This window comes from Microtus oregoni, unplaced genomic scaffold (genome assembly GCF_018167655.1).
Source record: "Microtus oregoni isolate MIOR12 unplaced genomic scaffold, Mior012 000006F_ref0000085, whole genome shotgun sequence".
In the NCBI taxonomy this organism is placed as follows: domain Eukaryota; kingdom Metazoa; phylum Chordata; class Mammalia; order Rodentia; family Cricetidae; genus Microtus; species Microtus oregoni.
The window spans coordinates 29,973,740-30,262,097 of record NW_024543065.1 but is presented as its reverse complement, the minus strand read 5'-3'; the positions used below and the strand labels follow the sequence as shown (position 1 = coordinate 30,262,097).

The following is a 288,358-nucleotide window of genomic DNA, read 5'->3' as shown; positions in this document are numbered from 1 at the left end:
AAGCCAGCCTGGACAAATTAGCATGTCATGAGAAGTGTATGATCAACTCTTAATGGTCGCAATGCCCAAGAAAAATCTTTAGGACAAAGCTGCTGCAGTTATTATTAAAATTTTGGGCGCAATACAATATAATAAACATTATATATCTTTATAGAATGTATTTATATATCTAATCCTGACATCCTTTTGTTCTTTCGTTATTATATGACAACACAGTGCCATTGCAGGAGCTAACTTTTCTAAGAAATGGAGGTCCTGACACCTCATTCTTTTTATCATCTTTCCACACCATTATTTACCCATCAGGATGAGTCTCTTAGTAGGGCAGAGGTAACTTCAGCTAATCTAACTTTGTTAAGCGTAGCCATGTAATCACCTGAGCATAGAGAAGAAAGAGGCTTGTAATCTGAGCTGATCAACTCCTCTAGCCCACCAAATCTTGTTGATCTTTTATAATTTACCTATTTTGATTATCTTTTCCCTGGGTAAGTACAGGGGTGTATGTTTTAAAAAATATCTGCCATGCAGTGGTGGCGGTGCACACCTTTAATCCCAGCACTCAGGAGGCAGAGGCAGATGGGTCTCTATGAGTTCAAGGTGAGCCTGGTTTACAGAGCAAGTTCCAGGGCAGGCTACAAGTTAACAGAGATATTTTGTCTCAAACAGACATATGACAAACAGATCTCATTAAGAGATCTCTGGCTTCTTTATTTACATCACAACCTCTAAGTGACAAGGAAGACCTTCACTTAAATAAGGATAATCCCCTAAATTCAACAGTTGGTGGGCAGTATGCTCAGGAATTTCCTTGGGAAATCTTAGAAGTCATACTCCTGGGAGAAGGTATAAATGATTCATAAGAAATCTTCAATTAATCCAATATTCCCAAGTTTTACAAATATTAAAAGTCCATCCCCACAGTCAAGTTCTGCTTGTATTATTCTTGCTAGTGAGAAAGCCTCATAGCCCAGTATAAGGCCTAAGAAAAAAGGCCTTTTTTGCTTATTTGCTTATTTGTGGGATAAGCAGAGAACTATAGGCATTTCTATAGTCTCTCAGGCTGCCAGATTAAATTCAGGTAAAATGTAATACAAGATTAAATAAAGAAAAAAATCAGTGTTGGTTGGAGGAAGCTTGCCTCTAAAATAGGTCAGATTGATGTCCAGTGGGAAGGGCTTTACCCTACCTTCTCACCTCTGATGTCTGCCTGCCTTCTGATATATGGAGGGTCTTTCTTACATGAAAGTCATTTATGTGGCCAAGACTTTCATATTTTATCCTCTAATAGCCTTATCCTATATATTTTTTATTGGATGATATCTAGTCTCATGGCCTCTGCTTAAATATTTTCAGGGGCAATGTCCATTTATACATATTGCTCTGTCCTTAACTTCAAAATTCAATTTTCAGTGAACTCCTAAGTAAAATCTACTTATGGAGCTTCCAGTCTACATTACATTCAGAACCAAGTTTACTTTTATAAACAAACACTCTAATCCTTCTTCGGTATTTCTGTTTTTAGCCAATGCTGTCTATCTATGTAAGCTGGAAGCATCAGACAACATGTAGTAACCCTTCATTGTTTCTCTTTATTCACTTCAAGTACTGTCATTCCATCTCCTACAGTTCTCTTCCATTAAGGGAATTCTTTGTGTGTATGTATTTAGGAGTGTATATGCCATGACATTTGAATGCATTTGTGGATGTGTGTGTGTGCATGTGTTGTGTGTGCACATGTGTGTCAGAGGACAGATTTTAGGATTCATCTCATTCCTTCCACAGTGAGTTCTAGGGATCAAACTCAGGTCACCAGGCTTGTATGGCATATATTTTACTTGCTGAGCCATCCTGCTAACTATTTCTTCTTGAAAAACTCTGTGTGTGTGTGTGTGTGTGTGTGTGTGTGTGTGTGTGTGTGATCAATGTGTGTATGTTTATAGATGTGTATGGGCATGTCCGTGTGGAGACCAGAGGTTGGTATTTGTTGTTGTAACAGGGCCCCAGACCTTAGTAGGCTTCCAGACATTGATAGAACTGACGGAACTACTGTTCAGGATGTAAAACTCAGCATGCAGATAACACGACCCAAACTAAAATCCAAGTCCATAGTTATGGGAAAGTCTCCAAATGTACTATCCTTGCTTTTTAGCTTCTATAGTTCCACTTCTGGTTAACTGCTCTTGTTAACTGAAGTGTGTCAGCCCAGGGCATGGTTTTTGTGCTTAAAAGCTCATCCTAAGAAGGGTTCTAGGTTACATTTACATTGGGATCCCAATGTCCCAGTGTAGTCTCAGGTCAGTTAATAAAGACTTTCTATTGGCTTAAACCCATGTCTAAGCTTCTTCTCTGTCACGCACTTCTGGAGGCCCCAGCCAGATCCCAGAGATCAGATATCAAGATACCAAGGGTCTCAGAAACTTCTGGAACAAAGAAGAGTGTGGTGGTCAGAGGACTCCTGGGGGGTGCACAACCTCAGATGTGCCAGGTCCCCAGGGCTCCCTTTGATCAATCACTGCCTACTTCTTCAGAGGAGTCTGACATGTCTGCCCCAAAAGGAAACAAATTAGAAAGTCATCTGGTCTCTTAATTCTGAAGATAAGTCTGGTTCAGAAGCCTTCTGTTTGCACACATAGGGGAGGTCAGACATGGCTGCTGTTCCAGTGTCCATGATCCATGTAGGACATCACTGGATTCCTCTGTTCATTTATGAATGTGTAGTCTTCTCTCTCTCTCTCTCTCTCTCTCTCTCTCTCTCTCTCTCTCTCTCGTGTGTGTGTGTGTATGTGTGTTCTATGTGGGTTTTTTGTCAGTTTTGTTTCCCTGTATTGACAAGTGGCATTCTCTGGCATGAGAACCCCCTGGCTTAAGACCTGTGGCCCCTCCTATTGAGAAATTAAATCCGTTTGGCTCTTCCAAGTCACCCAGAGAAACACAAAAAGAAGCCACCTGTCCTACTCCAGGAGCAAGAGCACTTGCTTGTTTTGTTGCTTGGCTCCCACTCAAGGTCAGGGTTGGTCTCTGTGTGGAAGTGGGGAGAGGCTGGGCTTCTCATACAGGGTCCCAGTCATTTAAGTGGAATGCACACTGGGAGGGGGAAATAGTTCACCCACGTGAGCATTCCCTCTGCTCCTTTCCTTACATGCTCTAAGCAGCCCCAGGAAAGGGGAAAAGATCCCCTGGGCTGAGCCCCCCCCCCAAAAAAGAGAAAGTTCCACTCCTTTCTCTTTCATCATTTATGTCTCCTTATTAATCAATGATCCATAAAACCTACCATTCTCTGAAGGAGAAAAAAAAAGCACCCGAGCTAGGAAAGGAAATCAGTGCATTGTGGACAAAAGAAATTTTCCCTTCTGTCCAACACTGACCAAGGAGACTTTAAACAATGTTCTCTAGGTCATTTGAAATGGTTAAAGACAGCTGCTAAAAACAAAGTCTTTTGTCACCCAGATATTAGAAAAAATGGCATAAAGGTTTTTTTTTAAAAGGTTAAAGATATTAATAGGTAGGGGAGGTGGGAGGTGATGTATGCTATGAATATGTTTTATTGCTATTAGTTAATAAAGAAGTTGCTTTCAGCCAATGGACTAACAGAGTAAAGCCAGGCTGAAGGAGATATAGAGAGAGAGAGTAGGAAGAGTCAGGGAGAAGTCATGTAGCTGCCCTCAGGAGACAGATGCCTCTGCTGGAGCTCACCAGAACCTTGCCAGTAAGCCACAGCCACATGGCAAGACACAGATTAATAGAAATAGTTTAAGATATAAAGGTTAGCCATAAATATGCTAAAGCTATTGACCAAATGGTATTACAATTAGTACAGATTTCTGTGTGATTATTTCAGGAGTCTTGGCAGCCAGGAAATGAACAAGCAGCCTTCCTCAACAAATTGGCACCCAACGTGGAGCTTGAACCCACAACCCTGAGATTAAAAGTCTTATGCTCTACTGACTGAGCTAGCCAGGAAACCTAATCTGAATGCTGGGAGAAAGAAGGTGGAGTGAGGAGAAGCCATGTAGCCTCATCAGGAGACAGATGCCTCTTCAGGAGCCCACTAAAACTATATCAGTGATGCACAGATTAATGGAGATAGGTTAGTTTAGGATATAAGAGTTAGTCTGAAACACATTTAAGCTATTGGCCATACAGTATTGCAATTAATACAGATTTCTGTGTGATTATTTTGGGAATCTGGGTGGCCAGGAAATGAATAAGCAGCCTCCCCCAACAAATTTCAGTTGTTGGAGGTTACTTAAAGGGTGTTTAACGATAGAGAACTGACTGGTACAAGACTTGTTGCATAAGTTGAAAGCCACTGTCACCATCCCTAATGATGAGGCACAGTTAGACTTACAGATACATAGCAAAATTTTGCTGTCTTACTCTCTATCAGAAGAAAAAAAAACCCAGAACTGGCCCAACACCAAGCTCTTATAATTGTTCAACTAACCAGTTAAGCTACCTCCATCCAGATTAAACAATACCCAATGACCCTGAATAAAAGGGAAATTGTAGCCCATATTGCCTGGCGTGAAGAAATAGGCATCCTGTTGCCCTGCCAGTCACCCTGGAATATGCCCCTCCTATCTATGAAGAAATCTGGGACCTCTGATTCTCATGAGTCTGATTCTTCCAGAGAAACAGATGTACATTGTCTTGAACCTGAAAGATGTGTTCTTTAATCTATCATTGGCAAAGGTGAGTCAACCCACCTTTGAGTTTCAATGGAGAGAACCAGTGGGAGGGTACAGCGGGCAATATACCTGGAACAGGTTCTCCCCGGATTTAAAAACATTAAATACAGACTTCCTGCCCTTCCATCAGAGGTTTCCTATGAGAATAGGGTTATAAAAGGGCAACTGAAGGGCTACTGAAAGACAGTGGGATACAAAATGTCAGTTAAAAGGTCCAACTTGGTAGAAGGCTACCTATCTTTGCTACCAGCTGAAAGGAGGCAAAGAAGCCTGTTCACAGTAGGATTTCTGCCATCCTTCAGATCCCAGCTCCGAAGACTAAGAGACAGGTCCAAGAATCCCTAGACGCAGCTGGATATTGCTGCTTCTGGATATCAGAGTTTTTGAAGTCACTACAGGTCCCCCAGTCTTCCATAAAGGCTATTCACTAGACTATTGAGAGACCCAGCTGATCTGTGAAACTGCCACCAGTTACCCCTTGTTTGAGCCCAGTGATACTGTCTGGGGCAAACAAGTAGCCAAAGGGGTACTGAAATCCACTGTGCAGTGATTCTTTCCACCCCTCTGGCTGAGAAGATAACTCACATTACACTGTGGATCCACCACACCCAGGTCAAGAAAACAGAAGCCACAAACACTGCCAAATGGTCTGTCTCTGAACTGTGGGGACATTAAAATTAAGGTTTCAGTGGTCCCCAGGCCCTTCTACTCCTTGGCCCTCTACATCCTCATAAATAACGTTCGGTATGAATACAGGATCGTGGTCCACACCCCATTGTACTCAGGCCTAGACCCGGAAACTGAGGAAGATGGATAGATACAGGAGAAGGGATGGCTATATGTCTATAGACCACATTCCATACTCCATCTTAACCTTTACTTGCTGATGTCTATTTTAAGCATTTGGTTGTATGGAGAAAAAAAATATGGGAATTATCTTTTGAAATAAGAATACAGAGTTTATAAATCTATGTATATCCTGCAGCTACCTCCTCACTCCCAGATGTCAGAAACAAGGGAATTTACACTGCAAAATTTAGAGTTGTAAAACTGAGAATTCTGAAACACACACACACAACAACAACAACAACAACAACAACAACAACAAAACTGCTTTTAAAAGATTCTGGATTTTTGGAAACAGAAAAAAACCTGGGGAATCAGACTCTATGCCATAAAAAGGGACCTTAGGGGATAGGAGACAGTTAATTCTTCCCATTCAAAAATCAGCCAGGATTGCTGGTTATGCTTAGACACCTGACCTCTGCACTACACAGAATAAGAACTAACCAGACTGTCCGCCCATTGACTGACAAAACTCACTGTGACTGCAGGCAGCCCAAATTAATGTTAGAGGACTTATAGAGACTAAAATTTGTCTAATATTCAAAACCTTTAACCTGGGCATTTGCCATTATTCTGTTGCCTGCCATTCTATCTTCTTGGGTAATTCATCTGGATAACAGCACTACTGGGTACGAGGCTACTTGATAGGCTTACACTAATGTTTTGACTAAATGTCCCTCTTCTGATGCTTTCAAAACTAAGCAGATATATTGATCAGGACTTAGAGGTATTAAAAGCTTCTATTTCCAAATTAAAACCAGTTAGGTTCCATTGCAGAATTTATCCTATAAAATTGGAGAGACTGAGATTTTTGTGAGATAAGAAAAAAAGAAAGAAAGAAAGAAAGAAGAAAGAAAGAAAAAAGAAAGGAAGGAGAAAAGAAAGACAGACAGGAAGAAAGAAGTCAAGAAGTCAAAAAAGGAAGGAAGGAAAGAAGGAAGGAAGGAAGGAGAGAAGGAAGGAAGGAAGGAGAAAAGACAGGAGAAAGAAAGAAAGAAAGAGAAGGAAGGAGAAAATACAGACAGAAAGAAAGAGTCAAAAAGAAAGGAAAGAAGACAGACAGATGGAAGGAAAGAAAGAAAGAAAGAAAGAAAGAGAAGGAGGGAGGGAGGGAAGGAAGGAAGGAACGAACGAAAGAACAAACGAACAAACGAACTCTGGGGAAAGCCCACCATTTCTATGTTAGTGGAGCAGGAGTAATTAGAAAAAAAAATGTTGCCATTGTTAAAGAAAGAATGGGTACCAATCTCTGTTTTCTTGGTTCCCCTGGCTAACTAATTGCTATCAGCACTGGCTGGGCCTTTAATTCTCATTAATATCTTTGGATTAACAATGGGACCCTACATCTTAAACTAAAACAGGATGAGTCCATGATTTGGCTCATTCAGTAAAATCAGTGGGGAATGTAACAGGTCCCCAGACCTTAGATCAACTGAGTCCATGATGTAAGTACCATTCAGACTATAAAACCCATCACACAGACAACACAACTTGCAAAATAAATAAATAATAAACAAAACAAAAGCCTAATTCATAAAGTCAATTATTATGGGAACGTCACTAAATGTACTAATCTTGCCTCTAGCTCTGTGTCTGGCTAACTGTTCATTTTAACTGAAGTGAGGCAGCCCATTATGGCAAAGGTGATGAGCAAGGAAGACCACATCATCACGGTCTTAATGCAAAAAGAAAAAAGGGGCCTAGGATTCAATTATCTCCTTCCAGGACATAGTGCCTATGATCTGGAGAGTTTGTAATACCACCTTGAGGGGCCCTCCAGTTTCAAATCGCTCCATACTATGGTCTGAGCCTTCACTATGTGCACCTTTGGGGACTTAAGATCCAACCTCTAGTTCTGTTGCCCATATAGCCAAGTCCAAACTCAAGGAGCCTTACTTACCATTTACTCCCCCCCACCTCTGCCTGATTTTACCCATCATATCTCCTTCCTATTTTTTCACCTCTTGCCCTTTTCTCAGCTTCCCTAACAACACGTGCACTTTTGCAATCTTTGCCATTGACCCACCTTGTTTATTCTTCCTAGACTATACACCCTCTCTTTTCTCTCTGGGAATTCTTATTCATTATTCATCAGGACAACTCACAAACTGGTCACCTCCCTGTTGATAACTTCCCTGAGCCACCAAGATACATTTAGTCACGTCTGAAGCCTTAATCCTCTTTGCCCTCTGCTTTGGAAGTGGCCATTGTTCACACACCAACCACATGGCCTCCTTGAATACCTTCGTTGTTAGCCAATTTTATAAACCACAGGAATTCCATGTCTCGGCAAACAGCCAAAATTGTCCTGGTATTTAGAAAGCAACTAAAGGACCAGACTCTTTTAATCAAGTGGCCCTGCATAGAATTTCCCTAAGCCTACATACAGAATGGGTTCTGAGTGTTCCAGGGGAGTGAGGCAGGAGACTGATCATCTAGCAAGGTCTAGGTAGACAGGCCTTTGGCTCTTGGGAAGGTCAGTGGTGGAGCTGTGGTAAGTAGGCTCTGGTGCTGAGAAACAATGAGGTCATTTGCTAGAGTATCTTGTCAGGGTGACTGGGAATGTTTCAGTACCAGGTCTCCCAGACATTTTACAAACCACCTAATATCCCTGGATGAATGAATGAACTCAAACAAGTCTGAATGAATCTGTATTTGCATCAACTGAAAAGTAATGTCTGAAATTCCTTGGTTAGAATGTGCATCAACTTTATTACGTGTTATCTGTTTGCCTGTCTTGCTACACTACATTAACCCCAGCTCTGGTGTGTTCTATGTAGTGTGCTTCCAATGTCTTTGTCTTGTCTGGTTTTTTTGTTTGTTTGTTTTTCTTTTGAGACAGGGTCTTGTTGGGAGTTGTGAGGCCCAGTTTTTGGGACAGTATATGAGTGTTTGTCCAATGGGTCTCCAGATGAGGCAAAAGCCGATGGGGACAGACTCCCTTGGCAAGGGCCAGTAGACTTCAGCACACCACAGAATACTGCTGGGACTCCACAGCCTGCACACTGTCTTTTCTCTCTTGTAACACACAGAGAGAAACCTTGATGGTTTTACTATCATTTTGCTAATCATGTATGGGAAAATGTGATCATTCTTGGAAACCCATTTTTTCTTAAAATTTTTCCCTAAAATTCTTAAGGAGCTGATGCTTCTCAGGTTTCCTGCTTAGGGATGCCAGCTGTCACTTTGGACCCCGGGAGCTGCTCTAATTCAGTGCTGACAGGATGATCATCACAATCTCTGTAATTATGTTTTGAATGATATTATTCTTGAAAATGTGTGCCTATGTTTATCGCCTTTAGTTTTGTAAAAATAGAATGTACCTGGGTCAGTATTTGGCCAAGCTGGCAAAATGGTATGTGTTGCTTTTGATTTAAAGATGTTTTAATGACTTTTCCGGTGGCGGCGCCGCGCGGTGAGGACCTCGTGTTCATACTCGCAGCTATGCCGGCCAAGGGTCCGCTGCAGTCCTGCAAGTCTTCGGACGCAAGAAGACAGCCACAGCTGTGGCGCACTGCACACGGGGGAATGGGATCATCAAGGTGAACGGACGTCCCCTGGAGATGATCGAGGCGCATACGCTGCAGTCCAAGTTACTGGAGCCTGTTCTGCTGCTGGGCAAGGAGCGATTCGCGGGTGTGGATATCCGGGTCCGTGTGAAGGGTGGTGGTCATGTGGCCCAAATTTATGCTATCCGATGGTCCATCTCCAAAGCCTACTACCAAAAGTATGTGGATGAGGCCTCTAAGAAGGAGATCAAAGATATCCTCATCCAGTATGATCGGACCCTGCTTGTAGCTGACCCTTGGCACTGTGAATCCAAAAAGTTCGGAGGTCCTGGTGCCCGTGCTCGATACCAGAAATCCTACCGATAAGCCCAACTCAAGGATCAGGGTTTACCTTTGTAATAAACATCCTAGGGTTTTAATGTTAAAAAAAAAAGATGTTTTAATGTAAAAGTTGGGAAAAACCTATTTGACTTACTCGTTTTGGGGGGGGGGTTTCACTGGAGGATGAAAAAAATCGTGTTTGTTATTATGGAAAAACATGCTTGTTTTGATGTATAAATAAAGATGGTTGAAGCTATTTGGAGCTAGCCACTGATATGAAACTGATCTGATGATCAGACAATTCAGATCTTCTCCTTGAAGCCACTTCTCCCTCTCAGCACATGAACACATGTTGTGGCAGGACCACATCAGAGTCTAGCTCCTGGAAATCTTCCTGCATCAGCTTCCTGAGTGTGTAGGTTATAAGCATGTATTATTATGTCTGGCTTTTTCTAACTTTTTAAAAAGAGTTTAGTCTAGACTGACCTCAAATATGTATTGTAAATCATTTGCTTCAGCTTCCCAAGTGCTCGGATGTAAACATCTACTCCCATGACGACTTTGTTTGGCATTTGGAGGGAAAGAGAGGTGAGAATAGGTAATGTTTATAATCTAAGCTGGTCTGGTCCTCAGTCTTGTAGCAAACTTCCTGCCCCAGTCACTCCAGTGCTAGGAATACAAAGTGTACACTAGCATTCCCGGCTCAGTTTTTTGACAGAGTTTCCTTGTGTAGTGCAGGTAGCCTGAAAGTTTTGGTCTCCCATTTCAACCACCCAAGGGCTAGAGTGATAGGCCTGTATCATGATGCCCAGTTTAATTTGAATTTCTTGAACATTTATATCGTGAGTATATGTTAAATGCCTACACTAAGTCATTCCCTGTGCTACTACTCACTAAGAACATGATAGTGGAGAGAGCTCTGTGACTTTTGCTTATGTGATGTGTACAGTCTAAAAGATCTGTGCCTGGACATTTTAGATGTCCACCTTCGTCTGCAGCATCAATTGGTTTAATTGAAAATTTCAACTAATGGCCATCTGTGCCTTGATCATATAAAGAGAAATAAGAAATGCCCTTCGTTTCTCTGAGCATAATAGGAGACAGAGATCTGTAAAGTACTTACTTCACTGCAATGGGAAAGAGTAATTTAAAAAAAAAAGTGTGATTGGGATTCATAAGTCACACAAACAAGGGGAGGGGCTCGCTTGGAAGGTCAAGAATGGAGAACTGAATTGCTAAAATAAGGAAACAAAAGAACTGATTTACTCCTGGCTCAAATATGAGTAGCAATAAGATTTTCTCTCTCCATGCCCCTCATTCCCTTTATTTTCCCATTTCTCTCTTCCCGTCCCCTACTTCTGTCTTATTATTATCATGGCCCTTTAGCAGCTGAAGGGCCAGCTTTTTACAAATCTTTATTGACGGTTCCCTTTCTTTGTCCCTAATACCTTGGGCTGGGACTTTTCACAAGTTCCCTGTCCCTTGAAGTAGCTAATGATTTCTTCCTTTTGATGTACACTATCCACGTGTGCCTTCAAGCCAGGACCTGGCTCAAAATGTTATATTTTACCCTGGTTTCTTTCCCCCTCTTTCTGTCCATCTTTGTTTTCTTTCTCTTTCGAGGGAAGATGGATAGGGTCTCACTCTGTGTCTCTGGCTGTTCTGGAGTTTGCTAAGTAAGCCAGGCCGTGCTCAGACTCAGAGATGCGACTGCCTCTGTCTCCCCAGTGCTGGGATCGAAGTGAATGCAACTATACTCGGAGTGCTTGCTTCCTTCAGACAGTCTCTCATTTAGTAGTCTAGACAGGCCTGGAACTTACCATGTAGCCCAGGCTGTCCCAACTCCAGCCAGTTCTACTGCTTTGGTCTTTTGAGTGTTTGGATTACAGTGTGAGCTTGAATGCCTGACTTAGAATATCAAGCTTTGATGGAGAGCTTAAAAAACTGGAATTTTCAAACACTGTTGAAGAATCATAAAAAATGTTACAAAACCGTATTTTATAGTTTACCATATATTTCATCAATGCTGAGCCTTTACACTTGCTATTACTCAGAGCTTGAGCATCTGTGTGTTTGTATGTGTGTGTCCAACAGAAGTGAATGCTTATTCATTCAGTGCCTGAGAATTACATCAGCTTTATTTATAATTGCCCCAACATGACAACCCTAACTCTAAACATCCATCCACAGTTGACTGTGGTAGGGTCATACCATGCAATAGCAGTCTACAGCAGCTTTAAAATGGCTAGAAGCAGGAATATGAATGATGTTCACAGATTAATATTGGGTCAATGGTGAGAGTTCAAAGCAAAAGAACACATATTTGGATTCCTTTAAGTGGAGTCCCAGAACAGGCAGCTGTCCCTTGGTGAGAAAGGTTGGAATAATGGGTGACTTTTACAAAATGAGCATCCACACACAGAAAGGATAGGAAAGAGATTCTGAAGTAGAAGCAGTTTTTATAGTGACATTTTATCTGGTCTATGTTGTTTTTATTTGTTGTATTTAATTCTTTATCATTTAGGATCAAACCTGTGCTTCTAGATTTCTAATCAAGTATTTATCACTCAGCTCCAAGCCCCAACTTTGTGTATTTTAAAAGGTTCTTGCAAAAGGATTTTGTAGGACCATGTCATCTGCCCATCATTGAAAACATTTACACCTCAACCAGTTAAATATGAAAAATCCTGAGTTGCTTATGATTGGTATTTTTGTTTTGCTTTTGAGACTGAGCCTCTCTATAGAGCCATGACAGTCCTGGAAATAGCTATGTAGAGCAAGTGGCCTTGAACTTACAAATAAATATCTGCCTCCCAAGTGTGCTGTGATCAACGGGTGCACATGCCACCATGCCTGGCACGATTTGTATTCTGTAACTATCTGTAGTTGATATCATGACACAATTGTAGGGAAACAATGAAATACCAATGCATGCTCTGGGATAATAAGTGAAGGAATGAAGGCCTGAGCTGCATCTTCCAAAAAGAGAAGAAGGCATTGCAGCATGGTGGGGTTCGGTTTTAAACAGTGGTCTTAATGCTCTTCAGAGAATTCCCAGTGTACCTCTGTCGCTTAAAATCACTGCCATGCGAGATATCCCAGGGTTCCATGCGGCGCCGTTTTTCCTGTCGCAGCTGCCATCGGAGAGGAGCAGCCGTGGCCCTGCGCTACCCCATGGCTATGGGCCTCAACAAGGGCCACAAGGTGATGAAGAACGTAAGCCAGCCGAGGCACAGCCTGCAGCACGGGCGCCTCACAAAGCACACCAAGTTCGTGCGGGACATGATCCGGGAGGTGTGCGGCTTCGTGCCCGTGGAGCTGCTCAAGGTGTCCAAGTACAAGTGCGTGCTCAAGTTCATCAAGAAGCGGGTGGGCACCACATACGCGCCTAGAGGAAGCGGGAGGAGCTGAGCAACGTGCTGGCCGCCACGAGGAAGGCCATGCTACCTAGTCATCTCAGTGCCGCTTCAGTAAAGAAAGGGATGAGCAGCGAAACAAAGGACATGTACCTTATGGGACTAACATTTAATTCACTGTGAGGGATATGGAGAGCCCTTTCAGAACTGCAAAGCTTGGGAATGTCCTCCGTCCTCCTCCGTGCGTTTTTTTTTAATCCCTTAGTACTTTATGCGATGTGCGTCCAAATTAATTACTCAGACTCTTGAGGAGTGGAGAAGTTGGCTCTCGTGTTTACAAACAGCATCAGAAACCAGCCCAGCCACCCAGAGTGAAGGAGTCCGAATTGCCATGGGGCGCGGCCTGGGGACGTACCTCTCCCATCCTTCCCCAGGTGAAGTTCGTGGCTAAGCAGCCACTCATGCTGCTAGTCAGACACAGGCCAAGAGAGGCCACCAACTCCAGCAGGTGACCCATGGCAGCTAGAGGCTTTGTAGAAACCGACCAGGAACAGGGGACGCTGTTCCAGAAGTGTCCAATAGGTGTCGCTGCCCCGCAGCCGGAGCCGAGGGGCGGGCCGGAGGTACCTGATGTCCCGAGGTGGCCGCACCTGGGCTTGCAGCCCCGGCCGCGCGGGGGCGCTATGGGGCGGCCCGGCCCTGCTCCGCGGAGCTCCAGCAGCCCAGCCTTCTCAGGTCCTTGTCCTTTCTCCCTCCTCCGTCCCTCGCTAGGGCGAGAAGTGGGCGGGGTCGGGCAACACACTGGGAAAGACGGGCGAGCTGGCGCCCAGGTGAGTTCTTCCACCGCGGCTGGGGTCCAGCGAGGACTGCGTCGGAGCAGCCGGCAGAAGAGGCACACGAGGAGGAGATGCCGCTGTCGCCACCGTCGCCGGGCGGATCCAGGGAGGCCAGCCCGTCCAAGGCCCCCAAGAAGCACCCCACCTTCCACATCTGGCGCTCCAAGAAGAAGCAGTCTCCGCGGTCCAATTGTGGGGTGTTCGTCCCGCACCCGCCCGCGGGGCTCGGTGAGACCGGGTAAGCGTTGCTTGTGCAGATCCCTCCCGCGCCCGCTCTCTTAGCCTAGGCTCACCCTGTTTTGCAAGGCTCTTCCTTCCCTGAAACTATGCCACGGGGTCCGGGCCGCTCAGCTTTGGCTCAGTCCGAGTTTCAGCGACTCATGCGGGGGCCCTTAGTTTTGTCTTTCATCAGTAGTCTGCACAGGCCAGAAGATGCAAAGAGCAGGAGGGAAGTGAAGGGTTGGCATGACCATAAATACCTCTAGGAATGCCTTAGAGGTCTGGAATTATTTTGATTTTCGTGCCTTAATCATAAAGCCTCCCATGTTCATGGATATTAGCCTCCAGATCCAAGGGAGGAGAAAATGGTGAACAAGATTGGACTCTATTAAAAGAATAGAGGCCCCGGGTTAAGTGTCCCCAATAGAATCAGTGACAAATTACGGAGTACCTAGTTCTTAAAATATAGGGTTTGGGACTATACCTCAGTGACAGGGTGCTGGCCTAGTTGGGCCAGTCTCTAGGTTCACTGGTCGACACCAAAAAAAAAGCAAAGGGTAATGATAGTCAATGTACTTTTTAAGTTATATGTTGATTTTTGTGTTGATTTTATTGTAAGTGTAATAGCTATTCAGTTATCCTATCAGAATTGATGGTTGGCTCAGTGGAATCCCAGTCCTGTTTTCTGTCCATCAAAATGTGACAACACATGACTCTTGGTATTTTATTCAAAAGAAAACAACTCTGGTGGTGAAATGGCAAATAGAAGGTTTTCCTTCTAGAGCTTTTATGTATTTTAGGCCAATGAGGAAACACTTCATTCTTTCCTTCAGAAAACTAACAAAAACTCTGAAAAATAAATTACTCGTCTGTCCTTGGAATATGTTTCTAGTCACAGCATCTTTACAAATATTTCATTTACAGCTGGGAGAAAGTTCTTGACGTTTAAAGAGGATGGCCAAATGGTAGGTCAGTGTGGTTTCCACTGTACCCGGCTCTTACCATATACTTTATTATTGTTGTTGCTTTTATTATTATTTAGGGTCTCGCTGTATAGTCCAGGCTGAACTGGAACCAGCCTTCCATAAGGCCTCCTTATGTTACAACCTTCCAAGCACTGGGAATACAGGCTGGGCCACCATCATGCCTTCCTCCCATATACTTTGTAATGTATAGATTATTTTTAATTCCTAATACAATGTAAGATATTTAACTGGTTGTTAAATATCTTATGAAATAATGTCAAGGAAAAAAATAGCTGTATATGTTCAGTACAGTGTAGTATTTTTCACTAGGTTGTTCTCTTTTATTTTTAATTTGATGTTTATTTTTAATTATTGCATATATGTGTGTGTATGAGTGTGTGTGGGTGAGTGCACTGCATAGACACCCCAGTACATTGGGTCCTTTGGAGCTGGTGTTACAGGCATTGTAGGTGCCAGATTAGAGGTTCAGCATAAAGAATGTGGGTTCTATGCATCATTATCCACTCTCCAGCCTCCTCTTTTGCATTTGCAGCCCATGCTGAGTTGTGATGTGGAGGCCAGTTGTATTAGAAAACAAAATAAAATCAATCTCTATGTCCCTTCCCCCCACACAAACAGGGTCCCCAGTGGGCTGTCTTGGAATCATCTTCCCTCTCCTTCACAGGATAATGAAGACTAATGTATTACTTGTTTCAAAGGTGAATCTAAAACTATCATAAAAGCGAAGATACAGAAGGAGAAGTGGGGAAATAGGGCAAGATGGGGGAAGTGCTTCTTTTGCTGGGAGAGCTGACCATTGCAAAGATGCCTGGAAGTCCTAGAGTTCTGTATTGTGGGAATATCTGTGGCTTTCGTGTGAACATCCTAAAAGCCAGTTGTTTTAAATAAAATAGGTTGACAATAGCTGCATCTCTTCCTACGGTTCAGTCTTCAAGTCTTTTCCACCTTGACTGTGGCAAGCATGCTAATCCTGTGTTATTTTTCACAGAAGTAATTACTGCCCTCTGAGGTCAAAGCTTCTCCCATGTCACACATTATTATCTTCATCAGAGGGCCAGCACTGCTGTGCGCTGAGGAGCAGTGGCCAGAGTGGCCTACTGCATTGGTTCTCAACCTGTGAGTCACAACCCTTTGGGGGTCAAACGACCCTTTCACAGGGGTCACATATCAGATATCCTGCTTATCAGATAGCTATGATTCATAACAGCAAAATTACAGCTATGGCATAGCAATGAAATGATTTTATAGTTGGAGGTCACCACAATATGAGGAACTGTATTAAAGGGTCACAGCATTAGGAAGGTTGACAGCCACGGGCTTAGTGGGTACAGTCATTTGTTGCATTTTAATTGATGATCTGTGAAAGAGTTTATTCAGGGCCTGGATTCTCTGAGTTTAAATCCCTGTCTACTGTGACACTTAGTGATGTCATCCTGGCAAGTTTGGAACCATTTGATGTCACAATATCCTCATTCAGAAAGAGGGATCAACAGTTGTACAAGTAAACAGATGGAGTCATGTCAGGTACGTAGAACACTGGCACGTAGTGAGTGCTTGATAATGACTGTGATTTCCCCTTGTCATTCTTCTTTCTTAAAAAAGAACAACAATTATTTTGAAGCTGGGTATGGTGCCATACACCTTTGATCCCAGCACTCAGGAGGCAGAGGTAGGCAGATCTCGGTGAGGTCAAGGCCAGCCTGACTAGAGAGTGAGTTCCAGACCAGCCAGAGATACACAGTTAGACCCTGTATCCAAAACACACACACACACACACACACACACACACACACACACACACACATATATATATATATATATATATATATTTGAGACAGGGTTTCTCTGTGGCTTTGAAGCATGTCCTGGAACTAGCTCTTGTAGACCAGGCTGGCCTCAAACTCATAGAGATCTGCCTCCTGAGTGCTGGGATTAAAGGTTTGTGCCCTTAATATGAGGAACTGTATTAAAGGGTCACAGCATTAGGAAGGTTGACAAGCACAGGCTTAGTGGGTACAGTCATTTGCCCATTTTAATTGATGATCTGTTTTGTGAAAGAGTTTATTCAGGGCCTGATTCACTGAGTTTGTCCAGCTGCAAGCCATAGAATCTTATCTTTATTCCAGGATTATGGGTTGATTTTTTTTAACGCCAAAATTTCCCTTTTGTATTGTGTATATGTGTATATATGTGTATGTGTGTATGTGTGTATATATCTGTCTGTGTATATGTGTGTATGTGGCTGTGTATGAATATGTTTGTATGTGTGCCTCTGTATATGTGTATGTATGTATATGTGTATGTGTCTGTGTGTTTATGTGTATGAGTATGTTTGTATGTGTGTCTCTGTATATGTTATGTGTGTGTGTGTGTGTGTGTTAATGTGTGTACTAGGGATTGAACCCTAGGTCTCTCGAATCCTACGCTGCTGAGCCTCTATATTATTGAAATGATGAGATGAATTGAATTTCCGAGAGCCATTGCTTAGAGTCAGCAAACATGAAGCACTGAAACTAGGAACTGGAAGAGTCACCTAAGAAAAGTTCAGTCTAGTGGAGGGTGGGGCATGTGCAGGAAACTCAATAAAGGAGCATATGATGCATTCAGTGCGGAACTAGAAGATTTAATCCAATGCGTTGAGGTCAAAAGAAGGATTATCTTGAGGAAGCAGAAGGTATTTTTTTCCTCTCATGAAATTTTACTCATACTGAATAATTCATGAGAGATTTTTATTCCCTGATATACAAATCATGAAAGGCTCCACATCTTCTTCGGGTTATGACTGCCTTCAATTCTATTCAATCCCAGATCTAAAGAAGAGCCTGCAATCTTTATTTCATAGTGGCACTTGGAACCACAAGGCACATACTCAGGGTTGTACCGTCATGCTTTTCTCCAGCTTTCAGGCCCAGGGTCTGGTTCAGTTCTCGCTTCACATTTTGGCACCTAGAATAAAGCTTAGAATGTGGCAAACTGACATCAAAGCCCTGGTGGAAGGAGCAGGTTAAAGTGATGCCCCTACAGAATCATTGACTGGAAATTCAGGAGTCTGGACGTTGCAGTGGATTTACGACCTTAAGAAGGCTATCCTTTGGAGTACTCTGCTGAATTGCTGTCTGGATCTCTTGAAAGTTCCTGCTGGGAGGGTCTGGCTTTGTCTGCACCTCCTTTCATTTGTTTTTGTTTCTCTATCTGTTTTAGACAGAAGCTATGTTGTTTAGTCTGGCCTTTGCAATCCTCTGTAGTAAGAAGGTGTCTCCATGGCTTCTTCCTGACTCTGTCTCCTTCCTCCCAGCATTCAGTTTAGTTTTCTCCACCTAGCTCTACTCTTTTGCCCTATCACAGGCCTAAGACAGTTTCTTTATTAACCCATGGTATTCACATGGGTAAGAGGGGAATCTTACATCAATCCTCAGCTCCCAAATGCTGGGCTACAGGAATCTATATTATGGCTAAGGATGTAGCATAGGTGAGGCTCTGGGTTCAATCTTAAAAAAAAAATCACCACTAAGACTAAGATTTATATTCATAATCAAAACGCCTGGCACATCAACATACATCTTTCCCACGTTCACTTTAAAATAAATAATTCTAGTGTTTTACCCAGAGGGCACTGAAGTATGAGTTGTACTTTGCATTTTCATGTGTGTTTGTGTGGTACTGGGAATTGAACCCAGGAACTCTCATACTAAACAAACACTGTACCACTGAACTTTACCACATAGATAATTTTTAATTACATCTTATTTAATTATGTGTGTGTGTGACTGTGCGTGTGACTGTGCATGTGACTTTGTGTGTGGATATCTATGGAGTTCAGAAGGTAACTTTTAAAAATCAAAATCACTTTCTCTGTCCTTCCACTATATGGGGTTCAGGGATTGAGCCAGGTCACCAGGTTTGGCAGCAAATTCTTTTCCTCCTTTACCGCTTCTGTCGGTTTTTAATGTTTTTTTTAATGTTTGTTTGTTTGTTTGTTTTAATCTTGAGACAATGTCATTGAATTGCCCAGGGTAGTCTTGATCCATTCTGTATCTCTGGCAAGCCTTGAACTTGAGATCCTACTGCCTCTGCCTTCCAAAGCAGATCATATGTGTGCTAGTTGTATTCTGGATTGGCTACTCAGTGGACGTTATCCTCTCACATTAGAGCATCATTCTGACAAATTATGAAGAGGCCCAACTATGGAAGTAAAACCCAAAATCCCATTCACAGTAATGCTGGCTTCTCCCACCAAGCTATAGCTGAGTATGTGCTGTGCCTCTGGCTAATGCATAAAAGGAAGTGCAGGAGCTGGAGAGATGGCTTAGAAGTTAAGAGTTCTGCAGTTCTTGCAGATGACTGGAGTTTGGTTTGCAGGACACACAGGGTAGCTAGCAACTATCTGTAAGTCCAGTTCTAGGGTGACATTGTGTTCTGGACCCCAAAGGCGCTGCAGACACACAGATGCACCGACATATGTACAGGCAAGACACTTATAAACATACAATAAAAATAAACATCTTTAGAAATTGCTGTATATATAAGTGGAAATATTGTATTTGGATCCTTTCTTTGAACCCCTGGCCCAGCCTTCAGGAAGCAGTATCACCAAGAGGCAAACCTGTCTTCCAGCCCAGCCTTTCTCGGTGGCAGTAGGGCACAGGCTGAGGAATGCAAGTTCAGAGGATTCTTTATATTTGCAGTGGGTGCTAGGCTAGGTAGGGATATCATGATTTCTCAAGAACTGCCTTAGCACTCAGCACAGGGAGCTGCAGATCTCTGCATGGTGAATTTTCTACCTGATGTATGTCTGAGGACTCATCAGCCAAGTACAGGCTCCTCCTTAGGTTGACCCTATGCTTGTCAGGTTATCAACCCCACTGCTACATCATCCCATGGAGGCTCAGATGGGCCCTGCGAAGCCCACACCCTTGGGTGGAGAAGGAAACTAAAGTTCAGAGACGAAAACATGAAGAGAGGAAGCAGAACTAAATGTCAGGCTTTGGTTTTTATTCTGTTCCGGGGTCTCTTGGGTGACAGGCTGTACCACCACTCCCAGCCCATGTCACCTTTGACAGAGCTCAAATCATTCACCTACTTCTGGTAACCATGCCCCTGGAAACCTTCCCCTTATTCCATAACCGACAACTCTAAGACTGACCCCTAGTTTGGGTCACTCGTAGCTAACTGATGTCTGCTATGTAGACTGGTTTCTGACATGGTCAAAGCTTCCAGAGTTTCTGCTAAGTAGTCCCTTCCCTGTCACCATAGTGAACTAAACTAACACACACTGCAAGAAAAAAAAAATCTATACAAACAGATTTTTAAAATTTATTTTTAAGTGTTTGTTTTATTTTAAATTATGTGTCTCTGTGTGTATTTGTACATGGATTCAACGCCTGTGGAGGTGAGAAGAGGGCATCAGATGCCCAGATAGAGTTACAGGTGCTTGTGAGCCACTGGATGTGGGTAATAGGAACTGGACTCAGGTCCTCTGCAAGGGCAGTGCAAGCTCTTAGCAACTGGGCATCTCTCCAGCCTACAAGCAGATTTGATTAGTTAATTGTTTATTGGTTCTTTGAGGCAGGGTCTTTCTACGTAGTTCTGGCTGTTGACCTTGGATTCTCTATATAGACTATGCTAGTCTTGAACTCACAGAGACCTGCCTGCCTCTGCCTCCTGAGAACTGGGATTAAACGTATACACAACCATGCCAGGTCACAAACAGATTTTAAAGTGATAAACTGTCATTACAATTACTGAGTCAGCCTGGATTGTTCTATGCCATATGTAGGAACTCCCTTTGTAGGGTTTGATATCAGTGGCATACCGTATTCTATCTATGATTTGTTGTTTGAACATTCTCGTGATGATGACGGACTCATAAATAACCCGTGAATGCCCGGTTTGGTTGCTTTTGTATCTGCGATTAGAAAAAGATTCGATAGAAGCACCTGTTTACACCCAAGTCGAAGCGCCTTCTTTATCTGTGTGCCACGTGACTACAAGGGCAGGCCTTTTCAAGCCTGTCTATTGAAGCTTTTCCAGGCCTTGCCAGCCACACTTGGCTCTGCTGCTTCATGAATGTTCGCTTGAGTCCCAGCTGTTAACTCTCCTGAAAATTTTTGTTGTCTATAAACCAAGAAAATGCAATTACTGCAAGGGCAGGGTACAAAGATACTCGGTTTTCAAATGGGCTCCAAAACAAGTTTGGGACCTTAGACAATTATTGATCAGGAGTCTTTCATGGGATCATCTTTGAATGGAAACAAGCGTTGTAGTCCGGAATGTCGGTGAGCATGTTCAAACAGGCTGGTCTGAAAGCAAGATTTTGGATATTCAAGATGAAAGCAAAGCATGAGGGATGGAATGCCTGGAATTTGCTCAAAGTTGACTCTTGCAGTTTGCATGCTAAGCTTGTCCTGATCTTACTCCATAGGAAGTTTCTAGATGTCCTGGCATTCCTGCATTGTTAAGAGTTAATTGTACACTTCTCGGTACTTTAATTTTTATTAAGCTCTTTTAAAAAAATGCCTCAAAGGGGATTGCCATTCCCTTATGAATCATAACTTTTGAGGGGGTAGGCAGGGAACATCCTCAGGGGTTATCTGCATGGTCGCCCCTGCTAACACAGGCTTGCTGCTTGCCTTTCTCTGAGTGTAAACATGCCTGGGCCTTAGTTCCACTCATCACAAGGCCTACAGAAGTTAAAGAGGAACGCACGCACACTATTTATTTACTTTGAGCAGGGTCTCCTGGGTCCCACAGAGACCTCAAACTTAATATGAAGCTAATCATGAACTTCCGATCCTCCTGCCTCCACCACCCAAGTGTTGGCATTTCAGACATGTGTCACCAACATGAGGCTTCAAATTTCTTTCCTAATGCCATTATGATTAACCTAATGCCATAATGATCAACAATGGGCAAAAGTGACAATAAGTTGGCTTTAGACATGTTTTCTGAGGAAAATAGACATGACATTAGGATAATGGAAAAAGAATGCTTTTCAGCCAGATAATTATCAGTTTTCCTATAATTAATAAGCATAGGAACTTTGGACAGAAAGAAATAGGTTAGTCAAGTGTAGCGGCGCATGCCTTTAATCACAGCGCTTGAGAGGCAGAGGCAGACTCTGCGTTTGAAGCCAGCCAGAGCTACATAGACCCTGTGTCAAAACAAAGAAACAAAGAGAAAAGAGAAAGAAATAGGCCAAGGGGCATGCCCAGATACTGAGTGCTTGCTATATGACAGTTACTTTCCAATGCTATATATTATTTAATCTGTGTAAAGTGGGCCATTCAGTTTTACACTGACCTTTGAGAGAACAGAACCTGAAAGGAATACTAAGTGCAACACGATAGTTGAACCCAATTCTTTGTGATACCTGAACTCACGCTATTTTCACCACATCACTGGGAAAGTAAATTAGCCTATTGGCCAAGTTGTTGCTGGAGGGTGTTTGTGCATAGGAGGTAGAAGAGAACTATCTAACCTGGCATGGTGATGCATACTTGGAATCCCAGCACATGGGAGGTGGGGGTATAGACAGGAGAATCAGGGCTTCTAGGTCATCTTTTGCTACATAGTGAGTTAGAGAGACAGATGGTATTGCATGAAACTGTTTCAAAAAAAAAAAAGGAGGATGAAGAAATTGAGGTTCTATTTACTGTTTTTACCTTTAAAACCCAGGAAAGAGAGTTTCTCTGTTTTGACAGTCTGAACCTTGTGGGCCCCTATAGAAAAGGGAACTATTCAGGGAGAAAACATTCACATGCTTTGGGAAATCAGGGGTTATCTTTCTTTCCTGGTCACCTGTGACAGGTGGTTTGGGGAGAATTGCTGACTCTGACCCTGGAGTGATAGCTAAACTTGTTGCTTCTGATAATTTTGCATATGTGAAGAATCTAGAGGGGAGGTGGAGGCTGTTGGCTCTGCACAGGATTGGCCACCCTTTGCCAGAGTCGGAAGACTGCATACTCTCCAAATGACACATGGATAGGAGATACTGTCGACTTGGAGATACTCTGCACATGCTCGGCCATCCTTTGAAAGAGGCAGGAAATTGTGGGCCCTCCCAAGTCCACAAGATTCTGTTTACTTGGAAGGTGTGGATTATTTGATAAAAGTGGTGTATAAAAATCCTTCAAGTAGCTGGTCATGGTGGCATATGCTCACAGTTCCAGCTCATGGAAGGGTGAGACAAGAAGATTGCTGACGTTCAAGCAACCTGGCTACAGTGTGAAATCATTTCTCAGAAAAAAAAAAATCTTGAAATAATTACATTTTTTATGCCCGTTTACTTAAACTGTGGGGTTTTGTGTATTTGGTAGATTTTTTTTTTTGAGGATTTATTTTTGCTCACAGTCCACAGTGCAGCCATATTGACTAGGAAGTTAGGGCAACAGGAGCTTGAGGCCACTGGTTGCAATGTGCACAATTAGGGATGTTACCTCGACAGACTTTTGTCTTATTTTATTTGATCTCACTATGTAGCTTTGGCTGGCCTGACACTCACTGTGGATTCCAGGCTGCTCTCTAGTTAATGGTGACTCACCTGCCTCTGCCTCCTGAGTGCTGGGATTAAAGATGTGAGCCACCGTGCCTGGTGTGACAAACTTAAAGCTATGTTTACAAATGACAATTTATTTCTATGTATATTTTTTAAATGTTTATTTTTGAAATCTTTTTTTGTTGTTGTTGTTTTTTTTTTTTTTTTTGTTTTTCGAAACAGGGTTTCTCTGTGGCTTTGGAGCCTGTCCTGGAACTAGCTCTGTAGACCAGGCTGGTCTCGAACTCACAAAGATCCGCCTGCCTCTGCCTCCCGAGTGCTGGGATTAAAGGCACCACCGCCCAGCCTGAAATCTTTAAAAATATTTTACTCATTCTTTAATAATTTCATACATTGGATTTTAATATTCACTCCCTTCCCCCAACTCCTCCCAGATCCACCCCCATTAGATCTGAATTCATCCAGGTAACTTGAGGGAAAAAAATGAAACAGATAAATATCTCCAGAAGCAGAATTGTTCTTTTAATCTGAACAGCTGAAGAGACTTAGGTCTCTCTAAGGAAGGGGACACTGAGCACACATTGTGATGTGAGGATGGCAGAGGACAAGAAGGAGGACATTGGGGACAGAAGAGTCAGTCCATCAGCAGGACAGTTCCTATGTTGTCAGAAAGTGGTGGGCACCAGAGGGTTTGATATATGATCTTACCAGAAGCTTCCACAGTGTTGTCAGCCAAGTCAGTGGTCCTCTCCTGGAGCATCTCAGACCACCTGAGGCTTGTAGGTAGTTAACCCTTCACGTCCCATTCTGTCCTTACCACCCTGCTTTGTGCCCCTCTTTTGAAACCTCATCAAGTCCAAATTTTGCTCCTAGATTTATTTTTATTTTATGTGTATGAGTGTTTGCTCTGTGTCTGTACACCATGTCCCTACCTGGTGTCTGAGGAGGCCAGAAGAGGAAGGTCAGATGCCCTGGAAGTGGAGTTACTAGCAGTTATGAGTTGTCATGTGGGGACCCAGGTCCTCTGTAAGAGCAGCAAGTGCTCTTAATCACTGAGCCATCTCTCCTGTCCCCAAAGTGTCTTGATAGAACATTTCTTCTTTCTTCATATTTTTTTAACCTTTAAACTTTAAAAACAATATTTATTTGAGCTGTATGTGTGTGTGTCACAAAGGTCAAATGACAGCTTGAGGTAGGGGTTTGTTTTCTCCTTCTACTGGTTGTGTGAGTTCTAGGGATTGAACTCAGATAATCAGGCTTGGTAGCAATCACCTTTACCTGGTGAGCCAGTTCATCGGCCCCTCTTTATTTATTTACTTTGTGTTCCCCTCCTTTCCCTGTCTCTTTTCTTCATGCATTGATTGCCTTCCTCAATTCTCCTACCCCCATACACACTGTCACTTGTTCGTTTTTGTTTGTTTAAAATAGGGTCTCACTCTTCAGCTCAGGATGGCCTGGAACTTAACTATATACCCCAGGCTGATCTTGAATTCATTGCAGTCCTTCTGCCTCTGCCTCTTGAGTGTGTCATGCTCTGTGTTATATGGTCTTCAGTGATAGTGTCTGTGAGGTGCTATACGTCTTTTCACTGAGCAAACATGGTGAACACTTGCCGTGTGCTGGGCCCTGGGGTGCACTGTGGGGTGGTGAACCACTCCAGGCTCTATAGGAAACAGTCGCAAAGCCCATCTTCCTTCCAGAGAAGCTGCCATTAAGTCAAAGAAGTGTTTCCACACTCACCTTTATGATAAAAGGAAGAACATATTTAAATGTGTGCAAGAGACTAAGGATGCTAGACTTCAGAGGAGACAAAGGATTTGCAGCTCTCAAGAGTTCTCCAGCTGAAGGAGCTGCAGGGGGCTGCAGGTGATGTCTGTGCAGGTGTACGTGGGCATGCCTAGAAACACAGCTATACATTCTCCAAAGACAGGTTACACATGTGCACAGCATATGTTTGTTTGTAAACAGACATATGCACATACACATGCCCTAGGGCTTCATTTATATTTGCATGAAATGTTAGAGTACCTGTGGCAAGTTAAGTTGTGTTTATAACATCAGGAGAGCAGGGATAAAAGAGGGGGAAGAATCTAATCCAGGCATGGTGGAGCACGCCTTTAATCCTAGCACTCCGGAGGCTGAGACAGGTGGATCTCTTGAGTTTGATGCTAGCCTGTACTACATAGAGAGTTCTGGGACAACCAGTGCTACATAGAGAGACCCTATCTCAATGCACATATATGATAGCACACACACACACCTCAAGTCTTGAATTATTTTAAGTTGTTAGAATTTGTTATAGGGTTGAGAAATGTGTTCATTTGAAAGATACATTGGAGTGGGCTGAACCTTGTGAGTGGTTAAGTTCTTAAAGATGCTTATATAGATCTCTATATGTAGAGAAGCTTGAGTAGTGCTGGATTTCTCTTGCAAATGTCACCCTTTCATCCTTCTTTGTGGCATATGTATGCGACATTTTCTTCATTCATTTATCTGGGTGAACATCTAGACCAATTCCAGAGCTTTCTACATAAGCATAAGCATAGGTATCTCTAGTATCTTAAGACTACAGCTTCCAATGGGTGGACCATGCCTCTTGCTGGGAACTTGCCAACTCCAGCACTGCTCCCCTCCCCTTCCCTCTGCCTAGGGATAGTAATCACTTCCTACTGTGGAGTGCTCAGGAACCCTGTCATTTTTTTTTATCTGTTTCCCTTACCTGTAATCTGTGTTTTTTGAACCCTTTTGGTCATCTCCGTTGGGTGCTATCTGGCCCCCGTTTTGATTCTAGCTGACATAATCTAAGTGCTGTGCTCTTTTTGGTGTATTTCAGCTTTGAAGCTTTGTAGTGCTGAAGGACAACTCAGAGTCAGGTTGTAGAGTTAACTTAGTTCAGGTCTGAACTTATGCTGGTGAAAAATTGTGTGGTTTGAATCCAAGTACTTGGGTAGGATAGAGGGATAAGCAAATTCTTTTGGAACAGGGAGAAGAGGCAATTGCTTCAGCACCTGTACGTAAGAGCTGAGTTGCATCTCTTCCAGGAAAAATATTCTTAGGTTTTTAAATTTTCTCTGAATGTTATTGATTCAATCACTGCAGCTACCTTTGTGGCCTTTCTGGCAAGTCTCCTTGGGTTTTCCCTCTTGTTCGTGGGTGGCTGCACATCCATGTGTAAAGTCCTCTGTGTAGACTTGCATTGTTCTTATGCTTCTGCATGTTGGCTCCAGAAATCCCCTTGGTGAAAGCACTGTCAGGATTTGTGAGCACATGTGAGCAATGTCCTTTTCAGTCTTAAAAGGAGGCATGGAGCACGATGCAGGCAGCCAGCTTCATTTGATTTTGCATCAGCTCTGATTCACCATCTATGGTTTTTCTAGAACAAACTCCGCAGCAATCAACAAATTTACTGGGTTTGTTAGCATCTCAAAGAACTTTTAAATCACAAGTTATCTCTGCTGTGCTTGGATGTTCATTGACAGGAGCTGGTCCATGTGGACTATTGAGACCCTAGGACTCAATAGGTTACTTAAAAGTCCTAGTCTGTTACAACACACATGTGTATATGTGCACACATATATCTGTATATGTGTATACATATGAATATATGTATTTATGATCTATACAGGACATTGCTATATATCATGTCCATGGAAATGAATTACTTTAGTTTTAGTCTAATATAGGTCTATGGAAGGATAATTAAAATTCATTATACAAAATTATTTTCACTTACTAGTAACCACTGATGGCAGAAGAGACTAAACTTACAGTTACAGAGGTGAATGTGGAAATGTGGGGTGTAGCTGTTGAGTCACATGACTCTCCAAGCCCCCCCCAAAAGAACTGTTTTTATTGTGTGTGTATATATGTGTGTGGTATATGTCATATGTGTGCCAGCAGAGGTTAGAAGAGACCAGTTAGAAGCTGGTCACATTGTGTAGGTGGATCAGGAAGAAGGCATTCTGGTCCAAAGTGGGGCTAGGCTATACCCCCCAAGACTCACCCACATTCCAAAGGACTAACCAGAGGCCAAGTTCAATACACAACCCTGTGAGAGTGAGGGACACTTGATGTTCAAACCACAGTGCCAACTGTGTGGAGAACCATGACTGCTGGATACGTAATTGTACGTTTCATCTTCCACCAGGACCATGAGGTCACCTTTCCTTCAAGGTTCATAGGAAGCTCATGGAATTCCTAGATATTCCCAGAAAGTTCTTGGTTTGGTGGTCTGTTTCACAGATTAAGGAATTTGGCCATGACACTCAAGACAGTCAGATGATACTCCAGGACTCCAGAGTTCTATCTAGTGCTTACTTGGTATTGCTTCACATAGATCTCATGAGAAAATAGAGAAAAGAGTTTTGCAGTCTAACAGATCTATTAGTGTGTCTCACCAACTCTGTCCCTCTGTCTCTGTCTCTGTCTCTCTGTGTCTCTCTCTCTCTCTCTCTCTCTCTCTCTCTCTCTCTGTGTGTGTGTGTGTGTGTGTGTGTGTGTGTGTGTGTGTGTGTATGCATCTCACTCTGTAAATGTGAATGTTAGAGGATGACTTGCAGGAATCCATTCTCTCCTTCTACCGTGTGAGCGTGGAGAACTGAACTCCTGTTGTCTTGCTTGGAAGCAAATGCCTTCCCCTGCTGAACTGTCTCACAAGCCCATGACTGTGTCCATCTTCCTCTTCCTGCAGCACCACCCCCACCTTAACAATATGGGTAAAATTAAGAGAACTAAATGATGAAGTTCAGGATGGAATTGGAGAACCTTTATTTGATTAGTGAAGTAAAATTCTACTTGTAGAAAATGGTGAATTTTTGTTAGTAACACCTGGTTGGCTACTGAATTCTCAAGCACTTGCCATATTTGTTCCAATGGGTGTGGTGGCTCATATCTTTAACCCCACCTCCAGAAGGCAGGTGGCCAGCCTAGTCTACACAACAAGTTCCAGACCAAACCTACAGAGCAAGGAGAAGAAAAGAAAAGAAAAGAAAAGAAAAGAAAAGAAAAGATAAACACTGCTCCTAGGCATCTCCATGTCTGGAGTTTTCCCTGCCCTGACACAGAGGTCTTCAGTGGAACAAAACCCACAAAGCTGTTGCCCCAGCAGCCACCCTTCTGACTAGGACTTTATGTTTGAATCTTAACTTGGATTTTCAGGGAGGTTGGCTTCTTTTCTTTTATGAGCCAGGGTCTTGCTATGCAGCATAGCCGTGCCCTGAACTGGCAGTCTTCCTGTCTTAGCCTCCCCAGCACCGGGATTGCAAATGTGCCCCCACTAACTTCAGTGTCTGTATGGTCGAGAGTGACCTCCAGGAGACAGGCTTTCCATTTTGAATGAGCAAGAACAACAGAATAAATAGAGTGTCAGTTAGAGAGAAGCAGCAAATAGCAGAGCATCCTCAATTGAGTGGACAGAGATAGAAAGACTGAGTGGCTGATGGAGAGAGCAAACAAAAGCTGACATCATCAACTGGGAACTTAACAAATGTTCACCTGAAATTCACTGGGGAAGCCCCAGTGAGGGAGCCAGCTGGATCAGGAGCCCTGGGTGGAGCAGATCACCCCTTTAGGTGAGGCTCCCAGGGAAAGAACAAGGAGTAAGCTGCAGATAGATAACATCATTATATTAGACACTTATCTCCCCGCCGAAATGACTGGGAAGTTGTACTGAAATTCCCCCACTGGGAGTTCCTGGCAGAGCACCTTCCATGGCTGAGCCTCTGGGTTATATTTCCATTGTTTCACTATATGCTATTTATTTATTTATTTATTTAAGATTTCTGTTTCCTCCCCGCCACCACCTCCCATTTCCCTCCCCCTCCACCAATCAACTCCCCCTCCCTCATCAGCCCGAAGAGCAGTCAGGGTTCCCTGCCCTGTGGGGAGACAAAGAACTTCCCACTGTTTGGATGGTGAACATCCAAACAGCCTAGGATCCCACAAAGCCAGTACAGAGACAGAGTCCCACATTGGAGCATCAGACTGAAACCCCAAGGTCCAAATCATGAGCAGAAGGAGAGAGAGCACGAGCAAGGAACTCAGGACCGTGAGGAGTGCACCCACACACTGAGACAATGGGGATGTTCTATTGGGAACTCACCAAGGCCAGCTGGCCTGGGTCTGAAAAAGCATGGGATAAAACCAGACTCACTGAACATAGGGGACACTGAGGATTGCTGAGAAGTCAAGAACAATGGCACTGGGTTTTGATCCTACTTCACTATATGCATTTTTAAGATTTATTTTATTTTTACTCCTGTGGCGAGTGGTGGGGTGGGAGGAGAGACAGAGAGACCGTCAGAGACAGAGTGTCTGTGTCTGTGTGTGTACTCTCTTGTGCGTGACAGAGACAGGAGTTCTGTGTGTGTCTGTGTGTGTGCTCTCCTATGCGTGACAGAGACAGGAGCTGTGTGTGTGTGTGTGTGTGTGTGTGTGTGTGTGTGTGTGTCTGCATGCAGGTGCCCAGGAAAACCAGAAGAGGGTGTCAGGTCCCCTGGTGGGGCTGGAGTTACAAGTGCTTGTGAGCCACTTGGCATGGGTAGTAGGAACCAAACTCTCATCCCCTGACAAAGCAGAAAGTACTTTTAAGCACCTGAGCCATCTCTCCAGCCACACTGTGGACATTATTACATCACAGGACAAGCACCAGTGACCTCCCTTGGAAATGGTTTACTTTATCAGTGGCATAATACTTCTACTCTTGGATTACTTGCTGTTTTTCTTGTTTCCCTCTTACAGAGAGCCAAGAGTCAGCCTGACTCTGCACAGGGGTTTTGGATGACAGTTGACATAAACATTCTTGGGTCTAAAGTGGTGAGGGCTGAGTCTGCTTCCAGAGTCGCTTCTTAGTGTGCCCAAACAGCACACGACAATTTGTAACCAAGATAGTGTACTTAGAACAACTCCAGATTTTCCTTAAGTGGAATCGGAATAGCACTGAACACATATTTAGTGAATTCAAATGTCAGATCTGGGCATGCTAGTATACACCTGAAATCCCAGCACTTGGGAGACTGGAAGAAGAAGATGTCAAGTTCAGGTCAGCCTTGCTACACAGTAAGTTTCAACCCCCAGTGGACTACACAGTAAGAGTAGATAAGTCAATTAAAAACTCAAATGTTGACCGTTTCAAATGCCCCCATAGTAATTCTTACTCTTCCTGGTTTAGCATTTTTAGTGGTGTGACTGTAAATCATGCCCATCACATCTCAAGAGCTTGGGCCTCAACTGTGCAAGACAAGCCAGTGGAGGGCAGAAAGCTTGGAGATCACTTTGTAGGTCTTGCATTAAATTGGTCTTTCCAGTTTGTTTCTGGGGGGACTGAAGGTCTTGCGGTTTCAAAGGGCTGCTGTTCAAATTCCCAAGGCATTCTCTTTTTATTTTTATTATTTTTGGAGACTGGATTTCATGTAACCCTGTTTCCCTCAAATTCCTTCTATAGTTAAAAATGACCTTGAACTCCCTATTACACTTCCAAATGCCAAGAGTATAGGCCAGCAGGGCCGCACCAACTTGCACAGGGATTGTGAAACTCAGTGATCAAGGCCTGGGTGAAAAAGAGAAACCCAAAGTAGCTGGAATCTAATCTCTCCTATGCATATGAACTTGGAGGTGGGTCCGAGGGCCCTAGGGTAGCCATTTTGATGAGTCTGATGGCTGCTAATAAGTGTGGAGGGAGGAGTGAGTAGGGGATGGTATGTTTCCGTCACCACGTGTGTATTTCATTCCTCCACCTGTGTACAGACACATTACGTAACTAATAGGTATTTGAGGAAATAATTAGGACAGAAATTTGAAGCCCTGGGATTCATTTTACTTTATTTTCTTAATTTGTTTTAAGAAGAACAAATTCAATCTTTTAAAATAACAGTTTAAGTAATCTTAAAATCCTCCGATCTTAGCCAGCTATGGTGGCACAGGCCCCAAATCTCTGCCATTCTGGAGGCTGAAGCACGAGGCATGGAAATTCAAAGTTTATCAGGTCACAGACTGAGTTGAAGGCCATTTTCAACAAAGTCGTAAAATTCTGTATCAAATACAAAGTGAAAAAGGCCTAATGACAGCTCAGGAGCAGAGTGCGGGCAGAGGCGCTGTGAGGGCCTTTCAAATCTCAGTACTGAAAAAATCCTTCAGAATTGCACACACACATACACCACACAAATACACACCACACACAAATACACACCACACACACACACACACACACACACACACATATAATGTTATTGGAAAATTTGTGGTATTGTAAATGAAATAAGCAACAATACCTATCATAGATGAAAACTAAATCAGTTTTATTGATTGTTATTTCCAGCATTATCATGGAAATGACCCTTGGGAAAAAGTAGGGGGTCATCAGAGTCATGAAATAGCTGAACAGGGTTGGAGTTTGAACACTTCTTTTAGGTAGAAATCTAATCTATCTTGGAAGATTATAGAATAGAAAAGAAAGCTGCAAAAGCTGTGCATTTACTCATATAGATAATGGGAAGGAGCTTCATGAATGAATGGTGTTTCGATGAACTTCTTGTGTCCTTATATTTAATCTCCATTATATTAATTTAGATATATCATAAGCGTATGTTGAGGCAATCCATTCCTGTCTGATGCACAGAAGATCTTACTGATGGTGAAGAGTCAGAAATAAAAAAAAAAGTAGATCCAGGTACAGTAGCCCACACCTGTAATCATGGCTACTCCCAGTAGAGGCAAGAACAATCTGGGCAATTGCATGGGAAAGAAGGCAGAATAGAAGGAAGGAGGAAAGGCATTTCTATCTATGGCTTTTCTGTAGTCACAATGTGTCTTTTGACTTCATAGAAGAGCATTCTCAGGCTGGGGGATAGCTCAGCTTGTAAAGCCTTGTCATGCAAGTGTGAAGATTGAATGGAATTGAGGTCTCCAGAATCCATAAAAGAAGCCAGGTGGGTATGGTGGTTCACCTGTAATCTCAGTGCAAAGGAAGGTGTAGACACAGGAATGCCAGAGCAAGCTACTACCCAGACTAGCAAAATGTCAATCTCTAAATTCAGCAAGAGGCCTATTTCAATACAGAAGGTAGAGAGCAATGGCAGGGGATACCGATCAACCTTGAGCCTCGACAAGAACACATTTGCTCATGCAACTGTATACACATTCCTGCGGCACACATGACAGCATGCATATATACACACAACCTACAAATATAAGCAGTGTGTATGTGTATAAGATACACATATACTTGTGTATATAATATAAAATCATCCTGCCTTCTTTAATAGATTTGAGAGTTTTCAGCACTGACCTTTCGGACAAAACTATTTTAATTTTGTTTCTGATTCAGTGATTTCTGGCTTTGTCACTTATGTAAACCATGTCACCTCTTTATAGCTCGCTTCTCTCATTGGAATAAAAGGTTCTTAGTAGCCGGGCGGTGGTGGCATACACCTTTATTCTTAGTGCTCTCTCTCCAGGTTCTATTGGTCTAGAAGATAACTAGTTGTTATAGGGGCAATTGAAGGGCAAGTCAAGTTCTTAGTATCTTTTCTTGTTATGACTGAAAGTTCTTGGCATTAGGACAGAAGCAACTGAAGGTAGGAAAGAGTACTGAGCTCAGAGCTATGACACCCCTGGGGGAGAAGAACCAGAGGACCCACAAACCAAGAGCTGTTAGTCATCAGTCTTCTGTGGCAGCCTGACTGGCATCTCCTGCGCTGGAGGGCTCCTGATAGTCAAAGTAGCACTAAGAGGTGGGAAGTCTGGATGTCCCCAGTTGCATGGACCAGGGCACAGACAGCAGCAGTCGGTGTTTTTTGCAGTGTACAGCCAGCACTGCATCCAAACTGCTGTCTGTAAGATACATTCCTAGAAGGAAACATCACCCAGGAACTGAGGAAGGACCTGGGATGAGAGAGCCCTCCTCAGCTTCAGGGATGGCCTATCCGACTTCTCAACACAGTGGCATGTAGCAACCAGGGTAGGGCAGGCTGCAGCATGCCTATTAGATCTGAGAGGCTTGACATGGGCATTGCAGAAAGGGGTGTTGACAGCAGTCCATGGGCAACAGTCAGTAGTCAAAACTGCAGGGCCTAATTGCAGGCCACACCAAGGACACAACACTTTAGAGGGAGTAGCATCCATGAGGACCACGCTCATGTTAGAAATGGTAAGGAAGGAAGTTCTCTGAAGTGTTATGAAAGCATATTAGGAGATAAATAATTTCCCAGGAAGAATCAGACCAGCAATCGGTGTCTGGTGTCATAGGTTTTGAAATATCTGTGCAGTCATTTGGAATGCTTGGCACAGGATCCAATTCCTGTTCTTTCAGCGTCATAAAGGTGAGGTCTGTTTTAAAAATCTTTTGGAGCCAAGAGTGCAGTTGAGTTTTAGAGGGCTTGCTTAGCATGCTCCATACTGTGGGCTCCTCAGTACTACAGAAAGAAAAACTGTCTTTCTATTGTTTGCCCCTGATGCTGAGGAAAAGCAGGTGTGCCCTGTTAGGATGATCATTTCATTTTTTTTTTGGTAAAGTTTAGGTTTTATTCTTAACATTTGTGCCAATACTGAGTTAACATTTACGAGGTTTTCTCTGTCACCTGTGTGCAGAAGCTAATAGAGGCTTTTGATAATACATATACTTTTGATTAAGCTGAGTTAAATGGCATATTACACAGGAGGCTAAGGCAGGAGGATGACTAGAGCCCACGAGTTCAGGATCAGTTTAAGCCACACAGTAAAACTTTCTTAAAATGTATACACAACAAGAACCATTTACAATAGATTGGAGTGTAGTTCAGTGTTAGAGTGCTTGCCTAATATGAATGAAGGCCTAGGTCACGCACATGCACACGCACAAACACTGCTAACAATAAATGTGACCCAGTAAATAATTGTCCTTGAGTCTATGGGTTAACCACGTTGCAAATGAAGCTCACAGTTAAAGCACCACACTTTATTACTATTAGGCAACCTGCTTACTGTCAGTTACGAACACCCAAATAGGACAATCGGGAAATCCCAGTCTGTGCCCATAGAAGGCAGATCGTAACTGCGGGCAGCCAGACTCTAGTCAACATCCTTTCGAAAGGATGCTGTGGATTCAACTCAGCCTAATCATGGGCCCAGAGTGTTATGGGCTTTTCAAGGTGTAGGAAGAGGCGATCAAATCCTGTGTCCGGATCACAATCACATGGACTGTGGAAGCACATTCTTCCTCCACCTCTGGAGATTCAAATTTGGTAGATGTGCTGTAAAGTCTAGTCTGCATTTGCTTTATTTCCCAAGGTAGTAGTCACAGCTAAGAGTCGCATGCCCTTCCAAGTCAGACCTGAGAACCGGATGCCCTCAAGGGACTTCCCAAGTGTACTTGGCTGCCTGGTGGCAGATCGGAGACCACAACCAGCTCTCTTGACTTTAACATTCATGTCTGAGCTTTTTATAAATGCCACATTTCATACTTATTCTCTGCATAAGCAGTCATTGGAATCAAATAGAATAGATAAAGTATCAATTCTTTTAGAAATGCAGATGTGTGAGTGAAACCATCTAGAATGAGAATAGTTTTGGAAGGCTGGGCTTCATTTCTTTTAAGGCCATAGAACAAAACAAACAATGCTGGTTGGACTGGACTCCTAATGAGGCTGTAGCAGGAAGCTATGTGATCGGTCACAGTGCCAGTGTGACTGGACACCCAATGGGGCTGCCACTTGAAGCAATGCTTTCATTCTGATTGCGCCTTTATTTTCTCAGCTTTTATTCACGTTCTGCCAGAACTTCTTCCTGCTGCTTTGCATGTGTGTCTTCCCCATCTTCCAACCATGTGTACACCACTTAGAGCCTTGTAGTCATGACGGTCTGACTAATGAGTTTATACAACTAGTACCTGTGTGTGGCTGATCAGCATTGCCCTCACATGCACACAAGCATACACACACACACATATGCACACATACACGCACACATACACACACCACATTTCCTCCCTCTTCATAATCTGAATTTCTATTTGTAGATGTGCAGTGTCTTCCATGCAGACACCAAGCAGCTATGGAACCCAGCACAGCCCATCTCCTCTACTGGGGAAGAGCTTGGAGAGCATTTACTGCTCATGGTGGTCATCAGGGTCACTTTTGCTTAGAATTGTGTCTTAATTTACCTTCTATTGCTGTGATAAAATACTTACCGAACAACCTGTGGAGCAAAACTCTTATCGTATAACTTTCAGGTCACACTTTATCATTGAGGGAAGACAGGTCAGGAATTTGAGCAGGAACCTGGAGGCTGGAACTAAAGCAGAGACCATGGAGGAGTGTTACTTATTGGCTTCCTCCCATGGTTTGCTCAGCTTGCTTTTGAATAGAACCCAGAACCACCAGCCCAGAGATGGCACTGCCTACTGTGGGATGGGCCCTGATGCATCAACCGTTGTTCAAGAAGATGCCCAAAGTCTTGCCCACATGCCAGTCTGATAAAGGCAATTTCTAAGCTGAGGCTCCCTCTTCCCCTGAGTTTAACCTCTGACACAAAGCAAGATTTAACAACACACTCAATGGTGTTCCAGAGGACAATGAAGCAGCCTCTGTGTTGGATATTAAATCCGGGATCTCTTGCATGGCAGGAATGCCTCTCACTACCCAGTTATATCTTAAGCCCAGACATCTTGTTCTGTGAAAATACTCATTTTTAAATTTTTATTGTTTGAAAATCCATATATCTATATAATAAGCTTTGATTACATCACCTCACACTCCCTCCCTTCTAACTCTTCTTGTATCCTTTACCACATTTCCTTGCCATGTTTCTGGGGCTCTTCTCCACCCACTTTGTCCACTGTGTGTCCATGGGTGTAGAGTCATCTACTGGAGGATGGGTAGCCCCTAATGGTTGAAGAGAAGTATCATAGTTTCCCCTCCCCCAACAGCCATTGCCAGTAGTTCCACAGCAAGGGTGGGACTCTGTCACCCATTCTGGGGTTTCAGCTAGCTTAATGTTGTGTAGGTCTTGTGTATGACGTCATAGCCACTGTGAGTTCGTGGATGCAACTGCCCTCTTGTATCTGGAAAGCATTGTCTTGCGATAGCACTCTACTACCTGTGGGCTTTACAGCCTCTCCTACCCCTCTTCCATGTTGATCCCTGAGCCTTTGATATAGATGTCCCATTTAGGGCTGAACATTCTTCAGTGAGGCCACCTTTTACAGATATTTTATTTAATACCCATACATGCATACAGTATGTTTGGATTAGATCTACTTCCCATTCTCTCCCCTCCAATTCATTCCCTATCCCCCTACCACTTTTCCCTCCCAACTTCATTTGTTTTCTCTCCCCTAAACACCCAGAGTCCATGTAGCATGGCCTGTATATGCATGAGTCTGGTCTGTCTATAGGAGCATGAGTAGGGCTTGTATCCTTGAAGAAAACCAACTCTCCTGTCCTCAGGAACTATCAAATGCCAGTAGCTTCTCAGAGAGGAACGTGACTGTATGAACCCCTCCCTGATCCCTGCTGGTATAGAGCAGGCTTGGTCTTGTCCAAGTCTTGTGAGTGTTGTCACAGCTGCAGTGTCTGCAACTGTTTTAATGTAGACATCTATTCCCCTGGCTTTTACCAGCTTTTCAACCCCTTTTCTGAGAGTTCTACATTTGGGTAGCCAGGCAACAGGAAGAGAGAGAAACTGGGCCTGGCTTGGGTTTTTGAAACCTCATCACTCACCCCCAACAACACATTTCCTCCAACAAGGTCACGCCTACTCCAAAAAGTCACACCTAATTCTTCTCAAATAGTGCTGCTCCCTAATGACTAAACATTCAAATATATGGACCTATGGGGTACCGTTCTTATTCAAACCACCACAGTATTCCTGAATGAACCTTGGGAGGAAGAGGTGTGATCTAGATGCCCCATTTAAAGATGAGCACTTGTCTTAGATAGGGTTTCTATCACTGTGAAGAGACACCATGACCATGACAACCCTTATGAAGGAAAGCATTTGATTGACTTACAGTTCAGAGGTTTAGTCCATTATCATCATGGCAGGAAGCATGGCAGCATGCAGGCAGACAGGGTACTGGAGGGAGAGGTAGCTGAGAGTTCTACATCTAGATCTGCAGGCAGCAAGAAGAGAAAGACCTGGTCCTGGCTTGAGAAATATCAAAGTCCACCCCAGTGACATACTGTCCCCAAGATGCCCGAAGCTCTTAATAGTGCCATTCCCTTTGGGGCCATTTTGATTCAAACCACCACAGCGCCCCATGCTCAATAATTCCCAGCATCATTTTTGTTTGTTTGTGATGGAGAAGGGTCATCTGTCTATGTGTTATTTTCATTGGTTTATAAAGAGACTGCCTTGGCCCTTTGATAGGACAGAATTTAGATAGATGGAGTAGACAGAACAGAATGCTGGGAAGAAGGGAAGTGAACCAGACATCATGGAGCCAGCCGCCAGATCAGACATGCTGAATCTTCCGAGTAAGCCATCACTTCGTGGTGCTACACAGATTATTAGAAATGGGTTAATCAAGATGTGAGAATTAGCCAGTAAGAGGACAGGCAGTGTTTGAAAGAATACAATTTGTGTGTTGTTATTTCCGGGGCTAAGCTAACCGTGTGGGACTGGGCGGGACAAAAAGCAGGCCTGCTCGCCTCCTCACTACAGTTTGTTTTTGTAAAACAGGGTTTCTCTGTATAGCTTTGGAGCCAGTCCTAGAACTCAACTCTCTCTGTAGACCAGGCTGGCCTTGAACTCATAGAGATCTGCCTGCCTCTGCCTCCCGAGTGTTGGTAGTAGAGGCATGCACCACCACCGCCCCACCCCAGCATCATTTTTAAAAGAGGCAAAATGACCAGTGAGCGAAGATGTTTGCTGCCAGGCCTGCAACCTGAGTTTAGTCGTCAGGACCCATGAGAACAAATGCAGAGATAAGTGCAGTAACACTATGAAAGAGGAAACATCCAAGTGCAAATGCAAGCAGAAGCGAGGGAGGAAACAAGTAACTAGTCACTGCGGTCTTGTAATCTGCCTTAGATGCCCAGGAAAGACGGAAGAGGCTCTGTTCCCCAGGTAACCGTCCCTGAGCTCTCCATCCTCACAGTCATTCTATAGTCATTCATGGCACCCCTGTGCTTCTAGGACCTGCCATGCACAAAGCAGTAGATTTGATCCCCAGCACTATGCACACATCGGTGTTGTGGAACACACCTATAGTCCTAGCACTTGAAGGAAGAGGCAGATGAATCAGAAGGTCAGGGCAAGCCTAGGCTACATGAAACCCAAAATGGGGAAAGGGTTGGGGGCTTCAATTCCACACTAGATTATTATTTCTGATATCGATAATCAGTGTGCCAAGAAATCTACCATTAGACCTTGGGGGTGACACTTTTTACCATGGATCAGGTTAAAAGTTTCTTTCTCAAGCCAGTTTTTTTTTTTTCTGTACTTTGCAGGCAGTTAGAGTAAGTGCTGTTTTTTTGATGGTGCAAGATGGTGCACACCTATAATCCCATCACTCTATGAAATGAGAGGATCTCAAATTCAAGGCTAGCCCAGGCAATAGAGAGCTATCCTATCTGAAAAAAAAATAGGCAGTCATAACATCTTGTAAAACTCTGGAGTTGTACTGCATGGGTAGCTAGCTGAAAGAGTCCATCAGCATACTACTGTGCCTTTAAGAGAAAAATGGAGTCGCTGGAGAGATGGCTTAGCAGTTAAGAGCACTCGGTGCCCTTACAAAGGTCGTGGGTTTAATTCTTAGGCCCCACCTTGTGGTTCATACTCTGTGACTCCAGCTCAAGGGTATGCAGTGCTTTCTGACCTCTGTGGGCACCAAGCACACACATGGTGCATAAAATGTAGGCAAAACACTCACACATAAAATAAATCATATTAGATAAATAAATTTTTAATGAATAAAATTTTCAAATAAACATGGAATTCCTTATTTTATGGTAGCTAGAGATACTTAGTACTTTTCCTTAGGAAGGAAGGAAGGAAGGAAGGAAGGAAGGAAGGAAGGAAGGAAGGAAGGCAGACAATGCCTAAGCAGAGAATGCAACAGTGGCAGTGTCTTCTCCCTGTCTAATGGTGGGGCTGGTTTGTTTGATCTCCCCTCTGTCTCCTCAGCACAGTGCTAAATTTCACTCCAAATTAAATTTTCTTTCCCAACACTTCCTGCATAATTTTCATCCATGGCTTTTCCTTTTTCTTTAAGCACTGGGGATCAGACCCCGCCAGGGCCTTGCACGTGCTGGGCTGACTCGTGTGACGAGTCCATGCTTGTTAAGGATGACTTCCTGTGAGAGTTGTGTTGGACGGCTAGCGATTAGATGCTGCTTCACACTCCACACGCTTGTTGGATCCTTGCCGTATGTTTCCTCTTTGGGACACGTTTTTGCCCATTTTAAGATTAGTGTGTCTGGCTTCTTGATTTGTGGAAGCTCAGAGGTAGAATTAAAATGTATAGCTATGATTTGGTCTTAGTCTCAGGACACTGACTATAGTATATTATTACTTCAGATGGTGAGTGAAACTTCTTTTCTTTTCTTTTTGGTTTTTCTTAACAGGGTTTCTCTGTGTAGCCCTGGCTGTCCTCATTTTGTAGACCAAGCTGGCCTCGAACTCACAGAGATCCACCTGCCTCTGCCTCCAAGTGCTGGGATTAAAGGTGTGTGCCATCCCTGCCCGGCTGAAACTTCTTTTCTTTTATAAAATTCAATTTTTTTCCAATTTAAATGTTTTATTGAGCAGAGTAGTATCCAAAATTAATGTATTATTTTGAGAATATAGAAACCAGGTGCTGGGGATGGCTCAGTGGTCAAGAACAATGTCTGCTCTTCTAAAGGGCCTGGACTCGATTCTCAGAACCACACAGCATTTTTTAACCATCTGTAACTACAATTACAGGGGTGCATTGCCCTCTTTTGGCCTCAGAGGGCACTAGACAGGCACGTAGTGCATAGACATGCATATAGGTAAAACACCCATACACCTAAAAAACCCAAAACCCCAAATATACTGTTTCAAATTTCAAGGCAAACCAGTAAAACAATCTCTGCAAATAAAATTTTTTGAGCCAGTCATGGTGGCACCTGTCAAGGCAGAGGCAAACAGAGGCAGGCAGGGGCAGGCAGGGGCAGGCAGGGGCAGGCAGGGGCAGGCAGATCTCTGTAAATTCAAGATCAGCCTGGTTTACATAGTGAGTTCCAGGACACATCCAGTCAGAGTTAATAGTGAGAACCTAACACACACACACATGCAATGATTAATTATCTGTCTCATCTTCTGATTCCAAATTTCTATAAATATAAACATTTTAAATTACATTTTGTACTTTGTACGTGTATCTTAGTCTAGTTGACTCTAATGAATAGTAGGTGTCTATTATATTATGGTATTTTGACTTTTTTATATTTGCATTATCTATCTATCTATATCTATCTATTTATTTATTTTGTGTCAAGTAAGCCAGAAGACATCGGGTCCCCCGAAACTGGACTCATAGGTAGTTGGGGGCTGCCTGATGTGGGGTGCTGGGAATGGGACCCATTCAAGAACAGTAAGTGCTGTTAACCACTGCACCTTTCTACAGTCCCAATATTTTGACTTCTAAAACTATTATTTTTGGCTGGCAGTAGTGGTGCATGCATTTAGCCCAGCACTCAGGAGGCAGAGGCAGGCGGATCTCTGTGAGTTCCAGGACAGCCTGGTCTACAGAGCAAGTTCCAGGACAGGCTCCAAATCTACACAGAGAAATCCTGTTTCAAAAACAAAAACAAAACATTAAAATTATATAGAACGCTATTTTTTTTAAAGCACAGCTATTTTATGTGTGTACATACAAGTTTTTTCTGCATGTACTTGTGTGTAACATGCAGGTGCCCAAGGGACCAGAGGAAGATATTCCCTAGAACTGGAGTTAAAAATGGCTGTGAGTCACGAATGGGTCTTCTGCAAGGGCAGCCGGGGCTCTTTACTGCTGAGCCTCTCTCCCACTCCCTAAAGTCTTCCTTCTCAGTGTTCTGAATGTAATTCAGGTACTCACCTTTTGCAGAGGATGTACTTCCGAGTAACCCTTTGCGAGAATTTTTTCCCAAGCCATACCTAACTTTTCCTCCTTGCAGTGAGCAAAACAGCCATGTCACAAGGGTGCTCTGCTTGATGCTCATTGGCAGTGGTCCCTAGGTCTAAGTACGTGGTTTAGTTAATTGTGTTCGTAAAGCCTGCTATTGTTGGAGGACAAATCGCACTAAGATGAATCATTCGCAAGATGGGAGACATAACCAAAGAACAAATACAGCACTGCTTGAATGTGCCGGACTTTGAGACCTCCTAACAAAAACAAAAACTGTTGAAGAAGTTACCACAGGTTCTTTTTGATTTTTTTTTTTTTTTTGAGACCAGGTCTCATATAGTCTAGGCTGCCCTCAAACTTACTCTGTATCTAAAGATGACTGAGGCCTTCCAGTCCTCTTGCTGGGGTTCCAGGTCTGAGTCACCATGTTGGGGATCCAACCCTGGTCCTTTTCTACAAGCCAGGCAAGCGTTCCAACAGCAGAGCTACTGCCACAGACCCAGAGCTTAGTATTGATTCTTGGTGCTTTCCAAATTACAGTATGTTGTGTAAAATAATGGCATGATAAAATAAATCTGATCTCCTCTCTTCCCCTGCTTTTATTCTGTCCCTCTCTCATTTTCAAGTTGTTCTGTAATGTACACAGAAACATATAAAATTAAGTGGACGGCTCAATGGGTACATATCTATATATAATCATGGCTCAGGTTAAATTGTAGAGCATGACCATCGCCCCGAAGCTCTTCTTTAACTCCCTGATCTTTTCATCATAGATTAATTTTCTTCTTTGATTTTCATCTAGTTGGAATCAAATAGTATGTGTCTGACTTCATGTTCAATGTTATTTCTGTGAGAGTCGTCTGTATTTTTTTTGTATTGCAGCGATGATTGCTGTGAACTCTTCCACTGCATGACTGTGTTCCAATTTATTCTGTACATTCAGTCACTGGATCACTCCTGCAAATATGAGTTGTGTCTAGTTTTCACAATTTTCAGTTAGAGGTTTTTGTTGTTGTTGTTGTTTTTACTGCTGTTTGTTTTTCGAGACAGGGTCTCTCTATGTAGTCCTGGCTGTCCTGAAACTCGCTATGTAGATCAGACTGGCCTCAAACTCAGAGATTCTCCTGCCTCTGCATCAAGAGTGCAGGGATTAAAAGCATGTGCCTCCACACTGGGCTGAAAAATGATCGTTTTATATGTATATTTTTTAGGTAAGGTCTATGTAGCTCAGGCTGTCCTGGAACTTGATGAACAGCCCAAGTTAGCCTTGAACTCACTACTGATCCTTTTCCAACCTTCCACAAGCCTTAGGTATACTTGGTGAAGGCTCTTGATCCTAAATTTTCTGAAGATGGTTTGTTAACAAGTGGCTTTAACATTGTTTGTACTAATTTGTTCTCTTTACTTTTCAACTTCCAAAATGTTCTGAAGGCACATACTTCTTCTTCCTTACATGTACAATGGTTTCTTCCTTACATTTGCAATGGTGTCGTATGCTCATGGATGGCCTGCGAACATCAAATGCTTATTTAATATCTATGTTTCTGGTTTTCTTCTCTACCACTGAACTAAGCCTCCAACTCATATTTTACCTCTGTCATGTTCCTTTCTACTGAGTCCAGAGAACTGAGAACTTAGTAGATTTCTTCATCTTCTTTTTCCTTTAGTAACCCTCAGCTTCCTTTAGGTTTTTCTAGGTTATTGTAAAGCTATCATCAAGTCTGTGTTTTAGAGGTTGGATTCTAGAAAGATCAGCACTTCTTGTTTGTCCTTTCTACTATTTTTATTCATATCTAGCAAAAGAGAAATGCTGTAAATCTGGAGAGATTGCTCAGTGGTTAAGAGCACCTGCTGCTCTTGTAGAGAACCCGAGTTCAGGCCCAGTGCTCGCCATTAACTCCCAGGTTTGGTTCCTAGTACCCATATCAGGAGTTCATAACCACCTGTAAGTCCAGTTCCAAAGAATCTGACCCCTGTTCTGTCTTCTTCTGCACACATGCACACACACACACTTTTTAAATAAAAATATTTTTAAGTTGTTTTCAAAAATCTAAGTTTTTTTAAGTAAAAGAGACTCTGAACAAATAAGTTAAACTTGTTTCATAACAATGCATTAAAGTGGCCTATATAACTTCTGGTTTTTGATGATAAGTTAAAAATATTTACTTAGGGGCTGGAGGAACTGTTCCTTGCTGCTCTTGCAGAAGACTAGGTTTGGTTCCTAGAACCTATATCAGGAGGTTCATAACCACACATAACTTCAGTTGCATGGGATCTGATGCCCTTTGGCCTCTGTGTGCACCTGCAGGCATGTGGCACACATAAATTCATGCAGGCACCCATACATACACATAAATAAAAATTAAACACATATTTTAAAGTGTGACTGGTTCAATCCGTCAAAGAAAAAGTATTTCCTAATTGTGGTGCCCTGCCTTAATGAATTCATAGTGTGTTGATGAGCATAGCAGCAAGTGTTCTTCGCGTTTTACAGTGTTCTCTCTGAGATACCTGGCATTGGTGGGAGAGCGCAGAAGAGCTTGCCATCATCTTCGAGCATGAGTTTATCCCATACAGCTCTGCATTTTCCTGATGATCTGTAAAGGACATTTTAGGGCAAAGCAATTACTTGTGTTAAAAGCTGATCTGGCAAACCGAGGAGTTCATTCCATTGAATTGTTTTTCCAGCTACTAGAATTATAAGATCATCTTTTTAGTTTTTCAATATGAAAAATTTGAAACTCTGCAACGTGCCCGAAGAATACTAATGCATAGCTATGCCTTTCTTTTAAACTTCAAAAAATATTATTCAATGCATATTTTTAAAAGATTTATTTATTTTTATTTTATGTGGGTATGTGTTTTGCTTTCATATATGCATGTTCACCTTGTGGGTACCTAGTGCCTAGTCCTTGAGAAGCTAAGGCAGGAGAATAACTGTAAGCTTGAAGCCAGTCTGTGTTGTGTAGCAAATAGGAAATCAGTCGAGAGAATAAGAACCTGACTCAAAAAAAAAGGGGGGGGGGGTTCCAGCTCAGTGGTGGAGTGCTTGTCTACCACACTAGAGGTCCATACCTCATCTTCCTTGTGCTTATAATGTAAGGCTTTCAACTATCTATTGACCTCCTAGTAAACAGTATGGAACCCTGTTACAGCATGAATGCCGAATGAACTCAGAAACTCAGTAGAAGCAAAGGTTGTCACTCTTCTCCTGTATCTAAATCCAAATAACTATAGTTTTGAGACACAGACATGACACTCATGTGCTGCCTGTTGCCTGACATGTGACACCACCCCAGAACTCAGCACAGAGACCATCATCAGGTCTGGACCTGTGAGCATCCAGGACCTTAGTAAAATAATAATTAATAATAATAATAAATAGTAGTAGCTATAGTATTATTCTGTCTGTGTGTGATTTTGTCAGTTTCTGACAAAGTAGAATTCTATAACTTTGGCTGTGATACTAGTTAGGGGTTTGTTTGTTTGTTTGTTTGTTATTTGTTTGTGTCAACTTAATGCAAACTGGAGTCATCTAGAAAGAGGGGATCTCAGCTGAAAAATTGCCCCTATTAGATTGGCCTGTGGAGTATATTACTGATTGACTGATGTGGAAGGTCCCAGTCCACTGTGGGCAATGCCACCTCTGGACAGCTGTTTCTGGGTTGTATAAGAAAGCAGGACGAGGAAGCCATGGGGAACAAGCCAGTCAGGAGGTTCCTCTCTGGTCTCTGCTCTGGCTCCTACCCTGGCTTCCCTCAGTGGTAGAAGGTGGGCTGAGAGCCATGAGTGAAATAACCACGTGGTTGAGGTGTTGATCCCAGCAATGAAAGCAGCTAGGAGACCTGGCGTATGTCCTTTCTCTGCTTGCATTCAAGAAGACCCCTGTAGCTTTCTTAAACTATCTAGTGTGTGTGACTGTGTCCACAGCTTTGATCCTCTGGAGCTGGAGTTACCGGTGGTTGTGAGCCACCTGCTGTAGGTGCTGGGAACAGGGTTTCTGCTTGTTTGGACTGCTTTAGCACCAGAGACAGAAAAACCAAACAAATACCTGAAATCTTCGGCACACCATGGTGAACATATGCAACTAGAGAAAAGTCAAGTGTAATGGAATTGTCTGTTGACCAAATGAGCAGACTTTGAATTCATCAACACCCTGTTCTGATAGAAAAACAAAACCACAGGGTAGCCCTCATTGATAGGAACACTGACACATTTGATTGATTACATCAAAATGTATGAAAATATCTCAACTAGACTGCTGTGATATTATGTGAGGGCACAGTATTTAAAAGCTCTGTTTTTACAAATGGCTCTTTTATGTGTTTGTTTGTTTGAAACAGTATCTCACTATGTAGGCCTGGGTGTTCTTGAACTTACCAGGTAGACCAGGCTGGCCTCAAACTCACAAAGATCTCCCTGTTTCTACCTCCTGGGTGCTGAGATCAAAGGTGCACCACCACACCCAGCACAAGTGACTTTTATTCTGAATTTTTTTTCTTTTCCTTAGTGATTGTGAACATCACAGACACACATACACACAGAGAGAGAGAGAGTGAGAGAGAGAAAGGAAATGATTGCCACAACCAAGCTAATTAGCATGTCTATCAATTCACATGGCTACCTTGTGTTTCTTCATGAGAACATCTATTCTCTTAGGGGCTCTTAATGGCTCAGGGGTAGAACCTCAATAGCATACGTGGAGCTCTGGGTTCATTTCCCAACCCCTAAAATAAGCACACAAGCAAGCAAGATCTTTCTTAACAAACTCAAATATCAATATAGTAATTAATGGGTTTGTCTGTCTGTTTAAAATGGGGTCTTTTGAATACCAGAGTGACCTTGAACATGCTTCATAGTCAAAGCTGGTCTATATCTCCTGCCCTTCTTGCCTTTGCCCCTCCAGTGCTAAGATTACAGATGTGCACCACTAGGTCAGGCCACAGTGCAGTAGATTAATTATAGTTACCATGCTGTGAGAATCTTCTGGAATTTTTTCTCCTACATAATTGAAATCGTTTTCTTTTTACTAGGAGTTGTAACTATACACGCAAAGAGAATTTAGAATCACTGTTTTGGAGATTGATTCATCAATACAGACATCAAAGAAAAATTTAAGGGCTGTAAGGGTTGGGCACCTGATTCAGTTCACTGTTTCACCATGATTGTTCTATAGGCCTGAGTCTTATCCCTCTTCATTTCTGATAAAGGCGAGGGCGGCATCTGGGAACGCTACTCCACAGTAGGCACATTGTGCCTGTCTGAGATGGTTTGGGGTCAGTGGAAGGCTACTGCCAAGTCTGGCACTGTGAAAGCAGCAGGTGGATCAGGACTGAGTCCCAGATCACTGGGCGATAATCTCTGCATTAGAACATTTCTAACCAAGGATTAGCCGAGATTGAGTGTAATAGTCACCTACACCCTGCAAGATTCCAGGGAATCCTGCTCTAACCTTTTGCTGTCCTCATGTGGGAGGCTGAGCTGCTTTGTCTGTCAGCAAGACCCTTGGGATACTCATGTCTCTCTCAAATCTGTGGTATTTTGTTTGCAGTACTCAGTGATTCTTATCAACCTGCCAGTAAGCAGTGAGCTCACTGACTATGACACACACTTCTTTTTCATCTTTTTTTCTTCAGGAAGTTTTAAAGTCAATATGTAGACTGAACTCTTCCCTGCCTTCCTCACTTTTGAAGGTTCTCAGGCCCAAGATATGAGTATAGAATAACAGTCATTTAAAAATCCAGCAAACCAAACAAGTAGTGAGTTCCAAAGCCATTTCAGCAACTAAGGGCAAAAGATACATGATATGTATTCTTTTGAAGTATTACATTACATTTTCCAATATTCAATGAAGTATTACATTACATTTTCCAATATTCGGTGACTTCTGCTGGGTAACCTTTTGATATGAGCTACCTTGTTGATATTAGTGTGTGTGTGTGTGTGTGTGTGTGTGTGTGTGTGTGATTGTGTGTATATGGCTGTGTGTGTGTGTGTGATTTTGGGTGTGTATGTGGTGCTGGGCACTCAACCTAAGGGCTTTGAGCATGTCAAGCAGGTGTTCTACCATTGGTGCTTTCTTTCTCTTAAAAGCCATCTTGGCCTCATGTTCTTTCATTTTGTTCTTGCGCTTCTCAGCTGCCATTACCATTTCCATGTTATTATGAACTCTTGTTGCTGTAAGGAAAATCGACCTTATTTTCTTCAGCCCTTTTGAGTCCATCTGACACAATTCCTATAAGACACAGAACTCGAGCAGCTTAGAGACAGCTGCATCCAACACGCACGCCTAGTGTGACTCTGCACATGCTTCCTAAAGGCTGCTGGCCAAGTGAGTTAACCGAAGTCTAAGAGTGGGTCCTGGGGTGAGGCATGCTTTTACTGGTTTTTGCACTTCAGGACAAGATGTCCGTTTTTCATGAAATCTTCCCTGAGTAGACTATTCCCTAGAGAAACAATTTTTGTGCACAGCCAAAGGAGCCAGCAATTCATACTAAATCAGAAGTGCCCAGTTTACTGTCAACCAGGGTTGAGACATTGCAAAATGATTGAAGGAACCTGGTGACTCACACACTACTTCCTGTCAAAGCTGCTTCACCTAGGAAAACCATTCCGTCAACTCTGCAGTGGTTTGGGGCACAGGAGAACCTGTGGGTTTTCTGGGGTGCGTCAGTAGTCAGACACAGTAACTGGGTTTGCGGTGGGCTTGCAAGGGATCCCAGGTTTTGTGTTGTGATTATATAAATTAGCATTCATTGTATGCGTTCCTGATTCTCTAAGCCAACTCCTTATTTACGATTCATTTGGTGCCATGTTGCCTCTCAGCCATCAAACATCTAGAAGTAAGAGGGCTGGCACCTCAGTGGTTAAGTGCACACTTCCAGAGAACCTGTATCCAAATCCCAACACCCACAGGGGGCTTACAGCCTTCTGTAACTCTAGTCACAGGGAGGGCAATGTCCTCTTCTGGCCTCCGAGGGCACTGCGTGCACACAGTGTACATAACGTATGTGCAGGGAAAATGTTCATACACATAAAATAAAAATCTCTTTTTAAAAAACATAAACGCTAGATGGATGGGTTAAAGCTGGTATCACAAAAGTTATGAGTGTAGCTCAACTGGAGAGCACATGCCTACTGTGCTGCGAGGCCCTGGGTTCTGTCCTCAGCACTTCAAAATAAACTGGGTGAAGCAGAGATCTGCAGAGGTCCTGGGGACTTGGCCAAGGTAACTCCCCATAGTATCAGTGGGGAGGGGCTCAGGAGCCATGGGATCCAGTGAAAAGTACCAAAGTGAAGTCATCTTGCTTGAGGACACATGGGAGTCCTATCAGGAAAGGATTCAGGCCCAGGTTTCCAGGATTCCATCTTCAGACAAGTTGGGGCTTGGGGGCTTGTTGATGTAATCTCCACTTTATACACCTGCAAACAGAAACAGGGAGGTGGCTGGTTGCAAGGCAAGTCTCCAAGGGAGAAGACTGTTAAGAGCCAGATTCCTGCCCTCCTTATCACCAGCCTGGTGATCCTCCCATTGTGTTATTCCGCCACCTTGTAGTACAGTGGAAAGAGACTTGGGATTGCTCCACTTTTCAATACATGGGTTTTTCTGTGCTAGGACAGCAAGGGCTCTGCTGCCAGTGGTGTTCATTGGCTGAGCACTAAGAATTAAAACCAAAGCATAAGAATTGCGTCTTCAGCAATCCACTGTCCAGTACTTCATGAATGTGCACTTGTGCGTGAGCAGTCAGCCTCTGTTACAAAATGCCTTGGTTGTGAGAGTGGGAACAAGAATTAAGGAAGTGTATTCACTGTAAAAATAATAAACTCCAAGAGACCTGTTCTAATCTTAAGAACTAGGTAAAAATGATGGTTGATAAAAATGGTTAATAAGTAATGTATACAAACCAGAAAAGCAGCTCAACAAGGCAATAAAATCCATTCGAAATTTGTTTCCTACCCAAGCTTCAGAGTTTGCAGAGGGTATTAGCCCCAAGAGCTGAAATGATATGTTTACTAAATGTTTTTTTTTTTTTGCATTAAGCAAGTGGCAGAGTCTTTATTATTGTGATCCAGAATTACAGTGCCAAGGACCTCATCCAGGGCTTTGCCCCCATCTGGTGGCCTACGGTGATTAGGAAGGTGTGTCTAATATGAATGTGTCATTGATGGGGGATGATTGCCATGGAAATCCCAAAGGTGCTTTAGGCTCTAGTGATATACCTAGGGGTAGCTTAGCCTACCAGTTTCATCAAGACTCAACGATTTAGATACTTTAGTGTTGTAGGAGGTTGCCTTTTCGTTCCCAGCTTCCCAGACCTGAAATAATCACTCAGAAACTCTATCATTTGAATCACTGCTTGGCCAGTAGCTTAAGCATATTGCTAGCTAGCTCTTATATCTTTGGTTAACCCATTTCTATTTTGTGTATTGCCACGTGGCTGTGGCTTACCAGGTAAAGTTCTGTCTAGCATCCAGCGTAGTCTCCAGCAAGGCAACATGGCGTCTCCCTGACTCTGCCTTCTTTTTCCCAGCATTCAATTTACTTTTCCCAGCCTAGTTCTACTCTACCCTATCACGGGCCAAAGCAGTTTCTTAATTCACTAACCAATAAAAGCAACACAGGGACAGAAAGGCTTCACACACTGCTTTAGTTTCTTAGATGCAAATACATGTCCCATGCCAAGTCAAAGACAGGCCGCATATGTGATGATAGCCTCCAAGATTATAATAGAGCTGAAGATTTCCTACTATCCACTGACCATATAGCTCAGGGCACCATGTGGTGTAGTGACACTGGCTGACACATGCCTGCTGCTCTGCCAGCCATATAACATATAGCAAGACTGGGAAAGCTCCATGGTAGAGTTCTTGCCTAGCATGTAGTCCTTAGATTCCATTCCAGGCATACAACATGTATGATTATAAACTGGATCATAATAATGATGACCATGTTACTTGCTTATATTATTTAATGTACTATATTTTATTGCTGTTTGAATATATGCCTCCTCATTAAGAGAGTCTAGTCCTATCATCTTATGCCCAAAGCAGCTCGACTTCTTTCCTGTTTACCATTTCTTCTGATTGCATCATTTTATTTTGTGTCTGATTTGATCTTCTGTTGTTTTGCTTATCATGATCCTGGGGTTGTCTTTATCATATATATGTCATACAATATATATACATACTTCTGTACCATGAGGCTTACTTGTTAGTAGCCTATACCATCTAGGTTCATGAACGTACATTCTGTAATAGTCAAATAGTTTATACTGCATAGCAATGGACTTCTTACAGTGCATCCTTAGGTGATGTAGGACTATATCTTTATGTATAAAGGCTTTGTACCTCAAAGTTTAAATTGTAAATGGTTGAAGATGGCCACTCACACTTGTTATCTCAAAATGCAGGAGGCTGAAGCAGGAGGATCACTGTGAATCTGAGACCAGCTTGGACTGGACTATATGTAATGAGTTCTAGGCCTTCCTGGGCAAAAACTGGAATGTCAGTTCTCTTAGTCACAGCTGTGGCAGCTTATTAAAGGCTTATTAAAGACTTCTGTGGGAAGCCTAGTTCATTCTCCCTGCTGGGGGCCAGAAGCCACCATACTCATCCTGGTTCTGGCCTTAAAGACCCAGTTCTACTGAGTGTAGCTGGCTGAAGTGTTGACAGATAGTGTCATACTGTTTATGTTGACAGTTTGAGTAGCTTCCCTATTCTTTTTTTTTTTCATATCGCTTCTTTAAAATTCTCCTTCTTGGGTTGAAGTGATGGCTTAGTGTGTAAAGGTGCTTGCTGCTAAACCCAGTGACCTGGATGCCCTGGAACCATGTGGTGGAAGGAGAGAACTAATCCTAGCAAGGCACCATCTCCTCCACATGCACGTATGTGCATGCACACAAGTAAAAAGGAAATACAAAAATACTTTCTTATTTGGGGTGCATTTATTCATTTAAAATTTTAATTAATTAAGGTATGCAGGTTTTTCTCTGTATTTGAAGTAGGGGAGGGTTTCATCCCCCCTTTATTTAATTTTTTTAATCATCTCAACCCAAATCCTATTACTTTAAAATTTGACCTTGTTAGAAAGCAAGTGTCCATGGTTCCATTATTGTTGCACCTCTCATTTTGTGTAGGAGGCGTGTTTTGTTGCTAGAGGGAATGGTGATGGAGTTGCCAGGCTGTGATGTCTACAGAACTTTGCTGCTGATGGGTGATAGAAAACACAGCCCAGCCATGTGATTAGGACCATCTGTCTTTATTTACGTTGGCCTAAGCTGGTGAATGATAAAGGAAAATCAATGATTCAGAGATGATTAGTCCTTATTTGTGCTCCAATGCGGAATTTGCTGAGGCACCAGACTGCAGTGTTTCTCCTGTCACCCACTCCTCACCAGTGTATGTGGAAAGCCCACAAAGCTGAAGCCTATCTTCCACCAGCCATCACCTCAGAGCGCTGTCGGGTGCAATGCCAGAAATCCATGCGAATTCTAGAACAGGAGAACGGAAAGGGCTGTGTTGACTCATACACCTGGGAGATCCAAGGTGTTCCCAGCTGTGGGATCACTGCCTCTTCTTGGCTCTGTTGTCTTCCGGGAGGGCAGACATTCACAGGTAGCATGTTCCCATCCTCGACCATAATGAGCCTTCTCCTGAGCACAGTTCTAATCCCCATCCCCATCCCCATCACAGCTAGCAGATCCTGCAAAATGAAGAACTTGTTGTCAGTTGCAACAGAAATATTTGGGGAGTTGCGGATCACCAGCCTGGTTTGGGTTACATGTCTGTGGATAGGAAATGAGTATATTCTAACCTTCTGGTCACAGTGGTGAGGCCCGCTCTTGGCAACTGCGCGTTGATCAAGTCCCGGAAGAACCACACAGTCAGAGCCTGGGAGGCATGATTTCCCAGATAGAAAGCAGTGTGCCACAATTACAAGAAAGGTGGATAGACTTCTGAGCTAGCAAGAGTAAACAAGTGTCTACTATAACAAGACAGTGACTTTTAACAGGGTTTATGCAAATTTGAATTTTATCCGTTTCAAGCTTGTGAAAATTCTTTTGTTTGTTTGTTTGTTTTTAGGGGTGAAGGGCAGGTTTCCTTGTGTAGCCTTGGCTGTCCTGCATCTCACTCTGTAGACCAGGCTCCAACTCACAGAAATTCACCTGCCTCTGCCTCTGCCTCTGGAGTGTTGGAATTAAAGGAATGCACCACCACTGCCTAGCTAGATGCTGAAAATTTTTATTGCTTTTTTTTTGAGGGGAGCACAAAAAAAGCTGTCATACTCAGTTGGAGAGTTGGGGATGCTGTGATACTGAACATCATGGATTGTTCTGGCATAAACAGAGGAGGAACATGGTGCTGTCTCGATTGCATTCCTGACTACTCTCAGACAATAAACTTTTTCTCCATCCCGTGTGCTCCTTTACCTAATAAGAATATCTGTTGTGGGTGCTGGAGAGGTGGCTTACTCAGCAAAATACTTTCCACAAAAGCCCAAGGACCTGAGTTTTATATCTTGATGCCCCAGCGTGGCGGCACATGCCTGTAATCCCAGACCCTCGAAGGCACAGACGTGAGGGTGGTTTGTAGAGGGCAAAAAGGCCTTGTGCACACAGATAAGCTCTGGGGAAGCCAGGAAGGTTAAACACACAGCTAACCCCTGCAGTGGAATAGGATATAGCTGATCTTCCTGGAATGCCTGGAATGGTGGGGTTTTACAACCTGCTGATCCTTTGCCGTCTGATGAGACAGGCTCTTCCCATATCATCCCGAATTTATGGTTTTACTTATCCTAGACCATTTCCCCTAAATCTTAAGCATTGCGTTTAGACCATAAAACCCATTATTACGAGTAATGTCACTTGTGTCTTACAACAGCCTAAGTGACTTCTACGTTATCTTAGGGTCAGGCCAATCCCGACACCCACAGGTCCTATGCTTACCTCAGTAAAGCTTCCTAGACCCTAAATCTTGGGCACTATCTCTGAGTCAACAGTACCCATTCTTGTGAAAGAAGCCGGATGTACATTGTAAAGAATCTCAATGTAAACATGTCTTAAATTATGTGCACTTGGGACTGAGTTCATTGTTATCTGAATACTTTTTTTCCCAAAATTGTGCTGTACTTAAATATGGCTCAAGTAAAAGGATCTAGGCCAGAAACCAGAAACCCTGGTCCGCTCTGGTTACAATAAAATTGGACCCAGCTGAGTTTCATTCTTACCTCACTCTGATCCCTGCCTGTTGTGAAGCCAGCAGGGGAACCCCTACAGTTACTGGGGCTTTCTGGTTCAGTGAGAGACCCTGCCTCAAAAATAAGTCCGAGAACACCTAATGTCTGCCTCTGCTTCCAGTTCTGTTTTAGACTTCATGACATTTAATGCCAAATGACAAATTTTATATCTCTTTTTCAAGTACTGACAAGAATTCCAGGAAATCTTAATATAGGTCATCGGAATAGCACAGTAAACGGAAAGAAGAGACTTGTGAAAATAAAGGAATAGCCTGTAGGAAGTGCACACCGTAATCTCAATTTGGGGTCGGGGAGGCAGGAAGACTAGGAGTTCAGGGGCAGTGTCTTAAAAACCAAAGCAAACACAGACAACAAAACAAAAAATAACTAAAAAAAGAGAGAGGAATAGTAGATATGTGAAAATATGGCTACTTTTGTATTTAGTACCAAGAAATAAAACCAAAATCTTTGGCATAAGAAGCTTCCCTTGGGCTGGAGAGATGGCTCAGCAGTTCAGAGGATGGCTCTTCCAGGGACCAGCAGTGAATTCCAAGCACCCGCATGACAGTTCACAGCCGTAACTCCTGTTCCAGGGGATCTCATGCTCTCTTCTGGTCTCCATGGACACTGTATACATGTGACACACAGACATACAAGCAGGCAAAACACTAACACACACATATAAAAATAAATACATCTTTCTTTTTTAGTGACTGTCATTGTGAACTTCTTTTGAATACTTCAGACATTTCCACTGTCTTAGAAATAGTGAAAAATCTAGGCCCTGATTCCACCAGGACTCAGCTGTACACTTAGCAATCTATCTAGTTTGCTTCTAAGGAAACTCCACAAACCCAGAGTGTTTACTGCTCTGTACCCGGGGCAGATTGCCACACAGGCCTGGCCATGGGAAGTCGGTGTGATGCTTTCCACTTCTCCAGGGCCCGAAATGACCTCATTTAATAGGGTATTTTGTTTGTTTGTTTGTTTGTTCTTGCTAAGAATTGGAGAATGCTATCATCTTTCTTTTCGACATAGGAGGCCATTAGCTCTGAGGGATAAGTTTAAGCTGATTTCTCAAGTCTTCCATTCTCTCTAGGGGGATGACAGGGAAAGTCTGGTCTCATAACACAGATGTGAACTTGCTATTATGCTGGTGATGTCGTGGATGAGGGAAACATGGAAGTGTACTTTCTATACCGCTCCTTGAATAAGAAACTGGAGGCTCTCCATGCTGTGAGTCTCGCAGGAGTGGAGAAGTTGAGGTAGGATTTAACCCATTTTCTTCAAGCAAAAGTCACCTGAGGGTCTAGAGAGATGGCTCAGTAGTTCAAGCACGTGCCGCTGATACAGAAGTCCCGACTTCCATTCCCAGGACCCAAGGCAGGCAGCTCACAGCAGCCTGGAACTCCAGCTCCAGGGAATCTGACACCCTTTGCCGGCCTTCATAAGCCCTGCAGGCACAAGGTGCATGGATACACATGCAAGCAAGCAGTCATACACCTAAAATAGTAACCACCTGAGAGCTGAGTGTGGTAACACAGCTTTAATCCTAGCACTCAGGGGGCAGAGGCAGGTGCATCTCTGTGAGTATGAGGCCAGCCTGGTCTACATGGGGAGTTCCAGGACAGCCAGGGCTACACAGAGTCTGGAAAAGCAAGCAAACAAAAAGTCACCTGAACTCTATAAACTTCCTGATAGGTGCTTTCCAACTATGTGACTTTAAAATAGAAAGGGGACTCGTAATCTCCTCGTCTTTGGTAGAGACAGCATCAGGGACCGAAGCTGTGCCAATGATGCCCTCGTCAACTGCAATTTCCAAGTAAATGCACTCCCATGGTGGGGATTTGCAGGAACCCTGATCTTTTCCTCATGTGAATCGATCATGTTGTCACTAATGCAAAGTCAAAATGGACAGACTATCCAAAACTGTCCCATAATTTCAACTCACATTAAATAAACTCAAGCTTCTCTTTAAGGTATACGTTCATACATTTGAGATGTTTCTAATTGATTTCAGGAAGTGACTTTGATTATCACATAAAACAATCGATGACAAAGTTCCATATACTGAATGCCTGTTTTTCTTTAGGAGTCTGTTTTGGGAAAGCACTCCCCGAGGCTGCTTCTCTATTTCTGCCATCAAAGCTGGGCAGTGGGCGAGGAGTCAGAGGAAGGCGGTAGAAGTCCTTCTCCTTAGCTGGTGTGATCTGACTGTTCTCTCTCAGGCTTGCTGATGTCTGTCCCTGTAGTGTGGCCTCTCTCTCTCTCTCTCTCTCTCTCTCTCTCTCTCTCTCTCTCTCTCCCCTGCAGCATTCCTTGTGTCTCTGCTCTTGAGATTCATTTCCTGAGCTGTGTCCAGGCAGCCTACTCCTCAGCCTTAGTGCCAAGCCCCAGCACAGGGCTTCTCGGGGGGCCAGCGAAGGCAGCACAGTGCCCACTTGGAAGACTCCTGTGGATCTGAGTTCATTTGCTCCCTCTGTACACTCCTTCTTCTGGTGCCCCCTTTCTTCCTCCGTCTGCTTTCAGAATTCGGGCAGGAAATGAGCATTGTCCATGGATGTCCTTAAATTCCAGTGCATCGTAAGCTAACTCTGCAAGAATGTTCCCTGGCCCAAAGTTCATTCACTCAGCACAACACACATACACACACACACACACACACACACACACACACACACACACTCAGAGAGAGAGAGAGAGAGAGAGAGAGACTGTCCCCACTGAATTAACAACATGCTCCCTTTGTTGTCAGCAGGAGAGAAACAGACAAGGCAGAGGGATGGGGACAGGATGGGGGATGACACACAGGTGCTTTACTGTGACATGCTTTTCATCAGTCTCCCTTCAGATTTCCAGCTTTATTTGAGATATGCCTGAGGTCAGAGATGAAGGTTGGGAGTTGCCTGACTGGTTCTGTTGTGTTGTGGTATGTGGGCCACAGATTTCTCTGATACCTGTCTTCAGAACGGGTTCCCATTGTTCTCGAATGTGGAGGCTTCAGCTAAAATTCTGAAAAGGAAGAAACTTGGGATATTTGAGTAAATGAATCCATGATTTATTGATTAATACATGCTATAAATAAATAAACAATTCATTGATTAATACAAGCAAAAGACTGACTATTCTGAAAGTCCCTCAACACAGGTTTACTAAACAACTTAGGGTTTTCATTAGACACATATGTGTTTATTGACATAGACACTTGTGGCACACTGTGGATACGTTTATAAACGAACAATCTATCGCCGAGTCATGTGCATGTATGTGTGTGTGTCCCTTCAGCATAGCTGGGCACACATACACAGACACTAAAGCGTGCAAATGTGCAGTGGTTATCTCTAGGAGTAATCTTTAGAAACCTCTCCACTCTAAATATTTAATTATTACCTTATTTCTGGTTTTTCTTCTTTCTTTGCAGTCTGGGGGGTTGAGCCTTACATCTGCTAAGTAAGTGTTCCACCCCTGAGTTCTACCCCAATTCCTCTTGAATTTCTCTGTTTCTTGAATTATTTTGTATTGAGTGTGTTTTACTTTCTGCAATAGAGAAGAGAAGAAATGATGGAGTTTACAGTTTTAAATCAATTTTTAAATTGAAAATTAAAGTTTTAAAGCGCAGTCATTAAAAAGTGGGGTGGTCACACGGCAGCTGAGATGCCGAGAGGAAAAGAGTATGGCTGCCAAGCCGGCAGGGTGCATTTCCTGTCACCTGCACAGCATCTCCACCAACTTCTGACTATTTTTCTAAATTTTCTAATCTTCACAATGACAGGAAGAGCCGCAGAAACTACTTGGATTTATAATTATGGATTCACCAGACATTTATCATGTGTTTATAATAAACATTGTACCATGGGAACAACAAAGAAACACAAGAACGGAGTTTAGCCTTCTAAGTGTTAAAGTGCTGAGAGGGTCCCAGTGAGAACACACGGGGATGGGGACGCGACTCAGGGGCACAGTATTTGCCCAGCATGTACAGCGCTCTGGGTTCAATCCTTAGCTCTGAAAACAAATGAATAAATGAGCTACAGGGATGTCTTGCTACACCAGTAACTACTTTGCTATTGTTTTGAAACAGTCTCATAGCCCAAAATGGCCCAGAACTCACTGTGTAGCAAAGGGTGACCTTGAACTCCTGATCCCCCCCCCACCTCTGCTCCCCAGTCCTGACAGTACAGTAGACAGCCTCTAACGAGTTCAGCTGTAACTTACCTAGAACCTTAAGGCAGGACGAAACTGTCAAAGCAGCAAATACAAGTGATTTGCAGCTTTTGTTTCTTTCTGAACAGGGGGATGGCATATCTGGTCTAGAAACTTGCCTCTGACTTATGCTGTGGAGTCTGTCTCCCAAGTCTAGCAGATGAGACCCATACAGAAGGGTTGCCCCTCACGGACCTCTTCCCAGCTAACTTTAAAGTGTAGCCCTTTCCTATATTTCAGTGGAATCTTAGGTAATGACAGCGATGAACTGTTTGGCATATGCTTAGAATAAAGAAGCACATACTTCATTAGGCCAAACCTTTGCAGAGTCAGGAATGTGGCTCAGTTGGTAGAGTGCTTGTGTAGCGTGTGGGAGTGGGGGCGGGGTGCGGACTTGATTTGATTGCCAGAACCACATAAACTGGCATGTTGGCACATGCCTGTAATCTCAGTGCCTGAAGTGGAGTCAGAAGGATCCAAAGTTCAAGGTCGTCTGCGGCTATATATCAAATTTGATTCCAGGCTGGAATACATGATACTTTGTCTCAAAGGTGAATAAAAGGTTGACTCAAAAATGGTTATGATTTTTTTCAAGCTGGTGGCACATGAATTTAAACCCAGTGCTTGCGAGGAAGAGGCAGGAGGGTCTCTGAGTTCAAGGGCGGCTGGTCTACAGGACTACAGAAAAAGATCCTGTCTCCCTGACCAAAAAGAAAAGAAAAGAAACAGATTTATGTATTTGAGTGAAGTTACATTTTTGGCAAGCTTCCACTTTCAGGTATACTTATGCATAAAGCCTCCTTTCTCAAAATACCAAATACCAGGACAGTTAGAATGAGAACACAGGGAGTGAGGGGCATGGAGTGTGCAAAAGGAGAGTGAGCTCTCTGAAGACATGTCTGGGCTGAGTAGGGAGGCCTCCTGAGGACTGAGTCTTTGTTGGAATAGCAAATGAAAACCATCTCAGGGAAACTGAGGCAGGCACTCACAGAGAACAACTGGTCAACACTGGAGGCCAGGCATCTTAGTTTGGCTTAATATTGCCGTGATGAAACGTCATGACCAAAAGCATCTTGGGAAGGCAAGATGCTTACATTTAACTTTCCCTTCCAGGTAATGGTCCACCTCTAAGGGAAGTCGGGGCCGGGACTAAAATAGGGCTGCACCTGAGGGCAGGAGCTTATGCGGAGGTCATGGAGGGGTGCTGCTTCCTGGCTTGCTCCACGTGGCTTCCTCAGGCTGCTTTCCTGTAGAACCCAGGACCACCAGCTCAGGGATAGTACCACCCACAATGAGCTGGCCCTCCCTAGCAACCATTAATTATGAAAATGCTCCACAGGTTTGCCTACAGCCTTATATCTTACAGAGACATTTTCTTAAGTTAGGTTGCCTCCTCTCGGATGACTCTAGCTTGTGTCGAGTTGGCCTATGGCTGGCAGTATACCAGGCAGATGAGCTGAAGAGATTACCAGGGACTCATGATGTTGGGAGGTAACAGTAATGATGGGAGATAAGCCTATGTGAGCCTAACAGTAGAGGGAGCATCATTCCAATTTAGCAGTTGTCAGGAAGAAGTGGTCAGGAGTATGGAGAAATGAGTTCCTCTCATTTGTGCCGTGTGTGTGTGTGTGTGTGTGTGTGTGTGTGTGTGTGTGTGCATGTATGTGTCCTGTGTGTGGTGTTTATGTGTTTGTGTGGTATGTGTGTAGTGTGTGTTTATTGTATGTATGTGGTGTGTATGTGGGTGTGGTGTGGGTGTGTGGTGTGTGTATGGTACATGTGTGTACTTGTTGTATATATGTAGTATATATATGTGTGTGTGTTGTATATATGTATATGTGTGTGGTATATGTGTGGTGTGTGTGTTTGTTTTATGTATGTGGTGTGTGTATGCATGTGTGATATGTGTATTGGTGTGTGTAGTGTGTGTGTTTGTTGTATGTATATGCTGTAGTATGTGTGTATGTGTGTGGTGTGTGTATGTGGTATATGTGCGTGTGATGTGTATGTGCAGTGGGGCAGTGGGTGTGCAGGGGTGTGCATGTGTGTGTGGTGTGTATGTGGTGTATGTGCATGTATGTGATGTGTATATGTGTGGTGTGTTCATATGTGTGTGGTATGTGTATGTGTGTGGTATGTATGTGTTTGTGGTGTGTGTGGTGTGTGTGGTATGTGTATGTTGTGTGTATTTGTGTCTGTGGTTTGTGTGTATGTGAATGTGGTTTGCGTGTGTATGTGAATGGTTTGTGTGTGTTCAGGTGTTCATGTGTGCGCATGAATGCGTGTGGGTACCCACATACATGGTGCACAGGTGGAGGTCAGAGGACAACTTTGGGTGTCAGTCCTCACCTTGCACCTTGCTTGGGACAGGGCTTTTCTTGTCTATTGCTAACAGCTAGAGAGTCTTCTGTGTCCCTGCCCACTTGCTGGTAGGGGCACACTGGAGGGATTGCAAATGCATGTGCCACTGTGTCTGGCTTTCTACACATGTTCTGGGGATCCGAACTCAGATTGTCTGGCTCGTGGGGCCAGTGCTTTACCCTCTGAGCCATCTCTTCAGCCTCCTTCATGGGTTCTTAGCAGTGTGTGGGACGGTAGAAACTATACTTCTAAACACTTCTCAGGTTGCTGAGGCCCATCTGTGGCTATGTCTGGGGCCACAGTGCTTTTAGGACTAGTGAGGCTGACCTGGGAGATTAGGGTCTCTAAGGAAGAAAGGCAGAGGCTGTTCATAGAATGCCATTCTGTCCTTACTTCAGGTACGACTTGGTGTCTTGTCCTGTTGATGTGCGAAGACCTCGAATTCCCTTGGCTTCAGGTTCTTGCTCCTCTCACTTTCTAGCCTGGACTATACCACCCCCAACTCAGTTCTCTAGGCCTTGATGTCAACTTTTGTTTTCCTACTATCTCACAGATGGTGCCTCCTTACTGTAGTCTGTATATACATTCTCCCTTGATGGCCCCACAACCGGGCTAGAACTCAGTGTTTACATGAGTAAGCACTTACAAAACCCATTTTGTTTATTTTTCAGCCATTCTTTATCAGGCCATATTAATGATATACGACAGTGAATTCCATGATGGCATGTTCATACACTATATGTCTTTACCATAGTCACTCTTACTATTCCCCTATTCCTCTTCTTCCCTACTGATTCCCTTCTCCTTTATACTATCATGTATTCCGTGTGTGTGAGACCCACTGCTTTAATTAGGGCTGCTTACAGGAACATAGCTGAGGGATTGGGGGTAGGAGAAGCTTAACAGTGGCTACACCACTGAAGAAAATGTCTCTTTCTCCCTCATCATCTGCCAACTGACACAAATACTCAATGATCTGAGCTCTCCCCACACCAGAGTACCAACAGCTCGAATCTTGTGTAGGGCTTATGCATGAACTAAGAATTCAAGAGTGCAGTGGTCCTGCCATGCCCAGAAGACAGTGTTCTGTATCATTTCATCCCTTCCTCCTGCTCCTACATTCTTTGGTTCCGTCTTCCGCAATGCTTTCCAAGCCTTGACAGGGGTGGTGTAGATGTCCTCTTTGAGGATGAGCACTCGGCAGTCACTTGCTCTCAACACTTTGACAAGTTATGAGCCTCTTCAGTTAATAACACCTGCTAAAGAAAGCTTCTCTTACCAACTTGAAGCAGGGTGGACAGGTGTGTTTAGAAGGTGATGTGACGGGGTACCACGCCCATTTAGCAGGACAGCGGCAACAGCTTCCCCATTAGGCTTATGTCTTCGCCAGCTTTATACCAGACACCTATTTCTTCCTGTGGGTGGAATTAGAAAGTTTTAGTTACCCCCAAATAGTCATGCCACTGCTGGACCAGCTGGCACATCTTTCCCCAAAGGTCAATAAGGTAGCACATAGGATCCATAGCCTAAAATATTGATTTTTTTCCTCCCAGCAGTCTGGCTAGATAGCACCTTCCAGTACCATGAACAGTCAGCATGGAGGAAGCTTCCAGCTCAGTTCCAGTTTGTCCCCTTTCCCCCACATCTTATTTTACAGGAAATTTATTTACTGGGGACTGAACCTGGGCTCTTGTGCATGTTAGGCCAATACTCTAGCGCTGAACTATACCCAATCTTGTAATAGCCCCAGTAACTGTATTCTCTTTTTCTTGATGTTCTGACCCTCTTCCCCAACCCACTCTTTTTTTTTCTTTTCTTTCCTTGCTAAAAATTTATTAATTTTTGTTTGGGAAACATTGGCGAATACAACTCAGTAGGTGTTGGTGTCAAGAATGATAGACTTTTTTTACTGATCTCTACATTTTTCTGTGCTCCCCTGCCTGCCTCTCCCCACCCCTTCAACACTCCCCCAAGATCCCCATGCTCCCAATTTACTCAGGAGATCTTGTCTTTTTCTACTTCCCATGTAGATCAGATCCATGTATGTCTCTCTTAGTGTCCTCATGTGGTCTAGGTTCTCTGGGATTGTGATTTGTGGACTGGTTTTCTTTGCTTTATGTTTAAAAACCACTTATGAGTGAGTACATGTGATAACTGTCATTTTGTATCTGGGTTACCTCACTCAAAATGATGTTTTATAGCTCCATCCATTTGCCTGCAAAACTCAAGATTTTTTTCTGCTGTGTAGTACTCCATTGTGTAAATGTACCACATTTTCCTTATCCAGTCTTCGGTTGAAGGGCATTTAGGTTGTTTCCAGTTTCTGGCTATGACAAAAAAAGCTGCTATGAACATAGTTGAGCACATGTCCTTGTGGCACAATTGAGCATCCTTTGGATATATACCTAAAAGTGGTATTACTGGGTCTTGAGGACGGTTGTTTCCTAATTTTCTGAGAAATCGCTACACTGATATCCAAAGGAGCTTGCATTCCCACCAGAATGCGGAAGTGTTCCCTTTTCCCCACAACCTCTCCAGCATAAGTTGTCATCAGTGTTTTTGATCTTGGCCATTCTTATAGGTGTAAGATGGAATCTCAGAGTTGTTTTGATTTGCATTTCTCTGATGACTAAGGATGTTGAACATTTCTTTAAGTGTCTTTCAGCCATTTTAGTTTCCTCTGTTGAGAGTTCTCTGTTTAGGTCTGTACTCCATTTTTTTATTGGATTATTTGTTCTTTTGATGACCAATTTTCTTAAAGAGACTTTCTTATATCAAGAATAAAATACATAATCTTCTTTCTTCTGCCTCCAACTTGGGCATTCTCTAATGCTTTCGCTTCTTCATTGCCTCAGTGTTTATTATGGGGAAGGTGGAAGATAGTCTCTAGCCTTAGGGGTTTCTCTCCCAGTGCTGGGACTGAAGGGGTGTCTAGATACAGACATGATAATGCTATCAACAAGATATCTGGGGAGCCTGGACTTTAGTCTGGAGATTAAAATGACTCATTGTCACCCTTTTTAGGAGCTGCCTTTCAGAGCTGTCATTTCTAAATGACTGCAAGCCAAAACAAAACCGGAACAAAACAGTTGATTTTTTTTTAAGCCTCCAACCCTGGAAGTGAGCTTTTCCTGTAGATAAATCAGCAAGTATTACAGGCTCCTGGCTGCCCTTTAGGAATGTGCTTGCTTCTCAACGTGTAGAAAGTCGTTTACTGCTCCCTCCCCCACCTGCTTTCTTCCAACAATGCCAGAGAGCTAAGCAGGGCCTGTGCTAGGAGGGCTCCACCTCCAGCCTGCCTTTTGATTTAATGACTTTGATTTATGATCTCTAGCAAATGGTTTCAGAGAAATGTAGAAGGGCTGAACGCCCACCTGCCCTCTGTGCCGTGGGCACCAGCACATGATGCTGATAAAAACTAAGGTGACACAGCTTGGATCCAGTGAACTTTCCTGGTTGAACTCTGTGTGTGTGTGTGTGTGTGTGTGTGTGTGTGTGTGTGTGTGTGTGTGTGTGTGCGCGCGCGCGCGCACTCACATGTGAGCTTTGACAATATTAAATATTTTCACTCTGCTGTCTTCCCTTGTTCTCCCACACCTCCCATCTCTCATATATGTCGTGATTTAAGAAAACCCAGCTTACAACTTTTAGCAGGACATAGTGGCTCATCCCAGAAAGCTCAGCCGAGGCAAGAAGATCGCAGTGAATTGGAGGCCAACCTTGCCTACCTAGTGCATTCAGGCCAGTGAGCTTCATAGTTAGACCCTGTTAGAACAAACAGAAAACACACCAAAACCTAAGAAATGGGCCAAAAGATTATCTATATTGTGGAGAAGTCTCCACTTTCAAAGCTATCTCACTCCCTGTGGACAGCAAACTAGAAGCACGCTTAGATTTACCAAACTCCATGGCTAGACAAGTTTTTTAGGAACACATAGTGCAAAACAAAAATATGGTTTTTTTCTGCTTGCACTCTCTTTGAAGGATAATCAATTCTCTTTTCCCGAGCCTCCAAATCGGTATTTCTCCTTACATTTTTATTTATCCTTCTCACTCTCATCGCCATCATGTGAATGTGTTTGTAGGATGCGTCTGTGAGGCAGTGAGAATACATGTGTGCAATACTGCATGCGTGGGAGTCCTTAATCACCTTTCTAGAGTGGACATTCCCCTTCCACCGTAGGTTCCAGGGATCCAATTGGGCTTGTCAAGCTTGCACTGTAAGCCCTTTTTCCCACTGAGCTGTCTAGGCAGCCCAACAAATGTGTATCTCAATAAAACCATAATGATAACTTGGGGCTCTCGTAACTATTTTTCTCGTCTGTGCCCCCATGTCTCTCCTTCACACATAGCCTAGATGACCAGCCTGCAGACAGAGGTCCTCACAGGAACTGATCCCACCTCCCGTTCCAGTACCACCAGCAGTGATGCTGCCAGGCCCTACAAGTTTGTCTACCTCAGTACCAGACATCTAGTCTCTCTGAATGCTTCTTGTCCCTGGAGTTTTTACTTCATACTTCTGGCTCGCTCCCAAAGTCCTTCTGCTGGGTCCTCTGGATCTTGGAGGGCATCATCAATAACACCCCCAAATGTTCAACACTCTTGACGTGTTGACTTTCTCTGAGCTAATTTTGGCCCTTGCCTCAGGATGTTGCCTTTCCCGCCACCCTCACCCATGGCAGCCTTAGACCTTCTGTCTCTTTCCACACAGCCCACGTCTCATCCCACAGAGATGTCTCCTTGTTTCTCACCACCACCACCACCACTACCACCCTTGCACACACACACTGTTCCCTCCTGGATGAAGGTCTCTGTGCCTGCAGCACCCCTCTTTCCAGCACGGGCCCAGGCATGCCCCTGGTGATTCTGCATCCCTCTTGACCACTCTTTCATTTGGGCTTCTCTGTGTTGTCCCCATTTTGCCTCCCACCAGGTCCATTGCTGCTCCCAGACTCTTATCATTATCAGTCATTTCATCATCTCCAAAACCCACAGTTGACCCTAGACCTCAAACTGTGTCTTCCCCATTGCTCTAGCAATAGAAATAACTTGGATCTGTTACCATTGCCCCTTCACGTATGGCGCTTCCTTGCCTGGTGCATTGGTGTCATATCTGAGAAAGACCCAACGCTGACAAACTCAGTCCTCTAACTGAAAAGGACTGGGGAGATGTTCACAGCCAAGCTGGCTAGTTTCACTTTGAGACAGTGAGCACAGTGCCAAATTGTCCAGGTACAGATCTAGAGAACCTGCTGTACATCGCTTCAGGCCCCCATTTCCCTGTGTCTTCACCTATCCTCCAAGTTTTAAACCTGACGCTCCATTTCACATTGCACCTTTGCTTCTCATTCCCAGAAAATAAAATCAGTCATATAGAACTCTTTGTAGACCCAGCATCTCATTTGTGTGACCCTCTTGCAGAAAGCTTGGAGAAAAGGATTGTTGATATTGCTGTCTCCCTCACTATTAAATGCCACCCCCACCCCACTGGGAAACACTTTTCTACTGAGGTTGCCAAAGGGCGTGGCACTGTTTTCTTGTGGGGCCCTATACAAACCAGGGAGCTCGGATGTCTCAGCTTGAGCAGAGCCACCCCTGGGGGAGCAGGGAAGAAAGCTGCTGGCTCCCAAGGGGAGGAGGACAGAGCAAGCCTGCGAGGGTAATTCTGTTCACATTTGCTAACGAGATCAGTTACTGTCTTCACTGAGACAGAGTGAGGAGAGGGGTCCAGAGTCCCCGACATGAGTCCTTGACACTGGTCAGGAAACAAAGGAATGGGGCTGGCGTTTATTTCAAGCTGTGGAGTTCATGTCCGCATCCTTTAGCAGGATCCCAGCTCCTTCTGTGGTGTCCTGTAACACACCTGCCCTCATTTTTCTCCAATCTCCCTGAAATCTCCTTTTGCTTCTTGCTGGCTATTCTTCCAAACTCCCAAATGTTGGGAGCCTCGTGCCTCCTTGGAGACTTCTTCTCTTGGCATTTTCTTTTTAGGTGAGCAAGTTAGCCTTGCAGCTTTCTGTGTCTTCTGCATTTGTGCTGTTTCCAATGCCAGCTTTTCTTCTGCATTCCAGACTATCTGAATGTCCTATATGTTTCTTTTTTCTTTCCCTCTGTCCCTCTTCTCTTTTTCCTTCCTTCCTTCCTCCCTCCCTTCATCCCTCCTTCCTTCCTTTGTTTCTTTTAAGACAAGGTTTCTTAGTCGCTGTTTTATTGCTCTGAAGAGACACCATGACCAAGGCAACTTATAAAATATAGCATTTATTTGGAAGTCAGTTTATCATTTCAGAGGGTTAGTCCATGACCATCCTGTCAGGGAGCATGGTGGCAGGCAGGCAGGCATGGCACCGAAACAGCAGCTGAGAACTCACATCTGATCATCTGATCAGAAAGTGACAGGGAGAGGGACAGAGGGAGGTGAGGAAGGAAGAGTGGGAGGGGGAGAAAGTGAGAGAGACTGAAAGAGATTGCACCTTTTCTGGGCTTTTGAAACCACAAAGCCCTCACCAAGTGACACATCTCCTCCAACAAGGACACACCCCTGTTCCTCCCAAACACTTCATCAAATACTTATCAAGTCTAAGAGCCTGTGGTTGGGCATTCTTGTTCAAACTACCACACTGTCAGCTCTGACTGGCCTGGAACTCACAGAGATCCACCTACCTCTGCCTCCTGAATGCTTGGTTTAAAGATGCATGCCACCATGTCCGGTACTCCTACCCTGACTTCTTGGGTCATGAATCCCTGATGGTTTCAAACGCACTATGTAGCCAAGGACGACTTTGAACTCTAAACCTCCCAAGTGCTGAAATTACATAGATGTGTGTCACCAAAGTAGGTTTTCTTGTAAGTCTTTGTAACGTGACATGTCCAAAAGCCCACTCCTGGCTTCCTCCAATGTTCTTCTCCCACACTGTTCTCCATCTTAGTAAATCTGAAGAGTATGCGAACTCTGGAAGAGTTTTATAATCACCATGGACACCATTCCGCTCGGAAGTGTATCTAGACCCTGAAGGCCTTGCTCGGTGGGGGAGTGTGTGCTTGCAATGCACAAGGTGTGGTTTGGCTCCCAGCACTTCTCCTTCAACCCCACAGTTCACGTGCCTAAAATCTGACTTCTAGCTTGTTCACTGCTGTTGCCTGGTCCATCCTGTCATCTTAGGTTGGATTTTTTCCGTGTCTGCTTTTTTTGTCCTCTCTTCCTCCTTGTTCCCCCATGGTTTGGCATCTAAATATATACCAAAAAGGTATACCTAATGTTTTTTTTCGGTTTGGGGGTTGGGAGTTTGTGGGTGTTGTATAAAGGAAAGCCTCCCTCTGTAGTTAAGGCTAACCTGGAACTCACTATGGAGCCCCGGCTGCCCTTGAATTCATGGCAATCCTTCTGTCTCAACCTCTTAATGTGGGATTATAGGCATGAACCACCATGCTGAGCTTTATTTAAATCTTAGAAGGATGCTGTTGTACCATCATCCCATTTTACAGGCAAAGCATCTCAACATCAGAGAGATTCTCTTGCCCAGATCCCATTAGATGCAGCAGAGGCATTGTATGCATGATATTCTGACACCAAGTAAGATTCCCACTTTAAGGGCAATTGGAAATGTTTGTTATAAACCAATGAATCCATCCTTTTGTTCATTAAACTCCGATGATGTAAAGCATCCTTTTGCATTCTCAAACAGTCTGGCGGGCTTGAGGGGCCATGACGGATCTTCTTGGCAGTGTCAAATCGGGTGTTCTGAGGGCTAACAGCTTCCCTGGCTTTTTAACAAATGAATGAGTGTTCTTTCCCTCTTTGTTAGTACTGGCTACTCAGTGATACTTTAAAAAAAAAAAAAAGCTGAGATGCCCCTGAATATGGTCATAGACCAACTTCTCTTTGTGAAGATTTTTATATTTTAGCCTTGGGAGAATAGAAAACCTCATTTGTGAGCCCACCAGAGGTGATGACCTGGGAAATTCACTCTTTGGCAAAACTGTTTCTTTCATATTTGTAGCATAAATAATCAAAACCCAGAGACAGATATTGGGGTTTAACCTGAAGACAGAAAAGCAAAGCAGCCAAGCCACTGACTCTTACCTCTATCTCAGATGGAAAATGGGTGAGATCCCGTCTCCACAATTCCTGAAGACTCCACACCCCACACTCTAAACTCCACACTCCACGAGTTCCTGTCTCTTCGCCCTTATATTCCTCTCTCCACCCAGCCATATTGCTCCTGTCTCTACCTCTACAGTGTTGGGACTAAAGGCTTGTGACCCCAAGTGCTGGTATCACTTTTGTGTGAGCTCTGTTTTCTCTTTTAGACAGATTCAATCTTGTGTAGCTCAGGGTGGCCTTGGACTCACAGAGATCTGTCGGCGTCTGTCTCCCAAGCCCTGGGATTAGAGATGTGTGCCACTACTCCCTGGCTTGTATGGCTGACTAATATGGCTGCTTTACTCTCTGATCTTCAGGCAAGCTTTATCAAAACACAAATAATATATCACTATACATTTTCTTCTATGTCCTGTTTCTGTGTGTGCTGTATCACCGCTTACAGCTTGACAGTCAGGGTTAAGTTCTCTATGAAATATGGAAAGATGGCACATGTTCAGAGTGGAGGGACGCCATGTGGAGAGATGCTATAGGAAAAAGGGGAAATAGTGGGACAGGCACTGTCGGCAACAACAGAGGGTAAATGACAGGCAGAGTTCACTGGGACTGATCTGGAGAAATCATTGTAACTGGATGGTTGGGCTTTGGTTCCCTTTTATGTAACAGAACCTCTTTGCAGGGACACAAGATAAGCCAACAAAAAGTCTAAACTATATGTGTGGGGTTTTCCCTTGTTCTCCTGCGGTTATGTAAGCCTGGCCAGGCACCATCATTGACACATAAAAGGAAGCCGAATTGCAAACAGAATGTTTTTTCCACTTCCTGGGACCAAAATAGTGGACTTTCCTTTTAGCTGTTATTACAGGGCACATTCCTCTCTGGAAAAGAAATTATGAAATAATGAAACACTTTTATATTAGAGATCTCAGTTTGGGGGCTGGAGAGATGGCTCAGTGGTTAAGAGCTTTGGCTGTTCTTCCAGAGGTCCTGAGTTCAATTCCCAGCAACCACATGGTGGCTCACAGCATCTATGATGAGATCTGGTACCCTCTTCTGGCCTACAGGCAGACATGCAGGCAGAACATTGTATACATAAAAAACAAACAAATAAATAAATAAATATTTTTAAAAAGAGAGATCTCAGTTTTATAACTTCCTATGAGACTATAAACTAATCCCTTATCTCTGAACCTCAGTTTCTTCCCCTGTTTACACTGTCAGTGACAGATAGCATCAGACTATGTCCTTGTGAGGATCACAAGGTAAGAAATACTTAGTTCTGGGGGGAGGGGGTGGGCATAGCTGCTAACTAGAATTATTAAGGTGCTAAGCACAAGGACTGACTCCTTATCCACTTTCTCCTGATACCTTGTTCATTTAAAATTGTGAGATAAGAGTTTGAGGGCCGCCTGATTTACAAGAGGTAGTTTCCAAGACAGGCACCAAGCTACACAGAGAAACCCTGTCTCGAAAAACCAAAAAAAATAAAATAAAATAAAATTGTGAGATAAATAGGAAAATTTATTTTAAAATCCTACCTGAACCTATCCTTTCTTAAATATTTCAAATGGCACCTAGTAAATTCTTAGTATAGCTGTGTTTTCTGTGAAAGGTTTTCTTTAAAAAATGATCATGACTGGGCGGTGGTGGCCCATACCTTTAATCTCAGCACTCCAGAAGCAGATGCAGGTAGATTTCTGTGAGTTTCAGGACTGATACACAGAGAAACAACGTCTCAAAAAAAAAAAAAAAAAAGAAAGAAAGAAAAGGAGAGAGAGAGAAAAAGAGAAGAAGTGAGCATATGTGGGGTGGAAAGCTGGTTCATCAGTTAATAATGTCTACCGCTCTTCCAGAGAACTGGAGTTTAACGTCCCGGCATTCATGTTGGGAAGCTCACTATCACCTGTAACTCCAGTCCCAAGGCAACCAACATCTCTCTTTTCTAGCTTCCTCAGGCATTTGTATTCAAACACGCACGTGCGCTCACACACACACACACACACACACACACAATTAAAATAAGATATAAAAAAGGAGGTAAGTGTAAGAAGCTGAATAAATAATAAAAACATGAGAGTATTTTATAAAAACCAATAAGATAAAGTTGAATACTCTTGACTGTTGGGCTGGCAAGATGGCTCAGCAGGCAAAAGTACTTGCTATGGAAACCTGATGGCCTGAGTTCAGTTCCTGACGGAGAGAGAATTCATTCCCAAAAGTTGTCCTCTGGCCTGTGTATGTACACCATGGCATGCGCACCCACACACACCCAAAACAAAATAAACACCATTGGACATGAGTAAGGGGAGGAAAAAGAAAGCAATGCAGGTAAAATTCTTTGCCCAGTAGTGAAAATGTGCATAAGCAAGATTAGATGAATGCATGACAGAAAACAACAAGCAAAAATAGGAACACTTAAAAATTAAAATGTAATAAAATTAAAGTTGCCTAAAGGGGGCATACACCTTTAATCCCAGCACTTGGGAGATAGAGGCAGATGGATCCTTGTGTGTTGGAGGCTAGCCTGGTCTCTGTAATGAGATGAGGGGACGGAGAGGGAGGATCTGGACTAGGCCGAGATAGAGAGGTTAAGAGATCTTTTTTTTACAGGTTTTTAAATTTTATTTACTTATTTTTTTTTTAGAAAACTATCTTTTTTCATTTTACATGACAGTCCCAGTTCCCACTCCCTCCCCTCCTCTAGCTCCCTTTACCTTCCCGCCTTTTTACCCTGCACCCACTCCTCAGAGAGGGTAAGGCTTCCCATTGGGAGTCATCAAAGTCTAGCACATTGCTTTGAGGCGGGACCAAGACCCTCCTCACTATATCTAGGCTGAACAAGGTATTCCTCCAAAGAGAATGGGTTCCAAAAAGCCAGTGCAAGCAGTAGAGATAAATCCTGGTGCCACAACCAGTGGCCCCACAATCTGTCCTAGCCAGTTCTTGCTGCTCTTGTATAGACCCAGATTCAGTGAGAAGTGCTCATTCCAGACAGCTCATAACCACTTGTAACTCCAGCGCCAATGAATCTGATGCCCTCTTCTGGCCCCTTTGAGTACCTTCCCACCTTGGCCATTTACTCACACAGACACACACAGACATACACACAGAGGGACAGACAGACAGAAACACACACAAAAATATACACACAGACACATACACAGATATAAACATACATAGACAGACAGGCACACACACAGAAACACACACACAGACACAAACATATACACAGACACACAGACATATGCATAGACACATGCACACACTTATATAAATAATAACAATATCAATCTTAATAAACAAGCTAAGACAGAGTAGCTTCTTTTTTGAAAACCAGAGACTCTTGGCCCTGGACGTGCAGGAGGATCAGATGAAGTAATGGGCTCTTACCTTCCCTGTTCTTTTTACAGTTGCTGTACACATGTCTGATGTGTACATGTGTGTACACCTTGATAGGTTTTTTTTCTTCATGCACCAGGCACCTCTATTGGTCATATGTTGTGGAATATTAATTTAAGATGTGTTACATTTGTTTATGCTGTGGAATATTTGTTTTATTGATGCAGCTATGTATTGCATTCTTTTAAGTTGGATTTGTTTAACTCTGTGAAGCTCTGTTACTCTGCCTGTCTAAAACACCTGATAGTCTAATAAAGAGCTGGACGTCCAATAGCAAAGCAGGAGAAAGGATAGGCAGGGCTGGCAGGCAGAGAGAATAAATAGGAGAAGAAATCTGGAAGGAGGGATCGAGGAGTGAGAAAGAGGAAGAGAGGAAGACTCCAGGGGCCAGCCACCCAGCTACACAACAAGCCATGTAGTAAAAAGTAAAGAAAGATATACAGAAATAAAGGTAAAAGTCCAGAGGCAAAAGGTAGACAGGATAATTTAAGAAAAGCTGGCTAGAAATAAGACAAGCTAAGACCAGGCATTTGTAAGTTAATAATGGGTCTCTAGATGGATTCATTTGGGAGTTGCCTTCCCCCAAAAGACCGAGGAGTAAAGAGTAAAAGAAAGACGCCATCCATACTTTGCCCTGCAGCCTGGGTTGGGCATGTTCTCTCGCTGTACTCCTGCAGTGGCTGATATTGTAGCTGGAGGGGCGTTTGTCTCCCTAGTACGCTGGAAGGGTGGGAAGCGACCACATCACTGCGGTCAGTCCAGGCAGAGGGCCTGTCTTTGTCCTCTCAGACCTCCTAAGCATCAGCCACCCTGATGGAAGAGTCAGCTATAGGTATTGAGTACACCCCGAAATTAAAGAATTCTCAGGCTCTATGGCAGTAAATGAGATGGGTGGCCCCAGAGTTTGATCCACCTCAGGAACAGAGCTAGGGTTATCCTCATCAATGAGATGTACTGAACACTAAAGACTCATCCTTCCTTGCCTGAGCCTGGCCTCCTGAGGCCTGCACCCCTTCGTTTGTCAGTATCTGGCCCTGCTGTGCTCCACAACTGCCTCTCTGGGACTTCCCTTACCCGAGAGCAATTGCAGGCCAAACTGAAGCTTCTTGATTCAGGGTAGCTTTCTGGTTCAGGGTTACTCTCAGGCCCACAAGGCAGCCCAGTTATGTTTGTTTTGTTTTGAGTCTCTCTACACAACCCTGGAGGTCATTATGTAGGCAAAGTTGGCCTTGAACTCACAGACGCACCTGCCTCTGTCTCTGGAGTCTGAGATTAAAAGCGTGCACTCCTGTCTGACACAGCTCAGGTTTTAACAATAGATCTTCTCTGAAGATAAATTTTGAGCACTGTCCTCCCCCAGTGCCCTCTTTGTCATATAGTGTAACAAGGTGAAATTCCTCTCCACAGCTGACTGTCTCATCAAAGTTCACAACCAGATTTGAGCTCCCAGGCTATCTGCCTTTCACCTAGTATACCTTCTACAAGTGTCATCTGCTGCCCCCTTCCTCATCAGAGGGCCACATGGCTGGGGTGGCGCCAGGCTGCTTCTCTCTGCCACCGTCATCTCCACTGCTCTCTCCAGGATCTCAGTTTCTTTCTGGGTTTCCAAAGTGCTTGCTCTCTCTGGAATAAACCCCACTTTTTCCTATTCTATCTCCTTCACTGGCTCGCAGAAGCAAAGACCAAAACACTGTGTCATCCAGAAGTTCCCATTGTTTTGAGAGTCGAGGTCTCATTCTGCACTAGGCTGCCCTCGAACTTGTGAACTCCAGCAATCCTTCCGTCTTGGCTGCTCAAATGTGTGAGGCTGTAGACACACACCACCATGTTCATCTATTCCCTACTTTGGAATAGCCATCTCTCAATGAGTTGAAGGCTTGATGGTTAAGAGTACCTGCTGATCTTACCAAGGATGGGAGTGTGGAGTCCCAGCTTGCCGCGCCGGCGCGGGCTGGAACCAAGAGTCTCGGCAGAGGGTGTCCAGGTTGAATGAATACACAGAGCACGAGGTTGAGGTGAAACAGCTTCTCTTTATTGTCTGCTGGGCTGGTTTTATAACATGGCACCAAATGAGGAGGGGGCCGCGAAGGGACTGTAACCTGACCCTGGCAGGGATCAAGGACCGGTCACCATGCACTTAAAATTCCTTCCTTCCCCGCTCCAGAAGCAGAGGGAATTTATTATGTTTTCCTTGCAGATAAGCACCTCAAATGGGGGCAGGGATATCAACTTGGGGCTGCAGTTCCCACACCAGCTCCCAAGTTGGGTGGTTGAAAACTCCCTGTAACTCCAGTTCCAAGGGATCTATTGCCCTCTTCTGGCCTCTGAGGGCACTGCACTTATGCGCACAAACCTACACTCAGGCACACATATAATTCAAATGTATTGATTAAAAAAATGATAACTTTCCCAAGTATTATATAAATTAATTCATACGTAGACCTTAAATACATCATATAATTATGTAAGTATATACTTTTAAACTTTTTATTTATGTGTACATATATGTACCTTATGTGTGTAAGTGTGTGTCGCATGCATCCTGGTGCCTACAGAAGCCCGAAGAAGGCATCAGATATCCTGTAGCTGGGTTTACAGGTGGTTATGCGCCATCTAACTAGGCTGCTGGGAACCAAACTTACGTCTTTTGAAGAGCAACAAGCGTTATGGACTGCCAAGTCATTTCTTCAGCCTCTGATTTAAAACAAACAAATAAAAAGCAACTCTCTTTAAAAATTTGTAAAAATACTTTAAATTTTTTATGTGCATAAGTATTTGACTGCATGTATGTGTCCCTGAGCGTGCCTGGTGCCCCCCAGAAGTCAGAGCAGCATTAGGTTCCCCAGATCCAGAGTTACACGTGGTTGTGAGCCATCATGTGGGTGCTGGGAACTGATCCCAGAGTTTGTACAAAAACAAGTTCCCCTAACCACTGAGCCATCACTCCAATGCACACCTGTACCCCCTGTGTTTTTGGTGGGGGGGTTGTTTGTTTGTTTTTTAGATGGAGTCTTGCCAGCTCAGTGTGGTCTCACAGTCCTACCTCAGCAAGAGGTTACAGTCACTCTACGCCACCATACCTGGCTTCACCTTTGATCCAATTTAGCTCTTTTTTTTTTTCTCGTAATCTTTTCAATTCGGATTTAAACCATTTGGGGGATTTTTGTCCGAGGCAGACTCTAAGATGAGGGCGTTGTAGATTGGGCACCAATTCCTTGGTGGCAGGTAAGCACAAACACTAAGCTACAAGAGATGTGTGGCTTCCATGCTGCGGACTCACTCATTCCACCCATAGTGGCTTAGATTACGAGAGGGCGCACCAGCCCTGCAAGAGTGGCCACTGTTTCGCAGTTGTGTTTCTTGATCTGGATCACATTCAGTCCTGTTTTGTTGCTTGTTGTTTGTGTTTTGATGCAGGGTTTCTGTGTAGCCCCTGCTACTCCTGGAACTCATCTGCAGACCAGGCTGGCCTTGAACTCAGAGATCCACCTGCCTCTGCCTCCCAGGTACTGGGATTAAAGGCGTGTGCCACCACTGCCTGGCCTCTTTCAGTCCTCGGGTTATGGGGATTTACCTAAGAAATTCTGTACCCTGAAGCTCTGGATTCTCTGGTTCTCCGTCACAAACTGTCGTGGGTTCACAGTGGTTTCCTATAGGACTAGATGTCATCAGCAGATGCAGAAAGCACAGTGAATCTGCCACCCACGAGGTGTGTTGGCATGGAGCAGCTTATTGATGCTGTTTGTTTAGGCAGCTGAATGCTTGTGGACCCACCCTGCTTTATAGGAACAGACGCTTGTGTTTATTCCAGCATGACCGGGAGTACCGCCAACTCCTATGTGCTTCTCTTCTCCTGAGCTCTTGGAAAGTGACATACGTGTGACATCTGTAAGCAGCATGGTCTCTTCATTGTGCCTCATAACGTAGGTTCCCTGGAAGATGAATCACTGCTAATGCAAAGGGGCGTTTTCTCACACCTGCTGGCATGGTTTTGCCTACTTCAGAAATTTTGTTATGTAGGTGTTTTGGTTTGGCTTGGTTTGCTTTGGTTGGGTTGTTTTGAGGCAGGGTTTCTCCATGTGGCCTCTCACGGTGATCCTCCTGCCTCTGCCTTCTGAGTGCCGCGATTAAAGGTGTGTGCCACTGCAGCGGCTGCTGCCGCTGCCGCCGCCACCAGCTGGCTATTTGTTAGTTTTTATGCTTTAGAAAACCTAGGTGGGAGAGAAAGTCCACGAAATGAAGTGACACAAGTTTATTGAAAATACTGGTAACCAGGTTGGTGGCACATGCTTGCAACCCTAGCGCTTGGCATGAGTTCTGGGCCACCCCAGGATATATAACAAGATCTCATCTCAAAACAAACAAACAGGTATTAAACTACATTGGTTTTGTAGTTTGAAGGATGAAAGAAAAACCCTTCTTTGCTCTTATCCTCTTCTGAGCTTCTCAGATACCTAAGGAGTTGGTGTGTACAAAGGGAAACCCGTAGGCCACAGGAGGGCTTGAACACCTGGGTGGTAAGTCCCAACACTGTGTTCCAAGACAGACAGCAATCTGGGAAGAGTAGCCCAGGCTATACTGTACTGGAAAGAGTAGCCCAGGCTATACTGTACTGGGAAGAGTAGCCCAGGCTATACTGTACTGGAAAGAGTAGCCCAGGCTATACTGTACTGGAAAGAGTAGCCCAGGCTATACTGTACTGGGAAGAGTAGCCCAGGCTATACTGTACTGGAAAGAGTAGCCCAGGCTATACTGTACTGGGAAGAGTAGCCCAGGCTATACTGTACTGGAAAGAGTAGCCCAGGCTATACTGTACTGGGAAGAGTAGCCCAGGCTATACTGTACTGGAAAGAGTAGCCCAGGCTATACTGTACTGGGAAGAGTAGCCCAGGCTATACTGTACTGGAAAGAGTAGCCCAGGCTATACTGTACTGGAAAGAGTAGCCCAGGCTATACTGTACTGGGAAGAGTAGCCCAGGCTATACTGTACTGGGAAGAGTAGCCCAGGCTATACTGTACTGGAAAGAGTAGCCCAGGCTATACTGTACTGGGAAGAGTAGCCCAGGCTATACTGTACTGGAAAGAGTAGCCCAGGCTATACTGTACTGGAAAGAGTAGCCCAGGCTATACTGTACTGGAAAGAGTAGCCCAGGCTATACTGTACTGGGAAGAGTAGCCCAGGCTATACTGTACTGGAAAGGAGTTTTTTAGTGGAATCTTAGTCAGGAGCCCACAGCTTCACCCCAGGCTATCCCCAGCCTGACACTTGATTCCACCAAGGCCCTGCCATATAACTCCTGTTCTTTACACAAGAAAACACGCTAATGCTTCACAGAAATGATCAGATGCTATTTTCTATTCTTCCATCAGTGTTCTCCCCTCACTCATCATTTTTCCAAATGTTTGATGACTCTTACTTCAAACCTGTAGGTCAGGGATCCCGAGAGGATATGGACATGTGTGCAAAGATGCTACTTCCAAACTGTAAGACGTTACACAGATGTAAGGCGTCATCGAGACTGTTTGCATCTTCTAGCTAAAGTGTAAGAGAAGGAGGAGAGAGAGCTTCTTGGAAGTTTAAAGCAGCCTTATCAGTTTAAGTGTGCGTCCTGGTTGGTTTGTCTGTCTACATGACCCAAGAGAGAGTCCTCTGTGAAGAGGGAATCTTAACTGATAAAATGCTTCCATCAGATCAGCTGCCTTTGGGGTGTTGTCTTGATTAGTGATGGAGGTAGGAAGGGCCAGTCAACGATGGGTGGTGCCATAGTTGTCCTGGGGTATATAAGAAAGCAGGCCTAGGAAGTCAGGAAACAGCATTCCTCTGGAGACTCTACTTCGATTCCTGCCTCCAGGTTCCTGCCTTGAGCTCCTGCCCTGACTTCCCTCAGTGATGGAGTGTGACCTGAGAGTTAGAAATCAACCCTTTCTTCCCTGGGCTGCTTTTGGTCATAGTGTTTATCACAGCACTAGAAACCGTAACTAGGACAGAGTGGGTCCCTTGATCTTTGGTGGATAGGACATTGTAAAGGGTGACTCTACCATTCAAGAAAACTTGAAGAAATTAAAAAATTACAAAGACTTTTACCCCATCTATGACAGTAAGATATTTTTTTTTATCTTGATGTGAGTAAGCTTGAACATGGTTGGTGAACTTACTAGAGTTTTGGAAGTGCTTTTTCCTGTTCAATAAAAACTACAAAAATTCAGTAAGAAGTGAACCAAAAAAGCATGAAGAAACTTATAATCTAAAGTAGAGGCCAGCAAACTCTTTCCTTAAAGAATCAATGGTAAATATCTTAGCCATCCAGTTGGAACTGCTCAGTTCTGCCATCTGAGTGGTGAAGCAGCCGTAGACACTTCTACAGTGGTGGTCCCAGGAAACTCTCATTACAAAAATGAGGGGTCAGAGAGTGGCTCAGTGCTTAAGAGGGCTGACTTGCTCTGGCAGAAGACCCAAGTCTGGTTCCCAGCACCCATGCTGGGTCACAACGTGTTAACTCCAGCTCCAGGTGATCCAGTGCCCACTTCTGGCCTCTAAGGGCACTGACACACATGTGAACATACATGTACACGTCTCACACACACACATACAAATTAGTAAGTAAATAAATAAATAAACAAACAAACAGTAATTCTGTCAGTCTTCCGTGTTCTCCACCTCAGTCTGGCCGCCAGAAGCACACAGCTCCTTGGAACGACTGCTGTGTAACTCTCCAGACAGTAGTCACCTCACACAGGTGATGGTCCCTGTGAGTCTGTGTGTAAAACAGATGCTATCTTGGAAATCATCTAAGACCAGACTCTTGTGAACTCACTGACAGTAACCTGGAGGAGTCCATGATTTAGGTTGGGAATTATCAGCCTAACGAATCGAAAAAGAAATTTAGATTGGAAGGAAAAGCCCTAGTCAATAGTTGACTAATTTCTGTAACAAGTTCCATCCCTTCTCAGGATTCCACCTTCTATTGTTCACACTCAAAAATTTTTATTTAAACTTCCTAAAGGAACCCATTAGGAGTTTTCAAACATTTTTGTTGGCTGTTTTATGTTTTGATTAAAACAGGAGGTGTGGCGAGTTCAGAAAATATAGGAGAGACTCTAAACCCTCATATCCAGTTTGCGGGAGATGACACTGCTCGGTACCGTGTATTGCCCCCACTGTGTTTCTGGTGCATTACCCAGTTGGCAGGTCATTGCTTGTCTCCTTGTCGGCCATTGCATCAGAAGCTTTACTGCTGTGTCTTAAAGGGGAAATGGCATGCCATAACATGGAGGTGCATCAATTTCATGATTGCCTAAATGGCTTTAGTTGTCTGCAAATTTTGCAGTAAGAAATAATGCTGCCATAGGCACCTCTGCAAATAAGTGGAGTGTTCTTTAATGACTTGCTCAGAATCATTTTCTAGAAGTAGAGATGTAGGGTGTTGTGCTAAGATACTGGCACTTAGGAAGTACGGACAAATTGCTTACTGAGAGTCTATAACCATTAGTGTCCTTCAGCAGCACTGAAGACAAGACAGGAGCAATTTGCAAAATTACATCCTGTTGTTGTTTTAGGGTAAATATTCCCTTTAATGTTTTTACTTAATTACACGTGTGTGTGTGTGTGTGTGTGTGTGTGTGTGTGTGTGTGTGTGTGTTTGCCTGTGGAAGCGGGGGGGGGGGGGTGAGGGAATCAAATAATCAAATGCAATAGAACTGGAGCATCGGTGCTGGGGAACTGGAGTTGCAGGCCGTCGTGAGTGATCAGTACGTATTGGGAGCCAAGCTCAGGCCTCTTTGAGAGCAAGGGCTTCACTTCCAGCATTTCTGCAAAGGGAGCCTCATGCTTTTTCTTTTTAGTTTTTCAGTCCTTCTTATTGTAATTGTCTGGATAGGAATGTGCTATACATTTCCCCCCACTCTTTCTCTTTTACAGGAAATTAGCTTTGCAACTAAAATTATTTTTACTCTTGTCAGTAAAAATTAATCTCTACAGGAAATGACAATGTAGCCTTCAACATTAAACAATATGTCAAATGAAAAATAGTAGTGCAACTTATTTCCTTTTTAATGTTACGAAATGCTTAATTTAGAAGCATTTTCTTATGCCTGATGTTACCTTGTTCATAAGAAAACAAGTTTCAGTCAAGGGTGGTGGCATGTGCCTACAATTCTAACATCTGGGAGGTAGAGGCAAGAAGATCAGGCATTCAAATCCAGCCTCAGCTACACAGAATACATGATACCCTATGTCAAAAAGCTAAAAAAAATAAATAATTTTCTTTTTGAATTATTTACTATATTTAAACATACTTGTTACAAACCCAGTGTGGAAATATTTTTGGCAAGGAAAATGAAAACGAACAGAGCCATTCTGCTCGCTCGTGCTGGATTTTCATGTTCAAACATTGTAAAACTGCCTTTGTCTTGAGTTTAGAGCTTAGACTCTGCTGTGTACACAGATGGTTGACTCACAGTCCCCAGTCTACCGAGGGGATAACACTCCCTCATTTACAATCCTGTTAAACAAAATAAATATTTTCTTGGGACAGAATGTTTGTGGTTTGGTGATTCAGCTCTCTCCGAGAGCCGGAAGCCTGGATCCCTAGCTAACCAGTGGCATAAGAGAAGACTTGTTTTATATCCCCACTAAAGCTCCAAATAAATAAAGGCATTTATCGAACATGCGTTATGGGGCTAGAAAAATGTTTGAATCTCTGCTCTCTAAAAGCCTGTAACTGACTTGAGAAATATGAACACTTAATAAACAACACCAAACCACAGGAAGTTGCCAACTTATCTACAAAAGTCTATTTCATAATGGCCTCTTCTGGTTGGAAACAAGTTCCATGACCTGCCTGTACATGTTCTTCGGTTCTTGCTCAGTGAAGAGACTAGTGCCTTTGAGCTCAGGCTGGGGTGAGTGAGGGTCTCCTGCCTGCACCTTTCTGTGCTGTGCATTTGTCAAGCTAGGCCCCTGCTCCCCTCCCCCAGTATCCATGTCTCTCCCCTCCCAAATGTGTCCTTAACTTATTTGAAATTCTTTCCACTCTTCCTAGTCTTAGCCAAGGAAGACTTCTCACTTCCCAATTCTCTTCTACTTCTTTTTTTTTCTAATTTTTATTTTTAGAATGTATTTTATGTATATGCATTTGCACCACCTGAGTGCTTGGGAGTTGGCTTTGAGCCATCATATGGATGCTGGGAATTAAGCCCAGGTCCTCTGTAAGAGCAACAAGTGCTCTTGACTCTTCCACTTTTTTCCCCTGCATTCTTTGCTTCTACTTCCATCTCACCGTAAACCTCCATCACTCTGTGGGTGGGTGTAAAGCCCGAGGTCACACAGCTTGTGGTGCCTCCGTGTGAAGAGGAGGGAAGATATGAGTCTCCTGAAGTCAGAGATAGCGACTTCTGCTAGGGAGGAAAGCCCTGCACTGCTCCGTCCTACATTGTCTGAAAAGGTCTGCAAGCACTATCCCTTCCTGACTGACCCTGATTTATTTTTCAATATTCTCTTTCCTACATAAAATAATAATCTACACTTGAGCAAAACACTTTCTCAAACTATTTTATTGCTTTTCTTGTTCTTTTAAAAACCAATATTGGAGAAGTCCAGAATGATTTTCCTTTTCTTTTTGTCTCTGTGGTTTAATATTTCAGGACATCACCTAGAGATCAAACCACTGTTCTTACACTGTATCTAAAGAGAAATAAATCAATTACCTTCAAAGAATGTTGATACATTTCCTTTGAGAGCAGATGGTTAAAGGGTAAGGAAACACAAGGTTCCTTGCAATCAAGAACTCGGAGAAATGACTTTACAAGCTAGATTTGCTGACATTTGATAGCAAAATATTCCAAAGGGAGAGGGGGACATTGACAGGAAACCCAAGCAAAGACATGCACAAGGTGTATAGAAGGAAAGGGCAGACAGGTCTTTATGACCACAAATAGAGTCCAGGAGTAAGTAATGGCATACTGGTTAAGAGAACTAGTTTGCTGTACAAGCATGAGGACCCAAGTTTAAATCCCAACACCACCATCTCTGGTTGGGGCTGCCTCATGTGCCTGTAACTGTATTGCTGGGAGGAATAAAGACAAGAGGTCTGCTGGGACTTACTGGCTGTCAACTTAATTCCAGTTTTAGTTGGATTTCTATCTCGGGGGAATACGATGGGTATACCAGGGCACCTAATGTTCTCCTCTAGTTTCTGCATTTGTGCACACAAGCACATGGGCCCCCGTATATGTGGATGGCGCACACATACATACACCACAGACACATACAAATCAATTTTTAAAGAAGTCTTAAGTTTGGGAGGAGAGTGAAGAGTTAGAGCTCTATTGAGGCCCCTTGGGATGGGGACTCTGAACCTGATGTGCGGATCATACAAACAGTGTCTCTCAAAGGACAACTGTATTAAGGTATATGGAAAGTGGGGACACTTAGCTTTCCTCTGTGCCTGAGAAGGTTTCTCCTACTGAGATATGAGATGATCACTATCACTCTGTCTCAAATTGGGCTCCCCAGCTCTGTCTCCTTCAGACAGCAAATCTGGATCCCTGAGGTAGCCTTATTGGTTTTTAATTAGAAGTGGTTTTAATTAGATGCATTTTTAATTAGCGTTTTCTTTTGTAATATTAGCATCAATTAAAGATACTAATTGAAGTCATTCATTATTGAATATGATGGCAATTCTAGTCACTATGAAAGGATGTATCTAGGAGGCCCTTAAGCAACTCTGGTCTCTTGTGGAATTGACCCACTTGGTGCAGATGGATGGGAGAAGCCAAAAGGTGTGATTCAAGCAATCGGGAATTATGTTTTAATTACTGGCCATTTTATACTGTTGAACAACTATCCAGTGTTTAGAAATTGGGCAAGTTGGGCGTGTTGAAACAACAAGAAACAAATATAAAAACTAACTTCTAGCATTAGTGTAGTGCTATTTACCTTTGTCCCAGGACTCTCAAGAGGCAGAGGCAAGAAAATTGCCAGCAATTCAAGCCCAACTTGTTCTACATGGCAAGTTCCAAGCCAGCTACAGCTACATACCAATATCTTGTCTCAAAAACAAACAACAGATGCCTACCTCTAACCTCTATAAGCTTTTCCTGGAAAATTAGAGATAGAGAAACCAACCCTTATATTTTTAAATAATTTATTTTCACATGATTATGAAAACTTTACTGTAAATACCTTACTATATGTGAGAATATTTCAGGTCTCTTTTATTTTTCTTTTTGGTGTTTTCTTTCTCAAGCTAGCATCTTACTCCTCGGCCTCGGCTCTTGCCTCAATCTCCCTGGTGCTGGGCTTAAAGGAATGAGCCCATCATACCTGGAGGCTCGGTGTCTGGCAACATTAGACTCCTTTCGCACAGGTTTTTAAAGGATTTACAGAGCTGCTGTGTGGAAGACAGCCTCTAAACCTCTGATGCATAGCTGGAGGAAGTTGAGGATCTGATTTGTGAGACAAGGAGAATTTGGGAAGTATAGCAAATGCTGAAAGATTTTGATATGGTGGATTGCCAGTTACCACAATTTCTCTTAAAACATTGTTTCTAGAAATGCCTCCAAAGTAGTCACGTTTATAGACATGCCGGTATAATCAGGGCGTAGGACTGGTGAAAATGACTCGTGAGTGTCTGGAAGGCTGAGTGCGTGTGCGTTCTGTGCCACATGCTTCAGGAGCTTTGGAGTTTCAGACAGTCTTATTTATCATCATTGATATGAGTCGTCTTGAACTAGTGAGCTAAGGTGGAGTAAAGATAAACAAAGCAGGCTGAGGTGCATATCAAACATGCTATAAAGCCAGCTTCAAAGCCCATCACATCACCCTGGACTTCTAGAAACTAGTACCAGACGGAGCAGCCCAACACGAAACTCCTGTGGTTGGAAGGAGGTGCTTTTGGGCTGAAGCTTTATATTGACAGTGTTAGGAACTCAGAACAGAAACAGGACCTGCAAGCCACTGCCGGGTCATGAGTTGACCCACCTTTGCAGAAGGGACTTTCTGTTCACTCACCCAGGAAACCCTCTCTGAAACTCACCCAGGAATCCCTCCCTGAAAACTCACCCAGGACTCCCTCCCTGAATGTGTGACGTGACAGACATCGTCCTATGCCATGTCAGGAACTTCCCTAAGAGTTTGCTCTTCCAGATGAGAGTAAGAGCCACTGGTAACTATAATGGAAGTAAACCACTGGTAACAAATTAGCCGGGACACAGATGGGTAAGGGAGCTGGGACAGCACAGACTGAATTCAGAAGAGGGAAGCGCCATGAACTGTCATTTCTTATAGTGCTAACCCATCAAACGGCTTTCAAATGAGAGTACAGCAGAATGGTCAGTCTTTGGTGAAGGGAGCATTGTTGGAAGTAGTAGTAGGGAGGCCGGTTGGGAACTTACTGTACTGAAGACATTGTGAGGCTGGGAACTAGAGTCTCTCCGTTACTGTCTGCTCTGAAGGACTTACAGTGAGTTCCATCCAGTCCGCTATGCAAAGAGGTAAAAGACTGGGAAACCAAAGCAGGATTGGCAGAGCAGTGAGGCCAGAGAAACAGTCTCCAGGGAAATGCCTTCATAAAGTTCTGCAACTACCAATATTGATCATTATCACGGTTCATGGTCCACATTGTCTGAGAGGCTATAGATGAGGGAACAAAGCTTTTCACGGAGCTTAATAAAACCAGATTTCTTCACTCAGTCCCTCGAGATAGGGTTTTGAGTAAGATACCGTCAAAGGTGCAATGTGTCTATCAAAGGGTTCTCAGGAGGCTGCTCCTGTTATAGCTCCCAAAGCAAGCTCGGGTGTGATGGCGAAGGGTCCTGAGTAAATGGATAGAGCTGAGCTGATTGGAGCACGAGGCCCCTCAGGAAGGACACCTTTGGCCTGCCTCTGGCTATTTGAAGGATGTCCTCTCCATCCATGACCCTAGAACCATATTTTGCCAGGCTTCTTCCTCCTTGCCTGGTCCATAATTGTCTAGTCTTCAGCAGCCTTGTTTTGTGTTACAGAAGATAGGGATTTAGAGCCTACAAGACAGCTCGGCAGGCAAGGGTGCTGGCACCAAGTATGATGACCCAAGGTCAGTCCCTGGATCCCCCATGGAAAGAGAGGACAGGCTCCTAAAAGTCTTCCTCTGGCTTTCACACATCCTCTGTGGCATGTACATATACATGTAAATACAATAAAATTAAATTTTAAGATAGCAATTTAAAATACGCTCCCTTGCATTGTTAATTCACTATGTATGAACTTAGCACAAGCACTGCCCTTTCTTTGGGGGGTACAGATGCAGTCCAAAGAAAAGCTCCACTTTCTCTGTGTTACCACTAGATTGTAGGAATTTGAGCCACCTTAAAAGGAAACTTTGAACAGTCAAAAATCCTTCTCTTAAATTTGGACAAGTGTACAAACTTGCTCAATTTGTATGTCAGAAAGGGAACCTAAGGTGGGGTGGACATGGTCTTCAACTGCCATGGATAGATCTTGTGGGGCCATGGATAAAACACAAGACTCTTGATAAACAGAGCCCAACCCCGAGGGCCAGAGCTCTCCAGAGTTTGCCAGCTCTCTGGAGTGTTAGTGTGGTGGGTTTGGGGTTGTGTGCTTCTCAGCCTCCCTTTATTTCTTTTCCTGCCTAGAATGGGGTCATTCCTCTTTGTGAGACTAGCCTGGGTCTGGGAAGGTTTCATAGTTGGTTAGTCATGCAAAGTGATTCCAAATAACTAAAGTTTACATAGCATTGACCCTCAGATAGCTTACTATGTTTCACAGGCTCTAATGCTCCCGAAGCCTAGATTTCACCAATGTATTAGAGCAAACGTCCCAAGTCCTGGATTGGAGAGATGATCTGTATTGTACTGATAGGATGGACACTTGGGCATTTTTATCCCCACAGGCCACTGAGACATGCTCTTGGCCTTGGAGTTGCTGTTTACAACAGTCTTCCCTGGGAAGTAAAGGCCACCTGGGAGTTAAGGCTGCCAGGGAACCTTGCCTTTTGGGAAAGAACTGCCAAAACTACAAAGGCCAAGCAGAGTCTAGTTCTTGTACAACCACTAGATGGCGGTTTGGGCATTCTGTTACTGTTGTTGACTCTAAATGCCTGCATTGAAGATATAGAAAGTTCTTTATATAGCTAAAATGTTGAAAATGTTTAGAATTTTTGAAACTTTATAAGCATAGAAAACTATCTCCATTCTCCCATCCATCTGGAGGATTTGAGAGTACAAAACTCATTAGCTGAGGATTTGAAATTAGAACTACTAGTCTCTTTTGGTTTTTCAAGACAGTGTTTCTCTGTGTAACAGACCAGGCTGGCCTCAAAGTCACAGAGATCGCCCTGCCTATGCCTCCCAAGTGCTGGGATTAAAGGCGTGCACCACTATACCTGACAGAACTGCTAGTCATAGCTAGCCCCATGAATGTGAAGGGTTGACATCTCTGAACCTCTGTGACTTCATCTGCCACATGAGGTGATTTGACGACTAGCTAGAAGCGTGCCTCTTCAGAGTGCCGTCCACGTGATACCTTCCAGAGTGTTACTCAGGAAATGCTACCTGTCATCCAGGTATACTGTAATAGTTGCCATTTATTGAGGACCTATGGAGTGCCAGCAAGGGGGCACACACTTGATGAATATTTCCTAATTTAATTCCCTTTTTACAATCTGATTATTATCTTGGATGAGAGAACCAAGGCTTCGAGGAGTTAACATAACCAGCTAAGATACCTGGTGACTAGCCCTGAATGCTCTGAAATTCTTGAGCATGTACCCTCTCATCAGCTGAGAAAAATTGTAAATTTGAAGACACTGTTGCTTTGGGAAAAAAAAAAACCTGCTTTGAAAATCTAAAACCCTTGATCCTGAAAGGGAAATAGATTTCTATTCTGTTTTGTTAAATATCAGACCTTCAAGGTATTATCTAGACTTGTCATTAGATGCATCTTTGTGAGGCTCTTCCAGAAGCCTGGCTTCCAGTTCCACACATGGGTAGTCATCAGGCTCCATGTTCTGTGGGCTCATGGTTTCTCAAATGCAGTGTCTTTTCAAGACAGAATAGATCACACCAAGTAGTCCCCAAGGGCCTTTTCAGGTTCGGGTCTGCAATCTATTATACAGTGGTGTGTATCTGTAATCTAATATAGAGTCTAATGTGGGGTGGGGCTTACCCAGAAGGCCTTTCTCTACCCAGAAGGCCTTTTCCTACCATTTAGTAGCCAAACTAAAGAAATACCACCTAGACATTTTTTGCCATTAGTTGGTGTATTAAATTGTGTCTTTCTCTCTGTGTTGACCAGTAAATTTATGAACCCTTCTTTCCAGTACTTTCTTCAAAAGAATGGCTGCAGTACCTGGTGCCTCAAGCTCAGAGCACATGGAGGCACCTTTTACTAATTTTCTTTTCTATCACTAACTGTAAGGTTTAGGGGGAAATGGTAGTAATATTTGTTTAGACGACAGAGGGCAGTACAACATCAGTTTACAGTATAGCAGTTTCTAGTATGAGAACAATGGTTCTCAGTGATCCTAATGCTGCAAACCTTAGAATGTTGTGCTGATCCCCAACCATAAAATTATCTTGATGCTACTTCATAACTATAAATTTGCTAGTGTTGTGAATTGTAATGTAAATATCTGATATGCAGGATATCTGATGTGCGACACCCAAAGGGTTCATGACCCACAGGTTGAAAACTGCTTGTCCAGTCTCTCATCCTTTCTGCTTTAATTATTTCGTATGTGTGCTACCTCTGAAGCCATAACTACAGAATAAAGGAGCTTCCATAACCTCTTTTATACTGGCTATAGATATTGAAATTCTTGAGGACTTGTTTTATACTGGACTATACATATTAATATTCTTGAGGAACAAGTTGGTGAGGTAGAGCAATATTAGGAAAACCTGAGGCAGATTTGTAGAAAGCAAAAAGAACCTCAAGACTCAGGGCCACCAGGGTCTTCAGAGGAGACCAGCACTGTAAATTTTGAGAACAATGTAAGATTTTGTTTTCTTTTTTTAAAAAATGTACCCTCTGGAAATTGTATGCATGAATCCTCTGTATCATGATCATATTCACCCTGACTCCTTACTCCCTCCCTGCAGCTCTCCCTGTACCCAATACATCTCCCTCCCAACTTGATGTTCTCATTTTTAAATAAATTACTGAGTCAGTTAATACTGCCCATAGCTGTGGGGTTAGCCACTGGGGCAGGGTAACCTTCCAATGGACACCCTCACCTAACGACAAGTGATTCTCTGCCCAGCTGTCCCTCAGCCAGAACTGGGGCTTCAGGAGCCCCTCATATTTCCAGAGGGTACATTTTTTTAAAAAAAAAAGAAAACAAAATCTTACATTGTTCTCTGTGCTGAAATTCTTTAAGTGTCTTGATCTTGTGCAGGTAGCCACAGCTGCTGTGAGTTCATGTATGTAACAGCCATGGCGATGTAGACGTCAGGGCTGAGCAGTCACGATCACTCACTCATCTCAGCACTTTGAAGACTTTCCATTTACAAGTGCCAACTTCAATACACAGCTGCACACATCTGTCTGCTCCAGGAGCTGTAGGGCGGCAGTGATGTGAATATGGGCTGAGGAGGACAGCAGTGTGAACATGGGCTGAGGACAGCAGCAGTGTGAGCATGGGCTGAGGACAGCAGTGTGAGCATGGGCTGAGGACAGCAGCAGTGTGAGCATGGGCTGAGGACAGCAGCAGTGTGAACATGGGCTGAGGACAGCAGTGTGAACATGGGCTGAGGACAGCAGCAGTGTGAACATGGGCTGAGGACAGCAGCAGTGTGAACATGGGCTGAGGACAGCAGCAGTGTGAACATGGGCTGAGGACAGCAGCAGTGTGAACATGGGCTGAGGACAGCAGCAGTGTGAGCATGGGCTGAAGACAGCAGCAGTGTGAGCATGGGCTGAGGACAGCAGCAGTGTGAGCATGGGCTGAGGACAGCAGCAGTGTGAACATGGGCTGAGGAGGACAGCAGTGTGAACATGGGCTGAGGAGGACAGCAGTGTGAGCATGGCCTGAGGACAGCAGCAGTGTGAGCATGGGCTGAGGACAGCAGCAGTGTGAGCATGGGCTGAAGACAGCAGCAGTGTGAGCATGGGCTGAGGACAGCAGCAGTGTGAGCATGGGCTGAGGACAGCAGCAGTGTGAACATGGGCTGAGGACAGCAGCAGTGTGAACATGGGCTGAGGACAGCAGCAGTGTGAACATGGGCTGAGGACAGCAGCAGTGTGAACATGGGCTGAGGACAGCAGCAGTGTGAGCATGGGCTGAGGACAGCAGCAGTGTGAACATGGGCTGAGGACAGCAGCAGTGTGAACATGGGCTGAGGACAGCAGCAGTGTGAACATGGGCTGAGGACAGCAGCAGTGTGAGCATGGGCTGAAGACAGCAGCAGTGTGAGCATGGGCTGAGGACAGCAGCAGTGTGAGCATGGGCTGAGGACAGCAGCAGTGTGAGCATGGGCTGAGGACAGCAGTGTGAGCATGGGCTGAGGACAGCAGCAGTGTGAGCATGGGCTGAGGACAGCAGCAGTGTGAACATGGGCTGAGGACAGCAGTGTGAACATGGGCTGAGGACAGCAGCAGTGTGAGCATGGGCTGAGGACAGCAGCAGTGTGAACATGGGCTGAGGACAGCAGTGTGAACATGGGCTGAGGACAGCAGCAGTGTGAACATGGGCTGAGGACAGCAGTGTGAACATGGGCTGAGGACAGCAGCAGTGTGAACATGGGCTGAGGACAGCAGCAGTGTGAACATGGGCTGAGGACAGCAGCAGTGTGAGCATGGGCTGAAGACAGCAGCAGTGTGAGCATGGGCTGAGGACAGCAACAGTGTGAGCATGGGCTGAGGACAGCAGCAGTGTGAACATGGGCTGAGGACAGCAGTGTGAACATGGGCTGAGGACAGCAGTGTGAGCATGGGCTGAGGACAGCAGCAGTGTCAACATGGGCTGAGGACAGCAGCAGTGTGAACATGGGCTGAGGACAGCAGCAGTGTGAACATGGGCTGAGGAGGACAGCAGCAGTGTGAGCATGGGCTGAGGAGGACAGCAGTGTGAGCATGGGCTGAGGACAGCAGTGGTGTGAGCATGGGCTGAGGATTCAAAACCCTCTCTTCACTAGGCTGTCTTTTTGTTTTGTTTTGTTTGTTGTTGTTTTTGTTTTTCAAGACAGGGTTTCACTGTCCTGGAACTCACTTAGTAGAACAGGCTAGCCCCAAACTCACAGAGATCCACTGCTTCTGCCTCCTAAGTGCTGGGATTGAGGCCTCTACCACCACCTAGCCCTGTTGTCTTTTTCTTAAAGAGCCCAACAACCCATTTTAAGTAAGCTTTAGGCTTCACAAAACTGAGTTTTGTCTGAGAATAGGCATGTGACTCTTTAACTACAGAGGCAACTTTAGCAAGGATACAACCTTGCCGTCATTTATAATAAACAATGGCAACCCAATGACTTGAGAAGAGACGGTCAATCTAGTTTTTAAAAGTAAACCAAATAAAAGGAAATAGGAAGGATAAATAAACCAGCAAATGGTCTACTTTTTACAAATGAGTCTGAGAAAATTTAAGTGCTTACCAAATGTCTGTCCCTTAAGGAACACAGGAAAGATTTTAATTAAGCCCAGTGTGGTGAAGCACACAGAGCCAGATGGAGTGCTGTGAGTTCAAGGCCAGTCTGTTCTACATAGTGAGTTCTAGACCAGCCAAGGCTTTCATAGGAGACTTTGTCTCAAGGAAAAAAAGAAAGGAAGGAAGGAAGGAAGGAAGGAAGGAAGGAAGGAAGGGAGACAGAGGGGGGAGGGAAGGAGAAAGAGGGAGGAGGGAGGGAAAGAAAGAGAAATTATTATAATTAAGAAATTATGTTCTGCTAAGACTCCATTGCAGATGTCTGTTTCTGAGGGCCTGACTCTATTTTATTAATCAAAAAGATTATTGACAAGTAATGATTTTTATTTTTCTAGTCTTTTTTGAGATTATAATATAATTACATCATTTTCCCTTTCCCTTTCTTCCCTCTAAACCCTCCCAGGTACCCTTCCTTACTCTATTGTATACCCTCTTTTAACTGCTGTGTATGTGTGTGTGTGTGCAGTGTGTGTGTGTGTGTGTGTGTGTGTGTGTGTGTATTCCTAACTACTACTTGCTGAAACCATATAATATTACTTGTATGTATAGGTTTTCAGCAAGGACTCTTTCCAAAGGAAACAACTTACTCATTTCCGAATCCTGAATTTCTCATCAGGAAACCACGCTCAGCCTTTCTTATGGCTCCTCTGGCCTGCTTGTTAGGGATGAAACTAAGATTTACTCCCTGAGACATGAACGATTACGCAACTTTCAAACTGGTCTTTGCTGTTGCAAATATCATATCAAGGTTGGCTTTTAGGCTAGGGAAATTTGCCAGTGTCTAGTCTACATGCAAATGTTCTTCAGAACTGAAACTGTTACAGTCCTAGGTCTCATAGACACTCAGTGTCCTAGAGGTTAGGTATGGTTTGTTCCTTTTTATGTATGTTGATATCTGGCATGGCTAGAAATGTAAGCAGTTATAAAGTTAGCTAAGAATCTACAGAGCCTCTACCTCGACTCTGAGCATTTTCTTGCTATGTAAAACATTACATAGGTAATATTTTAAGCCATTGCTCTACAGTCTGGAGACTGTGGATTTTTGTTTGTTTGTCTTTCTGATTGTTTGTGGGGGTTGTTTTTTGGTTTGGGGGACAGGGTCTCACTTTGTAGTTCTGCCTGTCCTAGGACTCACAGAGATCCTCCTGCCCCTGCCTCCTAAGTGCTGGGATTAAAGGATGATATTTTAGGAAAAGCATTTAGACAGTAAATCTGCTGTGTTTAGGAGTTCCGTGGGTATAGATAGGAAGTGATATAGAGGAAGTGGGAAGTACTTATGGATGGTGGGAGCATCTGGGTTGTAGGAAAGGCTGCCCTGGGGCTAAACCTGTCTTGTGATAACCTCTCAGCCCACACATCACGTGGTCTCTCCTCACCCCTCACCTAAGTCCTGGAGCAGAATCTGAGAGGATGCCTTGTGTGGCCAGGTGCATAGCTGCAGTGCTTCGATCTGGGTCACAAGGAAAGGGAAGTCACAGCACCTGAACCTCCACCTCCCTCAAAGGCAGACCTGAAGTTATGGGTGTGCCACAAACAGCATTTCCTGTTTCAGATTAGCACTAACGCAGGGCCCTTCCCTGGAACTGCCTGTCTAGTTCTCTCCTTCGCTGGCCACTGATAAGAAGCCTACCTTGGAACTATGAGTCTCTTGAGTTTGGGAGATCGGGAGTTCAGGCAAGTCAAATGGAATCTACCCTGTGCTGAGCCTTACTACCACAAATTTGCTCTTTTGTTTTTTTAACCCCACAAGTCAAGAGGCCAAGCAGCCTACCTGGATTTGACCTGGATTTGGCCTATTGTGAGGCCTAAATCACAGAAGTCTCTACTTTGATGCCTCAGATTCAGTCATAAACATTTCCTCCCTCTGCCTCTACCAATGTCCCAGTAAGTGTGGGGAGCATGTTTCACGAGAAAGCCGGGTGGCAAATAAAGAGCGTCCGTTTCCACATCTCTCTACTCATTCTTTCCTACCAGAATCCTGGGTTTTCGGGCATCCATTCTGTGGACAGTAATGTCCTTTAGCTCTGGCCTCAATAGACAGGTCCAGGAACTGGTTTGGCGTGTATGACACACGGCAAGAAATGCCTTCTGGAAAGTATTTCCTCACTTCTAAGGAAGATGCATGGGAAGACAGCCTGCCATTCCTGTGACTGGAGCCACCACAGAATTTAGAAGCAACTAGATTCACCAATTCCTCTTGTTTTATATGTTAGCAAGCTTTTTTTTAATGGTTTCTCTGAGTTAGACTCTGTGTCACTTACAGGGGAGAGGGTCTATACTATGTCCAGGCAAGACTGGCTCACCAGCACAATGTGTAGAAGGAGCAGCCTCACCAGCTCCAGAGTGGTGCAGCAGGAAGGGGCAGCTCCCTTCTTGGGCCTTCAGTATCATGATGCTTAGGGAGCACACACGAGCACTTTCCTCCCCTCAACTCCTGGGTAATTTGATAAACATATATTTTCCTCCAAAGAGGAACAATATTAAGGACAGCAGCCTATCTATACAGTTTGCTTAACTGTCCCAATTTATAAGAAACAACTTTTCTGTTTCAAGTTCTAAATGTCTTGTCTCACTTGCTAGTCCTTTTGGCATGTTTGCGAGCAGAAGGTCGGGTGAGCATTGGTAGGGAGAGTGGAGCAGCTCATGAGGACAGGTCTTGATGAATGGCACAGTGTGGTAAGTCTTCATACCTTCTCAGCTGTTGTTCAGGTGTCATTCAAACTCTCCCGAAGATTCAGGGCTCACTCTCTCTCTCTCTCTCATATATATATATATATATATGAGAGAGAGAGAGAGAGAGAGACTATATATATATAGAGAGAGAGACTATATATATAATTTAAAGACTATAGGTATAGTCTTTAAATTCTTAAAGAAAAAGTTGCCTGAAGGACTCTTAGTTTTGGGGGGTTGGGTTTGTTGTTGTTGTTCTATATGATGGAGCTTCTCTATGTAGCCAAAGATGACTTTTATATATTATCTATCAAATGTTGCATGTATTAAATTTATTGAGAGTGAAGTTATGTTCTAGCTATAGAAATCATACATTATTTTTGGCATCTCACTATGCAGCCCCAAATGACCTTGAACACAGAATCCTTCTGCCTCCACTTCCTGGGTGCTAGGATTACAGAATACCTCACTATGGCACATCTATGAGATCCTTTAGTTTTGTTCCTTTCTAGACCAACACTGCTTCTAATGTACCTTCTCATTTAATGTCATGCAAGGAATGTTTTTTAATAAAGATGTAGAGGATAGACTTCCCCAAATTATGCCCACATAGTACCAGACATGGTGGTACCCTCCTGTAATCCCAGTAGCTGAGAAACAAAGGCAGGAGGGTCAGGAGATCGGGATCATACTTGTTGACATAGAAAGTTCAAGGCTAACCTGGGTTACCTAACTCCAAAAACAAAACAGGCAACAACAAAAACACACACACTATTTCCATACATAGCTTCCTTACTGATCTTACCTCCCTGACTTGAATTTCTCTGAACTCTATGGCGTTGCCCCATTGGTCTCTTTACCTTCGGCATATTATAGAAATTCTCACAAGTTTCTGCTTCTTCTGTGAAACCTGGGGCCTTGAATGGTTACTTCTTTCCCTGCTTCACTGACAATGAACACTGTGGCGGACTTCTCGACCGGCGACGAAGAATGACCACCACACCAGGATTCCACTCAGAACACGCTTTACTGGAGTGCCCTTGATTGATGGGGAGCAGGGAACGAGAGGGCGGGAAAACGAGGAACAGGGAGCGGAGGGGCAGGGAGCGAGGGGAGAGACAGCAGGAAGCGAAGGGACAGGGGGCACTTAGGCAGCCGCTTAAATAGGGAATTGGCACATGGGTCTCCCTGTGATTGGCTGCCACCAACAGCTGCCACCAGACCGCATCGGGATAGGCTCAAGGATCCTCATCCACCGCGCATGCGGGAAGCGGGGACGCACAGCTCTCAAAGCCATAGCCAAATATGGAGTTGTTTATAACCAACAAGACAGGATGTTGGCGCCATCTTGTAATGGCAATCCTGTCCAGCTCACTACAGAACACTTTACAGGTCACTGAGACATAAGTGGTAACATCAGCAAAGAGATATGTATGGGATGTGCCTAAATTAATTACTGGTAAAGGAACCAAAACACTAGGACCAGACATGACTGACTACTTTGGTTGGATATGGATTCCAAAATGTATGAGGAATAGATAGATGTTTGAAATAAATAGGTGTTTGAATAAAATGAGTGTTAGAAGCAAAGAAAATGTGTGCGAAAGAAGATGGCAGGGGGTTGGATAAAGGGAATAGCTTCTTTCCATTCATTTCATAACCCCGGGAATAGTAACTTTTCCTGGCAAAGCCTTTCAGGTGTGGCTAGCCTTTGGATGTTGGGACATGACTTTGTCATCTACAGAGTTTATGCTCAACAATTAAACTACAAAATTAAGTCCCATAAAACCTCATCATGTTTTAAGTAAGTTTATGGCTTTATGACAAGCTGTTCATAGCCAGGTACCAATGTGCCCACAGTCCATCAGTTGGACCCTCCTGGTATATCCTTCTGCTAACTGGGATTCCGTGTCCACTTTTCTTCCAGCATTCATGAAACCTATGAATTTCGTTGTCATTTCTTGTTTGCTGTTTTGGGTTTTGTTTTTGGGGCAAGGTAACACTCTGTAGCCCATGCTGGCTTCAAACTCTCAGCAGTTCTCCTGCCTCAGCTCTTTAGTGTTGGGATTGCAGGTGTGAGTCACCACATTTTGCTGTGTTTCTTTTCTTAGCAGCAGTGACAGCAAAGCAACCGAGAAACTGTAAAATGAAATGGTGTGCTTCATGCCAGAATCTCCCGTCCATCTGGTTATCTGTATGCCTATCCATTCTGACTTGTTTCCTTATGGGATGTAAACGAATTCAGTTAGCTACACAGTGACATCATCAAGACATATGGTGTGCTGCAAGAGTACCAGATTATCTACAATGATGTCTTTACATCTCTTCAGTTGTCAACTCTTTGATAACTCATTGGGAAACCATTTCCATCCTTTCTAGAGCTTTTGGTGTGCCAGATGGGAGCCAAGAGGATTCCCAGGAGTTAGCACTGCATGGTGGGGAACCACAATTATCTTACAACCCCAGTGAGGTACCTGGCCCTTCATCTACAGAGTCTGCAATGTTTAAGAAGGTAATAGTTCATTTTCTTTTCTTTTTTGGTTTTTTAAGACAAGAGTTTCTCTGTGTAGCCCTGGTTGTCCTGGAACTCTATAGACCAGGCTGGCCTTGAATTTGAGTTCTGCCTGTGTCTACTTCCCAAGTGTTGGTATGATGGAGGAGGGTCATTTGTCTGTCTGTTGCTTTCATTGGTTAATTAATAAAGAAACTGCTTGGCCTTTAATAGGACAAAAAATTAGGTAGGTGGAGTAAAAAAAACCAGAATACTGGGAGAAAGAAGCCGAGTCAGGCAGTCGCCATGATTCTCCCACTCCAGACAGACGCAGGTTAAGATCTTCCCTGGTAAGCCAGCTCGTGGTGCTACACAAAATATTAAAAATGGGTTAGATCAATATGTAAGAGCTAGCCAATAAGAGGTTAAAACTAATGGGCCAAGCAGTGTTTAAAAGAATACAGTTTCCATGTAATTATTTCGGGTAAAGCTAGCTGGGTCGCGGGACGCAGCCCCGCTGCTCCATCAACACTGGTATTAAAGGTATGTGCAACCATGTCCAGCTTTAATGTTTAATTTTCAATGTATGGTTTTCAGAAGTAAATAATTTTAATAATTAAAGCATCTAAGATAAGCCATCTTATTAAACAATACATACATATAAGGAACATTATGTACTATATATAGACAAATATTATATAGCTATGCCTTTTTGGTTTTTTTGAGACAGGGTTAGCTATGCTTATTTTATCTAACATATGACTTATTTAATTCAGTGTGATACCAAATATATATTATATACAGTGTATAATATACAGTATAACATAATGTATCTACATGTATGGTAATAAAGGAGTCTCACTGAATATGGTGGGTCCATGCCTTCACTGCCCTCAGTCATTCTTCCTCACTGACATGGATCTTTGTCTACCTTTTTCCTGTTACTCGGGACATATTCAGAACTATAATATCAGTATTTAAGGTCTGTGCTTCTTTCCCCTAAAGCATTAGCCCTTCTTCCTGTGGTCAGATGATCAACACAGTTATTAGTTGCTTTTCTTTTTTTTTCTTTTTCTTTCTTTTTTTAAAATGTTTAATTTTTTTTATTTTTATTTATTCATCTATTTATTTTTGAGACGGCATCTTACTATGTAGCACTGGCTGGTTTGGAACTCACAAGAACTTCCTGCCTCTGCCTCCTGAGCATTGAAATTCAAGACATGGCCACTTCTCCCAGGTAGTATTTGCTAGCTGGTGTTTTCACAGAACATTCTCTATACTTGGGATACACAACGCCGTGCTTCCAATCTCTGATTTAATTATATTTTCTTAAAAGAAAAGTTTCCCTGGGGTAGGAAATGCAGATATGTATTCTTGCTAACTGTGTTCACTTGTATGTATGAACACACTCTCCGTAATGTCTGCATCTGCAGTATAAGAGATCAGATTGATGCCCTCAGTGACAGTGAGAGCTAAGTTGCTGCCAGGCCCCAGAAGAGGCAGAATACATCTTTTCCTTATAGCTTATAACATCAGTGAGGGTGCATAAAAAGGATACTCTGTTGTGAAAGAAATTTCTCCAAATGCAAAAGACATTTGCTTCATTAGCTATATATTGAAAGGAAACTACTTGGAGCAAGCCAAGTAAGGTGGCTCATGCCTGGAATCCAGCACCTGGCAGCTGAAGGCAGAAGGCTGTCAGGTTCAAGAATACCCTGGGTTGGGCTGGAGAGATGGCTCGGAGGTTAAGAGCACTGACTGTTCTTCCAGAGGTCCTGAGTTCAATTCCCAGCAACCACATGGTGGCTCACAACCATCTGTAATGAGGTCTGGTGCCCTCTTCATGTCCAGCAAGCATACAAACAGACAGAACACTGTATACATAATAAATAAATAAATTAAAAAAAAAAGAATACCCTGGGTTATAAAGCGAGGTTGGAAGAGTTCTGGATATTGATTGTATATCAATCTGAATGTACTAGGGACTGTCTACTGACTCTTAAAATAATTCAGACGGTCAATTGTTCTATATTGTGAATTTTAGGGTAAAAACAAAAAATGGGCTCACTAGTAGAGCATGTGTTTGGCATACAAAAAGTCATGGCTCAATCTGTAACACCTCAAACAAAACCAAAAAGTTATTGCTTAGTGATGTTAAGTTGTAGAAAAAAGGCATGGTGAGATTACAAGAGCATGCTTTGTATTTCATCATAACATAGCAAAAATAGATAGGTAAAATTGATGCAGAATAATTTTAATATAAGAAAACAAACTAAATAAAAGCAGTATCATTATTACCACAGAATCAGAGTACTTTCTAACTCAGAACAGCATTTCATTTCAAGTATTGAAATGAAAAATCAAATTTAAATGAATAAACTTTCTACACTTTATGCCTACTTTCAAGTTGATTTCTCACTTTCTTCTGTCTGTATAAATTATTTATTTATAAAGTTATTTATACCTATGGGTGTGGTCATTGACCTTAGCTAGAGTTTCAAGTGTTATTAAACTATGCCCTTTATCATTTAAGATGAAAATATCTCTGTAAATACAATTTCAGTTCAGTTTCTTATGGTTGCTGAAGTCCAGGAAATGATTTGTGGCAGCATTCAGAATAAGGCAAAAGAGGGGCTGGAGAGATGACTAAGGTTGCGATCACCAGCTGCTCTTATCAAAGGCCTGGGTTTAGATCTCAGCACCCACAAGGTGGCTCACAACTGCCAGTGACTCCAATTCTAGTCCACCCAGTGCCCTCTTCTGGCCTCCATGCACAGCAGGAGCTCTGGTGGTACATGTTCATACATCCAGGCACTCATACACATAAAATAAAAGAATTACTTTTTAAAAAGCAGTTTAGAACAAAGGATAGATTCCCTGGGGAGGGACAGTGAAGGCTCTCCCTGCTTGCCATGCATTGCCATCAGCAGCTCCATTGTCTCTTCACAGCAAGGACTTTTGGTTCCTGAGCCCCTGCTCACACCCTCAGGCTACAGCCAAGAAACTCCAAGTCCTGAGCATTGCTTAGGGGAGACCCAGAGGCCACAGAAAGGGAGAAGAGGCAGGGAAGGTAGAAAGGTCAGAGCTTAAAGCCCCTGCCAAGTGAATAGGGAACCCAGTGTTGACAGAACAGGTAGAAGGAAAGAAGCAGGAAATAGTTCAGGCCACACTGTCCCCAAGTGTCACCTAGAATGGGGTCATCCTGGTACAACCTCTGTTCTACACTGTGTGATGCTCTTCCCTAGGGATTACCAAAGTACAGCAGGAAGAGCTGACTTTGAGGTCCACTGCTGCCTCCTTCTCTCCATTTGTTGCCCTGTTCTCCTTTCTACTCCTCCAGCATCTCTCCACCTCCTTTTTATTCTTACCTGAGTCCTGACTCTCATAATCTTTCTCATCACTGTTGTGGATTTTTTTTTCCTAATGTACATGTGATGTGTATTCATGTGTGTGCACGTGCTTGCCTGATGGAAAATTTCCTTAATTCACTCTCCATTTTATTCACTGAAACAGGGTATCTCCTTTAAACCCAGAGCTCACTGACTTGGCAAGTCTGGCTAGACAGACCAGGCAAAGGGAGTCTCGGCCTTCCCTGTGCTGCTGGAATTGCAGATATCCAGCCATATCTATCCAGCATTCACATGTGTCCTGGGAACCCATCGCTCGTCCTCATGTCTGCACAGCAAGTGCTGGCTGCCCCTCGTTCCTGCCCACCAATGTGCATTTGATTTCACCTCTCTTGAGGCAATGGCTGAGACGGTCAACTGGACCTGTATCTCAGAGATGCCAGAACCTCCACCAGGACCATCACTTTGGATGGAATTAAGTTGATTCGACTTAAATGCAGGGTAGCTCAGACACAGGGTGTCTCTCAATGGCCAAGCAATTGTCTGGCATGAATAAGACCCCAGGGTCAATCTCTAAGGGGAAAAAAGGAAATTCTTTGTGTTTGACCCACAATGCATGCCTTGTACTGTTCCTGCTTCCCAAATGACCCTTGTCTCAACCCACTCTCCCTACTAGACCTTTCCTGTATAGTTCAGGTTTACTGAGGCACCTAGATCAGGACCACCCATGGCCTCACTTCCCAAGGAGAAGGTATGGATTCTCCCGAGACCCCCCGCCCCCAAGCTGATGAAGCTCTGTAAAGATGCATCTCTTTATTCAAACTGATGTTCACATTTTTAATTTGCAAAGCTAAATACTTTGCGTTTCCCAAACAGCAGAATTTACCCACAGTTTATTTTGGATCCATACATTTTCTACTATTATGTTACTAATTTTAAAGTTCTGTAACAACATTCCTTAAAGCTGGTGATACTATATTGAATCCTTCCATTAAAATGAGATGACATTTACTGTATCTCCTTGTGTACACAGAAAAAAAAGATTTCTAATTCCAAAGGTAAAGTCTCCTGTTCACTGCTTTCTCATTCAATGCCCAGTCCTCAATCTCATTCCATCCAGTAGATCAATATGCTATGTTTGAGAGGCCTCCAACTTTAATCCTATTTCAGGCTTACACTGTCCCCCAGGCCAGAGTGTCATGTCTCCCATTGAAAGCTGTCCCGAGACGCAGGACAGAAACATTCGTCACTAGGTTCTCACGCTGTCTTAAGGCACTCTGGTTGCCAATTTCACTAAAAATAGTTCAAAAACCATCCTGAAGAACAGTGACGTTCCCACATCCTGAAGGTCAAGACCCAACTATAGTGCTGAGATGAAGGCTTTTACCAATGAAGATTCAACCTTCCCACAGTCACCATCTCAAGGACTAAAAAGCATCTTTATTCTGCACACTTCAATCCCACATTGTAGTTTCCTATTAGGATTTCATTATTTTTAATGTGTGTGTATGTTTGCATTTATATATGTTCATGCATGCCCATCTGTCTGTGTGCCTCAGGAGGCCAGAAGAGGGTATAGGATCCTCTGGAGCCAGAATTATAGTTGGTCATGAGCCACCTCATGTGGGTCCTGGTAACTGGGCTCCAGTCCTCTGAAAGAGTAGCAAGCATCCTTAACTCCTGGACTGTTTCTCCACCTCAGGAACTTGATTTTGGATAATCTGTGCCATTTGGTATTGTGATTAGAGACTGCTAAGCCCTAGGACGTACCTTGTCCCCTCTGATTCCCTCTCCAGTCAACTCTTCTGTCGTTCACTTTACCTTGCCCTGGACATGGCCTACCTACACAGGTAACTCTAGGGACTGGGATTTAGTTTGTGCCTAGCATGAATGAGGCTAAAGGTTCGCTCACTACTACTAAAAATAACAACAACAACAAAAACCTATCTAGGTTATGTAAGTACTTCATCTCTAATCGGTCTTTTATTTCAAGGTGTCTGCACTGCAGGCGTCTCTATACTAAGTCACTATTGATCTAAGGAATGAAAATAATGCAAAGCAAAAGTCTAAGACAAGAAGCAGAGTGTATAGCATGTTGTAACCTATACAACAGGCAGCAGGATAGAGCATACATGTATCTATCTGTTTATCAATGCACTGAATAGAGAAGTGTACATTGAAAGCTAGGAATGCTGGGTGTGATGGCAGACTCCAGAACTTGGGAGACTGAGGCAGGAGGATTACCAGCTCCCAACTAGCCTGTTCTATATTGGGAGATGCGAAGTCTCTAATTAATAAATTAGCACTAGTAATAATTAGCTGTGATGGGTTAGGGCGGGAAGTGCACAGGTAGGAGACACAAGCTTTGTTTGCATTCCTGTCCTGGAGCTCTGTGAAAATACTGTTTACTCAAACATTTTTTGAAGGAGGAGAAATGATTTAAGCATTATTCTGATTAAAGTTGAGACTTAGGAATGTATTCATGATTGCCCGGACCCTCTGATTTCCTATAAACTGTGACAGTCTTGCCTGTATTGTGTGGGATATTTTGCTTGGTCCCAGGTGGCCTTCACAGGCCAGTCTCTTGCCTTTGGACACCTTCTTCCCATGCCCACTCTCAGTTACTTGTAGACAAGCTGTTTCTCGGCGGCCTCTGCCCAGGAACACTGTTCACTTTCCCCTTTGCACTGCCAGTGCCTTACGCGCACTCTGAATCCAGCCTATACTGGACTGTCAGTGAGTCCTCCTGCTAGATCAGGTCACATGAGGTGGGAAGACTCCCCTTAACTGTAATATGACCAGCACATCAGTCCCTGCCACCATGACTTCCTGACAAGGCGGACTGTGAGCAAGATAACCCCCTTCCCCTTAAACTGCTTCTGTCAGGTGCTTTGTGCCAATAATGTGTAAAGTGCGGAACACAGGGTCATGTCAGTCCTGCATGGCTGGAAAACAGTCAGTCCACAGTGGAAAGCAATGCTGTCTTGCGGGAAGTATTTCAGTGCCAGGATGAACCTTGTATTTGTTTAGGCTCTTACAGATCAAGAAATCTCACTGAATACAGGTGTGTACAAATAAGCCATGTGTGGGCCTCAGAAACAGTTCCACCCTTCTCCTCCCCTCTCACGCTGTACAGTGGCCCAGCTCCCTGGGGAAACAGAGTCCAGTGGCCTGGACATCTATAGCCTCTATCAGTCTCTCAGCCTGATAGCACAGCCTTTCCCTGCACAGGAGCGCTCACCAGAGGCTGTTGCCTTGGTACCTATAGATGGCTTTTAAGCAGTGGGGTTCCCTGTGTTGGTTATTTTCCTCCAAAAACCTAAATCATCTGATCTAGTGGGAAGGGGGGAGAGGATTGATTATTTATGTCTTGCCAGCTTTCCATTTAAAGATGCCAGGGTCACCAGGATGTAACAGGAAAGCTCAGTAAAGGATTTGTTTTCTTTCCTTCCCAAGTACATGCTGTCTCTTCCTTTGAAGTAGCCACCGAGGGTGTCGTTTATTTACATATGTATAAATAAACACATAAATATATGTAAGCCAGTCCATTTCCTGTACTGCCAAGCTAGAAGGCTTTGTCTGTGAGAGGGGGTGGTGTTTACTTTTTTCAACAACGTGGTAACATATTTATCATTTCTCTTCTCAATATTGTATTTTTGTGTGGCCAAAGAAATGTCCAGTTGTAGTGAAATATACAAAACAGAGGTTTAAGGCTCTCCCTACCTTGACTGGCCTAGCTTGTGTCCCTTACTACTGATGACATGAGCAGTTGGTCCAGCGTGGGCTGTTTTTAACAGAAAGTTCAATCAAGCAGCACACACGATTCTCCAACTCATTTGTTCTTTTCTTGTCTGTCCCCAACAGTGTCACCTGTTGTTCAGTCCAGCCTGGAACTTTTCCATAGCTTGAAGATGACCTTGATAGCTTGTTTTTCCTTAACTAAGAAACCTTGGTTATCCTCTTTCCTGGTCACTCAGCAGGTTCCTTTGTGAAAAGTCGTGTTCTTCATACATCATACGATGGATAGACTAGCACAGTTCTTCTGTGTTCTACCTTTTACTTTTTTGTCTTATTTTGGTTTCCCTTGTTTTTGTTAGATACTCCTATGAGCTAAATTCTCTTAAAGTGGAATTGCTAAACTAAAAGCTTTTCTGTTTCAGAATTTATTCTCAGACTGGCTGTAAAAAGGAATTTCAGCTTCACCCCAGTAGTGAATGTGTCCGTTTTTTCCCTCTTCTATGATATGTGCAATCAATCTTTTTAAATCTTGCCAGTCTGTTGGCATCGGTTATTTAAATTTGCAATTCTTCAATTAAATGGGGTTGAAAGTCAGAAATGGTGGCTCACTTTATAATCCTAGCACTTGGGATTATGAGGCAGGAGGATTGTCGTGAGTTTCAAGCCAACCTGGGCTGCAGAATAAGACAGTCTCAAAAAAGAAAAGTAAATCAATAAAAGGAAAAAGAATGAAATTGCGATTTAAAAAAAAATGTTTTTTGATGATTTTATATTTTTGTAACGAATTCTCTTTTCCTATTCTTTCTTTGGAGTTTTACTGCTTTGTTTATATGGAGAGACACTGTGACAGTTCATGATGCTTAGCTCTAACAAGAGTTTTTGTTATTTTCTTTTCTTGAAACAGGTTCTCTCCATGTTCAGCCATTCCTGGCTGTCCAGGAACTTGCTATTAGACTAGACTAGCCTCACAGATCCATTTGCCTCTGCCCCTGGAATACTGGGATTAAAGGCATGGGCCACCACATCTAGCCCTGATAAAAAAAAAAATATATATATATATATATATATGAAATATTTTTATCTTCTGTGGCATCATTTCCTTTCTTTTTCTCTCCTTCTCTTCCTTCCCCTCTCCCTCGTCCCTCTCTCTCCTCCCCTCTGCATCCTTAGAGGGACTGTCTGGCAAACGGGAAAGAGGCACAGGGCTTGCAGTTATTGGCATGGGAGCTGAAGAGCCACCGTGCCCTTCGCTCTATGCATTCTCCCTCTATTTGTCTAAGTTCATTTCTTGCATATGACACAAAAAGTTTCCAAGACTTAAAACTTGGGGTCTGAAAACACTTAAGAGGGGTCTTCTGGAATACCGCAGCCAGCTTCAGGGGAGATAGGCCTCCTTTTCGGAACATCAGGTGGTGACTGTCCTGGCCAGCATACCTGCTGTAAGGAATCACCAGTGGTCCAAAACCACAGGGGACAATGCAAAGCTCCACACAGTGGTAATTACTGTTATTGTTCTGACATCCTGAAATGTCAGGCTGAATTCCTACCAGCAAATGCAATATGGGAGAAAATTAAAGCTGTGGTGACATCATGCCCGCAATAAAGAGGCGTCCTGGCCTGTGATGCTCACTTGTTTTCCTGAGGCCACCAAGAGAGGATCTCTCACTTGGAGAGATGGCACTGTTGAGCCTGGTCTTCTTCTGAGTGGATACAGGGTCTCTGCTAATCTCAGCAGAGTGTTTGCTTTGGTCAGAAGAAGTCCCTCTTTGGGCTAGAGAGCAGAGGCCCCCGTGTGCCCTCACCGGCGGCATATGTGGCTGGGGCCCTGCCTTCATTCTGCAGCACTTACTCTTCCCTCTTGGAGAAGACCTGAAGAAGGCTCATCTACTCCAGCACCTCAATGGGGGGCCGGAATTGCTGTGGCTGTGGCTGTGGCTGTGGCTGTGGCAGGTGTAATGGCTGTGCTAACAATCGTAGCAGGAGTGTGGACTCTCGAAACAGGGGCCTTGACTCCCGGAATAGATGTGAAAATTCCAGAAACAGGTACTATGACCGGGATCTTGAGGTGAGTCCTTACTGAGAGTCTTCTGTAGCCTTGGGTTTCTTGTTTTGTTTACAGTATCTCTTTAAAGGTGTTCAAACGCGAAGCCTGTGAGTGGGAGCCAGCGTTTATTCCTGGTGTGGATCGCTAAACGTTTTAGTCTTCCATCTGCCAGTATCCCGATCAGTACACCTACGCATTCTTCTCTCTCTTCTCCGCTCCCCTCTTCCCCTTGCCTTGTGTTAATTTTTCTTCTAATTGGCTATAGTTTAGTTAGTGAAGTAAATGCCTTGGAAGCTCATCACTGTGGGATATTGTTCTCTGAGACTCAGCCCTGTCTGTGTGAAGCTTTTCAGAACCCTGTGTTGTAAAAATACATATAAAACTTGCTTCCTATTTTCTCTAAAACTGTTTTGCTTTGTGCTGGGTACTAAGTTCTTATTAGAGCTAGATAATAAACCATAAAGATGCTTGAAGGATGAGAGGTGGGGACACAGCCCAGTGGTAGAATACTTGTCCAAAATGCACAAGGCTTTGGGTTCGATCCCTAGCTCTGCATAACCTAGGTGTGTTGGCCATACCTGTGATCCCAACACTGCACCAGAAGCAGGAATTCAAGGTCATCTTTGGGTGCATAGTAAGTTTGAGGCCTGCTTGGCATACAGGAGACCCTGTCACAAAGCATACATCAGGATGATTTGAGAAGTGGCATTTGAGAAAAGCAGATGATCATTTTCAGATTCTGGTTCTGTGTTTGTAGTGCTGAGGACCAAGCCCAGGCCCTTGTTTGCGTGAGGCAAGAGCTCTACCATCGAGCTATATCTGCTGCCTCTGTTTTCAGCTTCTAATCCACAGCTCAAAACTGCCTTTTGTGTACCACATTTCACCAGCTGTAAGATGAAGAGACGGCTCCGGCTCTCAACCTTGATGGTTTCCCCATCACCCCCACTCTGGGTGTAGAACCTGTACTGCTCTGTAAAATGCAGAAGCTGTCACCACCAGCTCGCACTTAGCTTTGATGCGTATTCCCTCTGTTCTCCACCTGTAATAGTACAGATACATTTACTTTGTTCTGCGCATGGGAACTTTGAAGCTGCTGGATGGAATGCATAAAATGTGTGTCAGCCTTGTTTTGTAATATGCTCTAGGAAAAAGCATGTCCTATAAACTATTCTCTTTCTTTTCCCCTGTCAGAGTACTGATCTAATTAACGAAACAGGTATTTTATTTAAAAATGTGTGTATGTTTGTATGCATAGACACATAGAGACACTTTTGAAGAACATTGAAGTGTTGAATGACAGTTAAAGCATTTGATGTCAGCCCCTCTCTGACCACATCAGTCAGAGCACCCTTTCAGATGTGTCCTATCCTGGGGATGTCGGTCTTAATCACTATTTATCCCTACAACTGTTGGCTTTACTATTCTGGCCTCCGAGTGCCTCTCTCTGTCCCTCTCTCAGTGGATCCTCAAAGTCGGAGAGTCTTAGTTTAAAACACTGCCTAGAGAGAAGCCTAAAGTCATTATACAGAGATGCATGATCTTTGCTAATTATTGGGTAATTAGCAACTCTCTAGAGATATTTTTTAGTAATTTCCAATCATCAGTTTGAAAGAAAATGTTCAGAAGAACTTGGGAGAAAACTCAAATTTGTGGCTGGAAGATACAACCAGTAACACTAACTTCAATGCACAGAGCCTCAGTGACAGCTTATAATTAGGAGAGACCTCTGTGATTGTGGAGTAAGTGCAGGCAAGCAGGGTCATCTCAGTACACAGAGATCTAAGGGCCCAGGTCCACCTCACAGAGTGAAGGGCTTTGGAGCCTGAGAGCAGACATGCTGCTCCCTACGGTGATCCTACTGAGATCCCTGAGCACCCAGGAACTAAGTTTGCTTCACTTTAGAGTGAGAGAGGTGGAGGAATTTAGGGCCCTGACATTACAACATCCACTGTAAAATATCTCCCTGTTGATGATGTTGCCACTCCAATCAGAGCCCTCAGATGTTCTGATAACCTTTGCCTAAAAATTTTCAAACTAAGAAAAGCATGCTTGCTTCAAGAGTTAACTTCTAGGCCAGGAGTGGCAGCACATGTCTCTAATACCAGCCCTTGGGAGTTAGAGGCAGGAGGATCTCTGTGTGTTCAAGTCCAGCCTGGTCAACATAGGGAGCTCCAGGACAACCAAACAATAAACAAATGTTAACTTCTAGCCAGGATTGTGGACACAGGCCTGTAATCCCAGATAACTGATGAACTGAAGCAGGAGGTTCAGAAGTTCAAGTATTGTCTGAGCTACAGAATGAGTTCAAGCCCAGCCTCTTCAACTAGGAGATCTGTGTCTAAATGAATAGGTGAACAGGCTGAGGCTGTCGTTCCAGCACTTACCCAGCATTGACACGACCCTCAGTGTCCAGTTCAGTCCTCACAGGAAAAGAAAAAGCCCTAAGAATTTGGGAGTTAGATAAAAATGTTTCACCATAGTGTACATGTTAATGAAAAATATTGGATGTTTAAATACTTTCCAATATACATAGTAAGCTAAAAGAGAAACTTTTCAGGGAACCATCATCCAGTTTTTGTTTTATTTTCAAACTGTAATAATCCAAATATGTATTTATCTTTAAATTCTGATCAAGCACTACCTTACATATAAAGGTTCTCCGGGTTTCTGGAGTCTTCTGACATTGCTCGTGTTCTCATGAAATTTTGTAACATTCTAGTCATTTCTCCATATTGAGAAATGGTGTCTTTTTCCAATAGGAAATGACTTCTTCAGAACAGAGAACTTACATCTTTTAAAAAATAAAGTGTATTATTATTTCTGCATGATGCGTGTGGGCACACACGTGCCATAGCATGTCAGAGGACAACTTTGTGAATCGGTCCTCTCCTTCCATCTTCAGGGAATCAAATGTGGTCACCAGGCTTACATGGCAAGAGCCTTTACTCACTGGGCCGTCTCCTTGGGAATAAAGCATCAAATGCAGCTGAAGGGCAGAGCCCACCAGCTTTGGCTTCTCAGAATGAGTGGCTAGGAACTGGAATAGATGGCGCTCTGTGGTGGGTCCCTCAGCATCATATGGTAGTGCTTCCCAGACTCCGGGAGGAACGGGAAGTTGGCTAGGAGAGGAACTTGGGCTTGTCTGCTTCAGGTCAGATCTTCAAAGCTCAGAGGACACCCGTCACCACCACCACCACTTTGTGTCTGTTGCTGACATTTGGCTGAATCTGTACAGATTGCTTTTTAATAAAACATTGAGGTGCTGGAAAAACTCTTGGAAATGACTAGAATAGATTAGACATAATCTTCTGCCTCTAGTATCTGATTTTATGAACTAGTTTTATTAATTCACCTTATTCTCATATTACTTTTTTTAAAAAAAAGAAACAGATTTGGGGCTGACAAGATGGCTTACCATGTAAAGGTGCTTGCTGCTGGGTCTGGCAACCTGAGTTTGTTCCTTAGAATCCACATGGTGGGAAGAGAGAACTGACTCCTACAAATTGTACGATCTGGAAAAGAAGAAAGAAAAAGAGAGAGAGAGAGAGAGAGAGAGAGAGAGAGAGAAAGAAAGAAAGAAAGAAAAGACATTTTGTCACGCTGATACCATTAACTTCCTATACCCCCATATCCATACAGATCTTCTTGCTCTGGTATTGCATACTCTTCTTATCTATTATTTCTTATAAATATTGTTTACGTTCAAGGACGCTTCCTGTCCCTACTGGATTTCTGGTGGTGGTGGTGGTTTGTAATAGCACTCTTCAGTTTAATTGTTTGTGCATTCTATTTTTATCTATGCATCAGTGATCTTAACTGTTTAGATACATCCCTTCTTCCCAGTCATTTGTAAAGCCACCAATTGGAATGATAATCGAGTTGCAATTACTAGGAGAGGGCCATTGACTAAGCTGGTACTTTGACCTCAGGTGGCTAGACACTCTTGCAATGAGTGATCTTCTATACCTTAATATTTTCTAAAACATGATCTTTGAAACAGCAACTTCTGTCAAGGGTGTAAATGTGCAGTAGTTATCACCCCAAGTAGAAAACGGAGCGGTAAGTAATTTCAGAGCATGAGCAGTAATGAGGGGGTTGGGTGGACAGAGAGGAACCACCAGAAGGTCAGAGTACATGAAATGGAGGAAGGGATTAATGTCACCATGTGCTTAGCATTCACCCAAAGCCTACTAAGAGGCCTGTAGGCAGAGTTTTTCACCAGGACTGCCGGCCCCCCAATAAACTCACAGAGGCTTAATACTGATTATAAATGCTTGGCCAATAGATTAGATGTGTTGCTAACTAGCTCTTACAACTTAAATTAACCCATATTTCTTATGCTCTGCCACGTGGCGATACCTTTTTCCAGCATGGCATCTTCGTCTTGTTTCTCCCTGAGTCTTCTGGTAACTTCATTCCCCTTCTTCCCTGAGTGAGCTCTCTTTTTGTCTGCAAAAAGCCAGCTATTGGCCAGTCGGCTCTTTATTAACCAATGAGAGCAATACATATTCATAATGTACAAAAAGATTGTTCCACTGCACAGGTTCTAGCCCTTCTGCAGGCTTTTGTTGTTATTTTTTATTTGTCTTGGATTTTGTTTTATATTTCTTTTGAGATAGACTCTCACTGGCTGGCCTAGAGCTTCCTATATAGACCAGGCTTGCTTTAAACTCAAAGGGATCACTGCTTGCTTCTTTCTGCCTTCTAAGTACTGGAATTAAAGGTGTGTGCGACCATACCTGGATATTTTTCATTTTAATTATGTGTGTATGTCTGTGTGGGGATATGTGCACATGAATGCAGGAGGCCTGCCCTGAGGGGCCAGAAGAATGGGTTGGATATGCTAGAGCTAGAGTTACAGGTGGTTGTAAACTACCCTGCACGGATGCTGGGAACTGAACTAGGTCTCCTGCAAGAGCAATAAGTACTTTGAATCACTGAGCCATCCCTCCAGTTTCTTTTGTTTTTGCAGTTTTTACTGCTAAAATTTTGCCATGTCTTAGCCTTATCCTTTGTTCCTTTCTTGGCATATGTGCTGTTTACTATTCATTTAATACTTGATGGGGCTATCTTAGAAGCTGCTTATATAAAGAATTATCTACATTACTAGTGCTTAGCCTAAACCAAGACTAAAAGAAATGGCAGACTAGTGTTTTAAATTTAAAACTCAGATAGTCTGTATTAGTTATATTTAACACTACCTTGTTCTGTTGCATTTAGGAAAGGCATCAGGACAAAGGAGCTGGTTGAATGTAGGAAATAACAAGCTGGCCCAAGGAGACTGTCTCTGGGCAGAAGAAAGGGCATAGAAAGGAACCTGAATAGAAGCTCTTTTCCCCCATAAGTGTTGGGTGGGGGGGGGTCCATTTATTAAATGCAGACAGAGAAATTGTTGTGAGGTCTTAAGCAAATACAAATATGTTACGGTAGATGAAATATGGAAAAGAGTGGCATTGGTCCTCTTGGTGAAATGGAAGAGTTGTGCACAGGAGATACAAAGCTTTGAAAGCAGTTGGGGAGGGACTCTCAGGAACTGTTTATGTGGGTTTGAGCAGTGGCAGAGGTGGTTGAGCGGGATAAAGTAAAGACTCTGAAGGCAAATCCCTTGTATCTTGTGATCAAAAGTGGACAGACACGATTTTAAACATTTTGATTGAGAGGCTAGAGACATGCCCCTGGTGACAAACTTGAGTCTTCGGACAGGAGCTGACTCACGTGGGAATCCATCTGTTCACTTTAGAGAATGCTGAGATTGAAGTAGTCACTTGAAAACTAGTTAGAGAGATGTGGGATATTTTCATAACAAGTGAGAAGCTAAAGGTTTTTCTGTCATTAATTTATTAAAGTTTGTAAATTTGCACCAAAATTCACTTGTCAGCAGCATCTAACAAGGACAGATATGAAGCACTGTGTCTTTACTCATCTCACTTACGTGAATAACTTCTATTTTGTCATCAAAACTGCATCTGTCATGCTATCCACAGAGGTCATCTTCCCCAAATCTGAAGGTTCTTCCAAACATTTCTGTGTCCAGTGCTTTTCATGCAGGGTGGAAAGCTTGCAGCAAGCTCAGAGAAAGCAGCAGTAAGGGGTCTTACAGAATCACGGAACTGGAGGCCATCTCTAAGAGCTAAATAAATGGTCATAGGCTTCGAACGAATGATTAAGATTAAATTCCAAACAGAAACAAGTAGAAAAATGTAAAAAAAAAAAAAGGAAATTCAAAAGGTAAATAAGAATATTATATTTGGCCAAAGGAATGATGTTGAACTCCTAGAGTTCCTAAAGATTGTGGGAGCAGGAACAGGTAGTCACGCTGCTCCAAACTTACTCCTAGTCTTCCACCCCAGGAGAAAAACCCTTTGGAAACAGAAATATTTTAGAAGAATCTTCAGATTTTGGGAAGATAGGTCTATGTGCAAAGCATAATAAATACATCAATAGTTTTGATGGCAAACTATATGCTATTTACTCAAGTCAGACAATTAAAGACAGTGTTGGAAACTAGGTTCTGAGGTTTGTCTTCAGACTGATAGTGAAGTCAAGAATGAGGTGGGTAGTGGCTGTCAGGGGGGGGTCACACACACAGTTGGGGGAGGCTCTTTGGTAAGATGGGACAAACCAGGCAGCTTCAGAAGCTAAGAACAACACAAAGGAAGTGGATCAGAACTAAAATGACTTCAAAGTGAGGGAGGTGCAGGTCACTGGAGATCGGGGTGCTGAGCCTCATTTTGTAGAGTAAAACACACTGGTCAGTTAAGAACACGGCAGTGACATACATGAAGAAGTTCATGCTGGAGTTCATTTTCTTTCTAGAGAAAGGGGTAAATTGGCGTTGGAAGAGTGTGATTTGTCAGTAACCACCTGATAACCACTGGCAGGCGTAGTTGGAGGTAACAGGACACTGATGGCTGCAGAAGGGCCCAGATGAAGGGAGTGTCAGAGAGTCATTGTCTAGACCCAGGAGGGGCTGTTTGACCAGGACTTCCGTGTTATTCAATTGGATGCAAACGTTCCAACCCACAAAAATGTAGGGTCCTTCCATTCCTCCAGCAGACAGGTAGATGTGACCTATGAAATGAGGCATACCATGTGATCCTTGTTGTTGGGTTGCCCCCAAATAAGCCAATAGCCAAGCCAGGTCTAAGACTGTGACTGTAGCAGCAATCTGGTCCCTTCCTTTTGTCCTCTTCTCACTGATCTTTCTGTACAGGAGAGCTGGAACCACTTTGTTGTGTGTCATTCACATCCCATCATTCTCCTGCTTGGGTCCCAGGTGCTCCTATACTAAGAAGAGAACCCCCTGTCTTCCTGCAGGTTCTCCATTCGTTATGACACAGGGTGTGCCCCTGCCTCCCTTGCTGTTCATCTTCCACCACTCCTCACCCCTTACCCCTCCTGAACTCTTTCTTACTGGGAGAATAATATAGCAACCCCTGTTTGCTTGGTCTAGAACACACCTTGGGTCATCTTCAGGGACTGATTGCCACTCACCTGTCACATTTCCTTTAAATGGTACCTATGCAGGAAGGCCACTCGGACACCTCAGTCTATAGGAATTGTCCACAGAGTACAAATCAGTGTGACATTTTCCTGTTTGTTTTTGTCTGTCTTCCGTATCTTGCAACATAAACCAGGAAGCAGGGATTTCTGACTCTTGCTTGCAGCAGTCCCCATTTTTAGCATCATGCCTGGCATACAAAGAGGGCGCAATAAAGTCTTCCGACTGAGAGAAAACATATTCTTTCTGTTTCTTTTATTTTGGTTTGATTTGCTTAACTATTTTATTTCCCAAGGACCTCTTAACACTTAGCAGGCATTAGGAGTTTGTTAGTTTTCAAGCAGGGTTTGGCTTGTTCACCTTGGTTTGATGTAGTAGTAAGGGACTCCGCTGGCTCTCCAGAGCAGGGCGGTAGTTGCTGGTACTAACCATCCTGCGAGGCTTCTTAGTCAGTTAAGTCCAAAACCTGTTTTGTTCCCTTCTTATCAACTGCCCCCCAATTAAGAGTATTAAAACATAAAAAAATCTCCCCTCATAGATATCTTACTTAGCAGAAAGCCATTTTGGGTTAGGAAGCAGTTTTGTAACCAACAGTTTTGGCGGCTCCACTTGCAAGTCCACGTTCTGGCTGTCACCTCTGTTGGGATGCTCCTGAGTGCTCAGACTGCCAGACTGAGTCCGTTTTGGTTGAGGACATTTCCTGCTATTCCTCTCCCCAATGAGTTCAATATCAGCCAGGTAAACATGGCACAGTGATACACCCAGAAGAACTAAAATACCAGCATGCCCTTCCCTCACGGGGACCCACTGAGAGACAGAAATAAAACACTGGTGCTTCACAAAGATGAGCACAGAGCAGGAACCCAAAGGGCAGTATGTAATCATTCGTTGAAGTGAGTGTGGATGTATTCAGACCACCCTCCTTCCTGTGACTGACGCAGCTGTGCTGGGCTCTAACACTGTATAATTAATACGTGCCATTCCTCAGGGCCATGCTGCCTGCTGGTGCCACGAAGCCTGCTTACAATTAGCCACATACAATCATTAATTAGTCCATACTCGGAACCCCTGAGCTGGGTATCATTATTTCTGCTTTGCAAACAAGGAAAAACAAGGGTGCCAGGGCCCAGGCTCCGAGTAGCGTGTCGCTGGGCTTAATAAAGAATCTTGGAATTCCTCGTTCTAAATGGATTTCCTGCACTAGGGAGTCTATCTGTATTACTGCGGAAGACTGCCCAGTGGGAATAGCTCCAAAACAAGTTAGGCTCGCACCCTATTCCAACTCCAATCGTGTGGGTTTCTGCATGAAAGGAGACTGCTTACTGCATGGCATGGTGGGAACTGGAGAGGAGGGACCGTGGCAGGAGAAGAGGGGCTGGCTTGCCTCAGTGAAGAGCAGGGACATGCTGTGACTTTTGGTCTTTAGAGAGATGTTGCCTGAGCTGAGCATTTTGAGAATGTCACTTATGTCTGGAGAACATGTTATTCTTTGCAGAGGGGCTGAACGAGCAATTTGGCATTCCTCTCCAGAGCGTTTCTGTAAATTCTATAAGTTCAGAACAGACAAGTCTGGTTCTAGAAGCCCTTCAGCTCAAGGGGGTTTGCCGGAGGAGGTGCTGCAGAACAGCCTGGGAAGAGAGTGCTCACATGCCCGCGTTTCATGGTGGCTGCCCCGACTGCTGGAAAGAAAAGATACCTAGTTTCTGCTCATCACATTTCCATAGGATCCTGTCTATTTTAGTCTTCTGTATAAATTATTCAAATAATTCCAGAAGCTGCTGTGCACCCAGTAGGTGATGGGGTGCCTGGGAGTTGATTTCTGGAACATCTCGCACCACAAGGGTCCTAAGAATTCAGGGTTTTAGCTGCCTGTCACTTCCCAAATCAGTTAAGCACTAACAAACAGGGAATAGGTAGGCTGTAAGTCAGCATGAAAAGGCAGTTGCTGCTGTCAGTTCTCCAAGTTCCCCAACCCCAGACAAATGGTGCTTCAGCCCTGTTGAGTACTCTTTGTGCCAGGCATTTAAGGAAAAGTAAGTTTTGTTTATTTGCATGCCGTAGACAGAAAGGAAAAGATGGATTCTCACACACCCTTCTCTTTATATTTGGTCTGAATTAGGGAGGGAAGTTTCACATTGAAGCATTTCTTTGAGCAAGTTCAGCTGACCAGTAAGACATCCAGTGGTTCAAATACATTTTTAAGCAATGCATACTATCCCTCTTAACACTCAGTTTATTAATATGGCTTTAGATTTTTTGTTTTGCAAAGGAAGAAAAATATTACAGTAGTCAAGGAAAGTTTTTGCAGATATAATCTACATTATATTAATCAGAAGCAGAATTTGAAAACAGTGGGGTTTTTGTTTGTTTGCTTGCTTGCTTGTTTTAATCGTTCCTTTTGAGACAAAGTCTCACTGTGCAGCCCAGGCTGACTGGAACTTTTCAGTCTTCCTTTGTTGGAGCCTCTACAGTTCTGGGATTTTAACCACGAGCCACTATGCCTGGCTTGGGACAGGTTGTCTTTCCTGTAAAGCTTTCCCTCCACAGAGTTATATAATAAGAATCAACTTTGTTGATTTATTTTTCTTTTCAAATTAAATCTGAGATTCTCATGAGCTCGAAATGCGTACTTTCATGGATGTATAAATTACATAGGTGCTTTAGGAGACTTGGGTAGCCAAGGTGAAGCTGTAATGTGAGAAGGCTCAGAGCTTGGAAGTGGACTCTTCTAAACAGCGAAGTCTTCTAGATGGCTTATTTTGGGGTTTGCAGGTTAAAAATGCCAGCATTTTTGTTATTGTTTTGAATACAAACTACTTAGCTTTCAATACTTATTTTTCTTTTAAAAAAAGTATACTAAACACTTTTTAGATTTTACTCTGTAATGCACAATTATTTGGATAAGAGCAATTGCATAGAAATACAGACATGTTCCCACAGATTATTGAGGTAGAGATTTGTGTGTGTGTGTGTGTGTGTGTGTGTGTGTGCGCGCGCGCGCGCGTGTGCAAGCCTAAATGCTCACTATGGAGTGAACTTGCAGCTCTGTACATACTGAGCACACATCTTCCCTACCTCTGAGCTGCACTCTTAGCCTTGAAGTGTGTGTTCTATCTGCTTTTATAGCAAATTATCGCTTGTCTATTTCTTTTATTAGTTTTTTTTTATAGAAGTTTCCTTTTGTTACCTGTCATTTCTGACTTTTGTCAGTGTGTACCTTTCCAGGTTTTGATGTTTAGTTAGTTATTTGCTTGGAAATTAGCTCACTGTGCTCCCTGGAGTCAGGAGGGTCAGAGTTGCCCTCCCCAACTCTAACACTATTTTTGTATGTACATTTCTCTCTTTCTGTACACTTATGTACATGTCTGTGTGTAGGAGCCGGAAGTCGATACTGACACTCAGAGTCTTCCTCCTTCAGGTTTCACCTTATATCCTGACTAAACCTTGGTTGGATAGACTGGCTGACCAACAAGCCCCAAGATCAGTCTGTGTCCACCTCCCCAGTAATGCAGTTTTAGGCACCTCTCCCCATACCTGACTCTTTATGTTGGTCCTGGGGATCTAAGCTCAGGTCCTCCAGCTTGCATGGCAAGCTCTTTACTGTCTGAGCCATCACACCAGTGCCCCCTGCTCTCGTCTTATTCATTTTTTTGTATAAAAACTTCAAAACACCCACAAAAATAGAGATAATAAAATAATGAACCACCACCCCACCCCACTTCCATTTACAGATACTTCAGTTTTGACAATTATCAACACCACATCTCCAGCCCATCATAGACATGCAGAGAATTAAAAGTCAAACTTGGCTCTCCAGATGACTTGGTGGGTAAAAGTACTTATCACAGAAGCCTGGTTACCTGAGTTTAATTCCTAACACCCACATAAAGATAGAAATAGTTGTCTTGTAAGCTTCACAAATATGCTATAGCAAGTATGAACACATACGCACACAAACACACAGACATGTTCTGTGTGCATATGAGAGTATACATAACATACACACATACATGACACACACACATACACAAATAATTTTTCAAGAATCAGAAAAGCCAAAGCAACCAATATGAACTCATGTTTAACTTACTATAGATACAAATGGTTACATATACAACTTTATATTTATTTGTAACTAAGTTATTAGAGTATACACCCATATATTTTATTTTTTGGTGTTTTAAGATTTGTTTTGTGTGTATACATGTGAGTGCCAGTGCCTATAGAGACCAGAGGCATTCAGTCCTCTGGAGCTGGGGTTATAGGTGGTTGAAAGTCACCATGCGGACGTTGGGAATTGAACTCAGGTCCTCTGGAAGAACAGCCAGTGCTCTTAACCACTGAGCCATCTCTCTAGCTCCCCTTACATTTCCTTGTTTTGTCAGCTGAGAGTACCTGGAAGCAGTGAGCTTGCCTAGAACTCTTTCCTGCTAATACCAGAGTCCCTTCAAATGACCCAGCATCCCCTGGGAAAATACCTGACTTTAGGACTAGTGCACAAAATATTTAAGATGAACCTGAAGTACCTTATAATGGCAGAAAGTAAAAACTGTAAAACCTGTCTAAACAAAAGAGTGAGGATATGTAAGAAAGAAATGGCAACTGGCTACAAACAAAACAAAACAAACAAACAAACAAAAAACCCTTAACAGCCAAAGCCAGAGCACTTTGAGGAACAGAGTAAACAGAATAAAGAGACATACTCACAGTGCAGAATAAGTACCCTTCAGTCCATACTGATATTAGAAGTACAAGATAGAGATGTGCTCTGACCCCGACTCAAATCAATTGTAGAAATACATTGGAGGTAATAGGAGAAATGAGAACACTGGCTAGGTATTTGATAATATGGAATAATTAACAGTAAGCGTTTTTTAGTATGATGATAAAATTGTGGCTGTGACTTATTGAAATGTCTTTACTAGCCATGTTATTGGCCCATTTGTGGGAAATGATATATCTAGGGTTGGATTATTTTAGTTTGGACTTTGTAAATAAATAAATAAAGCTGGGGGCAGAGGGGTGGCCAGGCCTTTAATTCCAGCACTCAGGAGGCAAACGCAGGAAGATCTCTGTGAGTTCGAGGCCAGCCTAGTCTACAGAGTGAGTTCCAGAACAGCCAGGACTGCACAGAGAAACCCTGTCTTGAAGACAAACAAATAACAACAACAAAAATAAATAGAAGAATAAGAAAGGAGAAATGTCTATAGAAGGGTTCTGAACATCAGGCCACTGAACAAGCGTGGGCCTTGGCTTATTATTGTGCACCAGTGTGAGTCACCGGTGTGGGTCATCACACCAATACCATGTGTTAGCCACAGAAAATGAACCAAGGGGTGAAGAGCTATTCTTGACTGTCAACTTGACTACATCTAGAATTAACTAAAACTCAAGTGCCTGGGTGTAGCTGTGCGTGATTTTATTTTCTCAATTAAATCATGTGAACTGGGAAGTCCCTCTTTAAACCTGGGTCTTCTGAGGTGGGGAGATTTATCTTAATCCATATCTTTCAGGTGAAAAGGTTCTTCTTTAACCTAGACCTCACCTTCTGCTGGCAGCCTATGGAAAGGACATGAGAGAAGGAAGCTTTATCTGCTTGCTCTCCCCGGCAAATCCTTTCCTTCGCTGGCATTGGAGCCTACTTCTTTGGGATTCCAGTGTATCCTGAAGACCAGTTGAGACATCCAGCCTCATGCACTGTACAGCTCTGGATGCTTGGACCTTCCATTGGTAGACAGCTATTGTTAAGTAGCTAGACAACAGCCTATCAGCCATTCTAATAAATCCCCTTTTTAGATGTTCAAGTGTGTGTACATATATAATATGTATATATACATACATAGAATATATATATTTTTTTCATTCTATCAGTTCTGTTCCTCTAGAGAACCCTGACTACAGTGTGTATAGGAAAACTCTGAAGCTAGATATCAGTTTTCCCATAAATATAGAATTGGTTTAAGGATTAAAGTCCCTCAAATTAAAAGAAGTCCAGTCATAGTCATAGTTATTTTCCCCCATAAATATGTCAGTATTTAACTCTAGACAAGATGCTGTCAAAAAAAAAAAAAACCATAACCACAATACTGTTTTCACAATGATGAGGGGATTAGTAGTGACTTTATATTAGCAAGTATACGGTCACAGTTCTAAGCACTCCAGTCCTCTAATGTATTTTACATGGGATTTGAGTTCCTGTGCTGCAGCTTGGTCAGTGTGTCTCCTGGGTCTCTTTTAGCCTGTGACAGCTCCTCCTTTCTCTTTTCTTCCTGCCACTTTTTTACATTAATTAATTAGAGACAAGGGTCTCAGTGTGTAGCCCTGGCTGGCCTCAAACTCACAGAGATCCACCTATCCTGCGTGCTGCGTGCTGGGATTAAAGACGTGTGCCGCCACAGAAGCTGGGCCACTTCTTTTTCCTGTGAGATGTCCCACATCCTCGGCTCCTCTGGCTTTCTCCTCATGGTGTCACTGAACTTTCCCTCAATACCCAGTATTCTCTGGCAAATAGTAAACTCGTATGCAACCTTGATTCAGGTATTTGGGGAAGGATAGTTCACAGACAAAACTTTGTATTATGAAACATGTAACGGTTTCACATCTTTTTAGTATGAAGATTGATATGGTCCTCTGGACGCCTCCCTTTCAAAGTACTTACCAGACTTTGAACAGCCACTTGTGACTGTTAGGTCCATTTCTTTATCCAGCCACATTTATTGACCGGGACTTTTCTATCGGAAGAACTTTCCCGCATCACATATTTTGCTACCTAAAAGGGCACATGGGAAAAACAGAACAAATGCTTGATTTAACTGCCTTATTTTCCAGTTTCTGGAATAATGAGACCTCCAGAGATACGGCCTTCATTTTCTCATTGTCTATGCTGTACTTGCAACTATGCAAGAATCCTATAAATGAACAGATAATATCAGAAAACAAAACTAGAAGCTGTGGGTTTCTTCGGTGTATGAGTCACTGGTACTTTTTAACTTTTTAAGTGTACATTTTGGGCTGGGAAGGTGTCTCTGTAGGTGGACTGCATGCTGTGAAAGCATGAGAACCCGAATTTGATTCCCAGTACCTATGCAGATATGGGGTGCAGTGGTGGACACCTGTAACCCCAGCACTGGGTAAAGGGTGCTGGACAGGCAGATAGATTAATTCTGGAGCCAGTCAACCTAGCCAACTGATGATCTGCATGTTCAGTAAGAGGTCCTGTTTCCAAAAATGGTTAAGGGAGACGAGTGACACTAACCTCTGGCCTCTAAATGCGCGCACAAACATGTTCACTCATACTCTCATGAACACATACTCACACATGACACACAACACCCACGACCCTTCACTTGCACCCACACACAGACACCACACCAAATAAATAAATGTTTAGCAAAAAAGAGAGAACACTTGTAATAGTATAAAGAAACCAGTTTTGAAAGGGAGAGAGAAGTGGCTGGCAGAGGAAGACACTTTGAGCAAGGGGTAAACATTCCCTGACACCTTCACCAGCTGCCTTCATGCGCGAGTGAGAGAGAAGAATGAAAGAGAGAGCCAAAGAAAAGGTGACAGGCGCAGTACAGTGAGTCATAAAAAGGAAGAGAGCAACCAAGAGCAAGCAAGACACGTGCACTGTGGCAACATGGACTCCCGCAATGCCAACTGCTGGCGTTGACCTCTGTGGTACCATTTCTCGCCTAGATTCTCTTGTCTACTTAAATACTAACCTAAGGATGAATCTTCTTTCTCAATTGTTTTTCTTTTACTTCTATGGGACATGAGACACTTTTCAAGATGTGTGATTTCAAAACACTTTGGTCTGTTGTCACCCCCTGCACGAACTGTGCAATCGCTCGTCCTGTGTATGCACTCAGCTAAACATGGGTTTCCTTATCCACTGAGGGATATGGCGCATGGGTATGTCTTTATCAGAGGAGCAGTGCTTGCTTAGAAAGAACGAAGATGAAGATTACACCTGCCAAACTACACGGTGACTCAGAGGCTGACTTGCAGTTGGGCTGAAGAAAACAAACGTGACTGACATGAAATAAGTTTGTGGTCATCTGAAAAATTGATGTCAAAACCTCTGAGTTCAGATCGTCCCCTGAGCTCTTACATCTTTCGCCAGCGAGCTCTTACTTCTTTTTGTGGTACTGGAGGTGGAACCGAGGGTTCGCATCTGCTAGGCAAGGTGCTACCGCTGGGTTATGCCCTCAACCCAGGGCTGGGTTATGCCCTCAACCCAGGGCTGGGTTTTTATAAATGGAAGCCATGACACTGTAAATGTGTCAGCAGTCTGCAGTCTGCCAGGAATCACTATAGTGTGCTTAACAATGTACAAACTTTCGTAATTATACAGTCTTTCCCTTTTTATGTGCTTTCATATTTAGGAAGATTACAAACACCCTCAAACGTTTAACCGGTCTTTAAAGTCCCAATGCTTTTACTTTTTATTTAGCATTTTATTGTGGCTGCTTTGAAGACAAGGTCTTACTATTATAGCCCAGGCATTACAGACAAGCACCTCTATGCCTGACTTCTTCACTTCTTAACATAAATTCAGTCAAAGTTTCAGCTGCATTCAGACAGTAAATGAACCCAGGTGTGGTGGTCCATAGGATATTGAGTTTGAGGTCAGCCTGAGCTTAATAAAACCCTGACTCATGACAACAATCAAACAACAACGAGAGAATAGGAATAGATTTGGAAGGCTTGAGAGGTGAGTCAGCGGCTAAGAGCATGGCTGCTCTTGCAGAAGACCCATGTTCTGTTTCCAGCATCCATGCTAAGGGCTCACAACTCTAGCTCCTAGGGAACCCAGTGCCTTCTTGGCACCTATACACTGGAAGCACACCCGTGTCTCACATACATACATGCAGACAAAACACTCATGTGTATAAAATAAATAAATCCAAACTTTCAAAAAGGAAATTAAATAGATTTGGTGTCTTCCTCAGGTGACTATGACTGCAAGGCCTACCTGGACCTCTTCTCCATCCTCTTCTCCATCCTCTTCTCCATCCCCTTCTCCATCCCCTTCTCCGTCCCCTTCTCTGTCCCCTTCTCCGTCCTCTTCTCCGTCCTCTTCTCCGTCCTCTTCTCCGTCCTCTTCTCCGTCCTCTTCTCCGTCCTCTTCTCCGTCCCCTTCTCCGTCCCCTTCTCCGTCCTCTTCTCCGTCCCCTTCTCCGTCCCCTTCTCCGTCCCCTTCTCCGTCCCCTTCTCCATCCACTTCTCCGTCCCCTTCTCCATCCCCTTCTCCGTCCCCTTCTCCATCCCCTTCTCCATCCCCTTCTCCAACCTCTTCTCCATCCCCTTCTCCATCCCCTTCTCCATCCCCTTCTCCATCCCCTTCTCCATCCCCTTCTCCATCCCCTTCTCCATCCTCTTCTCCATCCTCTTCTCCATCCCCTGAGAGTAGACCCTCAGCTGGAAGGTTTTCCCGGGACCAGGGAGTAGCCCAGAGAAGGCTGTGTCCAGGGACTTCACTCAGAGCATACACGCACAAGTTGAGCTGTCCTTGGGCAGGTGTGGAAAGCCTCTCGTACATAGCATGGAGGCAGGCTGGGGAAGAGAAGAAACACTGGGTCTCAGATAAATCTGAAGGTATATTTCTTGAAGGCAAAAGAACAGAACACTTGGGCCATGAAAAAGGACAAGACTGTGGGAAGGTCTAGGAGAGGAGTCAGGGGTCTCAGGGTGAGGGAGATGAAGGAGGAAGGGGGTCTAGTCAAGCACACTGTACAAAGAGCCCTAGTGATACCGAGTAACTTAACTTCTAATTTAAAACAGAAAAGAAATCGAGACATTTGACAGTTTTTCATCTTGACTCACAACTTTAAAATACGTAAGCATGTGGTGTAGAACTTTCCGTTTAGTGTCTTGTTCTTTCTTTTTTGAAATTAATGTTTGGGCAAATTTGAACAGTTTTAAAAATATTTTAGTACATATTAATTGTATGTGATGGGTTTCACTATAACATTTTCATACTTATATTTTGATATATTTTTTCCCATTATTCTCTCTTTTCTCCTCCCACCCACACTGGTCCCCATCCTTTCAATAGCTAATCAGATAGTCAAATCTGGATTTTTTTTTTTAATGTGTGTGTGCATGTGTGTGTGTGTGTGTGTGTGTGCGCGCGCGCGCGTGCGCACGTGCGAGCCATAGTTACAAATGGAATCAGAGGATAACAGCTTTCGCCAGTCATATGTGGGATCGAGCCCAGGCCATAGGCTTGCCTGGTAAGTGGTGTTACCCTCAGCCACCGTCTCACTTGCCAGAGTCCAAGAAGTGTGCCGTTCTGTTCCAAATACTGAGGATCTACAGTTTATATTTGACTTTCATCAGGAATCTAGGTACAAGCCTATTTCTAAATGTACATCTCATCAACTTGTCGAATTTTAGAATGCTCTCACAAGAACAGCCCTGCAAGGAGAGCTGGGGTGGAGTCGTGAGCTCGTCAGAGACCTGAGCCTTCCATCTCTATGTGTTTGAGGCATAAGGTTGGAAATAGTTTTGCTGCAAAAGTGTTTCCTGCTCTAGCAAAATCTGTAAAGTGAATGGGAAGGGAGGCAAAATGCACGTGGGAAAAGAACCTAAAAAAAAAAAAAAAAAAAAAAAAAAAAAAACAGCGACTGTGAAAGGCGTGTTCCCAGGAGCCAATGCTTCAAGAGGCAGATTTCTGTTGACTTGGGTTGTCCGGAGGCCTCCGGGCTGGGCTCTGCCGTGTGAATCAGAGCTGGGTTGGCACAGGCAAGTGAGGTGGCATTTTGAAAGGGAAAAGTCCACAAGCAGAGATAGGGAGACAGACAAGCACAGCCTGTGGTTAGGGCATTGAGAATGATCACCTCAGTTAGCTTAGAGTGGATGGTTTGCACGGAACCACAAAGACAGGAAGCCTTCAAAAAACGAACCGTGCCATTTTGTGCAGGCCAAGAGTGGACAGTGGCTGAAGGCTTTGAGGATGCAGATGATGGGATAAAAGCTGTGATGTAGAAAAAACAAACAACCTTGCTTGCAGGGATTGGCTGAGAGAGACGAGCTGGGCGGATGAGAGAGATCTCGAGATCAGGGACCGAAAAAGAGACCTGACATTTAGAAAAGAGATATTCCTTTCTCATAGAAATTAAATCATTGTCTGGGCTGGATGTAGTGGCATAAACCTATATCCCAGCATTTGTGCATTGGAGCAGGGGGATCAGGAGTTCCTAGGCTAGCCTTGGTTACATTCAAGGCCAAAAAGTGACCTGCTCTCACTTTTTGAGAGAAAGGAGGGGACTGGAGAGATGGCTCTGTGTTTAAGAGCGTGGGTTGTTCTTCCAGGAGGACCTGGGTTAGAATCTCAGTACCTACACAGTGGCCCACAGTTGTCTCTAACTCCATTCCCAGGGGATCAGACAACCTCTTCTGACCTCCAAGAGCACTCACCACATGCATGTTCTGTACAGACACACATGCAGACAAACACTCATACACATAAAATAAAAGGTTAAAAATTTTAAGAAAAAGAAGAAAGCAATAAAAATTTCTAATGTTTTTCAACAATCTCACCAATGATTTGCTCTGGGAATACATGATTGACAATGACATATAAGTAATAGAAACTGAGTTCCTGCAGGGCAGTGGTGGTACACACCTTTAATCACAGCACTTGGAAAGCAGAGACAGGTGGATCTCTGAGTTCAAGGCCAGCCTGGTCTACAAAGTGAGTTCCAGAATAGCCAGGGCAACACTGAGAAACCCTATCTCAAAAAAACCACACAAAGAAAAAAGAAAGAAAAGGAAAATAAGTTCCCTTGTAAGAAAAAGTGACACTCACTTCCTACACACTCCACTATGTCATGACCCCCGGTGTTTTATGTTTTATGTTCCCTATCTGCTTCTTACAAATGAAGAACTAGTAAGGTCCCCACTAGGGCTGGGAGATGGCTGTGCTTGCCCTATAACCATGAGGACCTGAGTTCAAAACCTCAGAGCCCACGTAACAGCTGGATACAGGATTTCAAGTGTCTCTAATCCCAGGTTTCCTACAAGGAGATGGGAGACTGAGGCAGGAGAATGCCTAGATACTCGTGGGCCAGTAAAGAAACTGTTTCAATAAAAAGGTAGAAGGTAAGGACTAGCACCCATGGTTGCTCTCTGACCTCCACACCCGTGCTGTGGCATACTTTTACCTGTGTGTACAGCCAGACACATCTCCCCCCCACACACATTTCCCCCTCCCACACAATTTAAAAACAGAATAAAACCAAGCAGCATCAAGCTCATAATTCAGGTGGATCACATGCATTTACAGACTTCATCAGTGGGATATGTTGAAGTTAACCTGTCTACACAGAGAATAGGGAAATGCCTTTACCCGGATAAGAGCTGTTCCTTCTTTACATAAAAGTCTCACATGGGAGGGGTGAGCAGTGTGACAAAGGGGGAGGGCACCTGTGTGAAGTCTGAGAGGTTGTTTGCATGATGCTCTTTGCACTGAGTGCCTTTTGGAACATGAGGCATTTCATCCCCTCCTTCCTGGATAGTGTCATGTAAAGAGAGAAGGTCCTTGCATGGAAAGATTCAGTCAGTCTACAGGTGCACAGTTCAGGCCTCACACCAAAGGAGCGCACCGTAGCGTGGATTTCTCCACAGGCTTTGACTCATACTTTAGCTGAAGTTGCTGGCAGCTATGACACCGAAGACTGACACAGCAACGGCCTTATCTGTGATTAATCCGTGGGAAACTTGAGGTGGAAAATTTTCTTTCTTTAATGTTGATTGTGTACCAAGATTGCTGGGCCATTCACTGTGTGAAATTTTATCTCCCTTTCCACAGTGACTCATCCTTGAAATGGCTAGCTTTTTAGACAAAATTTAATAGATGATATTCCTTTTGCAGTTGGGGTTTGGAAGTGTAAAATTTTGTAAAATTTGGGGGGGGGTACCATGAGGGACATGAAGTGAGGTCAGTTCCTTCTGCAGAACTACATAGGAACAGTTGGTTAAAAGCATGGCTTCCAGAGTCCCATCTCCTAAAGTTAAAATCCAGGCTCTGTCTCTTGATAGCTGTGAGAGCCTGAGCTAGGTACCAAACCTCTCCATGCTTCAGCTTTCTAGACTTCTCTTCCAGAGGACCAGAGTTCAATTCCCAGCACCCACAGAGTAGATCATAACTGTCTGTAACTCCAATTCCAGGGGATCTGACACCCTCACACGGACATACATGCAGTCAAACCACCAATGCACATAAAATAAAATTAAATAAATTATTTGTTAAAAAGAATATTATTTGCCATAAACATCAGCTGAAATAGTGCTGATGACATAAAAAGCAAGGACAAGAAACCCTACTTCCGAGGACAGGCTCCCCAGCAATTAGAACTGAAGGCTTCATTGCGTGGAATAGTTTTTATAGCTTTTCTTGTTCAGTCATCTATGTTATTACGGTCCTTTTCCTTGGTATTGGTATGATTTTAATTCCAAAACCACCAAAAGGGACGCTGTTAACATTATTTGCATTTTGCTAAGGATGAATATTTTGTCGGTTTGGGGTACACACTTAACTTTCATGGAGGAATGTCTCACAATGGAAGAAAGGCTGAGAGGCACAAGTGGATGAAGGGTGTGGCCGTGGTGTTGGCTCTGCTTCCATACTTGTACTTGGTGAGTCAAGTTCATCACCAGAGTATTAACTCGGGGAAGGTCTGCTGCAGTTGGAGGAACTGCAATGGCAAGTTCAGCTGAGGCAGGAAGTCAGCCTTCCCAAGACTTGCTGCATTCAAGCTACTTCTGTTTATGCCAGGTTGCCATTTGGCTTGTAGCTGAATGGATCACCTCAGGTTGTCTTGGCTCCATTCACCCAAGCTTCAAAAAACCCTTCATGAAATATCCCTGTAACTCAAGCTGAGCTGTGACCAAATATCCAAAACATGAAAGTAAGATGGGGTGTGGAGAAGACAAAGAAACGTGAACACAGTCCCTTTGTGGTCACACCCTTCCTTCAGATCTGTTGTGCTGGGAGCAATTTTCTGCCCAGGTTTTTCAACGCTCATCTCTGTTCCTGGGACTGAGAACCTTTTTTGTGGAGCTCATCAGAAGTGAGTGTGAAAATCCCCTTTATGTCGGAAGGCTCTCCGGTCATGAAGAGAGCTTTTCATTCTGCCTGGGTTGGTCCGGAGCAGAGAGCTACGACCCTTTGGAAGGCAAGGACCAAGTCGCCACTTCCTCAGCTGCTGGGCAGGAAAGGCGGCAGGAGTCCCCGCCCCAGCAAAGGAGGCGGTGCCGCAGGCACAGCGGTTGGTCTTCCAGGCTGTGCCCGAGCTGAGCTGTGGATGCAGGCTGTGGAGAAGCTTGGGTCACCCTAGCAGGTTTAGAAGACCTCACGATAAACTTTCACAGGATGCCTTTGTTAGGCCAGATCTGTACTTCATGTAAAACCTTAAAGTATTAAGGATGCACGACAACTAAAATGAAAATAATAAGTGGGTACCTGTTTGCCTTTTGTGTTAAGATTAGATCTGCCTTATCACTCTTCCTAAACCTTAATTCCAATTATGTTTATAATCAGATAAAGCCAGTTAAACTGTGGTTTACACGGTGACCGGCGCGATAGCTACAATCTGGAAACTGATGCGCATGCTGAATTATAAAACCTGTGCTGAAAGTAATTGCTGGGTAGACTAGTGCCTGAAGCTTTGGGTTGTGCCCCCGTGGATCTGCTAAGGACCCTGTGACATTTGACAGAGAGTGGAAATCGCGTCCAGGTCAAAGGTATATTCCACCCCAAGCAGTCAGTACCTCTTTAAAATAAAACACCTGCTCTGAATGCTGATTTGTGTTGTGTACAGAGCAATTGTGTCCCGTCCCTAATTAATATGTTGGGATTCTACCCTACAATGTATTAGGAACTGGGGCCTTTGGGGAGTTTTTTGGTTCCTGAACATGAAACCTTTGTGAATGTGATTATTCTATTTATTATTATTATTTTTTTAATGCCAAAGCCAGACATAGTGATTCACTCCTGTAATCTCAAAAACTGAGGCAGGAGAATTGCCACAACTTCAAAGACAGTCTGGGCTACATAGTAAGTCAGAAGCCAGCCTGGAATGAGACGGGAGAGGATGGGGAGAAAGAGACAGAATGTGAATGAAATGAAGGTAGAGCGCTTGCTTGCTTGAAGGTCCATGGAGAAGGCCCTTACCAGACACTGACCTGCCAGCCCCTTGATGTCGCACTCCCCAGCCTCCAGAACCCTGAGGAATAAGTGGGCTGGCTGTAAGCTAGCTGCTCAGCCTGTGCCATTCAGTTATAATGGTCTCAATGAACTAAATCACACGGCTTTACTTTCTAAGCCTTTGTAGGCAAGGAACTTTCTAAAGTTCCCAGTTAGAAAGATTTATTCTAATCAGCGCATGCATCTAGGACTAATGCATAAGGCAAGAGAGGCCTTGTTGATAATAAAGTTTGAGTGAACAAACAGCTCTGATTGGCCTTCACATGGAGAGCGTGACTTTGCTAGGAGAACCACCACCCCAACTAAACCTGCATCGCAGGGTGTTTGGAATGTGGTCTAGCATTGTGTGCTTTCTCTTGAGTACAGCAGGACTAAGAGGTGCAGACCCCGCAGTGTCCCAGGGGCTCTTGTGTGTTCTCCCTTATGATTCAGAAGTGCTTCCTTTATCGTTCATGTACTTCATGAGCCCCCAACTCAGTTTCTGCTCTTCTCTGGAAGGTCAGCAGGACAGCAGGAAGGAGTTCCATTTGCACATTCTGTTGCTATATAGACACGGAGAGCTATGTTCATAGCCTTGCTGGAATAAAATGCCAGAGAAAATTGAAAACAGCAGAAACTTATTTCTCACAGTTCTGGATGTGATCCAAGTAAGGTTATAAACAATGGTACATCAGAAAATATGCATTCATTTTTGAAACATCTCTGTACTTTCATTTCCCAGCCACCCAGACCCGAATAATCACACAAAAACTATATTAATTACAACACTGTTTAGTCAGTGGCTCAGGCATATTCTTAGCTAGCTCTTACATCTTAAATTAATCCATTTCCATTATTTTATATTTTATCACAGGCTCATGGTTTATTATCTCACATCTTGCTTCTTGGGTGGCTCCATGGCATCTGCATGGCTCTGCCTTCTGTCTCCCTGCATTCAGTTGAGTTTTCCCACCTGGCTGTTCTCTGCCCTGCCATAGACAAAAGCAGCTTCTTTGTTAACAAATGGCAATTAAACTATTCATAGCACACAGAGGGGAATCCCACATCAGGTCTCACTATGTAGCACTGGCTGATCTGGGACTCCCCCTGTAGACCAAACTGGCCTCAAACTCACAGAGATCTGCCTGCCTCTGCCTCCCAGTTAAAGTGCTGGGATTAAAGGCAACAGCATGGTCTGCCACACCTGTACTTTTAATAAATTAACAAATTCATGCTTTTATTTTGTTTTTATTTTTATTTTTTGGTATTGAAGGTGGTCCCTAGTACCTCAAACATGATAGACAGGCATTCCTCTGAGCTATGTCTTCAGACCACAAGTAAATGCTCTTAACACATAAACACAATATAATGATATAATTTATAAGCATTTGTAATAACATTAATTTGTAAAATCTTACATGAGATTCAGTGGCATGAGAAACAAAAATTCCTGTCATCATTGCAATGTAACTGAGACTTTATTGTAATCTACAAACACAAGCCTGACCTGACATGTACAAGATCCTAGGTTCTATTCCCAGCACTGTGTGGGAAAAACAAAACACTCTGCCAGCTATGGTGGCACACATCTGTAAGCATAGCACTCAGGAGGCTGAGACAAGAGCATTGAAAATGCAAGGCCTGCTTAAGTGATACAGCAAGTTATAGGCCAGCTTGAGCTAAAGAGTGAGGCCTTATCTCAAAGGGAAGATAGGAAGGGAGGAAAGTTGGTATCTGAACCCCCTCCCCGCCCCCACAAGTCATCTGGACTGGGCTGAAGGTTCCCTTGCTCGGTGTCACTAGGGAGAAAGGATTGATCAAGAGCATCTAGTCTTCCTTCTTCCCACGTGGCTTGGTAAGAGTCCTCTAGCGTCGGGGCAATGAATGGTTGAGGGTGACTTAGTACTGCAGCATGGAAATGGACTGACAAGAAGCCCTGGACGATAGCTGAGGCCCCACGAAGCAGACATTAGATTGCAGATGAGGATACAAGAGATGCAAGGAAGCTAGGCAGGGAGGTAATGAGAGAATAAGACATGGGACCCACAAAACCAGTGCTTTCTGGAGAGCTGGGTGATGAAAGCTGCTGGCCAGCCTCAGAGTGCTGCTCGCTGACAGCCTTTAGACAAGTTGCTTGCCTTCTGTTTTACTCGCTTCTTGTTTCCAAGATCGTTTTACTTTCATAGTGCTGCGATAAAACATTAAGACCATGGCAACTATGCGAAGGAAGGGTTGCTTTGGGATTTGCAGTTCCATCACCAACACAGGGAAGCTTGGTAGCAATAGTAACTAGAGCCTAAAAGTGAGAGCTGAAAATAGATATCTCCAATGACAAACAGAAAGGAGAGAGAGCCAGCTGAAGGTGTGTGGCTTTTGAAACTTCAAATCCTCCCCCCTCCCAACTCCCCAGTGATATACACTATACACCCTCCAGCAAGGCCACATCTCCTAAATTACCTGTGGGGCTTTGAGAATGGTTTCCATATATGTGCCTATGATGAGTTGTTTCTCCCCTTCTCCTTCTCTTCCCATGTTCCCCTTCTCTCCCTCTCTTCCCCTCCCCCCATCAAGATGTAAAGATCTCAGCTACTGCTTCAGCCTTCCTGCCTGCCACCACACCCCCCGCCATGATGATAATGGACTAACCCTTTGAAACTATAAACCAGCCCCCAATTAAGTGCTTTCCTTTATAAAAGTTGTCTTAGTCATGGTATCTCTTTACAGCAGTAGAACATTAAGACACTCCCAAACAGTGCCACCAACTGAGGACCAAGTATTCGTGTGCTACACTGCAGGTGACAGCTTCAAACCACCACAAAAATTATAAAAAAATATACCTCTTGCCGGGCGATGGTGGTGCACGCCTTTAATCCCAGCACTCGAAAGGCAGAGGCAGGCGGATCTCTGTGAGTTCGAGACCAGCCTGGTCTACAGAGCTAGTTCCAGGACAGGTTCCAAAGCCACAGAGAAACCCTGTCTCGAAAAACCAAAAAAAAAAAAAAAAAAATATATATATACCTCTTTACATTCAGTGACTTTTACTCTATAAAATGCTTACCAAAATTCATGAGACCTAGTTGATTTAACCCTCATGGTTACAGCTTATAAAAATAGAATGGGGATGGGGGTGGCTAGAGAGATGGCTCAGCAGTTATGAGCACTGGCTACTCTTCCAGAGGTCCTGAGTTTGGTTTCCAGCAACCACATGGTGACTCACAACCATCCATATTGAGATCTGGTGCTCTCTTCTGGCCCGCAGGCATACATGTAGTCAGAAAACTATATCTATAATAAATAAATAAGTCTTTTTAAAAAATAAAAATAGAATACACATATATAGTGTCTGCTATGCCCTGAGACTCCCAGGCATCCAAGGACTTGTGTCCTAATGGAAATTCCCATTCTACATGCCAAGCAAAGCCAGACCTCCTCCACTCGCTCACTGCTTGCGGTGGTCCCTCACTGAGACCACCCCTCCTCCCTTCTCTTCTCATCCTTCCTTGTCCCACAGTCACCTTGTGCTTGGAACCAGTTTCCTTCTTGGTTTTTTCCGAAGCACCATTATCTTAATATGATGCTATAGGCAGTAGACCTTTCCTAAGGCTGGGCACAGCAGGCGAAGCCCTGTAAACTGCACTGCGGTCTGCTGCTGACGAAATGGCTTTAGTTGTTCCACATGCTGGAAAATTCCTACTGGCCTTTTCCTCTCACTCTTTCTCAAGTCCTCTTTCCGATACCCAAATTGATATTCTTTTGCCTTCCTAAAGATCTCTATTTCTTGTTCTGACCAAAACCTATTTAAAAATATATTTTAAAAATTCTCTATTTAAGGAGCACCTCATTTTGGTTATATCTCTCTCCTAAAATACATCAGCCATTTGGAGCGATTTTCTTCTTTGTAGCATAATTAGATTTTAGGTGAGCGCTTGATGTGGGGAGAGAGCAGTATAAACCTAGGAATGATACTGGGTGTGCCACTCCATACTCGGCCCAGCCTCCTATAAAAATGAAAAGAATTGCTGTTTTACTGGAAAGAGTAAAATTTCCCTTTTATTAGTAAAGACAACTGGAGTGTTCCCGAGGGGAAAAGACTGAGTGTTCGTTGTAAACAAGAAAGCAAGAAGCTGGGAGACAAATGTGCCAGCTTCAGAAAAGACAGCGCGAAAGCTGGGCGTGGTCATGCATACTGCTAACCCCAGCACTCAGGAGGTAGATACAGGAGAACCAGGAGTTCAAGATCATTCTCAGCTACATATTCAGTGTGAAGCTAGCCTGGGCTACATGAAATCTCTATCAAGACATAGCAACAGGGACTGGAGAGGTGGGTCAGTGGTTAAAAGCATTTGTTGCCCTTGAGAAGACCCAGGTTCCATTCCCAGCACCCACGTGGTGGTACACAACCATCTATAACTACAGTTCTTGAGTATGATGCCTTCTCCTGGCCTCTTCAGGTACCAGGCATGCCTGTGGCACACAGACATACATGCAGACAAAACACACATACACATGAAATAATAAAATTTAAAACCAAAGCAACAAAAAAGAAAAGATAGAGCAAAGCACCTTTGTTACTGCTATGTTGTTTATTTTCTTGTTTGTTTTGAGACAATGTGTGAATGTAGCTTGACCAGACTGACCTTGAACTCTTGACCTTCCTGTTCCTACCTCCCTCCTGCTGAGATTATAATTGTCACCATGCCTTATTTTTTAACTTTTATTTATTTGTTTTTATACCTATATGTGTGTATATTAGTCAGGGTTCTCTAGAGTAACATAACTAATAGGAAAAATCTATATGGCATTTATTAGAATGACTCACAGACTATGATCCAGCTAATCCATCAATGTCTGCCTATATACAGAAGGTTCAAGAATCCAGTAATTGTTGAATCCACAGGCTGGATGTCTCTGTTGGTCTTCAGTATACACTGGGATCCTGAAGAAGTAGGCTCCAATGCCAGTGAAGGAATGGACTTACTAGCAAGATGAGAGCATGCAGGCAAAGAAGAGGCTTCCTTCTTCCCTTCTTCCATGTCCAGATATTTATATTTAGGCTATAGGCTTCCAGCAGAAGGTATGGCCTAGACTAAAGATGGACCTTCTCACCCCAAAGATCTGGCTTAACGGTGTTTCTGAGCTGGATGATGGTTGTGGTACATCCCATTAATCTCTGTGAGTTTGAAGCCAGCCTGGTCTACAGAGCGAAGTCCAAGACAGTCCTAGCTACAAAGAGAAACTCTGCCTTAAATAACCAAAGAAACTAAAAACAAACTTAAAAAAAAAATGTATCTCTTTCCTCCTCAAAGATCCAGATTAGAAGTCAGTCTTCCCACTTAAAAATAAGCAAAAATCCCTCACATAGGGGTTCCCAACTATTTTTTGTTTTTGTTTTTAGCTAATTTCAGATGTAGTCCAGTTGACAACCAAGAATTGCCAACACAGTGTGTGATTGCATGAATTTATGTACACCATGTGCATGCAGGGCCTTCAGAGGCCAGAAAGAGACAGCGGCTCCTCTAGAACTGGAGTTAGAGACAGTTGTGAAGCATCTGATGTGGATGCTGGGAGCTGAACCCTGGTCCTCTGAAGAACAGTAAGCCCTCTTAAGCACTGAGCCATCTCTCTAGCTCCCTCTTTTTCTTTCGTTCTTTCAGTCTTTTTTTAATGTATTTTATTTTATGTATTTATGTTTATATAAATGGATGTTTTGTCTGCATATATGTCTGTGTACCATGTGTGTGTCTGGTACCTGAGAGGCCAAAAGAGGATATTGGATCCCCTGGGACTGGAATTACAGATGGTTGTGAGCTGCTATGTAGGTTCCTGGAACTGAACCCAGTTCCTTTGGAAGAGCAGCAGTGCTCTTAACCACTGAGCCATCTCTCCAGCCCCTGAAACTTTTTCTAAAAGTTACTTTTGTTTAAATAATATTCTATTATCTGTCTATGTGTGTGTTCATGACACAGACATTCACGTGAGGTCATCAGGCCTGGCAGTAAGAGCCTAACCCACTGAGTCATTTTGCTGGTCCTGGCCTGGGATGTTCAGTCCTGCCTCTGCCTTCTAAGTGACTGCAAGTGTATGCCAGAAAAAAACTCCCTGCTTCCTCTCTCTTCTAAACCAAGAAACAGTCAACCTTTCAGCGTGTCTAGACATCTGAACACTTGCTGCTTTTTTTGTTCATACACAAATGTGCTTTTCTTCCTTCAGTGTCTGTCGACCATGTGTACTTTCCAGACAACTCCATGGAATCCTTGGGAATGAGCCACCAAAGTGCTCAGTGAGCACCTCTCTGAATAGACTTGGGGCACCCTTCCACTTGGAGGGACAATCGCCCCTCTGTTCCTATGTCACAAAGTTATTCACATGTAAGTTTGTGTCCTCATAGCCCTAAATCCTGCCTTGACAGCTTCTCTTCCTCATTTCTCCAAAATTCATAGTGGATACCATGGTTACCAGTGTGTCCTGTTTTCTTGTCATTCCTCAGGTGCCTGCATTATGGTCCTGGTAGATTAATGCCACTCACAAGCGTGAACTGACCCTTATGGTTTAAGCCCCATATCTGATGTGGGGCTGGGGAGATGGCTCAGTGGGTAAAATTGCTTACTGCAAGAACCTAATGACCTGAGTTCTAGCTCATGTTAGAGTTTCTCCTGTTAGAGTTTCTATTGCTGTAATACAACACTATGCCTAAAGCAACTTGGGGAGGAAAAGGTTCCTTTTTGCTTATAATTCTATACCACAGTCCATCACTGAAGGACGTCAAGGCAGGAGCTAATGCAGAGGCCGTGAAGGAGATCTGCTTACTGACTTGCTCCCCAAGGCTTGTTCAGCCTGCTTTCTTTTTATTTTTTTTTTATTGTTTTTATTGAGCTATACATTTTTCTCTATCCCCCTTTCTTCCTCCCCTCTCCCCCTCCACCCTCTTCCATGATCATACACTCCTAATTTATTCAGGAGATCTTGTTTTTTTCTCCTTCCTATGTAGATCTGTATATGTCTCTCTTAGGGTTCTCTTTGTTGTCTAGGTTCTCTGGGGTTGTGGACTGTAGGCTGGTTTTTCTCTGCTTTATGTCTAAAAGCCACTTATGAGTTAACACATATGATATTTGGGTCTGGGTTACCTTACTCAATATGTTTTTTTCTAGATTCATACATTTGCCTGCAAATTTCAAGATGTCATTATTTATTTATTTATTTACCGTTTTGTAGTACTCCATTGTGTAAATATACCACATTTTCTTTATCCATTCTCTAGTTGAGGGGCATCTAGGTTGTTTCCAGTTTCTGACTATTACGAATAATGCTGCTATGAACATAGTTGAACACGTATCCTTGTGGTATGATTGAGCATCCTTTGGGTATATGCCCAAATGTGGTATTGCTGGGTCTTGAGATGGATTGTTTCCTAATCTTCTGAGAAATCACCATACTGATTTCCAAATCTAAACTACCAGCCCAAGGATAGCACCACTCACAATGGACTGGGCCCTCCCACGTCTATCACTAGTTAAGAAAAGGCCTTACAGGTCTGCCTACAGCCTGACCTTATAGAGGTACTTTCTCAACTGAGGCTCCCTCTTCTCAGATGTCTCTAGCTTATGTCAAGTTGACATAACACTAGCACAGCATGTAAGGATACCATGGTCCTCTTATCAAATTGTGACCACAGTGAGTGATCTGGGGTTCAGAATAAATGCAAACATATTTCCTTGAGAGTGACGCTTCCATGGTTTATGGCTACTTCCCCTGGGAGATAGTAACTGCCCCCTGAATTCCACAAGGCCCATGCTGCCCCTGGCCCACCATTGGAGCTAATCATTGACCTCCAGGCCTTGGGCCTCTACACTGAGTTCCTTGTGTTCATCCTTCTCTCGCGATGTCTTCCTTCTCACTGAGCACTTTTTCCTTCCCTGTGTCCCCACAACTGCTGGTCACTTCAGTCCCCATTTCACTTCATGTGTGGACCGTGGGACCCAGGAGAGGCTGCGATGCTCAACCCCTTCCACTATCCTTTGAATCTTGTTACTTCCTGCTCAGAAACCTGCAGAGAGTCTTGCTTCCCAGAACTTCACACCTCAGCTTCTTGACTTGTTTCTCAAAGCTCCTCCTCCCAAGTGAGATTGACTTTATTATTCACCTTCCAGGATGCCCTGCCAGCCTTTACTGTGCCCCATAACTCCAGTTTGGCTGTTGGGCCTGAATTCACTTGGCCAACTTCCTTTAGGCCCCGCCCTCTCCTGGAGTGCCTTCCCTCCACCCAGGCCTTGTTAAACCGAAGCTTCAAGGCTCGCCCATGCCAGTCCCTTTCCCTTTGAACTCCTCAAGCATTACAAATGTCTCTTTACCGACTGGAACACTTAATTATACACCTGCTTGCATAGTGGCGGTTGTTTTATGGATAAATCTATAAGCTTCTAGAAACAAAAATAAGCTCTCTAGTTTGCCCCTCACAGAGTGAGCACAGGATGTAGACGTTATGTTTCGTATAGTTTTTGTTTGGGTTGAATGGGGAGAGGAAATCTTGCCTTCAGTTGTTGCCTTTGATTTTTGCTTTGTTTCTTATTTTCTGTTTGTTTGTTTTTTGTTATATTGTTGCTGTTGTCTTGGAGTTTTTTGGTTTTTCAAGACAGGGTTTCTCTGTGTAGCTCTGGACGCTGTCCTGGCACTCACACTATAGACCAGGCTGGCCTCGAACTCACAGAGATCTGCCTGCCTCTGCCTCCCGAGTGCTGGGATTAAAGGCTTGCACCACCACCACCCAGCTTTGTTTGTTTTGAGACAAGATCTGTCACTTGGGTGGCCTCAAACCCACTATGTAGTCAAGGATGATCTTGATATGATCCGCCTGCCTCTACCTCCCAAATGTTGGGGTTATGTATTGCCTGTTATTATGCAGTGCTGGGAGTAGAACCTAGAACTTCACGCATGCTAAGGAAGCGCTCAGCTAACGTCACATCCCAGGCCTTGTTGTCACATCTTCTTGTATGTATCTAAAAATTATAGTTTGAATGATTGCACAGGCTGGAGAGAGAGCTCAGTGGTTAAGAATGTTGACGCTTTCCCAGAGGACCTGATTGCATTCCCAGCTCCCATGTCAGGCAGCTTACACCACTTCTTTTTTGTTTTGCTTTTTTAAAATTTTATTTATTATGTGTATGGTGTTCTACCTGCATGTATGTCTGCAGACCAGAAGAGGGCACCAGATCTCAATACAGAAGGTTGTGAGCTACCATGTATTGCTGGGAATTGAACTCAGGCCCTTTAGGAAGGACAGCCAGTGCTCTAAAAACCACTAAGCCATCTCTCCAGCCCTCATAACCACTTGTAACTCCAGTTCCAGGGAGTTCCAGTGCCTCTGGTCTACACACACACACACACACACAATAATAATAATAATAAATCTCTAATTAATATGATAGTTATAGAATAATTTGTTAAATCAGTCATAACTTATAAACCTATAATAGTTCTTTTAAAGGGAAAAAAGAAAAAACTTTATTTTCCCCCTTTTTAAAAAAGTATTTATTTATTTAGCCGGGCGATGGTGGCGCATGCCTTTAATCCCAGCACTCGGGAGGCAGAGGCAGGAGGATCTCTGTGAGTTCAAGACCAGCCTGGTCTACAGAGCTAGTTCCAGGATAGGCTCCAAAGCCACAGAGAAACCCTGTCTCGAAACCCCCCCCCAAAAAAATAATAAAAAAGTATTTATTTGTTTGATTGATTATTTTTTACATACCATTCCCAGTACCCTTTCCCTCCTTTCCTCCTTCTCTTCCCCTTCTCCTCACCCCACTCCCATCCACACCTCAGAGAGTTTCCCCTAGGAAGTCTACTAAGTCTGCCCCATCACCTTGTTGTTAGTCCCCCTAAGGAAAAAAGCTTTCTTAAGTTAGCTAATTCACTTAACAAAACATAAATTTTTCTACATGTGCCATCACTAAACGGCAGCTATTGCTACATTCCTGTCATATTATTAAACATACTTCTAAATGACAATATTTCCTTAGTACATCTGTGCCTTTCTCCACAATATGGGCCTCCACATATTCCTTGTTTTTTTTTTTTTTTTTTTTAACCCAAATTGTGACTGATGGAACTGGCAACCAATAAATGCCTGCTGATCTTGTTGACTGAATAAATGAAATAGATACTATGCAATGGCATGGGTCAACCTTGACAGGTTATACTAAGTGATTGTGGGGTGGTTTTGTTGCTGATGATGTTTGGTTGGTAGGTGTTTTTTATATTCTGAGATAGTATCTGTTGGCCTCCTACTTGCTCTATAAAGGAGGTTGGCCTTGTATTCATGATCCTCCTGTTTTTGCCTCCTAAATGCTGGGGATTACAAGCATATACCCCCGTGCCAAGTTTGTACTACTAAGTAACTGTCCTGGGAAATAAGTCAGTCACAAAAAGACAAACATTGTATAATTCCATATGAGGGAGATATCCGAAGTAGACAGATGTAGAATGTAGGACGGCAGTTTCGAGGACCACAGGGCAGAGACTTGGGGACTCAAGGTACCATTTGAGTTTTGTATGATGAAAATGTCCTGGAGATAGTGTGCAAAGCAATAGGAATATAGTTAGCATTGTGGGATTATAAGCTTAAAAACTCTTTAGATGGTAAAGTGTGTGCTGGATGCTTTCTACCATGATTGATAATAAAACTTTGGGAATGAGGACCATCTCACGTGTGCTCCCCATGGTAGTGTGTGTGCAGCCGCTGACTCCAGCCAGCAGGTGTTTCTAAGGCTCTGTTCCTAATGGAACAAGACAGCTGTTTTTGATTTTTTTTTCTGACCTATGTTACCCCGAAAAAGGGAAACATAAAGAGGGTCGCTGGAACAAAAGAAGGTCACGAAACACTAAATACTTTTAGGCTGAATGTTATAGTGATTATAATTACTGCATTAGATTTGTTGCTGAATATAGGTATCAGTTATTTGAGTACTAAACGGATGGACTTTTTACCCTTTGTAATTTTCCCTTCTATGATGTTAAACCCCCACATGCATTTTAGTACTCTTACATGAGATGTGATTTATGGAATATAATTTATACTTTTGTAAAAAAAAGTATAAGTAAATAAAGCTGGAATTAGAGCGACAGAGAATAAAAACCCACTATGAAAGACAATGTACTTTGTTTACCATGAATTACAAATCAGAGCTAAGCTCTGACTTTCTCTGTTCGTATTTCTCATTCACCCACACGCAGTTTTGTTTTGTTTTTTAAAATTTTAATTTTAGAGTTTAATATATGCGGGGCACTTTCCCCAAACTACCTGCTTACTACTTCCTCTGTCGTCTTTTCAGCAAGTTTGATTTAGTGTCACACCCAAAAAAAAGGGCGCACCTCTTTAACCCTTTCAACTCTTGAAATCAAACACACCCTCATTAAATGAGCTTTTCACCTGAACCGTCAGTGTCTGTGCCCGAGCTCCGCGGGAGAGTGAGCTGGCCAGAGTTGAACAGGGCAGACTGGAAGGTGGACAGGTTGGGCTGTGGTAAGAAGACAGCAGAGAGTGGGGATGCGGGCCGAGCTGCAAGCTGCTCCCTGTGTTCTTTTGCTGAATCCATAGGCAGTGGAGAAGAAGCAACAGCATGGTAAGCTCTGACCACAGTCTTGTAATCTCTCCATTGCCTGAGACTTTGTTTTTAGCTTACGAGATAGTCACATGAATACCATCGATTAACTTCACAAAGTGTTTATCGTCTGGATCTGGCAAATTCTTGGCTTTTAAAATTCTTGAGCAATTTTAAATAGGAGGAATATGGGGAGGATCACATTCCTTTGGATATAAGAGTGAATACAACACTCCGGCTGTGGCCCGCACTGTCTAGTTCTCAGGTGTTTATAACATTAGCAAGCTACTCTTGTTAAATACGTCTGGGTTCCGGCCGTCTGCAGTCGGCCATTCTCATGCTGATTTACTATCCTGCTCTGGGGGGTAGTAGGAAGACTTAGTAAATCCTTTCACCTGGCTTCTGTCCCTGCCTTCTTTTCAGATTCCAAAGACAAACTGGGGATGGGGGATGGGTGGGGGTAGGGAATGAAACTAGTGGGGAAGAAATGTTTGAGAGTCAGGATTGATTTTTTTTTTTTTCTGGTGATAGAAGTTAAAACACTATGGCGCGTTCTTCTCAGATGTAGACTATCCTTCAAATGTGTCTCCAGTGGGCGTTGGCCGCCTGCTGCTCTCACCGCCTGCCCAGTAACAAGCCATTATGTATTGCACATGCTTTCCCCAAACGAGGTTTATTAGGACACAGAAGTGTTATGGGAACATCTTGGCTTGTTGCAAGCTATCATTCAAGACGTGCCAAGGATGCAGGTGAGAGAAAAAGAGCTGTCTTGTAAACGATTTAGCAAAGGGACACTTATATAAGCCCTCAACTTAGCTACACTGGTTTGATCACATGGCACCTTAAACCCAAGTGTATGGTGGGCTTTAGTGCCTCTGTTTCCTGTTAGAACTCTAGCCAGCATCTTTACCAGCGGAGCCATCTCATTGGCCCTCTTGATCATTTCTCAGACATCTTAAAGGAACTAATACGTTATGCTTTAACAGAAACAAATGAGACAAACCAACAACAACAGTACAAAAAAAACGTTTTGAAATAATTTGCCAATTAAAATAATCAGCCTTGTAAGTTTAAGAACATCATGAATACGATCCATCAAAACTATTTGAAGTTAAATAAGTGAAATTTCTGATGTTTTAGTCAGTGGTCCCGTTAGGGCCCAACCCCGGGAGCTGTGCTGAGCGGCTCTGTCTGTGACTGCTGCTAGGTGAGCTTGGGCTGGGCTAGGGAGGTAAATCTGTCAGGCTGATCATTCTGAGAGCCATTTCTCTGTTGAATGTCCTTGCTGCAAGATTAAAGATACAGGGAAACGTACAAAGTATTAGCACGTTGCTCTGCAGGCACGAGGAGCATATGGCTAGTGAGGATGACAATTGAATTTTAATTTGAAATGTTGAAACGGGCAGAGTCTGCTGCCCATGTCTTCAGGCATAATCAGGACTGGCACTGTGCAGGAAAGCCTGGGTGTGCAGACTTGTCTGCCTCAAGCCCGTACAGGAGCATGGGAGCAGGCTTTGCAAATGCAATCCAGGCACACAAGCCGAGGCAGAGACCCAGCATCTGACACACTGCTGCCAGGAGTACAGAGATGAGAGGTGATGAAACAGCTTACTTTCAAACTCAGAGGAGCAGCATGATTCTCACCGGCTCCTCATCCCCAAACACGCATGCTCCCAGCCTTGTCAGACACATGCTCCATCCCACCTAGGCCCAGGCAACCCCGTGGAACTATGGGGGGGGGGGGGGAGCAAACCCATCTTCCATCTTCCTGTCTGTGGAAAGGAAGTGAGGGAAGAGTCAACAGATCAGGGATCAGAAAAAAAAGATACTAGGTGTTATGTGAAAATCCTTATAAGGATAATTTTGCCAGGTCCGGTCGATTTCAATGCTCTGTCCAAAAAGTTGAGACCAACTTGGTGATTCCTGAGAGCCTCTCTGGCCTCAGGGTCGAGTTTCGTTCTCATGGCTGCTTCATTCCTGACTGCCTCATCTTCCTGTGGCAGCCATTGCTTTCAGTTCCTTTTGTGTTTTAGGCAACCTCCTGCCTCATTCTTCAATGCTCCCTGTTTGCGTGTGTGCGTGTGTGCGTGTGTGTGTGTGTGTGTGTGTGTGTGTGTGTGTGTGTGAAAGAGAAAGAGAGAGAGGGAGAAATAGAATAAGAAATGGAAGGAGAGCGTAGCATAGCGTAGCTATACACCTTTTTAAACACTCATGTGGCCTTGGGCAAATGGCTTTTTTTATAATTAAAAAAATTTTTAGTTTCATTCATTTCTATCTGCATGTACACCTGCATCCCAGAAGAGGGCATCAGATCCCATTACAGATGGCTTTGAGCCATCATGTGATTGTTGGGACTTGAACTCAGAATCCCTGGAAGAGTTGCCAATGCTCTTAAGTGCTGAGCCATCTCTCCAGCCCCCAGGGGCAAGTGGCCTTTTGAAATGATTTGCCAATTTAAAAACAAATTAAACTTGTAAATTTAGGAGCATCATGATTCTGAACCTTTAAAAGCATTTGAAATTCCTGATCTTTTGGTTAACCATCGTATTAGAACATAATCATAAACACCTAAAATGTACTGTGCCATTGATCCACCTACAGCCTGTGAACCCTGCTAGGCAAGCTTGGGCGGTTTCCTCAGGTGTGAAGGGAAAATGGTACCTATCCCCCTCACAGAGCATTCAGAGGTCCCAGGCACAATGGTTCCTGAAATCACAAAAGAGAAAAGTTAAAAGGCCAATTAGTGTAGGACGGACACACATTCATTGCCTTTGACACCAAAGAAAAGCCCGCTCCTAGTAATTGTGAAATATAGCTTGCGTCAGAAAAGTGTATAAAATGTAAATGTGGAGCACAGTGGGTAATTAGAAAACAGGCGCTGGTGTAATTAGAAGCAGCGAGAAATAGGATATTACCACTTCCTCCTGGGATCTGATCAGTGCTCCTTCATCACCAAGGCCAGAAAGGGGGGGGGGGGGCGTCCACGACCAAGGAGCACAAAACAAACAACACATAATTAAAAACAAAACCAGAGAGTGAAAAACAGCAAACACTCAGTAACCAAGACACATAATGCATCCATGCCATCCTTTGAAAACTAAAAGTTAATGAGAAATATCCATGATAAAGCAACAAAATTTTAAATAAGGATCTACATCACAAAGAAATAACCATGATCTTTTTAAATATTTTGTTTATTTATTTATTTAAAAAGTTTTTGGGCTGGAGAGATGGCTCAGAGGTTAAGAGCATTGCCTGCCCGTCCAAAGGTCCTGAGTTCAATTCCCAGCAACCACATGGTGGCTCACAACCATCTGTAATGGGGTCTATTGCCCTCTTCTGGCCTGCAGGCAGACACACAGACAGAATATTGTATAAAATAAATAAATATTTTTTTAAAAAAGTTTTTATGTGTATAGGTGTTTGGCCTGCATGTTTGTCTGTGCCCCACGTGCATGCAGTGCCCATGGATGCCAGAAGAGGGCGTGGATCCTCTGGAACTGGGGTTACAGATAATTGTTATCCACCCTGTAGGCCATGAGGACTGAACCAGGGTCCTCTGAAGATCAACTAGAGTTCTTAATTACTGAATCATCTATCCAGCCCCAATACCTATTATCTTAACTGCGTGATAGCCATATCTCTGCTTTTTCTTTTGATTTACCACCTACAAGCATACCCCAGGACAATATAACTTAGTTTTTATATTCCTGAATTTCATATAAATGGAATTTTATGTTAGAGTCGCACCTGTATCTAGGCTCTCTCAATCAACATCTTTTTATATTGCTAGGTGTGGTGTCACACACACCATTACATGCATTCCTAGCATTTAAGAGGAGAGGCCTCAGCCTCCCAAATTGGTAACACAATGAGCTCCAGGCCAGCCCAGACTACGGTGGCTCCACCACAAAAGAAACAAATAAATAAATAAAATAAAATAAAACAAAAAAAAGAGAACAAGACCAAACCATCGTACTTAGGAACGTCACCCACGGATAGTGGACGGCTGAGGCCTTGCCTCTCTTGCTGTGGTGTATTCTATTTTATGAATGCTTTCCTATTCATTGGTTCATCCTGCTATGGAGTGGCCCTGGCCTTGTTTTGCTTGGTAATTAATAACAGGCACTACGGCTGTTACAGTACTTGTACCCATATCCTGGAACTGCACATACAGAATTCTCAAGGGGGCCTGTTCTCATAGCAAGGTCTTGGGGACCTTGGGACTTCCCAAGGTATTTCGGGGAACTTGGTAATGTCAAAATATTTATTATGTAATACTCCTAAATATTACTTGCCTTTTTCACTCCTCTGCTCCTACAAGTGTAGAGTGGAGTCCAACCAGAGGCAACATAATATGTAATGGTGTCTTGTTCTGGTGGCCAAAGGATGCCCTGTGTATTGCTGAACAACTTCTTCCTCCTCCTCCTCCTCTTCCTCTTCCTTCCTCTTTAGTGTAGCCCCAGCTTAACTTGAACTCATTAGGTATACCTGGTTAGTCTTGAACTCAGAGATCTGCCTGCCTTTGTCTCCTGAGTGCTGGGTTTATAGGCATGTGCCACCACACCTGGCTTTGTCTGAATTTCTAACCTAAGCACAGATAGATAAAATCTACATAAACAAGGTTTTTGTGGTCCTTAATTTCTAAGAATGCCAATGGATTCTAAACTCAAATTTTTGAGGACTTCTGTCCTAGGCAGTTTAGGAGGAGCAGAATTGTTCCATGAGAAATGCTGAACAACTCTCAGGTATTGGCAGGCTTTCACTGTGGCCACCAGTGTGTGGGAATCCCAGTTTCCTGCATCTCCAGTATTGGGGTTGTTCTGTTCACTTTTTACATTTTGTTTCCCATGAAAATAATTCAAGGTCTGTGTACAGAGAAACAGCAGTCCTCTCTGCATCCTATAATACATAGAGAGTAAATAAACCATCGTCCAAGTCATGATGGGCATGATGGGCATGGTGAGCACGGTGGGCATAGCGGGCATGGTGAACACAACAGAATTTAGTACAGTGATTAATAATACTATCTATAGTAATTGTGTTTAATAACATGAACTCAGTGACAGGCGAGTCTATCAAATAGTGCAGGTGAAACAGTATTATATAGTTCACCAAAAACAGGAGGGGCCATGTATCAATAGTCAGTGTTTGGGGGATTTTCCTTTTTGACCTTATTTGTGGTTACGACTTGCCAAAAATATTAATGTGTATTTCTTTTATGGTTTTCATTTTGCCTTTTTGCTTGTGTGTTTGAAGGGTATTTATTGCTTTGTAACCCAGGCTAGTCTGGAACTTGCCATGTGCCCCAGGCTGGCCATGAGCTACCATTCCAGTCCGGCAGCTGTTTGTTATTATATCTGAGATAATCGGCTTATAGCAAGAAGAGGGATTTTGTGTTTTGGGGGTTTTGGGCTCCCAGTTTTCAAAGTCCCAGCCTGTGATTAGCTGGCTGTCACTTCTAGGCATGTGGTAAGGCTCTGTGTCAGGGAACACATGGAAAGTGAAACCAGTCACCTCATGGCTGGGTGTGAAAGATGCACACTTTTTAAGGATACACACCCAAATCACCTCCAGACCTTTCACAAGATCCTACCTCTTTACTCCTCCCTGGACCTCCCAATAGTGCCAGGCTGGGGACCAAGCCTTTGGGGGTCACTCCAGATCCAAACTGGAACGTGGCCTTTTCCGTTCTTTATGTCCTCATTCTTCACGAGAAAGTATTAGGTGTTTTATGAGCACCTCATTCGGTTCTTAAAACACCCACAGAACAAGTATTTCAGAAGCAGGAGTTTGGGAGTTATCAGAGGAGACTATCACTACAGTGAGGCTAGTTCCTGTCATGGCTTCATTATATACTGGACTCTGCCTTTTGCTAGGATGGAGGGTAAGACGTCTCTAGAAGGTGATGATGTCTGTGTTCGTCTGACTGGTAAATGTGTATTTGGTGCTTATTGGCACCAAGCACTGATAAAAGACTGGGGACCTAGAGACTAAACAAGACTACGTTCCTATCCTCATAGGACTCACATACTGTAAGGAAAGACAGATAAACCTCAAGGAGTCCCTACAAATAATGCCATACCCACCACCAGGGCCATACCAGCTGCTGCTGAGGACTATGTCTGGGTCCATGGCCCTACCATAGCCAGGGTCTGAGTTGATGTCCGTGACTCCTGATACCATCAAAGGCCATGCTGATGCCAGGGGTCTAGGCTGCATCCTGTGGCTATGTTGGTATCCAAGGACCATGCTGCCACTAGAGTCATGGTGCCATCTGGGCCAGGGTTGCTGCAGAGAGCCATGTATGGGTCTCTACTGCTGCCAGGGTATATGTCAACTGTCCCTGGCTCCTGACATCAATGAAGGCAATGCCAATACCAGGGGTCTGGGCTGCCACCTAGGGCGATACTGGTGTCCAAAGGCCTCAATGCCATGGGGCCCATGCCAATCTGAGTGGCCTGTGCTATTCCCTGGGGCCATGTTATCATCTAAGCCCAAGCTGCTAGTGAAGACTATGTCTGGGTCCATGGCGTATTCTAGTATATATTAATTGGAAACATAAACATTTTATAAAAATAAATCCACTATTTTCTGCCACATTAAAAATGTGTTTAAACTGGCTCTCATTTAGGAGATCTCAAGGTCCCTGGGCTTCTCAGAGGCAGCCTGAAGACACAGTGCAGTGGCCGAAGGAGCTTGTCCGTTTCTCTGTATGGTTGCCCCCTCCCTCCACCTCCTCCTGGCACTCAGTCCCAGTCCAGTGTGAGTGGAGTGGGCTAGGCTGGTCTTTCTGCTGTGGCTCACTCTGCTCACAGTGTATCCTGGTCTCCCTCTTGTTGTTAGAAATGGATGATGGGCTGTTCCTTGTTCCCTAGCACTGAGATTCAGAGACTCTGTGAGTCCTTACAGTTTCCTAATTACTCTTGGTCTTTGGCACGAGTTGTTGTCCCGACCATTCTTTTTTAAAGTGTATAAAGATTACACTTTTAGTTTGAGCCGATATCAAGAAGACTAGGCCGACTACTTTGTAATGAGCACATTTCCCTTTCCCAGTTTGGCTAAACTTTAATTAGAAACTCACTGGTTAGTCATTTCATTATGTAGTCAGGACACACGCACAGGTTAAGAAATACTTGGGCCAGGCAGTGATGGCGCACGCCTTTAATTCCAGCACTCGGGTGGCAGAGGCAGGTGGATCTCTGGGAGTTCAAGACCAGCTTGGTCTATAAGAGCTAGTTCCAGGACAGGCTCCAAAGCTACAGAGAAACCCTGTCTCAGAAAAAAAAGAAAAGAAATACTTGGGCTATAAATGTCCAATTCCTGTGTCTCCTTTAACCATACTTTGTACACAAGGGGTAAAAAAAAAATCACTAAATTAGGATTGCGTATCTCCATTGTAACACAAATTAATTCAGCCTGACAGTTATCTTTGTGAGAAAAAGAAAATATTGGCAAGACTGTTCAGTTTACATTAAAGGAGACATTCTGAGCCATCTGGCACCTCTAATAAGGTACATATTTTGGGGTCCCGGCCCAGGAAACACACTGACTTGCATAACTGAAGAAGTGAACGAAAGGCTGTTACATAGTGTGGGTGAGGTTGAAAACCAAAGACGTTCTAATAAGATTAAGCCCCAGAGTTCTTCAGCCACATGGCCTCTTCCAAGTGTCTGTGTCTAAGTCTGCATTTCCTTTCCTTTCTTTTCTGTTTTTTTCTTCCTCCCTCTTTCCCTTTCACTTCTTTCCTCCTTGCCTTCATCTTCTTTTCCTTTTTCTTTTTTGTGGTTTTGATGTTTTGAGACTGGGTCCCACTGTCCAGAACTCACGATTCTCCTGCGTCAACCTTGAGAGTGTATTACAGTGGACCGCCACATCTCCTGCATTTCTTTCCTGAGTTATTCACCCCTCAGCTCCACCAAACCTCCTGAACGCTCAGCTGACACTATGGGGGCCTGGAAGGCAAGAGGAGGAAGCCATGATCTAAGCCAGCATATTTAACTTGGGGCCTAACGAGGAGGGAGGGAGAGGGGAAAATAATGCCTTTGGCCCATTCCAGTCTCCCCTGTCAGTGTCTCGGAATGGCTGAACCTAATCAAAGCTAAAGGGCCAGGGTTTCTGTTTCTATATTCCATTATGGCTGGGGTGAGGATCACACACAAGGGCAAAGTGGGGTGAGGTGGAAGACATACCCGGAACACCCTTTATAGTGCTAAGAGTCCTAAAGCAACACTCCACCCCAAAAGTGGAGTTCTTTTGGGGCCTCCTAGCTACTCCATCCCTGCTACTGACTGCACAGCCAGACCTAGGGACAAGCAAGGCACACAGGTGGGAGGCATGCTGTGCAGCCAGCACAGTGGTACAATGAACTGTACTGCAAGTCTGATCTCCAACAATGGCTTGTGATGCCAAAAAGGAAAAAGTATGGAGCCAACGTTTAGAAGAGCTGAATTGTGTTCAGGAAAATTTGTCTCTTTGGACCGTGGTTCAACTTTTTAGGGTAAAGAGGAACTTACGGCATAAAGATCAATCATTGCTAGTGACATCAATGAGAAAATTATTTCATAATTCAAAGACTCCTTTTTTATTGATCAAGTATCAGTGACTCATCCAGGTGTGGATGCCCATGCCTATAATCCAGCACTTCATCGTCCGAGATAGGAGGACTCCAAAAGTTTGAAGCCAGCATGGACTATATAGTGAGCTAGCCTAGGCTCAAGAGTGAGATCTTGTCTCAAAAACAAAAGTTTCAACAGCTTTAAACTGTGCCAGTGGCTTTAAGTAATCAGATTTCACTCTAGCTCTGTAAAATAAATAGATAGATAAATAAATAATCTAAGTCAGGTGAGGTAGCAAACACCTATAATCCCAATCCTTGGGATGTGGAGGCAGGAGGATCAGAAGCTTAAGGGCCTGTTTCTTGTCACTCTCCGCCCTCTGCTCCCTAGCTCTGTTCTTGGTTCTACGGCATGTCCTTTTAAAATAATCGGCAGGGTCTTATTTACCCACGGCTGGCCTCAAACTCCAAGCCTAATCAAGGATGACCTCGAATTTCCGATCATCCTACCCTCTATTTCTGCAGTGCTAGGGTAACCGGCTTGAGGCACTGTGTCTACTTTATATGACAGTGCTGGGGATGAACCCAGGGTTTCACGCATGCTGGGTGAGCTGAGTAACTTCCTTAGCCCTAGGTATTTCTTACTTCTACTGAAGAAATTTTCTAACTTTTTTTTTTGCTTTGCTTTTGATAATTGAAGACTAAATAAAGTATCTTATACCTCTATTTTGGAGGACAGTATAGCTCAGAGGCCCGGACCTCTATAGGGCTCTGGATTCAATTCTAGTGGGGCAAAATAAATGAACATTTTTAATATCTCTATTTTTTAAACCATATGGTAAAGCTTTAGATAGATGGTAGAGATAGATAGATAGATAGATAGATAGATAGATAGATAGATATAATCTATACAGAAAAGAAGTCCTTCATCAGAACAAATACCAAGCCCCAAAGCATAGGCTCTGAGAACATTGAACCTGGGAATATCCAGCCCCTGGGCACCCCAGGACTACCCCTAGGTCCACAGAAGAGGAGAGTTGAAGTAGGCATACTCCAAGGGGGCACAAAGCATCCTGGTAGGACCCAGTACCTTCTTTGCAAACATTCTTTTTCCTAGCAGGGCTAAGGGACTAGGTGCAGGGTCTGTGCCCACCTACTTTAGATTTAAGACTCTAAACCCTAAAGTTCACTCTGTCCCCTGGTTTTTGGTTCTTCATCTGTCAATACTCCCCCCATGAGCACTGTACAGAAACAATCTCTGCCTGTAATGAAATATATAACTTGATTAAGAAAGGAGGCAGGCGTTCCTCAAAGACCGGGGAATTAACGGAATGAATGAGGCCTGTGAGCCCTGTTCAGTTGTCCCCACTCCACTCGGGTGGCTCCTGGAGTCTTTCTAGGGCTGGCTTCTTTCAGAAATCTTGTCTATAAATAAAAGAGGAGTCTCTGAAATGATCTAAGGGTTCCCACACTCCCCATCCAGTAACATTGTGAACCATACAACTGACACAACCTATGTGTTTCTTACTTCCCAGGAGAAAGCTTTACTTGAAAGCAATTTTATTGAGATATAACTTACATATAACAAGGTCGGACAAACTTATCTTTGTTTATTTATTTTGAGGCATGGCTTCACGTAGGTGACCTTGAACTTCTGATTCTCTTGCTTTCATCTCCTGTGCTGGGATTATGCACGAGCGCACTAGGTATTTGTTCCATCACACCAGGCTTGTTTTCTTTTAAAGATTTATTTATTTATTATGCATACAACATTCTGCCTCATGTATGCCTGCATGCCAGAAGAGGGCAACAGATCTCACTATAGATGGCTGTGAGCAACCATGTGGTTGCTGGGAATTGAACTCAGGACCTCTGGAAGAGCTCTTAAGCACTGAGCCATCTCTCCAGCCCCGGCTTGTTTTCTTTTAAAGAACTAGAGTCTTGCTATATTACTCAGGTTGGCCATAAACTTGGTACCAAGAAATCCTCTTTTCTGAGTGTGGTGGTGTATGCCTTTGGGAGGCAGAGGCATGCAGATCTCCCTGTGTTTGAAGCTAGCCTTGTCTACATAGTGAGTTTCAAGACAACCAGAGCTTCATAGTGAGATCCTGTCTCAACAAACAAAACAACAACAAAAAGAAAACGAAATCCTCTTGCTTCATTCTCCTCAATAGCTTGGCAACTTGTGCTTGTCACTGTGCCCAGTCTACCCATTTTAAAGGTAAAGCTTGATGAGTTTGGAAAGCTATGTACATGTGTGTAACCATCACCACAAACAAGGCAGAGGACCTTTCTGACTACCAGGTTTTCTGGTGACAGAACTGGGGATGAACATAAAGCCTCAGGTGTGCTAGGCCAGCAGGCTACTTCCTCACCTCCAGTCAGCATAATGCTTTCTCGAATTGTCCACATTCTTGCATGCCAAAGGCTTGTCTCTTTTTATTGTTGGGTGCCAATCTGTCACATAGATTACCACAATTTGTTTGTCCGTTCACCAGTTGAACACTTAAAGTGTTTCCAGTTTGGGCTCTTCTGGATGAGCTGTTATCAAAATGCTAGTATAAACAAACCAAAAACTATGAAGTTCTCGAGTTCTCGAAAATTCATTGTCCAACAAGTAAAAATTGGGTGCTTCTCTGGGGTGTCAGAGAACAAACAGTTGATGATCAAGTTGAAGAGCAAGCAACTGACCTTATAAAAAGCAACTATAACTAAGATTGAGGGTTGGGGAAGGGACCCTTAGACTAAATAAAGAGGGCTGCTGATCAGGCACCTTTACAGCATGGGAAACAGGGATTGCAACATCACTGCTAGGACAGAATGATACATACACTAGTTGTTTCATTTTGACAGGGACTGGAATTGAGCCAAAAGACTCAAGCCTTTTTTCCTGTCTACTTTTTGATGGCCTGTCCAGGCATGGAAACAAAGGGCTCTATTTTCAGAGTCAGAAGAACTTTCCCGTTGTGCAGCTTTGGACAGGGGTACATAATCTTGGCACACGTGTGTGTGTGTGTGTGTGTGTGTGTGTGTGTGTATGTGTGTGTGTACTTTAAGAGCTGTTGGAAAGAGAAGTGTGTATATTATTTTATAAGTGTCTAGTACTTAAGCAGGATTCAGTGAGCATATATACTTAGAAATCATGTTTAAAAAAAAATGTTTCTTTAGGAAGCCAGGATGCTTTAGAGTAGTTTTTAAACCACATCCATTTCTTCCTCCATTATTTTCATAAGCATCGAAGAACTGGATTAGGCCAAATCTGAGTAGATTTTAGAAGCATATCCCATCAGTCCCAAGGAGCTCTGGGTCTCTTCTTCTTTTATCTATGTCCACTCTCTGGTGAACCTGTCTGATCTCCTCGGTGCTTACCCTGGAGCCCTGACTGCAGGTCTTGGGTCCTTTGTAGCCTGGTTTTTTTTTTTTTTTTTTTTTTTTTATCTGGTACCACTCGGGTCCACGGGTTCCCTCTGCGCATGTGTGTGCTCTGTGATAGACTAGAAGGGGTATTAGAAGGAACTGGAGGGTATGGGTTTGAATTCTGACTTTATCGCTCCTGCCCCAGCACGCTGTGTTTTGGTCCCAGCCTTTGGACATCTTTTCCCCATCTACTGCAGGTAACACATTACCTCACTAGGCTGCAACTGGGTTATAGGATGTAATGCTGCCAGACTGTCTCAACAGATGCGTGCTGACTCTTGATCGAGTGCACTTATTAACCAGGCTTTTTACATTTCCCACAATTCCTGAACTCCCTTGGCTGCTTTTGTAGTTCAGATGAAAGGATCTACCTTGAGTGCCCCAGGAATCCCTTGGTGGAGAATCAGTACCGTTCTGAACTAACACACGTCCTTTAGGAAAGAGCGGGGCTATTTTCTACCTCCTCAGGGTTTAGGCTCTCACCTGGGTTTTGAGTTCGAGGGGCTTTCCTTAGGTAGGGGGTTTGGGTTTGTTGGGGTAACCCGCATGCAAGCTGTGGCTCTCGGGTCCCTCCCCTTACCACAACCTCCTCCTCAACCACTTCTCCCGGTCGCGAGCCCTTTTGGGGGTAGGGTGCGTCCTTACTGCTTTTATTGATTTATAACTCCCGGTGCCAGTTGTAGCCACCCCCCCCCCCCCCCGACTGTGTCAGCTAGGCTGACTTTCCACTGTCTTCCCTACGTGGGAGGTGCCCGCTGCCTGTCCCTCCCCCTCAGTCCCGGGCACAGACTCCCTGATGAAGCCTGGGGGTGAGCTGGGAAGAGGCGGAGCAGTGCTCTGCCGCCTGCTCGGTTTGAATGCAGGCACCCGGGCCCCATTGGGTGAGCGTATCCCTACCGGGTGGGGCCAGGTACAGTATTCCTGCGACCAGGTGTTTCCTTTTGTTCTCCCCGCCCCAGGCCACAGTAGGTTTTCCTTGAGCCGCTCCAATTCACCAGCTCCCAGGTGCTGTTTCTGTAAACATTCTCCTTAAGATATTTGGGGGCGAACTGCGGGCCCCGAAGTCATGCCTGGTTGCTTTAAATTTACATTTTTATTAAGGAAGGAGATAAAAAGCAGAAACCAGTGAGAACTGGGAATTGTTTTACTCTATACATGTGATATTTGGGATTTTCAAATTAAAAACACTTGTAACGAAATACTATTGTAGCTTTGAAAATGCATTTAGGAAAAAGAAATTTAGGGCTGGAGATGGCTCACCACTTAAAGGCTAGGCTCATAACCAAAAATACAAGAAAATGAAATTTAGCCATGCTAAATTTAGCCATGTGGTGGTGCTTGCAGGCCTTTAACCCCAGCATTCATCAGGCCAAAGCAGGCGGGTCTTTGTGAGTTCAAGGCCAATCTGGTTTATAGGAGTTACAGGACAGCCAGAGTTACACAGCGAGACCCTATATATATTTTGTCAGAACATAATAAAGACCAGACAGCCACACCTGGCTTTACCTTTTCAATTACACCTGGTCCATTGCCAAGCTGCTTCCCAAAAGGGAACAAAACGGATTTTCATAGTTTCTCTCCCTGCCTTATTTTGTTTTCCAGTCCAGAGCACAACCACCAGAAGACACCAGAAGGAAGCCAGTATTGGGGAAACTTGGCACTCTTTTTACCGCTGGAAGGAGAAGGAACACCAGGAACGGGTTAGAGAGTCCCACCAACTCAAATACCAAATCGGCCCCTTCTAAACTCCCTGAAACAGAGAGTGAGAAAAATAAGGCTCAGGGCAGCCAACCAAAGCCAACCAACGCGGGCTCCGGGCAGGAGGCAGAGGGCCAGCCTGCACAGAGCTGTGATCAGACAACCCCCTGCGATGCCGAACTGACACCTTGCTCCCACAGCAGTGTAGGGGTTGTGCACCAGTGCCACGACAGTGATTCAGCCCAATTAGAAGCTGTGCAGGCAGAGGGAGAGACTTTTCCAAATGCCACCACCGCTGCCAAGGAGTTGCATTCCTCACCGGAGAATTGCTCCGGGCAGGAGAGCGCAGAGACGCTTGCCCACAGTCCGGGGGAGGACGCGTTGCCAGGCGCTGCTGGCCTCCAACCAGAGACAGCGAGGGGTGTGTCGGGGTCGCCGCCTGAGGAGCGCCTCGTGGGAGGACTAGGAGAGGCCCCCGACGGAGCCCCCGGCGTGGGTGCCGAACCGGGCTCTCTGGGGGCCACCGGGGAAGCAGTTGTGCCAGGTGAGCCTCCCTCCGTGGGTGCAGAGACCAGCCGCCCAGCCCGTTCCGTCGATCGCGCGCATCCCGCCAAAGTGCTAACTTTAGACATCTACTTGAGCAAGACTGAGGTAGCGCAGGTGGACGAGCGGGTCCCTATAGCTCCGGGGACAGACGATTGCGACGATTCGGACGACATGGAAAGGAGGTCAAGCGGCCGCCGGTCAGGCAGGCGGAGAAAGTCGCAGAAATCCACGGACTCCCCGGGCGCGGACACCGTGGCGACCGAGAGCACGGCCAAGGACGACGCGGTGTTCGACGACGAGGTGGCGCCAGACGCGGCCGCTGAGAACGGCTCTGCGGAAAAGAAAGTGAAATCGGCACAAGGGACTCCCGACGCGGGCGCAGTCTCGGCCGCCAGCCCGGAGCCCAAGCCCAGCGCCGGCCCCCGGGGACAGCTTCGAGGTGAGCCGGACCGCGGAAAGCAACTGCCGCCCGCCTCGTCGCCCACCAAGCGGAGGGGTCGCAGTCGCGTTCCCGAGGCGGTGCCCAGCCCCGGACCGCGCGCTCCGGCCAAGGAGTCTCCACCCAAGAGGTCACCAGCCGCGGCGGACGGCGGGGAGGAGGCGGGCCGTGTCGTCCCGCGCGAGCTCACAGTCAGAAGCAGCTCCCTGCTGCCCGAGATCAGGCCGGAGCACAAGAGGGGCCCATTGCCCCACCACTTCGACGGCCGGGGCGACGGGGGACGCAGCAGAGAGTCGGGCAGGGGATCAGGAGCATCCGACGCCGACAGCCTGAAGCCCAGGAACCATCTCGGTGTGGGCAGGTCGACTGTGACCACTAAAGTGACCCTGTAAGTAGCTGCGGAGTCATTCTGGGCAGGTGGCTGCTCAAGGTTGTATGGCTGTCTGTCGACTTTTTTTTCTGTTGAAAACTTCAAAGAGAGAAGGAGCTGTTTGCAGAGCTAAGGTTTAGAGTATGACACTTTTGGCAGCCTCCACGGTTAATTCCTGCCTTAATATAAGATCTAAAATCAATGCAAAAATAAGATATGCCTCGAGGCACGGTGCTTACAGAAATAATAGCGATAAGAATTAACGGCTTGATTTAGCTAATTATATTCTTTATCCAAAGTGTCCAGGGGTATTTCAGGGTAGTCACAGGGAGCCAGCAGTATTTTGAGTTGTGATCCAGTGGCTTTTACATGGGAGACTTCAAGAGAACTTAATGAAGTTAGTACATTGTTGTCCAAAGTAAGGCTAGAGGAAGTCTCTAATAATTCCGCCTTCTATGATCTAGGGAGCCTGTTGGTATTTTTGCTGCTGGGCTGGAAATAATATCAGATATTGAGATGATCGCTGTTATCGCTGAAAATTACCTAGTGAAAGGACGCTAAACAACCGACTGTGTCTGCACTCTTAACAATTTAGCAAGTACTTATCGAGCGCCCTTTGTGCTGTGTCCCATGGGGGGACATGACTCACACCTGTGATTCAGTCTGTTGCCCTCAACGTGTACGCCCCCCTTGTGGCAGAAAGAAGCGCACAAATCAAATAAAGATGGCCCAAGTGCCTTTTGCGGCCATAAGGGTTCTGGAGGTACAGGGCGAGAAGTCACTCATTTGCTGGAGGCGCCTGGGCTTGTGCCTTGATGGTAATTGATTTGTGTGGACAAGACAGGGAGGGCTCTCTACAGAACTGATCGTCCTGGCAGGTGAGAATTGGCGAGTGATCAATGTTTTCCTACGTTGATTCACACATTGATCATAAAGGCTGGTCATTTGCAGCCAGCCTTGTTATTTTTTGAACTGAACGGTTTCATTCTGTTTGATTTCTTTAAAGGAGTAAGCTCTGAAATGGGTCTGTTTGGAAGCCAGTGGGGAGAGAGTTGTGCTTAATGAATAACGTTGAACTACCTCACCAGCTGGCAGCCCAGAGACTTTTGACATAATCAGATATTTATTCTGTGATGGTAGCGTCAGGAAAGTAACCAGCGTGAATGATGCCCATTATTTGTGGAAGACCAGTGTGAAATGAACACAGAAACCTGCTAAGCCTTGCTGGGAGAAACCGGGCTGGACGCTCCACCTGTCGTCCAATCAGAAGACAGCAGTGGAAAAACCAGAAAAGTTACACTGTTGAGGGACTGTAAACAAGCTCAGGAAGGGATCTGGCCGTGGACCCGAGCAAGTTGTCTTTTTTTTCTCCCTGCTGGTCATGTTTTAATTTTTTTTTTTTTACTTCACCGCTAATTTTATTTAGATTTCTTTAGTACAGTGCCTTACACATGATGAACAGTGGAAAATGAAGAGTTTTATCTAGTTCTTTGGCTTGTCAGTCTGACAGGATCTTTCAGCCCCATTAGTCCTGTTATAACTGGATTTTAGGTAACGATATTGACAGACTGTGATTTGGTTCTTTGGTGGTCTCACCCTATAGCCCAGGGTGGCTCCTAGCTCACTATGTAGCCGAGGCTGGCCTGGAACTCAAGGCCATTTTGCTACTTTACTGGACTGCAGATGTGAGCCTGGCTTGTGGGGGGTGGGGGGAACTTGTCTGATCAAAGAATTAAAAAAAAAAAAAAAAGAAGCTATATCACCTGAAAAATGATGACTGAATCCTGTTAGGAAAAAAAAATGACACTGACATTATTAAAGGAATATGTTTAAAATAGGGAGGTTCTTCCTTTTATAGCATCGCCTGGGCCCTTTGGACTCCCTCTCACGTCATAATGCAGGCATTACAACACAAATTACAGGAGCCTTCCTTTTAATCAGCCCCAACTGGGTTAATTGCAGAGACTCTTGGTAGCCCAACTTAATGGTAGAGAGTGTGAGCTGTAAAGGTGTTTTGATCCCATGTAAATCTTTAATGAGCAGATATGCTTCCTCCACTTCAGGGATCCTTGGGCTCACAGGGAGCCGTGGGCTCACCGGGAGTGCTTTCCCCACACATCCCCGGTGGACTTTGATGTCCACTTCGCTACTCCTGCTGACTGGCCACATTTTCTTTTTTTTAATATTCCTGGTATGTCCCCTTTGCTTATTAATTAATTAATACAGCATTCACAAACCCTGTGTTTCTTCTCGTCCCACTGGCTCAGACTTCAATCCTGAAGCCTGCTTTTCTGTTTTTGTTTTTGTTTTTTGAGACAGAGTCTCATAGCCCAAGCTGGCCTCTAACTCACTCTGGTTGCCAAGGGTGTTTGTGAGCTGATTCTCCTGCCTCCAGATTACAGGCAGTGGCCACCAAGTCTGAGCTGACAATAAGAAAGCCTGGGTATTTAGGGACATAATAGAGAAGGCAGTGCCTACAAGAATTTCTAAACACATTATCAGGCTCAGATTTATAACCCCGGCTTCTCATTTTATCTCTCTGGCTCAAAAGGCCCCACTTTCCTGGGGCTTTGAGGTGTGTGATGCCAGTCTGGAGAGCTTGTTTTGTTCTTATCTGATAAACCTGATAAAATTAGCTCATTGAACTCTCACTGCCATACCCCATACACCCCTCAACCCTCCTCAAGTCCCTTACTGCCTCCACCCCCACCTTCAGTGATAATATGGAAAGCAGCTGAGGGCTTATTCGAGTTGGTCTAGTCTGACCCCTAATGGGGAAGCGGGGTAGTATGGTATAATGTGGTGTCAGAGACAAAGCTCCTGCTTCAGAGGGAGGCCCTGTCACTAGCCATGTGACTTCAGGAGAGTCATTTACCTTCTTTGTACCTCAGCTTTCTTGCTTTAGAACAGAACTTACAAGTCGTACATGGAGTAAACCAACTTAAGTAACTTGTCAAGTGCCCAGCAAGCAGTGGTTTTCCTTTACTACAGACTGACAAGCCTCTCTGCCTGCCCCGAAGAACGCTTATATGACATGGTTGATGAAATGGAAAAATGGGAATGAATTAGACTGAAAGCAGCTGTGGAGAGCCTCCTGGTCCTGGAGCCTCTGTTAGCCCTAACTGTAACCCCTCAAGGGGACATGGAGAGCCTCCTGGTCCTGGAGCCTCTGTTAGCCCTAACTGTAACCCCTCAAGGGGACATGGAGAGCCTCCTGGTCCTGGAGCCTCTGTTAGCCCTAACTGTAACCCCTCAAGGGGACATGGAGAGCCTCCTGGTCCTGGAGCCTCTGTTAGCCCTAACTATAACCCCTCAAGGGGACATGGAAAGCCTCCTGGTCCTGGAGTCTCTGTTAGCCCTAACTGTAACCCCTCAAGGGGAGATGGAGAGCCTTCTAGTCCTACAGCTTGTTAGCCCTAACTGTAACCCCTCAAGGGGACGTGGAGAGCCTCCTGGTTCTACAGCTTCTCTTTGCCCTAACTATAACCCCACAAAAGGACTTCCAGAAATTCTCTTAACCGTAAGTTTTGGGTGAAATAAAATTAATCCTGCTTTAAATAATTTAGGTGTTTTGTGTTACCTTTTAAGCTAACAGATACAAAAGAAACTAGGCCAGAGATGTGAAATAATTTGGCTAAGTTTACACAGATGTTAGTGTGAGAGCCAGGACCGGGGCTAGGGCCAGCAAATGCCAACAGAACATGTTTTGTTTCTATGAAGGAACACACTGTGTACATTCAAAGGCATTATTTCCAGTAGTAAGTAATTAGACTTAAGAAATGTGATTGAGAGGGGAGACTGCCCAAGAGTAAACCAATTATGATATAATCATACTATGGGATTTTACATAAACATTAAAAAAATTTTTAAGGAAAGCATTTCAGGGACCTCTAATTTATGATGGTAACTCATCCTCTTTCTTAGCAAGAGGCCAGCTGCCAAGCCCCGCGAACACAGCAGTTTCTAATCAAATATTTATGCATCTGAAGCCATCGGGAATGAGGCAGAATGTTGACAGCAAGTTTATGAATGATTTACAGACACTTTCCAGTTTGGGAGAGACAGCTCAGTTGGTATAAAGTAAGGACCTAAGTCCCCAAGACCCATATAAGAGCTGGCCGTGCGAGTGTGTGTCTGCAATCTCAACACTCCTATATTGAGATGGAAGGCGGAGCCAAGAAAATGCCTGGCAGCTCCCAGGCCTGATAGCATGGAGTGTGTGTGTGTGTGTGTGTGTGTGTGTGTGTGTGTGTATGCGCGCGCAGTGGTAAACATCTGGAGGCTCTTACTCAACCAGAGATGTGACACCCATGATTGTCCTCTGATCACACACACACACACACATAAAGGTAAAAATATACATATATACTTTACAAATTTCAGATACATCAGAACACACATACATCAGAAAAAATTTAAGGGGATGAATTGTAGAAACAAAATATCCTAAGAGGCGATACTAGATGAATACGTTTTATAATCTACCTTTTAGTTTTTTTTTAAACAGTACCTTAGTGGCCTTATAACTTTTTCTTTACCTTTTATTTTTAAAATTTTAATTTAATTTCATGTGTATGGGTGTTTTGCCTGCATGTTTACATGCATATAATGCCCACAGAGGCCAGAAGAGGGTCTTAGATTTCCCCTAAAACTGAAGTTTTAGTTGTTTTTGAGTTCCCTGTGGGTGCTGGGAATCGAACCATCTCTTCTCTCCTCTCCCCAAGCTAGTTTTTAAAAAGATATGAGAAGGTTGGACCGGGTGGCTCATGCCTATAATCCCAGCACTTGGGAGGCAGAGGCAGGCTATCTTCAGCCAACAAGTGAGCTCAAGGCCTGCCTGTACCATATAGCACCTTGTACCCCAAAACTAAAGGTGAACAAAACATTACAATAAAGAAAAATGCATAATTGATGTCTGGGGAACTCATCTACATACTTAAAATATGAGAATGCATTAAATATTTAAATTTGTTTTAAAGTTCCTTATACCTTGTAATGTCTCCCGGTTCTAGTGCTAATCATTGTGAATGCATATTGATTAATTGCCAGTCACTATGAATGGTGATTAATACTTGGAAAGTTAATAGTTTCTTAGATATATAATCTCTTCTGTCATATGCAGCTAAGGTATACCTTAAAAGTGCTTCCTAGTATTTGTAGTATTGTTTAAGAAGTTTTGTGGAAAAGTAGATATTCACCTGGAGGATGCAGACTTTGCAGTCTTTTTTTGGCAGCTGGTTTATATGTCCACTTAACACAGGCTGGCTGCTAACTGTCTTTTTTTTTTTTTTGGTCTCACAGCCCTGCTAGACCCAAACATGTGGAACTGAATCTGAAAACCCCGAAGACTTCTGACAGTTTGGGACATGAGCACAGTTCCTTTAGCCAGCCAGTTCATAAAGGAAACACTGCCAACAAAATCTCCTTATTTGAAAACAAGCGGGCTAACGGTAGCCCCAAACACCCTGACGTCCGTAGCACAAGGAACAATCCTCCCTCTAATAAGACATTTGTTGGGAGGGCTAAGCTAAACTTAGCCAAGAAAGCCAAAGAAATGGAGCAACCTGAAAAGAAAGCCTTACCAACCAGCCACCAGAATGGCCTGGTGGCCAAGGAGTCACCCACAGACACCAAAGGCATGGAAGTCCCTAGTCCTAGAGAAGAGATTCTTCCAGCCTCCATAGGTGGGGGAGGAGAGCCCACTGAGAATCAGGTCCTCTGCCCTGAGCCTGATCAAAGTGATAAGGCAGATGTGCAGTCAGATGCTGCCTGTCCTTCTCAGCCAGTGCCCACTGCCCTGGTTCCTGTGAAGGATGCTGAACTCTCAGGAGAACACCACTCAGAGACTGCTGACAGCAAAACCCTTGTTCTTGACAACGTATGTAATACTACACAGGACATCCCTGCCGTTCTTAATGCCACAGAGTACCCCCCAAAGCCACAGGGTCCATTTTCTGACTCACAGCCCACATCTGACTCTTCTAGGGAGTTTTCTGTCCTGCCTTCTGCTCCCCTTCCTGAGAACACTCTCCAAGATGGCTGTGTTCAGGTCCCCATCCGCACTATCCCATGCAGTGATCTAAAAGTATCTGAAAACTCTAACGGATGTGATTTGTCTCACACTGAGAAAACACCCGTCTCCAAACTTGGAGGGGGAGAAGCCAGCCCCACCTCATCACGAGAGCACAGCCCAGAAACCGTGGGCAATGAGTGTCCATCCAAGGTCCTCGTCCAGGTCCGGTCCTTTGTACTTCCTGTGGAGAGCCCTCAGGATGTGAGCGCTCAGGTCATCTCAGAAAGCTCTGAAGTTAGAGAGGTGCAGTTGCCGAGTTGTCACAATAACAAGCTTGAAGTCGTTTCTGTGGCCCCTTGTGCTCCCCAGCAAGAGGATGGACCTGGCACGTCACCTGAGCACACCCACTGCAGAGAGGAGCATGTGGCACAGTCTCGCCCACACATCACACAGCCAGAACCTGTCCAGACTCAGAGTCAGAGCAGAGGGACAGCCCCGACAGCCGAGTTCAGCTCCACCCTCTCTCCTAGCAGCAAAAGTCACTCAGAAAGTCCCCAAAGGCCAGGACAAAATGTTACCAGCCAGAATACCCCTACCAGTCTTTTAAACACTTCTGCTACTAGTGATGATAGTGTCTTTGATTCTTCTTCTGATATGGAAAAATTCACCGAAATTATTAAAAATATGGAGGGCACAGGATGTGTGCCCCAGAAGAAAAAGAAGGCCAGGATCCCAAACTCTCCAGCCCCTCACTTCGCCATGCCTCCAATTCATGAGGACAGTTTGGAAAAGGTGTTTGATCCCAACGTGTTTACTATAGGCTTGGGGAAGAAGAAGGAGAGCCAGGCAGAAATGTCACCTGCTTTGCATTTGATGCAGAACCACGATCCCATGTCCAAACTGAGAGCGAAGCGTGCATCCACAGAGCAGAGTGTCCTCTTCAAGTCCTTGCACGCTAACACCAATGGGAAGAGTGAGCCTCAGATAACTTCAGACATGAATGACAAAGAGAACAGGGACATCACCAACGGCGGAATTAAGAGGTCAAGGCTAGAAAAAAGCACCCTTTTCTCAAGCATGCTTTCTTCTCTGCCTCAAGACAAAATCTTTTCTCCCTCTGTGACATCAGTCAACACAATGACCACATCTTTTAGCACTTCCCAGAACAGATCTGCATCTCAGGCTTCAGTGGTAGAGCCCAGGAAGGAGGGGGACCCGCCCTGTGGCTCAGACAAAGAGCAACCGCATCTTACACCCCTCAGCTCTTTAAAGGTCTTCAATTTCAACTCAGCAAATACGTCTCATCTGAGTTTGAAAAGTCCAAGCCATATGGAAAAGAACTTGCAGAAAGAGGAGATCAAGGAAGACCTGAGTTCTCGGAGCACCCTACCCTTGCCAGAGTACAGACACTCTGACTTACCCAAACTGAAGAACACTGATGATGCAGAAAAGACCAACCTCGTTGAAAGTGTTCTCAAGTCCAATGTGCAGAACATCGGGGCCACTGACACGGACTTCTTGGGCCTTTACAAATCCAGCCGCTATGACCCAAGCCTTTCTTTTTCTACAATGTCGTCAGCAGATCCTCTGGTAAGTAGCAGCTGTGATCTAGTTGCAGTATTTCTAAGCCTAGGAGGCAGTGAGGGGCTCGGACTGGCTTTTACAGGTGGATGTGTGCAATAGCTTCCTATTTGTTCACCATGTACTTTTGTTTCATTTGATTTGTTTGTTGTTGGCGTTGTTTTGTTTTTGAGACAGGGTTCCTTGGAACTAGTTCTGTAGACCAGGCTGGCCTCGAACTCAGATATCCACCTGCTTCTCCCTCCCAGTGCTGGGATTAGAGGAGTGTTTCACTACTACCCGGCTATTTTTTTTCTCTTCTTTCTTTTTTTTTTTTTTTTTCACCAAGTGCTTTTAAATCTGTGTACAAAGAACTCCCAGGTCCCACAAAAAGAAGACACCAGGACACTCCTACCCCAAGACATTTGTGGTCCAGCTGGGAGAATAAGTTATGTGTTTCAAGGCATTTGCAAAAGTCTATGTTGTATTGTGAGAAGTATAGAATAGCTGCTTTGAGAGTTCAGAGACCTAGGAGACCCATTTTCTTCTCTGTTGAAGCACTCAGGGCTGTATGTAGAATCTGGAAGATGTGTGAAACAACTTCCTCTATTTGCAGGGGCCCCACCCAGCCAAAGGACGCCCCCTTCTCCTTCCTCCTGCTGGCTGTGAGGTTTCACTCCTTCCTCCATAAAGGGCAGGGCTTATCCTGCTTAGTTGGGAAAGTACCTTAATGGGACCTCAAGATTTGAGCATAAAGTTTGGTTTGCATGGGTCCTTCCCCACCCCATGAAATAGAAATTACAACTTCACTTTCTTCCTCTCCGATCTGGCTGCCTTTCTCTCTGCTGGTGCCTGAGACTGAATTAAGAGCCTTTTGTGCCTTGCATTGCTGCTGCTGAACCGCTCACCAGCCCAGGAGTTATTTTCATGCTGCCTTGTGCCCTTCTGCTTCCAAGCTTGCTATTTAAGTTGAGGGTGATTATGAATGTAACTTTCAGTGGCCCAGCTGTGAGCCAGCTGCCAGGCAAGGGGAGACATGAGCACAGGAAAGACCTGGCACCCTCCTTCGTCTGAGCAGGGTGCTGTAGCCGCAGTGCATTGGGATGGCTTTTGCTGTAATCCCATCATGTACTGTGGTTTGGACTGTTGAAAAATAATATAGTTGACTAGCTATGATGAAGCATGCCTGCAGTCACGGCACTCAGGAGGCCGAGGCGGGGAGATGGAAAGTTCAGAGGCCTGCCTGATCAGTATAGCAAGGTTGTCTAACATGCACACATGCACGCACGTGCACACATACAGGTTTTCAGCAGTACTACATGCAGATTCTTTTGCAGGGATTTTGTGAGCTGTAGGGTTCAAGCTTGTAGTGTTAGGACCCACTTTCTTTTTGTTTTTGTTTGTTTGTTTTGTTTTGTTTTGTTTTTCAAGACAGGTGGGTTTTCTCTGTAGCTTTGGAGTCTGTCCTAGAAATAACTCTTGTAGACCAGGCTGGCCTCAAACTCACAGAGATCCGCCTGTCTCTGCTTCCCGAGTGCTGGGATTAAAGATGTGCGCCACCACCGCTGGCTAGAACCCACTTTCTTTTAAAGTTTGAGAAATCCAAAAAGCTTTGTTCATTTGGGCAGTGTATCTGTACTAGAACTTGTTCCTGGGAGCTCAAACCACCAGAAAACAGACAAGACACGCAGGTCCTGTAGCCTTCAGAGTGATGGCATGCCTTGCAGAGAAAAAGACCAGAAACTGTAGATAACCTTTTGTCACTTTAAAAATAGCTTTGAACTCATCAGGCACCATGAGAGGTGCTTGAGCACAAACCTCCTCTGTCTCCCCTACTCCCACCGCCTATGCCCCCCAACGCTGAGGAATGAGCCCAGAGCTACACGCATGCCTATTAATCTCTCCAGCCTCCTTTTTACTTATAATCTCAGTAACTTACCCAGGCCGGCCTTGAACGTGTGTTCTTTATGCTTCAGTCTTTGGATGGAACTAGGGTATAGACCTAGACTTCTGGGGCATCTTCATCACCCTTTGACAATCTACCTATACCACATAGAAATCCTACCTTTTTTCCTCAAAAAAACAATGTCTCTCATGGAACAAAATTTCTGCCTGTCCATTTCCCATTCATTATGCCTTTGTTTTTGTTAATTATTCTTAGATTAGTTATTGTTTGGCATTAACCAAACAGAATCTGATTTTTAAAAATAGTTTTTCTCGGGTTGGGGAGATGGCTCAATTGTTGAAGTAGTGGCTTTGCAAACAGCAGGCATGAGGACTGGTTGGATCCCTAGAACTCATGTAAATTGTGTGTGTGTGTGTGTGTGTGTGTGTGTGTGTGTGTGCCGTGACCCACCTGTAATTCCAGTGTTGTGAAAGGCAGAGGCAAGGTCTCCAGAGCAAGCCTGTTAGCTAAATTAGTCCTTTTGGTGAGCTGTGGATTCAGTTGAGAGACCTTGCCTCGATATATAAGGAGATATATAAAGTGATACATGACATCTCCCAAAGTCAACCCCAGGTCTCCACACTCACAAACACATGTGTGTTCATATACATGGACATCACACACACACACATGAAACAGGAAAAGGTAGTTTCTTTCCGAAGTCAAGTCAGACAGCATGGAAGAAGAAATAAGAGTTTTCCTGACTTCTAGGTGTTTTACATTTTTTTTCAAAATGCCTTTCTTTGGGTCTTAGGCTTTGCTGATTATAGTTTATATTTAATATATTCCTTGGCTTTTGTTTTTAAATTTTAGGTTTTTCCTGCAGTTTACTGACTTCTCACTTATGCATACAACAAATCAGTGCATGCTCTTTTCCTTTCCAATAATTCATGCGGTGGGGGGGGGGGGGGTGGAGGGAGGGAGCTTGCTCAGACCCTGTGGTCATAGTCCACTGGTGTGAGGCAAGAGGGGTGAGATCAAAGGCAGGTCTTGGGAGAGGCATCCTGGCTAGCCTGGAAGTAGCCCCTGTTTTGTAATATTTTTAACTGTGTAATTATTATTTTATTATCTTACACATTACGGGTTTTACTGGTCTTGTCAGGGGATCTTGAAAATGATTACTCTGAAGCCATATAAAAAGGCACTTTGTCCATCAAAACAGGGGAGATTAAAAATACCATGTGCAGGACTGCTGAGGTGGCTCAGTGATTAAGAGCACAACTGGCTGTTGTTGCAGAGGACCCAAGTTCAATTCCCTACCAATGCATGGTGGCTCACAACCATCTTTAGCTACAGTTCTAGGGGAGCCAACACCCTTTTCTGACTTCCAGGGACACATGGTACACGTACATGCATGCAGGGAAAACATTCATACATATTAAAAAATAAGTCTTTTTTTAAAAATCGCATCCATGTATATATATTATACATGTGAAATATGTGAAATATATTATACCTCCTCTTTTTTCCTTTCTCTCTTGCTCTCCTGGGGATTGAACCCACAGCCTTGCACATGCTAGGTGAGTGTCTTACCATTGTGCCACATCCCTGGCCCTCATTTTATTTTATTTTTTTGTTTTGTTTTGATACAAAGAAGTCTTGCTAAATATGCACTTTGTAGCCTAGGCCGTCCTTGGGTTTGTGATCCTCTTGCCTCATCCTTTCTTGTAGCTGCAGTTACAAGAAAGTGCTCCTGGGCCCTGCCATGCATACTTTCCTTTAGACTAGTACTTGTCACGAGATGGAGAAGTTACTGTGGCAACACGGTGTTTATAGATCCGAGGAGGGTGTGCATATGAACACATCAAACCCACTTCTTTCTAAATAAATGACTAGACTATTCAATTCCTTTGTTTTTTAATTTAAGATTATTCAGGTTCTTTGAGGTAATCATGGTTTGTTCTTATTTGGTGAACTGATATAAAGCACAATTTTGACTTTTGGGCCCTGAATTTTCTAATATTGTTGGAAATACCCTAGACATATCAACAAGTAGAAGCTATAAGGGAAAATTCATTTGGAAAATCTTGTAATTCACTCATGTAAATTCAAAGAGAACACTAACTTCAGAGTTAAAGCGAGATCCTCTGCTTTGGTACTGATAAATGGTGAAGTCAATCTGTTCTGACCAAAGGAAGCTCAGGTGGAGAAAGACAGCTGCTCTGTAATGCTGTGATTGTTTACTGTCTTCTCGTTCCTTTGATTGCAGACTCTTAGAGGAAGTGCACACAGTAAACTCAACCCACGGCCTGGGAAGGTAAGGTTATTTTCATTTCTGGTCCAGGTTCTCTCTTGGTCTGATAAAGGGAGACATAATGGTTCAACATTCATTTTCTTGCAGATCGTGATATTCAGTGAGCCCGACGTCTCTGATGAGTGCATTGAGGTGTTTGGGGACATCAAGGACTGCAGCTCTTGGAGCCTCTCTCCAGTGATAGTTGTGAAAGTTGTCAGAGGATGGTAAGAGTGCCCTGCAGCTGCAGCTGAGAGTGGGTGTTAGAGTGCCCTGCAGCTGCAGCTACAGCTGAGAGTGGGTGTTAGAGTGCCCTGCAGCTGCAGCTACAGCTGAGAGTGGGTGTTAGAGTGCCCTGCAGCTGCAGCTGAGAGTGGGTGATAGAGTGCCCTGCAGCTGCAGCTGACAGTGGGTGATAGAGTACCCTGCAGCTGCAGCTGACAGTGGGTGTTAGAGTGCCCTGCAGCTGCAGCTTACCACAGGAGTCTGGCTTTCTCAATTGCTATTTGAACCTCACTGTTTACTTATGAGTGAGTCTTTATCAGCATAAATGACTTAAAGCATTGTTGGTGGTAAGATAAGAAACGAGTTTTGATTAGAAAAATGATATATGTTTATGATAAACAATCAGAACAATACAGTAGAACAAACCTACTCTCTTCGTGTATCGCCACATAATGTTGCTTTGAGTACACTGGGGCCCGTCATGTGGCTTTGACTCATGAGTATCTAATGACGTTGGTAAGAATTGCATTTGGGAGCTGGAGCAATGACTCAGCAGGAAGAGCACTCACAGCTCTTCTAGAGAACCTGGGTGTGGTTCCGAGCACCCATAGCTCTTGACTCAACACAGAACTCCAGGCCCATGAGCTCCAACATCCCCTTCTGACCTCTGCCGGTGCTGCATGCACACGATGCCCAGACATACTAGCAGGCAAAACACAACACAAAATCCAAACATGTAAAAATAAGTAAATCTTTTAAAAACATGTTAAAAGCCTAAAAACATAAGCAAAGCTGGATGTGGTGGCCATGTCTTTAATCCCAGCACTCAGGAGAGTTCCCAGCCAGCCTGGCCTTGTGTATCAAGACCTAGTCTCAAACACACACATGCACGCACACATGCGCTCATGCATCACAAAGCTGACAAGCTAGTCAGTGGGGAGCTGAGTTCCAGTCCTAGGACACACATGATGCTGGAAGAACACTGACCCCACTTGCGTGCCTTAGTTCATGTGCACAGGCCCATACAAAGAAAGTAAATTTAAAAAGTTGAGATAAGATCTCACTATGTATGCCAGACTCGCTCAAACTCAGAGATTAATCTACCTGTCTTTGTTTCCTAAGTGCTGGGATTAAAGGCATACACCACCACACCTAGACAATTATTTAAAAAGTAAATAAAATAAACCAAGCACTGGAGAGGTAGAGACAGGCAGGGCAGGCAGATCTCTGAGTTTAAGACCGGTTCTCTGGTCTACAGAATGAGTTCCAGGAAAACCAGAGCTACACAGAGACCCCCCCCCCCCCCCCCCCAGCCAGGGTTTCTCTGTGTAACAGTAACAGCCTTGCCTGTCCGAGAACTCACTTTGTAGACCAAGCTGGCCTTGAACTCACAAAGATTTGCCTGTGTGCCACCACCACCTGGCCAGAAGCTCTGTCTTGAAAAACCAAAATAAATAAACCAAACAAATTTCCAGGGAAAGATAAATAAATTCCTGACAGTTCAGTGATGCATTAACTTAAATTTTTAAGAGATTATAGCAGTTTCTTTTTTTTTTTTTAAGACAAGGTTTCACTGTGTAGCCCTGGCTATCCTGGACCTCTGTAGACTGGCCTCAAACTCAGAGATCCACCTGCCTCTGTCTCCCGAGTGCTAGGATTAAAGGAATGTGCCACCACTGTCTGGCTACCTTCACAATTTCTATTTTTTTTTAACTGGTTGAATTGTTTTTCAGAAATTCATAGGAAGTTCAGTAAAGAAGAACAATTGCGAACAAAATCAGAATATCATGTTTGTCTTCACTGCACACATCCACACCAGGCTGAGGTCAAGGCAGTAGGCATTGAACAAAATCAGAATATCATGTTTGTCTTCACTGCATTTATCCATCCACACCAGGCTGAGGTCAAGGTGGCGGGCATTGAACATTTATGAGTCATCTGGGCATTGACCTCACACATGCAAGACGAGGCAAGAACTCAACCACTGTGCTGTATCCCCAGCTACCTTTTAACATCATTTTGAAACATCATTTTGCCAAATTACTCGCCTGGCCTTGGGCTCACTGTGGAGCCCCAAGTGGCTCCTCTTGTGGTCCTTCTGCTCAGCGTCTAAAGTAGCTGGAGTGGCAGATTATATACCACCAGATCCAGCTATGACCTAAAAAGTTAGCCATGCCTTTTTAAGTCTCCATCTGACTAGTTACGCAACATCTTTTCTAAGAGGACATTTAATATTTTAATGTGATTTTAATGTGACATTTAATATTTTTAAATAGCGAAGCTATCCACTGGAAAAGTAAAATGTCCTTTCCTTATCAGATTAGAAGACTGGATATTATGCTAGAAACAACGTTTGCAAGACAATTGTGTTTGTAGTAGGAGAGTTATTGTCTCTTTTGCAACCCTTTTTGTCTAGTTTTGATGATCTACTTTCTAATAATATATATGTATAGGGGTAGGTTGGTGGGTCGGTGGGTATTTGTGAGGGCTTATGCATGTGAGTGCGGGTGCCCATGGAGTCCAGAGGCATCAGACCCACTGGAACTGGAGATAACAGGTGGTGCTGGGAGTCAAAATGCAAGAGCAGTCCTCACTCTTAGCCACTGAGCCATCTTCCCAACGCTTTCAGCAACACTTACTGGCTTTGTGAAGGTGTGAGTGAGCCCTCACTGTTTGCTGTGCCATTTTTCTTAGTACTGTGTGGTTGCTGGGAGAGTCTTTCAAAAGTACATATATGTTAACATATATATAGTTCTTTGTATCAGTATATCCATTGATTCAACTGTATACATTACAGTCTCTTTAAGAGAAACGTGTGGTAATATACCTGTAAAGGGAAAGCTCACCCAGAGAGCACCTATGATCATGGGTCAGTCTCCACTGTCGGGTCCATGACCATGAGCAGAACACCTGTATAGTTTTATAATTATCTGAGGCTTATAAAACCCAGTGAGACTGGTCCTAGGGAGAGCATACACTATTTCTAGTTGATGTACAATATGGCCTAGCCAGATTAAGGAATCACACCTGCCTCACTGTGACGGATAACAGCGTTCTGTGTTTTGTTCTCAGCTGGATTTTGTATGAGAAAGCCAATTTTGAAGGGAACTCTATCGCTCTAGAGGAAGGTGAATTGGAACTCTCTCATCTCTGGAGCATGGAGGATATTTTGGATGAAGAAGCTGAGCCTGATAAACCTACAGTTATTGGTTCCATCAGACACGTGGTTCAGGTTGGTTATGGGAAATGTGGACTTCATTCAGTACAGGGACCTGGGTGTCAGAAATAATTTTACTTAAAGGGAATCCTCATTTTGTGAAATAAATGGGAAAATATTCGATAGATATTCTTGGGATATGTGTTCTATAATGAAAATATTTGCATGCCATGAATTAACTAGGATAGAAAAGAAACATCCTAATCATTGGATATTTTTCATGATAAATCTATTAGGTAAGATTTCGCTCTGACATCTACTCACATCCCAAAGGAACACTTGGTTGAGTAACCTGGCTGTGATGAATTCTCTATGAGCAGCCTGTTTTTTTTTAAGATCTATTTTATTTTTTATGTGTCTGTGTGCCTACATGTGTGTCTGCAAATATATGCACAGGTGTCCATGAAGGCAAGAAGAGGGTTTTGGTGATACCTGGAGCTGGAGTTCCAGTTGGTTGTGAGCCGGTGGCGTGGCTGCTGGGATGCAAACTCTGGTCCTCTGGCATTGCAGCAGGTGCTCTAACTGATGAGCCATCCCTCCAGTCCCTTGCTTAGGTTTTTGATGGCTGCATGAAGTTCTGCTTTCCTGGAGGCATTTAAGGATATTTCACTTTGGAAAAGAAATCTAGAAATGGTTTAGCTCAACTCAGGTTTTATGTGGTTTTAAAAATATTATTTGACTCTCTCTCTGTGTCTTTGCTGCATTATTTGTATGCATTTCCATGGTGTTCAGGCTCGTAGTAGGCCCATAGCAGTGACCCTTGAACCCCTGAGCCCAAATAAATCTTCCCTCCAAACAACAAAACCCCAGATTTTTTTTCAAGCTATTTGAGGTTCATTTACAGAGGTGGGTAGAAGTTCCTGTTTATTTTTTGAGGAGGAAGGTATTGTCAGCATCTTCCTTTGTAAACACGTAATGTCTGGCGCCTCACAAATGGAAGATGAGATGACTTTATACCGTAGACTTAGATGTTGTAGAATGCAGTAGAGAAACGTGGATGGTTCTAAGGTGAGGTGAGGGAGGGTGGAAAACAGCTTTTGGCAGAGAGAAGTGCTGCCAACTTCCTGGATCAGTTTTTCTTACTGTTTCTTTTGCTTTAAGACAGCCTTGTGTAACTCAGGCTAGCTCTGCACTACTTCCTGATCATCCTGTTTCCACCTCACAAGCTAGGATCACAGGTGTAGCCCACTATACCCCTGGTCAACATTTCTGAGAAACTTAGGTGATGATCATTATTTATCTGTTAGTGGTGTTGACACAATCTAGCTGTGTAGCTCAGGCTCTCTCTGAAGTTGCAGCAATCCTCCTGCCTCTTGATGTCCCTAGTCCCCAGAATTATAGGCATCACCACCAAAGCCAGTTTAATTTTTAAGTAGAATACATAGTATGATAAGCCATATAAGATATGAGGAACACTATAATTTTATGTGTATGAGTATTTTGCCTCCATATAGTCTGTGTATATGGTCCACTGTTGGAACCTCCAGGTCAGTACTGGGAATTGAACTGGGGTCCTTTACTACAGCTATAAGTGTTCTTAACCACTGACCCAACTCTCCAGCTCTGAGGAACACTATTCTAACATGTCTTCTCAATGGAATATTGTGCATATCTTTTACATTTATATAATACACATATAAGTTATATGTATATATAATACAAATTATATTGTGTAATTTATGCTATATATGTACACACATAAAATTATATGTATATTATAGCAGACACACCTACATTTTGATACACCCAAGGGCATGAAACAGTGGCAAGAATGAAGAGATTTATAAAGTGCCATGGGTGTATTTTTTGTTTCTACATGTTAAGCCAAACCAAAGTCCCAGTCAAGGAAAGTCACTATGGAGTGATTATGGGCACAAAACCATAGTTGAGGAAGACCCTAAGTGTAGACTTAGGCTAGGGCCACAAGACTTCAGAGCAAAGGAACCAAAAGTCTTCTGACCAAGGAACATGCCAAGAAGGTGCCTTCCTGGTGGCCCTTGAATGTGACCCTGAGATGTGTCATCACAGCAGGATGTGACCCAACAGAGCCGTGTTGTGTAATGAGTGTAAACAGGAAGGGGAGAAGATGCAATGGCAGTGCCCCGTGGATTGTATGTGTATTTTCAATTTGCATTTTAAGGGGCAGGAGGGATGACTCAGCAGTTAGGAGCACCTGTTACTCTACAGAGGACCCAAGTGAGTCCTCAGCATCCACATGGACCGATTCATGACTGTGTAACTCCAGTTTTGGGTGATCGGATGCCCTCTTCTGGCCCCCACCAGCACAAGGCATGCATGTGGTACATACATACATTCAGGCACTCATACACACATGTTAAAAATTTTTAAATAAAGATTTTAGTCAGCTGTAAGAGAAAGAACAATGAGTTTATTACAAGTTCAACACACGATATACTTATTATATATGTAATATATGTGTATGTATATTTTTTTCAGGACTACAGAATTAGTCAGATTGACTTGTTTACGGAGCCGGAAGGGCTAGGACTCCTGAATTCCTACTTTGATGATACTGAGGAAATGCAAGGCTTCGGTGTGATGCAGAAGACGTGTTCCATTAAAGTGCACTGGGGCACGTAAGTCTTCTGTTTCCAATGCAGATGTAATGAGGCTCCGTCAGATCCAAACGCCAGTCCCCATGCGTATGCTTTTCCTGCAAGTGTTTCACCTTCTGAGCCATCACCCCAACCCACCCACCCCCTTTTCCTGCACTGGGGCTAATCTTAGGCTAGGATTTCACCACTAAGCGATATCCTAGCCATGGAAGCCACATTTTTAACCTAGGATTTTTCACTTATCACAGAGAAACCCGGCCACTCAAAGCTGAGTAATCAGTATTTCAAGCAGGATGGGGTCAAGGTGAATGCATTTCTTTTGCCACTGTTACACAATGCTGTTCTGTTGGCTACATAAGCCCAGGAAACTGTAAGAGTATTTTGAAGGCAATGGGAATATCTGAGACAGGGCAGGTGAGGATACAAAGTAGAGGCACAGGACAGAGCCTATGGTCATTAAAGTGGAGCTCAAAGCCCCAGGCATGTGGAAGTATTTGCTGGAATGTTAGAAAAACCCCTATCAACATTGCTTGGCATTTTATGTAAAATCTTTTTCTTTAGAAAAGTTATTTATTACCTGCTGGGTGGTGACACACACCTTTAATCTCAGCACTCAGGAGGTAGAGGCAGGTGGGAGGATCTCTGTGAGTTCAAGGCCAACCTGGTCTCTAAGAGCTAGCTCTAGGACAGGATCAAAAACAAACAAACAAACTACAGAGAAACCCTATCTCGAAAAACCAAAAAGGAAAGGAGAGAGGGAAGGAGGGAGGGAGGGAGGGTAAAATTATTACAATTTATTTTTTATTTATGGTATATATGGTGTGTGTATGTGGCATGTTTGTGACGTGTGTGCTATGGAGTATGTGTGAAAGTTAGAAGACAACTTTCAAGAATCAGTTCTCTACTTCTAACATAAAGGCCCCGAGTACAGAACTGAGGTCATCAGGAATCTACCCCACTGAGACATTTTGCTCAAATCTCTTCCCTTTTAACATTTAATTTTCACGTGAATTTTCTGAAATACATTATTAGTTCAATGGTAGTGTGCTAAATATAACTATATATTCAGAGAACATTGACAGTTTTTTTTTATGAATGGAATATACAGCCAAAGGTTTCATAGTCTGTCTTGTAAAGTGATCTAGGATATCTCTGAGCAAATGAGAAAGTGCTCATTAGTCATGCCGTGGCATTCTGTTGGCCACTATGAATCTCAGTTTGCTGTTGTAATCATGGGGAAGTGGTTTGATTGTGTAGATTGGAGGAACTGAGTAACCTGCAGATCACAAACTCTGGTTTTTAGTCCTCAGGAATCATGAGCTGAAACATTCAGGTGACCATAGGAAGCGTGACTGTGGAGGCTTTGACTTGGGGGTGGGTAGCAGCCATCTTCGAAGAAATGAACTTTAGACATTTCACTTGTTTTGTGGTGCTCCATAGTGGTCCCAAGGAAGCAGCTAGACACCGGAGGAGTAGACTTTGGCTTCCTAATGGTTGAAATGAAAGTGAATTGCCTTGTTAGGTATAGAGTTTCTTGTCATAGGAGGTACTCTAGCAGAAGACAAATAACATTTTATCTAGAACTTTATAGGAAGGGATAAAGTATAGATTGGCTACCTTTATGACTGTTTGTTCTTTTGTTTGAGTGTCCCTAGAAAATTATAGTAGGTTGTTCTAGGAGATGGCTTGTTTGTTCGCGGCTGCTCAGCCCCGAAATAATCACACAGAAACTATATTATTTGCAATACTGTTTGGTCAATAGCTTAAGCATATTTCTAGCTAACTCATATCTTAAATTAACCCATCTCCATTCATCTGTGTGTTGCCATGAGGCTGTGGCTTACCAGGTAAAGTTCTGGTGTCTGTCTCTGGTGGGGCTATATGGCTTCTTACCGACTCTGCCTTCTTTCTCCCAGCATTCAATTTAGTTTTCCTTGCCTAGCTCTGTTCTGCCCTGCTCTGCTATAGGCTCAAAGAAGTTTCTTTATTAGCCAATGGTATTCACAGCATACAGAGGGGAATCCCACATCAGTAGGTAAATGTACAGTTGAAATAAAAGAAGTATCCAGTAGACAGGTTAAGACTGAACACCCTCCCCCCAGCCCCCAGCAGCCAAGTGTGCTCCTTCCCTGTCTGTTCCCTCTCTTAGGAAACAGCTCTGTCTTAGTTCATTTTCTGTGACCATGGTAAATACCACATGCTGAGAGCTTAGGAGGAATACAGTTTGTTAGCTCACAGATTTAAGGGATGGGAGGCATTGAGTGAGGGCCTTCCTGCTGGTGGGGCCTATGAAGTCCCAAGGCAGTGTAGGGCCTTGTGCCAATGTGCGGGCAGAGGGGTGTGCACAAGAAACAGCCAGCCTGGCTACAGTAACAGCCACACTGAAATAACCCATTAGTAGTCCATGAATGGGTGACTTTATGAGAAAGAGGCCCCCTGACTAAATCTGACTGAATTACCTCTTGAAGTTCCTGTATGATCCTCTGTCTTAGTACCTTCCAGTGGTTAAATTTGAATATGGCATTTTGAGAGGTATATTCCCTCCTCTCCATAAGTAAGAGAACAGCAGGGAGGGCATGGTGATGGCTTGCCATCAAGTGAAGGGCCCTTAGTAGGGCACAATTGAGGATTGCTGGCTGCCCTATAGAAAGACACTGTCAAGAGGGGAGGAGAGAGAGGAAAATGGTTGGAGGCAATTCCAATCTTGCCGGCAAGAGATGATGATGGCAGAAAGTGATGAGGCCTGAAATACAATTTTTTGTTTTTATTTATTTATTTTACATCCTAACTACAGCCTCCCCTCCCTCCTCTTACTCTCTCTTCCCCCCCTGCCCCACACCCAATCCTCTCCTCCTCCATATTTGGTCAGAAAGGGGCAGGTTCATGGTCTACAAAGTGAGTTCTAGGACAACCAGCGCTATTATACAGAGAAACTCTGTCTTGAAATACAAACATGCAAACAAAAACAAAAGAAAAAAAGGAGAAGAGAAAGGAAAGAAAAGAGAAAAGAAAGAAGAGAAGAAAAGGAAAGGAAAGGAAAGGAAAGAAAAAGAAAAGAAAAGAAAAGAAAAGAAAAGAAAAGAAAAGAAAAGGCAGGCCTACCCTATGCATCAGCAAGCCTGGCGAATCAAGTTGCCATAAGATCAAGCACCTCCCCCTGTATTCAGGCTGGACAAGGCAATCTAGCATGAGAATTTGGCTCCTAAGAGCCAGTCAAAGCACCAGGGACAGCCCCTGCTCCCATTGCAGAGCAAGCTATACAACTGTCATATATATGCAGAGGGCGTAGATCAGTTCCAGGCAGGCTCCCTTGTTGTTGGTTCAGATTCCATGAGTTCCCGTGAGCCAGGCTAGCCATTTCTGTGGGTATTCCTGAGATGTTCCTGACACCCTAGCTCCTACAACCCCTCCTTCCTCTCCTCTGCAGGACTGGCAGGACTCCCAGAGGGCGGCCCAATGTTTGGCCCCGAGTCTCTGAATCTGCCTCCGTCACTGAATAAAGACTCTTAAAGGCAGAACTGACAGTATTTGCTGATCAGTTTTAGATAGGTGCAGGGGGCTGGGGCTGGCCTGGTCTGAGATGGAGATCTTCAGAAACGGTGTGGGAGGGAGAGTGAAATTCAGTAGTTTTGGACAGGTTAAATCTGAGATCCACTCCGAGTTCACAGGAGGGGCAGGAGGTAAGTGGAAGTGTAGGCCTGGATTGCAGGGAAGGGTTACAGGGAGCACTTGGGACTGTTTCACTTAGAGAAGTATTGAAAGGGCTGTGGGTGTAATTCAGCGTTAGAGCACTTGCCCAGCATGGGGAAGACCAGGAGGTCGGTCCCCAGCACTGCAGCACAGAGAAAAGATTTAATGTGTAGAGCAGATAAAGGCAAGTTTTAAAAAGGAAAATGACCATTGAGCCTGCTTTCAATTAGGTACCCCATTAGATCCCGAAGGCCAGTGGATGGGGTTGAGGTTTTGAAAAGACTTTATGTGCCTTAGGCACTTTTATGTTGGGAGATTGGGAGAAAATGTATGAGTCTAGCAGAAGAAAGCATCTTTATGACCACTGCCTTTGGATGTCCCCTTCAGCTGTTCATTTCTGTGCCAGGGCCTCCTGAAAGCCGCCTCTGATTGTTCAAAGTCCAGCTTACTGAGCTTGGTTGGCGAGCTCAGGACATTAATGCTTTTATAGAGCCCAAGGAAGTCTGGGTGAGCTGATAGGATTGTTTGTATGTGGCTTACTCTCTGTATCCACCCAGTCCTCCCCAGGTACCACACCCAGCCAGGGTGGGAGGGTTTACCTGCTAGCAGGCACTCCTCATTCTGCGGCTGCTGGTACACCTGTGCTCTGGGTCCTAGAGGGGGCGGGGACTTCTCTGTATCCCATTAGGAAACATGTTCCTGGGCCTGTTCACTTCTGGATTAAGTTCCTCTGCACACGTGCAAGGGTGTAATTGGCCTTAACAGATTCTTTCTTGAAGAACTGAGTAATTCTTTACTAAATTTGCCTTTCAAATTCTGTTGCTTATGAATGATTTCTAAACCTTCACTTTAGTGTCTGGCTAATAGCAACACCCACCCTCCCTGAGGCAAGAGCAGGCTTGCATAATGCTAGGGTATATGTTAATAAAAACAAAGAATTTTAGAACTCCATAGGGAGCAGATGGTTCAAGCAAGGAAGGCAGGCTGGCTGCTTTGTCTGGACCAAAGTTAACATTAGTTGGAGAGTTCCAGCGCTTTGAAGTGAAGAGACTCTTTTTTCACTAGCCCAGTGTGCTTTATTATTTTTACTGTGAAGGAGTTGATGTCTGTCATCAACAAGAACATATGTGTATATGCTCATCTGGGAGCCTAGTAATGGCACAAACCCTTGTGAGTCTGCCACCCAACTCAAGACTCCCAGCTCTGTTACAGAACTCTGACATTTGTTCTGGTCCTATTTCCTCACTCTGCACATACATAAACTCTGCTAAGACTACACACATCCATTGGTTTGCCTGTATTTCTGTGTTTTTCATTGCTTTGTCATAGTAACTAACTACATGTGTTCTACTGTGGAACTTATTATATTAGTACCCATTTGTATTTCATGGGCTTTCAAACATTAGACAGGATAGTTCAGGAAATGCCTGCCTACCATCCGCTAGATTCAGTGATTGTTCGCATTTCCCATGTTTGTTATCTCATTTGTTTGCTTTTGTTTGCTTAGTCAGGGTTTCTCTGTGTAGCTCTAGACGTCCTGGTGCTCACTCTGTCGACCAGACTGAACTCAGAGACCTGCCTGCCTCTGCCTCCCAAGTCCTGGGATTAAAGGTGTGCACTACTGTGCCCAGCTTCGTGTTTGTTATCTTTTCCTGTCAGTTGACTGTACAGATATTTGTTCCTTTGCTCCCGCAGACTCAGTCTGAATCTCTTTATAATGAAATAATAGCTCTCACTTTACCTAAGAAAATTAGCATTGTATCCTATGAAAATATGACATCCCAGAACCACATCTTCCCAGTTGCCTCCAGCCTGTCTTTTATAGTTTTTGTTTATTTTAAATCAGGATCCAGAGCCAGATATAGTGGCACATGCCTGATGTGTCAGGCCCAGGCAGTATAAAGTGAGTTCCAGGTTAACTTGGGCACCTTAGTGAGAGACATTGTCTCACCCTAACCCAAAAAGTTCCAGTGAGAGTCCCTCCTGTAAGTCCATTTGTTTTTTCTGCCTCTGAAAGTCTCTTTGCTGCTCAGGCCAGACTTCTTGTATCTGTGTAGTATGCGCACCTGTGTGTGCCAGTGTGCTTGCCTGTTCATGCATGAGCCTGTAGTTGTCATCTAGACTGACAGGGTGGTGAGGCCCAGGGATCTAGCTGTCTCTCTCCTTGATAGCTGGGACCGTAGAAGCATGCAGCTATGCCAGACTTTTTTGGAGCAGGACCTGTTTCTTTTCTTTCTTTCTTTTTTATTTTATAATTTTTTGAAGTTAAATAATTACATTATTTCCTTCCTTCCCTTCCTCCCTCTAATTCTTTCTCAATTGTTCACACTTGCAAAAGCGCGCGTGCACACACACATATGCACAAATATGTATTTCTAAATATATAAATACAACCTTCTCTGTCTTATATGTGTATATTTGTGTGGTTTGGGGGCTGATCATTTTGATTGGGTAACCAATTTGGGGGCTCTTCCCTGGGGAAGGCTTTCTCCCGCTCTCAGCACCTTAGTTGTTTATAATTCTAAGTCTAGGCTGGGGACCTTATAAACTTACCCTCTTCCATGCTAGCATGTTTATTGGTGTTGTTCATGTCTTGTTTAGACAGCTATGCTAATGAGACTTCATGGATGTGGCTTCTTTGAAATTCCCAGAAGATTCAATCTCACAGCAAACTCCCGGTTCCTCCGGCTCTTACAATCTTTCTGCCCCCTCCTCTGCAATGATTCCTGAGTCTTAGGTACAGGACAAGCCAGGTTTTAAGAGCATCAGCCAGGTGTCTTAGAGCATGGTCTTTTCTGAGTATTTATTTTCCCCTGATCCTCTTATGATCTATATTGTCTAAATGTTCTCTGTACAAAGGGTTAGGTCCAAAGATACAGTTAGATTTATGGTGAACAGTTTTGGCAAGGGTACTTCATGTGAGGTGGTGCCATGCATTTATGCTGTATCAACACATGACAAAATAGCCACCTGCCTACCGATGACAAAGAGTTTGCTTGCCTAGTTAGTTTGGCGCTTTCCCACATTTCCCCCATTGCAGAATTATTCAGAAGTTTTGAATAACCTCATATTTAATCTTCAGTTAATTTTCATAAATATTAGGCTCGTGTTTATGTCCAACCACATCTCCTAGGATCCAACGGGGCATGTTTGGTTTAGTTTTGCCTGCTAGGTGGTCAGCTACTAGTTCCTTGTTCTAAAAACAAGCACACACAATAAGACAGATTTTTCTTATGGAACTAAATGGTATTTCTAAAGGAATGATAACACATTTTAATATACAGATCAGTGGCCACTGTTTATCAGTGTTATACTATGTATATATGTTTGTGTATGTTCTTTATGCATACATTCATACACATTCATCATGTTCTTTATGCATATACTCATGCACATTCGTTGCATATGTTCCTTATCCATACATTCATGCATGTTCATCATGTATGTTCTTTATGCATACATTCATACACATTCATATTTGTTAAAAATAAAAATAAGCCCATGCTTCTTGACAGTATAGTTGATATCACTCTGAACCATAGTTTTCTTTTTCTTATTTATTTATTTATTAAAGATTTCTGCCTCGTCCCCTCCACCGCCTCCCATATCCCTCTCCCTCCCCCAATCAAGACCTTCCTCATCAGCCCAAAGAGCAGTCCGGGTTCCCTGCCTTGTGGGAAGTCCAAGGACCTCCCACCTCCTTCCAGGTCTAGTAAGGTGAGCATCCAAACTGCCTAGGCTCCCACAAAGCCAGTACGTGCAATAGGATCAAAACCCAGTGTCATTGTTCTTGAGTTCTCAGTAGTCCTCATTGTCCGCTATGTTCAGCAAGTCCAGTTTTATTCCATGCTTTTTCAGACCCAGTCCAGCTGGCCTTGTTGAGTTCCTGATAGATCATCCCCAATGTCTCAGTATGTGGGTGCACCCCTCGCGGTCCTGAGTTCCTTGCTTGTGCTCTCTCTCCTTCTGCTCCTGATTTGGACCTTGGGATTTCAGTCTGGTGTTCCAATTTGGGTCTCTGTTTCTGTCTGCTTTCATCGCCCGATGAAAGTTAATATCCAGGAGGATGACTCTGTCTTTCTTTGGGTTCACCTTCTTATTTAGCTTCTCTAGGATCACGAATTATAGGCTCAATGTCCTTTATTTATGGCTAGAAACCAAATATGAGTGAGTACATCCCATGTTCCTCTTTTGGGGTCTGACTTACCTCACTCAGGATAGTGTGTTCTATTTCCGTCCATTTGCATGCAAAATTCAAGAAGTCATTGTTTTATACTGCTGAGTAGTACTCTAATGTGTATATATTCCATACTTTCTTCATCCATTCTTCCGTTGAAGGGCATCTAGGTTGTTTCCAGGTTCTGGCTATTACAAACAATGCTGCTATGAACATAGTTGAGCATATACTTTTGTTGTATGATAGGGCATATCTTGGGTATATTCTCAAGAGTGGTATTGCTGGGTCCAGGGGTAGGTTGATCCCGAATTTCCTGAGAAACCTCCACACTGCTTTCCAAAGTGGTTGCACAAGTTTGCATTCCCACCAGCAATGGATGAGTGTACCCCTTACTCCACAACCTCTCAAGGAAAGGCTATCACTGGTGTTTTTGATTTTAGCCATTCTGGCCGGTGTAAGATGGTATCTTAAAGTTGTCTGGATTTGTATTTCCCTGATCGCTAAGGAAGTTGAGCATGACCTTAAGTGTCTTTTGGCCATTTGAACTTCTTCTGTTGAGAATTTTCTGTTCAGCTCAGTGCCCCATTTTATAATTGGGTTGATTAGTTTTTTACAGTCTAGTTTCTTGAGTTCTTTATATATTTTGGAAATCAAACCTTTGTCAGTTGCAGGGTTGGTACAGATCTTCTCCCAGTCAGTGGGTTGCCTTTTTGTCTTAGTGACAGTGTCCTTTGCTTTACAGAAGCTTCTCAGTTTCAGGAGGTCCCATTTATTCAATGTTGCCCTTAATGTCTGTGCTGCTGGGGTTATATGTAGGAAGTGGTCTTGAGCTAAATATAATGGGAAAGGAAAAACATTTCTTTAGAAACAGAAATGGCATTACCTGGAGAAATTTCCCTGCTCTCCTGAAGCTCTGTGCATGAGTTTTCAGATCCCCAAGTGCACCTGGCATATGTGAATGTCTGTCCCAGTTACTCAGACGGTCCCTAGTGCTGGCTCACTGAGGGAGGACTCTTCGGGACAGTCTTGCAGATTCACCAGTTTTTATGTTCTACCTTCTAGGAGGATCCCCACCTTCTATAGAGGCCGTGTGACTAGCCTGTGTGCTTCTAGTAAGGTGAAATGGTAGCTTTAGATGAACAGACCTGGTATAGTTCAACCAAAGAAGAAAAACCCTCATGAGAAGGCTGCTTTGAAAACATGAGTTTAGGGCCAGGGAGATGACTCAGTAATGAGGAGCACTGGCTGAGGACTTGGGTTCAATTCCCAGCACCCACATGGCAGCTCACAGCTCTCTGTAATTCTAGTTCTAGGAGATCTGGTACTCTCACACACACATATGGGCAGGCAAAACATCAGTGTACGTAAAAATAAATCATTTTTTTAATCATTTTAAAATTTCAGGGTTACTACATGAGCCACACATGCTGTTTATGAGAACCATCCACTTGTAAGGGAATCAGACTCAACAGCATTGTCTGCAGAACCTCCATTCCTTGGCCAAATCAAAAAAGCCCGTGTGTGGCATGCCCAAGCCAGCTTTGGGCTCCAGGAATGCATGTGCCTTCCTGGCTGTCGTGGTTTAGATATAGGAAGCTAGAGTGTCCCGTCAGCCTGCTGCCTTCTGGCTTAGAGGTATTACAGGGCGTTTTAAAGACAGGCTCCTTTCCCCGCTAATTAACTTGCTCTGAAGAGAAAGCACTAAAAATCTAGACTATATAAGCTGAGTGCATTTTTGTAAGCTAGAAATAGAACGCCCAAGCATGTCAGGAGCCTCACCACCCGGGCCTCATTCTTGATCTTCCACTCCCTCCTCCTTCCACCGCCTCTGCCTTTGTAACTAATCTGACCTAGGACATTGTTGATCAGCTTTGATCTCCACACGTGTGTGCCGCGGGGCAGCCTAGGCTTTTGTGAGTGCCGCGGGGCCTCCTAGGCTTTTGTGTGTGCCACGGGGCCTCCTAGGCTTTTGTGAGTGCCACGGGGCCTCCTAGGCTTTTGTGAGTCCCGCGGGGCCTCCTAGGCTTTTGTGCACCTGTTGACAGATCTTTAGCAGGAATTGGGTGGCAAATCTCTGGGTAATTAGTCTAAAGAAGGTCCAAGGGCATCTTTAACACAGGCTTTTACTAAAATAGGATGTTAAACCAAAATCAGAAGCAAGAGGAAGCGACTCCGCCCTCAGAGCCTGCTTTGCTGTGAAGGATTTCATTTAGAGCTCCCCCTTTGGGGCACAACATCTGGGAACGCAGTGTGGTTGGTAGAGTGATTCAACCAGACTAGCAAAGTTATCCCCTGTGTGGGGCTGGGATCAGGCAGAAGGCGGAAGAGAGGGAGAGGCCAGTCTGTGTTTCCGGAGGGACAGTAACATATGCACAGCGCAATCACTTCTGCAATAGCTGCATCTTCCCAGAGACACGCACTTAGCTCCAGTGGGCATGCTTTTATGCTCCTCTGGCCTGAGATCAGGGGGCGGTGGGGCTGCCATTTCCTGACCAGAGGAGAAGGGACAGTAGACACGCCCAGTACAAGGGCATGGAATTGCAACATTTGCCAGAGGAGAATCAAGAACTCAGAAGGCATTGCTGCCTGGGGCCAGGCAGCCCTGGACCTTCAGCCTGGCGGACAGTGGTATGTGCTCACAGTGAGCGTCTGTACACGGTGGCTGTGAACAGATTGTGTTTGGTACACTCCCTGAATGGGACAAACCTGCTGGGAAAAGATGACAGGGAGTGGGGGTTGGGGTCAGCTTGCAGCAACCCTGCCTTGTGGCAAGTGACTTAAAACCGCACGTATGAAATAGGGACAAGAGCATTCCCTCCCGGCAGCACTGTTGTGAGGACTAGCTGGGATTCTAGATAGCCTTTCATGTAAGTTTTTTGAAGGGGTCAGCTGTTAAAAGTTGACACTATGAGAAATGATTAAGTAGAACTCTATAAGCCTTTATTTACAAATAAAATGTTAACGTAAAACAAAACTTGAGATGGCTTAACTTGGGGTCTCTAACTAGGTGACAGGGATATTCACATGGAAAAGTAGTTATAATAAGGCTTTTAAATAAGTGGCAGAGCCAGCCAAGAGGAAGTCATCGGCCAGGGGGCACACCGCACAGCTGGCTCCTCTGGGGACTGCTGTTCGTGCACACTTAGGAGCGGTCATGTCTGCATAGCCACATTCTCCTGTGTTCTTGCCCTCCTCTGTCAGAGGGGTCCTGTGTACCATACAAGGGGAGACCAGAAATAAATCCTGAGTTTCTGCTTCTTTGCTCCCGTGATGTTCATTTAGGTGGCTGATCTACGAAGAACCTGGATTTCAAGGCGTCCCCTTCATCTTGGAGCCCGGCGAATACCCGGACTTATCCATCTGGGATACTGAAGAAGCATACATTGGATCCATGAGGCCTCTGAAAATGGTAAACATGGAACTGAACTCGGTGTTCTGAAGGCAGCAACTCTGTTAGCTTGACCTCCGTAATCCACCAGCTATATGACTCTGAACAGTAAACCTAGCTTTTATGGCTTTACCTGCATATATGACACATATAGACAAGCTCTATGCTGCATAGAACTAATAGAAGCAAAAACCAATCCAATTCCACAGCTAAGAAAAGGGGACAAGACTATGCCCTTTGCCCTGAAGATACCTTCTGCCTCACAGAGATGTCTGTGCCAAGTTTTAGCTAAGAGCTGGCCCAGTACATGCATGAGATATTTATAGAAAATGGGAGCAATGGTGAATAAAACTCCAGTTAGTGGGAGGAGAGGCAGAGCAGGTGCATAACTAGAAAACTTTCTGGTAAGTGAAGCTGAATCTTAAACAGAAGCAGGGTTGTCATAGCTGGCTCTGACAGAGAATGCATGTGGGGGTCAGGGCAGACTCAGAGCTGGGCAGGGCATGCTGAGGACCAGCCCAGTGGTACTGCCAGGAGGGACAGAAGAGGCTTGGTGAGATTTCCAGTACTTCCCCCTCAAGATTTTTGCTTAGAAGGGACCCATGCTTCCTTTTCCTTGTGGCCGTATTTGCCTTGGTCTCTGGCTGTTCTGCTAGAACGAAGGCTGTAGGCGGGATGAGGCTGCCACACCAGGCTATGGTGTGTGCCACGTGACGCTAGGTGCTCACTGAACACCAGAGAGTAAAGTCCCTGCTGTCAATTAGCTTGTGGAACTCCACTTTGCAGGTGTCTTCAGAGCCAGTCTGAGACCAATTAGAAAGGTATTTTTATCTCAATTTTATTTACTCTTTCTAATAAAACGTTCAATTTGATTATCTGCAGATCTCAATGGAGATGACGAGGCTTTTGTTTTTTTTCTAAAATTAAATCCACTTTCAAAGAACCTGGTTTTATTAGCTTTGGGAATGCACGAAAGGGTTATTCCAAGCGTTAAAAGCAATTCGATGGTTTCAAAACTCTGACGTTTATGGAGCCCCCGAAAGATGAGTTTTTAAGATGGTGCTCCATTTGCTGTGTAAGGTCTGGTTGAGTTGGCCTGCTTCTTTGTGATTTCAGTTTATCTGGGCTATTTGAGGATCTTTGGAAGACACATTGGTAGACCGTCTTCCAGTTTACCCATTACTGACTGTCGCCTGTCTAGTATTTTTATGTAATACTCTCTTCTCCGATTTTAGCTTTCTTCTAACAACAAAAATACCTCCTTTTTATTATAAGAGGGTAATAATCCCAGTCCTTTTAAGATGTTTTGAACGTTACCTAATAGTTTGTCTTATTATTTCTCACTGTGTGAACTTCAACACTTTTGTAGGCTATTTGGTTGCAAAGTCAGATGCCTCCAGGGGCCAGGCAGGAAATACAAAGGGGTGGGGCTGCTGGGAGTGGAACCAAAGGGAGTGGTGGCGATGCCAGCCAAACTTATGCCCCGCTGAAGATGCCAGTCAAGCCTGTGCCCTGCTGAAGGACCAGCCCTTGCATGTGCAGGAGGTGGAGCTCTTCCTGGGGACGGTTAGTTAAAGATGTGTGGAGCCTTGGGGTTGTTTAGCAAGAGAGATAAGAAAGAGGAGTTTTAGAAGGTTGAGGCAAGAAGATCCCAGATTTGAGGTTAGCCTGATCTTCTTGGTGAATGAGATCCTGTCTCAAAAGAACAAGAAACAAAATAGTACTGACTGCTGAAATGCAAATTAAAATTGTATCAGAAAATTTAAGAAACAACACAAAGCGAATAAACCAAGGAGCTGAACTGTAGCTCAGTGATGGAGGGCTTGCTTAACACTGCAAGGCCCTGGCTTCAATTCCTCAGCCCTCTGAAAAACAAAACAAAAGCAGAACAGAAGCACAAGCTAGGTGTGCACACTCAGCTTAGCGCACTATAAGTCTCCGCTCTGGAGAGTCTCCTACCTTCGTTCCATTCGATAATTGTGGCAACCTCTCATGTAAATTAAAACACACCAGAAAGTAGTCACTCTGTGTTCTCCAGCTACTGTGATTTTAGTAAACATACTGTGCGCTCCAACTACTGTGATTCTAGTAAACACCGTCAGTGGAAATCATTTTTTTTTTTTAACTGTGCTGTTTTTTTTTCTTTTCAGGGTGGCCGTAAAGTTGAATACCCTACAGATCCCAAGGTAACAAGTGGGGAGAGAAAGAGAGAGTGTGAGTGTTGGGAAGTCAGGGAGTAGGGGAAAGAGAGATTATTCTACTCTCTCCGAGTATACATCGCTCATGTGACTTCCCTGTAAACCTCCCTCTACTGCAGCCAGAGGACCCACCCCAGCATCACCTGCTGGAAGAGGCTAAGGGCATCTTAGGTCACTGTTAACTTTACCATCCTTGGTTGGATCTGCTATCTGCAGAGCCTGTTGCTAGCCACAGAAGAAAGGCTTTGAGCCAATCCCCTGCTGTCTGTTGTGTTCCTCCACCTGTACCATGCACTTTGATGACGTGGTTATTTCTCACTTTTAGATCAACTTTAGGATCCTCTGGCTCTTTAGTATCTTTTTCAACTTTGGCTTTGGAGTGTTCCACGCTATGGATGGAAGGAGGAGGAAGGGATCCCTAATGACTTTTATTTAACTTTATTAGTAGGTTCTTATGTAGTTAATTTTTATTTATGATTTAAAGATTTAATTTGTGGTCCAGGACTTAGTGCTATTTTTATTATTGCTATTACTATTATTTTGAGTTACATTTGTTTGTTTTGTGTATGTGTGTGTGTTGGCGTGTTGGAACACGTGACATGTCACGTGTGAAAGTCAAGGTTATAAGTTGGTGAGAGTTGGCTCTCTTCTTCCACCAAGTGTGTCTGGGAAGACTGAACGCAACCTTCACCTGCCAAACCATCTTGCTGGCTGTTTTTGTTGGTTCCAGACAGTCTTTATTATGTAGCTCATGGCTGGCCTTGGACTTGGGATCCTCCCTTCTCACCCTCCTGAGTGCTGGGGTTCCAGGCCTGTGCCACCATGCTCAGCTTGTTTGTTTGTGTGTTTGTGGCTGTGTCTTGTGTGTGTGTGTGGGGGGGTGAAACCCAGGTCTCATATATGTTGGCAAGTGCTCTACCAAAGAGGCACACCCCACACCCCTAGCCCAAGTAAATGCTATTGAATGGCAGATTCAATGCTTAGCTATTTATCTTCTCCCAAATTATTGCTATATCTACCTCATTTCTATTGCAGGTAATTATTTATGAAAAGCCCTCCTTTGAAGGAAGGTGTATGGAGCTAGAAACAGAGATGTGCAGTTTTGTCACGGAGGGAGGTGAGACGGAAGAAACGACTGAAAATGACCGGCTGCCCTTCTCATCGGTGGGGTCCATGAAAGTCCTAAGAGGCGTGTAAGTAGACGGGTAACTGGTAAGGATTTCTCTTTTCCTTAATGAAACAAGAAAGGTGCCTACCCCGAGACAATATTCTTGGTTATAGTATGGTGATATTTTGTGGGGAGTAGGGAGTCGTGAGAATTGAACTCCTCAGCCTAGCAGGTCTGGTGGATTTCAGCAGTGTTCATGTTCTCTTCAGTCCGCTGTGGACTGGGCTGGAGAAAGTGGCAGTATATACTGAAGTTGCCCTGCAAACAGGCAAAATTTGTATTTTCAGTACTGTTTAAAGAAAGTTTGTCATTTTACTTGCTGGGTTTCATTTTAATTCTTTTTAAATTTATTTATCTTTGTTTTATGTGTATGAGTGTTTCACCTACATATATGTCTGTGCACCACATGCATGCGTGTCTGAGGAGTATAAAAGAGGGTATCATATCCTCTGAAACTGGACTTACAGTTCTGAGCTGCCGTGTGGGTGCTGGAAACCTAACCTGGGTCCTCTGCAAGAGCAGCGAGTGCTTTTAATTGTTGGGTCATCTCCCCAACCCCCATTTGAATTCTTATTAGATACGCACACATACCCAAATGCATACACACACACACACACACACACACACACACACACACACACAGCTACACTCCTTTACAGAACTCTAATCGTTTCTTGTATTTTCTGAAAAAATTCTCTTAAATATTAAACAATCCTCACAAAACATAAATTTGTATGCTATCATCTCTAAATTTAGAGATTTTTGATAGTAACACAAATTCACACCTAATTTTATACTTTTGTCAGTAAAGCTGTCATGTGGGAAAAATTTTAAATGTCTGAAAAGCTGCTCATGTCCTTTCTCTGGCAGGTGGGTTGCATATGAGAAGTGTGGCTTCACTGGTCATCAGTATTTGCTAGAAGAAGGAGAATACAGGGACTGGAAAGACTGGGGAGGATACAGTGGAGAACTTCAGTCTTTACGGCCAATATTAAGTGTAAGTTAAAGAGAAGCAGATGGCTAGTTTGTGTTCTTTTTCGTACGATAAATGGCTATGCTCTGAATTTGAATCTTTTTTTAAATAGGATTTTTCAAATGCTCACATGATAATGTACAGTGAGAAGAACTTTGGCTCCAAAGGCTCCAGTATTGATGTCTTAGGAATTGTTGCTAATTTAAAGGAAACCGGATATGGAGTGAAGACACAATCAATCAATGTGCTAAATGGCGTGTAAGTGAAGTCATTCATTTGAGATTTTAAGCTTGGGTGTCACTCGGATTGCTGTTAATTAATTAATTAAATTAATAGAGCCTGTGACACAGAGTTGGTCCTCAGTAAATATCTGAAAGTAAGCATTAATTCAGCCATTTGATATTCATAGCTGTGCCATTTTTATAGCTGTTTCAAAAATATTCTGATATAACTTTTCTTTTCCATTTGGAGCAGGCTTTTGGGTGTCAGAGCAGAAATATGCAGGCCTGCTGCCCTTTCTCTAAATGGGTTGGTTGTTCACGATGTGAAGCAAATAAGAAAGCAAGCTAACATTGACCTTGAGGTTAGGACAAAGTCCCATTATTTTCCTAGAGTTCCAACCCTGCTAGCATTTCTTCACTAGTACGTTGACACAAAAACAATTGTTCAGTCTACCTAGAGTTAGCAATTCGTGCTTGCTGTTTTGTTTTCGAGAGAGCCTGGTTGTAAAGCACAGGTGACTGGACCTTGGGACCTGCCTACCCCCCACCACCCAAGTGCTGGAATTATGGCCCTGGAACTTTTACTAATGCCCCTCCAAGTTTCTACTGGGAAATGACTCAAGCCAGAAGTGACTGATCAAACTTGCCGGCCTGGGTGATAAGAACCGAACTCATTGGCTTATATAAATGAAAAGTCCTAGAGAAGGTTTGGTTTCAGGCCAGGCATGGTGGTGGCACAGGTCTTTACTTTCTGCATTCAACACATAGGCCTTTAATCTCGGCACTCAGGAGATGGGAGCAAAAACACTGAGTTCAAGACCAGCCTGCGTGAGATAGTAGGATTCTGTCTGAAAACAGTAACAATGACAATGACCATTCAAACACAAAAGTATTTTACTGCAGGCATGACTGATACTAGGGATCAAACAAACACCATCATCAGAACCTCTCTTGTCCGGGCTTGCTTCTGTGCCTTCACCTTAGGCGAGCCCTCTTCACCTGGTAGCCTTCAGCCACGTTTGGCTTTTGTTCTCCGAGCTCATTGCATGCTCAGGTTCCAGGTTTGAATTTGCTTCCTTGGTGTGGATCACTGGTACATATCTGAACTAGAGAGGAGACTGTGCCAGTATGACTTGCCCATCCCTAGGGTCAGTCCCACAGTGGGTATGATTGGAGTGTGTGACTGCCCAGGAGCATCAGAAAAACAGATGCCAGATTTCTATTATAGGGAATCCAGGTGGTGTCTTCTGATTTCTGCTGAGTGAGAAAGTTATCAAATGAACATATGGGAAAAGTCGACATTGATTCTGTGGAAGGTGGTTGGTGTTAGCCTACTTGAGTCAGGCTAGCCTCAGCCCTACTACATTTCTTGAGGCCTCCCCAAGAGCCTGACACACCTGACACACGTCTATGGTAGAATGTGCTTCTGTTGCTAGTCACTGCATCTTTGTAGAGGCTGTTTCTTGTGACCAGGCAGAATGACATCAGTGACCACTGGATCCCAATGGTAGCAGAAAATGCCTTCTATGGGACCTGTTCTGTAGCCCTGACATTTTATGGTCATTGTTGGCTCTCTACCACAGGCAGGAGTCGTCTGCACATATGGCAGAAGCCACTGAAAATGGTGTAGTGGCTCTGCATTACTCCAGATTGCCTTCACAGCTAGCTAGGTCTGAAAAGACTTATGGTGAGTCCCAGAGGAACAGGCGTGGGTTTTGACACCCACCAGGTATCTTTGTTCATTAGTCCCAGGCCAGTTGGTTATCTGCCTAGCAGAGGAAGCTGAAGGACGCTGGGTAGATGTCAATGTCGGTTAACTATTAGCACAGTGCTAACTGTGCTCCGAGCCTGTTTTTTTTTCTCTTTGTCTACCACACTTGCTTGAAATCAGTTTCCTTTAATAGGATGTTGGGCTTTTTAATGTTTTCATTTATAGTCATTTTCAGCTGTATTTTCTGGATGAGGCTTTTTTTTCTTGTTGTTGTAGAAATTGAGGTTTGGTATTGGGGGGAAGTAGAAAGGAGGTATGGTTGTTCTCTCTCTCTACACACACACACACACACACACACACACACACACACACATCCTCCTAAATTTGTTGGATGTAGAAGGGCTTTTGTATCTAGCAAGGTCAGTTGCTTCTTCATTTCCATTCAGTTTGCCATTACAGATACTTACTGAGGTCTGTCGTGCCCTCAGAGAAGATGCAGCCTTTACGTGGAGCACAAGCAGTGCTGCAGGAGGCAGGGATTAAACACTGGGAAGGCACAGCAGAGAGGGGAGCTTCTCATCTGTACTCAGACAAGACTGGAGGAGATGGCTGTGCCAGCCGTGCAGGGTGTGCCACTTGAGGGAGGGTGACTAGCCTATACATTTTTTAGTAGTTTCAAAGAAAAATAGTTTTATTTTAATGGCCTTATTTTTACTGGTAAATAAGCAACCTAATTTTTGTTTTGTTTTGCGATTTTTATTATTTACATTTTCTTATCACAAGATTCAAAGTTGGAAGCAACTTTTTGTTTTGCTTTTATTATTTGAGACATAGTCCTGCTATATGACCCAGGCTAGCCTTGAACCAATCTTCTTGCTTCAAAGTCCTCCCCAGTGCAGTGGGTGGGGTGGGTGTGGAAACTGGGGATGGGAGATGATGGGGTGTTCAAAGTCCTCCCCAGTGCAATGGGTGGGGTGGCTGTGGAAACTGGGGATGGGAGATGGATGGGGTGTTACAGATGGATGCCACCATGCCCAGACAGAACAAAGCTTTTGAAATTCTTGTCTGTGTCTCCCTAGAGCTCTTAGAGAGTGCAGAAGAATTTCCATACATGTCTGCTTACTATTCTGTGTTGTGCTCCTGACCAAGCAGGGAAAGCTGGGCTAACTTTTCAACACTAAGAGTAAAACAAAGTACTTCTAGGGTATAGATAAAAATAAGAGCAGTGTTGTGGCCCAGGCCTTTAATTTCAGCGCTCAAGGAGGCAGTGGCAGAGGGATCAAAGCTAGCATGGTCTACATAGCAAATTCTAGCCTAGCCAGGGATACAGTGAGAACCTAAATACATAAATAAAACCAAGTGTTCTTGTTTTAATTTTTTTCCCTCACTCTTCCACAGAAGGGTAATTGTCCTCTGCCTAATTCTAAGCTACCATTCCAGCAGGCTTGTCTTTGTCCCCTGCTGCCTGCCCACCTTCTATACAGCAGTAATGACTCAGAGGTACAGAACCCATCTGAGAAGGCCACTGGAGACTTTTTGTAGGAGTCCCACATATAAGTAGACTAAGTATGTCCTACAGAGACTTGGCTCTGGGTGTTTGGGTTTCTTCCCTCTTTACCCCCAATTCAAGGAGATTTAACCAGGCGTTGGAAGAATGCTTTCCAAGTCAGGCCATGGCTTAATGCACTTCCTTGCTTCCACTTGAGTGAGTCAGACAGGCTCGCCCAGTGTCCTGTGTTTTTCTAGCTGTTGTTTATTTCATTCCATGGGGAAGTGGAGCACACACACTTGTTTGTTCACCAAGTGACAAGGACCTGACAGGGCTGTGGGGCTTGGGCTCTGGTCCTGGCTACATTCTCTCTTCATTGGTGATTTCCTTTGGTGTTCAGATCTACCACAGTCCAGAGTCCTGCCACAGCCTTCTGTGGTATGACTCACATTCAAGTTCTGGTTTTTGTGGTTTATCTTATGAAGAGGCAGCCATGGCTGGAGCTGGCCTTCCTCTTCTAGTTGCCATTGCACCCAGACCACAGACTTACCTGAAATATGCATGCAGAGGTGTCGCTGCAGGTAAACCAATGGCCTCTCGTGCTCAGCACAGGGTCCTCAGCCAGTTGCCTCCCTCGTCAATGGAAATGCCCTCTTCAGCATTCCTGAAAGTTACAGTGAGGACCATGGAGAGAACCCGCTCTCCACACTCCTGACCTCACAGTGAGGATGCAGAAGTTTGAAAACCTGCTGATGTAACTTTGAAACTTGGCCAGGGTGGAGGTATTTTCTGAGAGAGACAGTTCCTGCATTCACATGGCCAGAGATGAGCTATCAAATTTTAGCTATTGAGCTCCTTCTAACCACTTGGGTTCTGTAGTCTTCTTTCCTCCTGGGGTGTGTTCATCTCAAGGGGATAACTGCAGACATACTCGCACAGTGAACTCTGAATCCATTTCAGTTGTGGTATAGACATATAGGTTTTACTAGAACATGGCGGGCAGGTTTCAAAGTGCAAAGAGCCTTGTCAGCCTCAGGCTTACTCACGTTCTGGCCATTAACTGATTGCATCACTTTGGATAGGTCACCTCCCATCCCGAATGTGTCACAACACATATTTACTTGTGATGTTCCTCTGTCTGCCAACTTCAAGGACAAGAATTTTATCTTCTTCCTTCTTTATAGTCTTCATGTCATTCTAGTTTCTCGTGTGTGGCTGATGGGCAGTCAGTGTTCGCCGAATGAGTAAGAGGGGTGATTTCTGTCGTGAAGTGGGCATGCCAGCACCCCCTTCAGTAAATGTGACAACACAGATCTGCAAGCAACTGAATTAACTGAGGACCACACTGAGTATCCCTTGAATGCAATAGAATTAGAAAACCTTTCCCCTCCAAAGACACCCCCTTTGCGCAGGAAGTGGCCTCAGTTAGTTGACTGAATTCACCTTTCTCAGATCACTGCAAAGTTAACACCTAAACATTACAAGAGATTTGTCCTTAGCACCCCTGGCAACGGTTTCCGTTTTGCTATAGATGTGCTAAGTTGGAAATACTGTTTGAAAACATTTCAGTGCTTTCCTTCTTTCAGCTGTTCGTTATCCACTGTGGTTTGTTATATGTGAGACAGCTTCCTGTTAAGATCTCTCTGCAGAAGTCTTTCAATGTTGAAAAAGAGCTTTTTAATTTTAAAAAAAAATCAGACTCTTCTTTAAAATCCAGTGTATTTCTTTGTCACGAAACTAGAAAAAACACAAGATTATCCTCATTGGTGCTTTCTTAGCATAGGAATTTGGTATTTAGGAACAGCAAGATGTCTGCCTAGGCATTCTTCTATACAGCTTGGCTTTGTCATATAGGCAAAGTGGATCCGCACCTAAGTATTAATGGAGAACCAGAAACAGTATGCGTTTGATCAGCAAAACCCTTTTCAGTTTTATGTGTAAAATAAGGCAGTTTTATGTGTAAAATAAAAACTCTAACCATGATTTTTGTTTCTGTAGATGGGTAGCCTATGAAAACCCTGACTTTACAGGAGAGCAGTATGTCCTGGATAAAGGCTTGTACACCAGTTTTGAGGACTGGGGAGGCAAAAATTGTAAGATCTCTTCTGTTCAACCCATATGCTTGGTAAGGAATTCATTCTTATGGGAATATTAATTCAGTATGGCTTCCCCTCATATGTGTTTGAGTTGGTGTAATGATTGCCACAGAAGGTATTTATTCTGGGATAATTTTTGACAGTAATTACTAAAGTAGAAAAAAGTTTTGAATATAGCTCCTTTAGTAATCTTTTTTATTCCCTCTTTAGGATTCTTTCAATGGTCCAAGGAAAAGAAATCAGGTAACTTAAAAAAAAAAAAATCTACAATTAGGTCATCCATTTTCTATTTTAAAAAAAATGAGTGTAAATGCCAGCTATATGGGACATTCTGTTAATTTTACCCATTCTTAAGTCTGAAAACATTAACAGTAATGCATAATCAATGGCACTGACCCATGTCTAAATATTTCTCATGTAATACTTTTATTATAAGATGCTGGATTTAATTTTATTACAGAGAGTCAGTTTCATGGATGCACATAAGTAAATATTCCAGGTAATAGCACATGGTTCTCTTGGCATGTTATAAAATGAATTCACATTTGCTGTGTCTGCATTAGTCAACATTTGCTATGGGCTCCCCCAAGCCTACGCATTGCTGACTGTCAGGTCGGTTTCACTGTCACGTTGTTTAGTGCAGATGATCAGGCAGCTGTAGTTACAGGAGCACCAACACCACTAGAGCCTCTCTTATTGGCAGAGAGATTCTAAACAGTCAGCAAGTAGCATCCTTGGAGAAGGAGGGAAACAAGATACACGCTTCCAAATCTAGTCTTTTCTTAACGTTAGAGCTTTTGGCCATAATAAAGCATTAACATGCCTTCAACAAAGCTAATAACAACAGGATGCTCTCTAGAAAGTTGCCTCTGTTGTTCCACCAGCCTTTGATGCCTCTAAATTAAATATTCACAAATGGTATGGTCAACCTGTCTCTAATTGATCATTGGTGATCAAGTTGAAAATTAAAGGATTTATAAAATTTATTCCAGTGTACTATAAAAAGAATTAGCAGGTCAGATCTGAGTCGTCATTTAGAACACTGAGCTGAGGGGATGGAGAGATGACTCAGAGGTTAAGAGCACTGGCTGATCTTCCAGAGATTCGATGTCCTGCACCCCCATGGCAGCTCCCAACTGTCTAACTCCAGACCCAGGGGACCTCACTGGCCTTTATAGGAACCAGACACACATGTACACAGACACATATATTCAGGCAAAATACCCATACACATAAAATAAATAAGTCTCAAACAAAAACAAACCTAAACATGTTAGAAAAATAATTTTATGTTTCTCTTTCCTTTTTTAAAGATTCACTTGTTTTCAGAACCACAGTTCCAAGGCCAAAGTCAAAGTTTTGAAGAGACAACAGATCAAATTGATGATTCATTTCTGACTAAGTCTTGTAGAGTTCTGGGAGGCAGGTAAGCCAACAGCAAAGGGTGGAGGCACATCATTGGGGTAGAGAAGTCACGTGGTTGCAAGTCTTCCCTGACTCTTGTCGGTAGTTGGCGCCATAAAACTACCACACTGGGAAATTTGCAGCTTCTGGGTTCAGAGGTCAGAGGATGTTGCCTGCCAACCTGGGCTGGGGAAACAGAAGATGACCTCAGGGTGCAGGAGGACTCAGCAGTTCTATGTTTTGTACCTGCTCCAGCAACTGGGCAGGGGGGCAGGATCTGGGCAAGCTTTGAGGTACTCCCAGGGCAGATTCCTTTCATAGGAAGATAAGAGTAGGGTCGGCATTCTGGGCAGGCTGGTGAAGGGTAACACCCTGCCTGAGAGGGTTTATGTAGCAGAAGTGAAGCCAGCAAGGACTAGGGGAGGAGAGGACCTGATGCCCTGTGGGCAAGAACAGAGCTTGATGGGTTCATAAGAAACACAGATGGGGCTTGGGGGAGGGTGCAGATTGAGTGGACGCAGTGAACTCAAAGTGCTGTCTGTGCTGAAAGCCATCTTATAAAGGCTTCGTATGAACAGAGAAACTGAGGAAGCCCTTGGAGCCATCTATAAAGAGGCCGGGGGAATTGAGCCTAATAACAGTAGCGACAGAGCCTTTAACATCACAGTGTGTGTGATCCGGTGCCACAGTGAGAGAGCTCTGACTTGGTGTCAGATACAGACCAGCTGAGGGGGAGGCACCTAGTTGCTTGGCCCATACACCCACCCCACGCCAACCTCTTCTACCCTGCTTTGTTTCCTACTGCCAGACATGTGCATTCTTTATTGTTCATCATCCACGTCTGCTTCCTGGACTAACGTCAAGAGAGTAGGGACTGCTTTGCTTCTGCTAGGTCCTGAGCAAGAGGCCAGTACTCAATGCAGTCAGTCATCACTGTTAGATTCAAATATAAAAGCGTCAACATCTTTAGGGGAGCATGGCAAAACACTGTGGTGTGTGGGCTCCTGGCCCAGGGCGCAGGCACTCGGAGCAAGAAAAGCATATATGGAAGGAAGTTTTCAGTAAGCTAGAGCTGGACCTGCTTCAGGACTTTAATCCCAGCTGCTTGGGAGACTGAGGCAGGAGGATCACAAGTTCAGGGGCCTGCCTTGCTGGCTAACAGAGTGAGTTCAAGAAAGACAGGAAACTCGGTGAGATCCAAGCTGGGGTACAGATCAGTGGAACAGCAGCTCCCCAGCATGTGTGGGACCTGAATTCAAGCCCCAGGAGAGAAAAAAAGTAAAACTGAAGGAGGGTCTCTAGACGGGGAAGGGAATTCCTGTGCTCGTAGCGACACTGGCTGGGAGCGCAGAGGAAAGTTGGGAGGTGGGAAAGCAAAAACATAAAACAAACAAACAAAAATAATAAAGCCACCTCATTCTCATCCAGAAAATTAACCAACTTCAGCACATTAAATTGCCACAAGATGAAATTCAGCAAATATATCCAGATTTTTTTAAAAAGAAAATTATTTAGCTAGAAGCATTATGCTTATTTTATAGAAGGCATGTTTAACAATCAGATTTATTTCCTTTCTCTCATTCATTCATTTATTTATTGCAAGACAGGGACTCACTATGTAGCTTTGACCATCCTGGAACTCACTATGTACACCAGGCTGGACTCAAATTTACAGAGATCCTATCTGTCTCTGACTCCTGAGTGCTGGGATTAAAGGGGTACACCACAGGGCTCAGCATAAAAATCAGATTTCTTAAATGGGATTACACAAATTTCATACCATGCATTTGTTCCTATTCTAGCTGGGTTGCTTACGATGGAGAAAATTTTTCCGGCAATCAGTATGTGCTGGAAGAAGGCCATTACCCTTGTCTCTCAGCAATGGGATGCCAGCCTGGGGCGACCTTGAAGTCTCTTCGCTTCATAGATGTGGTGAGTGTGACCACAGTGGCATAGAAGAGCACTGTTCATATCACTGTGGTTAAAGCCAGGAAGCCAGCAGCCAGAACTGATGCAGATGGAAGCTGTACCAGGCTGGAGCTTTCTAACCTGTAGATTTCATTCTTTTAAACAAAACCTGTGTCATTTTATTTGTGTGTGTGTGTGTGTGTGTGTGTGTGTGTGTGTGTGTGTGTGTGTGTGTGCAGTGCCCCCAGAGGCTGGAAGGCTTAGAGCTAAAGTTACAGGAGTGGGAGCCACCAAAAATGGATCATGGGAACTGAACTTGGGTCCTCTGGAAGAGCAGCAAGTGCTCTTAACTGTTGAACCGTCTCTTTACCTCCAGCGTTTGTGCTTTTTATGTCTGTTAAAACCAGATTTCCTATTTGCTCTTTCTCTGAATTCTTTCTCAGGACCTCCATTTATTCACACCCACGACAGCCATCTGGTAGTTTTAGTCCCCTCTCCCATCTCTTCCCCCACTTTCTTTCTTTCTTTTCCCTAACTCCTATTTCTATTCCTCTCCCTTTTCAGTCACACTTTGTACCTTATAGACCCAGCTTGAGTATTCTTGTAAAGTGTTTGTTTCTTAAAAGTGTGCATGTATAGCTTTTAATTTTATATCATCATCATTATTACTATAGTTCTCACTCTTACAGATATAACTCAGACATTCCTGGGACCATTTTTGAAGAGCTGTCAGCTTTGTTGCTTACACATCTAGTTTACTGACTGTAACTGTCTCATATTCTGCCACCACTACTTCTGAATCCCTATGAACATGTGCAGGACAGGGACCTCGGGCTATCCAGGGTGGGAGTGCGGCTGTATGGGACAGGGTCCCCTGGCTATCCAAGATGGGAGTCTGCTGTGTAGGACAGGGTCCCTGGGCTATCCAGGGTGGGAGTGCTGAATTGCAAGTGCAGCTCAGGTGTTACTCTATCCGTCAAAGCTGTCCAGCCAGTGCCCTGGCAGATCAATAGTTCCCCCCTCCCACTGTCCACGACTATCAGCTTGGTGGGACGGGTTTACATCATCTCACCATTAATGGCTTGGTCTCCTACACTTGTCATTTGGGGTTTCTGTTGGCCGTCTCTCTCTGTGGATTTCTATTCTTTTGTTACTAATTTGCAGAAATCCCCAGTGGCTTAGTTTATTGTCACTGCTCTTTTTAAGTGTTGTGTGTTATATGTATGGGTTTTTCGCCTGCATGTGTATCTGTGTGCCATGTACCAGAGCCTGCAAAGGTCTGAAGAAGACACTGGACCCTCGAGAACTGGAGTTACAGATGGTTGTGAGCTGCCATGTGGGTTCTGGGAATTGAACCCAGGTCCTCTGCAAGAGCAGCAAATGTTCTTAATCACTGAGCCCTCTTTCCAGATCAGCTCAGGTTATCACCTGTGTTCTAAAGGTGACAGTGCCCCCTGGACAGCATCTATCTCCTGAGCTAATCAAAGCAGTATATTCAACACAACAAAGTCAGAAGGTGATATCCTTATACTCACATCTTCGCGTGTCTATCGCTTTGGAAATTTTTATTCAGGCTTGGTGGCTAGTCTCATAAAATGCTTTAAGCATTCCTAGTTGATGAACTTAGTCTTAAATGTAGGAAGAATGTACGTGTTGACTTCATAGCACCTCTGCCTGCTTGCCTATTTAATAAGATGCTGTTGAAACAGGAAAACAGTAGCAACATCTCTATGAAACACAGAGTAATTTGGAACTCATCAGGTTACGGTAGGGGATAAAGGCCGGGATGTGCCTCAGCTGATAGAGTGCTTGCCTGGATGCCTGAAGCCCTGGGTTCGATTCTCAGCACCATGTACGCTAAACACAGTGAGGCACACCTGGGTTCTCAGCACTTGGGAGGTAGAAGAATCAGAAGTTCAGGGTCATACTTGGCCACAGAATGAATTTGGGGCCAGCCAGAACTACATTGGACCCTGTTCCAAAACAAATGAGCAAACAAACAAAAGCAAAGCACGTACACACATAAAACAACAACCCAGGTCGTGAAATAAGGCTTTAAAAAATAGTTACTATGCTTAGACTTCTAAAAGCTACATTTAAGTATATGTTTGAGGTCTCCCAGTACCAATGTATGTGTCTTGGCACGTGTATTTAGATCTCTTTGCCACTCAAAGATAGATATCCTTTTAAGTTTACATTACTGAGATTTACCCAGAATGAAATACACATTTTGTGTGTCTGAGTTAGTGGGTTATATATGTATGTATTCGGTTTTTGGAAACTGAACATGGACCCTCATGCATGCTAGGCAAGTACTATATGACTTAGCCATGTTCTTTGCCCTGTGCATTTCAACTGTAACGTAACACTTAAGATTGTTTAAATTGTTTCTGACAATAAATTTGAGTTTTTAGGATAGTTTTAGCATGCCATCTCTGCAAATATAGTAAACATGCAAAGTAGTAATCCTGTATTTTTGTCTGGCTCCCTCCTGTGTGTCTTCTATACCCGAATTCCTAGACCATGGACCCCACCTCCATGTTAACTGCTCTTAACTGATGGCAGACACTCTGCCCTGCACGTTAGGGCATTTCCACGTAAATGAAGGAGTAATGTATCTTCACCCTTGCCACACAACTTGAAGCAGGTTAGGAAATAACTGTGATCCCTGTGCTTTTTTTGACCTGTTGTTCGTGACATTGGGGATATTAGCATTAGAACCCAGGGACAGATTTAAAGTTTTCCTTTTCTGAAAAATCATTTGGGTGCTGCTGTTCTCTCTAAAATGCCTGTGCCTTCCACCTGTTCTCTGTTCCCCTCCTGATTGTAAATCCTACAAGGTTTGGGGATATGAGTTTACAGAATCCTTGTTACCATATCACCCGGCCTCTCCCATGGCCTTCTGGCCATCACCATTAATGTCTATGGCTTTCTACCCAGAAAACTCCAGGTTGAGAGTAACTTTCATCAAAGGGTTGGTGTTCCATGCATATAGCCATTTCTCTAGGTATGGGCTATCCCATGCCCCTGCTTTACTGTGGTCTATTTCAACCTGCCTTTAGATGCAACAGAAAAGCTTTCTATCCTCCCATCCTTCCTCTCTAACTTTGCAGCCTAGAAGCATCTAGATTGGCTGCGTTTATGAGTAGGTACAGCCTGGCAGGGTTCTGTGCCTTGCCCTTGAGAGTAGACGGTATCTCATCAGCTTCAGACTCTCTGCAAAAGCTTGGCACTACTAACAGATGAACAAATTTCCCCCCAAACAGGAATTTTCTGAACCAACAATTATTCTTTTTGAAAGAGAAAACTTCAAAGGAAAGAAGATTGAACTGAATGCTGAAACAGTCAACCTCCGATCCATGGGATTCAACACTCAGATCCGCTCTGTTCAAGTCATCGGTGGCATGTGAGTGACTTACCCACTTGTTGAGCTGCTGAAACAGGAGACTTCTCTTTTCTTGCTTTTACAAATGCGCTCTTCCTATGAAGCACATTAAGAAATACATAAACAGATACATATGTTCCCACGAACATCTCATTCTGTATACATCTCCATTTCCTCATAATGGAAACGGAAAAGGATATCATCATTAAGTGGGTGATGTGAGTATATGTGCCAAGAAGGGACACTGGGAAACTTCTAGTACACATTACAGTATCTTAAATGAACTGACAGGCGGTCCTTGACTTCCCATGTGGGTTAACACTGCACACTTCATGCCATCCTTTTCCTGGTGGGCAAAGCCTGTGTAAAGCATCATTCATTCATGTATCCAGATTTTTTCCCTAAGGTTAGGTTCTATACTCAAAATGTGCAAGGGAAGCTTTACAACACAGCACTCAGCAAATTTATGGAGCATTGTTTTTATAGCAAGTAAAAGAGCGCGAGCTTTTCTTACCGTTTCACACCCATTGATTTTAGAGCTTTCCCTTGACGTTGTCTAAATTACTACGTCAGCTGCAGAGGAGTGACAAGATATCTCAGTGGACGAAAGGCACTCCCTATGTGGGCCTGATGGCCTGGGTTTAGTCCCTAGAGTGGAGAACCGACTGTACAAAGTGGTCTTCAGACCTCCACATACATGCTGTTGCATGTCCCCAGCCCATCGCACACAAATGCACACACATGCGCGCACACACACACACACTAAAAAGCTCCAATACCATCCGATTTTTTTTTTTTTTTTTTTTTTACTTTTGTCGTGATCTCTTTGTGAGGTCTTGACTGGCCTGAAACTTGCTATGTAGATCAGACTAGCCGCAAACTCACAAGAGATCCACCTGCTTCTGTCTCCCACATGCTGGTTTTAAAAGCATACATCACCATGCCCAGTGCCCATCAATATTTTAAACTTGGAAAAGTTTTGGTTTTAATCTCTGAGTAATTCTGAAACTGAATCAGGCATAAATAAATATATGTTACTGCAATACCTTTTCTGTGAAACATTTTCCTTTTAGTGAAGCGACAGGTAAGGCTTGCCGAGATGCACAGACCCTGAAGGGACAGCAGCGGATGCAATCAGATGGGTTGTACCGTATCCACTAAAATAATTAAGGGATTATTAGGGCTGTAATTTAATGCTTTTACAGTAAGATTTAATGACTGTTTTGTAAGACAGATGAAATGTTAACATTTTCGAGTTTGGGGGTTTAAAGTAGTGAACATCCTTCTCCAATGGTCAGCAGGGTAGGAGGAGGCTCCTGGGGCGCTCAGTCTGTAACCTCTCAAGTGTGTAATCCAGCACGTGGTAGAAGGAACTTAGCTTCGCATTTTTGGGGTTTGGGGAAGGGTACTCTTATTTTAAAAAAGTGTTTTGTAAGCAGGGCTGTGGTGGTGCACGCCTTTAACCCCAACACGCGGGAGACGGATCTCTGTGAGTTTGAGGCCTGCTTGGTCTACAGAGTGAGTTCCAGGACAGCTAGGGCTGTTACACAGAGAAACCCTGTCTCCAAAAAGAAAAAAAAAGTTTTGTAATTGTTTAAAAATTTATCTTAAATTACATCAAAGTAACAGGTTCCATCATGGCTTCATTCTATTTTATTTCACAGGCCCTCTTTTGTGAAGAATTTATTTTTATCTAATTACACTCACCAATGTACACATGATAACTTTGTAAATGTTAATTATTTCAATAAGGATCCATAACCTGAGGCTGTTTATGAACAACTTTCAGGAAGGACTGCAGAGTCCCACTGAGAAAGCATCATGATTTCATTGCTTTATCAGAGGGAAAAAAACTTACCATTTCTCTCTCAGAATGGATTCTCATATTTCTGTTTCTCAAAAAAATTCACTAGTTATCAAGAAATGGCTTTGAATGTTCTAGAGCACAGGCTTATTTTCCCTTCGATGTGTGTTTAAAGTTCAGCCCAGAATGGATAAGTGTTTTTAGCTGGGCATGATGGAGTACGCCTTTAATCCCAGAACTTGGGAGGCTGAAGCAGTTGGATCTCTGTTGAGTTCCAGGATCGCCAGGGCTACCCAAAGAAACCCTGTTTCAAAAACAGAAAAGAGAAGGGAGGGAGGGAGAGATGGACAGAGAGAAGAAGGAAGCAAAGAAAGAAAGGAAGGAAGGGAGAAGGAAGGAAGAAAGAAAGAGAAAGAAAAGGAAGGAAGGAAGAAGGAAAGAAAAAGAAAGGAAGAAAAAGAAAGGAGAAAAAGGAAATAAATTTGTGGTGTTCTGAAAGCAGATGTAACTGTCAGGGCCCACCATCAAATGGAAGTGGTCACTGCTATGGTTTATTGTCTTTTCAGATGGGTTACTTATGAATATGGCAACTACAGAGGCCGACAGTTTCTACTGTCTCCTGCAGAAGTGCCAAATTGGTATGAGTTCAGTGGCTGTCGCCAAATAGGTTCTCTCCGGCCCTTTGTTCAGGTATGTGAATTTCCCCTCCATGCTTTGAGTAGACTCCTCTTGAAAAATACTTTTATAAATATAGCTCAGCCTTTTAGTTTTGGTTGGAAGCTTGGCATTGGCTCCTCTTCCTTCGGTATTTGGACATCAGATTTGTGGCACCATGAGGCATGGATATTTCAGAAATGCCACCAAGCCTAGTAACACACACGCATGTGTTGGCTCTGGTTGTCCACAGGCACACTCCACGGCCTGGTCATTCGGAAATGTCCTCAGTCTCTTAGCGTTGAGAACAGTACTAAGATGCTTAGCACGTGACCCATGGGTGTGGTCTCCCTCCTTGGCCCATGTGCTTCACTTTGGACTCTTCTAAACATCACTCTGTCTCAGTTCTTCAGACAGCACAGCTCTATGTGACTGTCATTGGGTTTTGTCTTCTAGAAACGAATTTACTTCAGACTTCGAAACAAAGCAACGGGGCTGTTTATGTCAACCAATGGGAACTTAGAGGATCTGAAGCTTCTTAGGATCCAGGTCATGGAAGATGTTGGTGCCGATGATCAGATCTGGGTCTACCAGGAAGGATGCATCAAATGCAGGGTGAGCATTCAGGGTTGCACAAGAAGATGCATCAAATGCAAGATGAGCATTCAGGGTTGCATAAGAAACATGCACCAAATGGAGGGTGAGCATTCAGGGTTGCACAAGAAGATGAAATGCAGGATGAGCATTCAGGGCTGCACAGACAATTCCCAGAGAGTTTCCAGAAATAAATCAGAAGGTTTTCCCTCATGAAAATGCTTCCCAGCTGTGACAGAATCAGAAGCAGGGTTAGGAACTTAAAATTGGAAGGGAATCTAGCACTAATTCAGCAAGGGAGCTGCGGCATTTGTTTGCTCATAGCCTTAAGCTAGAGTGCCCACACAACATCAGAAACCACTCTGGGGCTGGTTCTGTTTGGAGAACCCACAGAGTTGGGCGAGGGAGACGTGTGCGGTACAGCACTGTCCACTTCCTAATGGTCACATGCTGGAAATGGAAAATGGCCGCTTGCTCTCACTCTGGCCACAGCAGACGTGTAAAAGCAATGGCCGGATCCCATGAGACAAGCTCGTGCACTGTTGCGGGCATCTCCTTTAGTCCTTAACTTTATGGGCTTGTCTGTTTGCTCCCGATACTTCAAAACCTTGCTGCCCGTGTGAGTCAGCAGGGACATGCCCATTTATTATGTCTGTTATGCCTGAGGGAGAATCACGGTTTTGCAAGAGAGAAGACACTTCTTAGACACACAGAAGAAAGCAGCATCAAGAAGCAGGGCTAACTGGAGGATTGGAGCTGAAACAAAGGCAACTTCTGCCTTGGGATCATTTCAGTGAGCGACAGTGGGGGCCCAGCCACTAACATTTCAGTGACTTTATATGATACCTCATCTCAGGATGTCAAGGAGAAAAAGTGAAGTATCACAGATGATCGCAGTGCTTTTAACAGTATGTGTGTATGTGTGTGTGTGTGTGTGTGTGTGCGCCGTACCCAAGGCTTCACACGTGCAAGCCAAGTACTCTCCCACTGACCCATGTCCCATACCCGGAACAGCCCAGTTTGAACAGGCTAGCACGTGTGTTAGCAGTGAGCCATGCTGCTTTTTACTTCATGAGGGACTTTTAAAATCCTTGCATTAAAGCACTGTCTTCAGAGTTTGCATTTTCCTGCTTTTTCTACCTGCATAGCAGGCTAATTTAGAAAATTTTAGGTCTTCCTCATGAATGAAAGACAAGGAGCCAGTGAGTGTAACGTCAGGTTTTAAGGGGTGGGGCGGGGGGCATGGTGTGGCTGTTCTAGTGCAGGACCAGAGAGGAGCAGGCATGAGCCAGAAACTCAGGCCGCTGTGAGCGGCAGATGCGGCCTCATAGCATGCTCAGTGCCGACAAAGAACCGTCACGGTGGGCAGCTTACTGTACTGAGGTTCTCTTTAGTGTTAACCACTTGGTCCCTGTGAGACTTCTCTTAATGGTCACAGAGAGTCTTACAAGAGGCAGTCTTAGAGTGCATGAGAATTGAGAACTCACCACCACCGTGTCATCTGAAATAGAGGGCCTCTTGTCTGGCTTCAGCAACTCTAGCTCAAAGCGGCAGTGGCTCATGTGGAGTAAAGCCAGCCAGGGACTGTGACAGCGTTAGACATCCCTTTGTGAGACTGGAGCGTGTCCTGAGACAGACTGTTGTTTCCCGAGCAGATAGCGGAAGACTGCTGCCTGACGATCGTCGGCAGCCTCGTCACATCTGGGTCTAAGCTGGGGCTGGCCCTTGATCAGAATGTCGACAGTCAGTTCTGGTGCATGAAGTCCGATGGCAGGATCTACAGCAAGATGAAGCCAAATCTAGTCTTGGACGTGAAAGGTACGCACTGCGCGTTTCCCTGTGGTAACGCTCCGTTCTCTGGTTAAGGAAAAGCCTGTTGTACCATGCTGGCTGTGCTGCTGGCTCCAGGGAATGTTTTGTTGTTGTTGTGGGAATTGAACCAAGGGCCTGACATACGCTGAGCCTGTGCTTACTGAGCTATAGCCCCAGCCCTGTTTTCACTGCGGTGCTAGGCTGAGGCTTTATCCGGTCAGTGTAGCTGATGGTTCTCATCTACATATAGGTAGCTTTTCATTGAAAAAGACCCAAGTTCTAGAAGGAATTGCAGTGTATTAGGGTTCTCTAGAGTAACAGAACTTATAGAACGAACTTTTCTATAGAGAGAGAAAGGGTATTTGTTAGAATGACTTACAGACTGGTAAGCCAATCCAAAGGAAGGTCCAGGAATCTGTAGTTGTTCAGTCCACAAGGCTGGAGGTCTCAGCTGGTTGTCAGTGTATGCTGGGATCCTGAAGAAGTAGGCTCCGATGCCAGTGAAGGGATGAACCTGCTAGCTAGGGCAAGAGCAAGCAGGCAAAGAACGTGGCTTCCTTCTTCCATGTCCTTATAGAGCAGTGGTTCTCTATGCTGATGCTGCGACTCTTTAATACAGCTCCTCATGTGTGGTGAGCTCCAACCTTAAAATTATTTTGTCCCTACCTCATAACTGTAATTTTGCTGCTGTTACTAATTGTGATGTAAATATCTGTTTTCCAATGGTCTTAGAAGAGAGCTGCTGTTATACAGGCTTCCAGCAGAAGGCCTAGCCCACTACTGTGGGTCTTCTAATCTCAAAGATATGGATTCAAAGTGGCTCTTCCCACTTCAAGTGACTTAATTAAGCAAAAATCCCGCAGGTGTGCCCAGCCATTTTGGGGTGTTAATTCCAGATGTAGCCATGTTGACAACCAAAATAACCATCCCATACAGCCTGGAGGATTTCAATATAAGTTAATGAAATTTCAGTGAAGCTAGTCTCAAGTGAACTCATGGTGCTTGGGAAGAAAAAGCTGGGCCCGTGGTCCAGCTTTTTCTTCCGTAGGCTAGGAGTGTGTAGAAACACAGTCTACTGGCTCCATCTATAGAGTTACTGATTCAGGAGGTGTGAAGGTGGGGCCCTCAAGTGTGCTTTTCTAGCAAGTTCCTGGGTGTTGGTGACAGTGATGGTTTGGGAATCACAGCACCACTGACAGCGACTTAAAACAGTAGGCGAAACCAACCTAAACGACATACGGCCCCTCAGCGAGTGGGCACTGTTGCCATTTTCAAGTCTATTAAGGCGAACTTAATCGCACACTGGGATGCTTTAGAATTTATTTGTTCATTATAGTTACTGTATTTCTAGCTTTGAGACAGGAAGTCACTCTCTAGCCCAGGCTGCCCTTATCTCTGGCAGCCCACCCACCTCAGCCTCCTAAGCTCTAGAATTCCAGGTGTTTACTCTGCCACAGCCAAGTGCCTTCAGTGATTAATGCACTCTTTTCCCTATCAGGAAAGGTTGTAGCAGTGAACTGGCAATTGTGTGGCCACACTATACTACCCATGCTTCAAAATCGCTGCCAGAATTTGGCTGAGTTTTTACTTTAGTGAGAGGTCTAGGCCAAAGCTGCCATTGAAAATGAGTAAGTCAGGGCAAAGACACAGTGATAACACCAGGGGCGTTGGTAACTGCACAGAAAGCAGGTGCTTTGCAGCCCTGGTGGTTCAGGTAGGTAGGGGTGGCGGCCCACTCACCAGTCAGAACAGACACAAAGAACCCAAGGAGCCCAGTGGCGCTCAGAGAGGCAAGCGAACAGACTGAAGGAAGGCAGAAGCAGAAAGCATCAAAACTTAAGCAGTGTGACTACTGATTGCGTAGGAATTGCACATAAAACTCAGTGGAACCCTTGGGTATGAGAAATGACCAGCTCTTGAGACCATGCCTCCTACACTGCATCTGTACACAGACAAGATGTACACATCCATCTCCTGGATGACTCCAAGTTTGAACCATTTGAGAACCTGACCCAGAGTGGCCTTTATTTACTCTGATAGGGCCTTTCCTGCTGCCTGCACAAGATAAGTTTCAAAACCACCAGCGAGGCTGGGATTCTAGCTCGGTAACAGAATGCTTGCTTCAATTCCTAATCGTACCTCCCCATTGGAAAGATGGGGTATTTGGGTAAATGTTAAAGGGAGAGGAGGGGAATCACAATGTTCAGTTCCCCCAATGCAGCTGAGCACTGGTGTTTCTCCGATGGGATTAATGTCCTAGGTCCAGGGCTGAGGTCACTGTAGTCCTTAGGGCATTTATTTTAGTCTTAGGCTCTGTGTTAGACACTGGATATCACAGTGAGGAAAATGGCTGGCTCTATTCTCCAGGGGACTCCTCTCTAGAGTTTTACTCTAACGTTCACAGATGTCAGTCCCACCTTCTGGAGTGCGGGTACTGGCCCATAGGTCTGTGGGTTCTCAGTACTTACTGCAGTAATGCAATAGTTGTTTTCCTGCTCCCATGAACTTGGTTTCTCAGAATGTGGGAGCATGGTGCCACCTTCTGGACAGGAGAGCAGGCTGCACGGCCAACACGTGGGCAAGAGAAGTACAGACACAGCTCTCCACGCTTCTGTACTTAGTAGGCGCCTGTGGTTTTCATTTGTTACCTACTAAAACTACAGGACTTACTAGATGAGTCTTTCTTCTTGCCTTGTGTTTGGGGAGCGAGTTGTTTTGGTATGATTCCAGACCGGGTGTCCTGTGACAACAGTGGAAGCTGACTCACGCTCAGTCTAAAGACATCAAAAGCCTGGTAGGATTGCACACTGAACAGGCAAATCAAACTATGGAAAGCAAAGAAACTAAAAGTGAACCAGAAGAAAAAGGATAACCCCAGGTTCTATCTTTTCTTTGTCCTTTGCAGGCCTTAAGTCTGTAATCTTTCTGCCTCAGCCCCGTGTGGGGTTACAAGCCTCCCGACTGCATCGTTCTACTATAAGCTGCCATTTAAGGGAATACCAGTGATTTATTTTAGTTAGGATGTAAAATTTCTTTCAAATTACTGCTCAGTTTTGTGCACCAAGAACTCAAATATACCTGTGGCAATAGTACCCTTCTCAGACAGACAGGCAAATGTGGGTGTTACCTCAGAATACACAGGTGACATAGGTGTCAGGACTGCCACCGGTAGGGGTGACCTGGCTTACATCACTTGCACACCAGAGACCTGGCCTTCAGGGAAGCGTCGTCTTCCTAGCTGTCTCTAAACACGTGGCAAAGAGAAGGGTTTTGCTTTTACAGCCATTTAACTATTCACCTGCCTTCTGCATCATTCAAATAGAAATGTTTTCTAAAAGAAAAAAAAAAGCCTAGCATGTTTTAAATTCTTCTCAAAGTCAAAAGAATTAGTCACATTATTTCACAAGAACTTTGTAGGTTTCGTGGTTCTAATGGCACCGGGTAAACACGGAAAGGATGTTAAGGCAACAGAATCCTGAAAATGAAAACAGACATTGTCTTTAATACTCTCTGAACTCTTGGATCAGTTGGGGTTTTTTAAATCCCTTTTTTAGTTATTAATATGTATGATTGTCTTACTCATATGTATGCCTATGCACCTTTTGAGTGCCCGGTGTCCTCCGAGGTCAGAAGAGGGCACTGGACTCCCCGGAACAGGAGTTGTGGATGATTTTTGAGCCACCCCAATGGTGCTGGGAATCGAACCCAGGTCCTCTGCAAGAATAAGAAGTGCTCTTAACTGCTGAGCCATCTCTTCAACCACAGCTATCTTGATGGAGAGTGCAGGATTTGCTGGGAGCTGAATGGGAGACTTGGAAATCTTCCCATTCCCTGTGCTCTGCATGACTCCTAGCTGCTGAGCACTATGGGTGCTGAGTGACAGGAAGCCCGTTCCCTAAAGAATGAAGAGATAAGCTCCTTCCCCAGCTACTCTTTCGGACCCTTTTCATGTTCTAAATGTTTCAAAGGAGAAGACAATCTTGTTTCTTTGCTTTGAGGATGAAACATGATTTTGGGACCAGCTGTACCCAGCACCCATATTCATTTCAAAGAGGTCCTTGGTGGAGAGGCTTCTGCTGAAGCAGATAAAGCAGATCAGACAGCCCTTTCTGTTTTAATGATATTTCTGCTGAAAGAGGGTACTGCTGCTTCTAACACTAAAGAACCTCCTGTTTTCACCAAGTACCCTTGGAAAGGCACCTCAAACATCCTGATGAGAGTACAGGGTTCTTACAGCGGTACTCCACGTTATTTCACACACCCAAGTTCCGAGCAGTGCGAGTCTTCTGTGTACTGTGCATGCATCCGGGTGTCATTCAAACCTGTAACCTAGTGGCAGCTATTTTCATTATGCGAGCAGAACTCATTGCCTCTGTCTGCCTCTCCCACAGCCTTTCTCTGCACTGGCATCACGTGTGCCTGCCTGTTCACAACGATCTCACATCCATGATCTCCCCAAGTACATCTGTACAGCATTGTTGCTTTTCCCTGATGCTCCCATTTCAGATGTGATAACAGTAGAGTGGCCTATTAGAGCTGGATAGAAAAGGGGGAGCCAGAGGCAAGATGGGCTGTGTGAAGATGCTGGTCCCCCAGATGGACTTTACCCACACCCCAGCAAGCTGACCTCGTCCCCTGGGTACCGGAACTTCTCTACAGCACTTTTGTTCCGGGTTCTCTCTTTCTTCCATGCGTTGGCATACTTCCTCCCTTCTCCCTGGCACAGTTCTTACTTTTTTATCTCATCCAGGAGGTGCGCAGTACGATCAAAACCACATCATCCTCAACACAGTGAACACAGAGAAGTTAACACAAGTGTGGGAAGCCATGGTCCTGTGACCCTGAACCGAGAATGCAAGTGTTTCCAGATCTTCTGGCCACCGTATTGAAGAAAAATAAAATTACAGAGCTGATGCACTGATGGAGGAGCCAAGTGGAAAGTGGACCAAAGGCTACGACAGGGAAATTATCTTTTTAAAGTCGTTTGAATTTGAAGCCAATAGTTTGCTGTTCTTGTTTCTTGCCTTGGGTTTTCTCAGTAACTCCTTAAACAGGTTTTGGGTGTAGATGTTCTAAAGATCAAGACCACGTTTTAACTTATTTCCAGAGACAAGGGGAGACAAGACCTCTGAGTGTTGACACCCGGATTCCCTCAGATTACTTGTCAGAAGACTTAGCATGGGAGGCTGCTTTGCCAGACTTCTGATCCACTGCCTTAACATTTACTGCTGGATGGCAGAGTGGGAAACTCCTATATACTCAGACATGTTCCAAGGAGTTTGGCGAGTATAAACAAAACACTATTTTCAGTTAATGTTCAAAATGAATAAATTTGCAAATGTTCATGCTGATGTCAGCTCATGAGCAGAACCGGGGTTATTTTAGTTCTCTTGTGGGCTGTCCTCGAATGTCACACAGTTTATTGCCTTCCCTACAGCTGCTATGGGGACAGTATTATGGCCTAATTTATTAACCCTCACTTTGTCACCTACCTAGAATGTGGGAGCCATATTCTATAATTTTGGCTAAACCTTGAGCTTTCAGCCTGGTGGTCCCAGGGCCACCAGCAGGACTGCTACGGATCTGAAGACAACAGGACCTCCCTTCTGGAAGCAGATGTGGTAGCGGCAGGCAAGGGTTACTTCTATAGCGAGTGAGGGAGAGATCCCGAGGGCTCTGTGCAGTGCTAGTGCAGAGACCCAGACCTCTGCAGGCAGTTCAGGAACAACTGTCCTGATGGACTGGCCCAGACTCTGCTGCTCAAACAGCACATTGTCCTTTTGAGCAAAACTGCCAGACATTTTCTTTGACACGTCTTCCTCATTTTGTTCTTATCACAATATTGGTGCTCTTGTCAGGGGCTGAACAGTCCACTTCTGCTTCACCTGCTTGAGCCTGTTTGGAGCCAACAGCAGGCAAGTGTGCTCATCTGAATAGTTTCTCTGCAGCTTAAGCAATACGTGCACAAAAAGTAGCATTTAGCATGTCTGTCTTCTTAGATGTACATCTCTGACTATAGGCCTTTTGTGTATGTTGCTAGAGTATGGTGGGGTAACATATCCTATCAAAAGCCTGTTTGATTTTACCTCTTGAATAAACTTATTCCTGGCTAGCCATGTGATAAAATCCTGGCATCAATTTAGCGGTCCTCTAACACAGCTGAGAGTCGTGGGTTAACTGCAGGCACTTCTTAGCTACCTTTAGGAGCGCTCACCGGTGCACTCAAGTAAAGGTACCTGCCACCAAGCCTAAGGACTGGAGTTCTGTACACAGAAGCTACACGGTAGAAGGAGAGAACTGAACGGTAGCCTAGCATTGCACATGTGCCCACACATATACACACAACAGAAAAACAAACATTTATTTTCATTATCATTGCAGAGGTACATGCGTGGAGTGGGGAGGGGGTCAGAAAGCAATTGTGTGGAGCTAGTTCTTTCCTCTCCTCCCCCCTTCATGTGGGTCCCAGGGAGTGAGCTCAGGGAGCTCCAATTGCACTGCCAGCACCTGTACCTGCTGAGCTGTCTCACCGGCCCATATTAGGGTTAGAAACATATCATGAAACTTAAAATCTAACTTGGAAAATATCTATCGGGGGCTAGATGTCTGGATCACAGGCACTCAGTGAGGAGACAGCAGCCCTGGCAAGCACATGTTTATTTAAATAACGTTAACCACAGTCTTTCCCCGGGCGTGGCCTCTTTCCACCTTCAGGAAGGCTTCTGGGACTTCAGAAAAGGGGAAGGTTTGTTCAATAACTGGCCGAATCTACAAAACACAAGAGACAACAGGTTGATAAAGAGACCTACACTTTCTGTGGTGACAGTGTCTGTAGATATCCTTCAATGCCTGTCTCGGGGGCTCTCTGCCTTGTGCTGAGGGCAGGGCTCCAGCTGCCTCTCCTCCTCCTCCCTCCTCTCCACTTTTACTGTTTCACCTTTACTCCATCTTACTCCCCAGTAACGCTGTCATTCCTACTCAGAGCCCTGCAAGAGCTCCCAAACCTGACTTCCCAAGACACACTACATCCTAGCCTCATGCTGCTTGGCATTTTCATTTTTTGAAAATTCTATTTTATTTGTGTGTGTGTGTGTGTGTGGTTTGTGTGAGTGGTGTGGGTATAGACACATGTGTGTTATCTGGTGCATGTAGAAATTAGAGGAAAATTTTTGGGAGTCAGTTCTCTCCTTCTGTCCCTTCTGGGTTCTGGCTATCAAAGTGGGCTTTGGATTCACTTCGTAAGTGCTATTCCACTGAGCCATCCCACTGGGCCTCCCTGTCATTTTCTAACGCTGTATGCTGTTATCTGTGTTAGCCTCACATCTGCAATTGTGCACCCCTGGCCTCACAGCCCTTTCTATCCCCACCTGCAGTGTGTTTTTTTGAGCTGCTCTAGGAGCCACTGAGCCCCCTCAGAGCCTGCAATCACTACAGTGAGCACAAGTCTGTGTGTTTCTAGCTGTGCAGGAAGTAGCACGGCCCTTGCTGCACACATCTCTGTGCTCCCCTCATAGGTGTGCACACACACGTAGTGTTTCCTAGTCTTAAACACGTGCATACATATTTACATACACAGAGCAGAAAGCATCTGTGTATCTTTATATATCTATAATACCAACATGTAATGGGTGCTTACTTAAGGCTCTAAAATGAAAAGCCATGAGATAGGAAGCAAGCGTCCTATGTGAGCTCTCTGGGTGTGGGGAGCTCCACTCAGCAGCCCACAATGCTTACAAGTTACAGGATGAGGAACCACCAGCTCAGTCAGCTCAGTGGCATCTGGGTAATGCTGGCTACCTTTACAGTTCCTCAGCACTGGGAGAAGTCTCCTGAAAGCAGGTCCAGGCAGAAGTCCACCTGAACGCTTCCTTCCAAATGTCTAGCAGAAAGAGTGTGTGTCCACTGGACACCACACTAGACTGCTTCTCACTGCTCCACTGACAAGGGTCAGCTGCCACACAAGGCACACACTGACGCACAGCCTAGACGACCCTTTTCCTTTGACAAGAGGTAGACATATTTTATGATGTTCGGATGTATCTGATGTCATGTCCTCTGATGTGGCTTTCAGAGCTCTCAGGCACCACACACTCCTCCTCCCATGAGCTGATGATTCTTCTGCATCCACAGATCACTACAAGCTCAGACTCACAGTAAGAGAGGAAGTGCTCCCACGATGGACTACCCAAGTTACATAACTTGAGAGTAGAGGTCACTCCCACCTTATGAAACTTTGGGTAACTGCACGGAGTCAGAGCCACCGCTCTCAGCACTGCCCAGAGCTGGCCATTATCATCTGCTGCTTTTCATCTCCACCCAGGAAGGAAGGGAAAGGAGCTGGACATGGCAGTGAGTCATCACGGCCTGAATCCTGGCCTGCCTTCCCTGGGTCAGCTGAGGATCTGCTCTCTAAGCCCTGCACCGAGCCCCAGCGATGACAGATGCTGTGGTATACTGCCTATGGAGGGTGTCACTAACTGATAGTCCCCAGCACACTGAGTAGGCCCTCAGATCCTTCCACAACACCGCAGGAACACATTCAGAGCTGACCTGAGCTGCCTTCTCTGCTAATAGAAAGAAGGCACTTGGGCTGTTCCAGCACTCTCCTTAGAGCTCCAGGATGCTGTGTACTAGATGCCATTTAACTGGTAAATGAATGACCCACGCCCACACTTCAAACACATCCTCCACTGACTCTCGGTACAGTGGTCTCAGACTCTGGATTGCTCTGCGTAAGTTCCAGAGAGGCATGCACACTTCCGCAGGAGTCCTGGGCCTTTCTGCTGACTCTCACGTACCGAGGCTGCCACCATATATGCTCTCAGCCTACCAGGTTCACTACACCTCTCCCTGCAAAGCACCAGCCTAGCACAGTACACAAAGCAGACTCCACCCAGAACACACAGCCTGAGCCGTCATGCCAGGCTCCCTTCAGAGCTCTCTGCCGGAGCCACAGAGCCAACTTGCTGACTGGACCACTGCAGCGGCTGCACACTTTAATCTGGCTGGGCAGGCCCTTTGTGACAAAGAGCCCGAGAGGGCTGACTGTGGCATAATGAGTCATTCAGCAATTCCTGTAAGTGACAATGAGAAGAAAAGGGGGGAGGGTGGCCTTCAAATTACAGTCAGGATATGTGAGTACAGGGAGATTAACTGGATCATGAGACAGTGTCTACGCACAGCCTCACGCTGGACCTAGAATGCGTGCTTGTGAAAGAGAAAGGGATCAGAGTTAAACTCCAGAGGGGGGAAAAGGTTACTCACAGTGAAGTGGGGACGTTTATGTGATGACATTGCTGTAGTCCACTTGGCATGCGGAGCCCTGTTATAAATCAGGCAGGCGCAAGGCCACACTTCTCGCTGCACAGACACCCGGGGATCCCAGGTGGTCAATCAGTAACCACCCACAGCAGCAGCCCTTATTCGGTGTGGGAGGCAAGTGTGGGGTCTCCAGAGTGCACCTCCCCTGCCTTAAACAGGACTGGGATATAGCACTTGTTGCCTGGCACCCCTTCTTTAACACAGGGACAAGAACATCACCCTTCCCAAGTATGACCACCTTTCAACAGCACTGCTGTTTACAGCCACTGGGCACGCCTCTGAGGGGCAGCTAAGAGCTAGAGGGGATGAGCATCTGAGCTAAGCTGCTGAACAGAACAGGACGCTGAAACTAAGCAGTTGTGTGGTTCACACAAAGCCGGAGCTTGCAGGAGAACAGCCAAAGTGAGGACCTGGGATACCTGACTATACTGCCCAATGGGACGAAGGTGGTCTGGGAGTCAGTCTGTCCCCATTTCCCTAAGCTCCTCATCCTCATCCTCTACAGCACAGCTCCCAGGCACAGAAGCTGCAGAAATCAGAAGGTGAGGTACATGAGGATGAACCAACAGATGCAGACACCATGGAAGATTCAAGAGTTCCTGGTTTAAGTCCAAATCCACATCTCTGCCAATGGGCACTAGGACCACAGTCCCAGAGCCCTCTCTGGGAGTTATACCCCAGTTTCTGTTAGGCCTGTCAATATAAGGGAGGAAGGTAACTCAAAACCCCCAGAGCTGAGAAGACAGCAAAAGGAAGAGGTGAGGTTTGTTCTAGTTGGGTCTTTTTTGGGTACTTCCTGAGTCCACAAAGTAACATTAAAACTGGAAGATGGGTGTGGGACAGATGAGGGATGGTGGATGAAGGTGTGCTCTGAGATATTAAATGTACCCATCAGAAGAGATTCCAGGAAGCACTCCTTTCCAACCATGGGAGTGGAGGAACTCGGTATCGTTCTCATGGAAAAAAACCTCAAGACTCGCTTAGAAAAAATCAGAAAAGTCAGGCATGATGGTCACACATGTGACCCCAGAGCCAGGGGCTAGACATGAAAGCACTAAGCCTCTGAGACTAGCCTGGGCTACAAAGCGAGGCCTAGAACCTTCTTTCAAAAGAAAACAAAAAGGGGAAAAAATTAAAAGGAATTCAGAAGCATTAAGGCTGCGATGAGATGCTGAAATACCAGGCTTGCTAACTCTCCTCTAGTGGTTCTCATGACCTGTTCTCAAACTACCGTATTCTCCCTATGGAGCAGGATCCAGCTGAGTATGAAGCTTGAAGCCTGGCCTCCAAGAGGGGCTGGAAGTCATCTACCTCCCAGCTCAGTGCACTCCCTTTCGCAGCTGTATGGCTAATACAGTGGCCTCTAAGTACATGTGACTAGTTCAAATTTAATCAAGAGAGTAACCAAAATGGAAAAGTCAGTCTCCTGGCTACACTGGCCACATTTCTAATACTCAGCAGTCACAAATGGTTTAGTGGCTACCTGCTGACCGAGAGGATGGACAATTCCACCACCAGAGAAAGAGCTAGTGGACAATGCTGACGAGGAGGTTAACTATTCACAGCAGACCTGGGAAACAGAGCACTAGGAGTCCTCAGCAGATGGTACAGACTGAACTCAAGCAGTGGAAATAAAGAAATAGCAAACTCTGGGAAGACAACACTGATGCTCAACCAAACCTGAATGGTCAACTACAATTCCGAAGAGACCTGTGAACATTAAGTACACGACAAAAGGGTTTTTAAAATGTCATGAAGAAGCCAGGCATGCTGGTGCAGGAGGCTGAATCTCTGTGAGTTCGATGCCAGCCAGAGCTACATAGTGAATTCCAGGAAAGCCAAGACTACATTGAGAGACCCTTTCTCAAAAACCAAAAGCAAACAAAATATTGTGTGAAGAATACATTGTGCAAATAAGGATATGCAAAATGGTTAAAAGGGCCAGGTATGGTGCAGGCCTTTAATCTCTGAATTTGATACTACCTAGTTTACATAGAGAGTTCTAGGTCAGTCAGGGCTACCTATCAAGACCTTGTCCTAATCAATCAATCAATCAGTAGGAACTAGGTAGGTGGCTCATGCCTGTTATCCCATCCACTCATACAGCTAAAGTAAGAGGATCACTTGAGCCTAGGAACTCAAGGCTAGGAAGTATTTTTAATAATCATAATAATCATAATGAAATAAAACGTCTTTCTTCCAGTCATCTGGTTTCCTTCCTCAAGAACAACCAACATTCCAAGAGGGCCGTGCATCAGATCAGTCAGAATACTGACTACCTGAAACATTCACACCCGAATTCCCTAGGCCTGTGACAAAAAGTGGCAAAAGGCTTTGCAGACATGATTAGGGTAAGGGTGCCCAAAGCAGATCACCTCGGGTCAATGAAGTAGAATCGTAGGATTCTTAAAAAGAATAAGGCAGGTCTCAGAAGCCTGTGGCCACTAAACCCTACCGATGGCAAGCAAGCAATCCTGCCTCCAGGAGGAACCCAGATCTGCCAGACCATTTTAAACTACCGACTTTCAAGATCATAAAATAATAAATGTGTGTTACTTTACACCATTGTGTTTGTGGTAGTTTGTTTCAATCAGAAGCTAATGTGCATACATAAACAAATGTAAATCAATATTTTCCCCCAATACAGAGTCTTAGCAGCATCTGCCTACTGAGGACAGTAGAGAGGTACCAAGGTTTCTCTTTCTAACCCATGCTAACCAATGGTATAAACACATCTTACTTTTTGTTACAGCTTTTCATTCCCAACCAAAAATGGTCTGCTAAATAGTGTAAAAACAGGAAATGCTTATTGTGCTCAGGATTTCTCCTAAGCCTGCCACGGAGCTGCAGGTCCACATAGACCTTCTGAGCAGTCCTTTACACTTCGTGCTTACAGAGCTGCAGGTCCACACAGACCTTCTGAGCAGTCCTTTACACTCCGTGCTTACAGAACTGCTGGTCCACACAGACCTTCTGAGCAGCCCTTTACACTCTGTGCTAGTAATCAATGATCCTTCGAGATGACCAGAATAGCGGTTTTCACACCGATGTCTGAGAGCCCAGGTTCCTCAGCAGTGGGAGCAATTGCAGGAAGAGGAAACACTAGCAGGAAAGGCTGCTCTCTGCCATCCCGCCACCTGCACAGGGTTCCTCTCTGCCTTTTCCATATATGACCAAGTTTTTATGGTTACTGCCAAGTTAACTATGTGCCTAGGAAAAGGATCAGGAAACTTTTTTTGTTTTTTGTTTGTTCGTTTTTTGAGAGAGGGTTTCTCCATATAGCAGCCTTGGCTGTCCTAGAACTCACTCTGTAAACCAGGCTATCCTCAAACTCACAAAGATCTGCTTGCCTCTGCCCCTGAGTACTGGAATTAAAAGTGTACACTACCACCACCCAGCTAGGATCAGGAAACTTTTTTCTCTTATTTTTCTCATTTAGGGTTAGGAAGCTTACAACTCCTCTCTGTCTTGAATTTTTTCTAATGTCCTGAATGTTTCTTCTAAAGACAGTGTCTCATATTATAGCCCAGGCTGGTTGTAGCAAAGTTAGGGTCAGGGTTAAGGTTTCTCCCATCTGGCACTGAAACAGGAATAAGCTACACCATATCACTGCTTTCTTAGCAGACTTTCAGTAATACACTTAATAGTGAATAGTGTTGTGGGCCATACATGGTCTACAGTTTTTGTTTTGTATTGTATTGTATAGGTTTGATGGCTGGAGAGATGGCTCAGCTATCAGAAGCACTGGCTGGTCTTCCAGAAGACCCAGGTCTACTCCTAATATCAACAGGGCCACTCACAGCTGTCCACAGCTCCAGTTCCAGAGGACTTGATGCCATCTTATGGCCTGCACATGTACCAGACACATAAGTAATACATAGATATACATGCAGGTAAATAGCCATACTCATAAAAAATAAAATAAAAACATAAAACCTGGGGCTGGGGAGATGGACCAGGAGGTAAAAGTAGGCTCTGTCACAAGGACCTGAGTTCAGAGTCCAGTCACCCATGCAAACAGCCAGGCATGATCACATCACCTATAACCCAGCTCTGGGGGGAAGGCATGTGGAAGCAGAGACAGGTAGCTCCTGGGAGCTCAGTCTAGAGATCAAGATTTAGGGAAAGACCCTGAATGTCTCAAAAAAACAAGGTGGAGAGGAAGACCCTCAACTTTGACCATTGGACACCACATGCACATATACATTCACGGGAGCATTTGTACCTGCACACATATGAACACAAACACATATACTACACACACATGCGCACGCATGCATGCGCTCACAGACACATAAATAAATAATAGAAAATTTTAACTGCTTTTAAAATACAAAAGCTATTCTTAGCTCAGGAATCATACAAAAATAGGCCTAAGATTGGATTTAGCTTACTGACTATATTGTGCCATCTCCTGGCTAATACAATTAAAAAATTGTATTGGCCTTAAAATTCAGATCCAAATTGTACATCGCTACAATAAATATGAATATGAAATACTACTATTATCAGAAAGCCTCATGGTGACAGCCAAGGAGAAAAGGACTCTGAGGTCCCCATATACTTATAAATGTCAGCGCCTTGGCTCCTTGTCATCTTGGGCCTGAGAATGGTGGACACATTAAAGGCAGAGGGCTCTAATGCCTGAAATGTCCACAGAAAGCCACCCAGCCAGGAAGCGAAGTGACAGTGTGAGGACAGTGCTGATAGGACTGCCTCCTTCTATTGCGGATCTGCAGCTTCCTTCTCCATGCTTCCTGGCGCACACAGGGCTGGCAGGGTTCTGTTAGTAACACTGAAGACAGATGCTTGTGTGTGCAGGGGTGGTCTGTGTAGGAATGCACACGTGCGTGCACGAGGAAGCCGGAGGTTGACATGGAGTGTCTCCCTTTCCTGCGCTACCCTATTTTGAGACAGTCTCTCTAACTGACAGAGCTCACTGATTGGTTAGACTGACTGACTGGCCAGCGAGCCCCTGGTGGCCTCCAGTCTCTGCTCCCCATGCTGAGGTCACAGGCATGTGCCACCGTTCCTGCCTTTTCCATGGCTGCTGCTGCTGTCGTGCATCAAGCACCCCACCCAATAAGCCACCTCCTCTGCCCCGACACCATTTTTAACCAGGAAAATTCAAGTTACAAGTGAGCAGAACCAGATTTTCTTCCCATTTTTAGACCATGTCAGTCCTGATGTGAAACAAACAAGAGGGAAGATGATGGGACCACAGAGAAACACTAAACACAGGCTAGATTTCCAAAAGTGGCTGCCTTACTACTTATTAAAATACTCTGGGCTCAGTAATTGCATTTCCATGAACTGAAATGGATGCACTCGCAGTTAGCACTTTAAACAAAGCTGGGCTTTCTACGGATACTTTATTTGTAAACCATCAGATAACCATTGGCACACCTGCGCAAAGGAACATTAATGCGGCTATTTACAAAACAAGGACTGGAGGACATCTTAATATCCTAATATGAAATAAATTTAAGAAGGGTGTCTAAAAACAAAAGGGAGGTGAGAAATGACTCAGGACTCACTTGTCTTTTCCTGTCTGGATAGAATGCCTCTGGGATTTTCAATAAACTAGTCATACTGGTTTGTGTAACAAGTAGAAGTTCAGGGACTGAGCGATGGCGTCAAAAGTGTTTTCTTGAAATAACCTCAACTTCCAGATTTTGAATCGTATTAATATATTTATCCAACTTAGAGCAGTTGGCTTAGTTGTTCTGTGCCTTTACAGACAGCAGCTACAGCTCCTCTCTCAGGCTCATGCTAACCAGACTCACTAACACGCCTCAGAGCTTTGAAGAACTGGATTGTCCTTGTCCAGCTGAGCAAGCCTTTTCTAATGGCACAGTCTGCAATGTCTGCTGTTACCCCTCACAGTTTCCCAGTAGACAGAGACAGTGATCACCTTCAGATCACGGCAGGGACATGACAAGAAGCCTGACCTCATTGTACCCACAGCCACCTATCGGCTTATGCAGGCCCAGAGCTCTTCCCTGTCAAAAACAACTTCCAAAGCTAACATCTGAGCAGTAGAAAGAGTCCTCCTTCAGGTATATCTCAAAGGCATCTTCTTCCTCCATGTCCCTTCTCAGCTGTTCTACTGGTTATTCGCCAAATTTAATGGGTGCATATATACAAATCCCCTCTCATCTCTGTTGGGTAAATAGACATTTCCAAGTAGAGACAAAGTCATAATATTTTGAATACAATGTGACAAGCATTTGGCGGTGTGAGCAGACATCAGGACAAATAACACCGTGTGTGTGTGCACTCCTGGAGGACAAACACAGTGACCATGGGGCCCCATGAAACACTCTCTTATTTAGTGATGGTTCCATTCTTTGTAGCATTAAAGGAAGCATACCTGTGGGATGTGGAAGAATCCTATAAATGTTAAATGTGAGCCTGTTTCTACTTGGGATGCACCAAGACACAGAAGTCCATAAAAAAGTTCACAAACTTAAAACCAAAAACAGTTCCTACTAATCTGGTCTATCACAAACCATATAGTTCCTTGACTACAACAGAATTGAACAAACCAACAAATGTTTAAAACCTTAAATGTTTAAAAAGCAACACTGAGAATTTAGGATAGAGGGGAAGTGGCGGGCGGGAGGGGGAGTAAGAGGGAGCAGGGAATGAAGGGAGGGGACACTGTAGTTGGAATGTCTTATATGAGAGAATTTACAAAAAGAAAGAAAGAAAAAAAAAACAATTACTGAAGGTGTAATCTGGGGAGCCTTTCACCCTTTCACCCTCCACGAGCCCTGAAAAGTATGTTAATATCCTCAAATGGAGAACTAAAACTCTCAGCAACGTTCATTTTCTGCAAAGTACCCTACTGGCCAGGCATTAGACATCAGAGAAAAGCAACTGGTTGTCTCTGCTCAAATTCCCATCAATCCTCGCCCATACCTGCACTCTTCTGAAGGCCTGAGGAACCACTTCTTACCTAGGTATTAGGGGATTAAGATCCAGCACTGTTCTCCCTGTTATCTGGAAAATGGCTCACCTCCTGGGCAGCTTCACCATCAGACTGAGGAGGCTCCAGGAGATTTCCTGAGAAATTTCAAGCACCTGCTCCCCTTTGTGCAGAGGGTTCCATTTCTCAAAGATTGTTACCAAATACCAGTCACCCAGCTCAGATCCCACTTCTGCTACTCACTAAACCCATACCTTTAGAACTATCATATAATGCCTCTCCCTAGCTTGTCCCTTGATCTATAAACAAAGGGGGTAGTGTAAGTGTTACAGCTCTGAAGAGAAAGGTATCCTGGCAGTCAGGAGCCAAGGAATACCACAAAGTCATACTGCACAACAAACCTCACACAAGAAATGCATTGGAAGTCACAAGAGGGTGGCTGCCTCTACTCTCAAGAGAAGTAGCAGAGAGCTGAGCAGGAGGCAGGGTTTCTTTGGAGTGGGGGGAGCTTTCCAGGGTAGCCTGTGACTGGTGGGATTCTGTGGCCTGATCTTGGGTGTTTTTTTCTGTAGGGCAGAGCTTGGCTGCCTTCATCACCAGAGGCAGAGACTAGTCCTTGGTGGTGGTGGTGGGGGGGGGGGGGGGCGGGCTGGCCACTTGTACGCCTTGAAGGGCTTACAGGTAGACTAAACAGGCTAAGTTATTGTGCAGACTGAGCAGTCTTACCATGACTGGCATGGCAATAGAAAAAAACCACAGCACCCTCCTCATACCCCATCCCCTCTTCCCGGAGTGTTCCCAGGGATGAGGCCTGGTGGACAGTCTACAAGAAAAGTGTCAACAAGACAGAGTTACCAGGAAAAGGGTTTCTGGGCGGACCTACCTTTCCCGCGTCCACCAGTTCTGCAATTTCATCTAGATATGGACCACTGGCCATGAAGAAGGCCCAGCGGTAATGAACTCCTTGCCAGAAATGCTGAAAGGAAGAAAATAATTATGGTGAGGGTATAGAAAAGGAGATCTGACTAACTGCAGCTAACCAAAGACATTTTCTGCAGGACCAAGACAAATGAACCCGTTTCCCATATCACGTTGACACATGATTGTATACTCAGAACCTTAGCATAAGCAAATGAACAAGACCTGCCCATGTCAACTCAGGGTCTCCATGTATGGCTGACACAGAAAAGCTTTCCTTAAATGACAGTCTGAATGTCTCATGTGCTGAACTGCTTACCTATGAGGAATCAGGAAGTCAAGAGGCACCAAAACTACATTTAAAACTGTTTTAGGAATGAGAGTCACTAAAACATGCTCTTAGAGAAGATTCAACTGTATTTTTTTTTTCTTTTTGATTCTGTCAGGAATAAGAAGCTTCAGGGAAAGGGTATGAAGTTGCTTTTATATTGGCTGGGTCTAATCAGGCGGCCCAGCTACCACTGTAGTTACTGTGACTGTCACACTATCCAGGCTTTGTAGAACAGAACCTCTCAACTTGATAGATGAGCAAAAATCTTACATGGAAAGGGTTCCTCCACTCAACTTCTGTACCACTTATAACAGGATCTCACCATGCAGCCCCGGCTGCACTCAACAGTGGCAACTTTCTGCAGGAAGTGAGTGGGATATTATCAAAACAGCAGTAAGCCAAGCTCCAAGACTTCTCAAGCTGGCTTGAGTCCTCAGAGATGGGTAAGGGCACTTAGTTCCATGCTTCTGTCTTGCCTGCTCCTACACACAACTGCAAAGTGAGGGCAGAATGTTCACTGAGGCCAGTCTTGGCTTGACAATCCCTGAGCCCAGGCTCTGTCATATGACCTGCAAGGCTGGGAGTCTATCTGATCACAACTGTTCTAGAGCAAAGCTTCCTAAACTGTGGGTCATGACCACATATGGAGTTATACAACTGAATGCATAAGTCATGAAAACTCTAACAGTAAAAGGCTCTGTACCGCGTATGTGGCTAGACACTGATGCACTGATTTTCGCAGCACAGGGTTCACCCAGTAAATGATAAGCACAGCAGACCTGTTCAACTGATTCTCCTACAGTCTGCTAAGGCTTGCGGGACCACAGTGAAAACATTCTGGTAACTGTCTGGGGCATTAAAAGGGGAAATAAAACGGTTACAACTGCCACATCTAAGTCCCTCACAACACATTCCTCTGTGAAGCCAACCACTTGATTCCTAACAGTGCACAAAGAACAGTCCAGATTCCTTCCTCTGCCAACAGCTACCATGTAGTTTTCCTTAAGCGGTTGTTTCTGGACACTGGCAGAAGGAGAGTGCACTCTGCTCAGCTCCGCACCACACACTTCAGGCAAGCTAATGTGCTGTGCTTCCTCACAGCTCTTCGCCTTCAACAAGGCGAGTCCTTGCTTCTAAGAAACCCAAGTCTTAATCTCCTAATGGTGCCCAAGTTCATTTCGAGCATAAAGAAGCATCTAGAGGAGGGTGGAGATGGTTCAGGGGTTAAGAGCACTTGCTGTTCTTGCAGAAGACCTGGGTTTGGTTCCCAGCACCTACACGGCAACTTACTACTGTCCTTGACTCCAATTCCAAGGGATCTGGCACTCTCTTGTGGCCTCTGATGGCACTAGGTACACACGCAGTACACTTCCACAGATGCAACCAATACATGCATACACATAAGTTAAAAATAATAAATTTTCTTTAAAAAGCAGTTAAAGGCTGAACACAGTGACACACACCTATAATCCAAGCACTTGGGAGGTAGAGGCAGGAGGAACACAAGTTTCAGGTAAACCTGACCTACATAATGAAACCCCATCTAAAAACAAAACAAAAAAACCTCTCAAGAGCCAGGGTGTGACTCAGCGGCACTTCTTGCTCCATATGTGTGAGGCCAAGTTCAATCCCTAGTTCTTCATTAAAAATCACGCATAAGGGGGCTGGAGAGATGGCTCAGAGGTTAAGAGCATTGCCTGCTCTTCCAAAGGTCCTGAGTTCAATTCCCAGCAACCACATGGTGACTCACAACCATCTGTAATGAGGTCCGGTGTCCTCTTCTACCTTCAGGCATACACACAGAATATTGTATACATAATAAATAAATATAAAAATAAATAAATAAATAAAAATCACGCATAAAAAAGAAGAGAAATTGATGGAAGGAAGGAAGAGGGAATGGGAAAGAAAGCTAAAGATAGTTAGCACACTGAACATGGTGATAGCTGCCTAGGTCCACCCAGGTGGACCTTGAGGACCTGTCTACTTCCTTTTCCTTGAAAATGAAGTAGTTTAAAAAACAACATTTATCTTTATTTTCTTCTATCATGTATACCATTTCACTCCAATTCAATACTCTAGAACTGCCCCAATTTATAACCTGAAATTACTACATCAGCCTCTGTCCCCACTGTGGTGACAAGAGGTGACGGCATTAAGTAGAGGGCAGACACTTTAAGTCCTTCCTCAGTCCTGTAACTGAGGCTATAAGCACTAATTCCCAAGGCCCACCAGTTTCCGGGGGCATTCAGCTTGGGCACTGGAGCACTGTACAGTCCCAGAAGCCGTGGCCTATCAACACAGTCAACCTGACTAATCTGAAGTCCCCAAAACTCCCATCATGTCACCAACCTTTACAGTTCACTGGGGGTGTGAAATGACGGGACAGCAAAGGCATGACGGTTCCATCAGTATCCATAGCCTCTAGGTTTCTGAACCCCACAGACCTCTAGAGGTGCGAATATCTACTGCTACATGACTGCAACAACAGGAAACTGCCCTAGTCAAGTCTCTACCTTACGTACAGGGACTGTGTTTTAAGACTGGTGAGAAAGAAAACCATCAGGTAGAGGTAGGAAGGAAGCGGGAAGGTGTATCAGATGAATCCAGAGAAGCAGTAACAGCTCATCACAAGGAGTTAACAAGAGTCTTGATGCCCTAGGCCTTGTGCCACACTCTTCATGTGGATTATCTTAGTTAATCCTTACAACAGTGCAGTAAATACAGATTAGCAGCCTTACCTTATGGGCAGGCAAAACAGTAAGGAACGTGCACAGGGTCACACAGCTACTAGACAGAATTTGAACCCTGCTGTGTGAATCTAGAGACCATGCAGGCAGCTGCTGTGGTAAGAGGAGGAGGTGGCCAGGTGGCAAACCCAGTGGTACGAGGCACTTGCTCACTCGCACCAGCCAAGGTTTGCCTTCCTACCTTCAAGGTCTTGGTACCCATGGTGACTCCTGTCTGCAACATGCCATCAGCAATGCCCAGTTGGTCCATGTTCAGGAGAAAAGGAGTCACCAGCGTCACATAGGTGGCTCCTGACCACTTCTTGAGAAAATTTAGAGCCCATGTTTCAGTAGATCCGCCAACATTATCAAGGATAAAGTCAAACCTGGAGGGGAAGAATCAAATAAAAATAGTCTGCCAGTCTCTACCTGGACACAGATCTTTCACTTGGTTGTCAAGGTGTATTCAATGACAGCGCATGCACCACGTGGCACTGTGTCATCCCAAGGGGTGGCTGAGAGGGGAGAAGGCACAGCCACTCCCTTCCACTTATACCTTTTGTCCCCAAAGCTAAAATGCAACTAATTTCTTATTACTAGTTTTCTTATATCTTATACCTTAAGAAAGATGTAAGCAAGTGGTTCTGAATTGGGGTGATTTGAGTTAAAATGAAGAGAACAGATTCTCACACCAAAAAAGTATACAGCTAAATCTATAAGTCACTGGTAGACTTCAGGCTGTCCAGGTCGAGGAACCCGACATCAACCATAGACAACTACAAATCTGTCCTTTCAGTAGCATCGATGGCTTCTCAGTACCCATGACTACTCAAAAGGAAGATATACAGAGTGTCTGTAAGGCTGACTTGCCTTTATCCCCTCTACAATCAGAAATGCATCCTCTTTACCTTCCGGAATTTCTTTTTGTGTGTTTTATGTATAACATCAGGATAATGCATGAAAAAAAAACAACACCCTCCTCTTAGCCTCCACTGCTACCCTGACCTGCCCCTGCCCCCAAACTGTCTAACAGAATCCACAGAACTGACAGATATTCAGATCTCTAATCTAACATAATAATGCTATAATCACTATACTGCACCCAAAGGGATAAAAACTCACAAAAGCTTTTCATTACTTTTAAAAACAATATTCTTTTAGAAAATGCATGTGTATAAATTAAGTAAATCAACTGGTAAATTCTTCCTGGGTTAAGTTTCCCTCTTCCAAATTCATCTGGAGGAAGTCAAAGCTTTTAAGATAGTTTTGGCCAGCTTCAAGGATACAGAGTCTTTTATGGGATTAAGCTAAAGAGAGAAAAAAGTAAACGCTACAAAAGGCAGGAGAGTGACCTTCCTAAAGGATCACACTTCTCATTAGTAAAGTTTCTACTGTATTCCCAAAGCATTACTAACAAATATGAGGCTATTTAATTTGTGGAAAACTTAAAACTGCTATTACTTACTGGGCACCATGTGAGAAAAATCTGGGACAACCCGTAGGCTGAATTATTCCAGGAACGATTAGTGACCTTGAGCTAACACCCAAAAGCCCTTGCCTCTGCCTTCTCAACCATGATGTGATAGCACTAAAAAGAATTTAACTCTCTCGTGCTGAAATCTCTATAACATCAAGAAAACTGCAACTTGGAATAAGTCACAAATTTTCTATAGGCAAATTCAGAGTTCAACCTTTGGGCAGAGGTTATAATTACAATGATCAACTTCAACTAAACTGTTGTGGTTTGAATGAGAATGGCCCCCAAATACTTGTATATTTGAATGACTGGTTCGTAGTTGGTGGAACCTGTTTGGGGTGTGGCCTTGTTAGAGGACATGTATCACTGGGATCAGCTTTGAGGTTTAAAAAGCCCATGTCATTCTCAGTTAGTGGACACAATCAATCCCTCTCTCTCTCTCTCTCTCTCTCTCTCTCTCTCTCTCTCTCTCTGTGTGTGTGTGTGTGTGTGTGTGTGTGTGTGTGTGTGTGTGCGTGCTGTTGTTGTGTTGTCTCAACATGCAAGCCCTCAGCTACTGCTCCAGTGCCATACCTACCTGCCTGCTGCCATGTTTCCACCATGATGGTTAGGAGCTCACCCTCTAAAACTGTAAGCAAGCCCTCAGTGAAATGCTTTCTTTTAAAAGTTGCCTTGGTCATGGTGTCTCTTTACAGCAATAGAAAAGCAAGACACTATTGAAGGAAGAGGAAGAGAGGAGAAAGGGAGGGCGGAAAAGAAGGAAAGCCCCCTACTGGAAGAGTACAATCAAGAAGGCAAGAGCACTTGCCAAAGAAGCTGAGGGACTGTCACATTGCTATGAGAGGACAGACTAAATGTCTTTCAGTCTTCCAGCTGTCAGGTTCTCCTTTGTAAACAACTTACAGACATGTATACTACTAAAGGGTCAGTAGAGGAGAATGGGTTGGCAATGACCTTTGTGTAAGCCCAGAAAGTGGCCAGGTCCTGCCCCCAAGGACCTCCAACCACCAGGCTTTGCCCACAGAACACTACCAGCTATAATGGCCAGACCCAGCCCCTCCAGATGCAGGTGGCTAAGCTACACCATACAAAGTAAAAAGCCCAACCTTAGAACTTGAAATCCCACCAATCCCCACTCTGGAAAGCTCCACCACTACCCCAAGAAACCCTACATAAAGCCTATCTTCTTCTCTCTGCTTCTGCTCCCTATAAATCTCTTATGTGCAGTTTGCTGTGTGGTGTGTTTGTGGTACTCTTTGGCTCTTGACTGCCAGGGTAACTTTCCCCTCAGAGCTGTAACACTTCAGGGAGGAGGGAGCCTCAATTGAGAAAATGCCTCCATAAGATCCAACTGTAAGGCATTTTCTTAATTAGTGATTGATGTGAAGGCCCACTGTTGGTTGGGGTCACCCCTGGACTGGTGGTCCTGGGTTCTATTAAAAAAAAAAAAAGGACAAGCCATGAAGACAACAAGCCAGCAGCAGCAGCCCTTTAAGGCCTCTGCATCAGCTCCTGCCTCTGCATCAGCTCCTGCCTCCAGGCTCCTGCCTCCAGGCTCCTGCCGTTAGAGTTCTTGTCCAGACTTAATTCCATGATGAACAGTGATGCGGAAGTAGAAGCCAAATAAACCCTTTCCTCCCCAAGTTGCTTTTGATCATGGTGTGTCATCACAATAAGTTACCCCAACTAAGACAGAAATTAGTACCAGGGGTGTTGCTGTGACAGACCTCACCATGTTGTTCTGGAGAGGGTTTTGGAAGGACTTTGGACTTTGGGTGAGAAAAGCCATTGAGCGTTGAGAGCCTGGTAAGCTGTTCTGTGCCAGCTTGGAAGAAAATTTTGAGAGCAGTGCAGACCATGGGGGCCTGGCTTGTGGAGTTCTAAAGAGAAGTTTGAGAGTCCCTTAAAGACTCTCTATCAAATCCATTTGTTTTAAATTGAGAACCCATGGTTCTGGTTAGCTGAAGAATGAGTTGTGATTAACAAGAGACCAAAAACACTAAAGTAAAACCTTTCTATTACTGGGACAATGGATGCTTGTCAGCTGGAGCTAGGAAGTTAGCAGTGATTAAGAAGAGACCAGTGTCACTGAGATGAGTTCTTCTGGGAAGTGTTTCCTGAGAGTCATTGCACAGAAGCTGTGTTCCAGAGGTGGCCAAGCTTGTATCTCACATTGACAGCTGAACTTGGGAATGTGTAAGAGTCACCCAGGTGGTACCGGTTTGGAAAGTATGACGGGGTCATGGAGAGTAGCCGATGCTTAGCACATTGAGAGGCCAGGAGAGACCACTGGTGAAGATGCAGCCTCAGGGACAGCTGAAGGCCCAGGACTGAAGGCATCATGCAGAGAAGCTGAGGCTTGGCACCATGAAGAGAGCTCAGGAGAAGCTAATGGAGACCCCAGCATTTTAGAGATGCCAGCACCATGTGATGACCACCGAGAACAGCGGCAGTGGGGAGTGGAGCCTGCCCCAGCTAGAAGACAAGGGTGTGTGCTGCAGAGGGTGAAGCCAGGGAAGTGACCTCAGCCCCTTGAAGGAGTCCAGAAGACTGTGAGTAAGTTCCAGATATCGGACATTGTGTTATTTATACTGTTGGAGTTTGGTTTTGCTTTGTTTAGATTGTTAATGTGCCATGATTCTTCCCTCTTGAAGTAAGAAAGTATACTTTGTTTATGTTTGATTTGAGATTTTTAAACTTGAGAGATTTTGGACTTTTAACAGATTTTAGATTTTAAAAAGATTAAATGTTTTTAAAGAGACAACTTTTGAAGTATTTGAATTTGGAAGGCTCTGGGGCTTTTTAATAAAGTTTGTAAAACATTTTATAATACCTTTATTAACATGTGATCTTCAGTACAAATAAAAAAGGAAAGGTTGTGCATTAACAGTACTGTGTTTATCAAGCTGACAAGGGTCAGTTGTGCTGGCTAGTTTTATGTTAACTTGACCCAAGTTAGAGTAATCAGAGAGCAGAAAGGCATAACTGAGGAAATGCCTCCACAAGATCTGACTGCAGGCAAACCAGTAGGCACTTTCTTAAGAGGTGATTGATGGGGGAGGGCAGCTCACTGTGACTGGTGCCACCCCTGGGCTGGTGGTTCTGGCTTTTCTAAGAAAGCAGGCTGAGCAAGCCATGAGGATTAAGCCAGTAAATCGCACCCCTTCATGGCCTCTGTGTCTCCAGTTCCTGCCCTGTTTGAGATCCTGTTCTGACTTCCTCTGACGAAGAACAGTGACATGGTAGCTTAAGCCAAATACATCCTTTGCTCCCCAAGTTGCTTCAGACATGGAGTTTCATCACAGCATAGAGTCCTGACTGGACAAGCACTAGGCACTAATCCATAAGTGGAACGTAGGCTCTGTAAAGGAGGAATGTGTCTGGTTCACCAGCATCTGGTGTCTACAAACGTCCTGATGAGAGTGAAGCGCCCTGAAGGACAGAATACACAGACTCTGGCTGGCTGCTCCTGGGAGCACTGCAGAGAAGAGGACCTTGTGTTTTCATCCTTCAATATTACACATCTAGTCAGTGTGGCCAAGAAAAACTGGCTTCTGAAAATGGATTTTAAAAAAGAAAGAAAAACCTTTGAAATTGTGGGCAAATACTTGTGAGCTGCACTTTCAGCTTCAGTTCTGCCTTAGCTAATGGAGATCAAATTAACAGGCCACAGGCAAGAGCAACAGGGCCTGAGAGAACCCCCAGTCAGTCTTATCTGGTATCTTAGGCCAAACCACAGGCTGGCTTTCAGGCATTCTGCATACCCTGATCCCTGCCAGCAGTGTTTTCTTATGCCCTTAATGGAGCCAAAACATTGAAATGTGTTTAGGAGTAATCATGTGGTTTTGTGCCCTCCTCTCTATTCTTCCTGGGATGATGCCACAGAAGGAATCACATCCTAATCTTGTAGCCTTAAAATCATCAGACCATGTATAAAAATAACTTCCAAAGTACATACCATTTGGAAATGGATCCAAATGACAAGGAATGCTTTTAGAGTCTTTCAGAAGATTCCAGCCTGACTGTGAAGCCACCACACCGGTGACCTCAGACCTGCACACTCAACTGTACCTGTGCCGTCCTCCCAACAGCAGCTTTGCTCTACTACTTACAGTTTTAAAGATTTCAACTGCTCTTCCACGCTTCCCAGTGTGTAATCAACGACCTCGTCTGCTCCGAGCCTCCTTACAAGTTCACTGGCATCTTGAGAACAAACTGCTGTCACATGAGCACCCCATGCTTTCATTATCTGCCACAGGAGAGAGGTACGAGGGGAAAGTAAAAAAAAAAAAAAAAAAAGTACATTTTTTTTAATAGAAAACGTTGGCACCAGGTGTACACATATCATAGTAATCTCTAGAACTTCTACATCCTCGGTCAGCAAGAACTGCAAAAGGCCACCTATCAGACCCGGTTACAACGGTCAGGAAAATCCCACCAGCTCTCATCTTCCATAGGCAAAGCCACATTTCTGTCTTGAGTGTATGCAGTGCCCCACCAGGATCAGAAAAACCAGGAGAGCCACAGCCTCAAGTGTAGGAGCTTCAATGACAGAGGGCAAATGGCAGAGAAAACAGAGAAACAAACATCACACACCCTCAGGACGGGAACATAGGACAAAGCACCCAGAACAAAACAATGCAGCACCTCCTCATTTGCATCTCCAGAATGTCTTCAATCAGTGCTTCAGAGTTACTTAGACCATGGGCAGATCGGCAAAGTGCCTGCTGGGGAAGCACTAGGACCTAGGTTCAGATCCCAGCAGTGTGTAAAGGTCAGGCATGGCAGTACATGCCTACAGTCCCAGCACCGGGGAGGCAGAGACAGCAGGGTCCCTGGAGCCAAATCAGTGAGCACAGCTTCAAGTGATGGAGAGAATAGAAGAAGCAGTGTCACTCTCTGGGCTCCACATGCACACACACAAAAGCACATCTAGAAACATGTATAGTGGTCAGCTATCAGATGAAAGGTTACTAGGGAAATATGAACATTTTAGTTTTAGAACATGAATTGGTTCCTCTCCTTTGGAGTACGAAGGCCCAGATAAATGGTCTCTTGTCTTTAAAACCCAAGTACAGACTTAATACAAGAGGGCATAATTCTAATGTCACTCACGTTTATGTATCTGAAATCACCCTCCAAACCCAATATACTTTTCTATACTGTCAATTTCATAAAGTTAACAGGGACTATTGCCAGTCTAGCATCAGGCAAGACACTTCAGATTTATCAGAAATTTGGTATGAATGTCAATATACAATCCTAGCCCTTTGGGATACAGAGCCAAGGATCAGAAACTCAAGGTCATTCTCAACCATAGAGAGTGTTTAAGGTCAGCCTATGATGTACCGGACTCTATCTCAAAACAAAAACATAAGTATTTCCCAAGGATTCATATAACCTGAAAATCTGAGAAAACTGAACCACTGAGAAAGGGTAACATATATAGTTTATTATGTTTGTGGGCCATAGACAGGGACTCTGGCGTAAAGGAATATATTGCTTTTAACAGCAAGTCCTGAGTTAAAGTCCCAGGGTGAAGTCTAAGATGACCATCTTGTCCCCAAAATATATGCATAGCATTGTGGAGGAAAGGAAATAACGTGCTAGAGACCTGCATCTATTCCATGCTTTTCCTTAAAGATTTCTATTCATTTTATGCATATTGAACCCCAAAGCTAGAGTAGCAGACAGTTGTGAGCTGCCATAAGGGTGCAAGGAACCAAACCCCAGTCTCTGAAGAGAAACCAGTGCTCCTAGTCACTGAGCCAGCCCTCCAGCTGCTGACCACTGAGCCACTCCTCCAGCTCCTGACCACTGAGCCAGCCCCTCCCGCTCCTGACCACTGAGCCATCCCTCCCGCTCCTGACCACTGAGCCATCCCTCCAGCTCCTGACCACTGAGCCAGCCCCTCCCGCTGCTGACCACTGAGCCAGCCCTCCAGCTCCTGACCACTGAGCCAGCCCTCCAGCTGCTGACCACTGAGCCAGCCCCTCCCGCTGCTGACCACTGAGCCATCCCTCCCGCTGCTGACCACTGAGCCAGCCCTCCAGCTCCTGACCACTGAGCCAGCCCTCCAGCTGCTGACCACTGAGCCGTCCCCCCAGCTCCTGGCCACTGAGCCAGCCCTCCAGCTCCTGACCACTGAGCCAGCCCTCCAGCCCTATGTTTTATTTAAACAGCATTAAGTCCTCAGCACTTCCCCGCTGTGATGAACTGTGGACCAAAACACTTCCTGTCCTCTCAAAGTATTCTTTTCACATATTTTGCCACAGCTACAAGAAAAGTAACCAAGACACATGGGTTGCTTTTTTTTAATCTCCTTGATGGTGCTCATTGATGTATCAAGATTTTTTTAACTTGATAAAGCTCAACTTACTTGCTTTGCTTATGCTTTTAGTGTCACATCTAAGGATCTGCTGCCAAATCTCAGGAGATGAATATTTATAGCTGGTCTCTTCTAAGAGTTTTATGGTTGGTGCTCTTACATTGAACTCTCTGATCCACCTTGAATTATTTCTGTGTATCATGTAAGGTAAAGATCCAGTTCCCTTCTTTTTAGGTGAGCATCCAGTTGTCTCATCGTCTGTTGAAAGGACATTTTCCCCTCACTTAACCATCCTGCCATCCTTGTTAAAAATGAATGATGGGGCCGGAGCAATGGTTCAGCTAAGAGCACTGGCTGCTCTCCCACAGGACCCTACATCAGTTACCAGTTCATAACGCCTATAACTCTAACTTCAGGAGATCCGACACCCTCTTCTGACCTCTCTGGGTATCTGCACACACGTGGCATATACCTGCACAAATACTCACAGACATATAAAAAACAAAACTGACCACGCATGGATAGGTTTCTCTCTGGATAGTTAATTTTTTCCATTGTAGTCTTGTTGTGCTTTCTCCCTCCCTCCCTCCTTCTTTTGGAAATGCTGTTTACTGCTAAACCGCAAACTTTTATCTACATCCACCATCATGGTCTTCCTCCCAGAGGGTTTGGCTCCACAAACTCAACTTTTCCATGCTAAACAAATGGAAAGGGTTAATGTTTCCTTTTTATATTAGAACCATGTTCATTTGGGTCACTGAAATTAAAAGGTCTTTATTAGATGCCCTACTTTTCTGTTACTTTGTTAAAACACTGACCAAAACCAATTTGGGGATTAAAGTACTTCAGCTTACAGACTATGTCCAAGGAAGTCAGGGCAGGAACTCAAGACAGGAGCTGATGCAGAGGCCATGGAGGGGAGCTGCTCAAGGGCTTGTTCTCCGTGGCTTGCTCAGCCTGCTTTCCTATACAACCCAGGACCACCTTCCCAGGGATGGCATTGCCACAGTGGGATGGGCCCTCCCACATCAAACATTGATCAAGAAGATGCCCCACAGACATGCTTACAAGTAAGGCAATTTGATGGAGGCGATTCCTAAATCGAAGCTTTTTTTCTCAGGTAACTATAGCTGGTTTCATTCAAGCTGACAAAATTAACCATACACTGGACCCAATTTTGAATGAAAACTAATTTATAATATACAAATTATAAATTCATAGAAACTAAAATCTTCCTGGTCAAAAGATTAAAAAAGTCTTTTACCTGTATCGCAAAAGTACCAACTCCACCTGATGCACCCAAGATTAAAGCGCTGCAATAGAAAAGGAAAGAGAACCTGTGAGAATCTTGGGCAGACATACCTGATGAGAACTTTTACAGAGGAACTGCCCAGTGACAAACAATCCCCAAGGCAAATAGTTATTCACCATCCCAAGACTGAATCACACAGATTTCAGCAAGAAGCTGCAAATACTTAAAATGAGACATTTTCCAAACCGTTCACTGAAAACACAAAGCATTAGCACACTAACAGTTCATCTAGCTGGTCGTCTGGGTGGTGCTTTCTAACTCTGCTGTTTCTCCTGCTAAAGTCACTACCCTTCCCCTGGAAGGAGGGAACTTGAGGTGTTCGGTAATGCAGCTCGCAGAAAGTCACATTCCTGACCGCATTCCCGCTAAGGTGTAAGAAGCAATTGTGTTCAGGCATGTCCTGCTAAACTGTCACAGAAGGGACTCGCATCCGCAGTGTGACTTCCTGTGGAAGCGGACACCTGTGTCCTGCCAGCACAAGCACCCAAACCCGGGCTCTTACCACACCTACTCAGGGTCCTCCTGCCACTTGGGACAGGGACCAGGCCTAGAGAGTGGAGTAGAGGGGAAGAAAGGGTGCAAGAGAGCCTGAGCCTCTAAACACAATACAAGGCCAAGTGTGCACAGGAACAGACCGACCATCCATTCCCTAAGAAGTCTGTGATCTGAAAGAGAATCAGTGGTCAAAACGCATCAGGCAGGCAAGGCGTGTCAGTGAGTAAAGCTGCTTGGTGGGAAAACCTGACCACCGGAGTTCAATCAACTGGCACCCACAGGGGAAGGGAAGAACAGATTCAAGTAGTCCTCTGACTCCATACATGTGCTATGGTGCATGTATGAACACACAGAGATACACACACACATACACACACACAGAATTTTAAAAATTTTTGAAAGAATCACCGCTTTGCATACTTTTACATACTTTTATTCTGGAATTAATTGCCTTCCTGGACTGCACGGTTTCAAATACCTCGAAAAGTGTACTGAACGGCAGTTTGGTGCTCTGTTACCAACAGAGGTGGAGGGGCATTGCACGTTTGTCTGCTCTCTGGCGCTATGTTAACTACTATGGGAGACTGTTCCATGAAAATGTTCTGAGTGCACACAGAGAAACAGCCTTCTGAGACTAAGTGCTGGGAGTGCCGCTGCTTGTCTGCCACTCTCATTACGGAACTGCTACTTATGGCCCTTGTCTTCGCTACCAGACAGTGTAGAATTTCACCACCTACTGCTAACTGGTGCACTGAACCTCAGAGCACACACTGTCTATAATCTTAACCCTGGTTTCATTTTTCCTGTCCCTTACTCAAATCACAGAGGCTGATTATTATCCTCTGTTAAATGTTAAAAGTTATTACTATAATTTCCAAGCCAGCTGCTCCTTTTGAAACACCATTAAATATAATTAAAAGAAGTCTCCTTGCAAATCATGCTCCTCTACAGGAGTTTTCATCTCACCACACTATCAATAGTGAAGAAAAGAAGAAACTCTGGAGCTTCTCACTCCTCCAAACTTCAATCTCACGATTCAAAGCCTTAGGAGCTCCTAAGTGGGAGAGGGGGTGGCACTCCTAGAACCCAGCACTCCGAGAGGTTGAGGCAGGTAAACCACAAGCCCAAGGTCAGCCTGGGCAGCCCAGAGAGACCCTGTCTCAAACCAAACTATGTAAACAAAGCAAACCTGTCACACAGATCATCTACCAATTAATTCACTCACAAAATATTTACCCTGACTTTCTGCTCATTATCTAAATTAGTGAAATTCTCCTTCAAGAAACTTCAAGTTTCTCTTTTACTCTATATTAAGACAGGGAAAAGAACAGGTCTGAGGCCTGGTAGTTTTTGAGTCAGGCGGCTATTTGTCTAAGAAAATGCCTTTTTGGTCGCCTAAGGATACCTTCCTAGGGAAGCTGCAGGCCAGCGGTCATTATTCTTAGGACACCGTGGCGTTACCCTGTGCCTGGTGGCTTGTCTGCCTTTAGTTTTCTTTTGAATAAGGGGATGGGGACAAAGAGAGTTCGTACATGGGGGTAGAGACACTCTGGGCACATGACAGGCTTACAGCCTCTTGTCTCTGTTCAGTGCGGCACCTACTTCTGCTCTGCAGGCACTGAGGGACAGACCTCCTATCACACCCCGCGCTGGCCTGGTCGGGGTTGACTCCAGCTCACCCCACCACTGTATCTTAAGCACTGCAGTAGCTACTGCCACCGGAAGACAGGGGTTCATTTCTAGGGGGCTGGAGACATGGCTGCTCTTCCAGAGGACTGGGGTTCAAATTCTAGCATCTACATGGCAGTTCACAACCGTCTGCAACTCCAGTTCCAGGGGGTCTGACACCTTCACACAGACATACATGCAGGCAAAATTCCAATGCATGTAAAAGAAAAATAATCATTAAAAAAAATTAAAGACTTCTAGTTTCTACCTGAGAAGATTAAAAGGATACCAAATATAATGGCTGCCTGAGGACTCAACTGTCAGACACATCTCTGATTCCTTCCTGTCATCTTGTCTCTTCCCCATAACCCTTAATCCAAAGCAGCTTCACTTCCTAAATAAGAGCAAAATTATCTCACAAAAGTAGGGCTTGAGAACCAAGTTAATCAACTAGTGTCAGTTACCAATGCTGCCACCTGAGGGCGCCCTCAAAGAGCAAAAGGCCAAGGAGCAGGCTCAAGAAGTGCTGGAGACAGTTGGGACACACAATTTTCTAGCTGTGCAAACTTTAGTTTTGCATAGGGTCAAGCAGGGTCTATCCTTTTTCAAATAAAGTAAATATACAAAAAGCACAGCAGGAAAAATGAATTCTAAAGCCAGCAATAAGCTGAGTGTTCCTGTGGCTAACCAACCTCTGTAGTCTGTAAAGTATCTCTGAGCCTAAGGCAGTGTGGCAGCCGCCTCCCTCACAACAGCCCCCAGGTGATGTTCCCGGAGCATTTCCTGACCTTGTTTGCTGTGATGGTCACACTACACATCAAATCCAACCAAAGCTGAAACCTGCTGTTTGTTGGTTTATGTCAGTGCTTCTCAAACCTCCTAACGCTGCAACCTCTAACACAGTTGATGTTGTGGGGACCCCAAAATATAAAATTATTTTCATTGCTATTTCATAACTAATTTTGCTACTGTAATGGCATGTGATGTAAGTATTTTTGGAGATAGAGGTTTCTCAAAGGGGTAGCGTGACCCGTAGGTTGAGAACCACTGGTTTATGTAGAAATAGCCTATGAAATATTACACTTCCAAGAGTACTTTAATTCAAAATTGTCCAGGCTTTTAGCACATGCCACTCACTTCCTAGTCCACACAGCTTACTCTGAAGATTCTGAGGACTGTACTAGTCACAGATCTAGAAAACATGGGAAAGTCGGAATAATTATTAGAATGCTATGCATTCTTCTTTGTTGTTGAGACAGGGTACTAGGTAGCCCAGGTTGGCCTCACACTGGCTGAGCAGCTGAGGGTGGCCTTGAACTCCAGATCCTCCTATCTCATCCTCCAGAGTGTTGGGATTACAGGCATGTGCCACCATAATTGCTTTCTTAATCTCTAAACTCTAACTTGCTGTCATTTCTGCCTAAGGTCTAAAGTCTCTCTAAGCAAGCATGAAGACACTAATGTCATGGTGCTTTCTCTGGAGACATGACTCAGCTGTTAATACTCGCTGCTCTTCCAGAGGACCTGAGTTCAGTTCCCAGCACCCATGCCAGTTGGCTTTCAACCACTCAGCTCCAGGGGTTCAGACTTCTGGACTCCACAGGTACCCTCACTCACGTGGTACACCCTCACACAGAAACAGACACACACAACCAAATCCAAACCATAGGGGAAGCAGATGGAGGGAGCAACCCTCAAGTTTCAGTTCTGTCTTGACCTACAGAAAGCTGGGCTGCAAATGCACAGATCTAAGCTCTGCCTCATTTTATTCTCAAAAGGAAACACGAAGGCTCAGATTCATGATGCAAAGGGGTGAGCAGAGGTGTAGTCTGGGATAGTGAAAATAACTGGTAATTCCAATGCAATTCCATCTTTTGCTTCTTTCTTTCCAATCCATATGTAACCGGCTTCTCTGACTCCCCATAAGATTAAGGATCCTCTATTAGATCCTAATGGCTAAGAAACAAAGTGTTGGAGGAGGCTGCTTGTTTGTCCTGGCCGCCCAGAACCAAAATAATCACACAGAAACTGTATTAATTAAATCACTGCTTGGTCCATTAGCTCTAGCTTCTTATTGGCTAACTCTTACATCTTAATTTAACCCATCTCCATTAATCTGTGTATGGCAACGTGGCTGTGGCTTACTGGCTAAAGTTCTGGTGTCTGTCTCCAGTGGGGGCTACATGACTTCTCTCTAACTCTGCCTTTATTTCTTCCAGCACTCAGTTTAGTTTTCCCCACCTACCTCTACTCCACCTTATCAGGCCAAGCCAGTTTTTATTGACCAATCTTATTCACCGCATACAGAGCGGAATCCCACATACAAAAATGATATTAAATCTGACTACATTTTCTACAGGTAAAAACAACAAGCTTTATGAACCACACTTCAGTTTCACGGGGTACATTTAAATGTGGGAGTGGGGAGACAGGTGAAACTGCAGCCGAATTACCCTAGCACAATGCACTCCCTACTTAATAGTCTCCGTCTCCTGCTAGAGTAAATGAGAAACTTTGAATGAGAGATACTACAGTTATAAAACAAACTAAGCAAATGTGACCAACACAGCCTGGATTTGTTTTCTTCTCTTCTACGTCTCTGTAGTTCAAACTGACATTTCCTAATTTACAGGACAGTTCATGTTGAATTAGACATTTGAAATGTAAATATATTTTCCCATGAAAACAAAGCTATTTGTATACATTGTGGAAATGTCCGCGGTAACTGTTTCTAACCAATAACGAATGAAGTACTTCAGACACAGGCTAACAATACTTCTATTGCCTATGATTATTTAGAATTTTGCCTAAACCTTGGATGGATCTTTTAAGTGGGACAGGCCCTGGGAAGAGGCTTGAATCACTAGCTCCTTGAGTCATACACAGAAACAGACTGAAGGAAGGGAAGCTGACGGACACGACGATGAGGAGTGTGTTCAAAGCGGGCTGCCACAGTCGAAGCCCCAGCCCTTTACTCACACAGGAGCCTGGCGGCAGAACTGCACAGGCATGTAGCTTTTGTACAATGCAATAAAACTAACACATGCCAATCCCAATCAGTTAGGATGGAGATCTCTTCCCACAACTCCACTTCCTCCTTCGTGATCACCATTCCCACCACCCCCACCTGAATACTAGATTCCAGTGGGAAGCTGACTTGGACCCAGTGCTCTCCCCATCACGGTTTCACATCTGAGGTTCTAGTTACCCTCCCAACTGTGGCCCCAAAGTAGAAAATTCAAAATTATAGAAATAAGTAATTCCCAAAGTTTTAAATAACTTTTACTAGAGCATACTGATAGACTTGTTCTATTTTAATCTGTGGATTCAGAATCCATTGGAGAATTTATGTCTTCATGGATAAGAGGAACTGTTATACATTTGCTTTGGATTTAATGGAAAACACTGTATGTGGTTCCTAGTCATTTCTGCATAGAAGTAAGTTCTTGCTAGCTGCTCTGGTTTAATAACACCTTCCAAGCCAGGAATAATAGGGAATAGGCCTGCAAACCCAACGCACATGAAAAGCCCTGGTGTCAATTACTGAGGCTCTTCAATGCATTTCATTCTAGCTAGTTCTCAGAGGGCTACATCAATTAACAAATCCAATCTAATATCACATTTAATGGCTTGGGGATAGCGAGATGGATCACTGGGTTAAGGCACTTGCCACTGAGTTTGTTACCCAGAACCCATGGGGTAGAGAAAACTAATTTCCACCTCCATATACATGTGGTATGCACATACTCTTGCACAAAAAGTAAATTAAATAAATGTAATTTAAATTCTGCTTAAATTTTAAAAATATATAATGACCTTAAATTTATTTATCTCACTTCTCAAAGTTCTTCTCACAACTTGGGATCTTACATTCAGACATTCAGAGGGAACAGTAAAGAGACTACAAATAACATGTGGCCACTTGGTGGGCAACAGCAGAGAGTAGAACCCAGGGCTCCAATTCCTCAGTACCACGTTTTTTCAGGCAGTAACAGTAAACCCTGTAGTTACCCATAAGTCAACAGCACACTGGGCATTCATGGTGATCAATCTAAGGAAACACAGTTCAAGTTCTGTACCCACATTGTTTTTACAATACATGAAAACATACTCAGGGAGACCCAGACCTGAAGAACAAGGTCTGTAGCCATACCATGCACCAGCCACATAGGCACAGTGAGCCCAGGGTCTTTAGGGGACCAAAACAATAAAGCCTCCAATAAGGGTATAAAAATCTGGATGATCTCTGCAGGTTATTAAGGAAGGAAGTCTGTGGTCAAATCTATTCAACTTAAACTATGTTTGACCAAAATGGCAACTTCAATAAAGATAACACATGAAAGCTTAAAAAGCAAGTTTGGCCTTTAGAATAAATATTTGCCTTTAATTCTGAGATAAATGGCAGTACTCCATCAGACAGTCTTTGAAATGCTTTCAGAAACAAAGCCTAAACCTCTACAAATTCAATTCTCTATTACCCACACATTAAGTTTAAAATGTAATATTTTATAATAGGAAAGCAGAATGACATGGACTTTATTTGTAATAAGAAATAAAAGAACTGTGGGGCTGGTAAGATGGGTAGTGGATAAAGTCACCTACCACCAAGACTGACGGCCTGAGCTCCATTCCTAATCCCACATGATAGAAGGAGGGAACCAACGCCTGCAGTACGTCCTCTGATAATGCACGCCATCTCCACCACATACACACAAACATAATCATTTTAAAAGAACTGTGCTATTTGATTCTGGTATCTGCTGAGGAATAATCCTGCACACTGTGAAAATGCGTTACTCTCATTGTTAATAAATAAACTGATTGGCCAGTAGCCAGGCAGGAATTATAGGCAGAACAACCACACAAAGGATGCTGGGATGAAGAAGGCTGAGTCAGAGGAGTCACCAGGTGGAAAGACAAGTAGTACACACAAAATGGAACAGAAGTAAAAGCCACGTGGCAGAATGTAGATTAATAGAAATGGGTTAATTTAAATGTAAGAGCTAGTTAATAATAAGCCTGAGCTATAGGTCGAGCATTTGTAATTAGTATCAAGCCTCTGTGTGGTTATTTTGGAGGTAGTGGTCAGGGCAGGAAAACTCCACCTACAGGTATCACCTGCAACTCTCCCTTTCAGTCACCAACTAACTGGTTCAGAATACCTACTTTTCTACCAAAAAAATAAAAATAAAATAAAGAATTTCACTGTCAATTTTCTTTGTAAAAGAATGTTTCTTACATTTATTTATTTCTTGAGGGAGGAAAGTGTTCGCCTTTTACCACATGGGCCCCAGGGGTGAACTCAGGTTGTCAGGCTCAAGGGCAAGCACCTTTATCCACTGAGCCTTCATACCAGGCCCTATGTCAGCTTCCTAAACTACAAAGTACATTGTAATGTCCTTGTTAATATCAGAAGCCACCATTTATTGAGTGCCACAAGTTTTACATGCTTTATCTCATTTACTCTTCAAAACAAAACTCGGAGAAATCAATTGAACAGGTCCCTAGCTATGGATAGCAGAATCAGAACATACAGGAAAAGATGGCAGCCCTCCCCCCCAGTGTACTTCCGAGCCACTGTGGTTATCTGTACTACACACGCTTACAACACGCATAACTATGATCAAGTTTATAATAAAGAATTTGTAATTTATAAACAATCTAACAATATACTGTAACAGAAGTCACATGAATGTGAGGTTTCCCTTGTGCTTCTAAATATCTACTCTCCTGAGCTCGTCCTCTCTGATCATGGGAAACTACAGAGGGTGAACACAGATGATGAGGACAAATGAACTGAGACACTGCCACTGTACATTGCTGACCTAAACAAGCATATATCCCAGTCACTGGAGCACCAGAACTGCCCTCCAAGATGCACATGCTGAGCCCAAGAGAACTCAAGAGTATTCAACAGCATTCGTAGCCCCATTAAAATACACAAACCAGTGAGCAAGTCCTGGTTGGGAGAAAGCACAGCTCTCAGCTTGGCACATCCCTTACAGAATGCAGGAGGTTCGCACCCTTCCTAGAAGCCTCACAAAATCTGGCTCTTGTTAGAGGCTCACAGAAAAATTTTTGCCCCAGGGCTCAAGAGATGGCTCAGCTGTTAAGATCGCTTTGTGCTCTTGCAGAGGACACAGAGTCCTTTCAGCGCACACACTTGGTGGCTCACAACCACCTGTAACGCCAGTACCAGGAGATCTGATGCTTTCTTCTGGCCAAGGTACTGACGTGCATGTGGTGCACATAACCTCACATAGGCACCCAGGCACACACACACACGCATGCACACACGCACGCACAAACATGTACAGAAAAAAAGTTTAAATGCCCTAATATAGGAGACTCAAACTCCTAGATAGCTCAGCTATATGTCTTTTAAAATCCCCCATTTGATTCAGCTGACAATCCACAGACTGAGGCTTTAAAGTAAAATGTGACAAATGTTAGCATAACTGGTCACACAGCTAACGGTGATCTCAACACAAACAGATCTGCTGTGAAGGACTAGAAGAAAGAAAAGGGAGCTTCAGCTGTCACCATCACTTACCGTTTTCCCATGCAATTCTTGGCATTCAGGCCACCAACCTTGTTTATGGCAGACCAGGCTGTGAGAGCCACATACGGCAAAGAGGCAGCCTGAGTATGAGTGAGCGATTTGGGCTTGTGCGAGACCTGCAGTGAAAGATAACGGTGAAAACTAAGCAGGAGCTTACACGCCTATATACACAGCTAAGCGCTTACCATCACAGGAAAACAAGAATTTTCACAGAGAAAAACGGTAAAAACTAAGCAGGAACTCACACGCCTATGTACACAGCTAAGCGCTTACCATCGCAGGAAAACAGGAATTTTCACAGAGAAAAACGGTGAAAACTAAGCAGGAACTTACACGCCTATATACATAGCTAAGCGCTTACCATCACAGGAAAACAGGAATTTTCACAGAGAAATTTACAAACTACTCCTGGGTTCAGTGTTTACTGCACACCCTACTCCAAAGCTGGCCTGAGAATAGTCTCCAAACAGCTCTTTACCTCTATCAAGAGGCTCAGTGATGTTTTGCAGACTACATTATTAGATATACTACTTTACTGCCTATTTAAAAAAAGACCATATATAATAATCCCAAGTATTAGACATACTACTTGACTGTTTATTTAAAAAGAACATATATAATAATCGTGCTAGTCCTGACTATACTCAGAGATAAATTCAAATAAGCCTCAAACCCTGATAAACACATTTTAATTTGTTTTTGATACCAACTGCTTCCTTAATTCTGTTTCTAAAATGTAATGTTTCTAGAATTTTTTCTATCCTAATAATTCCCAATGCCCAGTAACTCCTAATTCCTCCTCCAGGCTCCCTCTGTTAATCCTTTTCTTCTATTAACTGTTAGGTCCCCTGACTATATTAGATACTTCCATGCCTCTCCCTTGGGTATAAATGGTTCATACTGGGTAGAGCAAAGAACACTGTAGGTTCTAAACCTCAGCCCAAGTCTCTGCTCTTCGGATATAGACAACTGCTCAGCAGGCAACGCTAATAAATAAACCGAATAGTTTTAACTCTTTCAAAGTCTCCTGGTCTTCATTTTAGCTCTCTCAACATTGCCTGTAAAACACGAAAGTAATCTGAAGACATCACTAACTTTCCAGACGCCTACCAGTCTTCCTTACAGTTAAGCATTTCAGCAGAGGCGGCGCGGGAGTTACCTCATTCCCACTGACCACGACAAATTCTGACAAAGTGCCTTGTTTCCAAGGAGGAACTGCAGCCCAGACCTGAAATGCAGATGTGCAGCTTTATTAGAACAGCCATGTCTGACCACGCTAAGCATGAAGGTATCCCCTAAGACAGGGCTACCCAGAGCGGGAGGGGGGGGGGGGGCTCCAGTGCAAAAAGCTAAGTTTCACAAGACACCAATTCATTGCTGAGTATGATTCTGGATTTATCAACTCAGACCACACTGGACATACAAACTAATATACCTGACGCATTCTGCTAGACTCTGCCGGAGAACTACGACTTACTAGCCGTGGCTTTTTTTTATTTACTTATATGTATTTTTGAGACAGGATCTCATCAGATAGCACAGGATGACCTCAAACTTTTAATCTTCTCATCTCTGTTGTGTGATATTCACAGTGTTCTGACAAATAAAGCTTGTTTGGAGTCAAAGTGGGGAGCCGTCACTAGCTGACCATAGCGGTTTGGAGGACTGTAGAGAGAGGAGACAGGAAGTGATAAGGTGGGGCTGAGACAGGATCTGGGTCTTTTGGACAGATTTGAACGCAAGAGATAGGAAGCAACTGGCAGCTGCTCCTGGCTCTCTGATCATTCAGGGTTTATCCAAATATTTGACTCTCAATTTTTTTTATTGATAAAGATTAATTATCACTTCACATCTCAGACTCCTTAGTGCTGGGATTACAGGAAAACCACACTATTCCCAGTTGCCTGTGCACCACTTTATAGCTGGGCTTCCTCAACTGCAAACTGGCTGGTTGTACTGACTAACAGGGATTATCTTCTCTGTGAAAAGAAACCAGAACATGCTATTATTATGAGTCCACTACTAACTCTTGGCATAAACATCCAAAGTGACAAGTGATAGCTTATATCAAACTTTAGCTATTTCAAAACCAGCTAACCAATAAGGGACAAACTGTCATTTAAAGACTCAAGCAAAATGAATCCTCCTAATCCTTTGATGTAGGATTCCCCTCTGTATGCTCTGAATATGTTTTATTACCATTGGTTAATAAAGAAGCTCCTTTGGCCTATAGCAGGGCATAATATAGGCAGGCAGGAAAACTAAATTGAATGTAGGGAGAAGAAGGTAGAGTCAGGCAGATGCCAGGCAGCTGAGGAAGGAGAAAGATGCCAGTACCTTACCGGTAAACCATGAGCCTCTTGTTAAAATATAAAATAATAGAAATGGGTTAATTTAAGATATAAAAGCTAGCTAGGAATACACCTGGGCCAGTGTGGCAATTAATATGGTTTTTCTGTGTGATTATTTGGGTCTGGGTGGCCGGGAATGAGAGTGCAGACTCTGTTTACAATCCTACGTGTTTTTAAAGTCTTACAATTCTTAAGAATTTAGAAATTTAGAAAATTCAAGTATAAGCTGAGCATGTGGCTCATGTCTGTAATATTAACACTAAGGAGGCCAAAGTATTACAAGTTCAAGATAAGCCCGAGCTATATAGTGTGTTCCAAGCAGCAAGACCCTGTCTCACAAAAAAGAAAAAGAAAAACAACCAAACCAAGAAACAGGTGCCCTGCCCAAGGCACATACGGAAAAGACAAATGGTCTTGCAGTCTATTTCCAAAGAAAGGAAGTAGGATAGCCTGGAAACACACACCTGCAATCTCAATTCTTGGGAGGTGGAGAAGGATTAGAAGCACAAAGTCATCCTCAGCTACAAACTAAATCCGAGACCCAGCTATACGCAATCTAAAATAATTTTGAAAGAATAACCAGTAAGAGAGCTGGGCAGGGTGGCATGTGCCAGTAAGCCTAGCATTTGGGAGGTCGACACAGCAGAATCACAGGTTCAAAAGCACCCTGTGGTGGTCTGAAGGAGAATGGTCCCCGCAGGCTCATATATTTGCATGCTTAGTCGCCAGTTGATGAACTGTTTGGGGAGGATTAGGAGGTGTGGCCTTGATGGAAAAGGTGTGTCACTGGGGATGGGCTTTAAGGGTTAAAATCCCATCTAGGCCCAGTGCCTCTTGGATCAGGATGTAAGCTTTCGGCTCCTTCCCCAGCTTGCCTACCTGTGTGCCACCATGATCCCACCGTGATAAGAGACCAACCCTCTACAACTATAAGCCAGCCCCAATTCAATGCTTCCTTTTATCAGAGTTGCCTTGGTCGTGGTGTCTCTTCACAGCAATAGAACAGTGACCAAGACACTTACAATGCATGTGTCTGAGTTACATGAAAACCAGATGAAAGCAGAAGGAGAGGGAGGCGAGACGATGAGGAGGAAGGATTAACTCACCTCATCTCCAGGCTGGAAATACTTTACGTCAAGCCCACACTCCATCACCACGCCAGACACATCCCGACCCAGAGTCAGAGGAAACTCTTCTCCTGTGGTTCTTATATGCAAAGGATCACGCTTCATATTTAAGGCCGTCGCTCCATAACCACCTACGAAACACAATGGACCTGCTTCTTAAAGGAAAAGGTCAGAGTGACTTTAAAATACTATAGCACACAGTCAGATCAATGTCATATGCTCAAACGGAGACTCTAACACAACCACACAGTTTTGCCACCACACAGTAAAGTGTAAAAACAACGGGGTGTTGTTCCTTTCAAAGAAAATTACTTAGAAAGCTGCAATCGCTAAAACCACAATTGCTCAAAGTCCTTTGAAACTCAAACTGCAAAACTGCCTTCTGGAGTTTTAGAATCCTCTTTTATATAATTGCTCTTTGAAGATGGTATCTCTATTAATTTACTCATTTGCAAACTTTTTAAGTATTTAGACAAGATTTGCTGTGTAGCCCAGGCTAGCCTTAAACTCCTAACCCCCCTCAGTCAAAATGCTGGGACTATAGAGATGTGTCCCCACACTTGAATGAATTTTTTACGAGCAAAGACATTTAGTACTATGTCTGGTAAAGAAGACAAACGTTCAGGCTGTTAAAGAATTCATGTATATTAAAGTGCCCGATACTAGCACTCAATTATGAGTTTAAGAGTCTCCATTTCCTAAAAAATCTACCTAGAATAATGATTTTGAGTAAGTGCAAAGAATTTTAGTGGAAAAGAGCCACTGAGCTACATTTGATGTGTCTGATCAGGCCAACTGCATTATACCTGTGGGGTAGGGTGCACTGGTTTGGGGTTTTTTTCTTTGTTTTCGAAACAGAGTCCCACTGTGTAGCCTTGGTTGACCTGGACCTGCTATGCAGACCAAGCTGGCCTCACAGAGATCCATTTGCTTCTGCCTCTCCAGTGACAGGACCAAAGAAAGATGTGTGGTACTACACAAGGCTCATACCATTTTCTTTTAAGGATATTTACACAGAAAACAGGTAAGTAAAGTTGAAACCATTCTTTTAGTCCAAATAAATTAACTGCTCTATCTGCAATAATAATCCAAAGTAATAAATGGGCCTAGATACTTCAGAAGAGTTCTGAAAGTCAAGGTCTTTAAAAATATTTAATGCCGGGGGCTGGAGAGATGGCTCAGTGGTTAAGAGCATTGCCTGCTCTTCCAAAGGTCCTGAGTTCAATTCCCGGCAACCACATGGTGGCTCACAACCATCTCTAAAGAGGTCTGATGCCCTCTTCTGGCCTGCAGACATGCACACAGACAGAATATTGTATACATAATAAATAAATAAATATTAAAAAAAAATATTTAATGCTAGCTGGGCGGTGGTGGCGCACGCCTTTAATCCCAGCACTCGGGAGGCAGAGGCAGGCGGATCTATGTGAGTTCGAGACCAGCCTGGTCTACAAGAGCTAGTTCCAGGACAGGCTCCAAAACCACAGAGAAACCCTGTCTCGAAAAAACCAAAAAAATAAAATAAAATAAAAAATAAAAAATATTTAATGCTGTTTTCCTATAAGATCAAAAGCAGATAAGAGACTCTAAATAAAACAGTGGCAGAAAAAGAAGTAATAATAATCACAAAGTTATATGCTGTGTGAATGATCCACTATAAAAGAAAAGAGAAATGCAGGAGAGGACAGATAACCCCAGTTAAGTGAGGGAGGATGTGATCAAGACCAGCGGAAGGTTGGCCTTAGGTGGGCAGTGACAATCTAGCGGCAAAGTGAAGAGTAGATAAGCAGAGATGCAGAGTCGTTTTTCTAAAGAAAAAAAAATCAAGGCACTTGGGAGGAAATGAAAGTTGGGATAGTCCCAGAAAAATATAAGCTGGTGGTCCCTACACCAACATTCCACATTTGCCATCTGGCCAGCTAGAACTGCACTCCACAGAAAATGCCCACAGTGCACATCACAAAGGGCATTTTTCCTGTCTTATATTTATTTCCCCTCTGCTAAAACATAAGCAGTTTACTCACTGAAACCCTTTGTGGCTTGAGAACATAAGTGTACATTTTGCCTTGGCACAATTTAGTTGTAAAGCTGCAAAACGGTTTCGGCCCTTTCTGAGGGCCCAAGCCAAAAGTTCAGATTCTTTTCAACCATTTTCTTAATAACCCTAATATGTTAATATGCCTAACCCTAATATACCAAGAGTAGCCAGGTCCAGCTAACCTCATCTTACCAGAATACAGCCAGCTTGTAGTAAGAAATGGAAACCGTTTGGGGACAAAATGGGGTTTAAGCTTGTCATCCCAGCTGCAGGTGGTAGCACACACACCTGGATCTGGAACACAAGCAGGAGGGGCAGTAGTTCAAGCTCTTCCTCAGACACACAGAGTCTGCAGCCAGCTCAGTCCAGCCCACAAGAGTCTCTTAAGAAAGACAAGAGTGCCTCTCACTAACACAGGCTTGGACTTGACCAGAGTTGGGCTAATTTAGAAAATCCCCAAGATGTCATCAATTTCAGTTCTTTTTATCCCATCTAAACAAATCAAACTTTGTTTTATTTGCCATTGGCTATACTACTTTAAAATTATTCATAAACCAGGCGGTGGTGACACACACCTTTAATATCAGCACTTAGGAGGCAGAGGCAGGCAGATCTCTGTGAGTTCGAGACCAGCCTGGTCTACAAGATCTAGTTCCAGGAAAAGCTTCAAAGCTACAGAGAAACCCTGTCTTGAAAAAGCCAATAAATAAATAAATAAGTCATTGCTTTAGCCATATCTATGATTTATAGTTTTATGTCAAACAGCAGTGGCCATTAAAAAAACAGCCTTTATCTGTCAAAATAGATGTGTGTCTTGTTTTCTTCTCAAGGGAAATAATTAATTTTCTAATCAAATATTACCTAAAGCCACCATATAACACTTTCTCAAAAAGCATCCATAGGCTGGGAGATAACTTGCAAATAGTATTACTCAGACAAATTATAAGATACTAGATCATCTCAAAAATACTCTATAAAAGTAAGATGTGCTATGTTATTATATGCAACAACAGCCTAGAAAGATCTGAACACAGCCATTCTATTGAAATGAAACTGTACACAACACACATTGTGTACTTATAAAACAAAACTGCCTTCAAGTCTAATGAAAAAATAAATTAAAAATTTAAAATGAAATAAAATATCATATCCAACTAGGAATCACAATTACTACATCAGCACAAAACTAGAGGGAGAGAGATATAACTCATCCCCCAGCACTGAAGAAAAAGTTAAACATAGACAATTGCAAAAGGTATTTTTAATTGTAATTATTATTATTATTATTATTATTATTATTATTTTGGTCCAAGATGGCCTTGAACTCCTGTCTCTACTTAATAGTTTGTTGACGTTTTGTTTGTGTGTTTGTTGTAATACCTTGGCCAACCTCAGACTTCCACTAGTAGAGAATGACCTTGACCTTCTGGTCGGCAACCTTCAGTTTAAGAAAGGGCGCTACACAGGGCAGGCAGGTGCTTTTGTCAACTCTTACCCCAGTTTCAGGAGTTTTCCAGTTACAAACATTTTTTTTTTGGTTTTTCGAGACAGGGTTTCTCTGTGGCTTTGGAGCCTGTCCTGGAACTAGCTCTTGTAGACCAGGCTGGTCTCGAACTCACAGAGATCCGCCTGCCTCTGCCTCCCGAGTGCTGGGATTAAAGGTGTGCACCACCACCGCCCGGCTCAATTACAAACATTTTAAGACTCCAAACCTTTCTCCAAATCTCTTTCTCTAAGGAAAAGCTACTAGTAGTTATTCTGCAGGTAAAGGAAACAAAAAGTAATTCTGGAATACTTTACTCAAATATCCACAGTATTGCCAAGATAACATGTAGTTCTCGTTGTTGGCTGTTGCTGTTAAGGCTGGTGATCTTGCCCAGGGACGTACCACACAAAAGAATTACTATTGAGCTCTACCTCTGGTCCTGATAAAAAATCTGATGGAGACGTGTTTAACTCTTATTAAATATTTGAAATCTAGTGTCTTTTGCATAAACAGCTCTTATACCCCAGTAACCTCTTTGGAGGTAAATCCGGTGCTATATCAACTACTGCCCATGTGAGCAGTTCACATATGGAACTGTCTCTCAGTCATTTCATACTTTACTCCTATTTTAATTCTGTATTTACTGTATTTTAAAATAAAAATGTTTAGCATTTGTTCAAGTTTCTGATTATATGATTATAGCTCCTATAAAAGCCCAGTACTTTTTAGACACAAATGAGACTTGAAGCCAAACTTAAGAATTGCTACTCTATCGCATCATTTCTGGCAAAAAAGTAAAGTTGGTTTTAACATTTTCTTCTATTTTTAACTTAATCTGTAAGCAGATAATGCACACATCTTTGCGTAACAGAGAAATTAAGTTAGCCTCACAGTACGCCATATCTGAGAGCTGCTTCTGGGGCCTTGAAGGCAAATGAAGACCCACACACAAACCCTTCTGAACCCAGGGTTACACACGGCAGCTCCCTTAAAGACTGGGAGGTTACGTGTCTGGGAATCAAGACTGACATCAGTCATCTTAAAACATGTTCATCTCCAGAAGACACAGACTGAGCGCCCACAAGCATGACAATATTTTTGCCAAATTTTTCCAGAGTTCAAGTAATTCATAAATACAAACCAATCCGTTCACTATTATAATAGAACCACAGTACAGGCTATAAGAAATGCTCTCTCCAAACTTTTCAACGTGGCCCAGCAAGAGAAAGCAGGCTGATATTATCCCAATTTCAACAGGTGTATAACAAGAAAACCCATCTTAGCTTCAGAGGGCAAAATGCAATATGAGAAATGAGAACACGGGGCCCATATCCTGGACTCCTGTTCTGTTGCTTGGTTCCCTAGGCCTGAAACAGAAGCTGTGAATAACTGGAGAGCAAGGAGGATACAGGAATTATATATATAAACCCAAACTCGGAACCAATGGGGAAACATAGCCAAACTCTGAAACCTATGCCTGACCCTAAGATTACCACCCAGTAAATTAACTTCAGGTACCACTTCTCAGTCCCAATTCGCAATAGAAAGGAAGCAATCAAACACACTTAATAAAAGATTAAAGTGTTCCTTAGCTATTGTGGTTTCAAATTTTTGGAACTACTTAACAGGGATGTTATCAAAAGACCTACCCGACTCTGGAGGGCTCTACGTGCATGGCACTTTCCACCAAGCCTGATGGCTGGAGTCTAATTCCTGGGGAGCAAACGGTGGAATGAACCCACTTCCACCTGTTGTCCTTTGACCTCCACTTGAGCACTGTCCCACGCCCCCAAACACAAAATAAATAAATGTAGCAATAATAAACCTAAATGATTCCTTTATGCCAATACTTGCCATCCCAGGACCGGAGGGCAGGGCAAGCAGAGCTGCCCGAGTGGAGACTGCAGAGTACAATGAGTTGAAGGCCAGCTTGAAGTAGATAGTAAGCTCGTCTTAGAAACACACAAAACCACACAAACAAAACACCTGCACGTCTAATGAAATTTTGATTAAAAAAAAAAAAGACTGGACAACTTACTTCTCATATTAACATCTATAGGATTTACACTGGCAGCATGGACTTTGATAATGACTTCGTTTGGATAGTGTATGATAGGTAACATCATGTCCTGTGTGAACCGAAGAACGTCATTCTTTCCATATTTATCTATCACCCAAGCGGGCATAACAGTGCCTCTCGCAGGCGTAGTACTAATCTCTCTAAATGGCCTCTTTGGGATAACTTTGCTTCTCCAGTAGCAGGCGGCGACGGCGGCACATGCACTTCTCCTAAGTACACAAGACTTCAAAACCTCCATCCTGAGAAGGGATGGAGCCGCGTCCTCAAAAAAAAAAAAAAAAAAAAAAAAGGAAAAGAAACCACCTGGAGTGGGTCAAACTAGCCCCACTGCAATCAATTCAGCCAAATACAGCTAAACCCACTGTCAATTAAAGGGAGAGGAGCTTCCAGAAACGAACTCAACCTAAAGAAGCAATGGAAGGAGGAAAATAGGCTACAATGCTCCCCACATCAGAGAGGCTCCAGTTGACGTCCAGTCGATATTCTGTCCATTGCCCCTTCCTTTCGCTCTCCTCCCCCTTAAAGAAAAAACCGAACAAGCAGGGAGCCCTCGGCGGGGCGAGCAAACTGCATTTGCTCTTCCTTGGCGGCAGTCTGGAATCCAGTCCCAACGCGACCCCAGCCCCGGTCTCCTTGCCTGTCCGCGCGCCGCTGCGGCCCGGAGCGCCGACCAATCGCGTGCAGAGATCATTTCCGCAGCTGGGAGCTCGACCAATCCAAGCGCTCGGTGTTGAAAAGGCCCGTGAGGATCCAAGATGTCTGCGCCCATGCACTGCTAGTGGCTGACGGAGACTTCTTCCTCTGCTCAGGGCCCCTCTGGTACCGGACTGAACCCAAGGACTATGCTGGGCCGGACTCTCCGAGAAGTGAGTGGGAGGTGGCCCGGAGGGAACCCGGGAGGGCGGAGACACTCGAGGACCCCGAGGTCAAGGTCGCCCCGGGTCACCCGGCACGGCTCAGCCCGCCTGGCCGCCTACATTCCTGAGTGGCCAGAGGGATTCGAACCTATCACTTTTAGGCAGTTCACCACCATACCCGTCCCGTCAGGAGAAATGTTTGCACCGCTGAGCCGTGGGGTGGAATTACATTCCTCCTGCGCGATTTGGGGAAGGTTTTCACCCTCTCCCAGCTGTGCTCGCTTAGGGGCGTGGCGAATTTGCAGCATGCAAAATTCCAGCGAAATAATTGGTGGCTCAAAGAAAAGCTGCATTCTGTATCTTTAGAGACTCCCAAATAACTAGGATCCCTACCACTACCGTCACTCCTGGACATAACATTTGAACCCCTGCGAAAGCTGTAGGTCGCAACCTATATATAGCAGAAATTTTGACAGTACTTTAAAGGAGGCGGGGATGTGAGAGACAGGGAGATTTAAACGTTGTGAATCTAAGGTGTTTCTGAAGCACTCACCGATGCTTCCTCCCGACTTCACTGCAGCAAGGTTCAGAACACTGTTTGCAGTCCCCACTGATAGTGGCAGAAACATCGCAAGTCAGAATCAAGAATATTGTGTGTTATGAATAGCAGCGGAATTTTGTGTGTGTGTGTGTGTGTGTGTGTGTGTGTGTGTGTGTTATGAATTGCAGTGGTTCTTTTCTTTTATCCATATATGCAGCTTCTCTAAGCTTGTAGAAATGTAACTTTAATTGCAGGAAGCAAAAACTTTTAATATTTTCCTAAATATTTCCTCAGCTTGTATGAAATTCGTATATCTTTCGATTTTATTGTGTTAAGGTTCTTGATTCTAAAAATGGCTGTTTGAGTTATTGGCTTGAGTTTGACTTAAAAATTATTAAATGAATTTTGATGTGAGATTATTCAGCTATTTCTGATATAGCCCTAAACATGGTCCCGTCATTTTGTGCAGAGTATTTTGCAAAGGGTGTTCTCAGCACTCTGATAATTTTCAAGTCGAAATATTGGTAAACTGAAAAACATCAAAGCAGCTACATCCTGCAGTATCAAATAGTCCGCCAAGATTTAATTATTTATTTAAAAACAAACAAGCATGTGCAAATTTGTTTTAATCTTTGATAATAAAATTATGTTTACCAAAGAATTTTTAAAATATTTATTTTATATGTATGGCTATTTTGTCTGCATACATATCTGCACGCCAGAGGGCATCAAATCCCATGGGACTAGACAGTTGAGAGCTGCCATGTGGGTGCTGGGAATTAACTCTAGACCTCTGGAAGAGCAGCCAGTGCTCATAACTGCTGAGCCACCTCTCTAGCCCCCTCCCAAACTCTTTTAAAATAAATTCATTTATGACTTATCAATAAATGATTTGTATACCTTCTTTACATACCAGTATACCAGGGTTTTGAAAAAATGCACTGGCAGAAAAGGACTGTGAGTGGAAAAGCTTAAGGAGCCCTGCCCTAGACGCTTGCTGGAGAGTTCTTCCAGGTGCCCCATGACACACGCTAAAGCAAAGGTGCCACTGTTCCATGCCAAAAAGAAAGCAAAACCCCAGAGCGTAACTGTTATCCATTGGCCTGTAGACTGTCCTTCACCCCACACAGTCATTAGATCACTAAGCCCTCTATAGTCTGTTCTGTGATTTTTAATATGGGTCACCTGGCTTTGCTTGAGGCTAAACTCTCCATCTTTGCCACAGTCTGCTTGCCCATGCAGAATCACCTGGGGCCTTGGTTAAAACTTCACCTGGTTCCCACTCTAGATTTACAGACAGATCTGTGTGATTAAAGCCCAGAGTATGTGGCTTACTAGGGTCTCTGGGTCGATTCTGATAACTCAGTATTGCGTCCCTGTCCTGCCTACCATTTTTCTTCTGTTTCTCCATTAGGGAAGTTTCTCACCCTGGCAGCATTTCAGGAATTATAAATTGTAATGAGACATTTAAATCCATAGGCTTTTAGTAATACTTTACTCCAAAATACATTTTGTTTTGCTATTCTATGTTGTATGTGACATATCCTACTGTTAGTGAAAAATCAAATTTGTTCTTTTCTTTTTCTCTCTCTCTTTGTTGTTGAGACAGAATCTTGTGCCCAGGCTAGCCTTGCCAAATTTGTTCTCTAAAAGAGTGGGGACTCCCTAAAACTTACTTAAGATACAACCTATAAAAACAATATGGTCTGCTTTTTCTCTCTTAGGCATCTTTGGTGGAAGAGAGAGATGTGTGTGTATGCTACCCCTTTTTGACACTGAATGAACCATTGTAAAAACAACATTTATTTCATGGGGGGAAACCCATAACAAGGGAGTTGGCCCAAAGGAAGACCAAGAAGTTGCCTTGACATGACTTTTACTTACAACTCCTTTGACAAATATTGCTAGTGCCTACTGTATTCAAAGACTGTTTGGTAGTTATTTTACCAGGCGAAAAAGAATATTCTGTCTACTTTATAATTTTTCCACATTCCTGTCCTAATGCTCGAAACTTTACTAGTTAGATTTAAATCAGTACACATTCGCTTTTTAATGTGTGCAGATGCCCGAGAGTAGTGAAAGATTCATTCTTCATGTTGTAGTCTTGTAGTCTATCAGTTGAATCGGTTCTCTTATTTCCTAACACTGTAGGTGAGATAATTGATTAAGAAAGAGAAATTATGCTGGTGGGGCAGCTAGAGGAAGAAGCTCGAAACTGTGAGCATTTGAGGCAATTTAGGGGCTATTAATGGAGCTTAGGACAGCAGAAGAACCCAGGGACAAGGCACCAGGATGTGGTGCTAGATGAGAGGTAAAACCCAGGAGGGGTGGCAGCCACAGCTTCAACCTCAGGTGAATCTCAGTGAGTCTCAATTCCAGGGCAGCCAAGGTTACATAGTTATCAGGAATCACCTTTTTGGGGTGACTCTTGCCGCGGTCCTAGCCTGCAGTGGGTTCATAAATTCTAGGGTAGGGGCGTGAGGATTAGAATAATTAGGCCAAAAGAACAGAGATATAGGAGAAAGATGAGACAGAAACAGGGAGGGAAAATCAGAGAATACTGAATCCTCCTCGTTTATTCTTCCAGAAGCTTGCCTACTTCACTCCAAAAGGGGAGGGAGGGAAAGGCAACAGACTTCATTAGCGTGACACAAGGAATAGGCTTGAATTCTCCCACCTTTCGTTCAGGTGGAGCAGATCTACTGCAACACTCAAAATACTAATTAACCACACCCTAGGCCAGGATCTCTCATTTGTAGCCACACCTGTTGTAGAGCAAAAAACAAGCTCAAACTCTGTGACCTTCAGACAAGGTGGAACAGGCTCAGGTGTGTGTGTGTGTGTGTGTGTGTGTGTGTGTGTGTACACACATACACTGACAGTAGTTACCTAGACATATTTAGGATGGTTTAGCTCTTAGCGTACTCTATCCTGGCATGATCCCAGTTTTCTTGGCATTAGACTCCAAGCTACTGCAATTAATCCAATAGTTTGTATGGGTTAGCTTCTCAGAGTTCTAAACTAAAAAGATTTTGTCTTAGTCAGTATTCCATTGCTAGGAAGGGACACCATGACCGCAACAACTCTTATAAAGGAAAGCCTTTAATCGGGCTGTCTTAGAGTTCAGAGGTTTAATCCGTTACCATCATAGCAGGGAGCATGGAGGCACACAAGCAGACATGATGTATACAAGTAGCTGAAAGTTGTATATCCAGATCCACAGACATCAGGAAGAGAGTGACACTGGGCCTGGCAAGGGCTTTTGAAACCTCAAAGCCTACCCCTAGTGACACTCTTTCTCAAACAAGGCCACACCTACTCCATCAAGACCACACCTTCTAACCCTTTCAACTACTGCCACTCTAATTCAAATGATGAGCCTGTCACCACAGATCCATCACTATAGTAGATTCCCAGTTTTAAACAGCTGTCCTCCCACTAATGTTCAGTGAAGGCCTCTCTTCCAGGCACTAAGGATTGGTTGAAGACAGAAGCTCTTCCCCTGTTAACACAACACTGTTTTTAGATAGGAAAATAATCATGAATAAGTTTTCTTCTAACGTTAAATGATATAATTTCAGATAGTGTAAGTACTGAGAAGGAAAGTTAAGCAAATTACAGGGAGAGCATAAGTGGAGTTGGATAGTTTAGGCAGAGTGGCTGTGGAAGGCTTCTTTGATTTAGTGCATGGTGTTTAATAGAGGCTAGGAAGGAAGGGCGGGTCTGGAAGAGCTGGGATATAATGTTCTGGACAGATGGAAGAATGAGTGCACACCAAGAAGCAAGAGCAAGTTAGACACAGTCAAGCCATCATGAGGTCAGCATGCCAGGAGCACATCAGCTAGGAGGCTGGAGAAAGATAGGTCAGAGAGACAAGATGCCCATAATAGGGAGAATGATTTGACTCCGAGTACAGGACAACCTCTGGACAATTTCAAGCTTGGCATTGGCTTTAATTTTATCTTGTGCGTATGACTGTCTGGATGGCTCCGAGACCAGAAGAGGAGGTCTAGTTCTCTGGAACTGTAGTTACAGTTTTGAGCCACCATGTGAGTGTCGGGCCCAAACTGTGGTTCTCTGCAAGAGGAACAAGTGCTCTTAACCACTGAGCCATCTCAACTGTCTTAATTGCCTTTATCTAGGGAATTCTCATTTGAAAAATAGTTACTTTTTCACCATGAATCCCTTATGTTATCTGTAGGTTAATGGAATGGTTCTATACTTTATTGAAAGGGAGTAAACATCATAGCCATATACAAAGAAGAAATGGGATTTAGTGGCTCTGAGAGCTGGTTTTAGAAACAGGATCAGGTCTTGGTTGAATCTCAGCTCTGCTTTTTTCTAATTCTGTGACCTCAAGCAAGTAGTCATTTCATCTGTAATAATAATAGTAGCAGAATATCCATGTGACCTCTGCCTCCTCGGAACACCTCTCCCTTATGTCCAGGCATCACACCATCCCAGCTCTCCTGCCTGTCTGGCCATGCCTTCACATGTGGATGCAAATGCAATGTACGGTGTCCTGGAAGGTGCCTGAACAAAGTGCTGGCTGTAACTAATGGAGTGAGGAAGCTACTCAGTTACACAAGTGTAGTTTTCCTCTTCTGTTAGATTATTAACCATTCAGTTAGATTATTAACCATTCAGTTAGATTATTAACCATTTTAATCTATTATGTATTTTGTGCAGATATACATATGTATGTATGCACACATGCTGTGTGATATACATATGTGGAGGTCAGAAGACAACTTTTCAGAAATTGGTTCTCTCCAGCTACATGGGTCCTAAGGATCCAACTTAGGTCATTAGGTCATTAGGCTTGGCAGCAAGTGCCCTTATATGCTGAGCCATCTCCAGACCTACTGAAATTTTAAATTAGCGTACCAAGTATTTAGTTTCATTATGGCATTTTTCAAACATATTTTTTCCTTTTACTTTTTAAAGAAAGTTTCCAAATTTCTTAAAGCAGGCATATTCATCTTCTATTGCTTTATAACAATTTGAACTTCATATTTGAAGTCACATAGCCTTCTCTTGGCTTTATGGGTCATCTGACCATAGAGTTAGTAATGTCTCTGCTTTGAGTCTCACAAGGCTGAAAGAATGGTGTCCATCAAGCCTGCAGTCTGTCTGAAGCTTGGAGGCCTCTTCTCAGCTTCCTGATGACAGTATCCATTTCCTCATGACTGTGGGATGGAGCCCTTATTGCATCGCTGGCTGTGTGAATAATCAATGAGTTAAAGGGGTGGGAGATGTGGGAAAACTAGAACTGAGATTTAGGAGATTTTAGGATATGGAAAATGGCTACTGAAGGCTACAGCCAAGTTAAGTGGTAACTGAAGCAACATGAAGGAACTGTTGTGTGAACTAAGGTCAGGGAATGGAGAGGCCAAATAACATTCTACAAGAACTTCAAGGAGTTTGCTTATTTGATGGCGGAAGATACAAAATAATCCCATGCTAGTTCAGAATTACGTTTAATAAAGAGTTATTTATTTAGGGGAGGTTTACAGATCACTGTCCTAGATCACAATCCTCTGCACAAACAGGGAACAGTAACAGAGTCTACAGCCAGAAGTGAGAGCTGGAAGCAAGAGAGCAAGTGCAGGCTTTACAGTTGCATTTATAATATAGGAGCCCATGCCCAAGTGGGCTGGTATCTGAAAGGCTATGGGCTGAAGGAGCGGAAGGAGCTCCCACAGCACCTCCCCCTTTTGTTTAAATAAGAGAGTTCCAAACCCAATGCAAAACTATATACTCTAGGAACAGATATCAAGAATAAGATTAAAATTACAACCAGCATAAACAATATTAAGCAAGGAACATACACTAAATGTTTTAATAAGCATTCTATCCTAAGGAGTCTAAGTCTTGTATAGGAAATGGCTTGGCTAGATCATAAGAGGACAGTAACTAAAACTATCTAATCTTCAACCCCATTGAAGGCCTGAGAAGGGAGATAATATTACTTGAGTAGGCAGGAAATGCAATTAAGCAGCTTCCAAAAATGTGCAGTAGATGACAGAGACAACTGGCGCCCAAGCAATCACCCAAAGTCTCATTTGCAATGTTGAAGCAACCAACTTTGGCTAAGGCCTAGAGTAACTAAGAGACCATTTTCAAAGGCAGGGAATTTTTCAAAACCATATTACCAAGGCTTGGCAAGATTTGGCAGTCTTTTTTCTTGTATCCTGCTTGCCCAGTTCAGACATCGTGCACTTTGTCAGTGGTCGAGGTATGGCAGTTTCTTGCCCAAGGGCAAGTTGTACCAAGAAGAAGACAAACTCCAAATGGAGTGTCCTTGGTGCTCAACACTCTTTCGGGAATAGATCGCTGCTGCCGTGAGCAATTGTGTCACACATCAACAGGATTCTAAATTATTTAAATGCCATGTTCTGCAGATCTTTGAAGTGGTTGAAGGTAACCTATCTATGCAGAATACAATCTCTATGTATCTAAAGAACCTAATTAGTCTGACTAAAAATATAACAAACATGAATGGCTATTAACGTATAATACTTAATATCTATATAACTTAAAGATTAAGGCTTCATATCAGAATATTAAACAGTCTTTAAACAACTGTGCAGTATAAGAGGACAGTGACATCAAAATGTAAACAATGTATAAATTTCTTAATCAGAGGTAGAGATATATAATGCAATATGGTAAATGTATTCTAAAATTGTATCAGTATACAAAATGTCTTAAACAGAGGTAGAAACATGCATACATACAATGTGACAAAATAACTTTGCATGGGTATACAAATATTGTAAACAGAATTAACAAATATAATTTGAACTTGTATCAATACACAAGAAATTATACCAATGTAAGTTGTCCATAAATAATAGCTCACAAGTATTCACTCTATTACTCATATTATTATTATTTGTGTTGGTAAGTTCACACTAAATTACCTATTATCCCATTCAATCTTCCCTTTTTTTTGATATCTTGAGGCCTACATAATTTCCACCCAAATCCCCAACCCTATGCGAGTAATAATCAACCCTAAATGGTGTCTCTAACCATGAGAACAAACTTTTTTGGAAGAGGGGATGTTGCTTTCTAGAACTGCTTTCTGCTGTCATGTGGGCAATGTTTTTTTCTTTAGGATCCTTGAAATATACTGGCTAATTTTATTCGGAAGTTTTTCTACTATCCAATGTCTCTCTGCTGCTGTTATTCCTTTCTCATTGACATTAAGAACATTCAAGGTTAATAAAGCATTAAGCAATCTATTTCTGGGGGTATTTGCTATCCCTTCCTGTTTGTTTAGCATATCCTTTATAGTTTGATTTGATCTTTCTATAATTGCCTGACCTGTAGGATTGTTTGGTATACCTGCAATATCCTTTCTATTATAATAAGCAAAAAAAAAAAACAAAACTGTTTCATTTTCTTAGACACATATGCTGGACCATTGTCTGTCTTTATTTGTACAGGTATTCCCATGATGGCCATAACTTCTAATAAATGTGTGATTACTGAATCAACCTTTTCTGAGTTCAAGGCAGTTGCCCATTGAATACCTGAATAAGTGTCAATGGTGTGGTGTACATATTTTAATTTTCCAAATTCTGTAAAGTGGAACACATCCATCTGCCAGATCTCATTCCTTTGAGTACCCTTTGGGTTACCCCATGCTGGTAATGGTATTTGGTTATAGAATGAGCAAGTAGGATATCGCTTTATAATCACCATAGCTTGTTACCATGTAATAGAAAACTCATTCTTTAAACGTTTGCTATTGACATGATGTTTCTTATGAAATTCTGAGGCCTTCAGCAGACTTCCAATCAATAATCAATCAATTTCTACATTACCTTATTCTAGAGGACCTGGCAGACCCATATGGGATCAAATGTGTGTTGTGTATATGGGACAAAGCCTATTCCTGATTATATCTTGAACCTATATGAATAATGGAGTCAATTCTGTATCATCTGGTATAAATTCAACAGTTTCAATATGCAAGACAACTCATTCTGCATCTTGCAAATCATTAACTATATTGAGAGGTTCTTTAAAATCCCGTAGTACCATGAGAATAGCATATAATTCTTCCTTTTGGACAGAATTGTAAGGGCTTTGTTCCACCGTACTTAATTCTTCTGATTTGTAACCTGCCTTCCTTATTTGCATCTGTATAAAATGTACAGGCTCTAGTTACTGGTGTATGACATACCATTTGGGGAAGAATCCAAGTAGTTCTCTTTATAAGGTTAATTCTATTACTTTTGAAATAATGTTATATTAATTTCTCTCAAAAATTAGCACAAGCTCTTTGTCGTGGTTCATTGTCTTCCCATAATATTTTAATTTCAACAGCAGTAAAAGGAACTATAATCTTTCTGGCTCTATATCTGCTAGTTGATGAAGTCTCAATTTTCTTTTTATAATTAATTCAGAGACTTTTTCCACATAAGTTTTAAATTTTTCACTTGGTTTATGTGATTAAAAAAAGATCCATTCTAAGATAATATCTTCCCTCTGCATTAAAATTCCTGTAGGGGAAATTCTGGAAGGCAATATGACTAGAATACAGTTAAGATTTGGATTCTCTTTATCTACATGTGCCTCTTGTAATTTTTCTTCCATGATCATCAATTCTTTTTCCGTGTCAGCTGTTAATTCTCTGGGACTAGTTAAGTCTTTGTCACCATCTAAGGTTTTGTTTAAATGAACTATTAGGTCAGGCCTTATCCCAACAACAAGTCATAGACTGGAAATATCTCCTAACAATCTTTGAAAGTCATTAAGAGTCCGCAATTGGTCTCTCCTAATTTGTGCCTTTTGTGTTTTAATTTTCTGTAAACCTATTTTGTAACCTAGGTAATTGACAGAATCTCCTCTTTGTGTTTTTTCAGGAGCAATTTGTAATCTCCATTTACGTAAAACTTTTTTTTACTTCTTTAAACATTATTTGTAAAGTATCTGCATTTGCGTTAAATAACAAAATGTCATCCATGTAATGGAAAATTATAGACTTAGGAAATTGCTTATTTCCAATGGCTGATTTACAAAGTATTGGCACAGGGTGGGACTATTGAGCATTCCCTCGGAACGACAGTCCACTGGTATCTCTTAATAGGCTGAGAATTATTATAAGTAAGCACTATGAAACAGTTTTTTCTCTATCCTTTTCTTGTAAAGGTATAGTGAAACAATCTTTTAAATCAATAACTATAAGAGGCTGGTGTAAGAGGTCCTTTCTATGTGTTGCTTTCATTGGTTGAATAAAGAGACTACCTTGGCCTTTTGATAGGGCAGTCCTTAGGTGGGCGGAGTAGACAGAACTGAATGCTGGGAGAAAGAAGGCAGAGTCAGAGAGAGCTGCCACCATGAAGCTCCAGCCCGAGATGGACATAGGTTAGAATCTTTCCTGGTAAGCCACGACCTCATGGTGCCACACAGATTATTAGATATGTGTTAGATCAAGATGTGAGAGTTAACCAATAAGAGGCTAGAGCTAATGGCCCAGGCAGTGTTTTAAATGAATACAGTTTCTGTGTAATTTTGGGTGGGACGGAATAAGGGGCCCCTCTCTCTTACAACAAGAGGCTATTCTTTTGGTAATAAAGAAGGCAGAGGAATTCCAGACTGTAGAGGGCCCATAGGTTGGATAACCTGTCAGCTCTTAAATCTGTCACCATTCTCCATTTTCCAGATTTCTTTTTAACAACAAATACAGGAGAATTCCAAGGGCTGGTTGATTGTTCAATATGGTGAGCATCTAGCTGCTCTTGTACCAGCTGTTCTAAAGCCTGCAGTTTGTCTTTCATTAAAGGCCATTGTTTAACCCATATGGGTTTAAAGGCAAGGCTATTAGTGCCTCTGAAGGTTTGCTAGTTGATTTGTATTCTTGTACATCCTGAATGGCTGATGATTTTTTTTTGTAATGTTTCATAATATCCTTCCCAGAAACATGAGTTTTGGGGACTGAAGAAATGCTAACTGGGTATTCCATTGCTGTAATAGGTCACAGCCTCATAAATTCACTGCAATATTAGCTACATATGGCATCAGCCTTCCTTTCTGTCCTTCTGGCCCTATGCATTTAACCCACCTCATGGTTTGTTTTACTTGAGATAGGGCTCCAATTCCTAGGAATTGAATATCTGCTTTTTGAAGAGGCCAATCTGGATGCCAAGATTCTGGAGTAATGATAGTTACATCCGTACCTGTGTCTAGTAGTCCCTCAATTACAATCCCATTTATATACACTCTTAGCTTTGGTCTTTGATCATTTATAGAAGTCTACCAAAATAAACATTTTCTATTTCCTACTGAAGTTTTTGACTTATCTTCCGGGTCTATTCCATCATCCAGCATGGTATGGTTTTTCCAGGAGGCACTGGATTGTTTCATTTTCCTGGTGAGACTTGTTCTCCACAGTGACTGGGAATGACTGGGCCTTGTTTGACATTGGGGCCTGTGAGAGGCCCCCCAAGGAGTTTCCCAGTGATATTGGGTTGCTTTGTCTGTCTGTTGTCGACCTACATTCATTAGTACAATGTCAGCCTTTGCCACACCTCCTACATAGACCAGAAGGCTGAGTCCTCCTATTCTTGCTATTCCTAGAGGAGACATTATTCCTAGGAATTCCTTGTCTACAGTCCCTTCTTAGATGTTCTATTCTTCCACAATTATAAAACATTTGGTATTTTGGTGTCTCCTCATACCTCTGGAAATCACTTCTTCTACCCAAGCTTCAGTACTATAGTCAAATGTTTCAACATTCATTGTATGCAAGATCCATTCATCTATGGGCACTGATCTAACCTTTAAAGGCCCAAGGATCTTCTTACATTCTAATTTGGCATTTTCACAAGTCAAAGATTCAATTAGTACACGTCTAGCTTCAGGGTCTGTCACTCCCAATTGTATAGCCTTAGTTAATCTTTGTAAGAAGTCAGTAAAGGGTTCTCTCTGGCCCTGTTTAACCCTCATATATGACTCAGTCCTCTTTCCTGGTTCCTGAATCCTGCCCCATGCATTTAAAGCTGCTATGCTGCATAGGGACAAGGTGTGTTCGTTTTAGTGAGCCTGTTCCTGAGGATCATGAAGAATTTGATCTTGGTGATGTGGGAAGGTCATTTGTCAATCTGTTGTTTCAATGGTTAATCAATAAAGAAAACTGCTTGGCCTGATAGGTCATAAAATTAGGTAGGTGGAGTAGACAGAACAGAATGCTGGGAAGAAGAGAAGTCAGCCAGACGCCATGCTTCTCCTCTCCAGGGCAGACACGATGGAGCCAGCTGCCAGGTCAGACATGCTGAATCTTTCCTGGTAAGACACCATCTCGTGGTGATTGACAGATTATTAGAAATGGGTTAAGCAAGATATGAGAGTTAGCCAAAAAGAGGCTAGATATAATGGGCCAGGCAGTGTTTATATGAATACAGTTTGTGTGTTGTTATTTCGGGTATAAAGCTAGCCATGCAGGAGCTGGGCAGGACAAAAAGCAGGCCTGCCCGTACCTTTTTTCTACATCTTGGGAAGTCTCAAATCCTTTTGCTTTCCCCTCTTGCTCTAAAATTTTTGCATCTTCTGTCCAGTGACACTTCCAAAACAGCTGAGGTCCATATCTAGGACTGCTGAGATTAATTGAAGCCAAATGTGTGGAGTGGCCTTAGTGCTTGAAGCCCACATTTTCACCATTTCCCTGACAAATGGTGATTGTAGCTCATAAGTAACTATTGCTTGTTTTTATTTCTTTTAGATCACTCATACGTAATGGTTCCCATGCATAGTCTTTGACTACCTTGGGGTACTTTGTGTCAGGTGATCTTTCTATGTAAATTACTGGATATGCAGTTGAAACTCTGTGTAAGTCATCCAGAGGTCTGGCACATACTGATGAGGCTAAATCCTGTCCTTGCACCTCTGTCCCTGCTCATCAATTTCAATAAATTCCTCAGTCTTTTCAAATCTTTTTACTACTGCTTTTTTTTAATGTCTGAATCTCCTGTCCAGTGTTCTGTTTTAATGTCCTCACTGAGGATTCCAACTTGTTCAGTAAAGATAATGTCTCATCCTTGGACATATAATAACTTTTCAACAGATTCTGACAGTTAGATTCAAATTGATGCTATCCCTCTCTGTAGTATTGTACTATTTTTAGTGAGATAATATCGAAAACAAAGCTAATTCCTAGAATCAAATAATAGGAAGGAAAATAGTGTAAGTTTTACACAATACCTTCCATAATATAAGCAAAATAATTATTGAACTTCTGGATGTTATCAGTCATTTTTTGTAGTTTTTCAGATCCTACCTGTCATAAAGTAATTACAATGACTTAGAGTAGGTGTAATGATTGTTATCGGCCAGCAGGTGTCACAGTTGCAACAATGTGGCCAAGAGCCGCTAGCAGTAGTGAACAGCATGTGTTGCTTACCTAGGTACTGAAAAAATGCTTTGTTTAACAAATTAAGAACAGTTAATAAAGTGATCAAATGACTTTGAGAGTTGGGGCCCAGGATAAAGAGAAAACTTAAATTTTTCTATCAGTACAAATTGCAGACTGTGTGCACCGTGGGGATCGCAGGCAGCAGTGTGTGGACTGGCATGTGGGTTGTGAACTGGGAAGCACCAGGCAACAGCCTGCTGTGTCTAAGGGCTGGCTAAAGTAGTAGGCAAGAGAGTCAGTGCCCAACGCACCATGCAGCTGGCAGACAGATTCCAAAAAGTGTGGACTGGTCCCCATGTTTGGGTGTCAGATGATGGCGGAAGATACAAAATATCCCACACTAGTTCAAAATTATGTTATTTATTTAGTGGAGACTCACAGATCACTGTCCTAGATCACAGTCCTCTGCACGAATGGGAAACAGGAACAGAGTCTAGCAGCCAGAAGTGAGAGCCAGAAGCAAGAGAGTGAGTGCAGGCTTTACAACTACATTTATAGTATAAGAGACCACGCCCAAGTGGGCCGGTATCTTAAAGGCTATTGGCTGAAGGAGCTCCCACTGCATTTGTTTGTTTGTTTTGGTTTGGTTGGTTTTGTTTGCTTTGTTTTTGAGACAGGCTCTCCTCTATCCCAGGCTGGTTCCATACTTACTACCTAGTTGAAGCTAACCTTAAATTTCTAACCCTCTTGCTTCTCCCTCCCAAATGCTAGGATTACAGACATGAGCCATCAAACCCAGCTGTGAACTTGAAGTTGGAGGTGAACCAGTAGTAGCAACGAAGATGACAGTGATGTCAGCACTAAAACTGCCAGAAGTGATAGGTGGTGCCAGCCAGACTGTGGATCAACACAAGAGAGACGCGGGCTTCAGATGGCCTGAGGTTTTTGAGAGAATGGGATAGAGCCATGGAGGACCAAGAGAACATGTGCCTACCCCTTCCTCCCAGTAGACTCTCTAATACAAGATAGTAGGAGCAAAGATGGGAAGCCCACTGGCCATTAGCAAAGAAGTTTCAGGAGAGGATACTTTTAGTGACAGTGTTTTAAGTTAACGTTGTTTTATATTTAGATGTAGTGCCACACTTTTGTCCCAGGAGAGCTGTCTAATTTGCATATTATACTTTACACTCAGCCCATTCTGTCTAATTAGCATCTTTGGTCTCACTTCTCTTTTCCAATTTTCTTTGCTGATTTTCTCAAATTAGGAGTCCCTAAAAATGGCCGAAATGAAAAGCAGCACTCCTGCAAGTCAGTGCACCTAGACACCCGCCCTTTCTGACTGATTGTGGTGCCTACATTTATTCTCATACCAACTGTTAACTCAGAAAGCAGCTTAATGTCTTAGAAGGCTAACCAAGGGAGCAGAAAGGCACAAGTCCTCACTGGTATAGCTTTACCTTGGGAGAAGCCTGCCTGTACTTGTCTGTCTCTGGGTTTGAGTGTCTGCTTGTCCTAGGTGTTCACTGTCCTCTCTCCTCCCATTCTCCATAGTATTAGAACAAACTGTCATCTTTCACTACTCTCCAGCTCCTTCCTTCTGAAGCATTATATTTAATTTAAACAGTGCAACAGACCTCTTATCACTTAGTTTCTTCCTTAAGGTATGCCTAGCTGCCCAACCCATCCCAGGACTAGTCCCGTAGCCTCCTTTGTAAAGGGTCTTGTGCTTGTCCATGAGCATCAGGGACTTCTAAACCTTTTCCCCATAGTTTTTCCACAGCGCTCAGCCCTAAGAATGCCATTGCTTTGATGATATGTAGCCAAAAGCAGATCGTTTGCAGACCCTTCCCATAAGTGCAAACTCCTGTTGCTTACATTTAAGACATAAGAATACAGTCAACATGGAGAACAGACTCTTTTCCGTGAGAGTAGATGTTGAAGTGGTAAGGAGAGTATACTGTCACCCTTTCCTGTACTGTTGAAGTGTTATTCTAATTAATCTTATCAATAAAAAAAATATTACATACCATAGATGTTTGGTCAAAAGTGAGACCCCAGCCCTCTGACACCCCTATATCCAAGAAGTCTGGGATGTTTGAGTGAAAATGTCACTCCTGCTCCTGGCACCCATTCTTAGAGTGCCAGTGGAGCAGGAAGCTCCATTTCAAGTCCCCTCCCCCTGGGAGTTGCCTTGGTCCAGACTCCACCTCCAGGAAAGTCCCCCAAGCACTGACCCCTCCCCAGGGAGAGTCAGGACCACTCCCACAGGCTATTTAGGCTGCTGCCCAGAAAAGGAACCCATAGTCTCCAGGTTTCACTGGGTCTTCCCTGCCCCCTTCCCCTCGCCATGCTTTCTAGGGCCACCTGGAAGCACTGCATTAAACGTGGACATCTTTAATTTGGTCTGATTGGTGGAGAGGCTCATCTTAAGCAATATTCCTAATATATGGAGGTTTAACAACAATCTCTTGTGTGGCTTTGGGCAAATGACAGCTTCAGAGGTTCAGTTTCTTCATTTGTCCAAGACCGTTAATAATGCCTCACTTGCTAATGAATCGATGAGACTGGTAAACCAACAGTGCCTGGCTCTTGGTAAAAACACTCATCAAGAATTACTCCCTTCCAGGGGCTGGAGAGATGGCTCAGTGGTTAAGAGCACTGACTGCTCTTCCAGAGGACCCGGGTTCAATTCCCAGCACCCACATGGCAGCTCACAACTCTCTGAAGATCAGTTCCAGGGGATCTGACACTTCACACCAATGCACATCAAATAAGTTAAATAAACCATAAAAATATTAAAAAAAAAAAAAAAAAAAAAAAAAAGAATTACTCCCTTCCAGACCCTCTTGTCCCTGAACTCACATAACAGGTGAACAACGGAGCTATCTTTGCATATTATCTCCAAAGAAAGCCTGGTAGCATCTTTGACTTCTTGTTAACTGTCCTTGTCTAATCAGCAAGTACCTATTCTTATTCAGGACGCGGCAAATAATCACACTGCATCTCAGGTCTCACCGCTAAACAGTAGGTGCTGGTCACTTCTCTGCATAAAGAATATATTTTTATTGTAGTTGTTGGTGGTGTGTGTGTGTGTGTGTATGCGTGTGCATGAGAGTGTGTGCGAGCGCGCATGTGTGCATGTGTGCAGGTGCTTGGAAGGACAAAGGAGTTGGCTTCCCCAGACCTGGAGTGACAGTTGGTCTTGAGCCATCTGAGATGGATGTTGGCAACCAAACTTGAGTCTTCTGCAAAAGCAGTATGAGCTTTTAACCGCTGAGTCATCCCTGCAGCCCTGCTTCTCATGCATTTTATTTTAACCCTTTGTCCACCAGCCTTCTTAATGCACAAAAAAAAAGAAACCCTGAGTTTATAGAAGATATATGTGTGGATGTATATCATATGTCTCTGCATTTTTTTTGAACACCTAGTGTGTCTTATCTGAAGTCCTCAGTAAATATAAAGATCTTTTTCAGTGCCATAAAGTGCTTCTCTTTTTTCACTGTATACTTCTATGGTTACAGTAAGCTACTCCTGAACCTGTTCTCCCCTACCCGTCCTCTACCCAGGCTGGGCTCAACTGCCTGAAGCCTACATGGCGCGCCTAAACTATTGTTGTTTTCCTAAGTCTAACTTAGAAACAAAATTAGTCCACTAAGGGGAAGATTGCTCCCCACCATTCCCATCGTCCAGCTGGTGAGTACTGCTCTTTGCTCACCGCCCTGCTCAAACATAGCTTCTCTGGTTCTGAGGCAAGCCTCGCTTGTGCAGTTTGTTTCCACCCTGTATTGTTTATGGCTCCCTCAGTTCAGGATTTGGACTTGTATAGTCTGTAAAGAGATAATTGTCTCTACTGTAGGTTTCTGCAGCACTGAAACAGGGCCAAGTTACACCAACAGAGCTCTGCAAGAAATGTCTCTCCCTCATCAAGAAAACCAAGTATTTAAATGCCTACATTACTGTATCAGAAGAGGTAGCCTTAAAACAAGCTGAAGAATCAGAGAGAAGATACAAACAAGGTCGGTGTAAATTGTGTTCAGTTCTATTTCATTGCTCTCTCAAGAGGAACAGTTTAACTGGGTGTAGCAATGTCTTTCAGTAAGTAAAACTTTAAACTTGATACAATCCCTTGTTTAAAGAACTTGTCCTGAGTATTTAATGTAAATGCTGTATTGTGCCTCTCTATAATAATTTCCAGTGTAAACTTGATTTCTGGAGTTTGGTTCTTCTGGGGTTCTCTGTAGGGTGGGGGGAAGGTACCCATGTCTGTCACTCTCCACTTTATTCCCTCAAGTCTTCTGCTGAACCTGAAGATAGGCTGGAGGTCAGCAAGCCAGAGTGACATCCTGTCTTCACCCCTCACAACACTGGGGTTACAGGCCGGCATAAGAATAAGACACATGCCAGGCAGTGGTCGAGCACACCTTTATTCCCACACGTAAAGGCAGAAGCAGGTGGATCTCTGTAAGCTCAAGGCCAACCTGGTCTACAAAGAGAGTTCCTGGATAGCCAAATAGCCAGGGCTGTTACACAGAGAAACCCTGTCTTTGAAAAAAATAAATAAATAAATAAATAAATAAATAAATAAATAAAAGTAAGCCTTGTAGCCGTCCGCAGCTTTGGTGTGGGTACTGGGATCAGAACTCAGCCTCATGTGAACACGGACTCTTACCTACTGAGCCATCTTTCCACCACCAACCCCCTTTGTGGCTTTTGAATGCAGGTCAGTCACTTGGAGATTTAGATGGAATTCCCGTTGCCGTAAAAGACAACTTCAGCACAGCTGGCATTGAGACAACATGTGCATCAAACATGCTAAAAGGTAAAGTTTAATGATTACAACATCAGTACTTTCATAAAAATGAGTGTTTTTCAGCTTAAAGATAAAATACTGAAGCTTCAAGATAACCTGAGATAAATTACAGCTCTGTGGGAATTAGGGTAGAATATTGCCCCTTCACTGTGTGCAGAATTAACTTAGGTGTTGGCCAGCATTATGAATGAATAATGCTTATGAAATTTAGGACCCTTTCGGGAGGACTTGGTACTGGCTGGTATTACTCCTGTGGACACTGAGAATTAATTCCTCAGTACTTGCTCACCAGTTCTCTTGGAGCTGTGTAGTAATCCCTAGTTTTATTCTTTAATCTGTCAGTTTGAAAACAAGAATGTTTTATCAAAATATATGGCTCCTAGTAGGAAAGATAAGTGAAAAAAGAAAAGGTACTCAGAATGCTTCCACTAAAAGTACAAATGAGTCCTCTTCATTATGTGGGCTAGAGTGTGGTTTGGAATATAAGCTAGAGGGATTTTTGGTTGTGTTTTTTTTTTTTTAATCTGTGGTTGTGTTTTTTTTTTTTTTCCAGTCTGTGGGTGGGGTGCTGTTGTTGTCGTTGCTGTTGTTGTTGGGACAAGGTCTCACCATGTAGCCCTGCCGGCCCGAGTTTGCTGTTACCTGGACTGGCCTTGAAATCACAGAGACCCTCTTGCCTCCGCCTCCTATGTGCACAGGCCCCTTTATAACCAAAATTCATAAATTGCTGTGTGACATAACATTATCTAAGAAGAAGAAAAAGAGCTTTTGAGCATAATGATAAGGAATTATTGTCAGATGAATTAGGTCTATCTTACCATCCAACATTTTATAGTACTCAGTGTTTTCAGATTGGAAAAATAGTGAATGATGTAATGAGTATCTTTGGATGGACAGTCAGCAGAAGAAAAATTAACTTGTAGAAGAAAGTACAGTTTGCTATTTAGTTTAAGAATAATTTATACTCCGATAGTAATTACTTAATTAAATTCTAAAATTGTGCTTCCTATTTGCTATTTTCTCTCATATAATAAAAACATTATTTTTCCAGGTTATATACCACCTTACAATGCCACGGTAGTTCAGAAGTTGTTGGATCAGGGTGCTCTACTCATGGGGAAAACAAATTTAGATGAGTTTGCTATGGGGTAGGTAAAATGAAGTTTTCCTCTCTTTTTATTTAACATCTATGCCTTTAATTTCACTGCACTTAGATACCTAAAAGTAGCAAGGTCACTTCTTAAGGATTCTTTTTTTTTTTAAGTCTATTTTTGTTGTGTTTGTTTATTTGTGTGTCTGTGTAAGTAAATGGCACATGAAGATGCCAGTGGAGGCCGGAAGAGGCTACTGCATCCCTTGAGCTGGAGGTGTAGGCAGTTGAGAGCCTCCCTGTGTGGTGCTGAGAACCGGCTCCACAAGTCCTCAACTGCCAAGCCAAGTGTCTAGTCGGTTCGTGGGGACTGTGACATCAGAGTCATAGTCCCTGGGTAAGCTCATCTGTTGTCTAACAAGGATGTAGGTACATTGTTTGGGATTTTTAAGAATGTAGTTCCCTGGTAAATAATGACTAAGTGCCTTCTCGTGTGCTTATTTTGCCATTTGTGTATCTTTGGTGAAGTATGATCCAAATCTTTTGTAAGCTGGTTTATTTATTGAGTTATAAGAGTTCTTTCATGTATTCTGGATCCAAGTCTGTTATCAAAGGGTTTACAAATCTGTTCTCAAAGTCTTTGGCTTATCTTTTCTTTCTGACTGTATTGGTTACTTTTCTCTTTGCTGTAGTACAGAGAACTGATAAACCGCCCTAAGGAAAGGGCTTATTTCAGCCTACCGTTTGGGAGTCTATGGCAGGAAAGACATGGCAACGGGAGCCTGAGGCTCAGATCACATGACCTGTGCAGTCAGGCAGCAAGGGCAAGGACTCCTGCTCAGCCAGCACTCTATACTAGTCAGGGGCCTGGCCCATGGGATGGTTCAGAAATGTGCTGCCCACAGTTCCTCTGTTAACCCCAGCTAGAGACGCCTTGCCCCAGGACCTGTGTCCTAGCTGATTCTAGGTCCTACCACATTGATAATCAGTGTTACCCACATACTGTGTTTTTCAAAGAGTTGAAATTTTTAATTTTGATTAAGTCCAGATCATCTTTTTCTTCTTACGTTGATCTCTACTAATGCTTCCATAATCCTTATCCAGACCAAAATGATAGGTTTTTCTCCTAGTTTTGTTACATTTAGATATGTTACCTATGTTGTTTAAGTTTTTTTGTATATAGTGTGAATGTAATTCACTTTTTTACATATGGACATTTTACTCCCACCGCTGTTTAGACGAGATAAGCTTGTCCTTGTTCTTTACAAACACACACGTGTAAATTTGAGTCAAGATCTGTCTTGACAGTGGTGGCAAGAATCTTCTCACTTTGTTCTTTTTAAAATCACTGCGCGCACTGCAGCCCTGTTTTAGAAGTCACTGCACACACTGCGGCCCTGTTTTAGAAGTCACTGCACACACTGCGGCCCTGTTTTAGAAGTCACTGCGCACACTGCAGCCCTGTTTTAGATGTCACTGCACACACTGCGGCCCTGTTTTAGAAGTCACTGCACACACTGCGGCCCTGTTTTAGAAGTCACTGCACACACTGCAGCCCTGTTTTAGAAGTCACTGCGCACACTGCAGCCCTGTTTTAGATGTCACTGCGCACACTGCGGCCCTGTTTTAGAAGTCACTGCACACACTGCGGCCCTGTTTTAGAAGTCACTGCACACACTGCGGCCCTGTTTTAGAAGTCACTGCTCACACTGCTGTCATGTTTTAAGGTCACTGAATGCACTGTAGCCCTGTTTGTTTTCCACATAAGCTTTAACAGTTTCTTTTGAGCTGGCCTCTGTCTATATCTTCTAATACATAAATGCCAAGAGTATGTACTAATTGAGATTTTTGCTCATTTCTCTCAACATTTTTTACCTTTTCTGATGTAAACCTTCTATAGAGTTTATGTGATTTCTGTTTTCTTACTAATTAAATTTTTTCATTTAGTTTACATTCTGACTGAAGTTCTCCCCCCCACTTCTCCTCCATCCACTCCTCCTTCGTCTCCATTCAGAAAGGGGCAGGCCGCCCAATGGTGTCAACAGTACACGGCACATCACCCACCAGATGTATAACTGGGGACTGAACAGGTTGTCAGGCTTGGCGACAAAAGTGGCTTAGGCCACTGGGCCACATTCTAGTCCATGACTTATTTTATGCTATAGTTTTTTAATTTCTAATTATTTATAGCAAATGCATAAAAATATCATTGATTTTTCTATATTGACCTCCTAGCCCATCACCTTGTTAAAGTTCATTTGTTAGTTCTAATCGATCTTTATGATTCTTTGGAATATTTTGTGTAGACAGTTTTATTTTTTATCTCTTATTATTTATCTACATTTTGCCTTTTTGAACCAGTTTAGACCATCAGTGCAGTGTTGAAGCAAAAGTGTAAAATGGGAAGGTAGAGAGTTAAGGGTGCTTACTGCTCTTGCAGAGGACCAGTGTATAGCTCCCAGTAATGACCTGATGCGTAACTTACAAACACCTGTAACCTCAGCTTCAGGCGATCCAACACCCACTTCTGGCCTCCATGGTATTCTGCAGTCATGTGCATAGACATAAACATATATACAAATAATTAAAATAGGGGGACAGATGTAAAATGGGTAGTCTTGCCTTGTTTCTGATAGTGGGCAGGAAAATATTCAGTCATTCACCAAAAGTACTTTAGACTTTTCCACATTATATTTCTTTTTACGTTTATAATATTTGTTTGGTCAAAGTTACTGTTTTTAGAAACAGAGCCCTAGACTACCATGTTAATTGTGACATCTCTTAGTACTTGGTAGATACATGTTTAATGAGCTCATCCGCGGCAGTAAACCTGAATGTGGATTTTTAGGATATTTTCTTTTCTCAGCCAATTAAAGTTAACATGGCCAAAGAGGAGAAGGTAGATTTAGTATGTCCCCAGTGTGAGTCTGAGGACACTCCATTACCCTTGAGAGTCAGCTGGAAAACATAGCCTATACCTAATAGTAAGGAAGTATGTAGTGAATCTAAATCAAGAAACGCTCTGTTAAACTTTTTTTCATTAAACAAAAAGATGCTATGAAAATGTTCCACAGTGAGAAGTTCAAGAATGTAAAAGCCAAAATGATACAATGTGCAAAACCTATTAAAATTATTTGTGACCTTTACTTAGCAAAAATCTCTTTGCTAGGACACAAATAATACAAAGTAAAAACTGGTAGGTTGGTCTTGAATAAAATTAAGAACTTTTGAAATATGCTACTTCAAAATGAAAAGAAAATGTTCCAAAAGATAAATCTGAGGAAGAGCTATTATGTTAATATATAGGACTGTAGTTAATGTGTTGGTGCATGCCTGAGGCAGAGGCAGGCAGATCTCTCTAGCTTGAGGCCGGCTTGGGAGCTGCTGTCTATGCCCACCCTCCCCCAAATGCTGAGATGACAGGCCTGTGGCTGTGTCTGTTGTCTTATGTGGGTATTAGGAATTCCAACTAAGGACTCATGCTTGCACAAGTGCTCCTACACACTGCACCATCTCCTCATCCCTAGTTTTAGAGGGGTTGTTTTGGTTTTTGAGACAGGTTTCACTCTAGCCCAGGCTTGCCTGGAATTCGTAGATGCCTTCCTGCCTCGGCCAACTCAGTGCCAAGACTGAAGGGGTGAACTACCCCCATCCCTGATGCTTTTCTTGAACCTTCTGATTAAGAGGGAGAGTCCTTTGAAAGATTTCCTAATGGTCTGAATGTTTGTGAATCCTTTCAACTGAAAGATCTTTTTTTTTTTTTTTTTTGGTTTTTTTCGAGACAGGGTTTCTCTGTGGTTTTGGAGCCTGTCCTGGCACTAGCTCTTGTAGACCATAACCTACAAAGAAGTCCGTGTTAACTGATTTGGATGATAGCTGGGAGGGGTCTGCCCTTAGCTAGTAATTTTCTTCATTTCCACCGCCAGCTTCCCATGCCAGCTCCTTAGCGGCCTGAGTGGGAGCTGCATCTGAGTGGTGTCGCCTTTTCCAACTCAAGCTACAGTGGGTTAAGAAAAGCTCCGTGAGTTTCCCTGGGGACATAAAATGAAGCTTTTCTAAGGTACTGCTTTGCCTCTCCATCTCAGATCTGGAAGCACAGATGGTGTGTTTGGACCGGTTAAAAACCCCTGGAGTTATTCAAAGCAACACAGAGAAAGGCGGCCACATGATGAGCATGATGATTCCCATTGGCTGATAGCTGGAGGGAGCTCAGGTGGCAGTGCGGCCGCTGTGGCAGCGTTCACGTGCTTCGCGTAAGATGCCCCTGTCCGTGCTTTAAACCCAAATACAAAACGTCCAACTATGCGCTAAACCCAGCAGCGTGGAGTGCAGACCCTGGTATTTGTATTTCTTTTTGGTGAACTGTTTGTGCTCAACGGTGTTTTAAAATGATGTCTGAGTATACTCAGCTTTAGCCACTAGGTGAACTTTGTACATCAAAACTTAATTTAAAATAACATTTTACCGTTTCTTCTGTAGTCTCTGGTTCTTTAAAAACACGGCTTTATGGATCTTGCCAGATAAGACACTGAACATGAGTGGACTTCAGGAATCTTATTTTTTTATTCACTGGCAGCATCAGTTCACTGTGCAAATGACAGTGCTTTAGCTCACTGCTGCTGAGCTGCTGCTGGTGATTTAAAAGAAAAAGCATCCCCTTAGTATTTATCAACAAGATATTTAAATAGTGTTTCCGTACATCTGCAGCTGAATGTGCCTGCCACTTCACTGAGCTCTCAGCCTAGGCTGATGATCTGTCGGTCGTCAGTAAGAACCCATCAGCCGTGTTTTAAGTGCCATTTTTAAAGACGTCTCTTTCTTTTTCTAGAGAGAGCTGGTATCTGAGTGTGGTCTCAGTTACAACCCAGTTTGACTTCAGTCTTTGTGTAGCAGACAATGGCCCCAAACCCCTGATCCTCTTGCCTAGCTCCCAAGTGCTGAGGTTTTAGGCCTCTGCCACCATTGCTGGCCCTCCAAAAACTGTTAACCACCTAAAGAATAGTGAAAATGGTTTCTTTTATCAGTCTCAATTTAAGTAAGTCGCAGATGTTTCCTCGGTAATATATTATGTATGTATTTTCCCTCTCTTGAATTATCCACTAAGACTACATTCTTTCACAGGGATTGCAACCAATAATTTATTTACATATTTTAGAACTATGGTGCTGTGGTTTCCTCAGACTTTTTTTCATATTGCTGAAATCTTGTTAAGAAGCCGAGCCATTTCATTTATCTGTGGAATGTTATAGCATTGCATTAATATTAATGAGAGTTCTGACATGTTAGAAGTGCAGGATCAGGTGACTTTCCCTACCCTCAACATCCCCCTTAATGTTATCTTTCTGAATCTACTTTGAGAAGATGGCATTTTGACACATAATTCCTAAGGAGATGTAGGTTTTACTTTTACACAGCCATCAGTGAATGCTAATAAGAGACAGGATCTTTTTAAAACTATGAAAGCAGCAGACTGATTTTGTAGTTAAGTGGGCTTGGCGAGAAACGAAATACAATTCGCATTTTCTGTAGCGTGCAAGTGGCTTATTATTATTAGGAGCGTTACTCAGTCCAAAGCATTGCTTTCGGTATAATCAGTAGATTGTATATGTGTGTGTAATCAGTAGACACACCAACCAAAAGTAACTTCAGATTGAATGTCTCCTAGCTGTGAGGTAGTCTTCTTTTGTCTCCCTTACATTGATTTATTTGCCTTATTATAGTTTTTAAGTTGAGAAGATTCTTAGAGTATGATTGAGCCACATAGAAAGAATGAGACAGGGCCCTGTGGGATGATACAAAAGTTACTCAAGGTGCATTGAGTGAAAACAAGCTATGGACAGTGTATCTAACTCCTGTTAGGAATAATCATTGGTCATACATGGGGAATCCAGATGAAAGTGTGTAGCAGAGCTATTGTGGGTACTAAAATAAGTAAATTTTTACTTCTACATTATATAATGATATGATACTTTAAATTTTGCAGTAGGCATGTACTATCAAACAGCTTTGTTTTTAAATAATTTAAAATTTCAGTTGTGGTAAAATATGTATATGTAATTTTGCAATTAATCTGCAAAACTTTTTTTCATCTTGTAAAACTGAAGCCAGTACCCGTTAACCGCCCCCACCCCCAGTCTCAAGCAACCTTCTTGCTGTCTGTGGGTTTGACTGCCCTGGGTACTTCCTGCATGTGCTTTCTGCATTTGTCTTCTTTGACTGGCTTGCTTTACTTAGCATGATGTCCTTCAGGTTACGTTTTTTGTTTTAATTAGTTTCTTCTACTACATAATATATTGTCTTAAACCATGTTACTTTTTTTTTAAAAAAAAAAGAACAGAATATATTCTCTAAGTGACTGGTCTATGAAATGAGCATTTACATTGTTGGATAATGAAAAGTTTTTCAAAATGAATATTTAAGAAGTATTTTTTGCCGGGCATTGGTGGCGCACGCCTTTAATCCCAGCACTCGGGAGGCAGAGGCAGGCGGATCTTTGTGAGTTCGAGGCCAGTCTAGAAGAGCTAGTTCCAGGACAGGAACCAAAAGCTCTCGAAAATCCAAAAAAAGGAAAAAAGAAGTATTTTTTTAAATCAGATTAACCAAAATTTTAAAAACTGAGTACAGTAATGATACTGAAATGTTAAAAACCAGTTCACTAGAAGTAAATATATGAATTGATCTGATCTGCAACAAGTAATTTGATTATATAGGTTAAGAATTTATAACAGCAAACAGGCCCTTGTGTTCACTAACCCTCTTTCTTAGAAGCCAGCCACTTAAAGCAATCGTCAAACATGTGCAGAAATTTATGTGTTAAGGTGTTTATCAACAGAGGTGTGCAGAAGTTACCATTCCAGATGAAAACAACACTGTGCAAATTAGAATACATCTCTAGCCATGACTCTCAATGGGAGAGCAAAGTCTTGGGGTCCAGGTTTCTGCAAAGAGTGTTCAGCTTGTGAAAGATACTGCCTATTGTTACTTGACATATTTTAAAATATTTGTACATATGGTCAACTTTTACAATTTTAATGGCAGCGAAAGGTCATTATAAACAAACAAAATCAGGATGGAAACTTAAAATTACAAAATGTTCTCCAAAAAAGGAAAAAAAAAACACAGTTTTTTAAAAAGAAAGGCCAAGCATAGTGGTGTATGCCCATAATTCCAGCTCTCAGGAAGCAGAGGCAAGAGGAAGGGTTGGATCTGCCAAAATGTTAACTGTGTTTGTTATGGGGTCTTTGTGCTTTTCTATACCATATGAGTCCTTTGAGATGAGTATGGGTTACTCTATGTAATTAGGGAAAGCACACTTTTAGATAGTAGATTTCAAATGCAATTCGAGAGTGTCATTCCTCTAAAAAGAATTCTCTTTGAATCCCAGGGCTCTAGGATCAGATACTGGAGGGTCCACCAGAAACCCTGCTGCCCACTGTGGGCTTGTTGGTTTCAAGCCAAGTTATGGCTTAGTTTCCCGTCACGGCCTCATTCCCCTGGTGAACTCGATGGATGTGCCAGGAATCTTCACCAGATGTGTGGATGATACAGCTATCGTGTTAGGTATTTCTGTGGTTACGTATTATTCAAAAGTCTCACTGTAAAACGATATGTTGGCCACACATAAGAATATCGTCTTGCAGGTATACTGGCTGGACATGACCCCAAAGATTCCACCACAGTACAAGATCCTATTAAACTATCCAGGATTCCCAGTGAGGTGGATGTGAGCAGACTCTGCATAGGAATTCCAAAGGTAACATCTTTTCATTGCTTTTCAGAAAAGCTGGCTAGTCAAATGCAAAGTACCAACTAAGGAGCGAGACTGGTTGGTTTTGAACCCCTGTACCCTCTTTTATTGGCTATGTGACATCTCTTCCTAAGTCCAGTTTCTCCCTTTGTGGAAGAGGACAACAGAAATACAGACCTGAGAGTTGTGGGATTAAATTTAATTATCCTATAAAGAAAGAGCTTGTAAACTTTCCTTGGAAAGAACGTGATATTGTTTGGGGCTTTGTAGGTCCTAAATCTGGGATTTTTAACTCTGCTGTTTAAGTGAAGACTGCCATAGGCGATATGTAAATGAAAAAATATGTCTGTGTACCAATAAAATTTCTTTAAAAGTGGATGACTATTACATCTTGCTTGTAGTTACAGTTTGCTGATCCCAGATGTAAAAGACATAGGCATACCTTTTCTAGTAAGGTCTCATTAAATATTATTGCATTTATTTTTATTATTGCCATTTAGACTATACAATTACAATAGAAATAATCTATACATGTAAGAAATAAATTACTGACACTTTTAAAGTTAAAAAACAGACCTGTGTGTGTGTGTCTATGCGTCTGTTGTCTGTGTCTGTGTATGCATGTTTTGTCAGGTTTTTTGTTTGTTTGTTTGTTTGTTTTTTTGGTTTTTCGAGACAGGATTTCTCTGTGGTTTTGGAGCCTGTCCTGGAACTAGCTCTTGTAGACCAGGCTGGTCTCGAACTCACAGAGATCCACCTGCCTCTGCCTCCCAAGTGCTGGGATTATGTTTAGTCAGTTTTTATCTAAATTTTAATTTATTTTTTAAAAAGCTATATATATGTATGGATATTTTTTTACCTGTATGTTTGTTTGGTACCGTGTGTGGGCCTAGTGCCTGTGGAGGATATAAGAGGGCATCAGATGCCCTGGAGGTGAAGTTACAGTTGGTTTGAGCTGTCTGACAAGGGAGACAAGGGAGTAGAACTCGTGTCCTTTGGAAGGACATTCAGTGCTCTTCACTGCTGAGCCATCTCTCCAACACCTTTTATTATTTTAAGTTATATGTAGGTGTGTGTGTATATCAGCATGTGTATATATATACATAGTACAAGTGCCCACAAGGCCAGAGACATCAGATCCCTGGGGCTGGAGTTACAGATGTGGCTGGCAACTAAACTCAAGTGAAATAAGAGCTCCAAACTGCTGAGCCCAGACTGACTTCCACCTCAGTGACCCTCCTGCTTCTCTCTCTCAAGTGCTGAAATCTAGGTGTGTACCAACTTAGCCAATTATATACCTGACAATATATTAATATTTACTACATTTTTAAAATACATTTTAGAAAAACAACTTGGAATAACGAGTAATGAGGCTTCTTAATTTTGGCATCACTGATATTTTATTCTGGAAGGTTCTGTGGTAGAAAATCATCTTTTGCATCCCTGGCCTCCACCCCTGTCCCATAAAATTCCTCACCACTACAACTCTACAGTCAAAACATCCACAGACATTATCAGGTGACACCCTACTGTAAAGAATTGCTACTTTAAAAAGACTTTTATTAAAGATCTGTACTTTCTTTAAAAGATAGGATAGATTAGCTGGACGGTGGTGGCACACACCTTTAATCCCAGCACTCGGGAGGCAGAGACAGGCAGATAGATCTCTGTGAGTTTGAGGCCAGCCTGGTCTACAAGAGCTAGTTCCAGGACAGGCTCCAAAACTACAGCAAAACCTTGTCTTGGAAAACAAAACAAAAAGAAACAAACAAAAGACAGGATAGACCAAAGCTTTAGAAGTGAATCTCATTGAGTCCTAGATCCCATGTAGGCATGATGGAGTGCTACTTCACTTTCCTATTCTCGATACTTGTCATCCATAAAATGAAGAATGATGATACCTATGTAATGAGGTGTAAAAAGCATAAACTGAAAGAACCTCTAAAAAATATCTGCAGAGTATTTGAGATGTAGTAAACAATTAACAGATACGAGTCCCGACCAAATCACCCAGCTTTATACTGCTATGCCCAGCTACAGTACTGTGCTGTGCTCACAGCTCATCAGCATTTCTAGTCTAGCCTTTCTAGGTACCTACCAGCGGTACTAGCAGTGTCTCAGTGTAGTGGATTGCCAACGATTTTCGTATACAGATATTTATGAGTCTATATAGACTTTCCTGGTTTTGTTTTTCCTCTAAGGAATATCTGGTACCAGAGCTGTCGAGTGAGATACGGTCTCTCTGGTCCCAAGCTGCTGACCTCTTTGAGTCTGAGGGTGCCAAAGTGATTGAAGTCTCCCTGCCACACACCTGCTACTCAATAGTCTGCTACCATGTGCTGTGCACATCAGAAGTGGCATCGAATATGGCAAGATTTGATGGGCTACAATATGGTGAGCTGGCTGCTTTGTGGTTAAGATACCTCAGACATTTGAAAGGTTCACATACTGGTTATTATAATGATTCAGGAAGGCAAATCAGTAAATCATTTTTTTGTCCTTTTATTATTTTAATATTGAACTTATATTCAGCACAGTTCTTTCTTACATTTTGTTCTTGGGACTGAAGGGAAATTCTTGAAGGGATTATCTTTGTGTGCCTATCTCATCTGATGTCTTACAAGGTGAACTCAATCAAAGTTTGCATGAATGGATGGATGGGTGGGTGAATAGATGGGGGGGTGGGTGAATAGGTGATGGATGGGTGGGTGAATAGATGATGGATGGATGGATGGATGGATGGATGGATGGATGGATGGGCAGATGGATGGGTGGGTGGGTAGGTGGTTCGATGGATAGATGATGGATGGGTGGGTGGGTAGGTGGTTCGATGGATAGATGATGGGTGCATGAATGGATGGTTGGATGGATGGATACATGGATGGATGATTAATCGATGCGTGGATGAATAGATGGGCACATGGATGGATGGATGATAGAGTCTTTTTATGGCCCTTTTCTCTCCATGGTTAAGTCCCATAATTAACTGGTCAGTCAGTCACAACGCAAATAAAGAAAAGGAAATTGGACAGGAAAGTTCTCTAAGATCCATACTAGAGGCAAACTTTTAATTCTTTTTCTAGTAATGTTTACTTCTTGTTCTTAGGTCACAGGTCTGGCATTGATGTGTCCACTGAAGCCATGTATGCTGCAACCAGACAAGAAGGGTTCAATGACGTGGTGAGAGGAAGAATTCTCTCAGGAAACTTTTTCTTATTAAAAGAGTAAGACAATTGCTTTAAGAATTTTTGCTACTCTTGAAACCTTAAAATTTTCATATCCAGAAATATACTGACTCAGCTAGCAGGGTCCTTGCCCAGATGTCTAAGGCCCCAGGTTTGATGCCCAACATCAATATTGGGTAGTGCATGCCTGTAATCTTATTACTAGGGAATCTTTTAATAGTGCTTGAGCATCCTTCATTTAATTATCTCTGCCTTCCTGGTATTCATAAAATACCAAACTGCAACACTGTGCTTTCCATGATGGAACCTGCTTCCCACCAGCTCTTTATTCCAGCACTAGCTAGGATCTCTACATAGTGAGTTCTAGACCAGCCATACTATATAATAAGACCCTGTCTCAAAAAATAAAATAGCACTTGGCTAGCAAGATGCCTCAGTAAGTAAAGGCACTTTAGGCTGATTGATGACTCGAGTTTGATTCCTGAGATCCACACTGTGGCAGGAGAGAAGTGACTCTGGCTGCTTGTCCTCAGCCCTCTGCCCATTCCTTCCTTGTTCCCTCCCCACAAAGTAAATATGTAATAGTAATAGTCTTAGTGGTCCCTGATGGGACAGCTGTGGATCCAGTGGCTCATTAATATGTCTAATGTAAGAGAACAAAACAAAACAGAAACAGAAAAAAGTCTTTAAGATAGCTTTGTATTTTTCCACAGAAATTATGAGAATTATTTCGTCAAAGCGCAGAAAGTGAGGCGCCTCATTTTAAGGGACTTCGTGAATGTTTTTGATTCTGGTGTGGATGTCCTGCTAACTCCCACCACCCTGACTGAGGCAGTGCCATACTTGGAGTTCATCAAAGAGGACAACAGGACGCGGAGTGCCCAGGATGATATTTTTACACAGGCTGTAAACATGGCAGGTGAGGATTCCTTAAGGATGGTTTGGTTTTTTTCAAAGTTTAGACAGACTCCCAGGTCTTCAATTCAGGCTCTAGCAGGATTGTTTCCTTCTAGAACACTTGAGGGGGATGTGTATGTGTTGTACATGCACATTTTTAAGCAGTATGTGGTATTTTTATAATTGGGTTAAATAGACATTTTTTAGCAGAAAACCACATACTTCTTACATCAGGAAGCAGTTACAATCGCTGTTTACAATTTAGGAAGCTAAGTTGTTTACTTAGGAAGATAGCTCATAGGGCTGGGGACGAGGCCCAGGGGTAAAGCACTTGCCACATAAGCAGGGACCAGAGACCAGAGTTGAAATCCCCATCACCAACATGAAGCCAGATGGAATAGCGTGTATCTGTAGTCCCAGTGGTCCCATAGCAGGATGGGAGGTAGAGACAGGAGGAGACTTCCTGGAAGTCAGCTGGCCAGGTAACTTTTATACACAGTAGTGAGCGAGAGCCCTCGACTCAGATCCAATGGAAGGCAAGGACCAGCGCCAAGGTCTTCTTGATGTATCCATGTGCACACACACAAACCAAAAGAAAACGAAAAGATAGCTGCCAGATCATTCCCTAAGCAATTTGTGTGTCTTATTTTGGGTTTCCATTGCTGCAATGAAATATGACTGAAACAACTCTGGGAGGAAAGTGACTTACTCTTCCACATCCCAGTTCATCATCAGAGGAATTCAGAACAGGAATTCAAGCAGGACAGGAACTTGGAGGCAGATATTGGTGGAGAGGTGGAACTCACTCTGTAGACCAGGACGGTCTCAAATTCACAGAGATCCACCTGCCCCTGCCTCCCAAGTGCTGGGATTAAAAGAGATCGCTACCACCACCCAGCTTTTTTTTTTTTTTTTGAGAAGGGGGTTTATCTGCATAGACCTGTCTGTCCTAGAACTCACTATATAAACAAGGCTGGCCTCAAACTCACAGATACACATGCCTCTGCCTCCTGAGTGCTGGGATTAAAGGCAAGGCAAGGGCCACCGCAGCTAGCTATCATAGTTTAAGCCTTATTCTGTCTTTATCTACAAGCACAGGGAAAGAGGATTCACCGGTTGATGACTTCTTTCTCTTCCTCAGGCTTACCAGCAGTGAGTGTCCCTGTGGCCCTCTCAAACCAAGGGTTACCAATAGGACTGCAGTTCATCGGACGAGCATTTTGTGACCAGCAACTTTTGACAGTTGCAAAATGGTTTGAAAAACAAGTACAGTTTCCTGTTATTCAGCTGCAAGACCTCATGGATGATGGCTCGTTGGTTCTTGAAAATGGAAAGTTAACTTCTGTTTCTCTAACCCAATAGTGATCAACGCTGGGCCTCTGGCTTGCCAGGCAAGCCCTCTGCCATTGGACTGAACCTCCCTCCCCCAGATCATGCCGTTCACCTGACTCTTAAGAGGCTCTGTTCTCTAGAGTGCCCAGTGATCTTGCTCAGCCCTGTGATTAGATCACTGTCGACACTGTCTGTCTTGGGAATCACTTCTTCAAATCCCTGTGATGTTCATTGTAATGTTTATACATTCATTAAATAACGTTAAATTCAAGTATTGAATTTTACTACAACACAAAAATTCAAGGTCATAAAAACAATGCATTCTGCATAATTTTCATTACGAAGAACAGAAATTAGAGTAAAACTAAATTTAGTAATAAATGTCTGACTCCCGAGGTGACTGGTGTGGTTTTGACAGGCAGTGGGTCCTGCAGTGGCCTCAGCGGTGTGAGAAATGCACGCAGGCAGACAGGACTTGCCCTGACGAAAGCGCTGGGCATAGGAGGAAGTGTGGCCCGCTAGGCCCAGAACCACACGAAGCTGCAGCTCCTTTTGTTTCTCTGGAAACAGAGGTAAAATGACAGGACTTCCTCCTTACCTCGCCTCTCTCAGAGCAAGCACAGCTCCGGGTCACACTGGATCACCTCCCTCTTAATCTCAGGGTGGAAGGTTCCAAATGCCCAAGGGACACACGGTGTGAACGTGTGAGGAGACCCTGGTGAGGATGCCAGAGATGACATCATAAGATCTCTGCGATTCCGTACTCTTGACCGGCTTCATCAGTGTTCTCTGTTTGGACCTCTTGAGTCCCACTTAGACAACATCTAATAAAAATGTCCTCTGGAGTGTCATGGTTAAACATCTCTGTCTTCGCTAGGACACTTGTCACCTCACGTTAATCTGGCATTTTAGGTTGACACGTGTATGTTGTTGATAAATGAAAGTTGGAACCTGAATTACAGTGATCAATTTATCTGCTTCGTAAGAAAAGCTTATAAATGTGAAGGACGTGAGAAAATACTGAGGCAGAGCCCGACTGCTCTGTCTGGAATTCACCCTGCCTGTTGCTGTCATTAGCACTTTCCCTCCTCAGGGGATGCGCCCACTCACAGATGTTCAGTCTGATCGCACGTAAAACCTTATGTGCCAGGCTCGCTGGTACTCTCAAATTCAACTGAATTCCTGACAGAAGAAAATATAAGAAAACTGTATTACATTTGGCCCTCCACATCTATTGATTTCACATTTTTTAGAGGTACCACCAACCGTAGATCATAGATCAAAACTGGTGGGTTTAAAAGATGCTAGTTCTAGAAAGTTCCAAACAGCTAAACTGCAAAGTTTGGCCTTGTTCTGAGTACTAGGATGAATCCATGCAAAAAGGTAATGTGTAGTGATAAGAGATTCTGGGTAACCTAGTAGTTTAACGTATACAGAAAAAAAAATAGGTAAATCTGTCATTTTATAGTCGGGATCTGTTCCTATGGAATACTTAGATAACTAAGAGGGAATTATCCTAGTTGAAAGAGCTAAATGTAATATTAAAAACAAGCAAACACACGCATACACACACACAGACACACACCTGTCCCAATCTAAGAAAAAAAAAACCTGGAGTCAGATATTAGGGGATGGAAGCTGAAAGATTAGAGAAGCAGAGCAGTCAGCTACAGAGTTCTTACCTCTATGAAATCTTCAGACCAAAAAGAAACGGAGCTCCTATCTTCACCCCCACCTTACATTCCTCTGTCCACCCAGTCATATCACTTGCTCACCTTATCTAGGTAGTCCCTCACAGGCCTGCCCAGAGGCTTACTCATCTAGGTAGCCCCTTAGAAGCCTGCCCAGAAACTCACCTCATCTAGATAATCCCTCAGAAGGCTGTCCAGAAGCTGACTGCATTTATATAGTCCCTCAAATGTGCTGGAGTCTTATGTCTGGGTGGTTCCAGATCCTGTCAAGATGACAGCCAATAGGGACCATCACAACACCGACCATCACATTTGCCTCAAACTCACAACTGTACCTCAGCTTCCCAAGCACCAAGTTCCAGCATGTCATACCACTTCCGGCTATTAGGAGAGCAGGACAGCAGAAACATGGTTCCAGCAATGAGGCCATTTAAGATAGGTAGCTTGCCTTAGTTATTTCAAAAACAGTATGTGTACCAGAACAGAAACCTGAGAATATTTTTAAATTGCTAATGTTAAGTAAGAGGTTTTTCCCCTTTATACATCAATAAAATATAAATCCAAAAGGGTTCTAGGCAGTTCATTAAAAAAAATTCATTAATACAAAGTGTCTTTAAAAGTAAATAGTTGAAGAAATCAATAAATGATTTAAAAAGCAAGGCTGAGAGATACAGCCAAGGTACTAAAGACTGGATGGTAGTGTGGTGGGAAATTACGCAGCAGCTATCCTGGTGGTCAAAGTCATGGGATTTAAAGAACAGGTAGACCCAGTTTTGACTTTGGTGATGCCCTCTGGCACTATGGGACACCCCTGAGCTGTACGCCATAGCCTGGAAACATCTCTGTGTATGGCAGTAGAAATCTGCCATGCTCTCCTGACTGCCTAAGCCTGATCCTGCTGTCTGTCCAGGCGGGGAGCATAGGCATGGTCTCAGAGTACTTTGTTCCCGATCCTGAGCAGGAACACAAACATCTAGTCCCATAAAAGCCATTGAAATGCTTTATAGCCAGAGTTTATGCTGGCGGCACAGGCCAGGAAACTGAGTTTTAAAACTGCGCAGTTTTTTTTTTCTCTGATACAGCTGCTGAGTCAGGGAAATTTAAGGGTGTGATGCAGGAGTTCCCTCTGTGTGCTGTGAATAAAGAAACTGCCTTGGTCTGTTGATAGGGCAGAACTTAGGTAGGCAGGGAAGACAGAACTGAATGCTGGGAGAATGAAGGGCAGAGTCAGGAGACACCATGGATCTGCCACCAGAGTAAGACTTGCTGCCAAAACATAGCTGGTAAGCCACTGCCACGTGGCAATACACAGATTAATTGAAATGGGTTAAACTAAGATGTAAGAGTTAGCCAATAATAAGTTAGAGCTAATGGGCCAAGCAGTGATTTAATTAATACAATTTCTGTGTGGTTATTACGGGGCTAAGCTAGCTGGGCGGCCAGGACAAACAAGCGGCTCCCCACTTCTACAAGGGTGCATTCCAAAACTTGTAGCTATAAGACAACAGCTAAGGCTGTGGACTTGAGCTTTTCTGACAGAGACGTTGGACAAACTAATGGCAGAGGGTCAATTTGTAATTTACTGGGAAGCTTATCTACCTCCCTGGTGATCTAGTATCTTCTGGAGATAGTTTAAAACTGATAGACTGCATATTTTTAAACTATTTCATGTTTTTAATGCAGAATTGGCTACCTTGTGATTTGGAAACATTGAGATCTGAAAAGACTCTTGGCTCTGACAGCCAAAGTGCAGAGCTGGAACACTCCTCAGGATGGAGGAGCCTCAGAAGGGATGACCCCACATCCCCACGGGGAAAACTTTCAGACAGCTACATTCTTCTCCATGAAAATCATGTCCTAATCCAACATATAGACAGATAATGGAAGCTCAAGAATACTGTGTCTTAGCTACCATTACATTCTCAGAAAAAGTTTAAGGTAAATGTTACTAATGGTTCACTGTACATCCATCAGGAAAAGACATTAATGAAGCACCCATGAGACATCTAATCATAAGCAGTTACACACTGGTGAATCTGCCAAGTTAAATTGGTTACAAGATGGGCCTACAAGAAAATGGAAAAAAGAATAATGGAAGATTTCTGCCAAGTGAGACCTGGCCATTTTAACACACACTGTGGAATACTTTCTGGGCGCTGATGGTATGAATGCACTGAGAGGACCCGAAGGTTTCAAGTCACTAGCATGCCCAGTAAAAGGCAGTGGAGCTGGATTCAGAGTCTGAAAAATTTTATATTAATGAGGCATTATAGCTCTAATTCAGTACTCCACTAGAACCCTTCTAGAGACAATGTCTGAAGACATTTATCTTGTTTAAGTTACACCAAAATTATTTCTTAAGAAACTGCTTTTCTTCTTCATGGAAATGGCCGGTAGGACTCGGGTCATTGA

At 43.6% G+C, this 288,358-nt stretch overlaps 4 protein-coding genes and 2 pseudogenes across 7 annotated transcripts; 4 read left to right on the top strand and 2 right to left on the bottom strand.

Annotated features, from left to right (window-relative positions):
• Positions 1–8,963: 8,963 nt before the first annotated feature.
• Positions 8,964–9,462, top strand: LOC121449677 (annotated as a pseudogene).
• Positions 9,463–12,472: 3,010 nt separating this feature from the next.
• On the top strand, positions 12,473–12,903 carry LOC121449749 (annotated as a pseudogene).
• Positions 12,904–151,594: 138,691 nt separating this feature from the next.
• On the bottom strand, positions 151,595–153,114 carry LOC121449373 (leucine-rich repeat extensin-like protein 5). The gene is made up of 2 exons (XM_041653738.1): positions 152,802–153,114; positions 151,595–152,456 (listed from the first exon to the last, which is right to left on the bottom strand). Exons 1-2 carry the CDS (start codon positions 153,112–153,114, stop codon positions 152,371–152,373), a joined length of 399 nt encoding a protein of 132 aa, XP_041509672.1. The 3' UTR covers positions 151,595–152,370.
• A 66-nt stretch (positions 153,115–153,180) lies between these two features.
• Crybg1 (crystallin beta-gamma domain containing 1) lies at positions 153,181–210,405 on the top strand. The gene is made up of 20 exons (XM_041653737.1): positions 153,181–153,855; positions 159,139–161,440; positions 165,565–165,612; positions 165,697–165,815; positions 168,886–169,045; positions 171,488–171,627; positions 182,756–182,882; positions 185,012–185,047; positions 186,095–186,252; positions 187,098–187,224; positions 187,313–187,458; positions 192,620–192,746; positions 192,928–192,960; positions 194,031–194,143; positions 195,924–196,053; positions 199,296–199,435; positions 201,785–201,908; positions 202,329–202,487; positions 204,122–204,284; positions 209,029–210,405. Exons 1-20 carry the CDS (start codon positions 153,200–153,202, stop codon positions 209,115–209,117), a joined length of 5,097 nt encoding a protein of 1,698 aa, XP_041509671.1. The 5' UTR covers positions 153,181–153,199; the 3' UTR covers positions 209,118–210,405.
• A 215-nt stretch (positions 210,406–210,620) lies between these two features.
• Rtn4ip1 (reticulon 4 interacting protein 1) lies at positions 210,621–252,533 on the bottom strand. Of its 3 annotated transcripts, none has more exons than XM_041653730.1 (9): positions 252,070–252,533; positions 245,808–245,959; positions 243,510–243,578; positions 242,342–242,466; positions 233,578–233,626; positions 230,098–230,234; positions 224,711–224,894; positions 221,414–221,506; positions 210,621–211,046 (listed from the first exon to the last, which is right to left on the bottom strand). In XM_041653730.1, the coding sequence occupies exons 2-9, from the start codon at positions 245,931–245,933 to the stop codon at positions 210,939–210,941; spliced, it is 891 nt and encodes a 296-aa protein (XP_041509664.1). In that variant the 5' UTR covers positions 245,934–245,959; positions 252,070–252,533; the 3' UTR covers positions 210,621–210,938. The 3 variants fall into 3 exon arrangements, with proteins under 3 accessions (XP_041509664.1, XP_041509663.1, XP_041509665.1); XM_041653729.1 differs by lacking the exon at positions 252,070–252,533 and adding an exon at positions 251,391–252,062; XM_041653731.1 differs by lacking the exon at positions 252,070–252,533 and adding an exon at positions 251,002–251,105.
• Positions 252,169–285,145, top strand: Qrsl1 (glutaminyl-tRNA amidotransferase subunit QRSL1). Of its 2 annotated transcripts, XM_041653727.1 has the most exons (11): positions 252,169–252,298; positions 269,051–269,210; positions 269,915–270,013; positions 271,056–271,152; positions 275,180–275,347; positions 278,479–278,654; positions 278,735–278,847; positions 281,043–281,235; positions 281,948–282,065; positions 282,740–282,945; positions 284,065–285,140. In XM_041653727.1, exons 1-11 carry the CDS (start codon positions 252,275–252,277, stop codon positions 284,283–284,285), a joined length of 1,575 nt encoding a protein of 524 aa, XP_041509661.1. In that variant the 5' UTR covers positions 252,169–252,274; the 3' UTR covers positions 284,286–285,140. The 2 variants fall into 2 exon arrangements, with proteins under 2 accessions (XP_041509661.1, XP_041509662.1); XM_041653728.1 differs by lacking the exon at positions 275,180–275,347 and having other exon boundaries at positions 284,065–285,145.
• The last annotated feature ends 3,213 nt before the right edge of the window (positions 285,146–288,358 follow it).

Coding starts and splice junctions, on each gene's coding strand:
- Rtn4ip1 (XM_041653729.1), bottom strand. CDS start 251,670: ATGGAGGTTTTGAAGTCTTGTGTACTTAGGAGAAGTGCATGTGCCGCC. Junction 242,467..243,509: donor TCGTGGTCAGTGGGAATGAG/GTAACTCCCGCG, acceptor CTTTCACTGCAG/GTCTCGCACAAGCCCAAATC. Junction 211,047..221,413: donor AACTGGTGGACGCGGGAAAG/GTAGGTCCGCCC, acceptor TGTGTTTTGTAG/ATTCGGCCAGTTATTGAACA.
- Qrsl1 (XM_041653727.1), top strand. CDS start 252,275: ATGCTGGGCCGGACTCTCCGAGAA. Junction 271,153..275,179: donor TTAGATGAGTTTGCTATGGG/GTAGGTAAAATG, acceptor TCTCCATCTCAG/ATCTGGAAGCACAGATGGTG. Junction 275,348..278,478: donor GCAGCGTTCACGTGCTTCGC/GTAAGATGCCCC, acceptor TTTGAATCCCAG/GGCTCTAGGATCAGATACTG.
- Crybg1 (XM_041653737.1), top strand. CDS start 153,200: ATGGAAAGGAGGTCAAGCGGCCGCCGGTCAGGCAGGCGGAGAAAGTCG. Junction 169,046..171,487: donor CCATCAGACACGTGGTTCAG/GTTGGTTATGGG, acceptor TATTTTTTTCAG/GACTACAGAATTAGTCAGAT. Junction 182,883..185,011: donor CCATGAGGCCTCTGAAAATG/GTAAACATGGAA, acceptor TTTTCTTTTCAG/GGTGGCCGTAAAGTTGAATA.
- LOC121449373 (XM_041653738.1), bottom strand. CDS start 153,114: ATGTCTAAAGTTAGCACTTTGGCGGGATGCGCGCGATCGACGGAACGG. Junction 152,457..152,801: donor CTGCCCGGAGCAATTCTCCG/GTGAGGAATGCA, acceptor TTCTCCTTCCAG/CGGTAAAAAGAGTGCCAAGT.